General features: G+C 39.8%; 42 protein-coding genes and 1 long non-coding RNA gene across 61 annotated transcripts; 24 read left to right on the forward strand and 19 right to left on the reverse strand.

Annotated features, from left to right (window-relative positions):
* Positions 1–12,702: 12,702 nt before the first annotated feature.
* Positions 12,703–39,444, forward strand: LOC6558460 (gamma-aminobutyric acid receptor subunit beta). The gene is given in 10 exon segments (XM_032741689.2): positions 12,703–12,875; positions 20,621–20,718; positions 20,969–21,036; positions 26,797–27,023; positions 28,111–28,193; positions 31,186–31,323; positions 33,895–34,179; positions 38,184–38,404; positions 38,492–38,722; positions 38,840–39,444. Coding segments are annotated over 10 exon segments (1,653 nt in total). The 5' UTR covers positions 12,703–12,735; the 3' UTR covers positions 39,002–39,444.
* Positions 39,445–44,363: 4,919 nt separating this feature from the next.
* On the reverse strand, positions 44,364–51,897 carry LOC6558226 (protein nervous wreck). Of its 12 annotated transcripts, none has more exons than XM_032739868.2 (11): positions 51,384–51,508; positions 50,731–50,960; positions 50,133–50,660; positions 49,184–50,069; positions 48,786–48,957; positions 48,300–48,716; positions 48,113–48,175; positions 46,483–46,508; positions 46,201–46,345; positions 45,997–46,125; positions 44,378–45,882 (listed from the first exon to the last, which is right to left on the reverse strand). In XM_032739868.2, exons 1-11 carry the CDS (start codon positions 51,402–51,404, stop codon positions 45,470–45,472), a joined length of 3,030 nt encoding a protein of 1,009 aa, XP_032595759.1. In that variant the 5' UTR covers positions 51,405–51,508; the 3' UTR covers positions 44,378–45,469. The 12 variants fall into 12 exon arrangements, with proteins under 12 accessions (XP_032595716.1, XP_032595696.1, XP_032595713.1 ...); XM_032739861.2 differs by having other exon boundaries at positions 45,997–46,128; XM_032739848.2 differs by having other exon boundaries at positions 45,997–46,345.
* A 963-nt stretch (positions 51,898–52,860) lies between these two features.
* Positions 52,861–54,864, forward strand: LOC6558282 (all trans-polyprenyl-diphosphate synthase PDSS2). Its single transcript, XM_001983300.3, has 3 exons — positions 52,861–53,530; positions 53,601–53,790; positions 53,851–54,864. The coding sequence occupies exons 1-3, from the start codon at positions 53,190–53,192 to the stop codon at positions 54,655–54,657; spliced, it is 1,338 nt and encodes a 445-aa protein (XP_001983336.1). The 5' UTR covers positions 52,861–53,189; the 3' UTR covers positions 54,658–54,864.
* Positions 54,865–55,017: 153 nt separating this feature from the next.
* Positions 55,018–56,096, reverse strand: LOC6558345 (methyltransferase-like protein 22). Its single transcript, XM_001983299.3, has one exon. It carries the CDS (start codon positions 55,963–55,965, stop codon positions 55,138–55,140), a length of 828 nt encoding a protein of 275 aa, XP_001983335.1. The 5' UTR covers positions 55,966–56,096; the 3' UTR covers positions 55,018–55,137.
* Positions 56,097–56,476: 380 nt separating this feature from the next.
* On the forward strand, positions 56,477–61,297 carry LOC6558262 (serine/threonine-protein phosphatase 6 regulatory subunit 3). Its single transcript, XM_043215502.1, has 10 exons — positions 56,477–56,729; positions 56,875–57,074; positions 57,143–57,467; positions 57,714–58,027; positions 58,101–58,239; positions 58,297–58,415; positions 58,486–59,080; positions 59,429–59,493; positions 59,553–60,716; positions 61,144–61,297. Exons 1-10 carry the CDS (start codon positions 56,670–56,672, stop codon positions 61,295–61,297), a joined length of 3,135 nt encoding a protein of 1,044 aa, XP_043071437.1. The 5' UTR covers positions 56,477–56,669.
* A 5,070-nt stretch (positions 61,298–66,367) lies between these two features.
* LOC6558386 (sal-like protein 1) lies at positions 66,368–68,760 on the reverse strand. The gene is made up of 4 exons (XM_001983297.3): positions 68,619–68,760; positions 67,792–68,334; positions 66,781–67,503; positions 66,368–66,378 (listed from the first exon to the last, which is right to left on the reverse strand). The coding sequence occupies exons 1-4, from the start codon at positions 68,758–68,760 to the stop codon at positions 66,368–66,370; spliced, it is 1,419 nt and encodes a 472-aa protein (XP_001983333.3).
* Positions 68,761–69,916: 1,156 nt separating this feature from the next.
* LOC6558037 (pupal cuticle protein 20) lies at positions 69,917–70,718 on the reverse strand. Its single transcript, XM_001983296.1, has 2 exons — positions 70,311–70,718; positions 69,917–70,246 (listed from the first exon to the last, which is right to left on the reverse strand). Exons 1-2 carry the CDS (start codon positions 70,716–70,718, stop codon positions 69,917–69,919), a joined length of 738 nt encoding a protein of 245 aa, XP_001983332.1.
* Positions 70,719–73,413: 2,695 nt separating this feature from the next.
* On the forward strand, positions 73,414–73,894 carry LOC6558098 (larval cuticle protein 65Ag1). Its single transcript, XM_001983295.1, has 3 exons — positions 73,414–73,422; positions 73,509–73,594; positions 73,648–73,894. The coding sequence occupies exons 1-3, from the start codon at positions 73,414–73,416 to the stop codon at positions 73,892–73,894; spliced, it is 342 nt and encodes a 113-aa protein (XP_001983331.1).
* A 952-nt stretch (positions 73,895–74,846) lies between these two features.
* Positions 74,847–75,302, forward strand: LOC6557767. Its single transcript, XM_001983294.2, has 2 exons — positions 74,847–75,040; positions 75,099–75,302. The coding sequence occupies exons 1-2, from the start codon at positions 74,847–74,849 to the stop codon at positions 75,274–75,276; spliced, it is 372 nt and encodes a 123-aa protein (XP_001983330.1). The 3' UTR covers positions 75,277–75,302.
* Positions 75,303–77,006: 1,704 nt separating this feature from the next.
* On the forward strand, positions 77,007–77,394 carry LOC6558233 (larval cuticle protein 65Ag1). Its single transcript, XM_001983293.2, has 2 exons — positions 77,007–77,137; positions 77,203–77,394. Exons 1-2 carry the CDS (start codon positions 77,016–77,018, stop codon positions 77,390–77,392), a joined length of 312 nt encoding a protein of 103 aa, XP_001983329.1. The 5' UTR covers positions 77,007–77,015; the 3' UTR covers positions 77,393–77,394.
* Positions 77,395–79,042: 1,648 nt separating this feature from the next.
* LOC6557873 (endocuticle structural protein SgAbd-6) lies at positions 79,043–79,691 on the forward strand. The gene is made up of 2 exons (XM_001983292.2): positions 79,043–79,112; positions 79,194–79,691. Exons 1-2 carry the CDS (start codon positions 79,101–79,103, stop codon positions 79,497–79,499), a joined length of 318 nt encoding a protein of 105 aa, XP_001983328.1. The 5' UTR covers positions 79,043–79,100; the 3' UTR covers positions 79,500–79,691.
* Positions 79,692–79,895: 204 nt separating this feature from the next.
* Positions 79,896–80,350, reverse strand: LOC6558137 (cuticle protein CP14.6). Its single transcript, XM_001983291.2, has one exon. It carries the CDS (start codon positions 80,334–80,336, stop codon positions 79,944–79,946), a length of 393 nt encoding a protein of 130 aa, XP_001983327.2. The 5' UTR covers positions 80,337–80,350; the 3' UTR covers positions 79,896–79,943.
* An 848-nt stretch (positions 80,351–81,198) lies between these two features.
* Positions 81,199–81,663, forward strand: LOC6557970 (larval cuticle protein 65Ag1). Its single transcript, XM_043215496.1, has 2 exons — positions 81,199–81,362; positions 81,440–81,663. The coding sequence occupies exons 1-2, from the start codon at positions 81,253–81,255 to the stop codon at positions 81,627–81,629; spliced, it is 300 nt and encodes a 99-aa protein (XP_043071431.1). The 5' UTR covers positions 81,199–81,252; the 3' UTR covers positions 81,630–81,663.
* A 1,179-nt stretch (positions 81,664–82,842) lies between these two features.
* Positions 82,843–83,224, reverse strand: LOC122322595. Its single transcript, XR_006246702.1, has 3 exons — positions 83,195–83,224; positions 82,978–83,111; positions 82,843–82,925 (listed from the first exon to the last, which is right to left on the reverse strand). It is a non-coding gene; the product is annotated as an uncharacterized LOC122322595 (long non-coding RNA).
* LOC6571789 (larval cuticle protein 65Ag1) lies at positions 82,978–83,438 on the forward strand. The gene is made up of 2 exons (XM_043215452.1): positions 82,978–83,123; positions 83,200–83,438. Exons 1-2 carry the CDS (start codon positions 83,014–83,016, stop codon positions 83,387–83,389), a joined length of 300 nt encoding a protein of 99 aa, XP_043071387.1. The 5' UTR covers positions 82,978–83,013; the 3' UTR covers positions 83,390–83,438.
* A 2,574-nt stretch (positions 83,439–86,012) lies between these two features.
* On the forward strand, positions 86,013–86,437 carry LOC6557739 (larval cuticle protein 65Ab1). Its single transcript, XM_001983289.2, has 2 exons — positions 86,013–86,142; positions 86,219–86,437. The coding sequence occupies exons 1-2, from the start codon at positions 86,033–86,035 to the stop codon at positions 86,397–86,399; spliced, it is 291 nt and encodes a 96-aa protein (XP_001983325.1). The 5' UTR covers positions 86,013–86,032; the 3' UTR covers positions 86,400–86,437.
* Positions 86,438–87,562: 1,125 nt separating this feature from the next.
* On the reverse strand, positions 87,563–87,971 carry LOC6557897 (larval cuticle protein 65Ag1). Its single transcript, XM_001983288.1, has 2 exons — positions 87,841–87,971; positions 87,563–87,764 (listed from the first exon to the last, which is right to left on the reverse strand). Exons 1-2 carry the CDS (start codon positions 87,969–87,971, stop codon positions 87,563–87,565), a joined length of 333 nt encoding a protein of 110 aa, XP_001983324.1.
* Positions 87,972–88,912: 941 nt separating this feature from the next.
* On the forward strand, positions 88,913–89,310 carry LOC6557654 (larval cuticle protein 65Ag1). Its single transcript, XM_001983287.3, has 2 exons — positions 88,913–89,038; positions 89,115–89,310. The coding sequence occupies exons 1-2, from the start codon at positions 88,929–88,931 to the stop codon at positions 89,308–89,310; spliced, it is 306 nt and encodes a 101-aa protein (XP_001983323.1). The 5' UTR covers positions 88,913–88,928.
* A 2,072-nt stretch (positions 89,311–91,382) lies between these two features.
* Positions 91,383–91,781, forward strand: LOC6558288 (larval cuticle protein 65Ag1). The gene is made up of 2 exons (XM_001983286.2): positions 91,383–91,492; positions 91,568–91,781. Exons 1-2 carry the CDS (start codon positions 91,383–91,385, stop codon positions 91,755–91,757), a joined length of 300 nt encoding a protein of 99 aa, XP_001983322.1. The 3' UTR covers positions 91,758–91,781.
* Positions 91,782–92,487: 706 nt separating this feature from the next.
* Positions 92,488–93,069, reverse strand: LOC6558440 (larval cuticle protein 65Ag1). Its single transcript, XM_001983285.2, has 2 exons — positions 92,921–93,069; positions 92,488–92,796 (listed from the first exon to the last, which is right to left on the reverse strand). The coding sequence occupies exons 1-2, from the start codon at positions 93,067–93,069 to the stop codon at positions 92,601–92,603; spliced, it is 345 nt and encodes a 114-aa protein (XP_001983321.1). The 3' UTR covers positions 92,488–92,600.
* A 1,125-nt stretch (positions 93,070–94,194) lies between these two features.
* Positions 94,195–94,637, forward strand: LOC6557624 (endocuticle structural protein SgAbd-6). Its single transcript, XM_001983284.2, has 2 exons — positions 94,195–94,363; positions 94,430–94,637. Exons 1-2 carry the CDS (start codon positions 94,200–94,202, stop codon positions 94,635–94,637), a joined length of 372 nt encoding a protein of 123 aa, XP_001983320.2. The 5' UTR covers positions 94,195–94,199.
* A 1,727-nt stretch (positions 94,638–96,364) lies between these two features.
* LOC6557611 (endocuticle structural protein SgAbd-6) lies at positions 96,365–96,890 on the forward strand. Its single transcript, XM_001983283.2, has 2 exons — positions 96,365–96,539; positions 96,624–96,890. The coding sequence occupies exons 1-2, from the start codon at positions 96,385–96,387 to the stop codon at positions 96,811–96,813; spliced, it is 345 nt and encodes a 114-aa protein (XP_001983319.1). The 5' UTR covers positions 96,365–96,384; the 3' UTR covers positions 96,814–96,890.
* Positions 96,891–97,500: 610 nt separating this feature from the next.
* Positions 97,501–98,362, forward strand: LOC6558732 (endocuticle structural glycoprotein SgAbd-5). The gene is made up of 2 exons (XM_001983282.2): positions 97,501–97,656; positions 97,721–98,362. Exons 1-2 carry the CDS (start codon positions 97,529–97,531, stop codon positions 97,902–97,904), a joined length of 312 nt encoding a protein of 103 aa, XP_001983318.1. The 5' UTR covers positions 97,501–97,528; the 3' UTR covers positions 97,905–98,362.
* Positions 98,363–102,050: 3,688 nt separating this feature from the next.
* On the forward strand, positions 102,051–107,143 carry LOC6557343 (protein lethal(3)malignant blood neoplasm 1). The gene is made up of 8 exons (XM_032742241.1): positions 102,051–102,103; positions 104,539–104,679; positions 105,251–105,481; positions 106,274–106,351; positions 106,416–106,472; positions 106,528–106,608; positions 106,667–106,756; positions 106,817–107,143. Exons 2-8 carry the CDS (start codon positions 104,556–104,558, stop codon positions 107,110–107,112), a joined length of 957 nt encoding a protein of 318 aa, XP_032598132.1. The 5' UTR covers positions 102,051–102,103; positions 104,539–104,555; the 3' UTR covers positions 107,113–107,143.
* Positions 107,144–109,221: 2,078 nt separating this feature from the next.
* Positions 109,222–140,838, reverse strand: LOC6557892 (DNA-binding protein D-ETS-3). Of its 4 annotated transcripts, XM_032743153.2 has the most exons (10): positions 140,369–140,838; positions 136,766–137,059; positions 136,282–136,667; positions 133,078–133,263; positions 122,263–122,313; positions 119,239–119,298; positions 117,191–117,238; positions 113,069–113,258; positions 109,731–109,939; positions 109,222–109,514 (listed from the first exon to the last, which is right to left on the reverse strand). In XM_032743153.2, exons 2-10 carry the CDS (start codon positions 136,996–136,998, stop codon positions 109,378–109,380), a joined length of 1,500 nt encoding a protein of 499 aa, XP_032599044.1. In that variant the 5' UTR covers positions 136,999–137,059; positions 140,369–140,838; the 3' UTR covers positions 109,222–109,377. The 4 variants fall into 4 exon arrangements, with proteins under 4 accessions (XP_032599044.1, XP_032599041.1, XP_001983315.1 ...); XM_032743150.2 differs by lacking the exons at positions 133,078–133,263; positions 140,369–140,838 and having other exon boundaries at positions 136,766–137,136; XM_001983279.3 differs by lacking the exons at positions 133,078–133,263; positions 136,282–136,667; positions 136,766–137,059; positions 140,369–140,838 and adding an exon at positions 122,557–123,127.
* A 2,989-nt stretch (positions 140,839–143,827) lies between these two features.
* On the reverse strand, positions 143,828–145,192 carry LOC6557743 (transmembrane emp24 domain-containing protein 6). The gene is made up of 4 exons (XM_001983277.2): positions 144,855–145,192; positions 144,674–144,751; positions 144,160–144,591; positions 143,828–144,084 (listed from the first exon to the last, which is right to left on the reverse strand). Exons 1-4 carry the CDS (start codon positions 145,104–145,106, stop codon positions 144,028–144,030), a joined length of 819 nt encoding a protein of 272 aa, XP_001983313.2. The 5' UTR covers positions 145,107–145,192; the 3' UTR covers positions 143,828–144,027.
* A 169-nt stretch (positions 145,193–145,361) lies between these two features.
* Positions 145,362–146,857, forward strand: LOC6557331 (galactose mutarotase). The gene has a single exon (XM_001983276.2). It carries the CDS (start codon positions 145,611–145,613, stop codon positions 146,703–146,705), a length of 1,095 nt encoding a protein of 364 aa, XP_001983312.1. The 5' UTR covers positions 145,362–145,610; the 3' UTR covers positions 146,706–146,857.
* Positions 146,858–147,163: 306 nt separating this feature from the next.
* Positions 147,164–148,108, forward strand: LOC6557320 (brachyurin). The gene is made up of 2 exons (XM_001983275.2): positions 147,164–147,402; positions 147,463–148,108. The coding sequence occupies exons 1-2, from the start codon at positions 147,179–147,181 to the stop codon at positions 148,043–148,045; spliced, it is 807 nt and encodes a 268-aa protein (XP_001983311.1). The 5' UTR covers positions 147,164–147,178; the 3' UTR covers positions 148,046–148,108.
* A 204-nt stretch (positions 148,109–148,312) lies between these two features.
* Positions 148,313–149,313, forward strand: LOC6557956 (brachyurin). The gene is made up of 2 exons (XM_001983274.2): positions 148,313–148,566; positions 148,620–149,313. Exons 1-2 carry the CDS (start codon positions 148,328–148,330, stop codon positions 149,200–149,202), a joined length of 822 nt encoding a protein of 273 aa, XP_001983310.1. The 5' UTR covers positions 148,313–148,327; the 3' UTR covers positions 149,203–149,313.
* A 2,176-nt stretch (positions 149,314–151,489) lies between these two features.
* On the reverse strand, positions 151,490–159,456 carry LOC6558360 (protein SCAI). Its single transcript, XM_001983273.2, has 10 exons — positions 159,426–159,456; positions 155,448–155,591; positions 155,191–155,373; positions 154,620–154,850; positions 154,433–154,555; positions 153,160–153,288; positions 152,770–153,086; positions 152,451–152,705; positions 152,071–152,274; positions 151,490–151,984 (listed from the first exon to the last, which is right to left on the reverse strand). The coding sequence occupies exons 2-10, from the start codon at positions 155,543–155,545 to the stop codon at positions 151,740–151,742; spliced, it is 1,785 nt and encodes a 594-aa protein (XP_001983309.2). The 5' UTR covers positions 155,546–155,591; positions 159,426–159,456; the 3' UTR covers positions 151,490–151,739.
* A 1,808-nt stretch (positions 159,457–161,264) lies between these two features.
* On the reverse strand, positions 161,265–167,381 carry LOC6557326. The gene is made up of 3 exons (XM_001983271.2): positions 166,517–167,381; positions 164,230–164,592; positions 161,265–163,993 (listed from the first exon to the last, which is right to left on the reverse strand). The coding sequence occupies exons 1-3, from the start codon at positions 166,817–166,819 to the stop codon at positions 161,996–161,998; spliced, it is 2,664 nt and encodes an 887-aa protein (XP_001983307.1). The 5' UTR covers positions 166,820–167,381; the 3' UTR covers positions 161,265–161,995.
* Positions 167,382–167,432: 51 nt separating this feature from the next.
* On the reverse strand, positions 167,433–167,937 carry LOC6557813 (U6 snRNA-associated Sm-like protein LSm5). Its single transcript, XM_001983270.3, has 3 exons — positions 167,850–167,937; positions 167,594–167,790; positions 167,433–167,532 (listed from the first exon to the last, which is right to left on the reverse strand). Exons 1-3 carry the CDS (start codon positions 167,896–167,898, stop codon positions 167,503–167,505), a joined length of 276 nt encoding a protein of 91 aa, XP_001983306.1. The 5' UTR covers positions 167,899–167,937; the 3' UTR covers positions 167,433–167,502.
* A 101-nt stretch (positions 167,938–168,038) lies between these two features.
* LOC6558673 (THO complex protein 7) lies at positions 168,039–169,078 on the forward strand. Its single transcript, XM_001983269.3, has 3 exons — positions 168,039–168,093; positions 168,148–168,271; positions 168,330–169,078. The coding sequence occupies exons 1-3, from the start codon at positions 168,084–168,086 to the stop codon at positions 169,033–169,035; spliced, it is 840 nt and encodes a 279-aa protein (XP_001983305.1). The 5' UTR covers positions 168,039–168,083; the 3' UTR covers positions 169,036–169,078.
* Positions 169,046–170,949, reverse strand: LOC116806483 (2',5'-phosphodiesterase 12). The gene has a single exon (XM_032743007.2). It carries the CDS (start codon positions 170,946–170,948, stop codon positions 169,092–169,094), a length of 1,857 nt encoding a protein of 618 aa, XP_032598898.1. The 5' UTR covers position 170,949; the 3' UTR covers positions 169,046–169,091.
* A 170-nt stretch (positions 170,950–171,119) lies between these two features.
* LOC6557251 (serine/threonine-protein kinase PRP4 homolog) lies at positions 171,120–176,028 on the forward strand. Of its 3 annotated transcripts, XR_004365652.2 has the most exons (11): positions 171,177–171,289; positions 171,394–171,831; positions 171,962–173,141; positions 173,203–173,499; positions 173,582–173,814; positions 173,878–173,986; positions 174,053–174,589; positions 174,653–174,905; positions 175,425–175,484; positions 175,672–175,741; positions 175,821–176,028. XR_004365652.2 is itself a non-coding variant. In XM_032743005.2 (9 exons), exons 1-8 carry the CDS (start codon positions 171,270–171,272, stop codon positions 174,854–174,856), a joined length of 3,018 nt encoding a protein of 1,005 aa, XP_032598896.1. In that variant the 5' UTR covers positions 171,177–171,269; the 3' UTR covers positions 174,857–174,905; positions 175,425–175,580. The 3 variants fall into 3 exon arrangements, 2 of the variants coding, with proteins under 2 accessions (XP_032598897.1, XP_032598896.1); XM_032743005.2 differs by lacking the exons at positions 175,672–175,741; positions 175,821–176,028 and having other exon boundaries at positions 175,425–175,580; XM_032743006.1 differs by lacking the exons at positions 175,425–175,484; positions 175,672–175,741; positions 175,821–176,028 and having other exon boundaries at positions 171,120–171,289; positions 174,653–174,923.
* A 39-nt stretch (positions 176,029–176,067) lies between these two features.
* LOC6557310 (uncharacterized protein C3orf38 homolog) lies at positions 176,068–177,218 on the reverse strand. Its single transcript, XM_001983267.3, has 2 exons — positions 177,020–177,218; positions 176,068–176,950 (listed from the first exon to the last, which is right to left on the reverse strand). The coding sequence occupies exons 1-2, from the start codon at positions 177,144–177,146 to the stop codon at positions 176,223–176,225; spliced, it is 855 nt and encodes a 284-aa protein (XP_001983303.1). The 5' UTR covers positions 177,147–177,218; the 3' UTR covers positions 176,068–176,222.
* Positions 177,219–177,363: 145 nt separating this feature from the next.
* LOC6557637 (glycerol kinase) lies at positions 177,364–181,851 on the forward strand. Its single transcript, XM_001983265.3, has 3 exons — positions 177,364–177,923; positions 180,318–181,448; positions 181,507–181,851. Exons 1-3 carry the CDS (start codon positions 177,660–177,662, stop codon positions 181,720–181,722), a joined length of 1,611 nt encoding a protein of 536 aa, XP_001983301.1. The 5' UTR covers positions 177,364–177,659; the 3' UTR covers positions 181,723–181,851.
* Positions 178,136–179,739, reverse strand: LOC6557900 (nitrilase and fragile histidine triad fusion protein NitFhit). Its single transcript, XM_001983266.3, has one exon. It carries the CDS (start codon positions 179,629–179,631, stop codon positions 178,216–178,218), a length of 1,416 nt encoding a protein of 471 aa, XP_001983302.2. The 5' UTR covers positions 179,632–179,739; the 3' UTR covers positions 178,136–178,215.
* LOC6557277 (BTB/POZ domain-containing protein KCTD20) lies at positions 181,839–184,090 on the reverse strand. The gene is made up of 4 exons (XM_001983264.3): positions 183,015–184,090; positions 182,694–182,891; positions 182,310–182,627; positions 181,839–182,243 (listed from the first exon to the last, which is right to left on the reverse strand). The coding sequence occupies exons 1-4, from the start codon at positions 183,724–183,726 to the stop codon at positions 182,008–182,010; spliced, it is 1,464 nt and encodes a 487-aa protein (XP_001983300.1). The 5' UTR covers positions 183,727–184,090; the 3' UTR covers positions 181,839–182,007.
* A 1,432-nt stretch (positions 184,091–185,522) lies between these two features.
* LOC6557242 (PHD finger protein rhinoceros) lies at positions 185,523–197,468 on the forward strand. Its single transcript, XM_032743004.2, has 8 exons — positions 185,523–185,602; positions 185,695–186,363; positions 186,421–186,615; positions 186,691–186,907; positions 186,972–187,161; positions 187,228–187,859; positions 187,959–193,290; positions 193,375–197,468. The coding sequence occupies exons 2-8, from the start codon at positions 185,843–185,845 to the stop codon at positions 197,025–197,027; spliced, it is 10,740 nt and encodes a 3,579-aa protein (XP_032598895.2). The 5' UTR covers positions 185,523–185,602; positions 185,695–185,842; the 3' UTR covers positions 197,028–197,468.
* A 3,408-nt stretch (positions 197,469–200,876) lies between these two features.
* On the reverse strand, positions 200,877–203,409 carry LOC6558545 (JNK-interacting protein 1). Of its 2 annotated transcripts, none has more exons than XM_032743003.2 (5): positions 202,914–203,409; positions 202,141–202,508; positions 201,305–202,047; positions 201,055–201,239; positions 200,877–200,986 (listed from the first exon to the last, which is right to left on the reverse strand). In XM_032743003.2, the coding sequence occupies exons 1-5, from the start codon at positions 203,012–203,014 to the stop codon at positions 200,914–200,916; spliced, it is 1,470 nt and encodes a 489-aa protein (XP_032598894.1). In that variant the 5' UTR covers positions 203,015–203,409; the 3' UTR covers positions 200,877–200,913. The 2 variants fall into 2 exon arrangements, with proteins under 2 accessions (XP_032598894.1, XP_001983298.1); XM_001983262.3 differs by having other exon boundaries at positions 201,305–202,026; positions 202,914–203,390.
* A 52-nt stretch (positions 203,410–203,461) lies between these two features.
* On the forward strand, positions 203,462–209,046 carry LOC6558602 (tryptophan 5-hydroxylase 1). Of its 2 annotated transcripts, none has more exons than XM_043215486.1 (7): positions 203,462–203,490; positions 207,337–207,502; positions 207,558–207,608; positions 207,695–207,976; positions 208,038–208,164; positions 208,306–208,538; positions 208,613–209,046. In XM_043215486.1, the coding sequence occupies exons 2-7, from the start codon at positions 207,348–207,350 to the stop codon at positions 208,902–208,904; spliced, it is 1,140 nt and encodes a 379-aa protein (XP_043071421.1). In that variant the 5' UTR covers positions 203,462–203,490; positions 207,337–207,347; the 3' UTR covers positions 208,905–209,046. The 2 variants fall into 2 exon arrangements, with proteins under 2 accessions (XP_043071421.1, XP_001983297.2); XM_001983261.3 differs by lacking the exon at positions 203,462–203,490 and adding an exon at positions 205,659–207,010.
* Positions 209,026–210,679, reverse strand: LOC6558631. The gene is made up of 2 exons (XM_001983260.3): positions 209,927–210,679; positions 209,026–209,840 (listed from the first exon to the last, which is right to left on the reverse strand). The coding sequence occupies exons 1-2, from the start codon at positions 209,944–209,946 to the stop codon at positions 209,408–209,410; spliced, it is 453 nt and encodes a 150-aa protein (XP_001983296.1). The 5' UTR covers positions 209,947–210,679; the 3' UTR covers positions 209,026–209,407.
* Positions 210,680–228,489: the final 17,810 nt, after the last annotated feature.

Below are 228,489 nucleotides of genomic sequence, written 5' to 3' on the forward strand. Positions count from 1 at the left end.
TATATATATATATAAATATACATATATAGATTGGCTCACACCATATTTGGATGATAATAATGTTGGTGGTGAGTGACATTTATCTTTTGTTAACCTTATATATAAATGATTATTTATATTATACTCTAGAAAATGAGTGGGCTCACCAAAACCTGCATAAATATTAAAATAAATATGGTTTTGCTGTATTTTTGTAATTTTCAATCTTGCCTGCACTTTTATTAATCTTTCAGTAAAATGTATATTTTTGCTTTTTTTATATCTGTAACATACTCATTTGCATAACTTAAGCATTTGAATTAAGCACCTGCATTTATGTTTACAGAATTATTGAAATTTGATTTTTATATTGCTGCAACGATTTGGTATTAAAATTACTTTCGCTAAGAGCTTTCGAAAGATAGAAGATCTTTGCTTGTGTGCTGCACGCACTTGATGCGAATTACGATTACTGAAAGGTCAAATGATTTTGATTTCAAAACAATCCTACAACCCCCAGGCCAGCAACCCACCAGCCCACTGGCCCCTAGCTCTTATGGCCAATTAATTAAGCCAACTGATTGGGGCAAATGTGAATGCATTTTCGTGATTAGTTCCGACCGCAAAAATCCGTTGCGTATATAAAGTATTTTACAAAAGCCGAGAAGGCGACGACGGGATACGCTTTGACAAAAAATCCATTATGCTAATTTGTACAAGGCTGTTGTTGTTGTTGTTGTTGTTGTTGCTGTTTGTGTTGTTGTTGCTGTTGTTGTTATTGTTATTACTGTGGGTTTTCTTGCGGCAGCAGCAGCAGCAGCAGCAGCAGCTTCAAAGGCGTTGTTAACACACAAAAGCAAAGTCTTGCGGTGTGTCTGCTACATAATACTTACAGATATATACAGTATATACATACATTCACATACACACACACCCACACACACACACGCAGACACACACAGATACATATACATAAAAATACGTATGCGTATTAAACGTAACGGGAAGACAGCGCACAGTGAACGGCAGCAGAAACAACAACAAATGTAAGAAAAGGTCACGCACTGAGAGCTAAGCAGCATATAAAATATAATGCACACATATGTATGAGCACACACACACACACACATAAGCTGACAAGCATTAGCGACTAACAGATACCCTGTAAATAAGCCCAAGACTTCAACTTACTAGTTGCAAGTTACTGTAAACTGTGGAAAAAGGAAGAAAAACAAATTATAAATGATGCAAACATATTTATAGCATATATATATATATATATATATATATATACCCCTTGCACTTAAGCATTTTTAATGTGTGCTGCTTATGAGAATGATAATATTGGCAAGGGCAATAAATAAAGTGCGCCGCAACAACAACAAGTGGACAGAGCCAACGCAACAAATCAACCCAATGATCCCAGTCCTGCCAACCTCAACTCCAAACAACTCACAACTCACGCATTGCTTTAACCTTAGATTAATCGCACAACATACGCAATTGTGTTATGCATAAGGGTGGTTTGGGGCAGGGGGCTTGCTACATTGAGGGATGCGGGGGTTGTGTGCTAAAAACAAAATATTTTTGGTTGCAACAAAAATGAAGTTGAGTGCGTGGCGCTGGAAAATTTGTTTGGTATCGCATGAGGTGTAAGAAAAATCACACACAGACAAAGTGGGGGAGTGAGCAAGAAGGAGGCAGAGTGAGAGCGAGAGCAAGCAAGAGTTAGAGAGAGAGAGAGAGAGAGACGAGAGGCAGACATAGAAGACGCAAGTCTACAATGCAAACAGAACGCACAACATTTGTGGCATTTGTGATGGAAAGTTAAACAGTCAGCGAGAGAGAAACTGTCTCGCCGAGAGAGAGTGAGAGAAAGAGGGCTCAAGAGAGAGCAAACGTGAGAGAGCGAACGAGAGAGAGAAAGAGAGAGGGAGAGAGAGCAGCATCCAAGCAGCTGGCGAAAGTCTCTCAGATTTACGAAAAATGCCCGGGCAAACGCTTGCGCTCTGCCAGCCAACAAATATTCCTTTTGTTGTTGATATCGCTGATATTGTTGTTATTGTTTTTGTTGTTGTTGTTGTTGCTGCTGCTGCTGCTCAAACAATAATAAGTGTTGCCATTCTTGGGCTACCGCTTTACCTGGGTCCTGGGCCACCTTCTTACTACATGGTGTCCAAAAATTCATGCAGCCCCAGCCGAAATTATGTATACGCCCCGTTCACACACACACACACACACACAGACACAGAGCAGCCTTGCCCAGCCGAGTTAAAACTTATTTTCGGTGACAGGCGCTGGCCAATTTGCGCGCTTACAAACACAAAAAGCCGCCTACCAGCAAAAACAACAACAACAACAGCAAAAAGACAGCGACCGCGCCTACAACCCGAAAAATGTCCAACAATTTTGAAAGGTGTATGTAGGGGTTGTTGTGAGTGTGTGTGTGTGTGTGTGTGAGCAACGGCTGCTGCAGCGCTTTTTCTCACCTTGCTTTAAAAATTCAAAATGGCAGGCAGCAAGCAAAAACTAGCGAAAAGTTCAACAATAAACAGGCGCCATTTGCACCGAGCACCTACACTCCATGTGTGTGTGTGTGTGTATGTGTTGAAGCCACACTAATAATTTAGTAACAGGCAAAAGGGAAAAGCAAAAGCAAACAACAACAACAACAACAATCTCTAGCGAAGAGGGCAAAAAACATTTGCACTTCCTGCTCTTTTCTCTAACGCGATTCCAGCTGCTTCAATTGCCACTCATGCTCCAACTGCTGATCCTACTCCTACTCCTACTCTGGCTCCTGCTCATATTGTTGCTGTGTTTATGTCTCGCATTCATTTTCTTTGAAATTGCTCGCTGAGCGGGTCAGCAATGGCAGCGCCAAAAGGAAAATGTGTCAACCAAAATAAATGGTTATTTTTTTCCCTGCTGCTTCTGCTGCTTTTTCATGTTCACTTCATTGACACAGCGAGAAAATGCTCTTGTCGCCTACATTTTGGATTTCTTTTGCTCTCGTTGCATCGCAGCATATTGCACATTTGTCCAGTGTTTAGTGGTGTCTAGGCCATATCCATGTCCACGCCATGCCATGCCCACACCCAACACAAGCTGCTCCTGCTGATGGAACACTGTGGTGCCCAGGAGGGGAAGCAATGGGGTGTCATTGGTATTCGCGTTGAGTGTGTGGCACATTAAAAGATGGTCCAACACATGCTGGCTGGATATCTAGGTGGGCTCAGAAACGCCCTATCGACGCCTCCATATCTGGCTAGAAGACACACACACACACACATCGGACTAGCGGCAAATTATGCTGTTTAATGCTGTTCCGTACGATGGGCTCGTTAATCGAAGATAATATTTTATTAATTGGAAAATTGGAAATCGAAATGATTGGCAAATATTTGGAATTTAGTTTCCTTTCACTTTTTTTAGTTGTGTATTGCAAGATAAAGCTGTATTTGAATTTAGTTCTCAGTTATTTTTATGGATAGAGCTATCAAAATTGATCTACAGCCGTTCAAAATATATTTAATAAGAAATTTTACGATATAAGACAGCTTTTCTGTCCCTCCCTCTTTCATCATTGCTGTTTGAAGCCTGGACAACAAATACACATATTAGTATTTAATTTGTATTAGTTTGATATCTTACTTGATTAAATTAAAGCAATGAATAATATTTTATATAGAATTTTGAAGTTTGTTCCACTGTGCTTGGTGTGGCTGACAGAAGTGTTCTAGCGCAGGCTCTCGCTCCCGATGCTCAAAACTGAATATATATTTATATATGTGTCTGTCTGTGTGTGTGTGTGTGTCTGTGTGTGTGTCTGTATATGCCAAGGCAATTCCTTTGCTGCTCCATTGCTGATGTTGTAGTGATGTTGTTGGTGTTGTTTTTGTTTCGCTTTTGTTTCGAACTTGTCGTCGTTGTTGCTGGTGTTGTTGCCGTTGTTTTTGCCGTTGTCATCATTGCCCTGGCTGCCCCCAGTGCTGGTGGGGCACCACTAGCATTGTTGCTGTTGGTGCAGGCCACGATTGTCACTGTGAGCGCCCCAAGCATAGAAAACTTTTTATGAATTTTGCAGCCCCAACAAGCCTGTCACTCCCTAGATTTAACTACCCAGCTCCTACCCAATCCAGGCCCCGCTGTCAGTCCAACCATGCAGAATAATCTGGCACAGCAGCAGAAGCAGCAGCATCAGCGGCAGCAGCATCAGCAGCCACCACAGCACACAACAGGGTTAAATAAGCTGTTAATTATGTGTTTAAAATTTCTGACATGACGCAGTGCAAATTATTTATTTACATTTTATTTTTAGCTCAATTTGTGTGCTGTGTGTGTTGGCATTCTTCGTTTCTTATTTTTATTTCTGCCTTTGCCTGTGAGCTCGCCTTTCCCTTTTCGGGTTGTCATTTATGAATATGCTACATTGCGCAATTTAGATTCGAGATTCAGCACCAGCAGCAGCAGCAGCAGAGGAGTCAAGCTTGTGCCCAGCCAAAGGCAACGCTACGTATACGTAATTTAGCGTATTTGTCTTTTTTGTTCGCAGTAAACTCGAGGCATATAAAAACAGCACACAAATGGCCAAAAAAAAGCAAATTGCACAGCATACTATATATGTAGTTACATGTGTATGTGTGTGGTGTGTGTGTGCGTGTGTGTGTGATGTGTGTGCGTGTTCGCCATTTGTCTGCTTGCTGGCAATTGCACACAATTACATTTCTATTCAGGTAGCAACCTTTTTCGCCAAAACTCGTACTTAGCACCAAACACTTTTGGGGCCACATAAAAAATGAGCGCAAAATATAGTCAACATTTTTGCATGGCGACCTAAAAACGCTACAGAAAGCTTTAGTTACAGTAGAACAACGTTGCTACAAATATAAAAAAAAAAAAAACAGCAACAACAAAAGCTGGGAAAATACGAAATGAAATAGATTCGCAAACAAAATCTAACTAAGCATTTATTACAAACAGCATAACGAAGAGGTAAAAGTACCACAAACAGAACACATGTATATATTTGTAAGAACAAATTTCTTTTCAAATACCATTTAATTGTGTTGCCAAAGGCTTAAATTTTGAAATAAGTGTACAACATTGCAATTGATTCAAGTTATAAATATTTCATCGAGAACTGCGTTTAAATACAGTTCTATTTGCGATAGCAATTATATATCGTTAAATATCGTTTTAATTGATGGATAATATACCCTGACTATTAGAGATCAACTTTTAATTTGATTAAGTTCGGATTACCGAAACGTATTTTCATATTAAAACAACTAATATCATCAAGTTAAATAATCACTAAGTTGAACTCACTCGAATTGGGTATTCTTACTGGTTTTAAAATGAAATTCAGCCGGGTTCATATCCCATATAGCATTTACTTTACATTCACACTCAATTCACAGTGGCGACACAATTTGGAGCACCTCTCCCTCGATGCGACACCTCTCGTGATCGTTGGCCATCCATATCTGTCACAGTTCACAATCACAGCTGAAGTCACAGTCGCAATCACAATATCGCAATCACAAATCACTTTCGCATTTGTTTTGTTTGCTTTTTTGCCGGGGCGCTAAGATTTCCGCTTAAATAATTCAAAATTTGTCGAAATGACAAATTACCCAAACGTTCGCTGCCTGCATGTGTTTCATTAATTTGACGCTGTCGCACACACACACACACACACACGCACACACACAGACACACTCGCACACACAGATACATATACAGATACATATACGAGTACATATACATATACACGTGCGAGGCGTAAAAACTCTGGTATTTCATTTTCATAAATTTGGGCAGCCACAGCAACAAATGACAACGGCAAACTCAATCAATTTGCTCCCTCTATACACATGCACATATAAATACATATATATTTATATATCTATATATATATATATAAATGTGTATGTGTGTGTGTGTGTGTTTGTGTATGTGTATGAGTGTGTATATGAGCTGGAACGTGTGCGTTGGGGGCTTGTACTGGGTTTGGCCAAAAATTTATGCTTATTAAAAAATCAACAGTGCGCATTGAAAAGTCAACTTGGTTGACATCCTCGGCAAATGGAAACATCCTCCTTGACTGGTCCCGGAGGCTGTGGCCTGGTTTATGGCCCTAAACTGACCGCATAAATGTTCAGTTTAACTATGCTCAAGCTGTTATATTATTCACAAGATTCAGATATCAACCTGCTACTCTAATAAGCAAAAAACAATAACCGCAACATATTTTTATGAATATAATCTTTATAATTGTTAGCCAAAAATAAGGTTATCAAACTTAAAACTTAAGTTCGTATATAAATTATAAGACAGAAAATAAAAGTACTTAATTACTCATAAAAATAATTTCAAAATATCTACAAAATGTTAGCTTAGGCTTTTTATTTCTTTTCATATTAAAATCTAATCAGCCATAAAAAATAATCGTAAAACTAAAGTTAACAAACTTTCAGGCCAGACAGCTTTTAAAAAACATCCAATAAAAACAAGTCGGGCATTTAAAGCGCTAGTAATTTGATATTAAGCAACCATTTTAATGTAAACTGATTTGTAAAGCGAGTTTAGACAGGCTGTCAACAGCCTGGCCCACATTTGTGTACGTCTATGTGGCATATGCGTGTGTGTCTGAGCCTTGGTCAATACATTGTATACATAACGCATACGACGAGTGTGCCAGCGCTACACTAAATGAACTACATCCACTCAGAGAAAAGATACGCGTGAATATTATGAATTTGACACAATTTATTATTTAAAATGTATATTTCTAAAAGCCTGAAGCTTTTTCATGATATCAGAGTACAATTTTATAAAATTTTAACATGAGAAAAATGTACAAATTTTCAGCGTTTTTTTTTTAGGATTGCCGATGCAAACCTTTTTAATTTGTGTAAATTTTGTTGCTTGTATTTAGAAAGTATTTGCAAAAGCAAGCAAAAGCTATCTAGCTTTCAGGACGGTTTTAATTTTTAGCCAGTTTTTTTCTAGGCGTATATAGAGACATCAGCACGATGCACTATCTCAACAAGCAGAGCAAAAACTACTTTAGCAAGAACAACAAATATGACAGCAAACATCTACTAATGCAGAGCTTTTGTTGCCGCCGGCGCTGTATATGTTGTTGTTTTTGTTGTTGTTGCTGGCGTTGTTGTTGTTGTTGGCGTTCTTGTCGCTATTGCAATTGCTGTGTATCCTGACGATTTAGCTGATTTATGTTGATTTGTGAGCGAGAAGTGGCAGAAGACAGAAGCAGAGGCCCAAAACGTTTCCCGGCAGCGAAAAACAGTAGCGTGCGCTTAAAGCCAACAATAACAAGGACTTACAACAGCTACGCAGCTCCCTTTCACCTCCCTCCCTGCACATCCTTCCACACCATCTCCCACCTACCACCCACCGACCCACTGAGAGCTGAAGCGTGCAACTTTCGGCCCGGTTTTGTCGGGGTTCGGCTGCGAATTCGCTTTCGGTTTTGTGTTTGCTGTTTGCTGTTTCGGCATCGTGCTTCGTGCTTCGGTCGCGCCCAGAAAATGTTGTGCAGCCATTGTGTTCGTGTTTCTTGTGGCACGAATGAGCCACCAGCGATTTCAGCGAGCGAGTCGAGCTCCGGTGCCGAGCGAGTGGCAAGTCCGAGTCCGTGTCCGTGTCGAGTTGAGTTCAGACGTTGTCCTCGCTGTGTCAGCGCTGTGTGCAAAAAAAAAAATAAAAATAAAATAAAAATAATATAAGAAAATAGCTCATGCGAGCCACATAGATACATTTTCCACTGGTACTAAAATCGAATCTAAAAATTATGCAAAAATGAAAACAAATCGCACGCTGTAAATGAAAAACCAAAATCAAGTTTTGCTCTCAAAATTGCCGTTAAGCGAAAAGAGGCGTTGCTGCAAAAATCGAAGCCAACTTTATGCATATTTCTTGGTGTAGAGAGCGCGTCGTGTGCATGTGCGTATCTGTGTGTGTGTGCGTCTGTGTGTGTGTGTGTGTGTGTGTGTGTAAGTGTGTTTGAGTGTGTGTATATATGTGTAACAGCAAAGCACAACGACGACCCCGTAGCAAAATTCGTGTTCAAATATTGAGTAAAAAAATCCAAAAATAAAAAATATGTAAATATGTATAAACTTGCTTAAAGTTCATTATATAAATTAAAAAGTTGCTGTTGTAAAACTTAAAACAAAAATCACGAAGTTGTCTACACACGCACACGATTACACGTAGCACTCAGCCACTAACACACTAATACACTAACACACTCCAGCCAGGCAACAACAACAACAACAACAACAACGACAACAACGACGACAACAAAGAAAAGAAACCCTAAATAAATACAAAAGTTATATAGGCAAAAAGGAGTCTGCTGCAACGTGCGCCTGTGTGTCTGTGTATTTCTTTGTGTGCCTCTGTGTGTGTGTGTGTGTGTGTGTGTGTGTGTGTGTGTGTGTGTATACATTTTGTTTGTATGTGTGGTGGGGCACTCTGCATAAGTTAGGAGCATCGCACCGCGACGTCAAAATTCGACGACGTCTTCGTGCGTCGTTTTTGGCAGCCGCCTTTCCGCTCAAGTTGCTGCTGCCTGCCCCCGTGCTTCGCTTGCCCCTTTGCCACATGCCCCTTTTAGGCAGTTCTTGGTGGCTTGGCTTTGTTATAATTCAAGTAAATTGCTGGCTTGGTCGCTCGTTGATTAGCCTGATGAGACAGCAAGCGGGGCACTGGCTCGTCTCGCATATGCTTTTAATTGCCAAAAACGCGCAGACCCACATATTAACTAACACACACACATACATACACCCGCACACTCAGGCAGGCACACAGACAGACTGTAGGGATACCTATAAAATAAGTAAAATCATGCCCATAATTAAGATACTCGACCTACTGAGATTAATGCGATTAAAGTCTTGACCACTGGAAGAATCTTGCGTATCTTGTTTCAACCAATTTTTAATCTTGAGAATATTTTAAGTAAATAAAAGAAGTCTTAAATAAAATTAAGATCAACTCAAATCAGGAGAATGCTCCCAAAAATGAGAAATAAGATGTCCACCAGCCTGATGCAAGTTTAAACAGACTCAAAGTAAGAAAGTGGACTTGACTCCTTCCATGCGATCCATTCAGCTTATATAAATGCTTAGATCAAGAATATATTCATTATTTTAAGCAGGCTTGTTGTCAAAAAGTAATTTTGAGTCTGCTTCTACTCCCATTAAAAACTTGCGAAAATTAGAAGATGTCTATAAAATCTGATTAAGTAATTTGCCAAGTTTGGCAGCCATCAAATATGCACGGGTCCAAAGTTATGAGGCCTGAATATTTAAGCCCCTTTTGTAGGTCATCAAATATGTAAAACTCATTAATAAAACTCACTCAGCACTCAGCTCACATACACACAATAAACAGCCAGATACAAATTCAGATTGAAACTGAGCATTATCTCCCAGATATATATATATATATATACATATAATATATATGTATTTATATATATATATATGAATAGATACCATTATAATCAAAACTTAGTTGGATACATAATATATATAAATATATTTATATGTGTGCTTATGTAATTTACTTAGCTTAGCGCGCATTGCCTCTTTGACAAGTTGAAGAACAACAGCAACAGCCATGGCAACTACACCCCTACCCTTTCACACACACACACACACACACACAATGAACAGCAAAAACAATATTTAGATATTTAGTCCTTTGCCACAAAATGCAATCAAAGCAACGACGCAGGCAAAATTTTGAAAGCCAAATACGTCTACAAAACCAATTAACGAGATATGTGCAAAAACACAAAAAACCATATTACAATAGAGTCACAAGAGGGCTGAGCGAAGAGGCGGCGTGGGTGTGGACTAGGGGTAGGGGGAGCGCCGGAAGGAGCCAAAGCGGCATACAAATCAAAAGCGCTTAGAAAAAAATAAACCTAAAATTAAAAAGAAAAACACAAACACACAAGGCAATACAAAACCAAAAGGCCTAACACACACACAGGCACACACACACAGGCACACACACTGGCACACATACACATGCAGTGGCAGTTGTGAGTGTGGCAGGAGCCAAGTAGCAAGCGTTTATGCTAAACAGAGTGTAACTGCCGGGGTTGCCAGTTTTGCCAGTGACATTTCTGCAAAAGCCAAGTCCAAAAGGGAACAAAAACATGGCCCAAAGCACCAGCACGGCAGACAGCGAAAACCCAGAGACAGACAGCGTCAGCCTGAGAGCGAGTGAGAGAGATGGAGATGGATAGGGAGGGAGAGAGAGAGAAAAGGAGAGAGCGTGAACGAGGTCCTTTGCAGACATTCCATACTTACAGGCTCTCTCTCACCGCTCGAGGCTCAGGCTATTTTTGGCACGCACTCTCTCTCTCTTTCGCTCAGTGTCTCTCTCTCTCTCTCTCTCTCTCTCTCTCTCTCTCTCTATCTGCCTTGGCGCGCTCTCTCTCTCTCTCTCTCTGTGTTGGCAAAAGCCTGGCACTAACCAACTGTCAACGGACTAGGCCCGATTGCTGCCTGCACTGCTTAAACGGCATTCAAACGCGCAGCTGAGAAAATGTAACGGACGAAAAGTAGAAAATTTAACGGAAGACGAAAGCTGAAGCAGAAGTGGGCAAAAACCAAAAAAAATCACAAGTACTCAAAAGAGCCTGTGTCTGTGTATCTATGTACGTGTGTGTGTGTGGTTGAGTGCGTATTAATGTGTGTCAGTGTGCTCTGACTGTGTGTGTGTGTTTATGTGTGTCAGTGTACTTTGCATGTGTGCATACATTTATTTCGAAACTTTTATTTTGACAGTTTAGCGTAAAAGTTCAGAATTTACAAAAGCTGCAATTTAACTTAACAGATATCTGTATATATATATATATAAACATATTATGTACACAATTTATATATATGAAACGCCCAATAGAAATTAAATTAATATTGAAAATAATAAATACGTTAAAAATTTCAAATTTAAACGCAAAAATTCGGCAAGTGAAAAGAAAATGAAAATCAAGTTGGAAATCAAATGTGCATAACTGAAATACATAATATTGTATTAGAAATATTTAATTTAATCGATTTACAAATTAATAATACTAATACACTATAATTTAAGATGTATACCGACAAAAAATACTAATTAAACGAAAAGTCTATAAATTCGACTATATTATAATGCTAGTTAAAAAGTTTCTAAATAACCTATAAAATACAACAAATAATTGGCGAAACTGTTCTAAAACAAACATGTATTCTTAATTTTTTCAGTGTTAACAAATTAATATAAACTAAAGAAAGCACAGCAAAAAATAATAATAACACAAATAATAAGAACACATTCAAAATGAAAGTAAATCGCAGTAACAATGTCAAAAGTTAAGGCGAAAGTCAAATCAAGCAAGCGAACAATCTGCAAAGCGAAGCAAATAAAATGAGACAAGTGGCGTGCAACAAGAACAAGAACAGCAGCAGCAACAACAAGCACAGGCCACAACAACAGCAACAACAACAGGCAACGGACAATAAAGGCACAGTGGAACAACAACAATAACAATAAGCAGGACTATTAAGCACAGGCAATGGAATGGAGCGTCAATTTGGATGACGAACGGAACGACAGTAACATAAAAACAATGAGCAGCATACTGAAAAGGACCTAGGCAGCAAACGCAGCAAACAGCAAATAAAATGTGCATTTTATACAAGCGTAAAAGGCTCAGCAACAACAACAACAACAACAGCAACAGCAACAGCAATAAGCAAAAGAAGTAATTAAAAGTTGGGAAAGAGGAAAGAGGAGGAAGGCTGAGGACACCGCTTGGAGGCAAGTAGCTGGCAATTAATGTGGGCGAGGACATCAGTGCGCATCAGAGCAACAGCAACAACAACAACAACATCCGCAACAGCAACGAGAGCAACAACAACAACAACGACCAGAAGAACAGCAACAGCAACAGCAACGCCAGCAACAGCAACAGCAGCAGCTGTCAGAGAGGAGGAGTATCTGCCCACTGCCATTGAACTCGAAGCGATCTCGGACTCGGTGCTGTTGTGCCAGCTTCTGATGCTCTTCGTCCTGACGCTCTTCTGGCTGAGTTTCGTGTGGCCGCGCAGTCAAACGATCTCGCACTGGCAGCGTATGCATTAAAGTCACAAACGGAAAAGGACAGGACGGAAGAAGGGGCACGACCGGAAGGAACACCTACACCTACACACTCAAACACACACACACACACACACACACTTACACACACTAGGAACACACACCTGCACTGATGTACTGACTGAATGCCTCGCTGCCTAAAAAAAAAAACAACAAACTAACTCACTGACTGAGAGGAGACTTGAGCGGAAGGGGAGACGAGAAGAGCGAGAACTCAACTGCAACGGATGAACGAGAAGGAAGAAAGAAAACATAACTTAACTAATTACTGCTGCAACTGTAACTAAAAAAAAAAGCATCAACTACAACTTACTTTATACCAACAACAACAAAAAGCAAAACTCGTTTTTAATGCCAAGCAACAACTAAAAAAAAAACACAAAAAAAGCAAAGAAAACAACAATTTTTAACTAAGCAATACTCGCAGCACCCTCGACTACCAATTACTCTACCTTCCAGAACTTTTTGACTTTGTCACGCACCACAACAAACCAAACCAAACAAACCAAGCAAACAAACAAACAAACGACTAACACAACAAAACACAACACAACAAATTGCACCACCATGAGTGATTCAGCAATGGACAAATTAATAAAACTGACGCCCCGCACCCGAACACCCCTGTTAACTATTTGGCTGGCCATCAACATGGCGCTAATCGTACAGGAGACGGACCCCAGAAGGAGCGCCACAGTGCAATCCGCGTAAGTAATAGTTGACCTACTTCATCTGATTGATCGATTGATTGAGTGCTCTACATACTGACTCTGATCAATCGCCAATCGTCATTTTTCTATAATTTTATAACACATCATTTATATTTGATTGAACTTATCTTTGTTCTAAATCTTGACTCTGTTCAAATTAACAATCACAATCAGAGAAAGTATAAGTAATAAGTAATCAATTAATTTTTAAATAGAGGGTTCTTATTATTTACTGATGCTTGTTCAAGTTTGTTGTTAAAAAAGCTGACAACATTTTAAAATTTTCATAACTTTGGCAATGCTCAATCGACTTTGAAATTTGTGATTATGATTCGCTTTCTGTACTTTTATCAAATTTAAAGTTTCAAACGCATTCCCAATCGAAATTGTTAAGATTGTACCTTCAAAAAGTGCTTCTAGGTACCAGATCAATCCTCCCACAGCCATAACTTTCTCAAAACTCAACTGATTTTGAAAAGCAAAACATTTTTGTGACTCTGGTCTCTGGTCTCCTAGATCAATACCCCATTGTACGCTCATAAAATGCTTCTAGGGAGGAGTGAAATCTTTCCTTAGTCATAGAACTGCCTAAATCGATTCGAGTTTCAAAAAGATACGCTTTTTTATAATGGGCTGCCCTTTAACCTTTTACAAAATCAGCCTCAAAAAGAGATTCACTAAACAAAATAATATGTAAAATCCATATCAACATTCTACCCAATAAATTTAGTGTAAAACTTTATAACAATCAATTTATTGTTGCGAGATTTTACTGCATTGCACAACTTCAGTGTGTAGTTTTTGTATGTGTGTGTGTGTGTATGTGTATGTGTGTGTGTGTGCGCTTGCCCCAATGGAGTCATAGTTCATGATAATTTATGATTATTTAAAAATAGGTTGCCTGCAAAATGTGGATGGAAACACGGGGCTGGCTGGGCGGGAGAAGTGAAATGTTGCGGGCTAATTAGGTGCAATGACAGCTTGTTTTGACCTGGTCAACAGTAAATAAGCTCGAGTGCTTTTGGTCGCTTTTTTTTTTAAATAAATGTTGGCAATTTATTAAGCTCGTCATCATCACATTTGCATGCGCCGGCTATTAAAATGCGACGGACTGAAAAATGACAACTGCCAGGCGCTCCAGCTTGTAATTACTGACTAGCCAAGTTAATAGAGGGAGGTGGTAGGTCGGCGGGAGGGGTGGGAGGTTGAGGTACTATTTGTTTTTTGAAAGGTGCATGCGACATATTTGATTAGCGACTGGGGCAAAGTAATGTACACAAATTGTGGCATTTGCCAATGTTTTTTTCCCTTCTTCTTCTTTTCCCTTTCGGGTTAACGCTCATTAGGGCATATTTGCGAAAGAGGTGGGTGAGCGGTGCGGTGGGTAAGGGAGGCAAACATTTGCATAAGCCGCCAAGCAGGCAATTTAAGTAAATCAAAAAAAAAAAAAGAAAAAAAAACAGAGGTCCCCAAACTCCCCAAGTGCCTTTAACTGGAACTGAGACGTACAAATGCACGTTTATGGGCTTAGCCGATCGCGTGTGTCAACAACAACAACAACAACAACAAACAACACACAACACACCAACAGCATACAACACACAACAATAACAACAAATGGGCGTAAGTTAAGGCAAATGTCGTGGAAATGTGGCCAAAAGTGGCACGACTTTAGCACAGTTGGCTGCTTATTTGGGCCAGGCGGCATTTGAAGTTTGAGTTTGCGCCACTTTTTCATGCAACATTGCACAGGCGTCCCAACACACACACACACAGATACACGCAAACTTTGCAATACACAAACACACACACACACATAGAAATGATAGCCATGCACACACACACACACACACACACACGAACACACACTCTTGGAAAGGTTAAAGGCCAAAGCAACACAACGACACAATTTGTTCGCACAAAATAAAAAAAAAAAAGAAGAAAACAAAGTCGAGCCTGCTGCCTGCTGCTCTCTTTTAGACCCTTCAACTTCCTGTCAGGACTCGGACTCGGTCTCGGCAGCAGTTCCTGCTGCTCCTACTGTTGCTGCTGCCGCTGCTGCTGTCCCGTTGTGTGCCCCGTTGTGCAGCACTTGCCACACAAGTGCGCACTTCACATGGAATTTATTGATGGCAGATAATGCCAAAGTGGCAGCGACAAAGCAACACCGGCCAGATGACAATAGTGTTAGTGTGTTTATATGTGTGAGCGTGTGTGGCAGGCTGCACCAGCAGACAGGAAAATACAGCTTATATACTCTGCCAATCAAACTATTTCTCATATGCCAGGAAATAATAACGACAAATATGTACAAGGTTTCAACAACACTGAGTTGGTCAACACGGTCCGCTATATAGTTAGTTGGATGAATATACTCACAAAGCAAATTGAACTAAATCTTAAGAAAATCACTCAGAAAACTATACTTTATTTTTGTTTTCAGAAAGCTTAGATTTTAGCTGTTTTCAGGCTTATAGGCCAAGTAGCTCAGTGGGAAGTCACTCAGCGCGCGAAGTTAGGACTTATATGAGTTATATAAGGACTTATATCACATATGAAAAACGCTCTGAAGATTACATATTTCTATTGAATTTTAGAAAACATATACCCTAAAATAAGAAAACTAAAACATTGGCTTTTATAAATATATTTTCCAAACAGTTAAGTAAGTTACACTTGGCGCCATTATAAATTTCAAGGCGATTTTTTTATTAGCGAAGAAATGGCCATATCGACTCAGCTATTGATATTTTCAACTTATGGGATCGCAGATGGCTTATTTTTCAATACGTTACACCCTTAACGGCAATATTATTATAACCTCAGCAAGGGTATAAAAAGCAAGAAAGGACACTGGCAGCAGCAGCAGCAGCAGCAGCAGCAGCAGCAGCAGCAGCAGAAGCAGCTGCGACAACAGCTCCTCGCCAGCTTTCAAGTGCCATTGAGCGTAAATTGTTGTTCCTTCACATTTTGAGTATGATTGAGAATATCCACAAAGGGGCCCCGGCCAGTCAGGCAGTCAGCCAGCCAGCCAGCCAGCCAGCCAGCCAGACCATGAGCATGAGCCTCAACCTGGGCCTGAGTGTAGAGGGTCGTAGTTCAGCCAGCCGTTGCCATTTTCTGTCCGCTTTTCAAATATTTAATAAAGCCCAGACACGGCAACTTCAATTCTTTTGCTCCTTCTCTCGTATTCCGTGTTTTTCTGTCTTTTTTCAAATGTATATCTCGTAATGCAATTCGGGCAGCAACACTTTTTGCTATCCTCGCCAATATTTGCTTTGATTGTGTTTGTGTGATGCCTGTCTGTTGATGTTCATTTCGAAAATGTCAAGGACTTGTCAGAGTAATGCAGGTTTTCCATGCATTTACCTTTCTCTTAGCAGCCACACCAATTGAAACTGAAATTTGATTCCATCAAAGGAACATAAACCAAAGCACAACACTGTTAAGGTTGTAACAAAAACAAACAAGTAATAACCATGGGAAAGAATCGGTTTAGGATACTCACCGGAGTACTGACAGGACATTGTAGACTAAGAAATCATCTAACTAAACTTGGTATTCATAGTAGCGAACTATGCAAGTCTTGTGAATGCGAGAAGCAATCCTCAATGCACATCCTTGCAGAGTGTGCCACCAAAATGTGTCACTCTAGGGATGAGCTTCAAATAAATAGAACACAGATTCTAGCATACTTGCACGAACTGGGGTTGATGAAGGAACTATAGGCTGAGAAGGGATCACAATAGATCTAGTAAGTTGCAGTGTAGATATCCCAATTATAATAATAATAACAAAATCAGAACAATATGAATTTTGTATAAATATAGTCAACATTTAGACACAGAAGTTATTTGCGCGTTCACATTTCTAATGTTCTAGTTTCAAATACTTATTTGGGAGCGTTGCTTAAGGTACTTCAATTTATTTTCTTATTATATTCCAAATATAGTTATCTAAGTTTAAAGCAGCCAGAAAAATTGCTAGTTTATGTTGTGAGCATAAGTAAAGCATTTTATGTTCACGCCTACACAGACACATAAAATTAAAAGTAAAAATAACATCTTGCTTTTTATGTGGCAGTAAATGTGTGTTGTGTTGGTTGATTGTGTTTGGCATGGGCGCGGTCAAAACTCATAACATGTTTATCCGGTCATTTTCCTGCTTCAGTTTCAGCTTCAGCCTCAGCTTAGAGTCCCCGAGTTTGAGCTGCGCAATATGTTTATTTTTAGGAAACGTCAGGCATCAAGTTATCACTTTATTAAAAAACGCTTAGTCACATGCTGGAATACACAGAATTGATGCGTAAAGTCCAGAGTCACCCAAACACACACAAACACACACACGCCCAAACCAACACACACATACACACACACACACTTATAGAGAGAGCTAAAAGCGTTTTAGTGCGCAAAATAAAGGCCTTTGCCAAGTTGTGCTTATCTTGGCGCTGGCGTTGGCGTTTGCCAGCTAGAAAAGAAGGCCATTGTCTGACATGGGTGTTCCGCATTTACAGAAGATGTGTAAAAGGCAATGGTGGAATGAGGGGAAGGGGCGATGGGGCGGAAGTGGGCGACTGGTGACTGGCAGCGAGATAATGTTTTGCTAGCAGTTTTTCGCATTTCCGCTTTGTTTTAACATAACACTTGAATTTATGCAATGGCGCGTGTCCAACGCAGCGTATACGTAATGGGCCAGCACTCAAAGTGCCACTAAAAACGACAACGTTCAACGACAACAACAGTGACAACGACAACAGCAACAGCAACAACAACAACAACAATAAGAGTAGCAACAACCGCAGCAACAATAGCGGCAACCAAACAATAACAAAGATATTTCTTACATTTTCATTTGCCGAGCTACAAACAGAAGTTACGCAGCCACCAATGTTGGGGCGTTGCCACAGGCACACACACACACACACACCCACACACCCACACACAAACACACCAACACACTGACACACTGACACACTCACACATTCAATGTGGACAGCAGCTTCAGATAAGACAACAACTAAACTGTGGCCAGCGCATTAATATGGCGCTTGGTGTTGGCATAACACTTGGCGACACGTTTTGGGCTTGGACTACTCTACCTCTCTCTCTCTTTCTCCCTCTCTCTCTCTCTCTCTCTCTCTCATGCGCATGACATTCCTTTCTTACGACCACTATTTGTTATTGTTGTTGTTGCTGTTGTGTCTGTTGCTGTTGCTGTTACAACTTTTATTATGCGGTTGATGTTACTGACGCTGCTGCTGCTACTTCTGCTGGTTTTGAAACTTGTGCCAGCCACTTTTGCAATTTTGTGTTGGCCAGCGAAAAAAGTGTTGCCTACTTATGAGCGCACTTATTGCATGCACCACACCATGGACTAAGTGTGCGCTTTTTGCGCCATAAATTAATAATGACAAGACCAAACTGAAGTTTTTGCAATTTGTGCAGAATGTACAGAAGTTTGTTTCTACACTTTTCAAAAAAAAAAACAGAAAACAATTCATAAATCAGCAAACAAGCTAAGTTTTTTTGGAGCAATCGCTGCTCTTGATTTTGAAAGTGAATGATTAATTAATATTTGTTCCACAAAAAGAGTGCACTTCATGTGGCATAAATGCATAATACACAAATAAAAAAAATACGAATGGAGAAATACATTCCTTTCAAAGTGTTATCGGTCACAAGTAATTCTACTCGACATACAGCCAGGCATATTTGTGCATTTCAATAGGCAAATGTTTGGATTCCTCTTCAATATATTCTAGTGCACTCAATAACAAGTAGCATACAGTTCCAACAAACTCATACACATGCACATGGATTGTAGTTGGTTGCATACATAATTTGATAGAATGTGACGTACTCATAATTAGTTCAGCTGGCTGCCAGCCACAGCTCATTTGCATATTATAACGTATACGCCACGTTGTTGGCCACGCCCCAATTATATGTAAAGTACGCCAAGCTGTCAATGCGTAAGATAACAATTCAATGACAATTCATATATTTTGTTGGTAAATCGTAATGTGCACAATCACATTGAATATATCGCGCATACGCAGCGGTGTACGCAGCAATACTCGTACTTATAGCATCTTAAACTCAAATCAAATAGCAATCAAAACTTTTCCATTATCCACAAAAGGCGAAGGCAAACCGCATATCAACTGTTGTCAGGTCATTGCGCAGAAATAACAACAACAACAACAATTATAGGGAGCTAGCAGCTAGAAGCTCTGCTCTGTATACATACGTATATACATATATTTATATATATATATATTTATATATATATTTTTATAAATAGGCTGTCGTTTTTTTTCTTTCTCGTCAGCTTTGACTTTAATGCCAAACGTTTCGAATACACAAAAGCCGAAAAGAAGAGAGAGCGCCAGTGGCTGAGACAGCAAGAGAAAGACGGAGAGAGAGAGAGAGAGAGAGAAAGGGAGACAGCGAGGGAGATATATATAAAGAGAGAGGGAAAGATAAAGGGTGCCTGTTGGCCTGGCCAACTGTAGCTTGATTACAGTTCACAGCTGTCTTCCAAGCCCAAACCAATTTCAGCCATAATAATTATTGACTCGCAAATAGAAAATTACAAATTTTGAAATACGAAAGCAGTAAAAATAAAATTACAAATACTGCGCGCGCGCACAAAAGTGGCTCGTGTTGTGTGTGTTTATTTGCAGGCGTAACTTTTATTAAATTGTGATTTCACTCACAACGCACACACACTCACACACCAGCACAGCAGCATATACACTCATAAGCACACTCACACACACTCTCACATGTGTGTTGACTCGAGTACGAGTATATCCGAGAAGCGAGACAGTTAAAATGCCAACAAACGCGCTTTAATAGCACAGTTTAGCGCAGAATAGACGCAAATAAACACAGTCATGCTTGCGTCTTCAGCGCCAGGGACTCGCCATAAATAATATATACACATACTCACACCTAAACATATACTTATACACATACATATATAAACACATAAGTACATACATGCATTCACATAAATAAATATATGTACATGGCCAGGGTGGCTGGGACCCCATTTGACTGTTTGACTTTGCGTGGATGTGTGCACTTGATACCAAATAACGTAAATGTGCCACACAAACACAAACACACACACATACACATACATATATGCAGGCACAGATATAAATATATATATATATATATATATATATATAAATATACATATAATTGTATATATATATATATATATATATATATATATATATATATATATGCAGCAGCCACTGCTGTTGCCATTCCATCCATTTTTATACAGTGTTGCCATAAAAATTGCTAAAAATGACATCTTAATAAAGTTGTGAAATTGTTGATAACAGTCTGAAGGCATCTGCTTTGAGCCTATAAATTATATGGCTAACTCTGCTAGCCAAATCCGACTCAATCTGTCTCAGCAGATGTAAGGACTAAATTGATAATCGCTGAACAAATTTCTTGTATGATTTAGATTTTGTATAAGTGTTGTTTGATATTCAATTTAGACTTTAAATTCGCCGACTCAAAATCAAAATTCAAAATCAAACAAAACTTATTAAGATCATATTAATAGGAAGGCTTTTTGATAACTTGAAAGCTAAACCAAACAAACTTTGTTATACTACTTCTCGACTACTATATTCTTATTGAATTTTAAATTTATCCAAGATTGAAAATTGTATTTCTAATATGTGTTTTGTGTGCTTTCTATATGTCTTACAGAACTGGTGGCGGCAGCATGTTGGGTGACGTAAACATATCCGCTATACTCGACTCCTTTAGTGTTAGTTACGACAAAAGAGTAAGACCCAATTATGGTGGTAAGTATTTGCAATATCTATTCAGTAATACGATTAGTTATCCACACTAACTAGGCGACTTGAACGTAACGCAAGTTGGGGGCACAATTAAATATACAACATCAACTACTTAATATATATTTAATGTAGAACGGTTCTCAGTTGAAACTAGCTGAACTAATATACTTTGTAAACTGACTGTAGCATTATTTTGATCTACTATATATTGTACAATAACAATGCCAACAAACAACTGTAACGTGTCTTTTAGGACCTCCTGTCGAAGTCGGAGTCACCATGTATGTGCTATCAATCAGCTCGCTCTCAGAAGTGAAAATGGTACAAATATTAATGACTCTTGTACCCTTACAACTCTTAACGTTAAGCGCTCTTTCTCTCTCTCTCTCTCTCTCTGTATCTCTCGCATATATTCTCTGTCTCTGTTGTTGAAGTTTATATTTTTAACTTATTACTATATTCACTTTACTTTTGATCTTTCGAACAACACAATGCTTCAGTTTGTTGCCTCCAAAGAAAAACAATAAACAAATAAAAAAAAACACACATATATACTATTTATACACTTCTTTTTATGTTATAAAACTGAATTTGTAGAACATTTTTAGAAGTTTTATTTTTGTTTTCTATCTTCTGGCTTTTTGTTATGTTTGTTCTAGTCTTTTTTTTTTGGTTATGATATAGCTTAGCTGAATTTAATCTTTCATAGGTTGCTCAAGTTAGTGCTGACTCGTATTTAGGTTTGAGACATAATGAAACAGGTCCTATAAAAACGATTTTCAAAGTGAGGCTGTGCAAAACTTACATTGATTTTCCTGTAAGCCCAGTTATCAAAAAAAAAAATAAATAAAATATAATAATTCTCTTAGTATATGTCAACCACAACTGTAAGACTAACCTAACTATAAAGATTGGCAATGCTTTTTTCCTTATAAATAACGACTTCACTCTTTTATTTCGTATGTACATTTTTGAACAATGAGTTTCTCTGTGTGTATGTGTCGTTGACAAATTTGAGTACATTTTGTAATTGGTCCAGCACAGAAAGTAAGCTCTCTCTACTACTACTACTACTACTACTACCCCTCCAGCCAATCCCAATCCCACCACGAACACAATCTCCAGCAACGACATAGAAAATTCATGACATTAATTTACCCCATTTTGCTCTCCCCACCCACATTAATAAAAGCAAAACTAACTTGCTGTTCACTTTATGGATTTTGTTTTTCGTCTTCTTCTTCTTTTTATATAGGATCACACACAAATCATGCAAAGCTTTAAGATACATTTTTCTTAACTTGCAGCTGCCAATATCTGAACAATTCAAAAAGCTTTTCCAAATGGTGTGTTAAATCCGCTATCACAGCAACTAATCAAAAATAAATATTTACATAAGCAACAATTTGTAGTATTCATATGTTTGGCTAGATTTATCAATATTCGAATACACTGCAAAATGAAATAAAAATAAAATAGCTTTTATATATTGCTGAGCTTTGGCAATAATACAAAACTCGAACTGATTTGGTTTTCATTCGGCGCGTGCAAAAAGACAAAAACAACAACCAAACCCTTTGCACAATTTTAGAAAATATGTAGAAAGAAAAACAACAAAATGCAAATAGAAAAAAACGCGCACAACATTGTATATTTAATTTTGCCAAGGAAAATTAATCAAACAACAGATAATTTAAAAATCTGGCTTTATGTTAGAATGTCGCCACTTGACAGTGCAAGCCAAAAGTCTGCTGCTCTGTCGCTGTTGCCACAGAGTGTGTGTGTGTGTGTGTGTGTGAATTTTAGTTAATAACTTTTGGGCTTTACACTAACAACAAACAAGAACAACAGCTACAGCTACAAGAAACGGTTAACAAGAACAACAAACAACAACGACAACAACAACCAATTATAATGCAAAACAAAGAAAGAAAAATCCCCTCAACCGTGTGTGTGTGTATACTATATGTTGCAGGTCCCCCTGTGGAGGTCGGCGTCACAATGTATGTCCTCAGTATCAGTTCGGTTTCGGAAGTTCTCATGGTACATATACCAACTATAAAACATTTTTACCAAAAAAAAAAAAAGAGAAAATAAACTTTTTTGTTTTTTATTTTGAATAAATGAAAAGTTAACAAATCAACAAAAAATCATATGTCTTCTTCTTAATTTATCTCTCTACCAATTCTCTACCCGCCAACTATCTACCAAACTCTCCATCTCTCTCTCTCTCTCTCTCGCTCTCTCTCACTCTCTCTCTCTCTCTCTCTCTCTCTCTCCGTCTCTACTCTTGCCTATAATCTTGCTTAACCCACACATTTTTGTGTCAATATTCTAGTTCATTCTTAATTTCACACAATTCACCTAATTATATATATTTTTTGGTTGAATCATAATATTCAGTTTTGGAACATTATCAAGCAAATTGCGAAAATGTTCAATGCATATATACCCCATTATCCAAATATATATAAACATAATCTACTTATATTTAAACATTTATATTCTACAAAATTTTACCAAATAAATGTTGTGTTCATAATTGTTTTGCGATGCCAAATGTCAAATTTGCCATTGAGCCACAATAAAGTACAGTCAAAACATATAAAACATGTCACAATTTATGGTTTTGGTGTGTTATATAATTGGTAAATATTATTGCAAGTCGAAAATGTTTTAATATTATCTTTTACAATTAACAAAAATAGCTGAAACTTGTATTAAATCAATTTTCATTGTTAAACGCTCAAAAAATTAAATCTTCTCGCTGCTCATGCTTAAAAGCACAAAGGCTATTCAAAATATATAATTAACTTAAGAATCTTTCGTTTTGTACTTTATTCAAAAATATATTATTCTAAATTATCTTTAACTGCTCCAGTTTTGAAAATTACTTCCAATACACACAATTTTATTTAATTCGGCAACTGTAATTCAATTTCATTAGAATCGCTTAAGAAACGCTGACTTTGTAAATCAATGCGTATTGACCAGCAAGCCTACTATCTATTTAAGAGTCGGGTTCAGGGTCGAGCTCTCTCGATTAGAACACTCTTACTTATTTTCGTTGTGTATATTTAATTTATTTTGCCTCACATTTCGCGCTGAAATTTTCATTGCAACTACGAAGCTCATTTGTTTCAACATCCAATCGGATCACATTCACCACTTCCAACCAAAGAACACTTGCATTATTAAATTTGAAATTTTCATTAATCACCAACTATTCGTACTTTATTATGGCCAAGGGCAAAAGATAATCACAGCAGTCCTGTCGACAACGGCTGCGCGCATGCGTTTTTGTTAACAATATGAATGACTATGAATATGGATATGAATATGATTAACATCATGTACGCAATATACTCGTATAGCATACTCGTACAATATATTAAAGCTCAATGTCATATGTGATATACATATATATATATATAGCAAGAAGTATATAAGTGTACAAGTTACTTCTGTGTTTATTTTAATCATTTCGACAGGTCTCAAAGAGCAACAGAAATTAATTCAATTATTCATATTTTTTCGCTTATTAAATTTTTACTAAATTCGAAATTAAAACGAGACAATTAGGATTCGTAAAACATCTCATTTCTTATTCGATAAATTTTACTTCACAAGACACAAACACAATTGGAATTAAAAATGTTATCTACAAAAATATGCAATCTTCATTGAAGCTTTACTCAGACCTGCATATAGACAATTTTATAGTTTTTATTCAATTCGAATTGGCTCAATTTTTAGCAACAATTTCAACTCATTCTCACCTACATCAGGTCACTTGACAACATCATTCGATTTGGCCCCCACCCAAGTAATAAAAAACTAACACGTAAGGTACTACCATAAAAAATCAGCTACACAGTACTGCAAGCACCCAAGGATAACTCACTGTTTTTTGTACATATACAACGCGGACACACTACTACTGCACACTACTACTACTAATATTACTACTACAGTTACTGTAGAGCACAAAATGCTGATCGGATTGACACGTGCACCATTTTCTATTTATATTTTTATTTTTGTTTTGGCCTGCTTCTGGCATTAAGTCAACAGCAATCAATTTATGCGATGCAAACGTGATTAAACATAACAGAAACATGTACACGAACAACACGATAGACCAAAACATCAAAACAAGACCCGAATGCAACAACAAGCTGCAATAAAAAAAAACAGCCGACAATTTTATGGTTTCTCTCATGCATAAACATAGCATATTTATTTGTTTCTTTTTTTAAATTTTGATAAGTTTAAATTTAAAAATTACTTGAACAACTACAAATAATGAAAATTGAAAATTAAATGGTATCTGTCAGATACAAAGCTGAAACAAACAACCCCAGTAATGATTAAAAAACGTGACGTAACAATCAAATCAATACTAAATGCAGCTTCAGGTACAGATATAGATACAGCAACGGATACATTTACATATACAAAACACAGATACAAATCTGCCTACAGCTATGTAAATTGTGTAAATGGTATGGAAGAAAAGTAAATAAACTCAACCTCGCAAACTCTTTTTTAGGTCGACTCGCGTTCGAGGTTCGCTGTATATTTATGTAATTCGTGCCATAAATATCTGTATTTTATTATTTCATATATGGAGAGACCTTAAGACTTTTTAATTTGCGCATTTTGCATTTTCTCTATACAATTGAAAGTTTTGTTTTTGGCGTGCCTGTACCGAGTGGAAACCAAATCTGCTAGTTGAGTTTTCAACTTAGATTGTAAACCATCTAACCTATCAAATCTATCAAAAAGCCAATTGAGAATTGCATCAAGTATGTCACGAGTGCAACGGGCAATTTTCATTATTAATTACTTTAGACAAAATGCTTAATAAAAGGTACGCAAAAGTACTCAGAAGTAAAGAATAACACTTGCATTGTTCACTTTTAATTTGTACGTTTCTTTAACCCGATTCACCACAGCCACAAACTACGAATTGTGTGTGTCAATCAAACATCCAATCCAAATAGCAACACACATACGCACACTTGGAATACACACAGCTACATATACACACATATCTCGTATACCATATTAACTCAGCCTGCTCAAAGGGTCTGAACTGTACTATATATATAAAATAACCCTATTCCCTATCCGCTTCCTTTTCGTAGTACGCTTTAGTGCGCTTTAGCTTTAAAAAGGCACTGCCAAAAACAGCCGCAGCAGCAGGACAACAAAGAGCCAAGCCAAGCTAGTTAAGAACTATCTCTTTCTCTGTCTCTCTCTCTCTCTCTGTATCTCTCTCTATTTCTGTACAAATGAAAAACTAATTACAGTCGTTCTCGCCTTAGCGCCGTTAGTAAAACAAAACTTTTATATTACTACCAAATACTATGTCTTTTCTCAAGTAAAACAGAAAATCTCTAAAACTACTTCACATCACAGCAAATCAAATATTTGTGAGAGGTTTTTCAAACTGCTTACTGTATATAAAGGCTTATTTACCATTAAAAATTTTTACTCTTTATTTATGTTTACTTTTCGGTTTATTCAGTTATAATTTTTTAATTTAAAAAATAAATCGCTCCCAAAAACTACAGGGAATTTTATATTTTTGCATGCCACAAAATTTAAATGTGTTTTAAACCTCCCGAAAAAAATATAATAATAATAAATAAAAACAATCAAGAAGAAAATTCCCCCTTAGCCCAGAGATTATTAATTTTGTTTACAAATTGTTGCACGATGTTTATAAACAAATTTCAAGCTTCGGTTTCTAATCACAACAAGTTTTCTTTGTGTGTATTGTACAACGCATTTGTTGTTTTATGTTAATCAAAATAATGTGATAATAATATATTTCAATCTGTGCGAAAATTTCCTTGATTTCTACAATTCTAAGACTTTCTTAAACTTTCATTTAAACAAATATATAAGAAACGTTTATGCTTATATTTTTTACAAATAATAATACTTTCTTTATTCAAAGTGCTATAAAGTTTTACTAATAAGAAACAAACATCTCTTTTTGCTCCCATCTATAAATCGATATCGAAAACGTATTCGAATATTCGCAAAATATTCGTATAACACCCGTTATAGGACTTTACATTGGATTTTTACTTTCGTCAATTTTGGACCGATCCTCGTTTAGCGTATAGAAAACGACCTGGTGTAGAAACACTATCGGTTGGATCAGAATTCATAAAAAATATTTGGGTACCTGACACCTTTTTTGTAAAATGAAAACAATCATATTTTCACATTGCAACAACCAGTAATGAGTTCATTCGAGTGCATCATTCTGGATCGATAACAAGAAGTATTAGGTAAAAATCAACTATCTCCAAGCAAAAACAATTCAAATGCAATTTTTCAAATTTTTTCCATCTATATGTGTATGTGTATCTACTTAATAACAAACAAAAAATATGTCTAATGAAAAGTAATGCAAATAATTCAAAAGCTATTTACTAACAATCTTAAAGAATTTTTTGTTCAAATTATTTTTCAACCCTTTTTGCAACTATGTACTATTTTTGATGTGTGTGTATAAATTGATGTTGTAATTTACTAAACCAAAAAAAAAAACAAAAAAAAACAAAAAAAAAACGAAATGAAACGAAAAGTTCAACAAAATGAAAAAAGAGTTTTCAATCAAGTGAGTTCAATTGGCGAAGTGAAAGCGATAGAAAGTTGGCGAAATACTCCGAAAGTTACAAAATCTATTTGCACATTTCAACACTGAGGATGTATCTTTATGAAATGTGCAAGTGCAAAGAAAACCCCTCCGCCCCTCCCGCCTTACCCCACGCAACAAGATGATGAATTGAGGATACCAGTTGCATGTCTAATGTGTCTTTTACACCGCAAAAAGGTTGCACTGGTCGCAGTAGCTACTGTAGCAGCTACTGGGCATACAATTTTCTACTACCTATAAACAAGAATCTGTCCAAAATCGCAACCAAGCAACGAGTATATACAAAGTGCTGACAACAGATCAATCTAAAAACTAACTAACCTTATCTCAAGTATGCATAGTATTAATATCCTGCGTAAGAGCCACTCGCCTCTCACTATCTACTACTATTACTACCAAAACCAAAATGCCACTCGTAACAACTCTCTCACTTACAATATACAAATGTTGTTAATTATTATTAATAATGAATGTTAACTCTCATATCCAATTGAACTCGCTCTGTTTCAACTAATACTAGAACAAATGAACTTTGACCCCCCACCACCCCCGCCTAACCCTAAATGTCGTAAATTATTTGCTCCTCCTCTGCTTATTTAGTTGTTGTATCCATTAGCTGTGTTCATCATAAACTCTTTCAACTGCTTACTAATCGAAATCTCTTTCTCATCAATCCCAAAAAAAAAAAAACAAAAAAAAATATGAAAAACTTTCAGATTGACTATCACCGCATCGTGTCCCATGAATCTGCAGTATTTCCCAATGGATCGGCAACTGTGTCACATCGAAATCGAAAGCTGTAAGTACTAAGAAAAATTCTTACTATTCTCCATTCAAAAAGTCATCTATAATTAAAAAAGGCAAACAAAAAATTAGAAAAAAAGAATATATATTTTGAAATGAAAACTGAAATTGTATTTGTACTTATATATATTTCGATATTTAACGATAAGAAATGAACTCATTCAGAATATGAAGCACTTAACCAATAAATCGAACCCAAGTGGCCAAAGTAAAGTGCCGATGTGCTTAGTGTTGGCGAATGCTCAATTGCCAACTACACGTTCTTTTTACCCCTGTCTAGCCAAGTAATAGCCTAGTCATCATCTTAAATATGTATTAAGACCATAGCTAATTGCATCCGCACCAAATTTTGGCCACTAAGCTTAAGGCCACGCGCTGTTTGTTCAGTGTGGGCAGAAAATTGAAAACGAAAAACAATGTTGAAAAGCGCAAAACAAGCAAATTGTAAGTTAACTTAACCGAGAGTACACACACCTAATTAAAACTAGTAACTATTAAGTAATCTATTGAACGGACAATCAATATCGCAGAAGGGCTAAATGATGAAGTACTAAATGGCAATGTATATTTAACCAAATTATCTCAGCTAGAGGGATCTTAAATTTGAGGTTTCGTTTCAGTAGATCTTCAAACTTTTTATTTCTTAGGAAACATATATGTATATACCATTAGTTGGACAGAATTTTACTGCGTACCTAGTTTCCTAGTTCCCTAGTTCTTATTTTGGCCATTTTGCACAGACGCCAAGTCAGTTTAAATATATATTTACATACCAGAAAGGTTTTTTCGACAATTTATCCTGCAGAATACCATTATACCGTTCAACTCTTATACTCTCATGTTTCATCCATGTGCCCCTAACAAAATTCATAGCAAACAAAAATCAAAAAAAAAAAAAAAAAAAAAAAAACCAAAATAGAAATCATAAGATTGGTTGGTTTTTCGGTCGCCTTCTCATTTACAGCAACCGCAGAAGGCTCCTGATTATGATCGATCGACTTAAACTCAACTAAATGTGCTTAATCTTAGTATCTCTTAAACTAATTGAAATGTACATTATGAAAAGACGAATCCTTTAATAATTAAATCCAACAGCACGCTTTTAACCCAAAGGCCACACAATAAAGCAAACCCAAATGTAAATACATAAAAAAAAAAACAAAACTAGATATGAAAATTATTAAATGTCAAGACACGCCACAAAGATCGGCCACTTTAGTTTTATGAATTAACATTTAAAGTCTAATTTTAAGATACTTGTAAACAACAAGCAGATACTTAAGAAATACTTTGATACCAAAAAAAACAACCACCACAACAACAACAACAAAACCGCAAACAACAACAATCAAACAAACAAACAAACAACAACAATTACAATAATTAATTACCTACCGCCCCCTTTTTGCAACAAATTAACCAACTACAACAATCAACTACAACCAACAACAACAACAACAACAAAACGACATACAGTCGGTTACACGATGCGAGATATCCGATATTTCTGGAGAGATGGACTGAGTAGTGTTGGCATGAGCAGTGAGGTCGAACTACCGCAGTTCCGAGTTTTGGGACACAGGCAGAGGGCGACCGAAATAAACCTAACCACAGGTACCCTCCATACTACATTACAAATTCATACCAAACAAAAAAAAAAAAAGAGTAAAAACATCTTCTTTGTTGTGACAAACATTTTTATCAACACACTTATTCGTTTTCTCTCGTTTTCGTTCATATATTTCGTAATCAATTTCTTCAGTTTTCATTTCCTTTTTAATAAGAAAAAGGGTTCTTAGCGCATAAATATATATATATATATATATATATATACATATTTATATATATATATATATTAAACATACTCAAACAACATGCACATTTTGTTTAGTTTTGTGTTTCACCTATATCGAGTGCTAACTGTAACCTTGTGTTCTACTAACTAACTAAATACATGCATACTAATATATATATATATATATTGTGTTTCGAGTGTCCTCTACTAACTAACCTCTGTTGTGCCTAATTCATTTTGATTGATCATTTAATCCATTTTATCAAATTTATCGGTTAACGGTTAACTAACTGTTTTAGCCAGTACGCAGCAGTTGTAGTCCAGCTTGTGTGTGTGTGTTAGCCAGTGTTGCTAGGCGTTGCGAGTATTCGTAATCTCTCTTCTTATTTCTAACATTTTCCTTTTCAATTATAATACGATACCACTTCCAGTTGCCGTCCATTCTTAGCGCATTTGCTTGGGTAGGCTATAAACATGTGTAACCAACCACAAACAACAACAAGATATATACTAAAAATATAAATTAAATATACATACCATATGTATATGTAAAAAGAAATACAGAAAACACAAGAGCACCCATTTCTGCCATCTTAAGTGCTTAAGTCAAATTATTGTATACAAAAATAATAAATGAAACTACTGCCAATAAGAACAAACAGTAGCTTTAAGTCTAGTTGAAATGCTCTTTATATACATACCTATATTATAAATCCAACCCCCTTTGTATAAAATTGTAATATATGAGCAAACATCTATATCTATCTATAATAATGTAAATCAAAAAATATATTTAACAACACTTCAAGCAACAAGTTCTGAATGAGACTATTAATTAACGTAAGAAAGAAATAAAACAAGAAAATGCTAAATTTATATAAAACAAATATGTAACTAAAAAAAAAATTTGATAAATTTTACTAAGAAATTAATTTTTTGCCAATCATTAATAGTCTCACGAAATGTATTTTTTGTTTTGTGCATATTTTTCGTCAAATGAACAACAACAACAACAACGACAACCACAATGAACTGCGCCGAACAACAACACTATAATCAAAAAACCAAAAAAAAAAAAACAAAAAAAACCAAAAACCAAAATGAATATCACTTAAATAAAAACTGTATAAATTTGAAACAACAATGATATATAAATGCAAACAACAACTAATATACAAAAACACATATATAGTCGGATACACGATGCGTGACATACGCTATAAATGGAATGAAGGCCCTAACTCGGTTGGTGTCTCGAGTGAGGTATCGCTGCCCCAATTTAAGGTCTTGGGTCATCGTCAAAGAGCCATGGAGATCAGTCTTACCACAGGTACCTGTAGACGGTTACCGATTTTTTTCAAACTTTACTTTTAACTTTATACATACTTATACTTATTTATATTTACCTTTACTACCTACATACTACATATACATATATATACATACATACACATGATGTATGTATGTACAAATAGTGCTGATGAATGATGATGACGACTTTGTACCTATTCTTATACACATGTTATACATATCCATAGAGTTTACCTATCGATATGTATAACGGTTTTATTCTTTCATCCTCAGTTCGTTTATTTGCTTAACCTTAACATTTATCATTATTTACAAGCCCAAACATGTTTACAAAGCACTCGTACCTCTTCATCCTAACTAGAACGACAGAAATATACATTGGGCCGACTCTAGTGCAAATTTTGCCGAGGCTACAACTAAAAATGGCAGCAAAACTAAGACAAATGCATGTACTTAAGCATAATACTATTTTGCTTTCTTTCGATTTAACAAACGCTCAAATTTATATATAAATTACATGAAAAAAAAGTATCTTCGGCATGCCGAAAGCCCTTACAGATAGGATAGACCATACAGAGATCTTTATGGTTATCAATATAAAATTCATAGAAAAAACTCGGATCTCAGTTCGATTGTTTCAATTATTCCTAACTATTGTCATATTTGTCTAATACCTAAAGTATAACTAAGCATTCCTCCCAAGTTTCAGAGTGATAACTATAAAGTGAATCGAGTTAAAATAGAACATTGAAGCCTGTATTCAAATCCATCTGCAAGGGTAAAAGATAAAATATAAAACAAAAGCATTCTTGGCCAATCGATAGGAAATGAAATAATCTATAAACATGGGTGCCATTTAGTGACTTGTACTTGTATTTATGAAAAAAAAAACATATATCAATCAATAAGCGCAAGAATATAATGCATGTTAAGCTAGTTGAACTTTTTATTCATTTAGTAATTCATTTATACTCACTTAAATCATTTAACATTCAGTTGGCGTTGATTTCGATCTATTATGATTTAATCATTAGTTCATAAACAAAATTAAATAATTGGCAGTGCCAAGCGAATCAACTATAGCAATTAAAGTCAATCAAAAAGTATTTCAAATAAAAACAATCAAAAATAATTACTAAATTTGAATTACGTGACAATTGTGTCAACAAAAATCATGAAGTAAAATATATATATAAATACTTACAAATATATCTCCTATATATCTACTATTGAACACTAATACAAATAACAATAGCGATGCTTAACTTTATATGGCTTTTGTACTTAGATAATCATTCTTTCGACTTATGCCTGGCATTAATATTAATTATATTTTCAAATCGCCATACACACACACACACACACCCACACGACTAAATACATTATTATCTAGTCACATACATATTAAAAGTTATTTGCCGAAATTGAAAAACCGCTATCGAAAATTCATTAGCATAAATTCAACAGCAACAATCACATTTATATATTGTAAAAATTACAGAAAAATACACAAAAAAATCTGCAATACATTACTAATATCGAAAACTAGAACGTTTCAACTTTTATAATAATAAAATATATAGAAATATTTTTTTTATTAAATTTAGCAGAAGCAAGCAAAAACATATCTAAAATATATACCAAAAAAATATATAAAACTTATATAAAAAATACAAGACGCCCTCCCAAGCATGCTCTCATCATTACAGTTTCCTTTCAAACCAACAATAAAATATATATACTTATATTTATTAAATAACAAACTGTCGCGGCCAACAAATTGAGCCCTACTGGGCCTTAGGCTAGCTCTCTATCTCTCTCTCTCTCTCTCTGTCTCTCCCTCTCTCTCTCTCTCTCTGCTCATTCCTAACGATTATTTAAAAATTTGTATATTTTAGTTTTTTTTGGTCTCCAGTCCTAAACGGTCACTTTCATTAGGTGTTCGCTCATTATTATTTTAGTTACATAACCTAATAAATCGTAAATCTGAAACCAGTTTGCAGTTTAGCAAGCGTTAAGTATTTCATATTACTTAGCACTAACAAAACTTTGACAATAACTATTAGAAATAAATATTGCAGAGCCCATTGATCATAATGTTCAGATATTGAATTGCTTTATTTATCCTTTCGTTTCGTATTGAAAGTAAAAATACATATACACAAATATATTTCTTATATACCTTATGCATACCAAGAACACATATATTTACATATATTTTATTCCAAATATTTAACGACGAAAAACCTCTCAGTTCAATGCGCTCATTGCTTAATTCGTTTTTTATAAAACTTTTTGATTTATTTATTAAAATTTTACATTTTTGTTGTGATAAAAACTTACCAATATAAAAAATTATTGATTTTAAAGAACGAAAAAAAAAACAAAAACCTTAAAATAAAAGTGAAATATACACTAATAAAATTATTACACTCTGCTCTCTTTTTTCTCTCTTTCTCTCCCAACTCTCTCTTTAAATATATATATGCTCGGTACTCATAAATCTGAAAATAATGAACAATTTAATTAACTATAATATATATATATATACAACAATAATAATACTATTGATAATAATAATATAAAATAGGCAACTATTCGCGTTTAGCCTGCGAAATACAATTCGTGCGCTCGATGGGCTATTATCTTATACAAATCTACATACCCTCTGGACTGATCGTTATTATATCATGGGTATCATTTTGGCTCAATCGCAATGCAACGCCGGCGCGTGTGGCGCTCGGTGTGACAACCGTGTTGACAATGACCACATTGATGTCGTCAACAAATGCAGCGCTGCCAAAGATTTCATACGTCAAATCGATTGACGTCTATCTGGGAACATGCTTCGTTATGGTCTTTGCCAGTCTACTGGGTAAACAAAATCTAGCGAAAACATATACCAAATACCAATCAAACAAAATAATACCAACACCCAAAAAAAAAAAAAAAAAAAAATTACCAACACCATAAACCAAACCAATCAAGTAGCGAATACAAAATAATTCCATAACTCTTCACACAGCACTACACAAGCATCTACTAACACACACATGCCCTGAATTTTATGTGTGTTGCTTTATTACGTACTGTATTTCATTAATTTAATTTCATTTCCACACATTTTTTTGGCGCCAAAGGCACTCGAGTACCAGCCAAAAAATGCCAATCTTCAACAATCTTTCAACAACACACTCTTGCCACTGTTCTTCGCTTAGCGTTTTGCAGCTATTATCACAGAGACAAATACACTTTCCTCCAACAGTCTTTTATTTTTACAGCAAACCAAAAAGAAACTTCAATTAGATATCATTTACTTGAAGTTGGAAAACACGATTTTTTGAGTAGTGTTTATATTGCTCAATTACTTTTCCCAACTCTATTCAATTTCAACAAATTCATCAAATTCTGGAAGTAGCTGAAATTGTAAGAATACATACTTACAATTCAGTAAATAAATATATATTTACTATATACTATGTATTTATAAGTTTGAAATATATTTTCCGATCATTCAAAGTATTCCATGTATATTATTCAAAATTGAAGCAAAATATATTTCAAACAATTATACTACAGTCCAGTTCAATGCTCTAACTTTAACTTTCTCTCTTAAAATCCTAACATCTTAAGCAACAACTCACACTTTACCTACAATATAAAACTCTCAACTCAGGTCAACAACAATGCAAAAAAAAAAAAAAAAAATCTAAAAAAAATCTCTTTTTTCGTATTTGTATGTTATTGTTAATTTTTCTATACAAAGAAACAATGCAACTATCATCTAAAGAAAATGTATGCAAATTCATAGATACGCGCGCTGCCTTCCCTTTGTAAGGGCACAAAATTTCCAAGCGAAAAGTTTTGCACACATACACCCACACACACACACAGACACCTACAACCACCCACACACACACATACACACACAAACAGATAGTGCACTGAATACTGTTAGATAATACACATGCAGAGCTTTTTAGAATACTTGAAAACAATGAAAGCATGCTTCTGCCAAAAATCAAAAACCAAAACAAAAAGTATTTGCTACAAATTATTTTAGACTTTTAGCTTTACTCGTAATCTCGTATTTACTATGTAGCCGCCTCAGGTTGACATTGTGTTCCAAGCACCCCACAAAAACAAAACAAAACAAAACCAAACCAAAAACAAAAATGAAACAAAAGAATATACGCAAATCCAAAGAATTCTTGAATCATGATAAATGCATAGCAAAAATGCACATGAGCGAACACATTTTTCAACCTGTAATGGTACCCAGATATTAATATACGCCCAGCTTCCACTCAAAACGCAAGCCTACGAAAACTAAAGCTACTTTATTATACTATCATCATAAAAAATCGAAAATCAAATCTGGAAAAAAACAAACACAACGATCCTCAAATCTCCAGCCCAGGGCTACGAGCAAAAAAAAAAAAAAAAAACCGAGCGCATTAAAAAAAATGATACCAGCATGCCTTGCGTCACACCTGGCTTGAGTCGCGATTGAATTGAATAATATATATATAGATAAAAAAAAGAATGAAGAAAAAGACAATACACTGTAAATAGAGTCCCAAGAAGAAGGCGAAGTACCAGCATTCCATAGATGAAGATATTTCAGTCTGGACAGCGTTCAAACCTCAACTAAAAATCATATCAAAATGCACAGCATTTGGTTTGTTAAGTCTGCGTCATTTCAATGTGTGCCGCAGACATGACAAATTCCAAATGTTTTTCCAACGTGAGCTTGAGGTTAGGTAAGATATGATAGATTGGTCTCTTTCCGTTTTATTCTATGCATTTACAGCAACAACGCTTCTCAGAGACGATGGGGTAAGTAAACGTAAACTCGTTTGTTACTCGTTCTATGAAACTATTTACTCACCCCCCGCCCCCCTAACAACTACCCCTCAACAATCAGTACGATGAGTCTTGTATCTTAGGATCCTGTTTATGCCACTTGTATTCGATCTCTTCTGTGCATGTTAAGCAAAGTCGCGACCCAATTATATATATACATACACCTGCTTAAGGATAAATACATATCAACAAACATACATATAAATATATATATATATTATATATATTCAAATCGAGGCGAAACGAAAAGCTGGAAATATGTGTGTCCCCTACACCAGGCGACTGTTCAATGAATTTGCATTTAAGGCACGCACATCAACATTTTCCTTGAATGATGGTCTCAACTGCGGAATATATAAAAAAAAAATTTTACATAAACCATTTGGCTTACAAATTAACGTTTTTTTTTTTGTTCGTTCACTCGTTTCACAAAAAAAAATAACAACAGCCAGCAGACAGACAGATACTGACAAGCACTCACTCACACACGCACACACACAAAAATACACACACTAACACAAACACACACACCCACACAGGCACTTGTATGCAGTCACACACACACACACGCACACACTCACACAATCATTTAGCCGTTACACCTTTATTGCTCTCTCTCTCTCTCTCTCTCTCTCTCTATCTCTATCTCTCTCGTGTCTGTATTTACCTCTCTCTATCTATCTATCTTACACCAACCACACACACACAGTACACTTGCTTTTCACATTTTTTCGTTGCTTTGCTAACGAACAGAATATGAATTTATTCAATTTTTATTTAACAATCAACTATACAACCAACCAACCAACAAACAAACAACAACAACAACAAACACACACACAAGTGACGTTGATTATTTATACCCTGTATCCTGAATTAGAATTCTTTACTCCTAGCAAAAAATAAATACATACTTTCTGTCACTTTGCACTTACGTTTCTACTCTGAACCAATTAAAAATGGCAAAAATTAAATTGTGTATTTCCGACCACATAAAGTATATATATATCCTTGATCAGCATCAAAAGCCGAGTCGATTATGCCATGTCTGTCTGTCTGTTCCTTCGTATATATAAACAATTCGTATATATAAACAATTCGATCGCAAATCGATATTAAATAAATCGATACAAATCGATTTTCGATCAAATTATAAAGATTTCCCATTGATATGATGTAATATACCCTGCCGTATTATTGATCAACTATACAAATTTGATGAAAATATTACAAATTAAAATAAGTTGAAATATATACTCTTAATCATGGTACAGTGTATCCTCCAAGTCGGCGAACTTATCCGACTGCAGTATTCTGACTTATTACCTGTAGTACTTTTATCCCAAACCTGGTTTCCAGTTTTGATTTAATATTCCCACAACAAATCATACACATACATACAATTACTATATGTATAGTATCAAAATTTGCATATATCACAAAATCTTTTCTTTCTACTTATGTATATATCATATATATTTGCATAAATATTATTATTATATATATGTATACAAATATATGTGTATATGTGTACGTACATTTACAAATGAATGCCATGAAAATTAATATGTTCCAAAAATCGCTCCATTTTCCCCCCATACCGTTCCATACCGTTCCGTACTTCAAAATTACAAAAACTGTGCAACCATTCAACTATTGACTACAACAACAACAACCAACAACCAACAACAACTACAACAACAACAATAACAACAACCACCTAATATTCAACAATCAACAACAACTACAACAACAACAACAAATCATCTTAAAACCTCATGTGGAACGCGACCTGATTCAAAATTTTATGCATCCGCATCAATCCTCCCTCCGTACCGCCAAACCAAACCAAACCGTCCGATTTGGAATCCATTATCAATCAAAATTGCATTCAAACAAATATGAACTGACCAAACAATTCAATTCAATTCAATTCAATTCAATCCAAATCAATTCAATTCAATTCAATTCGAAAACTGTATCCAATATCCAATATCATATCGCCAATCGTAGAATACGCCACCGTCGGCTATATGGCAAAACGAATTCAAATGCGAAAACAAAGATTTATGGCGATCCAAAAGATAGCTGAGCAGAAAAAGCAACAGCTCGATGGTGTGCAGCAGCAGGCCAATCCGAATCCGAATGTCGGAGGCGGACCCGGTCCTGAGCATGGACATGGGCATGGTCATCATGCCCACAGCCATGGTCATCCGCATGCGCCCAAACAAACAGTGAGTAACCGCCCAATCGGCTTTTCAAATATCCAACAAAACGTTGGTACGCGCGGTTGCTCGATAGTGGGACCCTTGTTCCAGGAGGTGAGATTCAAGGTCCACGACCCCAAGGCACACTCCAAAGGTGGGACCCTGGAGAATACGGTAAATGGCGGCCGTGGCGGACCCCAGTCCCATGGACCAGGACCAGCACCAGGCGGTGGCCCAGGTGGTCCACCCGGTGTCGGTGGTGGTGGTGGCGGTCCGCCAGTTGCTGGCGGCGATCCAGAGGCAGCAGTGCCCGCACACCTTATGCATCCGGGCAAAGTAAAAAAGGTAAATGTAAAGCATCCCATTTGATGAGATAAGATATGTACACTTCCCAAAAGATACATAGATACTGAGATCTACCCAAAAAAGAAGCCGATTATTAATTTTGAGTTATTCTCGCAGGATATTAACAAGCTGCTGGGCATAACACCCTCGGATATTGACAAATACTCGCGCATTGTGTTTCCCGTGTGCTTTGTCTGCTTCAATCTGATGTACTGGATAATCTATCTGCACGTCAGCGATGTCGTCGCCGATGATCTTGTCCTGCTGGGGGAGGAATAAGTCTGGACGAGGCAACGGCTGTGGAGGCTGACGACAAGCGAGAGAACAGCGCACAAGAGAGTCAAACTGTGCAGGGCGCTGAAAAACAAAAAAAGAAAAAAAAAACATAAAAAAAAAAAATAACCAAAACTAATTTTAACTAGCGATATGAAAATGCAAAGGCAACATATTATTGTTAAATACTAATTGAAAATAAAAAAAAGAAACACAAAGACACACATATTAAAGACGAGAGCAAAGAGGAATATTGTTAAATAGATTTACGCAAAAAATACATAGCATAAATAAGAAGGAGAAGGATTTGGAGAAGAAGAATAAGCAACACGATGAATAATCAAAAGCAGCAGTATAGCAAATAGTAGAGTATAAAGAGGTTATAAGGGGAAGACGAAGCAAATTAAAACATATGTTAAAAAAAAAACATTAAAGAAGATAACGCAACATAAAAATTAAAAAGAAAAACAAACTATAAATATAAAAATGGAAAAAATAGCACAGTCAACAAATTATTTCAAACTCACATAATTCAAAAACTTTAAAACACACCCGATGCAATTGACATAAGTTAATATATAGGAAATCCAAAAAATAACCTATAAAAATTCCAAAACATTTAACATATATTGGACTAATTTTGAATTTGTTTTGAATCGTTTCTTACTTTGCCATTACTTCCCTTAAGCAGACAGTCAAGTAGTCTTCCTTAATTTAGGCAAAAACTTAATTAAGTTTATGGTTTTTAAAACCCCCTTTACTCTTAATTCTTATATGTATTTATATATATATATATATATAAATGTATTTGCACTTCATCTGTATTACCCAAAAATATATATTTCTTGATTTTTCAAAACTGACCACTTTTTAGCGCTTCCAAGAAAAATGGCCAAATTTTTTAGGAGAAAAAAGTAAAAAGAATAAATTTTCAAATTAATCAACTCATTAAATTAATTTAAATCAAATCAACTAAAAACTTAATACTACTCGACCATAAAAGCTCTAAAACAAGATTTTTTAAATAATTTGCACATGAAAATTATACAAATAAAAGCAAAATTCTTATGGATTACTTTAAAAGGCACTTTTTGTAAGCGAACGAAAAATGAAAGAAAAACATTATATAGTTCTTGTTTTAATAAATGATTTTAATTTCACATAAAAAACAAATCGTATAAAAAAATACACAATAATTAATGCAACAAGATGAAAGAAAAACCAAATATTTTAATAGCACTACAAAAATGAGAATTCCAAAGTGAAATCAATAGAAGAGTTACGAAATTGAAAAAATAAATAGAAATATTGAACACAAAAATATTGAATGAAACTGCCTAAAAACGTAGCATATAAGCATCACAAATAGTTGTTTAAACAAAGGACGATAGTTGATAGTTAATTGATTTATTTTGTATATAAACCTGAAGAAGAAAAATAAACGCAAAGTAGGAGCAAAACTTCGCAAATGAGAAATAACATGTAATTCAAATTAGCTAACATTAATGTAATTTACAACTAGTTAAAAGCAACTCGAGACACGAGACAAGTTCAAGCAGTCAATAAAGCGATAAATATATAGCAGATACATAACTACATACATATAAACAAAATGCACCATCTAAATAAGCTTAGTATACTATATACACACACACACACACACTCACACAGACACAAACTAATATGAACATATATTTGACGTTTTGGTAAAGTTCCTCAAGATTATTTAGTTAAAAAGTGAGATTTAGTTTGAATACCAAAACCTAGCACAATACCAAAATAAAAATCACGAATTCCATGACAAAAAAAAAAGAAAAAACAAGCAAAAATATCAATGAATTTTATTTAACTAGTTATGGTAAGAGGAAGAAGAATAAGAAGAAGCAGTTGAAGTGCTACTATATCTAAGGCTAAAGATTTTTGTACAGTTAGCTAATGCTGAGGTTATACACCACATCTAATCATTTATGTATATGTATTATGTATATGGATAATATATGATAGTTATATATATACACACACACACAAACACATATATATCTAATATAGATGCAGCAGCAAGCCCACACACATATATATAATATATATATATATGGATGAGTATGGATGTACTTTATGCAATGAGTATATATATATACATATATACAATAACAATGACGTATTTAAGCACCTATATGTAGCACGAGTTTTTTATATGTAAACCAACAAACAAAAAACCAAAAAAACAAAAAACAAAAAAAAAACAACAATTAATTTTATATACAACAAAAAAATACTCCCATAAATAAGTGGAACACGGGCAGTGCAGAGCAGAGGAAATTACAATTCTAGGCGCAAGACTGTCGATAAAGTTGAAAGGACGAGGAATTATAGAGGAAGACGATAAGACGATGGAAGACAAATAGCTAAATCTACACAGTCAACAAGGAACAGACAGCTCTACCCTAAATACCTATACGGCCTATAAATACACACACTTAACCTAAAACACATTCTACTCTACATAAACTAACTAATAATAATCCAACAACAAGCAACAACATTTAATGCATCTTTAAGCAACAACAACCAAAAATGAACAAAAACAACAAGCGAAAATTACTTTATTAACTTTCTAGACATACAAACACACACACACACACAATTGAGTAAAAGAATTGAACTTTTACGTAGATTTTTCGAAACGATCAGTTGAGCCCCCAAGTACTTACCTACATGGATTTGAGATATAAAAAGCAACTGCAATTGATTTACAATACTTAAACTTACCGAGCAAACGATGACGGAGCAGAAGATGTAACAGTGAAAACAGCAAAGCATATTCTTAGGAACACATTTTTTCAATGAGTACGTATATATAGTTAGAATCAGGCAGAATATAAAAACTCAACTCGACATCAAGTGAAATCGGTGATAAAAACAAAAAATAAAACATAAATATATATAAGTATATAGCGAGCATATACTATATATATTTTGTAGCTATACAGGTGTCGGAATTCAATTATATTACCGAGAGAACGCAAAACCAAAAATTAAAAAAAAAAATAGTTAAATCAAAATGTTTATAAATTGAATGAGAAGCAAAAAAAAAAAACGAAAAATGAGTAATGCATAAGCGATATATGAGGTTTATCTGTAAAACGTAATGTAATTAAATTCTATGCAAAAACGATAACAACAACAACAACAAATAGCTGCTCAACGGTTTCGGAGCGTATTTCCAAAAACATTTTAGTTGTAAAAAAGATTTAAACAAAAAAACACATAAATAGCTGAGAATTTTTAAAAATGTAAAACCAAACTAAATAACGACAACAATTAATGAATTAAGTTAACGTATTTACTTTTTCATATTCGTTTTTTACTCTACACCTAGTTAATGGTATAATTTGTCAAGAAAAAAAAACAATTTAGTTTGGCTATAGTGAAATTTTTTAATGGACATATTTAAGAATATTTATAAAAATTAAAAACAGAAACAAGAGGCAAAGCATTTAGGACAAATAATGACACAAGCCCTTAAAAATATACACACGAAAAAAAAACAAAAAATCAAGAAAAAAACAACAAAAAAAAACAAAGAAATGTTTAAAGCATTTTTGGTGCCGTTATTTAGAGGGCGGCACCAACACCAGCGTTTTATAAAGATGAAAAACAAGCAAAAATAATGAATACGAGAAATTATATTTATACATATACGAGAGTACATGTATATACATGATGTAATAATTACATTGTGTATGTATAAAATATGTATAATAATGTATGTACAATATATTATATATGTATGTATGATGGTCTCAAAAATGAAATTCTAAAGTATTTAGATAAGCAAACCAGTTAAAAACTTAAGGCATTTAGTTCAAGTTACACAAACACACACAACAACACACACCCACACCCACACACATACACAATTCATAATATCGCACCAAACATTCTTTAAATGCAACCCAAAATAATATTATAATACAAAAGAAAATATTATTAAGACAACAATTATAGTTATTGAAAGATATAGAAACCAAGAACAAAAAATAGTCAGTAATCCCAAAATACTGGACGAGAGATAATTGGAAAACTTGCACAAAGTAAATTTGCAAAATGAAACTGAATATTAAACACACACACACACACATACATCTACACACACTCACACACATACTCACACATACATACTTATGGTTGTACACCCTTTCGACATTGCTTCGCTCTTTCCGTTAACACATCATTTTTCAAAGCGAGCACAAAACAAAAGTCTTTTATGATAGTGAAAAGAATTTCAATAATTAATGAAACTTAAGTCTTGTTATCTAATTGTTAATTTGATTTGTTGCTCAATTATTGTTAACAAACAAAAATTATACACGCCTGATTGCAAACGACTTTACTTCCAACATCAATTTTTATTTTTAACATCTTTGACACAGCTTAAAGACAGCTACAAAAGAAAATCTATAATTTTTGTTTTTATCCGTCCATTAAAGAAGTTCCTAATTGCAATAAATGAATATTTGTTATGCCTATCACCAGATTCAAAAACAACAACTCCCACGGAGCAGTCAATTCTTATCATAATTTCCATTTGAATTATTGACTTAACGTTCAGTTTGTCACTAGCCTCTTGTCAATTATATGTTCAAAATAGCCCCTCTTTCCCCTCTCTCTCTCTCTCTCTCTTTCTCTCTCTCTCTTTCTATCTCTCAATATCTCTCTCACTGTCTCATCAGACATCAGGTGTTATTTTATTTGAATCATATCCGCACATTTCCGTTGCTCAAAATAATCAACCCAGTATAAATACCCCGAAATAGTAGTTAAGCAAGCATTATGCAAAAACTGTTTGAAAACGGATTAAAAACAAAAATACCAAATATAAAATGAGATGAAAAACAAAAATAAATTTAAAAACGTAATGCGTATGTAATGATTGATCACTGATCACAAATTTTGACTGTGTTAATTTCGTTATATAAATAAAACTAAAGACAAGAAAAATATAATGAAATATCTATAGCGTATAAAAAAAATAAATACACACATAAAAAACACGCAATAAATGTTACAAAAAGAACAGAAAACAAAAAAATATGAAAAAGAAATAAGAAAACCTATAACATTAAGTTGAATGCTAAATGAAATGCGTCAAATAAAGACAATGGGGCAAAAAAACATCCAAACCAAAAAGATAATTATTATAATATTGCAAATGAAGCGAATACGAATAAAGATATGTAAAAAAATTACAAAACGAGATATTTTCTTTTATGGGCAAGCACTAATAGTTCCGAAACTGAAGACTTTGATTTATTAGCAAGAGTCTTCTCCTGCTTCCATCGAAAGGTTTTCAATAAGAATGCAATTGTTTTACGTTTTGTAAGTGTTAATTTATTTATAAGTCCTTTAAACAGAAGGTTTTTCTTTTATGACATGAACTTTAATTGCCTCACTGAAAAAATAACATACAATACAATTGCGGTATACTTGAATAATTTGTTGTTAATATCATATTTATTTAAATGAACTCTAGTTAGAGCTTGTTCACACTATATAATCAGTTGTTGTGAGTATTTTTTTCTTTTTTTAACTATTTATGATTCGCAAAAATTGAGTAGGCATTTTCAGGTAGTACATTAATATAATCAACCAAGATCATTTTGAACTAAACTCATACGAAAAAGCATTGATCTAATGTGAGTAGACTCTCAATATAACAGTACAGTACAACAATTCATAATATTTTCAAGCAAACTAGATGGAAAGTAATTGTCTATGATGTGCACAATTCCTAGTGCTAACAATGAGTATACTTATTTGAATTTAATTTATTTATTTTTGCAACATATCCATAATATTGACTATGAGTTGAAATATTTTTTGGCTGGTTTCCCTTTTTTTCGTTACTGTTAATTAAGCACATTTAAAATATAGGTTTTTAGCTAGTAATATACGTAATTATTATATGTTGTTGGCTTAGATATATACACATACATATATTATTTATTATTGCTCGATTATTAGCTGATATTCGAAGATCCGTTTCAGAGTCTGACAGTGAGAGACAACTACAACACTCGTCAAACAACGATTACAATTTTTTACATAATACCGATATAATCTCAACAACAGGGTAATATCCATCCTTGTATATATTGTAAATGTATAGGGTGGTTTTGGTTTTGTTCAAGTGCACAGAAATGGCATCGTTGTAATTATCGAATTGATTGCATTGTATCCTTATTACAAGTGGCTCAGAAATCGAAGCAATCTGTGTGTGTATGTGCGAAGAGAAGTGCTTTGGCTTAAATGAATACAGTTTGTAATTCTCATTCTGGCTGTCGGTTGGTCCAGCTATGAGTATGTAGTCTCTATATAGAATTTATATCGTGCTCATTGCTGTTGTGTGCCTATTTTATAACGAACAACATTTAAAGTAACCAGGTGGAGTTTTTGGATACGGAGTAGGCCATCTTAAGCATTCGACTCTTTCAGATTCTCGAGGCGTGCCAATTGATTTGAGTCCAATTCCTCGGGTATGCTGGCACGTCCGCCCACCACCTGTTTGGGTGCATCAATAACATCCTCGGCTGGAGTCTCACAATTCACATCCAGGTCGCTAGACTGCGCACCGCCACCACCACCACCGCCTCCTCCTCCACCGCCGCCCATGGCGAATGCATCATCGAAATTAGCATCGAAATTGGCCTCAAAATCGGCTTCAAATCCACCACCGCCACCTCCTCCTCCGCCAGCATCAGCCGCTGCAGCGGATTGCTTAGCTCCTTTCGCCGATTTCTCATTAAATGGATCTTCCTCCGGCTCCTGCAGCACGGGCACATCCGCATTGACCGAATCAGTGCCGTCCGAAAGTGATTGCTGGTCCTCTGCTGGACGGATGGATGGATACTCTGTCAGTGTTATGGTTACAGTGGCATCAACCAGATCGCCATCATCTTCAACATCATCATCATCATCATCATTATATTCAATACGATTACCTTCTTTGGACGTGGCCACAACAGCTCCCGCCACTTTAGCCTTAGTCGGCTTTGGAGTTACAATATCTGGCTTTTTATCCACAACGGGCTGATCCTTGGCAGAGGATGATGATGAATTGTCGCTCTCTCCTACTGGTGGGAAAGATTTATCGGCACCGTCTTCAACCATTGGGGTTGCAGCGGTAACAATTATTTGTGCCATACCTAAGTTCAAAGTATTCGAAGTTGAAGCCGCCGTGACCGCCCCCGCACCTCCCTTGCCCGTCCCCTTGGCGCCCTCAACTTTTGGTTGGATCAACTGCGGCGGCGGCAACGAAGGTGGCGGCTTCTCATCGTCACTAAAATCGTCCTGCAATGGAATAATATATATATCACTTGATTAATGTCAATGTCAAATTAAATTTAAATTAAAATATGAGAAATATTCATAAGATATTTATATTTCTACAGATTTAGTTTTAAGGGTTTTTTTTTTTTTGTATTTACCTCCAGGCCAGGCTCTTGTATAAGCACTGAGTAAGCATTAAATATAAGGGAGAGAAAAACAATTAACTTAGACAATATTGTTCGTTATATGTTGATTATAATACACATTTTTAAGAACCCTTTATCGAGTGATTAGAGAGCGGTGAAATATCAATTTATAGTGGGAGACTCAATTAAAGGAACATGATCTTCAACCTTGGCATACGCCCAAGAGTTAAATATACGGCAAACTGAAATTAGCATCAAGGATTATAAATTATATACAAAAAGGGGTATTCTTACAATTATTAATACAGGTAATTCGATTAAACACTTAAGGGTTTTTGGAGCATTGAGTGGGTTGCATGCACATGCTTTTTGTACAGTAAACCCAAAAATAAAAAATTAAATATGCTAATTGAGTTAATTTTGAGGATTGTTGGAGGAGTAGCATAAGATTCGGACACCAAGTAAGTATAATAAATGTCATTAAAAATGTGTGAAATGCAAAAATGGGAGCTCCTAATACTTAAGATGTTTAAAATAGGAGCTATTTTAAACTCAACCCAATAATTACGGTGTTCAACTGTATAAAATTGATATACAAAGATTGTGGATAGAGTAATATTAAGGAGATAGAAGAAACTTTATAACATAGATAACCGTTCATAATAAAGTTAGATTATTTTAAACTTTGATACAGGGTATCTGCTAGTCACGCACTCTCATCAAAAGAATTCTTACACGTTTCATTTGACCTAAGAATCACCATGGTCAATTTTGAGCAGAATTTTAAAATATTTCATAAATCAATCTACTAAAATAAAATGTATTTGACTATATACAATAAAGAAATATATATACTCGTATTCAAGCAACCCCCAAAAAAAAACAGATTAATTACAACAAATTTTGTCATTGAATACATTTAGAAGAAAGAAATGATAGAAAACTTTTCGATTATATATAGTAAATAATCATTCGAAATACACAGTTGTTGGTACTTTTGAGGGGACATCAATAATTATTACACACACAAAAAAAATACAAATTATTTGCTATGGAAACCAAAAAAAAAGAAGAATTATAGAAAAATCACGTTGAAATCGTAATTAATTAGTAGGCATAGCAGGAAACACCAACACACAGGAGACACGTTGTTAAGCAGCCTAAAGAACACTGTAAAGAATTTGTAGTTTAGTTCTTAGCTTCGCATTTGTCTTGCTTAGGACACATAGAAAATTATTTTTGTTTTTGTTTTGGTATTTTTTTTTTTGAGATAACACATCAACGGAGAGAGTGGTTTACAGAATAGTTACAGTGGTGGAAGTGGAGTAGATTTTGGTTGGTGGTTGTGATGATAGTTGGTGGTTGGTAGTTGGTAGTTAGTGGTGATTAGTAGTAGTAGTAGTTGCTGCACTGGAAAATTTAGTTTAGGTACCTCTAGAGAATATAGAAGCAGGTAGTAGAACAGTACTTTCGAGTGTTTGTTTGAAATAATAGTGAAATCGAAGTATTCAGTGAAATATAATGTATGTAAAAGTGTATATAGTTTGGAGGTAAAAAGGAAAGAGAGATAACAAGAGAGAGACGAAGAGGCGAAAGTGTTTTTGTGGCACTTTGGAACTTTGCCCAGGGCCAGGACAATTACCTGGCGGAGGCATGTTGGGTACTGCAGCACCATTGGGTATGTAGCCGCTATCCCGATCCTCATCTGGCAAGATAAATGAAATGAAATTGTATTTAGATATGATTAGATTACCGTTAAAACAGGGAGAATATATCAAATATTTCTAAATGAGAGGTAAATAATAATTTTCTCTTTTTATGATTCTTACCAACTGTTTCCTGAGAGCCGAACATATCCTCCGTTATGTCCGTCAGCTCGTGGGCATACTCTGGGGGCAGTGCCGGTGCTGGGGGCAGTGCAAAATTGGGCGCTGCCATCGGGGGCGGTGACTCTTCGCCGCCATCGCTGAGGGGTTCACCCAACTCGTCGCACTCCTCGACGACTAGGGAGGGGAAATTGCCAAATTTACCATCCAATTCGCCCTCCCACCAGCCATCGTCGACGCCATGAGCGGTCTTGGTAATGATCTTGATCTTATCGCCCTCCTCGAAGGTCAGCTCATCTTCGGCGGTGGCATCGTAGTCGTAGAGCGCAATGCACCACTCGATGTCGGACTTGATGCGCTTTTGGGGCGCCATTATGACCGAAACCTGGTCGGGCGATTGCATTGAGTCCACCGTTTGATCTTCATTGTCAACAGTATAATCGACAGATGAGAATGAGATTTGTGATCGCAATTGATTGCCGGAACTACCATTAAAGCCACCACCACCAGCCGCATCCTGCTCGATGTCCAGATAATTGTGTGGCACATAGCCCTCCTCGCCCCGATAATTACGTGCACGCAGCCAGCCATCCCCGTCGCCTTCGCCAACCACCTCCAGCTGCTCATTCTCCACAATTGTCAATTCGTCGGGATTTTGTGCCTGAGAAATACCAATATCGAATCAGTACAACTAATGCCAAGTAAAAATTTATCTACAATAATTGTAGCTAATAGTAATTGTTGTGCTGAAAGTTATGGCATGTAAACATTATTATTATATTAGAGGCCTAACCAAGAGCAGAATTATTATTAATATTATTGGCACGGTTACCAGGGATGTTTATTGTTTGTTTAATGTAAGATATAAATAAAAGAATCCTACTCACCGTATAACTGTACAGCGCCGTGCACTTGAAGATTGCCTCCTTGGGCTCAGGCACAATGGGTTCGTCCTTGTCATCCTCTGCCTCTTCCCAATTGACCTCGGTTGGATCGTCCCAGCCGCCGCCGGCGGCGCTGCTGGCAGGAGCAGCTGCTGCAACTGTTGGATGTGGACGATCCCGTTCCTCGGGCTCCTCGTCGCTGTCACTAAAGGTACGATCCCGTGAGAGCTGTTGCTCCTGCTTGGGCTTGGATGCAGCGGCAGCTGTGGCTGTAGTTGTGCCAGCTGCTTCCTCCTTGTCGCTGTCGTAGAATGAATCAGAGCTGGGATTCTCACCCTGGCCGGAGGCATCGGTGCGCATCGAAATGGAGCTGGCGGAGCGTGTTAGCTCCTGAACGCCCATAATTTCCGCCTCCTGCACCCATTCGTCCACATTGATGCCGCCATCGCGCAGACACTGCAAACACGCCTCTGCCTTGGCCTTTTCCGTTTCGGAGCGACGGATCTGATCGCGGAACTCATCGATTTTCGTATCCAGATCGGGTCCATTCGGATCATTGGGATCGGAACGCTGCCCCGCATCCCTCAACGACTGGCACAAGGCCAACTTCTTGGCATACTCCCGTATCGAAGCGTTCTCCTTGACCACACGACCCGCCAGATTCTTTGCCTCCTTAGTAAGTGTCTCAGCGGCGGATTCGTGTTCCGCTGTCACCTTTCGCACCGGATCATTATCGCAAGCCTCAAAATCGTATTGGATGTGCTGCTTCAGCACCGGATAGAACAGATAGCAGCACTGTAGATTGTATTCCCGGGTCAGCTGTTGGGCCTGATCCCGAATCTTGCCAAAACTATTCTGTGTGGCCGAACAGGTCAGCAACTCGGTGCGTCTACAAAAGGATGAAGGATATGTTTTACATATAGACATAGATACAGATATAGATTTTACATACCCCATTAGCATTAGATATTCAGCGACTCGCTCGAAGACATAGTTCTCCATGGTGGTCATCGTCGTCTGTAAGTCGACGGTGAAATAACGGTTCTGATGAGCATTCGCTGCCGCCAAACTGAGCACATAATCGTTGCGTGCACCCGATGACTTCTCCTCGAGCAGCTCCTTGCGCGATGTGACACGGGCGCTGTTCTTCTGCAGCGATGTGATCGACTGAAAGAAGGAGCCCTTCTTCTTCTTCAGTTTCTCCTCAATATCCTTGGCCTTGTCGCGCACATCGTGGGCACAGTGCTCCTCATCAAAATATGATTTCTTGGTCTTATCAACATCGCCAACACTCAAATGCAACTCCTTCTGCACGTTGACAATGCCGGAGAGCGAACGCTTTGCAATGGCCAGCTTATAATCCCGCAGGACCTTCGCCTCATCGGCAATTTGTTGCTGGAACACCTCAATGGCGGCCAATCGAGCGCGTGCCAATTTCTCGTTCTCTTCCAAGACGGTGCGCCAAACACTCCACATGTTCCTTCAAGAGAGGAAGATAGGGAATTGATTATTGCTCCCTTAGGATTATGGGATTATTATTGATCACTTACCAGCGCTCCTCCATGCCGTCCATTTTGATGTCCGGTATATTTGGTATTTTCTTATTGAGATACTGCGATGAGATCTTAAGCAGATTCTCGCTATATGATTTCTCGATAGCGGAACGCTTGATTGTGAACTGACGTATATCCTCGAGGAGATCGCACTCATGCTGATTCTTCAGTTGCAACTTGGCCACCTGTTCCGTGTGCAAATTCTTCAGGAACTTCACATAATTACCCTGTAATGGCAATTTTATTAGCATTATGAGAGTGACGTGAGCCTTTTGGGTATCTATTATATATGATATATAGTACTGTGATCCCTCGAAAATATAATAACGTCCACGTTTTGAAAACACTTTTCTATATTTGAACTTCTCCAATTCAGACTCAGTTTGAGTGTGCCATAACTCAAATGAAATTGAGTAAAAATTCTCTACAAATTTGTATTTTCTTACTTTATTTTCATATCTTTAACCAACGGTTGATCGAATTTTTAAACTAAAAATTTGTATTTTATATTTTTATCACTCTAGCTTTAACTCTACTTTTTTTTATGATGTATAAAAATAAACATTTCATGAATTTGTTTGAGAGCGATTACTGTGTACGATTTTAGGATTAGGTCAACTATGATGAGGATTTTTTTTACAAGAGTTTACCTTGCGCGGCGGCGGCTGCATTTTGATAGCTTTGCTACTTAGCAGTGTGTTATCAAGCTGAAGCTATATTTTCTTGTTTCTCGAGCCAATCCAATCAAAAATGCCGTTACATTACCTTAAAGCAGCTGCAAGTGAGCACGATTTTTGTGTGGGTGGGTGTGTAATAAAAGATTAAAGTTAATGGTTTACCAAACAAGAAATTAAGAAAAACTTATGTAATACTTAATATAGATTAGCTTTTGAGCAACTATATGATTAGCTGCAGCAGAGCACAAATGCAAATGCACTTTTACATAATCAAAGTAAAAATATTAATGATTAAGTAGTCTATGAGGGGAATTTTCACTTGGTTGCCCTGCTTGATATCGATTTATGGTTGCGTTTTCCGAGCAGGGAACTGAGAACTTTTCTCTTCTACGTTTGCAGTGTAATTCTAATTGTGCTAACACTTTTCTTGGACATGCTCGAGAGCGGAGAGTGTCTCTCGAGTTGTCGACCAAAATTTTGCAAAATTCAAATTATTTCTTCAACCAATTCAAATGCAATTCCGTTTTTCGTTTTCCGTTTTGTCCAACAAAAAAATAACTAACGCGCTGTGTGCTTTTCGTATTTATCGATTTCGATTTTAAGCACATTTTCACTCACACACACACACAGAGACACACACATAAACCGTTAGCAAGGATGCGCGGAACCTCAAAGGGACTATGAGAGACCAACAGAGAGCGAGAGAGAGGGAAAAAACGAGTTGTTTCTTTTTTGTCTGTTTTGGGTTAATTTTAGGGGTGTTTGCCCAAAACAGTTTCATTCATAGTGAAATATTTGGCACATGCGTAATACATAATTCTGAGATTAATAATAAAAACGAATTCTACACTTGCTTTGCTTATTGTTGGTCACTTGCAACATTTTATGAACTATTATTTATTGATTATTCGTGGCATGCGTAATTGACAACAGCTTGGCCTTTTACATACTGATAAAGTTGAGTATGTTTGCCTATCAATAAACCCAGAAATGATAATTATTTTGGGTATTCGAACATTGATAAGCTCAAAGCAACGTTAAATGTGAAAGTATGCAATGCTTTTATGTTATTTGCGATAACAGCCACGCTCTGTTAGGAATATAACATTGTGTGTGTGTGGACATAATGAATGGATAACTGGATAAAATTAACAGTATGGCAATTTCGATATATGAAAAAAACGAGACTGCAATGAGACGAAGAATTAACATAAATCATAGTAGACTTCACAGTCTCTTGTGGTAAGTGTCAACTTACACATAAAGATGAAAGTTGTAACTCGGCTAACGTCACAAATGCAGCCGAGTCGTTAACAGAGTAACGAACATGCGTAATGTGTTGTCGCAAACTATCGTTCATATCGATATATCGATAGACGCACAGCTGATTTTGCTGTGGAATGCCAACAACAACATAAACAAGTGAGCAAATGAGCGAAACAAATAATGTTCGATGGTGCGGCGACGTCAGGTGGCAGGTGGCAGGCTGCGTACTCGACTGAAAACCCGTTTGCCAGTCAAGAGCAAACAAACAGAACGGTTTATTGGCTTTGGCGGCGCGTCGCCAACTGTAAAAGTGGGCCGACAGCGCCGAAACAAAGTCCGAGTTGAAATTTCACTTTTCAAAACAGTTGACGAAACGCGGAGCAGCGGCAACAACAGCCACGGACGGGGCAAGCTCAGAGCAGAGAGATTAATTCATTCATTCAGCAGCAGCAGCGATTTAGCAGCCTTCTTTAATTGTTACCTTTAATTGTGTGTAATTTCGTAGCTGCAAAGATGCAAAGAGCAAGCGTGCAATTGATTATGCAACAGTTCTCGCGACAGATGCGTCGGATGCCCAGGCCACAGTTGCCACAACAGGCCACACCTGCTGCTTCACAACTGCTACCAACTTTCACTCAACATCGTGCGACGGCTACGTCAACGGTGAGCAGCAAACAGGCAACGCCGCCGCCGCGTCACGACTGGAATCGTGCGGTGAGCGAAGCGGAACGCATTGTTGGCTATCCCACCTCGTTTCTCAGTCTGCGCTGGCTGCTCAGCGATGAGATTGCCAATGTGGCGCTGCACCTGCGCAAACTGGTGGGCAGTGCGCATCCCCTAATGAAGACAGCCAAGTGAGTGAATAGATACAATAAATGCATCAGCAACAGCATCAGCATCTCTTTAACAAATCTTTCTACACAGACATCTGCTTTACAATGGCAAGAATACGATGCAAGCCTGGGGTCTGATTGTGTTGCTGGTGTCCAAGGCAGCTGGACATGCTGCAAGCATACCCGATGCGGAGCAGGATAAAAGTGCTGGAGTCCTACACTCGCAACGCGCACTCGCCGAAGTCACCGAAATGATCAGAATATCGCATCTGGTACACAATGTGAGTCAATGTTAAACCAGGCTGCTTCAGCTGCTGATACCTAATCCTCATCTTCCGCAGAGCGTTGTCAATTTGCAGTCGAGCACGGATGCTGGTCAGGATGTGAATACCTATGATGATATGTCATTTGGCAATAAAATTGGCCTGCTTACTGGTGACTATTTGCTGGGTCATTCGAGCGCCGAGCTGGCGAATCTGCGCAACCAGGAGGTCGTCGAGCTAATCTCATCGGCTGTGCGCGATTTCTCCGAATCGGAATTCATTGGGGAACGCGACGAGCAGAACAATCCGTTGCCGTTTAAGCCCGGCACATTTCAGAGACCGTCGCTAAGCGTTGGCGTTGACTTCAATGAGCACGATGTGATGACGCCCATGCCCATCGCCCAGGTGCTGGGCAATCCGGAGCAGGAATGGGAGTGTCGCAACATTCTCAACGCTGGCAGTCTACTCGGCAAATCGTGCCAAGCCTCGCTCAAGCTGGCCGGCCAGAGCGAGGAGATGCAACGGCATGCGTACCGATTTGGCAAACATTTGGCGCTCGCCTGGCAGGCTTGTCTCGATGCCGAGAGTTTCCAGTGTCCGACGCTGCCGCTGGATGTCACCTTCAGCTTGGTCAGTGCACCAGTGCTCTTCCATCTCGAACATGATCCCAATCTGTATGCGCTGCTCGAGCCGGGCAAGAAATCGGTGGAGCTCATTGACTACGATCGGATTCACAAGGCTATCGTGGCGGGCCCGGCGCTGGCCAAGACGAAAGCTTTGCAGACGAAGCACACCGCAGCCGCCTTGAATGTCCTCCAGCATTTTCCGGCCACAGATGCTAGGCAGGCACTAGAGAACATTATCCTGGCCATGCAGGACTTGTGAAATAGGACACACAAAAAAACACTAAAATTGGGTTAAGGGTTATTTAGCATAGTTGAGATTTGGTTCTGGATGGGATTCCTACTGGATTAGTTTTTAAATATAATCTGGGAATTTATGTGTTCATGGAATACTTATTGTTTGGTATCATTTTTGATATTTACACATTTTATACAGAAACTATTAAATCGAACAATTCTTATTTATAAATGAGAAATTATCTATTGGGAAATATAAATCTGATTTATATTTGTGAGGAACACATATCATATACCAATTGAGCGATATATAAATCATATATCCAGATTAAAGCCTCCAAATTTATCACTGCAAATAAATTGAGAGCTATAAATCAAGTTTCCAGATTTATATTTATAAAGATTTTAGCCTCAGTGGTTGTTTTTAATTTCACTATAAATCAGATATACAGATATATCACAATGATTTTTCTCTATATTATACACAAATCGTGTCAGCGAGGAATCAACGTCTCCTGATCCGCATAAGGATCAATTGGGGACAACGTTCGTATTCGAAATACTGTGGAAAGTCCAAGGGAATTGAGTCCATGATCCACGGCTTGTTCGCCGTCTGCCTGAGGAAATGCTCGTACATCGGCGCCACCGAATCACAGTCCTCCAGGGTAAAGACGTAACGCTTCTCCATGGCCATAAAGATGAGCTTCTCGCTGTTCTTCGAGAAGATGTGCTCGATGACAGCGACAAAGGCATCTGTCAGCGACTCCTCGTAGATGACATCCGCTGCCATAATCACATCGCTAGCATCAATGGCAGACAGCAGCTCCCTGCTGAGCTCTGATTTGGGAGCCAGGAAATCATATTCCAGGACAGACACCTTGCCTAGGAGCAGTTGAGAATTGCGCTCAACATTGCTGCGGATTAAATCGAGGATACAGCCCAGATTAACATCTGTGCAATAGACTTGCCCACTGCTGTGTATGGCCGCCGCAATGCTGGTCAATCCCACGCCAGCACCGAGTTCCATAATTGTTTTGTTGGCCAATTCGTTGCGCTGATGAAACAGGAAATCCGCCAGGAGCAACGCTCCTCGCCACACCTGCAAACCGACCAGTTTCAGTTCGGTGGCACCGGAATGCTCCAGTTCGATTTGGCCACGCCTCGCACGTACCACATTCAGATCCCCATCCTTGTCGTGGCTCACTTTACCATTGGAATCCTGCTCGTTTTCGCCAGGATAACGAAAACGGAATTTTGACAGAATTTTGCCGCCTTCTTTGTGTTCCGGCTGATAGTTGGTCTCCCCATAGATTTCCGATTTGACCGTGTACATTATGCTCTGGGCGATTAACACACTCAACTAACTAATAATTTCTGGTGTTTTGCATTGGCGCATTGCCAAAATCGTAAATAATTCGGCGACATTGACAAATTTTTAAGCATGGACATTGGCAGCCACAGTGTGACCGTGCGAGCCAAATGCACAAATACTAAAAAAAAAAATCCCACTGTTAACTGTTCAAGCAGCCCTGGTAGATATCATGATGTTATCTGTACGCGATCTTAATTTGGTCACTCACTTTTAATTTATATATCATTATGAGTTGTCAAAGTTAGATTAGAAATTTTGCATTGAGTGTGTGTATGCTGAGTAATGCACTCACTTTTCAAGCATTTTATATGAATAGTTAGTGTTGCGTGTAAACGGATAACTCTATTTTTGCCATTTTGAGCACTGTCTTCACCAAATTGAGTACAACAGTGCCATTTTGAGCATAACATAACCCATTTTACATCAGCGTGGCAACGCAATTTTTGGGTGAAAAAATTATTAAAGTCGTTGTAAAAAAGTGCTAAAAACAGCCGTGCTGTGCATGCAGAATAGCAACAAAAAAAACCTATAAATATACAGTGCTCAAACACCACTTAGCACTTAAACAACAAGCCAAAACAATAGAAACAAAAACAAAGCAACATTGCTACACATTTCTTGAAGCCAAGCCCGAAAGTGTCACCGCCAAGACGTACGTGCGAAAAATGTTTTGGGACAAGAGTTATGCGCCCTCAGCGAACATAGAGGCGCTGCTGGAGAAGGAGGTGCGTATTATGTTTACAGTGTGACCGTATGTCCAACTCTATATATATATATATATATATATATATATATTTGTGTGTGTGTACGTGTAAATCTGTGTGCAACAAATAAACAACAACAACAAATGATAATCATTTTGTATTTTAGGGCTCGACGCTAGAGGAATTTCTGGACGAGGAGGATATACTGCAGGAATGCAAAACGCAGAAAAAGAATCTCGTCAATTATATTACACGGCCGGATGTAATACGACGACTCGTCGAGCTAATCACAACGGAACCAGCCGAGGATTTGCCAATTGCGCAGCGTTTTCGCTATGCAAACATGTCCTGTGAGATACTCACACTGTAAGATAAATCAAATAGACATATAAATATAATATATAATACATATATATATACGTGTATGTATTTAGCGGCCTACCGTCCCTGGATGAGAAGCTGCTGTCGGATGCGGATACGCTGCAATTGCTGTATTCATATCTGGAAAAGGAACCACCGTTAAATCCATTGCTATCATCGTTTTTTAGCAAAACGTTTAGCATGCTCTTCACCAAAAAGCCTGAACAAGATTGGTTTTTGTATCAACATATGTGCCTACAACTTTTGGAGTATATTAAATCGCAAAAGACCTTCTTGGATTTCATTTGCAAACACTTTGACACACCCGTCATACCCGATCTGATCATGCAAATGATGAAGGACATCGATGGTGGTCAACTAAAGCGCAATCTATACGAGGTAAACAACCGAATATAAATAGATGCATATCAAAGATTAGATTAGATTACTATCTTTATTATTATTATATTAAATTCCTTACTTAAGTGTATTGATAAATTACAAATCATTATAAGCATTTGCAATTTTTAATTTCATGAGAAATCAACTAAGAATACTTTCAATTCAATAATCTTATAACAAACCGAACACACCACTAAAACATCTAAAAATTCGTTGGACATTATTATTTTTGATATTTTGCAGTGGTTAACTGAAGATAAAATTGTTGAGAGACTGATTGCAGTAATGCGTAATCCTCAAGAGACCGATAAGCATGCAAATGTTGCAGACTTTTTCTGTGATCTAATCCATCAGGGGCGTCTGATGCGTCAAACGGAGCAGGAGAACGATTCATTTGAGCCGGCATTCGAGGGCTCCAATCCCATACTGCGCACGATTGAATCCGCACAGACAATAGAAGCCTTGTTAAATGTGATTTTGGAACCAAACGCTCTCGAGAGCGCCATCTTATCAGGAATATCGGTTGTACTTACGCTTATCACGCCCATCACGTTCACGTGAGTCATCAAATGCGTCATCATCTTTATCTACTTAATGTAGATTAACTTTTATCTATTATCTGTTAATCAGTGATGAGCCAAACTCGGATCGCCAGCGTATGCTGCAGAAACGTGAGCATGAATTTCATCAGGAAGTGCAGGAGACTGTGATTACGGTTATAGCGCCACGCCTACACGAGTTCTTGCGTGTGCTGAAGAATCCGCCCGCGGTTTGTCCACCTCTTCCTAAAGTCTACCTCTTATTAATGTGCCAATCTGTCTTATAGAAACCTAGTCTGGAGACAACGGCGGCGGTATTGTCGCCACCATTTGGCAAGACGCGTCTTCAGGTCTGTCGTGTCTTCACCGCACTGCTGGAGACGAAACACGAGACCATTCAACAGGCGTAAGTTATACTCTACTCTGAATTCGGACTGTTTCCTAATTGAACAATTATATTGCCTTTATTCATTTAGCATCTGTGCCACCGACTATTTTGCTTTATTGCTGAATTATTTCAAGGAATACTGCTGGAACAATTTTCTGCACAGCGAATTGGAGAAGGCCATGAATTTGGTGTTCTACAATGGGCTGTCCAACAATAATACCACATCCACTGAGTGCACGGATATCTTTCACGATGATTACATCTTTGACTCAACGATGAAGGCGAAGGTCGGCGAATTCGATAAGGATGAGGCAATGTTCGCCAATGATCGTCCCCCGTCGGGGAATGAGTTCGAAGCAGCTGTTGCGCAACAGGAAGCAGTTGCAGCTGCAGCTGCAGCAGCAGCAGTTCCAGAAGTTGCAGCTGCAAGCGAGACCGAAGCAGCCGCCACCAGCACCATGCAGCAGGAGAATCACATTGATAGCGATGCAGCAGAGAAGGCTGTTCCTGTTACTAATGCTGCTGCTCCGGCTACTGCTGCTGCTGCACCTGCTGCTCCAGCTACTACTGTTGATGTTGATGCAGAACTGAAAGCGACAACGGATACAACGCAGCCAACGCTCAATGATCTGGACAAGACTAAAACGCCAAACAATCATCCGCCCACTGAGATGCAAACATATGTGAGTAGTTGTAGAAGCGACAACGGAGCTAATGTCTTCTGGGCGGCTATAATCATAAGTGATTTAAACATAAGAAATAATAGTCTTAGAATATTCACCGGTCCATTGACATTGACTAAGAAGTCACATATTTAAATTGGGTATTTTTAGTAAAGACCTATGACGAGGAATAGTTCTCAAAGCACATTCTAGCAGATTGTGTAGCTAGGAATAGATGTAGTATCCTGGGGATGCATGTTCTGAATATGAATAGCAATAATAATAAGAATAATTTGTAGAAAACTGATACAAATTTAAGCAATATTAATTTACATATATTTAAACAACAATTGTAACTATTTTGCACAGCTGATTGTCAATTGCCAACTGGTATCTAAACTGGTCAATTACTGGCGGCACAATGCGGAGGCGCAGTAAGTTAAATTTGCCACAGATTTTTGGAACTGTTTATAACCACTTTTCTTTGTCGCAGATCGGCTGAGAAGGGACGACGGCTGGGCTATATGGGTCATCTGATTAAGATCCTTAGACATATAACGAATTGTATATCAGAGTCTGAACATATCGCTGCCTTGATTACCACCAGTTTTGCTAACGAATCCGACCTACAGCTGTGGCAATCGCTGATTGATGCGGACAAAGGTGAATTTACGTTGGCCATTGCGCAGCAGAACAAACTGTTGGCCAATTGCAATCCGCATGAGGAGTATGAATACAGTGTGGGCAATTCCATTGGTGATACCAATAGCTGGGACACCGGCGCGCAATCGTACAGCAATGTGTGCTACAGTGATCTGGATAATACGCTGCAGGACATTGTCTTCTCAATGGACAACGATCAGAATCAATTTGAATTTGGCAGCAACATCGACGACGATGACGACAATGATGATGAGCATCACCAGCAGCAGCATGGTGGCAGCAGTGGCGATGGTCTTGGTCATGGCATGTTCACCAAGAATTCGACGACGCTTAACAACCTGGCTGCCGATCCTTGGGACATGGATGTACAATTCGCTGACATAACAGTTGGTGTTGCCGATGCGAATATCGTTAACACTGGCACTGGTAGCTGGGGCACCGAATTCAACAGTGACAACTTTGCCGATTTCGATGCACATTTCAGCACCTTTGACAGTGATCTGGGCATGCCACACACCCGGCCAACGGCAGCTCAACAGCACCAGCAGCAGCCGCCCCTTGCAGCCCCAACGACCAACAGCGATGAGGAGGAGGAGGAGCACGTGCAAGAAGCACATAACGAAGAGGAGGAGGAGGGCGATGTGTCCATGACTGCAACAACAACAACTAATAACCCACAACAAACACCAAATAATGCAACAACAAGCACAACCAAGGATCACGAGGACCAGCAGCAGGCGGCGGAGTATGATAACAATGCGAATGTGGAGAAGGCAGCCAAAGCAGACATTGTTGCTACACCCGTTGCCACATCGATTGTAAGTCGATTGCAGTCTGTGCTGCTCGACGGCGAGGATGATTACGAGGATGATGAGGGCATGTGGACCAAGCCGCTAGGTGGCAACAATCAGTTGCCAATGGCAACTGATCAACAACAGCAACAACAACATCAGCCTGCCCCAATTTCAAATGGACCCAGCAAAGGAAACGAATTGTAAGCGCAGTAGATGTGTATAATATAATATAATGTAAAGTGTATATATATATATAGTATATTGCAATACTGGAATTATAGACTCAATGTATCTATTAATTCCAGTATTCCAATATATAGTGAACCTTATGCTCCGATCTATATACCTGCATATTACACATACTTAACTTGAAAGTGAAAAACCGCAAAAGAGAAGTCTAGAAATCATATTTTTTGTTAAGCGTTCTAATCTGACATCATTTTAGATTGGCATTTATTTGCTTATACGATTAGCGACCACAGCTGCCGAACTAAATCACAAGACTCTATGAGGACTTATAGAATTATTTATTTAAATTTAAATGGATATTGAATACGTCTTCTGACTAAATATCGATATAGATGAATAAATACCTTTTTATTATTATTTACTTTTTTAATTTTACAGCAACCATGCCAACAACGACAACATCAGCGATGATCGTGGGGATAGCAACATCACAACAGGATCGGAGCAGTTGGCGGAGCAGCAGCAGAAGAAGTCGGAGAGTATAGCTGCGACAGCAACAAACAACGCTGAGATTGCAACAACGACAACATAAGCATGTGCCGACACACTCACACACACCAACACACACAATACACACCAACACACACAACACACGACATCAGTAACTGCAATTTGTGTATAGCATAAAAATGTGTCGAAAATATGTCAACTTAAAGAAAGCCTTTGATTTGCTTCTTGGTCATCCCTTATACATAATCATGCATACATATTTACATACCTAATTGAATATATATATATATATATATATATATATATATATATATATATATTTATATACATATACTACATACTACTACTACCAATACGTACATTATATATATATATATGTATATGTATATATTGACGATTTGTGTATTAGTTAAGCAAAAGCCCGCCCAACAAAAAAAAAACAAGAATTCTGATTGATGAAAGATTGGATAGTATGTTGTTGATTCATTCTAATCCTCGCTCGCCGTATTGCCAATTTCCTATTCATTATGATATAAGCTGAAATATGTTTGTAAACTCGATTCTAGATTCCTCTACATTTCAATACTCTCAAGACAACAAATGAGCATTACTGAAAGTACACCTAATAAATAATTTTGTAATTGTTTTTTTTAGCTTGATCTTGAGCTAGTTGTACTATATACGTTTATTGTTTGTATTACTTAATTGGAGATTTGTATTTATTGTATGTATTTCTTGAAACAAAGCAAAACCAAATAATCAAAACTTTTCTCTACACACACACACACACACACACATACACATATGCTGCAAGCACAAAATGTCTGCAGGTATATTTTATACTACTTGCCATTCTATTTGTTGTACCAATTTATAGTTTCACCAAAAAAGAAAAAAGTGTATTCAACGTCGAAAGTACAAAACTGAGAACTACAAAAAATAAAAATATAAAAAACAAACGACAAAAGCATTTGCCACACACACCACACACACACAGACAAATACCTACCCAAGGTTAATACTACTTGTGTATAAACCCTTTTTATACATTTTATTTATCAAAGCAATCGAATGATGCAAATAATCCAAGAAGACATTTTGTTTAATCATTTATTTATATATATATTGTAATTTCAAACAGTTTTGTTGTTGCGTTTGCGTTTGTTTCAAATTGTGTTCTGTAAATGTTTGTGTAAGCAGCAATCAAAAAAAAAAAATAAAAAAATGAACAAATTGAAGAAAACCTAAATGATAAACAGATATGCCATCTTTTGCTTCCAAATAATTACATTATAATTACGTTAAAAAAAAATAAAAATACTTGAAAAGTAAAATTGATGTTTATTTCACACACAATTTTAATTATACTATAACAACACATCACATGCTTAATTTAAACTAATTGTTATACTTAAAACTTATACAAAAAAATTAAAAATCAAATACACAACACTCAAAAGGTCGATAGTTGAGGACATATCAACATATCAGCTCAGCTCAGCTCGCATGTGAAACTGAATGATTGCGATAGCACACACACACTACACACACACACTCAACTGACATTACTACTATAGAAACCCAGACAGTTGCATTGGGATTTGATTTATAAAAACATAAAAAAAAACAATATAAAAAAATATATATAATTTAGTCATAAGAAACAGCATCTTGTTTAACGGAAAATGAAAATCGAGGCTTGGCATGATTAGAATCTATTGTATGATCTAACCAAAACCAAATACCATACAAAATGCTTGCACAAATTTCAAATCGCTTGCTTTTATTTTTGCATAAAGAAAAAACAAAGAAGGAAAAACAAAAAAGTAAAAACATAAAACATGTTTAAACTATCTCTGATGTAAACTGTGATAAATAAAAGAAGTTGCAGGGTATTTGATAAAAAGAAAACTAAAAAAAAAATTGAAAAACAAGAAAACAGATTTAAGTTCAACAAATTGTGAACTGTAACTTAATTAAGTAAAAACCCATTTTGTTGGCCTTCGCATAAACACACACACTAAACACACTCACACACACACGCACAACTGCTCACACTCATTCTAAAATTAAACAAACAGCAATAAGTACTGCAATAAAGTCTCATTGAAGAAGAGTCTATTAATTATTATGTAGAAAATGGCATTCGGAATTTAAAGTTCACTTGATTCAGGGTTTTTTTTAAATGACATGATGTATTTATGTATAAATTGATGTAGCAGTTGTTCAGTTGTTAATTATATTGTTTATATAACAATTGTTTTTGTGTTGTCTTCCCCAAACCTTTTTTTGGTTTTTCCTTTTAACAACGAGCAACCGAATCCTTCCCAAGTGCATGATGCCTTACCTAATAATGCATAGATCAGACTTCAATGAACAAACTGTCGAATTCAATCGCAAAGGGTTAACATGATGAAAGATGAAGAGGCATTGTTGTAAACCTAATAAGTAGAGATAGTTTTACTTACATACTGTGTGTCTTTTAAATATTAAGCAAGCATTCAACTTGGACAAACGAAAAAAAAAAAACAAAAAGTATATATATATATATTGAGAGTATTTTGAATTTAAGCTGATTTACTAAAATATATATATATATATATATATATATATATATATATATATATATAAATTAATGAAAGTGTAGACAAAGTCTTGTGCGCAGCTTTAAGCAATTTGTTGAAGTGCATACAAATTGAATCTAAACATTATGAAATAAATAAAAAATAAAAAAAATACCAAACGTCCAATGTTTTGTTATGCAAAACAAAAACTAACAACAATTGTGAACATTCAAGTCTTCAAATAAAACATTTTGAGTACTGCTAATAAACAACACTTATACTCGTAAATACACTTACATATTACATATTAATATTAAATTAATGAAAAGTTAAGAGTGAAAAACAAAAAAAAACATTGTACTTTAATAAAACTTGACGTACATTTTTATCTGTGTGTGTTCAGCAGTTCAGTATTTCAATTAAGCCAAGTTATTAAAATCCAAAAAGTACTAAAACACAGGTTTCCCCATTGAAAACCAAAAAAAAATATATACATATAAAAAAAAACAAAAAAAAAGAGAACAAAGATTCCATATTAAAATTTAAGAAAAATGCGTTAGCGAAATTACAAAATGCTTGATAAAACAAAAAACTCTTAAAATCTTTAAACTTAAAGAACAGCGGGAACAACAACGATGAGCACGCAACTGTAATACAACCAAAACTTCATATATATATATACATATTACATACGAGTAAATTATACATACATACAACCAATACAATTCACGCATTCACACTTTTATTAACTGTAACTGTAATAAATGTTGTTAACATGAAGTAAATAATATTTTGTTAATGCGAGAGAGCTAACTAAGAAAGAAAAACTAATCAAGTAATACTTACCATAATTACTAGTAATCAATAGTTAACCGAACCCAAGTGTGCTTCATATAAGAATTTATGTTACGATTTTTACAAATGCAATAAAAATTCCAATATTTCCCCCCAAACTAGATATATGCATAGTTAAATGTATATGTATGTATTCCTAATTATATGTATTAAGAATTTACGATCGGTGTCTAAAATATAAACCTTATATAACGAGTAGAGACTTTAAAGCCAACACAAACGTATCGTCATATATCCAAAATTAAGTAATATAAATAGCTAAAGCATATATGCATATATATATATATAACAGTTTAAATATTATATTTAAGTGCTTTTGAGTGATACAAAACACACACACACACACCCACACAGACAGAAAGACATACTTATATACGAATTATCATCCATGCCACATACTAAGTTTGTATCGGAAAACAAAACTACTTGAAACAACCCCCAAGGGACACTCTGGAATAGATATTCCTTGAGGTAGTGCCTTAAACTGTTAAAAAAAAAGAAACAAAGAAGAGATTGAAATATTTGTGTGTTTAAAAACGATGATATTTTGTTGTACTTCAAAACTATCAAACTTAATGTACGTACTAGTTCCAGTATCGAAAGAAACACCACAATATATAGTTAACTTTATGCTCCGATCTATACTACATACATATTACATATTAACTTAACTTACCGTCGCATTTTTTACACTATGTATAAATCTTGTATTGTGGATTGTTTTAGATCGCAAGAAATGTTTTGCTCAACAGTTTTTCTACCTGCACACAACACAAAAATACTCAAACACACACAAACACACATACATATATACGTATACATAAATAGTAGTTAAGTACGATCTGCTTTCGGCACACACCTAAAATACAACTTGTGATTTGCTTTGCTGTACCCCAATTAATATGCCTGAATGCAAAAGGGTGAACGAATATTCGAAACGGATGCTGAATGCATTGATTCTATATATATATATATATATATATATATACATATGTATATACTCACATATGTACGTGTGAGTAATTGCGTTTATTATCGTATAATTAAATATATGATTTGTGCATTATTCAATTATAGATATGCACTTTGAACACGTCTTGAAATTGAATTGAATAAAGGTATTAAAAACATTGATTTAGATTGTGATTGGTATTACTTTTAAATATGCAAAAGATTACAAATTGATGATTGTTTAAAGTTTTAATATATTTTTTATTTAAATTTCATTTTGTATTTATACTTTTTATTTCAAACGACCATTCAATTAGTTTTTGTTACTCATAATTACTTACAAGCTCTTCGCAACGCACTTTGCAGATAGCGCTGCCAAAGGACGGTGCATGTTGCACGCTCAATAAAAGGTTACACGACTAAAATTACAAATATATACTTTCTGTATAAGAAACGTGTATTTCTTTCGTCGGATGGGATATATCTTTACTTATTCTTAAATCTAGATCAATTACCTTGCAGGTTGCAAAGCTGTGACACACACTTGGTTGTTGTATTGGCTAAGTCGACTGCGATCCAAAACAAAATTGAGGCCTACTTTTAGGGGCACACTAGAAAACTGATTAGATAACAGACTCTAACTCGGCATATTTGCGAAGGAAGGACCTGATCTACCAAGCTCCGCTCAAGAATTATGGAGTCATCTATGGACCCAAACTCTTGGATAATGCTAGAAGTGGCCAAGTTATGGCTCATTTTTCGATTTCTCTCTATTTTTCTGACTACCCCTTGTCTAATTTTGGGACAAATACATTTACAGAATCTTTAAAATCCTTGAATGTCAATTTTGAATATGAGTTAAGATACAAAATACGAATCATATATTTTATATTTAGATTCTAAACTTAGAAGGGATTTCAATCCCCTTACAAATTGACCAAATTCGCATATTTTTTACTTATTCTAAAATTTATACATAATATATATAAATTTCTACATATTTTACACTTTCTCTACCTATCACAGCAGGACGCTTAATGCTATAATAATAAAAATAAAACGCTACTACGCCTCCATCAGCTGTGATTGGGCAACGCAGCCATCAGTGTTGTTGTTGTTGTTGCAGCTGCTGTAGCTGTTGCTGTTGTTGTTGCTGGTGGTGCGCTGCTGGTGGTCGTTGTTGTGGATGATCCACTAGAGTGTCGCGTCTCCATGTGTCGCTGTAAATCCCTGGAGCGGGCGAGCGTCTTGTGACATATCTGACACTGTAAACTTGACTCTGACTCCGCTTCCCCCCCGACGCCGGGCTGGGATTGGAGATGGAGGCGAACGTGCTTGTTGAGATTACTGGGATCGCCGAAGGGACGCAGACAGAACTTGCACTTGAGCGGCTTGAAGCCCGTGTGGGTGCGTATGTGAATCTTCAGACCATACTTGCGGGAATATACCTTGCCACAATAGATGCACAGGTGTCCTTGCTTCGAGGCACCCATATTGCTGACGATGGCCTCGATCTGAGCAGCAGCATTCATTGGATGCGCAGAGAGTGGTGCACTCATCGTCATCGAGGGCAGGTAGGAGGTGGGCTGCGAGTGACTAGCAAGTGGCAATGTCAGCGATTGCATTGCCGCCAATGGACGAAAGGCGGAGAAACGCGAGGGAGACATCACCTGGGGAGGATGAACTGCTGGCGGTGGCGGAGATCTATTTGGCGATGCTGACGATGTCGAGGAGGTGGCCGGAGTGGGTGAGTGTGTTAGCGTGGTAGTGGCACGTGTCGCTGATTTTAGTGCATAGTGTAAACGCATCCAGAGTAGATCCATAACGCTGCGACCGCAACCCAAGGCAAGGTGTATCTTCAAAGGATGCGGCGTCTCAAAAGTCAGATGGCACAAGTGACAGGTGTAACGATTGTTGCCTGAAATTATTATTAAAAAGAGATTCCCATTATGTGAGTAATAATAATAAAATTTGTAAAAAAAAAAAACTTGTTTAATATAACTAAATAAGAAATTAAATTTACTTTAATACAAGCCTTATTTTAAATTTAATTTGAGTAATTAACATAAATAGGAAATGAAAAATTAAAAATATATTTGTTTCATAACCAAAATGCACTTTCTTTATTTTATTTATTTTTTAATAGATAATTCAACTAATTGACTTCAATTCTGTTTTTCTTCTCTTTTAATTAAGATCAGCTCACCTTGAATGTTAAGTGGTGTGAGGAAGGGTATGCCCATTAGGAGGACCAACTCCTCGTCAAACCAGGCAACCACCTCATCCTCGCGGGCCACATCGCGCACCAGGCGAATGCGCAGTTGTCCTGCGTGCAGCTCGAACAGTGCATTGAAGCTGTAGATGTCCTCGGAGAGCTTGATCTGGCGCAGCAGTGTGGCAGACAGTGCCAACTCCTCATTGACCATGGTGCAGTGGACATGGGCATCACTTGGCGTGGGCGTGGCCATGCAGCTAAGCAGTGCCGCTGTTGGTACACCACTGGAGCAAGTGTCCTTTGGCGTATATTGGGCCGTATAAACACCTGGTCTTAAATTCGGACGTGTTCGCTTCGTGGAGTTTGTGGTTGTTGCCATTGTTGTTGCTGCTGCTGTTGCTGGTGTTGTTGTTGTTGTTGTGGCGCCAGGCAACAGTTGCTCGATGCGAAAGATCATGCTGTTGGGACACTTGTGTCCTTGTGCCTGTGCCTGTGCCTGTGGTGACGCATCCAACTCCAGGCTATCGAGTTGTGCTGTTGTGTGCATCGCTCGCGTTCAAATTCGATTCTGTGTTCCAATTGGAAGCCATGCGTTGCTTTTATACCGACGCAACAGCAACAGCAACAGCAGCAGCAGCAGCTTCCCCTATATATCCTGTATATCCTTGTTTGGATTTGTTACGGCTTGCAGTGTCAAAACACTACGGCGTCAAGTGCAAGAATTCCCAGCCTCAGCCTCAGCCTCAGCCTCACTGTACCCGTTCTTGCTAACATTGCTACGCACTTTGCGACTATCTCACTCTCGCTCTCGCACTCACTCTCGCACTCGCATTCACACTCGCCACCAGCCGAAGCAGCTGGCCTAGCATCCCTTTTTGCCTGGTCCTGGTCCGGGTCCTGGTTCTGGTCCCGTTCCCGGTCCCGGTCCTGCCACTCGCATAGTGGTAGCAAGTGCAACATCATGTACTCATGGCACCAAAGCACTAAGCCAAGCTAAGCGCGCCCCGTAGCAAGTGTGCGTATTCCTTTGCCTAATCCTCTCATCCCCCCACTCATCATCATCATCAGATTGGTCCTTTTTTTGGCTTTTGGGCTGTGGCAAGGCAAATGTTTTTAATTGAAATTAAACGATCGTTTGTTGTCGTTGTCCATATTGTTGTTGTTCCTGTTGCTGTTGCTGCTATTGTTGCTGTTGCTGTAATGCCACCATATACAAATCGCATTCGCTTTCGTCAATGGCATTGCATCCCCTTGTCCCCTTGCAGTTGACGACTTACCCAACTACCACCCCTTCCCACTCTTTGATAATGCCTTAATATATTTGGTGTGTATCGTTTTACTATTTGTGGTTTAGGGTGGGTCGTGATTTTCGACTGGCCCCGAGCGGTAAGCGGGTTGAAACGGGCCCAATTGCCAACTGTCTAAATGTAAGTTTTAAATAAGTCTGTGATTCTGGTTATATCTAAGAGCATTGTGGTTAATTTTGAAAGGTAAGCTAAAATAAAAAAAAAACTTGATTTGAAAAACATATTTTAATGAAATTTTCTTGCCAACTATCTTTGGCAACGCATACATTATTGTTTTTTGTTCTACTGTAGTGCCTATGTTTATTCACTTTCATATTCACTTATGTATTGAAAACGAGACGCAAATGTAGCACGCACCTGTACATCAGTTGCGGCCCAATTGGACACGTGTCGAATGCGCTCCTGTGCGCTGTGCAAAAATATGCTACGACACTAATGTTTTCATCATTTCTGAAAAGGCAGCAACCCCTCCCCCACCCCACCCGGAAGCTAATGGCATGCGCTGTGCGATCAACAGGACAAGAGCGAAAAACATGTGTTGCCAGTCACACAGTCACAGACAGACGGGGTTGGGGTAAGTCGAGAGAGAGAGGAGTGTGGGGTGTTGAACAGACCTCAAATAAAGTGTGCCAGCCAATTTACCGGGCAAGGACACACAGACAGGCACACACACACACACACAGAGGCACCTGGTTCAGGCCAATTTGGTGTTTGGTGTTTGCTTGTTATGTTGAATAAGTCGGCCAAAAAGACCTGTTTTGGGTTGTTAGAAAAGTTGCTTTTATTACCGTTAACCAGTTGCTATTTAATTACTTTCGGCGATAGACATAGCCTGCTCCATCACCGCCTCCTCCATCGCCAGTCTCATTGTCATCGCATCCATGACAGCCTCCACCAGCGGCTATTTGATCGAGTGCCTCCTGTATCTCTGGAGGAATGGGTGGCGGCGTTGGCAAATGTTCGCCCATCGGCTGGAAACCATTCTCATCAGCGATATAGGTCAATGAGATTGTTTCGCCCTCGGGACTGCTGTAGGAGAAGGAACCCTCCACAGTTTGAGCCTCTTCTCCTTCGATGCCGGCATTCTTCAGATAGCCCATTTCCTCGGCCTTAATCCCATTGCCCGTTTCATATTCGTACTGGGCAAATAAGAACAGTAATTAGAAGTGAACTGCTGCTCACAGTTTAGTCTACACTATTTACCATAAACGATCCATCCGTATTCACTTTGGATTCCAACTTGATAATGGGAATAACTTCACCACCTCCGCCACCTCCGCCTGCATCGCCATTTCCACCATTTCCTCCATTGCCATTTCCATTGCCGGTGGGTGGTAAATATTGTGAACCGGGTTTACTTGGTGGTGGTCCATAGCTATCGCGTGGTGGAGCTGGTGGCTTTGGCTTCGGTGGAGGCGCAGGCGCAGGCGGCTTTGGTGGCGGCTTAGGTGGGCCATAACTGCTCTTGGGTGGTGCAGGAGGTGCTGGAGGCTTAGCTGGCAGATATGTGGCTGGTGGACGAGAGCTCGGATAACCCGCCGGCTGTCCAAGCACCAACATCATGCTACAAGCGATGAGGCCAACCACTACACCCAATGTTGTCTGATTCATTCTGTTCACTCACTGATGCTTCTGATCGTCCAACACTGGTGTTATATATGGCCAACAATTGCTTTTGACCACAACCTGTTGAACCCTGGGGTCAGTCTCGTGCGTAACATCAAATTGCATTTGAAAATGAAAACCAAAAACTGGGCCAATGCGATTACACTGCACAAAATTTAAAGTACATATCTAAAGATCAACAAACAAATTTTAGAAAGAAAAAAATAATATAATAATAATAATAAAATAAATAATAAGTTCAAGAAATTTGAACAATTTATTTATACAAAATTTATTAAAAAATGTAATTGGCAAAATAATGCGCAATTTGTATATATTTTTTTACTTTTTTATGTTTTTTTCTGCATAATGTGCACAAAAGGAAAATTACAATAAAATAATATTCATCTCTAAAATGGCTTTTTCTTTCAATTATCTTTCATTAATTCATATCTTTATCTAAAATGATGTAGCTTTTTCGTTTGACGAAATTAAAATTCAATTTTAATTGTTAATGCTAACAAATGATAAAATCCTAATGAATCGAGTGTGGCACTATTGTTAAAATTGAAAAAAATAAAATTGAATGAAATGAAATCTGTCCCGGCTGCAACTAATCGGTAAAAACAACAAAGCCGGCCATGCCGCAAACAAAACTTTTAATTCAAAGGCAATTTTTGAGGGCAGAACAGATAAGGATCAGGCACGGCGCACAGGCAACACCTGCAAAAGCAACCCCGCCCTGTCCGTGTGCAATTCTAATGCACTTTGCCTGTCCCAAAAAACAAGGGGGGGTGCTAAGCCCCTGGCCAGGATAACAGGACAACAGGACAACGTTTGTCGGCTTTAGTCAATCGTCTATTAACTTTTTGCCAATGCTCGTCGACGCAAGTTGTGACTGTGACTGGCTGTGGATGTGGATGTGATGCCGCTAATATTGCCGCATTAGAGGCAAGGGGCAGAGGGTGGCAACCCTGTCGATGGCCATGGTAGCTAATGGCAATGTTGTTTGCAGCTTGTCCTACTTGTAATGTGCTGGCGCGCAGCTGACGGATTCCCAGGCGCTGTGGATTTTGTGAACCTGTTTCAGCGTCAGCTGTTGCCAGTGACGAGAGCATCCACCAACAAAGCAAGCAAAAACCACCTAACCACCACCTAACCACCAACTAACCACCACTCCCGCCTTGCAGCTCGCACCAAACGCTGCACCGGCTGCTTAAACCAACAATTGTCGGTCCTTCCCCACTGCCCTCTGCCTCCTCTACATTTACCTCTGCCGCTCAATCTCCATTTTCATCTACATCCCTTGATCATTTCGATACGCACCCATTGCGCATATTTCGCGCCCGCATTTTGCCAAAATCTGAAATTCATAAAGTGCATTTTGACAGAGCGCAACGATCTAATTGCCATTATTTTGTGCCATCGACTGCCAACGAATTAGCCGAGAGTTCGACCATGCCAAGGGTTCTTTAGATTAAGTTTTTCACCACGGCTAAATAAACATTTAGATGCAGATACGTTTGATTAATTAACCGCAGCCCACATTGACAGCCTGTATACAATGTGCATACGATTACAGTGTACGTATCTGTATACTCTAGACTTTTTGATTTAAATCTTAAAAACCATATTAAAACAGGTTAGAATGCTTTAGTTTAGTAGAGAGTTCGACTAGGGCATAGCCTGAACACAGCTTTTATGTAAAGAGTATTCTATCTGGTAACAGTTTGTTCGATAGGAAAATACGTTTTGTTTAACAATATCTGCGTTTCTTAGCCGAACAAATTGACATTATTGCAGTTGGTTACTAGTATAAACCAATTGGAGGCTCTAAATTCACAATCGTTTATTCTATTGATATCGGAAATCGATTTAGTAACGTTAATGTTAAAAAGAAATTAACATTTTAAGTTGTAGTTTCTACAAAGAGTTCATTCAAAAAGATGGACACGGCTAACTCTTCTTAGCTGTATAAATAAATATATTCTTATTGAGATTAGAAATGCTTCCTTTTCCTATATATTATTGCTAAACAGCATTATACACTTTACTCTATTTGACTGACTGATATCACTGATATATGCTGATATCCATTCTTCATTAAAAACGAGACATTTAAATATAATAGTACCTTTAGCAAGAGTATAATCTCTTTTGTTTAAATTAAAGAAATCTGCAAGTCGAAAATGTTGCACAATAAATAGAAGATTAGCCTTCAAGTTAAGAAGTCGAAATGTTGTTAAGTGATCACAGAACATATTAAAAAAAAATGTATTAATAGCTACGCAGATGAATTTGGTGGATTTACCTAAACAAAGCAAGAACTCGCTTCTAATGTTTTAGTTAGCTTTCTTGTATGCTGTTTTTATTGTCATTATCATTGGTGTGGCTACTTCGACTTAAAACAAAAGTTGGCTTAGAACAAAAGTTTGGCCATAAACTATGACGCCATCGGGCTCACTCACTCACTCACTCGGGCTGGCCGGCAGTTCAGATATTTGTTTTCATTATCTTTTAGACTTATTTCTGCTGATTTGCTCATCTAAGCCGCTAGCAAAGGCCATTTGCTTAACTTTTGCCCGCTTTATTAGTTGGCATCAAGAAACGAAGACGATCAGTGCGCAAAATAAATTCTACTCTTACGAAAGTTATAACTAATATTTTCTATATTTTATTACACCCATTTATTTAACGCACAATGACAGTGGTTAGTTATTTAACTGATATAGAAAAAAGATAACACAAAGTTTGTACATTTGTAATCTCTCCATTTGGTTTCTTTACTTTGCACAGTTTCCGATCGGGTTACTGCTTCTATCTCTGGCCATGACTGCTGCTGTGGTTGATGAAGCAGAGCGTCAGGAGGAGGTGCATTTTAAGTAAGCCATGAAACAGAGTTCTTCTTCAAACTTTTGGACTAACACCTGTACAGTTTTCAGACAGACAATGGCCATCGTCGCTCGGAGGATATTACGTACAAGGTGAAAGTGAATGCTGATAAGCAGAAAATATCAGAGCCTAACGACCTGTCGACGCCAAAGTCTGTGGAATATCGTGGGGGTTATAGCTTTATTTCAGCCGATGGCTACGAATATCAGGTGCTCTACAAGGCCAACAAGAATGGCTTTCAGCCCTATGTAACGGCTCATAAGGTGAAACCCGCTAAGGAGAGTTCTTAAATTTAAGCTTTTCATCATCTATATTCAAATAAATACGTTGTATAATTTTTTATATTGTGTATATAGTTAATATATATTTTACTAAATACAGATTAAAGTCTTTAATTTCTTAACAAAAACTGAAAGTTTACTTAAACTCTGAATTAATCCACCTTCTACTGCTCAAGTTACTGTGGTGAGCTTACTTTGCAGTTGATTTTGTTACATTCCTAAACAACGATGTAATCTACTCTATTCTGCAATTTCATCGGATAGAGGGTATTCAAATCTTCACAATTTGTGGTGGATCAAAAGCTCTTCTTATTTGGTTGTTGACACAGCTAAGCTCAAAGCTCAACGCTGAGCTGAGAGACAACTTGATTTATGAGACCATAACAGACGCTCAACACGAAATCCGAAATGGAATGAAGGGTATTACGTGATTAGCGAGCATATTAACTTTGTCAAAATTGCTGTAACAATATTAATATAAATATACATAAATATTTATAAATATCTGCGAAGTATTTACAAACATATTTCAAGCCAAGTTAAAATCTCTTAATGTAGTCTTTATGTATTCAGTGCGGCCTTCGATTTAGTTAGGGCATTATCTGTGTCGGAAAAGCTTGCCTTTTATGTGTTTTGGTTTACAAATGCTCTTCGACATTTGTTTTTGTTTTGATATCTACAATAGCAACATGTGTAATGATTTGTAGGTTTCTGATATTTGAATTTATTTCTGTTTTATATGATTTTCTCATTTTGTTGCTTTCCTTATGCAAATACAAATGTGAACTGGACAGATGGATGAAGCAATCGTTTTACCTGCACCTCTGGGCTTACTCAGCGCTTTTTTATTTGGGTTTCATTCGGCTGGTTTGCTCATTATGTGCGCCAATGATGGCTGCTGCTGGCTTCAATACATTGTTAACTGCGAGGGCCGACGGTTGCGTCTGAGGAGCTACAAAATATGAAACAATATAATTCGAGTTCGGGATTGGGCAGGTGCGTTATTAGGTGTCTGCCGTTGCTGCTGTTGTGGACTAGTGTTCTGTGGAATGCTTCTGCCTCATATGCACCAGGCACTGTATTGGATATACAACTGGGCGACGTGGTTATTGAACAGTTTAGGTATATACCCACTGGAGGAGGCTACGAGTTTGGGTAAGTATATTGCTGATCGCAATTATTGTCAGATAATCATCATCATTCATAATTTCAGCTACACTCTGCCAAATGGCACGCACCGTGATGAGATGGGCGAACTGATCAATGATCGCTCTACCCCGGAAGATCTTAAGAACGCCAATAACTATGCTCGTAATGGAAGACCGTCGCGTCGTCCGGGTCTTAAGAACCGTAAACTATCACCCAAATCTCTATCATCGCTGGCCGGTTGAGTTGCAGTTTAGTTTCTTAACGAAATTTCAAGGGAAGAATTCGAATTTAATACTGTTTTAGTTAATATCTAAATAGTTTGTGCTTAAGTGTTATGTTTTTGTAATTTAATCGAAATTTAAATGCAATTCAATAAAATATTGATAAAAAAAAAATTGAGATTCATTAAAAATACTCAACATATATCAGTTTCTATAGCTTATTGTTGAAAATAAATTTCTTAAGTCAGACCAAAATTAAACAACATATATATTTTTATATCTATATAATCATTTACCATATAGACATCAATTTTGCTTAAAAGCTAGAGTCAAAGAGGGGCTTTTGAAGGGAAAAATGTAAAATATAAACTTATATAGTATATAAATCATCTAAATAAATCCAACCCAAAGGCTAATAAATATGTAGAATATGGAATTTGTCTAATTAGACTACTTACTCGATACATGTATTGAAACAAAAATATTTAAAGAAATACATGCATTTTTATATTTATTTTTTACGAGCAGTTAACATTAACAAACAATTGAGTTAAAGGTTCACGAACTAAAGCCAAAGGTCAGACACTGGTTCGAAACACGAGGCAAAATGCTGATAAAATTGGTTTCGTTTACAGCCTTGGAAAATATTCAACAAATTGAGATAATCAGCTCGAAAATCGTTTATTTTTTTCAGTTTATTTTGATCGACTAAAAGTATGCTATAGAGGCAGGCATAGACTTCATAGATTTATGTAAATGAATCAACCAACTGTGTTGGCTGATTGGCTGCTTGACTGCTTCATAGTCTGGACTGGTCTCCAGTTAATTGAATTATTTATTCGCAAATATTGCGAATATGATCGTGGCGCTTCTTCGGTTAAGTAATTTAAAGTGAACAACTTATAAAAGCGCCAGGTGGCAATGTGGCATTTACATATTTAAATTCGCAGTGCGCGTTCGTAAGAAACACAACTTTGTTTGGAGACCTATAGAGATGGGTAGATGGGTAGATGAATACAAAAACGTGGTCTTAATATATTGCCATTAACGCTCAAGTGCTAATTTTGGCTGGCCATATCGAAACAAAGCGATGATGATGCCAAAGCCATACTAAAACAAGAAGTAAAACTGAAAAAAGATGTCGTACAACCGGTAACTCCAACTCTCAGTCTCAGTCTCTTCATCTCTGTTTGGGTCTGTGCGTATGGAGCCCGATGCCAGCCAGATCACGCAGTCAGACACGCAGCCAGAGAGACGGACGCTGACCTTGAAGATGCCGAGTATCTTAATCTGAATTTCGGCTTCTTGTATCTGTATATTTTGTGTTTCTCTGGAAAGGGATAGTGAATATGGGGAAAAAAGAGAAGATGCCAAATTGTGAATATTGACATACATACAGCAGTTATATGGGATATGTATTTAGAACATGGCGATTATGTACAAAAAAAACTTGATAGCCGAAGACAAGTGACGCCTTTAATTTGCATAAGCCAAGTTGGCTATTTTTTAGTATAGTAGTTTAGTAGTTTGAATACATTTTATACATATATGTATTTACACATGTATGCATATTTAATTTAAGTTGTGAATTTTTGGTCATCATCGGCAGTAAACTAGTTTTGCCTTTATTTCTCTCCCTTGCTGCCCGTTTTAAGAGACTAGCAGTTGCGTTTTTTGTTTTCGCTATAAATACGCAGACGATCAGTCCACTTAAGTATAGTTACCTTTGAACCCTCAAACGCGCTACACAATATCTAAACATGAAGTTCCTCATCGTCTTCGTTGCCCTCTTCGCCGTTGCCCTGGCAGCGCCCACTGACGATGCTGCTGCACAGATTCAGCGTAGCGAAGCTGATGTTAGACCAGATGGCTACACCTTTAAGTAAGTCATTATCAACTGGAGCATAAGACGCATTCGCTTATCCTTTGCCTTATTTTTTGTTACAGCTACGAGACATCCAACGGTATTGCCGCCCAGGAAACTGGTCAGCTGAAAAACATTGGCACTGAGGCCGAGGCTAATTCCGTTCAAGGCTCATTCTCGTGGGTTGGTCCCGATGGTCAGTCCTACGTCGTCAACTATATTGCCGATGAGAACGGTTTCCAGCCCCAGGGCTCTCATTTGCCCCAAGCCTAAGAAGCGATATTAAATTTTAAATAAATTGAATGTTTTACTAAAAAAAAATCTTTGCTTCTTCTCTTTTTCTTTTTTTAACCCACCTATTCCAACCTAGTTATTGTTAAACTGGCATTATGGGGAAGATAGTTCCCACAATGTTCTTGAAATCGTGTTCATTTAATGCATTTTGGCAAGTAGCAAATGAAGGTCACTTTATAAACTTCCTTATGGCTTATGTTGCAGATAATAATCTAAGTAAAGACTTAGTGAACATATAAGTGTTTTGGATGCCATTCGAAATACCATAGGAAGTCAGCTAATTAGAAATAAACGTCTACTTAAGCTTTTTTAATCGAGTATTATGAATACGCAAATAATGCTACAAAAATATTATTTATTTCTAATTGGAGATTATTTTATTTCGCCTTTTTTTATAGAGTTTAACAATGTAACTTTATGTTAACTAACCTTAATAGCGCGAAATCAGGCAAATGCTTAAGAACAGGTATTCATTAAGTATTGTCAATGTCAGTTTGGGAAGTGAGAGAATGTCCTGTGGGTAAATAACTGAACTGACTAACTAACTGGCTGTATGACAGTCTTAAGTTTTTTGGGTATTTTGGAAAAAGGTCACCAGAAAACTTGATTGACTGGCTTGCCAATTTTGCAGCTTCTTCGTCGTAGCGGTCAACAAAGGTGGAATACATTGGAAAAAACAATAACCCAAATGAATATACGTAAAATACTGAATACACACGATAAGTATATGCGAGTTGTTGTTACGACCATACTACATATGTATGTACATCAATCGAATAAAGTTGCAAAGGCCGTTGCATATGTCAAAAGTCAAGCACGTTGCTGGTTTTTTCTTCGATTTGAATTGCCGTTGAAGCGCTTCTTGTCGAATTTTGGACTTGTGATGTGAACTTGCTGCCCAAACTCAGCTTAACAGTTGTCGTTTCTTCACTGTTCTTCAATGAGAGAGAGATCTTCGGAGCAACAGCTAGGCCTACGGCTTGACTGAAAGTATTAAACATCAAATACATCGACCAACTTAAGCCATAAACCATCAACTAGTACGCAGTTAGCATATTGTACAAAAGCCAAACTATTTACGCATTCATTAGACTGACATTCGTCCACATGATTAATTTGCATCGAATTTGACATACACTGCAAAGAGAGAAGCAGTAATCTAATGTTATGATTTGATATGATGTGAAGAGATTAACTAAACTAATAAATAAAATTAAATTTAGCAAAACAATATCTGTTAAATCAACATTTTCAAATACATATAATTTAAAGGGTACCAAAACTTGGCTTGATATTTTTGTGAGATTTATCATTTTTCATAAATTGTAAAAAATTATATTTTATATAGTAACCAAGTACACGAGCTAGTTATAAAGCCAGAATGTGGATTTGGTAATGTAGCTGCAAAGATTCGCGTTAAATGTTACTTGTCGCAGCGACTTTGAGGCTGGCGGCTAGCGGTGAACTGTTGGTAAATTAAATACATTACCAGACGACCGCGAGTGCCGAGTTCTCTATGTGTGTATACGTCTCTAGTGTGTCTTCTTCTACAATTGTGCAAAATTTATGACGTTGGCAAAAATCTGTGAATGCGGTATATAAATGCAGCGAAGCCGATGCATTAGCACCATTGGACGCTTAAGAGTCTATTCAAACGCAGCGCAAATCAAGAGAAAACCTCAACAGGATGTGCAAAATGGTAAACGGACAACCGATCGAAATGATCAATTGACCAACGTGATTAACTGATTTACTGATTAACTGATTAATCCTTGTACAGATGCTAGTCGTTGGATTGCTGGTGCTCGCCGCTGCCAGCAGCAGTGCCCGTCCCCAGAATGATGTTGAGGTGTTGGAATATGAGTCGGATAACATTGGCATTGGTGGCTACAAGTTCAGCTACAAGCTCAGCGATGGCACCACTCGCACCGAGGAGGCGACTGTGAATAATGCGGGCACAGAGAATGAATCCCTTTCGGTGCGCGGTTCCGTTAGCTGGGTGGCACCTGACGGACAGACATACACCATTAACTTTGTGGCCGATGAAAACGGCTTCCAGCCGGAGGGTGCGCATATACCCAAGTAATTAGCAATCAATCACTGGATAACCAACTGGATTAACTAATATTTAGCCTCTAAGAGTTGTGCTGTGCATCAGTTAGTCAGTCAGTCGGTCGGTCAGTCAGTCGGTCAGTCGGTCAGTCAGTCAGTCAGTCAGTGAAGCGAGTGTCGTGCATTATAATTGTTTATCGCATTAAACATTAAATTTCGATAAGTACGTTTCCATGACTTTTTATTCCTAAATTGCGAACTATAAATCGCATGAACAGGATTAACAGAAAGAAGCCAGCGGATTTTGTACACAGGAGCAGCTGAAACCGAAACCATCAGACTTTTAGAATTCATTGCAATTCATTTCCTTTTGTCCACTAAGAAAAAATGGGGCAATTCGGATTGGTATTTTCATAAGAGCATCTTCTCATTTAATTTATAAAAAAGTATAAACTTAAACTAAAAAGTCGTAAGAGCTTTACTCCCGTGGTATGTGTGCACCTTCGGGCTGGAAGCCGTTCTCATCGGCAACGAAGTTCACCGTGTAAGTGACGCCATCGGGTCCCAGGTAGGAGTACGAACCCTTCACAGATATGGCTTCATTCTCTGTGCCAATGTTCTTGAGGATGGCCTCCTCAGTGCGTTTGGTGCCATCGCTGGTCTCCAGCACAAAATTGTAGCCATCGGGCTTAACATCGGCATTATTCTGCACAGTTTCCACATCTGCAGAGGGTGCTGCTGAGCACAAGACCAGGCAGAGGCTAAGACAGATAATGACTGGAGTACACTTCATGTTTCTATTGGATTGATGGACGGTAGACTGGACTTGTGGTGTTCGCCATTCGAATTGGCTTTTATACTCGCAACCCATATGGAGTAACAGAAGCTAATGCAATTAACACATTATTTGTTTATATTTTTGATTTTGCTTCATTTTTTTGGACGTGGCTATCTATGTTGAGGCCAAAATGTGTTAATTTGTTGTTTAATGTACAACAAATAATTGAAAATCAAATATATCACTCCACTTAAGAGTTCTCGACTAAAATTTGTGGAATCCGGAATATATAGAGAAACAAAAAGCTTTTACCATATATAATAATTGTAATAGCAAATTAAGACACAATTTACTTTTAATGAGTTCACAGAGAGAGAACAGCAGAAATTCAAAAATGAACATTAAAATATAGGTTTGACGATGTTCTATGAGTTCGACTCCAAGCCACAATCTATCTCATAGAAGTTATAAGTTGCGCATATAAGCATGTCACTCAATTTGCACTAAATACATATATATTCGTAATCAGATAGTTACTTCAGAATATAATATATAACATTTTGCATATATGCAAATATATATACAGGTTTTAAAGCACTTCCATAATACATACTTAAATGTATTTTAAATATCATAAATGTTTAAATTAAGTCTGTTCTTCTATATATACATACATATATATGATTGTGTGTGTGCTTATGGCATGTAGGTCTATTTAACTGCTAGATATCCATTTATAGATATACATTTATTCGCATATACTTTATTTCAAGTTTAAATTAATATTCATTTTACTACTAAATCGGTTGTTATGATTTCAAGCATGCATTTTAGTCAACCAAACTTCACATATGTTCATGATAAGCTTGCTTTTGGAATTTTTTTTGGTGACTCTTTGTTTCTGTTATGCTAAATGGCAACCTCCAAATTTACTATAAATACGCAGACGATCAGCCCAGTTTAGTATAGTTACCTTTGAAGCCTCAAACGCACTACACAAAATCTAAACATGAAGTTCCTCATCGTCTTCGTCGCCCTCTTCGCCATCGCTCTGGCAAGACCTGACGTTCATACTCTGCGAGAGGAATCTGACGTCGGGCCCGAAAGCTACAAATTTGCGTAAGTAATTAACATTTACAGAGAGTTACTATAATTTTCTCATACGTTTGTTTTTTTTAAACTACTACTTGCTTCAGTGTGGAGACTTCCGATGGTACCAAAAAGGAAGAAGAGGGTCATCTTAAGGGCGCTGGCACTGATGATGAAGCTATTTCCGTAAAAGGATCATACTCATGGGTTGATACCGACGGCAATTCCCATACCATCAACTATATTGCCGATGAGAACGGTTTCCAGCCCGAGGGCGTTGATGTGCCCAAAGCCTAAGAAGCGATATTAAATTTGAAATGAATAAATAGATTTTTCCCTGATAAAATTTGATTTTTAATTGTCGAATTCATAGATTTTCAGGTGTTAGAAAGCCAAAAGCCAAGAAATCGCGAAGCTTTGTATTTGAAGCACTTTATGCACTACAAATCTTCCATCTAAGTAAGCAGCCTTCTTCAAAACGAGTCCGTTTTGTTTAAATACTGTGATACCAAAGTTATTAGATTATATTGGTTTTATGCAGTGTCCGTCTGTATGAACGCAACTTTTTCCAACAGCCTTAGAGATAGAGACTTGAAACTTGGAACACAAATTGGTGTGTGAATTTTTATTCGTCCACGCCCACTCCTGTCCCAGAATTCATAATGCCCGAGTCTTAAATCAAGTTTGATATTTTTTACTTCTCAATATCTTTCTCTTATTTAGGAACTGTTTCTTGATTTAAAAAAAAATCTATTTTGATGTTAAAATTTTCAACTTAAAGATTTTCGTTCAAGAATAGAAATGTTTTGAAATAATATCTGCATTTTATTTTAAGAATGTAAAGCAATTTGATTTGTTTATCTTCCCGAAATGAATTATTTAGCTGCACTACGGTATTTTTATATCCCGAGCCCATCGATTATGACTAAAAAGGGTATTGGCTAAAATGGTGTAAAGTTGTGCAAAAGTATTTGACAGGTAGGATGAAGCATTTCCGACCACATAAAGAAACACATAGGTCCATTACTATAGGTCTCATTACCATCAACACAAGTATTTTCTGAATAGATAAATATGCGCAATATCTATGAATTCAGTATACATACCAGTGATGCACAAAGAAACCAAGAAAAAATAATACATTGACTGAAAAACCTCAGTGAAAAAAATGACAAGAGTCAACAATTTCATTGTCCTCGTGCTCTGCATCTGGCAATCATTTTCAAATATTTCACATAATTTCCTTTAAAAATAACAAAAACTGATAATTGATACAGAAAATGTCGCTTAACGTCTGTGTTATACTAAAATGTATTCATTTGATGTCAGTTCTTTTATATATAAATATATATGTGATTGCGTATGTGTGTTTATGATATGTAGGTGCATTCAACTGCTAGACCATCCATTTATAGATATTTATTCGCATATACTTTATTTCAAGTTTAAATTAATATTCATTTTACTGCCAAATCAATTATTACGATATTAAACATGAATTTTAGTCAACCAAACTTCAGATACGTTCGTGCTAAACTAGTTTATCGTAAACTTATATGATGCTTCTTTGCTATTGTTATATCAACTGGACACCTACAAATTTACTATAAATACGCAGACGATCAGCCCAGTTTAGTATAGTTACCTTTGAAGCCTCAAACGCACTACACAAAATCTAAACATGAAGTTCCTCATCGTCTTCGTCGCCCTCTTCGCCATCGCTCTGGCAAGACCTGAAGTTGAAATTGTGCGACACGATTCTGAGGTCGGGCCCGAAGGCTACAAATTTGCGTAAGTAATTAACATTTAGAGAGAGTTACTATAATTTTCTCATACGTTTGTTTTTTTCAACTACTACTTACTTCAGTGTGGAGACTTCCGATGGTACCAGCAAACACGAAGAGGGTCACCTTAAGGACGCTGGCACTGATGATGAAGCTATTTCCGTAAAAGGATCATACTCATGGGTTGATACCGACGGCAATTCCCATACCCTCAACTATATTGCCGATGAGAACGGTTTCCAGCCCGAGGGCGTTGATGTGCCCAAAGCCTAAGAAGCGATATTAAATTTGAAATGAATAAATAGATTTTTCCCTGATAAAATTTGATTTTTAATTGTCGAATTCATAGATTTTCAGGTGTTAGAAAGCCAAAAGCCAAGAAATCGCGAAGCTTTGTATTTGAAGCACTTTATGCACTACAAATCTTCCATCTAAGTAAGCAGCCTTCTTCAAAACGAGTCCGTTTTGTTTAAATACTGTGATACCAAAGTTATTAGATTATATTGGTTTTATGCAGTGTCCGTCTGTATGAACGCAACTTTTTCCAACAGCCTTAGAGATAGAGACTTGAAACTTGGAACACAAATTGGTGTGTGAATTTTTATTCGTCCACGCCCACTCCTGTCCCAGAATTCATAATGCCCGAGTCTTAAATCAAGTTTGATATTTTTTACTTCTCAATATCTTCCTCTTATTTAGGAACTCTTTCTTGATTTAAGAAAAAATCTATTTTTATGTTAAAATTTTCAACTCAAATATTTTTGTTCAAGAATAAAAATGTTTTGAAATAAGATCTGCATTTTATTTTAAGAATGTAAAGCAATTTGATTTGTTTATCTTCCCGAAATGAATTATTTAGCTGCACTACGGTATTTTTATATCCCGAGCCCATCGATTATGACTAAAAAGGGTATTGGCTAAAATGGTGTAAAGTTGTGCAAAAGTATTTGACAGGTAGGATGAAGCATTTCCGACCACATAAAGAAACACATAGGTCCATTACTATAGGTCTCATTACCATCAACACAAGTATTTTCTGAATAGATAAATATGCGCAATATCTATGAATTCAGTATACATACCAGTGATGCACAAAGAAACCAAGAAAAAATAATACATTGACTGAAAAACCTCAGTGAAAAAAATGACAAGAGTCAACAATTTCATTGTCCTCGTGCTCTGCATCTGGCAATCATTTTCAAATATTTCACATAATTTCCTTTAAAAATAAGAAAAACTGATAATTGATACAGAAAATGTCGCTTAACGTCTGTGTTATACTAAAATGTATTCATTTGATGTCTGTTCTTTTATATATAAATATACGAGGTGCGTTCAAAAAGTATCGCGAATTTTGTGTTTTTTCAGATATTATTTATTTATTCATGAATATCTATTTTGTCCCCTTCAAAGTAATCCCCATGAGATATTATACACTTGTGCCAACGGTTTTTCCAATCTTCGAAGCACTTCAAAAAATCATTTTTTTTTATCTTGTTCAGCTCCTCCTTCGATCCCGTCTTTATCTCGTCAAGCGTAGCGTAACGTCGTCCTTTCATGGGCCTCTTCAGTTTAGGGAACAAGAAAAAGTCACAGGGGGCCAGATCTGGGGAATACGGTGGCTGCGGCATCATTAGTGTGTTGTTTTTGGCCAAAAAGTCGCGCACAAGCAACGATGTGTGAGCAGGGGCGTTATCGTGGTGCAAAAGCCAATTTTTGTTCTTCCACAAATCCGGGCGTTTCTGGCGGATTGCTTCGCGCAAATTGCGCATAACTTGCAGGTAATATTCCTTATTGACCGTTCTACCCTGTGGCAAGAACTCATGATGCACCACGCCCCTGCAATCGAAGAAAACTGTCAGCAAAACTTTCACATTCGACCGAACTTGGCGCGCTTTTTTCGGTCTTGGTTCGTGCGACAGCTTCCATTGAGATGATTCCACGTCGTAACCATAAACCCACGATTCGTCACCAGTTATGACCCTCTGGAGCAAATTTGGGTCGTCGCGGACAGAGTCCAACATCTCATTAGCAATGTTCATGCGATGCTGTTTTTGGTCGCAATTGAGCAATTTTGGTACGAATTTCGCGGCGACCCGTCTCATGCCCAAATCATTGATAAAAATCGAATGGCATGAGCCAATCGATATATCTAGCTCCTCAGCAACTTCTCTAACGGTGATTCGACGATTGGCCAATACCATTTTCTCCACTCCATTAATTTTTTCGTCTGTTGTTGAAGTGCTCGGGCGTCCGGCACGCTCTTCGTCGTTCACATCTTCTCGGCCTTCTGAGAACATTTTGTACCACCGATAAACGTTGGTTCGGTCCAAGGTAGCTTCTCCGTATGCCACAATCAACATTCGGAATGCATCCGCGCACTTAATTTCGTTTTTCACACAAAATTTGATACAGGTTCTTTGATCCATTTTTTTGAATAGGTAAAAATCGAAGACGATCCAAAACACGTGCAAGCAAAGCAGCTGTCAACAATTAAGTGAACATTCAAAATGGCCGAGCTTGTCGGCATAAGTGAGAGACATGAGTACCAACATAACGCTACAAAAAAATCGAAATTCGAATATACGTAACCCGCGAAAATTCAAAATTCGCGATACTTTTTGTGTTTATGATATGTAGGTGCATTCAACTGCTAGACCATCAATTTATAGATATACATTTATTCGCATATACTTTATTTCAAGTTTAAATTAATATTCATTTTACTGCCAAATTTTAGTCAACCAAACTTCAGATATATTCGTGCTAAACTAGTTTATCGTAAACTTATATGATGCTTCTTTGCTATTGTTATATCAACTGGACATCTACAAATTTACTATAAATACGCAGGCGATCAGCCCAGTTTAGTATAGTTACCTTTGAATCCTCAAACGCACTACACAAAATCTAAACATGAAGTTCCTCATCGTCTTCGTCGCTCTCTTTGCCATCGCTCTGGCAAGACCTGAAGTTGAAATTGTGCGACACGATTCTGAGGTCGGGCCCGAAGGCTACAAATTTGCGTAAGTAATTAGCATTTAGAGAGAGTTACTATAATTTTCTCATACGTTTGTTTTTTTCAACTACTACTTGCTTCAGTGTGGAGACTTCCGATGGTACCAAGAGAGGCGAAGAGGGTCATCTTAAGGAGGCTGACTCTGCTCTTTCCATAACAGGATCATACTCATGGGTTGATACCGAAGGTAATACCCATACCATCAACTATGTTGCCGATGAGAACGGTTACCAGCCCGAGGGCGCTGATGTGCCCAAAGCCTAAGAAGCGATATTAAATTTGAAATGAATAAATAGATTGTTTTCCTGATACCATTTGAATTTTAATTGTCGAATTTATGGAGATATCACGGAGATGTCAAACCGAAATGGAAGTCGTAACAACTTTGTTTTACCGATTGTTACTTAAATGTATGTCTGTACTCAAAATGGTATATGAGAACTTACATTCCCAATGTGAGATCTCTAGCTCTTATAGTCTCTGAGATCCATTTATCAATACAGGCTGACATGAATAGATCGACATTGCCAGGGATAATGGTCACCTGAGATTTTCTACCTCTTACATACTCTTGCACAACTTCATTATAACATTTTGTAATGGGATCATGGTATAACAAGAAAGTAGGGCACGCCAAAGATAACAAACTCTTTCAGACATCAATGCGCATAGTCCTCAATTTCATTATAAATTAAAAATACCTACTGAACTGTATGATATATGTATATATCCAATGTGTTGTATAGATCTCCGGATAAGGGATAATTTTATTTTTTTTCTGCTATGTCAGTTTGAAAAAGTATTAGTTATCAGGGCCACAACCTACAGCCTTCCGATACAGTAAAAATATACCCTCGCATAACATTGGTAAACTGTATAAAAATTATTAAGATCTATTTAAAAACTTGGAAGTAAATACTATATTAATATTTACCAAATTACAAAGGCACAATAATAGATAAAGATTTCTGATTTCAACATCGATAAACATTCTTACTTATATTCGTCGGGTACTTTGAAACTTTATGTCTTTCTGCCCAACTAATTTTCAACTGCGATGGATAACTATTTATCCGGCACCTATTTTATGTGGTACAATCATCACATTCGTTACATATTCTCATTTTATAGCTCGAAACTAAGAAGTTAAAGTTGACTCAAAACTGGCAAATGTGTATATAATTGCTATCACTAAGAGTGCAGAGCCTAATAAATAGTTATTGTTCCAATTCGAACTCCTATTTCTAAATGTGCGATAGCAGCTTATAGCAATTTAATATCTGGCTATCGATATAATCATTGCTTGCAATCCAACTACAATATTTTGACACTAATAAATATCTTTGAGATTTTGATTATTCTTGCAAGCGATTTATTAAATTTTAACTCAAATTCTAGAAAGAACAGCTCTTGGTGCGCTTAACAATTTAGTGGCTAATTCCATTATCGGGCAAATGGGCGCCCTGGGGCTGGAATCCATTCTCATCGGCAATATAGTTGACGGTGTAGGTCTGACCATCATCAGCAACGAAGGAATAGGATCCAGTGACAGCAATCGATTCATTCTCAGTACCGGCGTTCTTCAGTACACCCGACGCAGAGTGCATCTGTCCATCGCTGGTTCGGAAACTGCAACATAACAGATTTGACCATTGTTCGATATGAATATGAATTATAGGTCCTGATAAAGATGCCTGATACTTACTCGAACGTATAGCCATCGGGCTGGACATCGGACGTATAGTGCTCGATTACCGACTGCTGGTAGTCGGCGGCTGGTGCGGCCAGGCTGCAGGACAGGAAGGCAACAAACACAATAGCAATTGTATATTTCATATTGCTGTCTTATCGATTTGATTTACGAACGAACTATTTGAACTGCTGTTTGATTTGTGTTGTCTGTTTAGGTGCTCAGCGCTCTTTTTATATCCGAAATCCAAGAAGCGTTGATGATGATGTCCACTACTAATCTACAACAATGCGTTAAATTAAGAAGAGTTTGTCCAAAATAAAAATGACTAATTACACATCGGAGCTAACAAAATGTCTTTAAAAAAAACACCAACAGGTCTATCTCTATAAAAGGAAAAAAACATCAACAACAAAACAAATTATAGATAATAAGAAAAAAAACTTCTAAGACAAACAAAAACGCAGATGTTCATAGGAAATACCGCAGCATCGTTATGATTGCCACGTTTATCTTAATCATCATGATAATTATTATCGAATTTGCATTTTTCATGAATCAATCAAACGATTCAAAATCTCATGTGTTCCCTTGTACTCTTATGTATTTACTATATATGCACACATATTCAGTCATTTACTCTACAGCAGCGAAACTCAATGAAAACAAGCCAAAAATACCGTAGAAATATATATTTATTTGTTTTTCTTTTAGTCTTCTTTTTTTTCTGATATGCTTAGCCGGAAACTGTATTCATTAACTACACCCAAAATAGTTAATGCCCTTTTGATATCTGTGTCAAAGCCAAATAACAAACTCTTCATAAGTAATAATTATTATTATATAATTATTCATATTACTTATTCGAAATCATTTGGACCTCCCGGTTCCTGATTTTCCCATTCATATATGACATATTTTCGCTGGCCTAATAAAAATCGTTCAGGGTATCCCCTAGTCGAACTCTCTCGCCTAGAGAATTCTTACTTGATTTTTGTTTCTGCGAAATGGGCACCTCCAAATTTATTATAAATACGCAGACGATCAGCCCAGTTTAGTATAGTTACCTTTGAATCCTCAAACGCACTACACAATACCTAAACATGAAGTTCCTCATCGTCTTCGTCGCCCTTTTCGCCGTCGCTCTGGCAAGACCTGACGTTGAAATTGTGCGACAGAATTCTGAGGTCGGGCCCGAAAGCTACATATTTTCGTAAGTAATTAGCATTTAGAGAGAGTTACTATAATTTTCTCATACGTTTGTTTTTTTTAACTACTACTTACTACAGTTTGGAGACTTCCGATGGTACCAAAAAGGAAGAAGAGGGTCATCTTAAGAATGCTGGCAGTGAAAACGAGGCTATTTCCGTTAAGGGGTCATACTCTTTTGTTGCTGATGATGGTCAGACCTACGTCGTCAACTATACCGCCGATGAGAACGGTTTCCAGCCCGAGGGCGCTCATTTGCCCCAAGTCCAAGCCTAAGAAGCGATATTAAATTTGAAGTGAATAAATAGAGTATATTTTTGGAAAATTTTGATGTTATTTAATTCAATGATATTAAGTTGTCGAACGGAAATTTATGCACGAGACTACGCATCGTCAGAATACTTTATTGACTGCATTCACTTGGAAAAAAATCTGATTTCAATACGAGTGTCACTGCCACAATTTAGATCTAAGGTCAAAAAACTATACAATTGAAAATCGAGTGCAAGCTGGTTGCACACGCAAAGACAAGGATAGAATGATGCTGCTCTCTTCACACACAGACCCTTGAAGGTGCTACAATGTTGCTCCTATTTTGAATGTATATACTCAATAGAGAAACTTCGATCAGCCAGTTTTGTACTTGCATTAAATAAATATTTTTGTAATTTAACGTTTTTTTTATGTATGTATGTATGTAGTATACCAAACTTCAAATGACTTACTCAAAATGATTACAACACATCTTAGACCAATCAAAAAACGCCCTCAATTTGAACAAATCTGTTTCGCAATTAAAGCAAACTTGCAAACGATTTTGTTAATAACCCATCCAGTAAGTTGGTCGTTTTGTGCATAAAGCGTGTTATATACACAGTTTCGAGGATACTTGATATTTAGCTTTATAAAATTGAAATATCTATAAGCTCTAAAGATAACTATCAAAATGTTGCATGAATATAATCTATTTATTCATTTCAAATTTAATAACGCTTCTTAGGCTTGAGGGGCGACGGGCAAATGAGGACCATGGGGCTGGTAACCGTTCTCATCGGCAATATAGTTGACGGTGTAGGTCTGACCATCGGGAGCAACCCACGAGAATGAGCCCTTAACAGCAATAGAAAGTGAGAATGTTTTTTGTCGAGAGATCTCGACGAGGAGATACCCTTACGTTGAAGAAGTTACTTGTAGTGAATCGAACACTTCTTAAAAATTCCATCCAACATCCTGCAAATGCGCTCAGGTGCATTGTATGTGCATATGTTTGCATGTTTGTGTGTGTGTTAACGTGAATACACAAATCTATTGCCTGTTACATACTTTTGCACAAATTGATTATACCTATCTATCCCATTTTCGAAATTTTCAGTGTGTATTTAAATGTCAACCTGTGCATGTCGATAAACTGGTTCCATTGCAAAAATGGCAAATGGCAAACAAAATTTCACGACAGTTAAGTATCACAATATATGTTAATTTGCTTTGACAATAATACATTTACCCTGCATTCAACTTTATTATGGTAGTTCTGTTCTACATAGAGAGATAGGATACCGTTCCTAGAATTATATTAAGAACGATTCTATTTCAAAAATCACTCTTGATTTAGATTATAAACTTAGTTTGAAATGAATGCATTTGATTTTAAATTCTATTCTAGATTTTTGTGAAATTTGCATAACGATTTAATACTTTATTTAATTTTGAATTGCATTCTATGGGTTTTTATTACTTCAGATATATTATATTACATATTAATAGGTGAATCAGGAAACAAGAGACCCAAATGATTTCGAACGAGTAATCTGCATTATTATATAATCAACACTGTTGTTTAAGCCTTGAAACAATAAGAACATAAATTTTAAAAAAGAAGATGAAGAAAAACATGTTTTTATAAATCTGGATGCACAAATTAATGCTTATGAGAGCTTTTGTGTACCCTAAACTCATCGAAAATAGGTAAAAAGGGTATATTAAAGTTTGAAAGCCTTCGAAGTACAAGTCGATCTAGCCAGGTCTGTCTATATGAACGTTCCTTTCTTAGAATGCAAATATATATATAATAAGCTGGAGACTACTAACACAAATTCGCGTTTAACATTTTTAGATCAAGTACATTTTATTCAATCGATAACGTCCTCTATAAGCATTTTCTCTATACATGTATTTTAGCGTGTTCGCTTAAGGGTATCTCCTCGTCTATATTTCTCGACTAAAACATTCCTACTTGATGTGTGATATGTGAAATGGATACCTCCAAATTTACTATAAATACGCAGGCGATCAGTCCAGTTTAGTATAGTTACCTTTGAATCCTCAAACGCACTACACAATACCTAAACATGAAGTTCCTCATCGTCTTCGTCGCCCTCTTCGCCATCGCACTGGCAAGACCTGACATTGAAGTTGTGCGACAGGATTCTGACGTCGGGCCCGAAAGCTTCAAATTTTCGTAAGTAATTAGCATTTAGAGAGAGTTACTATAATTTTCTCATACGTGTTTTTTTTAAACTACTACTTACTTCAGTGTGGAGACTTCCGATGGTACCAAAAGGGAAGAAGAGGGTCAACTTAAGAATGCTGGCACTGATAATGAGTATATTGCCGTTCATGGATCATTCTCGTATGTTGCTGATGATGGTAAGACCTACAGCGTCGTCTATACCGCCGATGAGAACGGTTTCCAGCCCAAAGGCGATCATATTCCCGTCGCCTAAGAAGTTATATCGAATTTGAAATGAATAAATAGAATATTTTCCTGCAACATTTTGATTTGTAATTGTCGAGCTTATAGATATTTAGATGTTAAATAGCAAACATCAAGGATACACTTTGCACATCTTACGACTACAAATCTTCCGAATGCTTTACTTGTGAAAGAGATTTATTCCAATCTGTTTTTGTTTGTCTAAGTACGGTTACCTTCACTTTAAATAAATCGATCTCATTTCAAGATTGGTTGACCAAATAGAGACAAGGACATTTTAAGCCAGGAATTTACACATTCAAGAACAAAATTTTCATAAGTAAACAGACGATTAAATTCTTACATCTTACTTGAGGATGAAATTCACAACATAGGATTTTTTTTTACCATAAAATAGTTTTTATAATTAATTTTGTGCTTAGTTTTAGACTTTAGCAACCTTCCTGTTTGATAAGTAAATGTTTAGCCGTCTCGAAATCAAATGAAATTGAACAATTTGCTGAGTAAATTAATTATATCATTATTAGATTATACCAAATTGAAGCTGTGCTAAGGACTATAATAAGCAGATTGACGAATCTGCTTGTCCATAAAGTATACATACTTTTGATCAACTTTATCAGGAGAGTCCGACAGTCTGCCATATAAGCCCGTCAGTCTTAAAGCTATTTCAATTGCACTTTGAATACATCCGTTTTATAAATATTACTCTGCAGTAAAATGATTAAGCTTAACGCATATTAAGATGGAACATTGTAACAGTTTATGTTTATTGATTCTGAATTTGATTTCTTGTGCAAAATGTTTGAGCGAGGCTTAAACCTATTTAACATATGACTGGGATGGATACTTCTTATTGAACGGGGCGCGGCAGATGAGCACCCTCGGGCTGGAAACCGTTCTCATCGGCGACATAATTGAGGGTATATGTCTGTCCATCGTCGCCTACATAGGTGTAGAAGCCACGCACAGCGATTGCTTCGCGCTCGGTGCCCAAGTTCTTCAGCTGTCCCTCCTCCTGATGTGTTTTACCATCGCTCGTCTCAACACTGCACAAATTGAGACAGAAGCAGAGGCAGAGGTAGAGAGAGTGAGAGAGAGAGAGAGATAGAGATAAACCAGTTTAAGTTTGACCTTGACACAGTCTGGCGCCAGATCCAAGTCAATACTCACGCAAACTTATAGCTCTCCGGTTGCACTTCTGAATCGAAGCGGAGCACCTGTGCCTCCGCTGCTGCTGCCGGTGCCGGCGGTGCTCCATGGACGCCAGCGAAGATGCAGGCGACAACAATAGCCAATGCAACAGTAAAGGAGTAATTCATGGTAAATTTTATTGGACTTGTACTTGTGATGCGCTCAAGGAACTTGCAGTCAATGCATGCCAATTGTAAGCTCACCGGCCAATTTATAGTCAAAAAGACTCCTGCAAAAGAAGCCCAACAAAAAAATGCGCGAAAACTCGATATAAAAAAAAAATGGCAAACGAAGTACAATAAAGATACATGGTATAAATGTACCTAAACCCGTTTTTGTTTTCCTGTAATCAACCTTTATTACTTAACTTGGCTGATTGCTGCTGTTTCGTTTCTGTGTGTGTGTGTATGTGTGTGCTTGAATATGTATATGTGTGTGTATGTGTATGCTGATGTCTGTTTGTCTGTTTGTCTCGCTGCCTGCTGGCTGTTGGCAATTGGCTTTGATTGATTACCGTCTAGACCTCACCCATCCATTATTTGCTAGAAACAAAGCGCAATGCGTGAATTGGTCATATACATAATCAATGGATCGTATCTCGAGTCTCCGAGTCTCCGAGTCTCGCCAAAATGGGGTCACTTGTTTTATTGTTATTTAGCTCAAGTGCAAGTGAAATGCCGAAATCCATATGCGATAAAACAAATTGTTGAAATCTCACAAATTTTGGTTGCCATTTAACATTTCAGCAGCATTTGAACTTTTTCGTTTTTCGTTTTTCGTTTGACTTTATATCGGTTTCGGCCAAAGTTTGTTGCTTGTTTGTATCTGATTCTCGTCATTCATTCGCATAAAATTGAGCCTTTCATTTCATTTTTGTACTTATGCACTTACCTACTGAACAAATAATTACTGAAGCATACAAATTTATTATCTTTTGTTATAACAATTAGCTTATCTTGGACTTATCAAATGGCTTACAAATCACATTCTTCGAATCGAATCTTTCGAAATGGTTTATTTTATATTTCAATGAAACAATCTATATACATTAATATACATAAATAAATATATAAATATATATTTATATACTTGACATTTGATATACGTATGCAACGGTATCTTATCACTTTTCATTAAACTTGATCTGGTTTTTTTTTCCGCGTACTAATACCAGATATTCAAAGATTTGGCAAACGATCAACATTAGTCGTAGTTCTACAGTGCTGCAGCACAGTTGACATCGAATTGATATATTGTCATGAACGGACCAAAGATATTCATCATGCTGATCGCGTCACTCTGGAATTTGCGGATCTGCAGTTGCACAATGGAAATTGGGCACAACAACAACGGAAACAGAAACGATGCACAAATACTGATATATGAAAATGACAAAATTGACAGCGATGGCTATGCCTTCTTGTAGGTAGTCAGACTAGGTCATTAATCAATCAAAATTAATTAAATTATGCATTTGACAAAAACCAGCTACGAGACAAGTGATGGTATTTCAAGGCAAGAGACGGCCAAGTTAAAGAATGCCGGCACCGAACTGGAAGCAATTGCGGTACAGGGTAGCGTCAAATGGGTGGGACCCGATGGCATACATTATAAACTGAACTATCTGGCCGATGAGAATGGATTTCAGCCACAGGGTGAACATTTGCCACGCCGCCAATCATCGACAGTTGCGTGATCAAACTTTTGTTAAATTGAATCTATGAATAAAATTATACACATATCTTATGTAGCTCTGTTTTGGTGGTGTGCTCTTCCAATTTTCACCACTCAAATGTATTCTATTCAGAGGTAAACCCGTTCTTAACTCCGCTAACAACACAGTCAGATGGTCAGGGCCAAACCGGTTCAGTAAAAAACACAAAAGACACAAACGAAAGTGAGAACTGCATAGCAACACTGAATAATAATAACTGAAGAAGCACATTGAACAACAATAACACCTCTTTTCAGTTAAAGGGCAAATTAGTGCAGCTTGGCCAACGTGGGCCAACCCATTGTTGGGCAATTAAGGGCGCATCTTTTTGGCCAAGCACCTCATTTATCAATCGTAACTGCAAAACAATCAAACAACGTCGAGACTTACGTTCAATGCTGATTGATGGACTCCAGAGGGAGGAACGCAGACAGGCGTGCAACATCGACTGTTGAATACGCTGCAGCACATTAAGCATACGCCCAGTTTCAACACAACTACAATCGATCGAATCGAATCGAAATTTAGTTTCTTATAATTAAAATTATGTCTTAAAGCCAGAAAAGCATTTCACTTTTCAGGTCGGTTTAACAGTCATAAGTAGCCAGACCCGATATATATTATATATATTGCTGACAAGCATCAATAGTCGAATCGATCACAGATCACAGTTAAATCACAGGGTATACGCCAGTCTCTCACGTTCGTCCAGTATAGTCTTACTTGTTATTTTATTGACTAAGGTCATCAACATATAAACACATACACACACACACACAGACAGAGAAATACACTGAAGCTGTTCAGCTTCAATCTCGTGTCGCATCTTCACTTAACAAGTGGTTTCCCACCCCCGCCCGTAAACAACTCTCAGCCTTTACTTTTAACGCTTTTTGAAGGTTGCATCGCTCCGTATAAATAAAATTGTGTCAACTTCTTATTTGTTTTGTTCAAACATTTAATTCTGTTTTTTTTTTTTTTTTCTTTAATACTTGGCTCGATTAACTTATATTTTGGCTTGTTATTTAAGATTTGGGATTAAAATGTTTTACCTTTTTGAACAATGAATTCTTATTTTTGCTTTTTGCTTCCCAATCGTATTTTAATAGGTAAGTAAGCTCGTTGACCTATTGCCATAGATAGGCAAACAAGCGCGACTACGCAAATGTTTGCAAGCACATTTCATTATCATCACTTCCCCATCAACTTCATTATCATCATTATCCACACAAATAGAGATAAATTTGTATATTCGGCAGCAGGCAGCTGGGGCAGAAGCCGAGGCAGAGGAGCCCTCTTGACGGCCAATTGAAATGGGATTTTGAGTGTACATCAAACGCTTAATGGTTTTTGTGGCTTGTACAATTAAAAGCTTAAGACTTATGTACATACACACACACACACACACACACATACACTCACGCACACACGCACAACCAGATGCGTAGTCAGAGTCAAAGTCAAACAATTATATAATTTGAATGTGCATTAAAAGGCGATTGTTATAGCTACCTTATATATGTTGTGTGTATGGTGTATGTGTGTAATTGTGTGTGTGTGTGTCTGTGGGAGCACTTTGGATGTTTTTTCTGGCCTGAACTACTATAAATAGGTTGAGGCTCATTAGCGGGTGCCACATAATTCGTTAGCGCTTAATTGTGATAAGTACGGTAGCGTGTCGTGATCTTTAAACCACTCTAGCAAGGAGTCTCTTTTCTCGTAATCGAATATGCATTCAATTAACGCTTGTGTTCTCTTGGGCCTGTGCGCCTTTGTGTTTGTGTCCTCCATAAATGCGGCGCCGGCGCCTTTGGATGACTCCCAGCAGGCAACAATTTTGCGTTATGATAATGAAAACATTGGCACTGACGGCTACAACTTTGGGTGCGTATAAGGGCCAAAAATTAAAAAAATAAGAACACAGTACGAACAAAGGATATATATACATATTTAACTTACGTCCTGCAGATACGAGACGAGCGATGGAGTAACGCGCCAGGAGCAGGCGGAGCTGAAGAACGTGGGCACCGAACAAGAGGCGCTTAGCGTGCGTGGCTCTTACAGCTGGGTGGCCCCAGATGGTCAGACCTATACCCTCAACTATATCGCCGATGAGAACGGCTTCCAGCCACAGGGCGATCATTTGCCTCATAACTAAGGAACCCAAAATTCGAATTTTGGGGCCTAAATCAGAATCAGTATTTTCTTTGTCAAATAAATTGTATGTTGAATCTACTTCTTCCTTTTATTGTTGTATTTTTGTGAAGTGTGTATAACTAATTGAGTGTGTTTGAATATTGAATCTTCATCGGGTCTTTAATATGGCAGAGCTTTAATACTCTTCTGCCTTATAATTCAACTATTTTATTTTTTCTTATTTGCATACAAAATATATGTACTTGTATATATCAGTTACTTAATGTAAATTCTCAATGTCTATTTGATGTTATGTCATGCTCACTTCAAGTCGTAGAAAGTCAAAGTTAAATTTTTATTATTATACTCGAAATACATTTATCATAGCTAAATAATTACAGAGTGATTTTTTGATTTTGCTTTATCTTTGCCTTTGAATTGGTTGTTGTTTTTTTTTTTGCTTTTTAGCATTTGACTAGTGCTGTGAGGAATGACAATAAATGTGTGTTATTATTGTATGCATTTAGCTAACAAAACAAAACAAAACAAATGTGTTAATCTATAATTAAAATGTATTTTATTGAATTTTGTCATTATTTGCTTATACACATTTTTTTGCGTTTGCATTATAGGATATGGCAGCATTTAGAACTTTTAGCACCCAAGACACATATAAAAGCCAATTGCGTTACGGCCAACTAGCCAGTGAAGTGCAGTCAGTCAAGTGTAACTCAAACATGCATCGATATACCCTGTTATTTGTTGTTGTGTGCCTAGTGGGTAGTGTCGTTTGCCAGGGCGATCAACAAGCACAGACATTACGCTCGGAGAGCGATAACAATGGCGTCGATAAATACTCTTTTGCGTGAGTTTGGCACGTCTGTTAGCTGTTAACTGATCAGACTCTAATCGGTTTTCCCCCACATCAGATATGAGACCAGCAATGGCATAACACGCAACGAGGAGGGCGTTCTGCAACCAGGAACGGGTGAAGAATCAGGCGTTTTGCATGTGCAAGGCTCTACCACGTGGACGGCACCCGATGGCAAGAAATACGAGATTACGTTCACTGCCGATGAAACTGGCTATCATCCCACCTTTAAACAATTGTAATAAGCGCTTCAAAGCAAGCTTTACTTTATGCGAACATTCTTAAAAAATTAAAAAAAAAAAAACAAAAACAAAAAAGTTCCCCTTTTGAACAGACTAAGAAAGAAAGTGATCGATTTTTGAACCCGGATTCCGCAAATCAAGAATTGCTCGTTGTTAGCCAAGTACATAAAAAAGCACATGTTATGCAACAATCGCCATTTCCATAACGCGTTCTAGGCGCCAAAAGAAATGAAAAGTATGACGCAAGGTCAGGCGACGATTTCAGCTTCAGCTGCTCAAACTGGATTCCAGTTTTTTCTTTAATTTTTTGCCGTTATCGGCTTCTGTCTCTTTAACCGAAGAGTTTTTTTTTTACATTTTTTTTACTTTTGATTTTTGCGACCTTCACGTTCATTTTGCATCATCAACGAAATTTGCAAATTTTTGTGTGAATAAACGTGTTTTTTTGTTGTCTTTTATTGTTGCTGTTGTTTTTGTTTTGTTTTCTTTGTAATTAATAGGTACATAATGAAAGCTGTGCATCTTCAACATTTTGTATTTGATCAATTAGCGAGCACGATTTAAAATGGGCAACCAATCTTTGAAGGTTAATTTCTTACACACACATTTACATATGCATGTGGGAGATCGTATCTGTTTGAGTCTTTCTCTCTATTTCTCCCTATATAATGTGATTTTTGTGATGCTCAAACAAATAAACATTTCATAAATTAATTAGGCAAACAGACAAAACTATATACATACATAAATAAAAAAAAAAAGCTTCAAACTATATAACTAGTTCTGATTTGCATTGCTGACGTCAATATTTCCAAGCCGTTAAAAAGAAACTTGAATATAAATTGCTGCCTAGGCGAATAATAAATTGTAATTTATAGCTGATATTTTTGGTATCTATCAATAATGCGAGTTTGTTAAAAATACGCATTTATACTCAAACAAATAAAAATAATCTTTGCCAAAAATATATACATATACTCGTACGAGTATGTCTTTCTTATCATAAAATTAAACCATCCCCCCATGCGAATTAATTAAATTTGTTTCCATACTTTATTTTTACTTAATTTACTCTACATTGCATTCATTAATATAGAAAAACAAAGATTTTTGGACAACTTATTTAAAGTTAAGTCTTATTTTTCGATTTCCCTGCCTTCCAGATGTATAAAATTTAATAACTAATTTTAAAGCTTTATTTAATTCAGGCGTTTAGCGTATGTGTAATTGCATCATATATATTTAACTCTTTGTGGATTTCCAAATTGTTTGCTTACCGAGCAGCATCTGTAATATTTCTTAGAGTTGCATTTTGGTATCTCTGGCGTATTGGGATATTTGAAGGCAGTCGCTATATTGCATAAGTCCAGACTGGCTTGAGGAGTGCCTCGACTTCATTATCGAGGCTGAGTTGCGAACACGGACATAAAAGCCAGTACATTATTAAAATTTTTATTTTGATCTGCTTGCGGTTTAGTGTAAAGTGGGTCATTCAACTGAGTCAGCTGTCTGAATATACCCCAAAAATACTTAACAATTTGACTTGCAGGGGAACATTTTCCTGGTCCCCAGCCACATGCCATCTGAACAGACCTTCTGTGTGTTGGCTTCTATCCACCATTTGTTTAAACATTATACGACCACATATGAGCTGTTCTCTTAAGTGTTGGAGATGTTTTAATTTTTTAATTTGCTATGCTAAGCGAATTGAAATGAATTAATGAGCAGCATTTTTATTCAATCACTATTATAGTTTATGTCTGATATTATCTATGCGCTTTTTAGTTGCCTCGCTAATGAAAATATACTAAAATCATGCAATAATCCATGTCACACTTTAGTACAAAACAACTCTAAACAAGTTAGAGTGCTCTTGTCGAGACAGCACGACTAGGAGATACCGTGAAATCAGCTATAAAATATATATTCGGCTTGCACTTGCTTAACGAAATCTGTGCTTATAATCCGATATTAATGAAATTATTACAATAACATGCCAGATTATTATATATATAAATTATAAGGTATTATCTTTACAATTGTATCTATATCTAATGTCTAGCTTGTATAGTCTCAGAGATCGGATTGTACAGACGGAGACGGCTACTTCGACTCGGTTCTTGGTACTGATCAGGAATATATTTACTTTATAGGGACGGACAAACTGTCTTCTTTGTTACCTCTCACAACTTCATTACACATTTTTTGCGTTTTTAATAAATATTCAGAACTAGCAAACAGATGTCTTATTTTTACCACTGTAAAATATAACAGTTGTCAGCCTTTATAAATGTATGTACCTAAAAGTATGTATCCAAGGCTTAATATACAATGCTAAAATATCAAGATGATTTTCTACTTCTAGGCACAAAAACTTTGGCAAGCGCAAAACAAAAGACTTAGGCAACAAACTTGACAAGTTGTTTCCAATATTTTGTTGCATACTTTTAGGCAGCGACAACTTAAGAAGCAACAGCATTGTTGCTGTTTGTCGCTGTTTAGATGAGTAGTTCATAGTAGTTAGTATTTTCAATTTATATGCAAATGCAGTACCCGCCATCATACTCCTTGAACTTGACAGCAATTATTTAATGTACAAGAAAATAACAACTGACAGCACACCTGCGAGAAACACCACATTTGCACCACTGCATCCGGCAAGCGAACGCATATCTCAATACAGCTTATTAATGATGATGTAAAAACAATTTTTCCTCATTCCATTAAATCAACTCCGGGTCTTGCAACGGTACTTGCAATGTTTTGAGTGACAGCCCATCGATATCAGCTCATATTTCACATTGAGAATCCATTTATTAGGAAGCATCTCTTGATGCTGTGCGGAGAATTGTTTATTCTGTTGAGCGATGAGCAAGTTGTCAACCCACATTAATTTTATTTATGCTTTTATTTTTTCTTTTTGTAGGTGTCTGATTCATGTATAGTGATATTGCCACGAGCTATGCAAATAAGCAGCATAATGACAAGTTTGTGATAAATTAAATATTATTTATACTAGATTAGATTACGTTTGATTTAATGGGCAACGTGCTAATGCCCTGCGATGGGAATGATTTGAAAATAACTATAATAAATATGAGAATATAGGAACTGCATTATGAAGAAAACATGAAAAAATCCTTTATGAAATAATATATGAAATCATTCGACATGGATAAAACATTAATATCAAATATGGTAATAAAAATATTAAAAATATGAAAAATTAAAAATGTATCTTATTTCAACTCATATACAAATATTTGATTGAAAGTAAACATGAAAAATATTGAGATGTAATAGAAAGAATTTCCAATAATTGTAATACTTTTAAATTAAATAAACATTCAAAGTAATGATTATCACAATTGAATATTTTATATTCGTTTAATAATTCTTTCCAATATGAAATATTTCATTTAGAAAATTATAAATTGTATTTTCAAATTTGAAAGGACTCTACAACAAATATGCTCGAAGATTTATTTGCTGAACAAATAGCTTATTCGCTGACAATTTCTAAAATTAATCAAATAATCGAAAGTTGTGCAGCAAGCTATTTTTTTCTTTTCTAAAGGGTATCAGGTTAGTTCTGTCACACACCAAGTAGCACACAATGCTAATTCAAATACGTACACAGAGATAAAGCAGAAGCAACACACATACGTAGAGAGAGAAGCAATGACAAAGGCTGGTCCGCTGGCTCATCCCAGCTGAGTGTGCGGACGTTTGTTCAATGTTTTATAATGTTTACCAAATATTATTAAGTTTGTCAATTGGTCGCCGAACATCGTTGGGTGTGTTTCAACTCGTCGCTTGCTCAGCACTGAAGCGTTTTTGCCGAGAGACGCGTCGAATTCTTGAACTATTCTGCTCCGAATTTGTCAGCGCATTAATGTGACGCAATTTATTATATTAATAATAATATTCAAAACGCGCAGGCGTGTGCTAGTCAAATAAATTAACGAATTAATCGATTAAAAGAGATTAACATTTTTTAAAAATGCGGCAAACATTTTTAGCTATTAATTGTGCTGTAAGTTGTTAAGTGTGTGTTCTTTGAAGTGTGTGTTTTAATTTAATGGATTTATTTAAGCTGCTGTTGCTGCTGTGTAGCCATTGTGTCCTCTCTGCTACGGTGCGTCCTTATAAATTTGGATTTACCATTGAGGAGCAGCAGCATCGCCAAGAGAAGAGAGGTGAGTTTATATTTTGAGCGTTATTTCGTGTGGGGACAATCAAGGCTGCGAGCCGTGAATCCTGAATTCTATCTTAAACCAAACCAACTCTCCTCACGGAATGGAGTGGAAACGAATTCCATCGAACCAAACAAATTTGTTGATTATCCTTCAGTTTTAAAGTTATCATTAGTCAGATGTACGAGTATCAAACCGTTAACAAAACCATCGACTAATATACTCTAAATCAATTAATTATACCTTGAACCCATGAATAATCAAGAAGAAAAGCAAGGTTTGTTTTGCATATGATTGGCAATCCATGGATACGGAGCATTCATACTTGTACTTAAGGACTTTTATTTTGATTTGCTGGAATTATTATTATTGTTGCGCAATTGATTGACATCGTTAGAGATGCGTGGATGCAAATTGAGATGCGTCATTGCAATAATCATTAGCAGCTGAGAGCTGTCTGGCCACATGCTACAAAAAAGGCAATAACTTTTGACTTTTGTGCAACTGGCCCAGCTGCCTGTGTGTGCCACACAACTGCTGCCACAAGTGCCCCAACTGCTTTTGCAATAGCTCACAATACACGTTTGTTGCTGTTGTTTTTGCTGTTTGGTGTTGACACCCATCAGCGGGTCAATATCAATTGAAGATATTGCAAATTCTACAAGTCTCAGCTCGGCAATTAATGAAATCTCAACAGCGACTAGAATACAATAGTGGCAGCATCTTTTATAGCCATCAGGAATTGGTAATAAAATTTTCAGAAAACTTAAAGAGGCGCATATAATTATCATAACATGTAGAGACTATGAGTTCCATAGCGAGATGCCTTATTCTTGACATATTTATGGTTTTGACTCTTTAAGATCAATTTAAATGTTGTCTTAACGAATCGGCTAACATTTCAATATTTATAAGTATATGTTGCTTGGTATTGGTTTCGGATTCGGTTTAGGTTTCGGATTCTAGCTTATAAAATGCCAGAGTTGAAAGCATAAATATTAAGAAAACACTCAAATACGAAGGGGATGTGAGTAACTCAGGCAAAATTATTATTTTATGCATATTTTTTATAACTGGTTATTATTATAAAGTGCATTGTCTTTTGAGGAATAAACATTATTAATTCAGCTTTCGTTTTTTTCACGGGTTTTCTTGGTGAATTTTCATATTTAACTTCCTCTCATACTTAACTTCTTAATTTATTTTTCGAAACTAGTTTTCCATGGGTTATTCAAAAAATAAATATATTTAAAAAATAATTTATTAAAGATAAACATTATATATAATGTTTTTTTAATTGTTAATAAATATACGGATTAAAACAAGCCGAAATATTCTATTCGAGATAGCTCGACTGGATCATACCCTGCGCAATATATTCATTAATTCAGTTTTATTGAAAATCTTCCCCTTAAACGCCCTTGCACATTCATTAGGGATTTCATATTTATAATGGGGTGCAGAGTATCTTCGATCTAAATGAAATTGGTATCGTTGATAAAAAATATGCCTGCTTATGTTATTTACAATTGTGTGTCTATTGCAAAGTCATATAAGAACTTTTATGCCACTGAAGTCTCTGGCTCGATCTTAAGGTCTCTGAGTTTGCCTTGTTTATACAGACAGACAGAAGGTCGGACAGACAGATGGCCGGGGCTAGATTGACTCAGCTGATGATGCTGCTCAATAAAACATATTCTTTATCATTTTGTAAATACCCTTTTTATGGATTCTTAATGGATTCAGGGTATTAAAATAACACTTGCTGTTTCTATTGAAATTTTGTTTTCATTTTTGTTTGCATCGGATTTTAATAACAAAACACACATCAAATAAAATTAAAAAAGACAGCAATAAATACGTCACATTGGATTATTGGTATTAAAATTAAAATAATACAAACAATCGAAACAAGCCTTAAAAACGTTTAAATAAACGCGATTGAAGCGATAAGTTTAAATTCGAAACTTGTTTCAGAAGCCGCTCAAAAACCACAACATGTGCAAGATAGCTTCTGATACTGAGACTGACATAGCTACTGACACTGAGCCAGGTGCTTCACAGACAGGTGGGTGGTTATAGCAGGATGTTGACGACTAGATATGCCAATAATCTTTATGTGCTAAACATAACTTTTATTACTCATAAATAATCTCAATAATCTCAATACAAACAAAACAAAAAAAAAAAAATGCGCGTGTGACAAAAAAGACAGAAAGATGACAACAATGCCTAGCATAATCATAGATTATTAGATTTTAATCTTTATAGACGAAATTCGAGCGCCTGTTTGGCTGGTTTGAAATATGAAATAAAAAAACAAACTACAAAAAATCACCAAATGAACTAGTTGAATTTCAGCTTTAATAATGAAAGTTAAAAATTGATTTACATATATACATATAATACATGTTGGCCTTTTACACCATATTTTGTAGATGAGAATGGAATTGTTATGGGCGAGTTTGGTTTTATCACGGCCGATGGAATTTATCATGTAACTGTGTATGCCACTGATGAGAATGGCAAGTTCCACATTGTATCTATGAAAAACTATCCATATGCGGGTCCCATCGCCAGTAAGTATTCAAATATACACAATGCAATACACAACACAATACATATACGGTGATCGCTTGTAATTGGCTTTGTTACCTCAAATTATTATGTTCTTAGCACAACCAGAATTCTATCAAAAACAGGAAATCAAACAGAAAGTGAAACTTTTAACCGAAATTCGATATTCATTGATTTCTTGACAGGAAATAAAATCTTTCAATTCGATTCGGCCTGTAGAGTTGAAATGCAAGCGATCACCTTTTATTATATAAATATAATATATGTAGCTGTGAAAAATAATAGCAACACCCTCACGAGAAATGTCTTAAAATGTGTCTTTAAGTTTAAAAAAAAAATGATGAATACATTTTTAGAAGTGAAAGACTCTTATAAAATAGGGAGACAACAATTCATAATTTGTTCTCCGTTTTCAACGTATTTAAGAACTTGTAAATTAAATGAATAAAATAAACAAACAAAATAATAGCATCGCTTGGCAAATTACTAAAATTTCAATTATGAAAATGAGAAATATACAAAAACTTCATTCCTTATCACTTTCGACTATAATTTTATGTGTGCCCCACACAGAGTCGCAACCCGCAGCTGCAGTTGCAACAACGACACAGCGAACTAAAGCACCTCCAGCATCACAAAGGCCCAGTTTTAATACTGCTGCCTGTTCGGGCTGTTTTCTGCATCAAAATCCACCGGAACCGCCGGTAGCACCATCATCCTCAGTGGCAGGCGGCGGCAATCGCAGTCCCAAAACTGAGATACGTCCGCTGTCGCTGTCGCTGCCGATCGCCCCCTCTGGGCTTGGTAAGTTGGTCAATGCCGGAAGCGGAAATAGGCTCACAGTTATACCCAACACACAAGCACAGCCACTAACACACAGCCAGATTTTTGACAATGTTGCGGCACTGCAAATAGCATCCATTGATCTGGCAAATCGGCCAGTCAATCAGGGCACACCTGCAACGGCATCGCCTTCAACTTTACCTGGAGCGCCCGCAACTCCTGCCACTCCTGCAACAACAACTACTCCTGCTCCCGAGGAAAGTGAAATTGTAAAGAATGCAAAAGCGGTGGCCTTAGCTATTGAAATCGCTAAGGTTAATAGTCAGCTGCCCACGAGACCCACAGTTGCGCCCCCAACCACACCGCCAACCCCGACCACATTCAATCCCAATTTTGCAGCAACCAATTTGGAACAACAGACAAGGAGACCGCCAACATTTTCAGCTCCCAATCGACCCTTAACTTTAGAAGCTGCTCAGCGCATTAATGGCAATGTTGTGACCACAATGCAGGCAGTCACCTTTCCTGTAGCACAAGCCGTGGCAAGTGTAGTGAATCGCCTGCCGCAGGATAATGCGTTGACGCCCACGCCGCCGAGAAGGAATCGTATTACGGCTGCGTCGCCAAGTCAATTTCCTACGTTGGTTTCTAGTGCACCACCTAATACTACACAGACAGACACACAAACAATCTTACCAGCACACACACATATCGCAAGCCACACACAACCACTAAGTAAAATAACACATTAATCAATTTCATTTGGCTTAATTGCGGTTGATTAATTTGAATTTCTAACGTCGCAATTTGCAGTCGCTCAGCAAGGTCCACCACCATTCGTTAAGCCGAAACAACAACCCGGATTTAGCAGCTCACCCAGTTTCAAGCCATGTAAGTCGAGACACCCAACAAATCGTTCGTGTATATGCTAATTGATGTCGTTAAATATTCACAGCAGTTGGCAGCGCGGGGCAGCAGCCCGGATTTAACAGTTCACCCAGCTTTAAGCCATGTAAGTCAAGACACCTAACAATTCGTTAAACTCAACTAACAAACATTCGCAGCAGCTGTGACAGCAACGAACAAGCAGCAGCCACAGGGCCCCCAACAATCAACAGACAGCAGCAGCTTAGCCGGTTTCAAGCCAAGTAAGTCTAGACACCAATCAATTCGTTAATCTTAAATTAATGCTAGAAACATGAACAGCAATTGGCAACGCCGGCGCCGCAGGGCTACCAACTTCATCGGGAAATAAACCACAACAACAACGACCAATCAGCGGCAGTTTCCCAATACGTAAGCCAAGACACAAAACAAATTCGTTAAGTTTAAGAGCAGCAAGCATTTCTCTTACAGAATCGAATACACCAACCAAAACAGGAGCAGCCGCAGGACTTACAGGCGATCTGTACAAATTCAAGTATCTCTTGGATTACAACGGGCATGAGGAGACCGGCGCTCGCAATGGCGACAAGCAAGGAAATTACTTTGCAATTAGCGACGATGCCATTGCGCATACAGTTGAGTATATTGCCAATGAGTTTGGCTTCCAGCCCCATATTACCTGGCGCAAACTGGAGGGCAATGAGGCCACACTGCCCGATGAGAACACTCTGAAGCACTACGAGTTCAAGTGGTTTAATCAGGAATAATAATAATAAATGCTCTATAATAATAATTAGTAACTGCTGTAATTAAATCATAAATGAATGAATAATGAGCGAGAAATGAGCTTTGTTCTTGTTTTTCTTCTTGTTCTTTTTGAATTGGGTTTGTTTTTTTTTTATTTTTTTGTTTGAAGGTATTTCACTTAAATTCAACTTAAATCTTAAGGGGGACACACAATGTGGGCGTGGTGGTTGTTATCTATTTTACTTAGTTATATATAATATATATATATATATATATATTTATATATAATATTTGTTGTAAAGTTACATTCAGAATTTAAAAATTGTATACATTTAGATGTTGCATAAAGTTGCATACCTCAAATTACACACACATTTAAAAATTACATAAGTACATTTATAAGTATTCATAATTTTTTTAAATATATTTTCTTCTTTTTTTTTTTTTTTGTAATATTAAACCTGCGCCTAAAATTTCTAAATATTTTTGTATACACACAGAAGTTTTGTTTTAGAGACTTCTATTAAGATTATTTGTTAGTTAATGTGTTTAATGTGTATTTATGTTGTTCTTTTAAAAATTATTCAAGAGTTTTAACTGTACAATCAACTATCACAGTCAACCATATCGAACTGATAAAGAAAACCAAAAGTTTTTCTATTTTATTAAAGTTTTGCAAAATTAAGTTCAAAAACCAAAGGAGAAAGTGAAAAAATTACAAAGTGCTCTAAGCGAAAGTGCTCGACTAGCAGATACCCTGCACCAGAGTATGATCGTAGTAAGGGGCAAGTTCTTAAAGCCTCTTGATGTCAACGCTGCACAAACGGACGGCATACCCGATGTTTCTAGGGGGTACAGGGTATATTTTTATTCAAATTCAAATCAAACCAACTGGAAAACTAACGAACGCTTAGTAATATGCATTCTTAAATCTGAATATTTTATATATATATATATGTATTTATTTACAGTTCGCTGCCAACAAACACTAAAGAAGCGAAATCTATCGATGTTTATCGATATTTAAGTTAGACGTATTATCTACGCTGTATTTGTTATTGAAGAAATACATAGAATGAATGAAGACATTTGCTTATCACTTTCTATTAACAAGTGAGGCAAGTGTGCTAACAACAATTCAAAGATCGAAATATACATACATATATAGTGTACACATGCAAGAGTAAAAGTTTCTTACATTGATTTTTATACTCGAACAATTTGGGTAAGTGTCGCAAATTGTGTCATGTATTTCTTTTTTTTTTTGGAAAACTATTTGTTGTTGTTCGATTCTCATATGTATATGGGTTTAGAGTTAAGAGTTCAACTTACGACAACAACGTTAACTAAAATATATATATATATATATAAAGTAGTCTCACCCACTCACTCACACACACACTCACAAGCACACACATACATATACAAGTTTCTGTTCTTGGGGTTTTTTTCTGGTTCTTTCGCTAAGATTAAAATCGAATACGCTTTGCAAAAAGGATACAGATTGGAATCGGATTTCTTTATGCTGCATTTTCTTATTTTTCTACTTTCTCTTCTTCTACTTTTCCTTCTTCTGCTTCATCTTGCTCTGGTGGTGGTTTCTTGTTAACAGTTTAGAGTAAAAACGTCGCCGCTTGCTCGCCCTGCTTCATGTCCAGATAATCGTAGAGGCTACGCTCCTGGCCACTGCTGGCTCCATAATTGCCAGCATGACCAGGAGCAGCATATGCCAATCCACTGGAGTCCAGTCCGGAGTCTGCGGCGGGCGTGGCCACCGGTGGGGGCGGACCCGCACCCAGACTCAGACCGAACTTCTCCAGGTGGCATCATTTGAGCAGCGTTGGCAAACTGCTGTTCATCAAACGATTTCCGACCACAAGCGAGTTCAATGTTGAATTGCTGCCACCTACGCCCACGCCCACTCCAACGCCCATGCTCATGCCGTGGACACCGAGTCCAAAACCGGCGCTAGCATGCGATGGCGCCGATGCCAGATTCTGGCTGAGACTCGCCTCCAGTGAAGCGTTGCTCGATGCAAGATGCGATTGCGATCCATTTAAATTGCTATTGTTACTATTGTTGTTGGTGGTGCTGGTGGTGCTGCTGCCGGTGCCGGTGGTGGTGTTGTTGTTGCTGCTGATGTTGTTGTTGCTGCTGCTGCTGCTGCCGCTGGTTGTGCTGCCAAAGCCGCTCATCAGCCCAGCGCCGCTGCCAACGCCAACGCCAACGCTAACTGCGCTGCCTGCCGCACTGCTGACGCCGGCATTGCTCTCATATTATGATGGTCATGCGTAGTGCGGATAGGAGCTGAGGTGGGGCGCCACATGCGACGGCGTCACATGCCCCATCGAGTGCGGCTGATACAGATTCGTCGCCGGACTGCCCCAGTTGCCCCACGATGCTGCCGTTGGGAATATCGAAGCTGCAACAAATCAAAACAAAAAAAAAGGATCGCAGTTTACAATTAGCAAATGATTTCGATTTGAAGGTTTGCAGAAAGAGACAATATTCCCTTATACAAATTAAAAATAAAAATAATTTATTATATTTTTTAAGTTTATCCAATTTTATAAGCAGTCTACATTATCAAATAAATCTTTCACTCAATTCTTGATTAATAATTTGATTTGTTGCTTACCTGATGACGACGTCATGCCATGATGTGGACTCATAAAGGAGCTGAGCTTGGCGCTGTGATGATATGGGGTCATAAAGAGGTCGCTCTGATACTTGTAGGTGGGATCACTGGCCGCCGGCTGTGTGGCAGCTGCAAGGCCCTGGAAATCGAATTTGTACGCATACCGTTTGCCATGCACCTTGGTCATGATGTTCTTGTCATAGTAGTATCTATGGGGATAAGCCAGTTGGAAGACACTGTTACAAATGGGGGTTGCTTTTATGTGTATACGGTGGGAAAGTCAAACAAAAGACCGTGCTATAAATAATTACAAAATAATGCTCGCTTTATGCGTTTTAAGTTAATTTGCTGACATTAAGCGATTTTAGTGTTACGTCTTGCCAACACTTCTCCACCTCCCCCCGTATCGTTTCTGTCTCTTCCTACTCCTCTTACCACCCATCTAACTTGCCCTCAATCTGTGCCCTGCAATTAAATGGCAAACGCCTTGCTCAAACAGAAACTGAAACAGAAATATTTGTGGCACAGCACAAAAACCAAATTGTTTGGGCAGACAGCCAGAAGTCAGCAGGCGGGCCTCCATCAGGCGAGGATTGGTCAGGAGGGGGGGAGAAGAGAGGGGAGTGGACAACCGTGACCAAGACAGACGACTGTCTGACACTTTATTTGCTAGCACTAAACTACCCCACTTGGGCATTACAGAAAATACATTCAGTTTGCAGCATTCAGCAGCAAAATCAAATAAAAAAAACCCATTGGAAATAAATTTATTTACTCTATATCTATTACAAGCGAATGGGAACGAATGGAATACTCTAATGCCAGTGTTATACAGAATCATAATCATCATTATTTATTTAAAATTGCGGAAGATATTAAATAAATCAAATATCTGAAAGACATCATGAGCCAGAATTGATGTCTAAACACAGAAAAACTTAATTAAGACATATAATAAACGCATATTGAGTACGTTGGATATCTAGATATCTTGCTAAATCAAGAATATGCTTTCTTTGCCAGCTATATGATATAGTAATCCGATCCGACTTAAATATGAACTATTTAGCAAAGGGACGGATGTATGCCAAGTCTCTTGGAAGTATCTTTAAAACTGAACTGAACTAAACACATATTTTCTTCTTTTAAAGATTACATAATTATTATATTATTTCCTTTATATTATGTGCTGGTCAGAATGGAGTTTTTTCAGACAGCTTTAATGATTCAATTTGCACTTTAGTTACGCGTATTTCTTTCATTTTATTGAGCATATCGAATTTTTGATTCTGCGCTTTTGTTTGACTGCAGACAAAAACAGAAAAGTAAATTCATTTAAATTTCAATGCTCGCAGTATTTTTTATTTTATGTTATTGGTTGGAATTGGCCATAAATTATGCCAATTAATGGCAAAAATTAAAAAGGCCAACAACAAAAGACAAAAGCGATGCGAATTCTTTCTCACTCTCTCTCTCTCTCTCTCTCTCTTTGTCTGTCTCTATCTCTCTTTTTCTGTTGGGCAAACAATCAGAACCAATCAATGGCTGATGAAAGCACACAATCAAGCAAGGACAAACAGTAGCGGGACGAAAAGGATTAAAGTAAAAGCCATTTAGCTATCTGTGTATTCGCGTGTGTGTGTGTGTGTGTGGACAACAAAAGGGCAGCTGGCTGTGAATAAACAAGGCAAATGAAGCATTAAAGCACTTGTCCTTGCTTGTCTTCGTGTGGCAAGGATCCACACATGGGGCAGCTCACTTTTAATTCACGCCCAACACACACACAATATATGTGTGTAGCATACTTTACAGTGCTTCTCATTTCTTAGCACACATGAAAGCAGAAACGACGTTCAATTGAGTGTGGCAAATAAGAAGAAATGACAACTCGACTATGAGATATCCTGTAAATACTTAGCATGTTTACTGATCATAATTTTATTGGCATGAAAGCACGTCTTGGTTATCGAAATCAGTGTTTCTGAACGGTTCTTAACGAAACTTTTACAGTTGGTCGACAACATGTCCGGGTATATTATATATCAATTGTAAGGTTGTATATATGCACCCGTATTATTAAGTGCTGTCGGAAAACGATTCGTATCGATATCCGGTAAACGGTGTTTTCGCTTTTTTTTCTTTTTAAATTGTGGAAAAATGAACCCTGAAGTTGAGAAATGATAAACCCTGGTTTATGGGAATATACTTTCTGAATAATAAGGTGAATTTCTAAAATTCAAGGCGATGTTTTTCTGAGTGCTCAACTTTAGTAAATGCTCTATTCCATTTCTTATGGGTTCAAGGGTATAAAAAGGATAACACACACAGGCAGACACACCGACGGACAGACAGATAGATAGGCAGGCAGGCAGGCAGTCAAAGGACGTGTCGAGGCTTCCGCACATCATCATCATCATCAACACCAACAACAGCAACAAAGGGCTTTCTTTGTTGCCGCTTATTCAACATTCTTTTTTACATTTATTTACATGTTGATTTTGAGCCTGTGTGTGTCAGTTTGTGTGTAGTGTGTGTGCTTGTGTCTCTTTGCAAATTGGCTGCCAGGGAATTCTTCCACTTGAATTGTCAGCTTCTCCTTCATTGGCACTCATTGGCCAATGCCTCGCCTGATTGCAATTGACAGCTTTTTTCGAGCAGATAGAGAAAGAAAAGGGTTGAATTATCTTTAAAATGCTTTTGCTGCTGATGTTTGCTTAGCAAATTGACCGTTTAGCAAATATTTAAATAGTTGTGCATATGTTTCTGGCAGCTAAACGCATACAGCTAAACCGTGAAGCAATTGACCAGCCAGCACTTTTTGACGGGGGTTAGATTAGCCAGCAATTCGATTGCACAGATTTCACGTTTATTGGGTTTAGTTCTCTGATTACATTTATGAGAGCAGAAAACAATTTCAGCTGAACGGACACGCCCACCTGCTAGTTACATAAGCGTAGAGCATGGAGCAATATCTGTCTGATTTCCTGAACTTGATTCTGTATCTTTTTTTCTTTGGTTTTTCCGTCGATAAATGCATGCTTATATTGTATTTTATTTTCAATCAATTTTCTAAGCATTTTGTGCGCATTTTGTGAGTGAATTGTCATCAAAGCGACTAATCAGCAAACAAATCGAATTGAATCAATCGATAATGATTAGCACAAATTGCACACATGCCCACATTTTGCCTATAACCCATATAGATATATATATATATAGGAGAGATTAATGCTCGTGCCCTTGACCAATTAGCTGGCACCAGAAAACCACCCCAATTAAACACAAATCTGTCAGCTGTCAAAAAAGAACAACAAATACTAAGAAAAAAACAAACTAACCTTAAGGCGCGACTTAATTTGTCGTAATTCATATTCGGTTTGGATTTGCGTTCGCCCCAGCGACGGGCGACTTCGTCGGGATCCGTGAGCTTGAATTCGCCGTTGGTGCCCTCCCAGGTGATGCAGGCGGCATTGTTGGAGTCCGACAGCAGCTCGAGCAGGAACTGCCATAATTGTATCTGTCCAGAGCCTGCAAATAGAAAATATATTCATATATATAAATATATATATGCAAACTGAAATATTCGTATATAATAGAAATATAAAAGCATTTTAATGCCAGTGTTTTGCCTGCCTAAATGTCCGTCAAAAGAGCATATCCTTAAGGCAGGCTTGGAATTATGTAACTCTGACTGCTTTGGCTGGTTATGGCCCCAAACTAAGCATTTTGTGGCATGCAAAAGTGCCATAAAGCATTTCCGACACGCCAACAAAGACGAAGACGACGATGACGACGATGACCTCTTGACCGTGAGGGGCATCTGTGCTTGCTACTGGCTACTTGCCACTTTTTGGCACTATGTATTTACTCGATAAATTTACGGCAACTCTCTTATGGAGTTATAGGCGAAGATAACGGCATCGGAAATATAATTGCATTTAAGTGAAATGTAAGACAGATATCAGAACTATCATAGATACACCAGAATTCAGGGGGAATTAACATAAGGATAAACAAAAATGAGATCGACTATTAACTTTAACAAGCACATGTCAAACACAAATACAAAGCCTCAATTAGTTAACGATAAATACAATTCCTGAATTCGCTGAACCATTTCAAAAATGCGCATCTTCAGTTGATCTTTGACTTGTGAGCAGCACAAATCAAGAACCAAATGTCGTCACGGTCATTATGCAATATACATAGATATAGCAAAATTCTTTGATTTTCTTTTGTGCGTGATAAAACATTTACAAAATTATTATTGCGCATTGTGCGAGGAATTCGGCACGCATTCAACGCAGACATCATAAATCGCTTAATCATTTGGCAATTAGGCCCAGCCCCAGGGACAAAGTCTCTACATCTCTCTCGCTCTTCATCTCTGTCTCTCGCTCTCTCCCTCTCTCTCTCTCTCTCTCTCTTACACAGACACAGCAGTCAGACTGGAGTGGGTGAGTTTGGCTTACAGGGGATGAAAAACCCTGACAGACAGTCCTGGGAAGTTGAAGTTGAGCTTTCTTTCAGTGGTTGATGTTTGTTCATGTGTGAGAATGAATGTCATGAATATTGCGTTAATTGCAAATCATGGTCAAGAGAATGTGTTAAGTGCCAACACGACCATGATGACGATGATGACAGCAATGAATGATAACTCATCCAGTGGGTGTGTGTGTGCCTTGTGTGTTGTGTGTGTGTGTGTTGTGTGTGCATCCAAAGGCGTGGCAAAATAATTGACACGCTATTAAGCCAAAACAATAGGCTAAGGTGTCCTTTTACAAGGACACGAACAGCTAATGGACATGAACTTAACATGCAGTCAAGTTTTTTCTAACTCAACTTATTTGTGTTGTATTCTATTCCAAGCTCCATGCAGAATTTATATGGCAGTTGCCTACTAAAGGTAAACTAATATTTAATCTTTTCTAATATACTTTTTACTATCGGGAATAAACGTTTTTTGTTATTTAACTTTCCAGACATACAACTAGTTCACCAAATATACAAATGTAATCTTTCTAAAACCATCAGAAGATCGTGTTGAAACCTCTCTTATTTGTTAATCTAGCATTACGAAAATTTCTCTGAAATTGTGCTTAATCTGATTTTAATGATAATGCGTATCTTCAAATCGAGCAAACTCTTATTGCCTTTCGCATGCATTTTTATGGCATGGCCAATTTAGCAACAAAAGGCGTTGAGTTTGCCACTAAAAATGTTAATTTGATATACTATAAAAAGAACAGCGCCAAAAACACAACTAATTAGCCCAAAGAGCTTTATTGCTTTGATGTTCTGCCGACTGAAGCTGCACTTGGAGGCAGCAAGTTTTTTATTTTTGTATTTTTGTATTTAATTACAAACAAGTTTTGTGGTTGCAGGCAATTATGTCACGACTAAAAAACGCCTTGCTAGTTTTGAGTCTTGTTCGGATTTTTTTTTGGGTTGGGTTGCATGCCCACGTTGCAACTGCATGCAAATGAGGCAAGCTGGCAAGGTGGCAAGAGGCAAGAGTGCAGCTTGAGACCGGACTTGGCTAACAAAGCGGTTCCGTGTCCAAAGGAAGCCATAATTAATCAAAAACAGCATTTTTGCCACCCAAAAAGCGAAAGCGCAGCTCCCTCTGTATGTGTGTGTGTGTGTGTGTGTGTGTGTGTGTGTGTGTGTGTGTGTGTGTGTGTGTGTGTCTGTGTGAGTGTGTGTGTTTGCCAGTGAGCTTTTGCGATTAACTTGAAGTTGAAGTCAAGCGTCCAACTTGGTAACTTGGGCTAAACTAAACACAGCACAGAAAGAGACAGTTACACAAAATACTGGAATAGAGAGAGAGAGAGAGAGAGACAGAGAGAGGGAGAGAAAGAGAGAGAGGGAGCTTGGGATGGGGTTGGGGAAACGGGGAGAAACGGAGCTCGGTTCGTGTAAATGTCGCGCCGGAAAATGTTGGGCGTCTGGGTTTTTATGCTAATTCCGTTCAAACGCCATGTTTGGGCGCCGTTTCCAATGGGAGGAGCTGCCGGTGGGGAGCCTAGGTATGGTTTAAATGGGGGCGGGAATGGAGAGGGGGTTGCCGGCATTGGTCAACAATGGCGGCAAAGCTCATCCTGCCACAGGATCAATAAAAATTATTGATTTTATTCGACAAACTTTCGTTGCCGGGGCATGGAGCAAGTTTCACTTCAATGTGGCCACATTTTAGCTTGTGCCAATTGAAATTGAAACATTTTTGTAGCAAGGCAAATATTACTTTTTATTACCTGAAGCCATATTAAATACGAAAATATGTAAAGTAAAGTGGACATATATATTTCTTTAATCAGCATGAAAAGCCTATACGATTTAACTATATTCCTAGCCGATCTCAGAGGCTATAAGAGCTAGAGACTTCCAAATTTGAATCTTTCTTTAATTGAGAACTACTCCCGTTATGCGACTATCAATACAAATCGTCATCGGAGAGCAAAGAAATTCACAATTGTAAATATTTTGGATTCCAACCAATATATAAAATATACCCTGATAAATTATTGATCAACTATAAAAATTTCATCAGCATTTTCATTTGGAACAAACTGCAATTCTTGTTATTTACAACTACAACTATTTTGTTTTAATTACTTAACAGATATTTTAGGATCTCAACTATAGAATTCTAACTGCTAATATTATAGACAATAGAAGCATATATTATCTTTTAGTATCTTTTAGTCGTCCTCTCTTCAAAGAGACATTCTAATTTGTTCAACTCAGTTGAGCTTTAGAAATATTTATCTGTTAATATTGTAGACTACATAAATATATATTAGGTGTACACAAGTTAAAAGAGCAGTCCGAGTTCGCATCATATCATAAAGCAAGAAACGCATTTCTCATTGTATTTTTCAATCTTCGTTTTTGTAGATGGGAACATTTATGAGTTGAATGCGAACAATTAATCATAAGCGATAAGTGCACACCTACTTTTAACCCTTTTCTAAAACGCGTGCACAGCTTTTTACTTTTGATATAATATTGTAAAGTCAGTTGCTTTTTTTGTTTTTTTTTTTTTTTGGGCGCGTGCTGAACTCTCGCTTAAAGTCAGAGAAAATAATTGCCTGGCCACGCCCACTTTTGGCAGGCGCTTTGCGCGCGAATAGTGGTAATAAATTTTCGAAAAAACACCTTTCGCATAAATTAGAAAAGCCCGTTTCAAAGGGTGTTCAACTTTTTTTCTATTTCTTTTATTTTTATTTTTGCTCTCTGCATTCGCATGCAATGGGTTAATTTGTTAGGGTGCAGTCAGAGCCAGGACTCGAGGCGGTGGCGAATGACTAACTTCCAGCCGAATCTCGGCCAGAAATGGATATGATAATGAAATGCAGCAGATACGAGAAAAGCGAGTCGGGCTGTGGTCGGGGGTTTCTATAATCGAGCTTAATCTAAGCACCTGTATCTTTATGCTTTTGTGATTTTTACACACTCACCTGAGCTGGCCAGTCTGCTGCTGGTGGCTCCGAACATTTGATATGGATCTAGAAAGAGAGAGAGAGAGAGAGAGAGATAGAGTGAGAGGGGGTGGCAAAGACATTAGTTTTTTTCGTATGCAAATGTTAATGAAGGACCTGCCAAAACGGAATACATTATATACACAAATATATATATCATGAAGGGGAAGCAGAAGTAGAAATATACGTGAGCAAGTTGCGTTTCCGCTGTTGAAATGAAATGCATTACCAAAACTGCACTCACACATGCATGCATCTGAAGCAAATGTGGTTCATTTGCGCGCGATTGTCGAGCACACACTCACACACACACTCGCACTCACACACACACTCACACACATAAGATTTCTAGCCGAATATCCATTTCACTTATTATCCGGCGCGCGTTTCCTGCATGCGGCAAAAAGCTTAGAGCAGTTCTCAGGCGCTGCGCCAGTAGCCAAAGGTTAACGGTAATCGCACAGATGAAAAACATGAATATATATCATATATATAGCATATATGCTACACTCGCAGTAAAACATATATTTCATAGAGCTGAAGAAATCGCCGTAGAGTAAGACAACTCCAGTTAATCTTTTTGTCTTTTCAATTATCAATATTATTTGTAAATGGAAAATATTCATCAATTTGTCATTGGCATTACTAATACTTTGAAACTATTTATTTTAATTTGTATCTATTATATTATTTCTACTTGTAACACATTGAAGAAGACATCTGCGAATCCACAAAAAAAAGTATATTCTTCATAGAAGAGCAAGTATTTAAGTAATATGGCATAGGCTAGAAGAGCTAGTCCAGGAATTCAATTACAGATATATAGTCTGGTCCACTTTTGAGCATACTAATCAATTAGTTATATAAAACAAAGCTTTAAGTAACCTTATGTCTTACAATAAGTACATTTGTTGCTGTATCTTATTACTATATCATATAGCTGACATAGAAACAATCGTTCGATAGATGAGTGTTTGCAGGAAAACTTCTTGTTCACCAAGTTATGCACACCAACCTCGTCAGATATGCTTTTCCTATCATAACATCAGAATTGATAATATATGAAAACTATATAATATATTGGTTATATAGTTTTCATTGGCACAATCTTTGACACGTCTAGGAAAACAGTTCTTTTTCTAGCTTTGGTTGACAAATGTTTTCGATATTTAGCGTATATTTTGTTGAGAGGCATTGTAGGAAAATATATAAATATATATATAGATATGTATATATACATATGTATATAAATGTAGCTGCCGCATCAGTGCGCATTGTTTTCTCTTGGCTAGCCATGGCTCCGGCTATTGTTCTCAATTTAATGCCCCGAATAAACAGGAGCGCCGGCAATCGCTCTGAGCTGGCACGCGTCTTATTCATTCACGGCCGTCAAATTTGACAGCAACAAAAAACAGAGAAACAAAATACAAAACACGACAAAAAAAAATCAGAAAGCAAGCCAAGTTCTCGGCTTCGCGTCTGGGCAAGACTCTAATTGAGAATCCTTTATGGTATTTCAATTGTTTCCATTACGCTTCAATTCGAATGCGACGAATACGAATGTGAATACGAATGTGAATGCGAATGCGAACGTGAATACAAATGTGGCGCACTTTTGTTTCCATTACATTTGAAGTGGCGTATTTAAGGATTTGATTTGCGACAGTATTTTTCAGCGCGGGGTTTTTTAAAGCACACTCCGACTTTTGAGTGGTGGACGAATGCATTTGAGTCATGAGTGGTGGTATTCGTTTCAGACCCCAGCCCGAAAAAGCTCGAGTGCCACTCTTGCAACGTGTGCACATTTCAATGACGCAAACTTTATTAGTGTTGGTAAACAGCAAACAGCGAGCAGGCAAAACTCTATTTATGTTTGGATTTGGGCTAAACAATGCGGCACACGTGAGCTGAAGCACCTTCTCTTAATATGCCTCTAATGGATGCAACAACATCAAACATCGAATGCCACTCAGCGTGTTTGTGTTTCTTTTTACCTAGCTACAAATACATTTTGATATATTACTCACCAGGTTGCCGTAGTTGTGTGTGCGGATCATGTTTGATGCTCAAGGCATTCGAGCTGTAGCCTAGAAGAGAAAAGAATACAGTTTGAACACTTTTCGAATGGAAATCAAATAAATATTAAATATATTTTTAACATGGTGGTAAGTTCTTCCTGAATAATAACTAAAAGTGAAATTGAAAGTAGAAAAGGTCACATTTAGTCAAAATTTGATTTCAAAATCTGAAACGATTAGGCTGTATAGATTCGCATATGATTAAAAACTCTTTGGGGATTATGATAATAGTAATGATGAAAGGTTTGACGATTTTGGCGATCTTATAGAGACTGCCTTGAAAACGAAGAGACTCGGGAACACATTCTGCAAGATAATCCGGCAATGAGCAGACTAACCGCAACGCAGGGTTCTACATCCTGAATGATAGTGAAATTATTGCAAAAAAGACACTGAGCAATGACACTGACTATAATAACAATAATATTGTTTCTTAAGCAAGATAGTTTTATGCTGTGCAAAATCAAATATATATTCTGAAACCTTAGCTCTTCAAGCTCGAAATCACTTCATGCTCTTCGTCTAATTTTAAGCGGTTCTTAGCTCGTTCAGCTGACAGCAAATGCAACAACTTTCTATATAAGTAAATCCCTATTAAGGGATGCGATCCGTTTGCTAATTGCCAGTTGACAAGTGTTGGATGGAATAAATCTCATTCTGAGGCACTCAGGCGTAAAGTCAACGAGTTGGTTGTCTGTCTGCCATACTAAACACTTGTCCCTTTTAGTGCACAATCAAAGGCATCAAAAGACATCAAGTCAACCGCAGCACACCAAAAACATTATCATAGTTCTGTCATCAAAGCCAAATCAGAGCCTGAGGCGAACTAAGACTGAGTCGGAGACTGTGATATGAGCAACGCGGCAGGCTCTTTCATTTTAATGGAATATGATTGTGTGGCAGCAAAACAATGCCGCGGGCAATTCAATTTAAAATGTGAGAGAGGAGAGCGAGAGAGAAGAAAGGGTGTCAAAAACGTTGAAAGTTGTGGCAAACTTCACGCTCCATACCAAATTAAAGCCGCAGGCAGCAGCCAAAGGACTCGACATGGGCTTCGGCTTCGGCTGAGTGGTTCTACACCACCCGCTGTTGTTTTCGTTGTCACTCATTGTGCACAGAATATAAAAAATGAGACGAGGAGGAAGCCAGTGATAAAGTGGGCAGAGGGGAATATCTAGAGAGAGAGAGAGAGAGAGAGAACTTTTCTATATGACATTTTTTGGTTTTTAACGCTTTTGTGTGGCCACTCAACTGCGAAGAGCACAAAAGATGCCCGATTGCATTGTAAATGAGGTGGGGCAAGGCGAGGTGGGTGGGTGCTTTGATTGGGTGTGTAGTTAGGTGTTAAGCACAACTTTAGCTGGCAGCAAAAAACACATTCAGTCATGCTGAAATTGTCAGAGATTTTTGAAGAACCGATCGGTGAACTTGATGGGGTGTTTTTCTACACTCAGAACAAAAATCATCGTTCAAATTGATAATCGCCATAAAATGAAGTTGCACTTAAAACTATAAAGTTTTTCTTGTTTGCATTTTTTCTTAAATTTAAATAGGTTTGCCGTAAGATAAGAAATGTATTTCTAAAAAGTAGAAAGGCAGATCCTAACTTTAGAAATATCTTTTCTAAAATTCAGACTCAAGGAACCAAAATGATAATATAAGAATTCTGCTCGCCGATGTACAACAATAGAAAACATGGCTCCGGAAATTAGACATACCATTTCTTTTTTTTAGAAAAATCCAACCTGAAATTAAGAAATTCAAACACTGTGTTTTAGATAGACATTCACTATCTGAATAATTACAAAACCCTTGCGAATTTCTAAAATTCAGAGAGTTTTTTATTGCTGAGTGCTGAGTGCAACAACAATTAAGTGTTTTCCCAACAACTAGAACTAATGAGCAGGATACTCTCTCACAATTCAACAGCCCCTCAATGCATGTCTACACGCTTCATTTGACACCAACAAGGAGTTGAAGGAAGCCTGTTCCAACTGCTGCCGCCTGTCTGCTAGCAGGACAACAACACGTGTAGGCAACACCTTTTCAATTTTACTTTTCCATTGATAGATTGAATGCCATTTGGCATGCTTCATTGGGCATCCTTCCCCTCTCCGCTTGTGTGTATGCTAATGTGCACAACATGTATTTGCATATTTATTTATTGGTTTTGCAAGTGATTTTTGTTTGCATTTGACTTGTGGTTAACAATTTTCCTATTCATTTTTGGTGTAGCTGAAACTTTTTGAGCATATCTCTTTTGATTGGCCATCATTCAAACTTTTGCAAGTTGCAAAGTATATTAAATATCATTTTTAGAGGCATGCGCTATGAATCGTAAAGAGCAGAAAATATGCTTTCAGAGCAGCAATATTCTCCCAACAGAACAGACAACATTTCTCAATAAAATGAAGCACAAAAGTATTGGATCACAGATGCTCCACTACATTAAAAATAGATACCCCCATTAATAAATACTCCTAAAATCTATCTTATATCTTTCCAACTTTTCTTTAACAACAAGGAAAAATAATCAGAGGGATATATTAGGAGATTGCTTGAAGTCTCTATCATAAGTAATGCATGAGATGCTTGATTCTGGCTGTTACATTATGAAATGCAACTGAGAGCTAGTAAGCTGAAATCATAGAATTAATTATTCCAATCAACTTCGTATTTTTTAAATCGTCAAAGAATCGATTTGAATCGTCCTAGAATAACACTTTGAGGGAACAACTTTCACATGAAAATCTAGTCAGAATCGCGTTTCCTACTTTGAATGTGGTATTTATCTAGAGATCAAACTATGATCAAATAGTTTTTGAAAGTCGATTTAGGTTTCATACCGCTTTTCTTTCAACTTTGAATATCGAATTAAGAAAAGAGTCAAACCAATATCACTCGTTTCTTAAAATCATTTGAGCTTTGATGCTTTTAATATACTTCATTTGATAGACAACATTTTCAACTCACCTTGCGATTGTGCGGAGCTGTGGGAGCCCCACGACGATTTGTACGAGGAATCTGCAAGTAGAAAAATATCGAAGTGTGAGAAGAACTCTATATGAAAAATAGATAAACACACACATAAAATAAATATATAGCAAAGAGATGTAAGGAGGGAGAATAGAGTTGAGTTTTGAGCGTGTGAAATGTGATTTGAATATTACAATTCAGGCTTATGCATATTTATTTATTTACTTGGATTCCACGTGGGATTGCCAATGACCGCTGGTGGCCGGCTGGACTCACACATTGCCCACTCACCTGCGAAGAGCATTGAGAAGTTGCTAAAGCTGCCCGTGGAGCGTGACAAATAATCAGCGGACGACTTGATGTCGAGCATTGTGTCGGCAGCAGCGTCGGCAACCGCCGGACTTGAAACCGCCGGACTTAAAACCGCCGCTTTATATTAAATTGTTTTAAAAGCCGCCGCCTGTTTTTTTATTTTTTATTTTTTATGTTTTTGCTACAGCAGAAGCTCACTCAATTATTGGTCGCGTCGGAAACTAATAAACGGCAGACAGAAACACACACACACACAGTTTATCGGGCAACTGGGCGCTGTTCCAATCCGTAAACCGTTTGAGAATTGCTTTAAAAAAGTCAGCGGCCGGAAAACGGAACGGGAAAAGTGACGATCGGAACCGGTTACCGTTTACCGGACACCTCCACTTCCGGTTACGGAGAGCTAACCAATGCACTTTGGACTACAACTGATTTATATGTGTCAATCTCTGAGTGTGCTGGTGTTGGTGTTGGTGTGTGTCTAAATCGCGTATACGCAGCGTAAATCACTTTCACAAACTGTGCAGCAGAGAATCAAAATGAAGTGTGACACCGGATTGCGTCCGATCTGTGGCACGGCAGCGTAACAATTGATTTCATTCCGTCGTCATCAAATCGCGCATATCCTGAACTGAGAGCTGACTTGCCCAGCAAACCCAGCAGGCGCAGCAAGACCAACTGGAATCCACCCAAGCAACCCACCCCCGCGGAGAAAGGGCGCAGGCTCGGCCCAGTGGCTGGGCGGGTGGTGGTGGTGGTGTTTTTTGGGGTGGTTGCGCTGCCTTGAGTGGGTGGTTTAATGCTGCCACTGCCACTGCTACTGCTGCTGTTGCTGCTTTTGTGTATCTATCTGTCTGGGACAGGCTGCTGCTGCTGGCTCTGTTTGACAACGACGGCGCTGCCGTTGTCCTTTATGCGCGCCAGGATATGCTTGGGTTTATAATCCACACACACACACACAGAGTACAGCACAGCAAACCACCCCTTTTTCTGCCACTGCAGCACCAATCAGAGCTGAGACAAGGTGTGGCCTAGCATTTCACACACACTCAATACACACACACACACAACACACACAAACTCATTACACTCTCTCTCTCTCTCTTGCGCTATAAAAGCTCTTTTTGCAAATGGCTTTTGACAAACACAAAACACTTTTTGCTTTTAATTGAGAAAACTTGAAAGTACCTTTAAATTGCAGTTTGATTTTCGAATGTAAAAACAATAAATAAATCTAAAATGCAACTCCTTTAATTCTATAGTATTACTAACAAACTATATAGCTTTATACGCACTATCGATCATTTTTACACGCTTTACTCCCCCTCCCTCTCTCCCTCTCTCGCCCTCTCTCTTTCGCTCATTTTGTAGGAGTTTACCGTTTCCACTTGAAATCAAGCTGTAAAACTTTTCAGCTTGTAGGCAACACACTCTCTCTATCTCTCTCTCGCTCTCGCTGGCACGCTTGTGTCTATTGCTGTCTCGCTCGCTTAGGCACTCTCTCCTTGTTTGCGTTGCTGGCAACGTCAACAGCAGCAACAGCAGCAACAGCAGCAGCAGCAGCAACTGAGAAGTGGCGCTGCCTTTTTAGTGGGTGACACACGAAGCAACAAGGACGGATGTATTATCCACTTCCTTTTTCCTTCCACCAAACACAAGGATATTACCGTTTCGTCGTTCGTTCGCCTACATATTTTAGCCAAGCTACACCCACAAAACGCCAGCGCATCAGTGTGTGTGTATGCCTATATGTGTATTGGTGTGTATTGGTGTGTGAGTAGGAGGCTTCGACTTGTGGGGGGACTAGGGGTAAACACCTGAAAACAATGACTGTGAGATTGGAACGGGGTGTATGTCTATGTGTGTGTGTATGTGTGTGTGCGTGTCTCTGTGTGTGTTTCTTGTGTGTGTGTGTGTGTGTGTGATTGTGTGCAGTCATTCAAGCTGCTTGTTGTGCGCCTCAAATCGACAATAGTTGTTGCCCCGCTGATTGCAAAAAGGTTGGTCGTTAACGTCGCAGTCGCAGTCGCCGTCGACGTCGACGTCAACGTCAGCGTCACTTTAGCTGCTCAAGTGCAACTTTTTGCCAGCTCTGCTGCAAGGCTATGCAAAATATTAGGTACACACACACATACACACACACACACACACAAACTCGTGACCCCTTTTTTACTGGCTTAATTAATTTTTGAGATCATTGAAATTGTTTTTTGTTTTACATTTTGCCCAGCGCACAAACTTCATTTCAGCATTTTAGACTAATATAGCCGCTGGCTGTGTGTATGTGAGTGTGTCTGTATGTGTGTCTGTGTGTGTGCCTGTGTGTGTGTGTGGCTGTGTGTGTGTGCCTGTGTGTGTGTGTCCGTGTGTGTGTGGCTGTGTGTGGGTGTTTCTCTTTTTGGGCGTGAGGCGTCAACTTACAAATTGCAGCTGCTCACTCAAAGCGAAAGCTTTTTATACAACTATTTTTCTTCTTTTTTTGTTGTGCAGCTAAAAACAAATTTCGCTTTTCGCAAAAAGTTGCAAACTCAAGGCAATATATGTGTTAGTATGTGTGTGTGTGTGCTGCAATTGCTTTACTTTGACAAGCAGTTATTTAATAAAAGTTATCTGGACGGAGCGACTTCTTCTTGAGTTTGACGGCAGCCATTTACCCAGCTCAAATGCACCCACAGCCAGCAAGGGTCGCTCTGTAAACTCTTTTAAAACCTTTGCTGGCCATATTTTAGTTATATTAGTCTGTAATATATTTATTGAGACAGAATTTTTACATGTGTTTGGACCAAGAATTCCACCGTGCCCAAACCGCCATTGCTTTTCAAAATCGGATTAAAATTGACAAAGTTATAGCTAACGGAAATTAAGTCTACGCATTAAGTCTTTAAAATTTGTACATGATTTTCGACTCAGAAACACATTAACAGATTTAAGTGTGCGATTAATCTAGAGATCAAACCATTTCCAAAAAGCACCTACTTTTGAAAATCGGTTAAGTTTTAATAAAGTTATGACTTTGGAAAGTTTAGAGCCGTCTTTAAATGATATTTTGGGTTATATTTCTTAATCGATTTTCCACATCTTTTCATTTAAATGTAGTCTTAAAGTAAATTTTAAGTCATTCATAAAAATGGCTTCTATTTGAAAATCTGTTTAGTTTGGATTGGAATAGATTGAGAAATAAATGGAGAAAAGCCAACTTCTAACTTTATAAACGACCCGCTTAACTGGAATACATTTCTGTGTGTGTGAGTGTGTGTGTTTCAGTATATGTGTGTGTGAGTGAATGGGTGTATGTGTGTAAGCCAGTGCTAATGGAATCTAAAATGGCTAAATAGCAATTTGCTGTTTCTTCGCAAAGGGCAAAGGCGCAGGGCGGCGCAGGGGAAGCTGAAATGAAGTTAACTTGGCTAAAATGTTTGCCCCATTGCCTCGCTCGGCTTGCTCTCAATCTGTGTGTGTGTGTGTGTAGGTTGAGAGTGTTGGGTGTGCAAAATTTTAGTTGGTATTTTAATTGCATTCATTATGTAATTAGATTTTCACGCTTGTGGCGAAACTTTAAATTAATTCCTTTTGTGCCACGGTTTCCGCCATTTTCCAAGCAACCCCCATTTCCGTTTTATGAGGGGGATGTGAGGAGCTGGGGGCGAAGCTATTTAAGCCGCGGTTTGTAAGTCGCCCAGCGAGCAACGCCTACAAAAGCCAAACTGAATACTTTGAGCTCAAAAACTATAAATGCGTCATCCACAAAACTCATACCCCAAAACCAATTGTTGTTATTGTTGCCAGAGAAGTCAACGGAGCGTCAAGACAAACATAACACGAGAAAGAAAAAAAGGGGGTGGGCGGAGGGGAATGCGGGGAGTGTTGGGGGGTGTGTCAGACAGGGAGCATATTGTCTGGCTTGGGCAACCACCAACAACATTTGCGATTGTTAATAAGAAACGCAATCAACACTGCGATTTGTTTTCTCAAGCTCAATAAAGCAGTGCAAGAGAGCGAGAGAGAGGGAGAGAGAGAGTAAGAATGAGAAAGAGAGAATGAGAATGTTGCTAATATTACGCGCGCCTGTGTCTATGCAACAAAAACAAACTACAACAATAACAACAACAGGGACAACATTGTCGCCCTCCTTGCGCACACACGTGGCCATTAATGACGTATGAATGATATAACACGCGACGGAGCAGGGGTAGGGTGCAGGGAGAGGCTGGGGGGTAAGGAGGGTAGACGACACGTGGCCAACTGGCCGACTGACTGGCCTGCCAGAGGCGAATGACAGGCGCCTGCTGCACCGACTTGGACTTGGACTTGGGACTTGGAGTGATTGCTCCTTTCTCAACACCCGTTGCGGCTCCTTTATATGTACTCGACCCCACCTCTACTCCCTCCACACACCCACCCCCCTCCTGCCACCTTTGCTCTCAGATTGCTCATTTCGCCTGCAGCGATTTTTTTAATGCGAGCTGTGCTTTTTGCTTTCTTTTTTTGTTATTGGTTGCGAAATATGCGTATTGGAATAATAGAAATTATAAGCAGCTGCAGAAAGGGGCGTGGAACACCATATAATGTCTTAACAAATAAAATCATATATATATAATTATATACCTTCCACGCAACAATAAGCAAAACTCATTAGAATTTCGTTAAAAGAAAAGTTGCGATTTTCTTGCTTAAATTCAACTGATTATTCCTATGAAATCTATATGTTTTAATATTATACATATCAAAATATATATCAAAATTATAACACCCTCCACAAAAGTATAATAAACTCTCAGCGTCTTATAGTGTCTTAGAGACACCAATTTTCATTCCACAAAAACACAATCTAATTGGTATTTAGATCTTAATGGGTCTTAGAGAAGGATATCTAACACGTTCTACCCTCATATCTAAAGAGCTTAGAACCCCTGACAATTTCGAAATACGTTGCATAATATCTTTGAATATTACAATGCCCTCTCGACCAGACGAGGGCATTTAAATACAATGCATAATCGTATGAATGGTTCCAAGACTTTTACTTGCAACAATATATTGTTAATCAAAGGGGCGGCAACATCCATAAAGTGACATAACATAAATCAGGCTAATTCAGAGCCTGCAATAATGGCTGAAACTTTTGCTCTTAGCTGAAAGTGAAAGACGCTTTCCATTGTTGGCAAAGGCATATGAACAAATATTTTATATAGTTCTGCTTTTGTTACTACTCAAGTGTGGTCCGTCTACCTCGAATTAGACTATCTGATTTTTAAGTCTAGTAAGTTATATATATAAAAGTTATCACTCAGCTTAAGGTGTGCACCAAACATTTACTTGTACACATAATCAACTTATCAAATGATAAATATCAATCCAATCTTCCCACCATAGTTCACAGCAATTATTCTCAAGCACAACACGCATTAAAACAAAAACATCAAATAACCAAAAGTGAAAATTGTCATAAAAACAAATTACGAACAAACCGAAAAAAAGCATATTGTTTGTGTCCCTTTTTTTCTGGGTGTCTATCTAAACAATGGGCGCTATAATTGCGCAATTGAAACTGCTGGGAAATGGAAATGAACAAGTAGGGGAGGGGGAGGGAGTGTGGTGAAGGGTGAGTGGTGCGCGTGGTGCACGTGGTGCGTGTGGTGCGATTCACGACTCCGATTACCGTCGGTTAACTGAACATTTGACTTATGCCAAACAGCATTTTTTGAAAGCCAACATATTCACACGCCAAACGCGAACTGTGAACTGTGAACTCAAAGGGCCCGAAATTGACAACAAACAGCAAACAAACAATTAACAGACAAACTACGGAAGGTGCAAGGGGTTGAGGTTTGAAGTTGAGGTTCACGTGCCAGCAGCAGCAGCAGCAGCAGCCATAAATTACGGCGTGGTTTGACTCGTCGTGCGACCCTCGACCCTCGCTCGACCCTCGCTCGACCTGTCAATTGGCCCGATTGACTTTTTGCGATTTGTTTTCCAACAGCGACTCTCACGCTCTCTCCCACTACCCTTCTCTCTCTCGAGCTGTCTCCTCTCACGGTTGAGTTGTGTCACTTGAGATACTGGCGAAAGCGAGCCCAGTTGCCAATTGAACAGATTTTTTAATACACTGTGTGTAATATCGGCTGTAAACAGGTGATAACATTATAAAGTTAAAACTTAAAAGCCACATATGTGTTTAAATATTGTTGAGAATTGTGTGAATTGACCCTTTAAAGACACAAAAACTATGGCAGTTATAGATTTTCGCAACATTTTAGACAAACGCAGACAGATTCTTGGCCTAAGACTGGAAAATATGAAGTGGAATTGATTTGATTTTCTTGTTATCGAATGGGGTTGGTACAGTGGGTAAAAACAGTCATGAATCAACATATACCCTTCGCTAGCATTTATATTATATTAGCATATTTCAGCATATTTTTCTTTATTTTCATGTGCAGAAGCTGTGTTAAATTGGTTATTAAACAGACTTATTTATTAGTGCTATATATTTTATATATTTAGATATATTTACCTATTGCTAATATGTTCAGTTATAAGCTCAATGCTTTATTTGTGGCAAGATTCAAACCAAGTTTCAGTTCTGTATACCTAAAACACAAAATCAATATGCTCTTCGTCTGGCTGCTTGGATGAGAGTGTGTAAAAAAGAAGCAGCCGCAATCAAAAACTGCGACACAATAAATTGCTGAGGTCGAGAACTGGTCGAGAGCTGCTCGACTGGGGGATTGGAGGGGGTTTGGGGGGTATTGGGGAAGGTTGCCTCATAAATTCAATTGACAACTAAATTGCAGCCGCTTTGGCCACCGGAGACGCTTCGACACGGCCACCTCCGGCTCTGGCTGCGCTCCGTTTCCGGCGTAGAGGTGCAAACGACAAAAACAACACCAAAAGCACCAACAACAACAACAACACCAATAACAAGAAGCAGCAGAAGAGAGTTTATAGTCGTTGTTGTCGTTGTCGCCTCTAAACTTGCGCGTGATTTTTGATATTCCATGTCGGAAGCGGGTCATTTTCAGCGGCATAAATCACAATGCCCCGCAAGCGGAAGCGACCTGTTGCAAGTGCGCTCCCTCTCCTACTCTCCTACACTCTCTCTCTCTCTCTCCGTGTCTCTGTCTCTCCCTATCTCGGCCTTTTTAGCATACTTTTTAATTGCTTGCAATAGTTTGCCATTACTTTTGGGCAAATTTGTTGCTGTTATCTCTTGCCTCAAAATCAATGCGAAACTAAATTAGCCACATTTTCCAGCTTGTTGCCGTCATCATCAACATTATCTGCATCTTTTTCTTCTTCATTGGCAAAAAGAGAGGGGCGGGGCAACTAACAATAACAACAATGAATTGATTTATGAGCAACTCGTGCACAAATCCCAGGGGGGGATGTCCATAATGACGACGACTGGGAGTTAAGTGAACCGCGAAAAGGGCCATGAATAAAAATATTTGGACATCGACAGGAATCACACATACACACACACACACACACACACATATATATATATACATAGATGGCATGGGAAAAAGTTTGAACTTTTCTGAACCAGGCCAAGTCATTTTCTTATACATACATGTTTTCTGCTTTTTATACCCTAAGCCCATTAAAAATTGCCATAATGGGTATCCTGAAGTCTCACAAATGTTATAGAAATGTGCCAAAAAATGAAACCGGAAACATATGCTGACATGCCATATTCACCAATGAATATATTATATTTTGGACTTGATCTTTAAATTTGATTTTCAGAATTGAAAAGTTGTCGCCTTTATACCTATTTCACTGTCCAGTTTATTCTTGACCAACAACATCAACCAGCTGAGCTTGAGGCTTGAAATGTTGACTATAACTTCTTCTGTCCTTTTCTGATTATCGATATAAATCGATTTCCGATAGCAATAAAAGACACAAGTGCAAAGATTATTGTCTTCTAAATGATACAAAATGTACCCAGGCCTCTCATTTATATATTTTCATATTGAACAAACTAACCTCAGCAAATCTACTTTATCTTTAACAGCTGTTGCAGTTCGGGGTATCTCCAAGTCGAGCACTCTCGACCCGAGCATTCTAACTTTGTTTTCTGTTAGCAGTTTGCTAAAAAAAATGGAGTATTTAAGCATTTAAAAGATGAGCGCATAAATTGAAAGCAAAACGCGACAGCGCGCAAAGCTGACAAAAAGGACGAGGCGAAAGAGGAAGAAGAAGCAGTAGAAGGAGACTGCTCCTGCTGTTGGCGCCAGTGTTGGCAAAGTGCGCCAGTTGGCAGCAGCAGCAGCAGCAAAATTTTCAATTTATTTTCACAGCCTGAAACAATTACGGCAGAGCAGAAACGAAAAAAAATGTATATAACGAGAGTTAAACGAGAAATACAAACTGTGCGCAAATGAAATCAGAAATTAAATTTGAAGTGAGCAAAACATACGGCGCAACAGAGGAATGGGGCTGGGAGTGGATTGTGTGGAGGGGATGGGGATGGAAGGGGAGGTATGGTTACACAACATTGGGACAATGTGGACAATGTGGACAATGCGACAACGTGGCGCAGGTTTTTGTGGGCGTCGTGTGTGTGGGGGCGTGGCACAAGGTAAACACCCGCTGAGCTGTCTTTGGGGGTGGGTTGCCTTCAAATGTTCGCAGATTATGCGAGATTATGTTGGACACATTTCGATGATGAGAAGCGTAGAGCGAAGAGATGCGAGCGATAAGCGAATGTCAAAATTTGACATTTAAAATTTGTAAATCATAATTAAATATTTAGGCAATGAAAGACTTGCAATTGTTGCCGAGTGGAGTCTATAATTACTAGCTAACGATCTAAATTATATAATTATTGTTCTTAATAAATAGTTGATGTGTCTATCAAAGATATTCATATCTTATTAGAACTAAGAACTTTGCAGACTTTAACTGTGAAATATTTGTGGAAAATGTGGGATTCCTTTCGATAACCATTCTGTTCTAATGCTCAGCAGATATTGCTAGATGAATATAATATAAATATCTAAATCTACTATCTCTATCAGCTATGCCAATGATTCTTTGTTCAAGTTTTAGAAGTGGGAAGTAGAACGCTTAACTGCTGAGTTTGCTGGAGATAACTTGGTAAACAGAAAAGTTCTTCATACAAGAAATCATCCAACGATCTATAATTCCTACATAATATCCGATATGGTCAGCTTAGTCAGTCTACATAGACTCGGTTAGTCATCCTCATCAGGTATATATGTACCTTATCCTCCTTATCCTCCAGTAAAAGTGTAAATCTATTAAGTCACAATCGATATCAGCTCTCATCTGCAGCTCAGAAATGTATATCCAGTCAATAAATATTTAAATTAATTAATTCACATCTTGTTCACTTTTAATCTATACCCAAAAATGCCACCGCTCAATTGGCCATGCCTCTCGAGTTGTTGCAATTCACTCTCACCAGCTCGCACCAGCTACCCCTCTATTCCATAATTTAAAGACCATCCCTCTTCCCTTACTGCTCACCCTATCCGACGCGTGCCCCTAATGCGCTTCACATAACATTTTGATCATTTTATGATCTGTCGATTAGCCTCATTGTTGTTTGGATTGAGACCAGAGACTGCCTGATGAGAGCTATCTGTCCAAGCAGGGGTTGCTTCCTCACTGGAGTGTGTACTGTCATTGTGTGTGTGTGAGACTGTGTGTGAGTGTGTGAGCAACACGCTTAATAGGATTAGCGCTGAAGAGCACTTAAGAGTCAAATTATCAACGCTGCCTTCACAATTGTTTTGACTGTTGCGTTTTGTATGTTTACAGTAGCAAAAGCAGCAGCAGCAGCAGCAAAGGACATCAACTACAGTCCACATTCCACATAAAGCCTTACGATTGTTTGCCAATTTTCCCACTGTCGCAGTGAGTGTCCTGCTGACAACGGGGGTGAGGTGCAGTAAAGTACCAGATTATGTGAACCAGTCTCAACTGAACTGAACTGAAAGAGGCATCAAAGTCAAGTAGTGCTTGCAATTGAGACATTAAAGTAGGTAGCTCAATTTCAGTGTAGTATCTTGATTGGTATAGTCTATATATCAACGGTAAAACCAGATAAAAATAAATACATACATATTTTTGATCAGCATGACGAGTCGAGTATATATAGCATGTCCGTATATTCTCTCAGTCTTAAAGCTATCGATGAAACTTGGCATTTATCCATATATATTTAATATATGTGTGTCGTTCATACTTGTTTTTGGACTTGCAAAAATAACACTGCCATTATACACCCCAGTCAAAAATTAATCAAAATGAAATATAAGATCAAACATCACCCAAAGCAAGCAAAACTTAAATCTGGTGGTCTGTTTGCAGTCGCAGCAGCGCCCTCTGTTGTTGCGTGGACTGCAACTGGTTTGTCACCGGGGTTGCTGTCCTGACTGAAAGCTGTCAAAGCTCAGCGGGCATTTGACAAATGTGTGCAAGACTTAAGAATGTTTGTGGTAAGAAAGTGTGGAAAGTGTGACTTACACAGTGCATTGCTGGCATTGTTGGCAACAGCTCCGTTGTGGCTGCTGCTGCTGGTGCTGCTGCTCTTGCCCACAGTGCTGTGCCTGCCCAGCTCGCTGCTGGAAACAGACGCGGCGGCGGCGGAGGAGGACGAGGCAACGACAGCATGCGACGAGGATGTTGTGGCACAGTCCAGCGTTGATTTCTCTGCAACCAAGAGAAAAAACGGAAAACAAACGGAATATTAATTGCAGCAGAAATTTGCACACTCAGCGCGACACGCTTCGCCATTCGGCATGGTCCCAGGACCTAAACTAAATGGGCCAAGTCATAAATCTCAAACATAGATAATTGTCAGCAACGGCGGCGGCAGCTTTCGGCATCAAAAACCTAACTGCCCCGTTTTTATTTATTACCCAAATTATGGTTGGTAGTTCGCTGCTGCCGCTGTTGCTGGTTACTGTGTGGAGTCCTTTAGCTAGTCGTGGTGCCGTCGTCCGAGACTGACACGCAACGCCGCTCAGCAGCCACCCTCCGGACAGAGCCTGTGAACCGCAAAGGATATAATCGCGAGGGTTGTCACTTCAGACAGCCGACCAGCAACCAACAACAACAACAACCAGCAACAACAGCAACCGTAGCAATGTTTAATTGCCGTAAATCTTTGTTTGATGTAAACAACAATAAGCGCATCGTCAAATTCGCAACGCTACCAATTGAAATGTCAACTGGAGGAGAGATCATCATCATGTTGATATCCATGCACCATATCATATATGATATGGTCGTATGAGTTGAGTGCCTGGGAACGTGACTGTGTCATAATTGAGGCCATGAGGACAGTCAAATATTATAATATAAAGAGCGCAAAAGGCATGTTCCTCGCATAAGCTCAAAGCTTTATTGGTTTGCCGGCGAAAATAAAAAATTTATTGAATTTATGTGAGTTTTTTAGCAATCTTTCTAATATGCATTCAGCATTTTGGCCTGCATAAAAGTCAATGAAGGGTAAAAGATGGGAAGTTGTGCAAGAGAATGTAACTGACAGATTGAAGCCCATAAAGTATATATATTCAAAAACCGATTCTCGATGTGCAACTATTTCTGATGAAATAAAATACACAATTCTTAACAATTTCAATTGACATAAAATAAAACCTGATTATTTTAGTGAACAACTAAATTTCATTAAACGGATATGGAATTTAAGAGCAACCATTGGTCAAATACAGCTGGATTCAGATTGTATCCTATTCGAGAGCTATCTCCAACTTGTATTTGGTATATATTGGAAAGCTAGATTGTTTTTCCATTTCGTGGAAATCTTTGCTGTGCTGTTAGTAATGACGGTATTTTCCGTACACTCACAGTATATGTGCACATAGTCCTTGCTGAAGAAGTGTAATTATCTTTTATGTGCTTTTGTGAGCCAAAGGCTTTTGAGCAAAAAAAAATAATGAGTTACGCATGACAAAGTCCTTTTATGCGACAGCAGCAGAGCAGAAGAAGGCAGCAGAAAAAGAAGCAAAAGAAGCAAAACTCATAAAGAGCGAGAAGAAAGAGAAGCAGCTCAAAACGATTCATTTCATATATTTGCTTGAGCGCGTTCAAGCTGTGTGTTGTAGTCGGTTATTTTGGAAGGAGCAAGGGGAGCAGCCATTTGAGCAAAAAGGACTCGTCTGCTTGCTTGTCATATTGAATTCCGGCTTAACAAAACCGACAATTGCCGTACTCATACTCGATTGAAAATTGAAAACAAGCCAAGAAAAAGGAATATGTTTCTTTATAAATACATATATAGATAGAACACAACCAGCACGGAGGCGGCATAACAAATTCTCGCCAAGCACGCGATGGATATTCTTTGGACATTGCATTTTTGATGTTTATATCAAGAGACCTCCCTTCCCCCATTCACCCGACTCCCTCCTGGCCGCATTATAAGCCACATCCGTTGTGCCGGCTTAAATTGATAAATACTAAAAGAAAAACACAAAAAAATAAATAAAATAAAACAAATATGGGAGACAAGGACCCCAAGGACCTTGACGTTTACATGGATAATTCAATTTAGGTTTTTATAATTTTCTTTCGCTTTTTTTGGCTACAACAACAAGAATTATGTACATGACGCTTACTGACCATGGTTCGCTTTTTTGCCGCTGTTTTGGCCCATAAAATTGTGGCTAACATTTTCGGCGTTCGGTTAGTGGTTGCGTGGGTGGTGCTGGTGGTGTGGGTGGCTGGTCAGCATATGCTGTTTGGATGTGTTTAAATAAATACGCGAAACTTGCCACTTTTTGTAAAAGAGCCAATTGTTTTGGTTATTTTTTTGTTGCTTTTTTTGCTTTTTTTTGGCGGTTTATAGCTTTGCTTTTGACCGGAAGCGCAGGATTTGTTTTTCCGCCATTTCGTTGACATTTGGTGGCAGAACCACAGCGAGAAGGTCAGTGGGTTGCGACTAGCCAAAAAGAAAAAAAAAACCGAGTTACATTGCCGAAAACAAGCTGCTAGAATGTCATTTGGCAGAGGGAGTATTTCTATATCATATGTTTAAATATATATGTTTTATTCCTCTAAGAATGCCAAAATCTCTTTAGAGTGAAAGGTTTCTTACGGGTCTAACTTCTAAAAGTAGGCGAGAATGGGAAGGGAAAACACACAACTGAGAATCGAGTTGGACAGAGAAACCAGGTCCCAGACAAGCCAAATGTCTTTTAGGCATCTATAATCGAAAAAAACGATGAAAGCCAGAAATATCCAAGGACAAAAAATGATAAGTTAATATGGGATAGGAGTTAACTCAAGTAGAAGGTACTCATTATCATAAGAGGAAGATTAAACACAATTTCAGAGATTTATACAAACACATTGAGGTATTATCCAGACTCGCTGGAAGTTTGAGAAAGATCAGAAATATATGTTTGGAAAAATTTATATATTTTCTTATTGATGGATCGTTTTTCGGAAGAGCGAAGAATACTCAGCTATGTCTTGAAAACAAAAACATTGTCACAACAGAACAACAGAAGTCACCTAACTCAACTGACAATGAGAAGCAATCCTCAAAGAACATCAAGACTATGAAAAGATGAAGTATTCTAGAGAAACTTGTTTTGGAAACATGTTAATTCGAAAAACACAAACTCTCAAGCTAGCAAAGATTCTGGTATTCGTCGAACGCTTTCAGCTTTTCAGCTTTAATATATATATTCCTGGTCCTACCTGTTCGAACTTTGTGCTCCACATGCGCGACGGCTGTGGATCCCGAATGTGAAGCTGGCACTGTGGGCGAGCTGACCGCATCCAAGGAGGAGACTGGCAGCTGGACGGCGCTGGACGTGATCACACCGTGTTGCGTGGCCACCGGTGAGCAGCCCGATGGCGGCTGCAATGTGTCCAAGCGATGCCGTTGCACGCCTGCGCTGCTGCTGCTCACCGTGTTGTAGTTGAGTACGCCCACGCCCACGCCCACTCCCACACCCACTCCAACGCCCACGCCTCCGCCCGCATTGTGTGTCAGGCCGAGACAATTGCCGGCTCCACTTCCATTCTGCATGGCGGGCAGTGTGTCCAGCGAGTCTGTCAGTCGCTGACTTGAGTAGATATCGCTGTGGAATAAAATTGAAGATGCATGAATAAATAAATATACAATGATATGGAAAGAATAAAACGCCAACTCCAATCAGATGCTGTTTTTTGTTCCCACCTGAAGGCGCTGCTGGCGCCAAAGAAACTGCTGCGATCCTGGAGCGCTGCTTTGGCCTTTTCGACGCTCTGCTTGAGCTGCTCAAACGTGGACTGATGGAAGCGATAGGATGTCCAGTCGGGCGAGCATTGGCCCAGTGTCAGGCAGTCCTCCGTCTTCACTTGGGCCAGCGTTGGCGGCGACACCCGCTTCAAGTCCAGCGCCGTTTGATACGAACACGAATTCTCGTACATGGCGCGACCTTCCGAACCGTCAACGGCTACGTGTTGGTTAAGCAATGGATTCCACTTGACTCTGGGTGTGAAAAAGGGTTGTGAGGGTCAGGAGGGCTTACTTTTAGTAAAAACAATATGCGAGTAAAGTCGGGAAGCTTCAAGAGAGCTTACTCTAATACTTCTTATATGTTGAGTAAACACAATATTTGATAGACAACAACTTAAGAAAATACAAATTTCTATAAAAAAAAGGGAAAAAAATATCTCTAAATGACTAGTCGAATTTTTCAGCTAAGAAAAAGTTTGGTTTTCAAGTGTGATTTCTAACAAGACGCCTACTTTTACTTCAACTTAATAACTGAAATTTCTTTTGATATATATTCATGATCAGCATCAAAAGTCTAGTCGATTTAGTCATATTCATCTGTATCTGTAACTATTTGTTACATATAACATACGCCGAGCAAGCTTATTTAATTAAATCGACAACTGCCCTCATTTCGTGATTATCGATAGATTTAGTCTTTCAATATATGCAAGTGCACTTTTATTTAGATCGATTTTGACAATAGAGACAGGGATTTTTGAGGAAAAGTTAAAGTCTATCTAAACTTAGATTTGCCTACTTTCGACTATTATCGAATTTATAACGAATTTATTATACTCGTTTGCTTTAACGCCTGCCTGGAGTGTCTAAGTATTTAAGTGCGAGTTAAAATAGGCATAAATCATAAACAAGAATAGCCCACAATTAATGACGGCAATTTTAAAATGTACTGTTTCTGTTGCAAATAGCGCTGCACTTGCCACACTATTCGAGCTGCTAGCAAACATAATTAGTAGTAGTTGAAATAAGGACTCAATAGGGACATGCATAATTATCTCTGTTCTGGTTATTTATGGTGCTACTCTGGCCTGTGGCAAACGCTGCGTATGAGCGTTATGCGTGGGCGGCAGCCATTTGAGCGTGCATTTCTAATGGCCACCAAGCAGCTATTGTTTATTCTGTATGCGTGTGTATCCTTATATATATATATATATCTGTGTGTGTGTGTGTAATGCATGCCATGCAAATTTTTGCACACTGCCTTCATCGGAAGTTGCTGGATTTTGATTTATGCCAACGAAATTTATGCCATGACAACAACAACACTCGCTTCACTCTACACTCAGAGAAAAAGAGAGAGAGCAGCAATTTGAAAAGTGCAAAAATTTGTTGAAGCTTTAGCCAAGGTTATAGTTCTTAATTTATCAGGGAGAGCTTGTTTTATAAGTGTTGAAAATCGATTTTCGTCTTTTGTATTTAACCTTTAAGATTGAGGAAGACCTGTTATATATATATATATATTCCTGATCAGCATAGAACAGAACTAGCTGAATTTTTGTAGCCATGTTTCCATGCCAGCGATACAAATCAAATCACTATATCATATAGCTGCCATAGGATCAATTGTTCATTAGATGAGTCTTTGTATGAGAAACTTTGTTGCTTACCAAGTTATCCTAATCAAACTTAGCAGTTATGCTTTTAAATGTGCTGCTTATATTTTAACACAAAATCATAAACATCAGATGATTAAATCATATAGTTTCCATAGTTTTTATAGCAACAGCTTTGCTTCAGTCTGCAATAGTATTTGTTTCTAGTTATTTTCATTTCAAGCTAGAAAGAATAGCCGCTTAATTGTAATACACTTTAATATGATACTTGTCACTAGAAAAGGGCAAACCTCTTGCCTCCCAAAACAAGTTCGTAGAAAGCAATTGTTTTTTTCTTTTGCCATATGCTAAATGATGTTGCTGAGTGTAGCATTAAATTGCTGACGCACTTTCTAGCAGCTTTAAAACTTGATATCGCAGCAGCAACAACAATCGCAACAAGAGCTACATTTGCTTATCAGTCGAGTTGCATCTAGAGAGACAGAGAGAGAGAGAGAGAGAGAGAAAGAGAGAGAGAGAGCATTATGATGAGATGGACTGACATTACAAACGGCCTGCACACGCCTTATTTATTATTATTTATCATTGTGTTAAAGTTGCACGCAAATTGCGAGCGTGGACCAAACCGGCTGGCAGGCAGAAGGACATAAGGACACCAGGACACAAGCCGAAGCAGCCATTTTGAAGCTATCGCATTTGAGTTGAGCGCGCGCACACCGGAAATACGCGCCAGGATGTGCCAGGATGCTTCGGCTTCGACTATGCCTGCCTCAGAGTGCGACGCGTGCCTCTGCCTCTGCCTCTGTTGAATATGCGTACACACATAAAATATAATAAAAAGAAAAAACAAGATTGGCAAAGTGTGCTGCTGCCAATATTATGCATATATATACTTGTAGTTCTCGGCTAACTGGCTAATGACATAATGCCCGAGCAGAGCTTTTAATTAACAGGATGAGCATGATGCTGACGCTGACGATGAGGATGAGGTGGTGGATGAGGGGACACACGCGCCACGTCACTTTAATGGTTTGTAAGATTTACCTATCAGCTTCTCTTCGGGGAAGGGGGCGTGGCCATTTCACACGCAGTTGAATTTATGATATCTGCTGATGTGATTTTGATACCAGCACCAAAAAACGGCGGTTGCAGAAATCGTTCTTTCTATTTTGTACCTTAATATTTGAGTGGGTAACTAATCTAGAGCTAATCTTGTGCTTACATAAAGATTACTGTCTATATTTGGGTTATAGCTATTGGAGGAATTGAAAATATATATTTGGCGTACTGCATTTAAATTTGCAATTTTTGACACAAAAGTACTCCTGGAATGCTAGCTAAGCAAGATCGATGTTAGAACTTAAGTTATAAGTTTTGCACATAAGTTTTTACTATATATATATATACTTCATGAGATCGGATATGTTTCTTTTATGCCACCTTAGTACCTGTGACCATAACTTTGTCAAAACTGATCCGATTTGCAAAAACCAAACCTTTTGGAACATGGCTTGACCTCTAGTTTCAAACTACATTTAAAGTTGAAAACGCGCTTCCGTCTCGAAATACATGCTAAACATTAAATCCTCAAGAAGTGCTGCTAGTCGAGATTTTCCAGACCCATAACTTTGTCGAAACTGAACCGATTTTCAAATACAATGGTATTATATTGGTATCAATATATACTTTATATATACATAAACAAATGTAAATCTGGAATTGAACTTTCGATTTTATTATAACTGAAGCCTAAAATAACTAAGCAGATATGATTTTTATTGAAGTAAACTCTCAAGGCGTCTCTTCGATTTTTTGGCAAATGTTTGTCGACTAATTAAATTTATATAAAAGAATTGTTAACTAATAAGCCATGTTGTATAAATAATAATTAGTCTTCAGTATAAGATTTCATTAATAGTGTTGCGTTGTTAGATGCTTTTTAGCTCACCTCAGGATTATGCTGGTTTCTGTGTTTAAGCTTATCCAAAAAGTGTCAAGTTCAACTTAACTTAAAACAATCTCACTTTGAATATCTTTTTGCTGCTAGTTGCACTCGACACACACTCATCACTTAATAATAACTATTTCTCAAGTGCGTTGCTTTTACGGCATATTGTGCTTTATTTTTTGTTTTTTGTTTTTGCCGTTGCAATTGGCGAACCGGAAATGAAATTATTGTTCAAAATGGCGTCGGATGTGCGGCAAGTGAAGGTGGGGTTGAGGGGCCCGTTGAGGCAACCACGACGACTACGCGCGATGCAAATTGTTTGTTTAGTTTGTTGCTGTTGCTGTTGCAATTGTTGTTGTTGCAACGGATATGCAAGTAAATTTGTCAGTGGCAAACGAAACGCCGACGGTGGCAGCAAGGACAACGCGTCCTTTGAACATGTTCACGTTGCGCGCCAAACAAAATCAAAAGTAAAAATTTCAATAATTTCCGCACACAACAAAAACACACACGCTCTGTGTGTGTGTGTGTGTGTGTTTGTATGTGTGATGTGTGGCACGCCTACTTTGCCATTTGGCAAGCAACAAGCGTATTTGTCCAAGTTTTGTTTTTTTTATATTTAATTTATTTTTTGTTGCGTTGCGCCTCAGTTGCCCCGCTGGCTGGCCCAGTTTGGTCAGCGGCTGTTTCCTGTGGCTGGGTGTCAACGTGTGTGGCCGACGAATCTTAACCGCAATAGCGCCGTTATTATAGCTGCTGCTGCTCCGCGACGTGTCGTAACGGTAACGCGCACTCCAAGTTAATGTGTATGTCCTGCAGCCAGCTGCCTAGTCCCTTAGTCCTTTAGTCCGCACCACAAATCATCTGCTGCGCGCGCTCTCAAGATGGCGACGAGCAGCAGCAGCAGCAGCAGCAGCACCACCAGCACCAGCAATACTCCTCCCACATTTTGGCGCTGTAATCAGCCGGGCATATCACAAGGATGCAGCAGCTCCCCACCGCCAACCCCCATATACAAAAAAATAAGCAACCCTTGTGCGCAAGCGCGCTCCTTCCTCTGTGTGTGTTGGGCTCATTCATTTATCTGGCATTGAGGGCGGAGCTATCTCGTATCATCAGACTGTCACACTGGCTGTCTGCTTGCTCTACGTTCTTGGGCAGCACTGTGTGGCTGGATGTGTGAGCGTGTGTGTGAGTGTGTGTGTGTGGCATCATTAGTCCAAGCAAAAAGACCCCATTTTGGGCGGAAGTGCGTATGAGCAATATTTTAACAATGGCGTTTAAAACAGTTAAAGAGCCAAGCACACACATACAGAGTCGCTTATCTGTGTGTGGCCCTGTGTGTGGCCCTGTGTGTGTGTGTGTGTGTGCGGGCCATTAGGCGCTTAGTTTGAAGCCAACTCGCATCATTTGCGGCTACGCTCTGCCTACTTTAAGGCAGCCTTTGCCACATAAAATGGGTAGCTAAGAAATCGCCTTGGCGAGAGATAAGCGCACACATAATATCTTTTTAATTTTTATAAAGGATATAATTAACATGCGAGTGTGTGTGTGTGTGTGTAACTGACAGAGTGTGTGTGGTGTGTTGAACAGTAAAAAGTTGATGAATATACATGAAGAACAAATGTAATTAAAAGAACTGAAACTTTAGGAACGAAATCTTTTTGTCACAGCTTAAGAATGATTTTTAAAGTAAACAAGTTTTCAAACTGCAGCTCAATTTTGGCTGCTATTATTATGAACATTAAATATAATATATTATATTAAACAAAAGATTTATTACTGTTCTCACAAAGCTTAACTCAAATTTTTATTGTGGCCAAAACTGGAAACTTAGTTTTACCCATTTAAAATGGCAAATTGGTATACGGAAGTTGTACAAAAGTATGTAATCATTTTTATATATATGACCACATAAAGTACGTATATTCTTAATCTGTTTGAACAACCCTATCTCAGACTATAAAAGCTAGAATCTTTCAGACTTTAGCGCCACTTAATGTGCCCAATAACAAGTTTGTCTTGTAGATAATGTTGGCTTATCTTTGAACAACTATAAACAACTAGTAGAAGAGTATATTTTGCTGTTTGCTTGTCTGTTGGTCTGACACTTGACATTTTGTATAAATACTCTTTAAATTTTGGAGTCTGCAATACATATTAATCGATCAATGATACTAATCATCTCTCATGATTTTAACCACCTGTTATCAGCTGCATCACTGGTAACAGATTATTCCGCAGTGAATACTAAATAAGTGAATAATCATCTTTGATTTGGTGCTTTTTTAAAATCGCTTTTGGGATAATTAAGAAACATGACGCATTCTGCAAAACATAAAACATATATCTATATATATCTCTATACATATTCATATATTTTGCAGGCAATTGTGAATTTTGTTCCAGATAAGTGACAGATTTATTGTTTTGTTAAAAAATCACCTTGGATCCTCAGCATCATTCCAATGAGGCTCTGAACACTGGGTCCAGATGATGTAAAAATGACATTTACACTTAAATGAGTGGTTTGCGAAAGTGGGATGCCAAGCTCAGCAAATACATGAATCGTTTAATTAGACAAGATGAAGTAGTTTTACTTTAACCTATGCGTTGAATTCCTGTACTTTATATACCAAAATGAATTCATGTATGTCATTAAAATGTCATAAGACCATTAATAAAAGCTTTTTAATAAACATCGTCATTATTTGAAACTAGTTCTGATTGCCAGATATGTAAATAGACCGGTCGAAATCCAGTCTCTGGTATAAATAGCTGCCACTCACTTTAATTAAAACTCCATAACGTGATAGCACCTCGACCAATTCGGTAGCTAGTTGTGTTCTTCAAAGACTTGAAAGTATAAATTGTTAGAAATGCAGCTCATAAATATTTGTGTATTTCTGATGTGCACCTTTGGGTTTGTTTACGTGTTGAATGCCCAACGCTATGGCTATAATACTAATTATTATCAGACGAACAACGTTGGACGCTTTGGAGGCAATTCTTTTGGGTAAACAATGAAATTCATATTTTTTAAAATTAATATATAATAATACTAAATGTATACAAAACTCTGTTTGCAGTGAGGGTGTTCTGAGACCAGGCAGCGATACAGGCGAAGGCATCTTTTCCCCGCAAGATGCGCCCAGATTATCAGCACCCAACACTGATAGTAGATATGGTTAAAAATCGCCAAAATACCATTAAAACAATTCCAATTTAATCAAAAGCTAAAAAGGGCAAACAGAAAAGGGCTTAGCCTAGACGCAAACCCGAAAGCTTTCACAAAAGGAACAACACACACACACACATACAAAACACACATACATATACATTTATATAAAATATAAAACTTTAGTTTAATTTAAAATAAAACTCACACATTTTCATTTTATCGCCTAAGTTGTATATATGATACAAATGACAAAAATATATATATATTAGCAGTAGTAGTCTGGTAAGTTTTCGAACTTGTTCTGTTTGCCAATATTAAATTAATTACAACATTAAAGTATAAAGATGTTTCATGATGAGCTTGTGTTTTTGTGAGTATAAAAAAAGAGGGGAAGGTTTTACAGTGTTTTGTTTTTTGTTTTTTTTACAGCTTATTGTGCAACCAATGCCACAAATCCTAGGGGGCTCCTCAAGCAACTCTAAATACGGCCCCTGCTGCTCGACTTGACTTCAAATAGTTTACGCACAAAATATACCTGCCAAACGGAGAGAGGTTATTATTAAGAAATGAAGAGTTTCAAATAGTATAGGCTAGTTTAAGCCTCGCCCACCTGTATGGAGCATGTGATCAGAATGATGCCAATTTGGCTAAGGGAGAACAATTGTATATAGGAATTGTTATCCTGAAGCAGGGCAAAATCTCTCGATTCGCGATGCCTGCTGTGAGCCTGATACCCAAGCATATCGTTGATATTGCGCTCCACGGTGCCAATGGTGGCTGTGAAATTCTGCATATTCAGCTGCAGCTCCTCAATCTCCTTGGCATATTTGTCCCACGCATCATATTTGACCACCGTGATATAAATATTAACCAATTTGCTAGCAAATCGCGAGAACTGATTGTCAATGCAAACGGAATAATAACCGCCCGGCGAGACCTGATCTGTGTAGTCAGCAGTAGCCTGCCATTGATATGGTTTCACAACATCGCCAGCCGGATTGCGTACGGCAAAGCCAGCCATTCCATCGCCACCACGCACCACCTAGCCAAAGGAGCATAAGGAGCATAAATAAGGTTTTTAAAAAATATATTCCGGGGGCGGTTTTTAAAATTCGCAGACTTACACTGAAGGATACGTAGAAAGTGGCACCTGCCTGCACATATTGATGATAGCAGTCCTCCTTGCCGGCGTCAATGTGCACCTGTTTTTTTTACAACAATAACAAAAGAAACGTAAACGTGTGCCACTCCAATATTGTTGTTGTTTATTTGTATTTGTATTTTTCACACATTTCATGTTTTTACCTTATAATCCATGGCTACTGCTGGTAAATTCTCGTACCATGGCTGTTGTGCTTCTTGTGCGTTATTTGTCCTGATGAGCACACAAAGAGATATTAGCGAAAGGCTCAAAAATGCATTAAATCTCAACCGCTGCCACGTCAATCCCATTTTGATTTTATAAACAAATAGAGTTGTATCAAATTGTTCGCGTTTAGTTCGTCTGAGCGATTCACTGAGCTCAATGAACGAACCAGTCTGCACAGTTGCGTTCATCTAGTTCAGTACAAATAGACACAGACCGGCAACTTTCACTGTTCAGCTGTATGTCTTCAGATGTTATGTGGAGCGAGCACAACTTAACAGTGGCTCAGATTCACCGCCTTGTGTGCGACAACATAACAGAGCACAACTGCTTGCTAACATTAATCGACTATTGGCATGCGCAACAAGTCCAGCTGTTAAATGTAGCTATCGTTTGCTTAACAGAAGCTATCGATTAATAAATATAAATATTTTTCATTGCATTTTTTTGTTTTGTTTTGTTAAAACAGATATCTATAAATATAGCTATAAGCCTTGAATATGCTTGTTAAACATATGTATGATAGTTGCACACAATTGACAAGGGTTTGGAGTGTATATTTGTGGTAAGCATCACTGATAAGATATTTTCTGTAAACATTGTTCTGTTATCAGCAGGGTTTGCGGTTTTCGCCAGTTGCACTATTTAAGAACGTGAGCCCAATAAAATAATTCAGTGAGAGATCCAAATTCAACATGGTAAAGGTCACGGAAGATACTTTCGCCAGCGGGGCAGTGAATCCATTCACCAAGCAAACGGAGGAAATACGACGCTTCACGCTGAGCAACGATGAGCAAATGTCCGTTCAAATATTGACGCGAGGCGCAACAATCAGCAGCATTAAAGTTCCAGATGCTCAAGGTCAAGTGGAGGATGTGACGCTGGGATTTGATAATCTGGCGGGCTACGCCAGCGAACAGAATCCGTATATGGGTGCAACGGTGGGCAGGGTTTGCAATCGCATCGCAAATGGCAGATTTGTCCTGGATGGCAAAACAATTGAAGTCTCCCGCAATCGAGGAGAGTTTCAGCTGCATGGCGGCTTTATTGGCTTTGATAAGGCACACTGGGACGTGGTCGAACTGCTGCCAAATGGTGTCAAAATGTCGCACACCAATCCCGACGGTCACGAAGGCTATCCGGGTGAGGTGCGAGCGACAGCCACGTTCATCCTTACTGAGGACAATTGCCTGCATGTCCGCATGGATGCTGTGACCTCAAAACCAACGCCCGTCAATCTCACCAATCACTCGTACTTTAATCTGGCCGGGCACAAGGCGGGCCCAAATGGAATCTACGAGCACACGATTCAAATTAATGCCTATGGCATTACCGAAACGGATGCAAATTCAATACCCACCGGCAAAATTCTGCCCGTAGATGGAGGCAAATTTGATTTGCGTGTAGCCAGCAACTTGGGTGATCGGCTCAAGGAATTGCAGCCAGCTCTTGGATACGATGACAATTTCTGTGTAAAATTCACTCCGCCCGCAAGCATTGCGAACATTGCCCGGATTACACATCCGCCAAGCGGTCGCTGGCTGGAGATTGCCAGCAATCAGCCTGGCGTCCAGTTCTATACGTCCAACTTCTTGCCCGACAAGGAGGGGAAGCGTGAGACACCGCTGGCAGGCAAAGCGGGTGCTGCTTACATTAAACATGGCGCATTCTGTCTGGAGACGCAAAAGTTTCCTGACTCCGTGAATCATGAGAATTTCCCCACAAGCATTCTGCGACCGGGCGAAAAGTATCATCACGAAGTTATCTATAAGTTTGGTAAGCAGCACTGAGCAAGAAGAGCGTTAAATATATATAATATACTCATGCACAACTCCAAAAATAATGCCATGTATGCCACTAATCCTTTGTATTGAGTACCAAAGCTGTTTTGATTACTAATAAATTGCGAGCAACGTAAAAAATATTGTTTAATACAAAACTAGATTTGATGAACAACGTTAGTGTCAGCTTAAAGAACACTTGAACACTTGAAAGTGGATTCCTTCCGTCTATTCCACATATCGCAGCGAAGACCAGTGAAATAATGATCTGTGTTTGCTGCTTAAAACACGAAGCCTTCAAAGTATTCGACGTGTTGCGTTCGGATCTACGAGAGAGATATGTATCCAATCGATCAGATTTGTCATGCACTCAATTTGTCATCGATGTGCCTGCCTATTTTTAGAGCCATAAATTGTAGCTATTATTCTAGCCCTATATAAGACGCAGTTATTTATTGCAACTCCATATTCAAGTGAATCAAATGAGGCTGTTTGTAATCACACTCTGTTTGCTGCAGACTCCGAGTCTGATAGTAGCGGTAGTCAGAGGCTTCCAGGCAAAACCGAAGCAGTTGCCCTACCAGGCATCTTTAAAGTGCTATTTTGACAACTCAAATGATAAGCCCCATTGGCATGGCGGCACCATCATCTCGCCGCGTTGGATATTGACAGCCGCCCACTGTCTGCAACAACCAAAAATCGACCTGTCAGTTTAACTTATATTATTTATATATATATAACGTATATCAAACTCTTCTGTTTGCAGTGTTAAGGTGATTGTCACTGTGGGCGTTGTGAATAAGACAAATAGAGAGGAACCGGGCTTCGTAGAGATGGTGGTCAACAAAGAGGATACCATTCCGCATGATCAATTTAATCCCAAGACGTTGGAAAATGATATGGGACTGATCAAGCTGCCCAATGATCTTACGCTAAATGCTTATGTCAAGGCCGCCTATTTGTCCAAACAGATGGTTTATGATGTCTATGATTGGTTTAGTGGTCGCGTCGGCATCATGTCCGGTTGGGGCTTGACAGGCAGTGGTCGACCCACAAATATGTTGCAATATGGCCATGCCGGCATACTACACAATATCAGATGCAGGCTTATTTGGCAAAGCCAAATGCGCAAAACAATACTGGACACCTTCATGTGCATCAGTTTCAGGCATTCAGGGCCATGTCGTGGCGACTCTGGTGGTCCTCTAATATTAGAAGGCTCAAACCGAACCCTAATCGGAGTATTCTCACACGGCTTCGATCCCGCCTGCCGAATACGAATGCCCGATATATTTACACGTGTCTCCTACTTCGTTGATTGGATTGAGGAACACACGGGCCCCCTCTAAGAGGTTATATAAGAGTTATGTACTTCAATTTGGAATACAAATTCTGGTTTTATATCAACAAAAGAGAGCGTTTTACTATAGTAAATACATATACTGGTAAAAAATATGATATCCATAAATATTAGTGAGAAAAGTAAATTGCAGGCACGTTAAAAATGTAGTTTATTACCTAAACAATGATAAGAGAAGTGCACGAAACCTTGGAGCCATAAGCTGGAGCGATTATTGAAGCCCTATATAAGGCGAAGGTATTCATTGCAACTCCACAATTAAGTCAACCAAATGGGGCTGTTAGTAATATTATTCTGTTTGCTGCTGAGTCCGAGTCTAATACTCAGTCAGGGAGATTTAAGGATTGTCAGTGGATCCGCCTCGAAGCCCAAGCAGTTTCCCTACCAGGTGTCCTTACACTGCTATTTTCGCAACTCGCCGGATGCGCCCAGTTTGTGTGGGGGCACCATTATCTCACCGCGTTGGATACTTACAGCCGCCCACTGTCTGCAGGAGCCAGACACGGATCTGTCAGTTGAACTATATAATATATGATATATATCTTTAAAATTTCGTTTCGCAGTGTCAAAGTAACTGTTACTGCGGGCGCTGTGAATAGGGCAAATAAAAGCGAGCCTGGCTTCATAAAGATGGTGGTTAAGGAGGAGGATACCATTGTGCACCATCTGTTTGATCGCAACACTGTGGCCAATGACATAGGACTCATCAGGCTACCCAACGATCTTCGGCTGAATGCATATGTCAAGGCCGCCAAGTTACCCAATCCGAAGGTATACAACAGCTACATTGGTCGTGCGGGAGTCACCTCCGGTTGGGGGCTGACCGCGAGGGGAAAACTCACCAATGTCTTGCAATATGTCCATGTCCGCATCATATCCAATACGGCATGCGAGCGTAAGTGGAATACGTTTCTGAAAGTCGCGCGCAAACTAATGCTGGACTCCTTCTTGTGCATCGATTCCAAGGCTGGACTGCCCTGTCGTGGCGACTCTGGTGGTCCTTTGGTACTCAACGATGGCTCGCTAACTGTAGTCGGTATAGTCTCACATGGCTACGATGCCAAGTGCGAAATCCCACTGCCCGATGTATATACACGCGTTTCCAACTTTACCGATTGGATCGAGAAACACACGGGTCGCCTGTAAGGGATCTGAATATAATTAGGTTAATCTCACTAGAGTATATATCTGAAGTATACGAAAAGAAAACTATAATATTTCTTTTGTGGCAAAATAAAAATATCTGCAATCTCAAAAGAAAACATCTTTGATCCCAAAAGGTAAATATCCAAATTTCTTGTAGGCTTCAAAATAATTATTAAGTGAATTGGGGTTTTGTTGAAGTTTATCTGGGTGTTAATTATGTCGAGGAACAATTGGAAGATCTTCAATAAATAGAGGCAATTGTCGATGATGGTTTTCTTTTCAAACATGTGCTTTATTCTTATTACTCATACAAACTCCATACACTTCTCATTTTTCCCATACTGTCATTTTTTTGTGGCTTTGCTAAATTTGTTTATCGTTCGTTTTTTCGTTTTTTTTGTTGTTGTTTTTATGGCTTTGATAGTGTGTTTAAACAATTCGCTTATGATAATGTTGTGGGATTTGTTGTTGTTGTTGTTGTATCGCTTACGTGTGGCTAATGTTGCTGATTAATCATGAATTAATTTGTATATTATTTTTTGCAGTTGTTATGTTTATGTAAATGCAATTTTCAAATGTACAAAATCTAATCGAAATTATAATAAATAATGTGATTACAATACTTTTCCATTATTCTCCTCATCATCATACACAAGAGCATTTTTTCATTTTTCAGTTTTCAAGTTTTTTTTGTCTTGATTCGTTTCGTTCGTTTCGTTTAGAATTACATATTTATGTATGTACACAAGATTTAAACAAATTTGTTTCTTTTTTTTTTTGTTAAAATATCTATACAATTGGTTGATAATAAAAAAGAGTATTAAAGAACATTTGAAAAATAAATTTGAGGCTTTTTATTGTTTAGATAAGAACTGCTTGAGATTTTGGAAATTTTTTCATTGTAGAGCTACTTTTAGCTTACATTGCTCTTTGCTTTTGCTTTTATAAAATGCAAAAAAGTTTTTAACTTGAAAGTAATTTGATTTGTTTTGCGGGCCTGTCAAATATATATATATATATATATATATATATATATATATATATATATACACATATACATATATATATATGTATATTAAGTATGCGTTTAACTAGTTTATATTATCCATATATATGAAATATCGTTTTGCGTTTATCATTTGCCTATGAATTCATATTAAGTGTCGTCTTATCAGTTATTATTATCGAGCCATTTTCCGATATATTTTAAAACCAAAAATCTCGTATGTTTTTTTTTTATTTGGAACACTGCGATATGATATTGGGAATTCTCCATGTGATTGTTGTGAATGCCGAAACATGATTCGTATTTGGTATTTGTATTTCATGTATAGATTTTATTTAGGTTGTCGTATAAAATGTTCTTTTTGTTTTGTTTTCTTTTTTGCTGGGATTGTTTTAAATTTAATTTGTTTAACATACGCAAAATATATTTTGTATATATTTATGATTTTTTGTTTTGGTTTGCTTAACTATCTTTTTGTTATGTATATATGTATGTATACATATACACACATATATATATATATATAAATATACATAAATATGTATACATATATATAGATATATATGTGTATAAGTAATTATTATTTTTGCTAAATTTTTTGCTTTTTGAAACAGTAACTTTCAGTCATCTTGTAATCATAATAATACCTATATGCAATATTACAATACGTACAATATTTTTATCATTATTATTATTATTTGTTGTTGTTCTTGTTGTTGTAAGCGTTGTGTACAATAAAAAACGCATTTCTTATATAGTGTGTCGTGTTTTATATAGATTTAAAGTTACAATTTTATTTCTTTATTCTCCACTTGTATAAAAGCTAAACGTTTATCGCTGCGTATGAAAATGTTTTATATTCATTTCGTTTTTTATATATTCTTGTTCTGCTCTAATTTCATTCGTAAAAAGGTTTTTCAATTTTGTTAAAATTGCTGTTGAACTAAATTTGATTTATTTTTCTTTAACATCTTCTTCATTTTTGGCAGTTATCGTTTTGTTAGTGTTTTATCTTGTTTTCTTCTTCGGTTTTCTGTTTTCTCTGCGTTAGTTGTTAATCGTGTATATTTTGTATTATTTGTAATATTATTATTATTAGTATTATTATTATTATTATTATGTATATGCTAAGCAACTAACATTGGACCTTTCCATTGCGCGACGCACTATATAAGAAAACTAGCTACTTGATTATTGTTAATATTAATATTAGTATTATTATTATATATGTATATCGCGTATAATATATGTATTTATAGTTATACGTTAATATTAGCTTGTCTGTATGTATGTTATAAAAATTGAATATGCAATTTCGACAATTAGCGACAAAAAACATTATGGATCATTATGAATCAGTTTGTAGCTATATAGACCAGCTCCAATCTAGCGTTAAAGTATTATACACAAAATGCAACAACGAAAACTGTCTATCGAGGCAGTAGAGGGTTAAAAGCTGGATAAGCTGCTGCCTCATCATATAGATAATTACGACTAGCACTACCACTAAGACTACACCCAATAAGAGTCATCAGTCGCACTCGGGTCCCTCCGAGAAATGCCCGCGCACATCCAACGCCGATGCCAGCTGGAAAATGATGTGCGACAGCGAGGGATGCTCGAGCAGCTCATTCGCCGGCAGCTGTGGCTCGCAACGCGGTCGCATATGCCGTCCCCGGAAACCGCGATGCAAACGCAGAACCACATCACAGAACACAAAACGTAAGATGAGTGTGCGCAGAAAGTCGTCGCCAAAGAACTGAACATATGACGAGTCTGCAATCGAATAAATACAGCATTAAAATTTGTTCAATTTAAATTAGCATACACTCGTTAAATATATGTTTGTATCGATGACTAACCTATAAATCCAATGCCCTGCTCGATCTCATCGATACGACAACGGGTAACCAGACGCGACGCTTCCGTTATGAAACGATCCACATACGTCTGACAGCGTTCCCAGTGATGAATGGGCACATCTCCCACATTGCAGATGTAGCAGAGCGCCGTGAGCGGGGAATGCAGGAACAATGTAAACAGCGAGCCATGATGCTGCACATCAGCTGGAATATATATATGTATATAGAGCAATCAGTGTGTTTTTCAAACTCAGACCTTTTTTATCAAAGTTATGGCTTTGGAATAATTTGAACGCAAGACCATTTATCTTAATCCCATCGTCTTTGATTAACCAAATCAAAAGCCACAAGAGGAAAGCATTCAACATTTCCAATCTTACCTTGAAAAGCGGGCGGCACATCTTGCGGCGACATTAGAACGACCAGTGGCTGGCCAAAATAGCGGGGTATGTGCTGAAAGACAAACGAATTATCCGAATCGATGATGATGAAGAGCGGACGACGCGTGAACGGATACAGATCGCCCGGATATAGGCAGTGATTCTCCTTATACGATTTGCCCCGACACGACAAGCCACCGCCATCGACGCTGTCCCGCTTCACACTGGTGCCCAAGCCGCCCAGCTCATAGCCATCTGCAATGGAAGATTGAATTGCTACAATTGACAATCAATGCAATCAAATTCTTGTAACACTTACAGTCCTCAGGATGTTTGGTGGTGGAGAAACAGCCATCGGCCGACATGTACAGGAGTAGAGCACCACCGATTGGCAGTTCCTTGGTGCCGCTGGCCAGAAACACCATCAGTTGGCTGATCGAAGGCTTGTACAGTAGATATTTGTGTGGATTGTCTCGAAAGTTACGACCGTTCTCCAAATAGCCCTTGGAGCCCGGCACACCATATGGTGGTATCCGACTGGCTGCCGGACTCGCATCGTGTCCATGCAAACCATGCGCCATGCTCAGCGGATTCGTTGCCGACTCCGTCGGCTCGCGTTCCAGCGTTTGCAGCATTCTGATGATGACGATGATCAAGATGGTGATTAATACAAATCAAATATGTATATTTATGTAGATGGGGAACTCACCTAAACATGTCCATTGTGAGCTCGGAGAACTTGGCCTGCTCGCATGCCGAGCCCACAATGAGTATCTCCTGCAGGCTCAGCGTCATATGGGGCGATCTCTCGCACGGCGGAGTCGTCAGCGGCGATAACCTAGAACCGGAACCACTGCCACATCAGTCATTGTAGTTGTGCTGGTCCACAAGCAAATTGCGGGGGCCCGTGCTTTCACAGAAGAATTGAGAATGTGGCGCACTAATGAGGTGACATTTTTCGAGGGGAGGGAGTTGGGTAGGGTGCGGGGGGAGGGATTGGTGTAGTTGTGTGCGTATGTGTGTGTGGGTGTGTGTGTGTGAGGATAGAACATATGAAATGATACAAGAAAAGTGTGTGTATGGTGAAAATAAAGTTGGCCACCAACCAACCACTGAGAACTCTAATCATGCGACTTTAATGATATCGATCAAATTAAATAAACTGGTTCTAATTAAAGTCTCTAAGTCTTAAGGTCTCTCTGACTGTCAGATCGTCTACTTTATAGATATATAGATAGAAAGATAGTCACGGCTATATGCATACATATACAGTCTTCTGTACACTCCTTAAAGACTTTATTTATTATAATGAGACCAGCAATCTTTCGAATGGAATATGAAATTCAGATATTTCAATCTCATATACTTTAATGATGGACTATCATTATAAATTATGAAAATCTTAAAACAAAGTTGAAAGAAAGTTCGCTATCTTATAGTATCTAGTTTATTTATTGCCTGAATCATATTCAAATATTATATGTATAAAATCAAAGGGTTTCAAAACTATAACACTAATACTCTATATGATTATATTAAAGTGAAAGTGAATTAGAGATTTATAATTCTGAAATAACTGCTATATTTTGTTGGTAGACGATTATATTCTCGGTTGGTGTAAGTGTATGTGTATGTGTGTGTGTGGGTGTGGGTGTGTATGAATATTAGGGGAAAATGAATGGAAAAGTGCATGACATGAAATGGCAACGGTGAGTGTTTCTTTGGTGTTTTCAAGTCTTCTGTGATAAGCACATAAAATGATTCAAAATAATTGGATAGCAAGAGCAAAACAGAAGCAAAACTCGTATACCTGAGCACAACAATAAAAAACAAAGAAACAACAACAACAAACAAACAAAAAAGAAATAAAGAGCCAACCCACAAGAACTACCCCACAAGCAGTCCATACTCCACTACTCCGCCGACGAAAGCACGGGCAAAGTGTATCCGGAATCGTAGAATCGAATGTGCCAACGACTCACCTATGTGATAATATGATGGGATTGGAATCGGCATGGAGCACTGCCACCGCTGCCTCCGCCTTGATGAAGCCCTTGATCTCCTCCAGCACCAGTGACCATTCCATATGATCCTCCGGCTCGTAACTGTGAACAGGTACACAGAATTTTAAAGCTATAATCAGCGACTGCCATACGTTAATAAGTTTACGTGTTTGTGTACTCCTGTATTTGCTTCTCCAGCTCCGTGACCAGCTCCCGCACCAGCTTCATCTTCTTCAGCAGCAGACAGACGACAATGAAGCGTGCATAATACCGCAACTTCTTCACCATCAAATCGGGTCGATCCTCTTTGGCGGCGCGCGAATAATACGCCCGTCCCCGTATTGCCGCATAAAACTGATACGCCTCATTCAGGTAGTTTGTTTCGCTGGTTCTTAAACTGCAATCAAATGATAAATTGCTTGAGTTAAATGATTGAGGATTATTAGAAGTAAAAAAGTAATCCAAGTGAATCCAAGTCTTTGCCTTGTTACCTTGTTTGCCTGTGTTCTAAATTTAAAGTCTCTAAGCCTTACAGGCTCTGAGATCTCCTACAGATAGACACAGCTATATTGACTATATTAACCGATCAATAATATATATAGATATATACTATCTTCTAGCTGTTGCGTACTTTATCCATTTAGAATTTAAATGTATATCAAGGATAGATTTAGGTGCCCCACAGACAGCCAGCTTGACGACTACTACTACTTACTAGTAGTGATAATAATACTTACTAATAGTGATAATAAAGCTGTCCGATTTTGCTGGCTATTTCGCCAATTTGCCAGCGCTTCAGTCCATATTTGGAGTCGAGGACCAAGCGATGTTGCTGCTGAAACTTCCACAGCTTTGTGTACACATCGAAAGTGCGTCCAAAATAGGCTTGCCACTGACGATGTCCATACTGCGGCAGATCTCTGTTGCACATGGAATAGGAATAGGAATAATATCAGTATATCTCATGGACATGAAGCATGTGGAATCAACTTACCTGAGTCCATTGAACAGCTGTTTGGATTTTTCGAGCAGATGGCAAAATTCCAAAACAAGCTTTCTATCCTGTTCCTCAGTGGACTCCATTTTCACCATGCCGTTCTCTGCCGCCCCAAAATGTTATGTCTGCGAATCGGATTTGCTGCAATGACAAACAAAATATTTAACTCTTAGTTATGTTCTTTTATTAAACATAATATTAAATCAGTAAAGTCTTGACTGTGAAAATATTTGTTTTCAGTCTATCAATCTATTATTCAGTCGCTCTTTTATCCATTATGACCATCATAGACATAATAACAATGCGGCATATGCTTAATAGCCATTCTGGTTCTGCTGCATAAATAAATTTTAAAATTTTATGACGCGTTATTCAAGAAATATTTATGACAAAAAAAACACAACAAAATGCAGATGCAAGCTTAAGCAGAATATGAATTTGAATTCGTATTTAATTAAAATTTCAATTTGACGAAAACAATTACGTTTGTACGTTTACGGAAAGCAGGGCAAAGGGATTAAGAGAATAACTAGCGGACATAGAGAGAGAGAGAGAGATAAGGAAACGATCGATGCTCCTTTGACGGCATCCTGTGCATCAAAAGCACAATTAATAACGCCCGAACAGGTGAGTAAGTAAATTGGAAACCGGTAAGAACCCCTTAAGAGAGTTTGCCAGACTAACATATACCCTGTAAGCTAACATTAAGCTTGGTGAATAAGCTATGTGTTTAGCATTTATTTATTTAAACAAAAAAACTCAATCAGACAAAAAAAGGTGTTTAAAAAGGAGTGAAACGATTCAGAACGTATAACTAATACTGTAATAACTTATGCAGCATAACATACAACTCTGTGTATAATCGATATCGATATTTATCGATGGTGCGATCAACAGCTTGAAGGCGAAGGGTGCAGATCCTCACGAACAAAGTGAGTATTTGAAACAATTATTAAATTTAGTTTTGTCTGCTGCAAGAGCTTGATCCAATCAACAGTTGATAGTTGAGAAACGTCTGACGCGGCAAAGCAACCCCTTTATATTTATTTGAGTGAGTGCAGGGTATTCAAAAATGCCAAAGAAAATGTTGGAAAAATCATCATTTAATGGCGGAACGCAGGCAATCGGCAGAGCAACAAAGAAAAACCGAGATGAGCAGAGCAGAGGAGAGGAGAGTGCACAAAGGGTCAGGCGGGGAGATGGAATGGGGTCGGTAGTGCAAATGGCGCCACAGCGACCACATTGATTTGGGTTGCGCCAAACTAGGTCGCTGGCACAAAAAACTTTCAATATGAGCTCATCAGCAGCCAGCAGCCAGCCAGAAGCTGAAGCGGCAGCGGCAGTCACATCTAAAAGCTAATAGACAGTGGGGGATGGAGAGGGGGTGCAGTAAATATGGTTTCTAGGAGGCTGGCGAAAGGAGACATGAGTCAGAGAGTCAAAGAAAAATTGTGATGGAAGCGTTGTCGTCGCCACTTCATGTTTACGGCGCCCTAATCAAATTAAGAGTCCATTTAACAAGTGCAAATTACATAATGTGAAAATTACGCATACGCAATATGGACGACAGGATAACGACTATGTGTGTGTGTGTGTCTGTCTGTGTCTGTGTCAGTCTGTGTGTGTGTGGGGCAGGGGAAGAAGAAAACTAAACAAAGCTGATAAACTAAACAGGCTGACTCACTTACGACTCCCTCCCCTCTCTCTCTCTCGCTCGCACTCTCTTCTAATGCTGGCCATAACTGGCTGCTGACTTCATCATCATCATGATTGACATTATCATTATTATCAAGAGCAGCAGCAGAGCCGCAGCAGCAGCAGCAGCAGCAAGAGCAGAACTCAAGCAACATCAGCAGCAACAGCAGCTTGTCAACATGTGGAAACCGGAAATGAAAAAACACAAATACTAAGCAAGAGTCGTTGCCACTGTGTCAATGCTTATTAACACACACAGACACACACACACACACACACGCACACACACAGACAGATACACGCACACATAGTAAATGCAGGCACTGCAAGAACATACAACAAATCACAACTATTTCGCTTTGGCTCAATTCCAACAACAACAAAAATTGGCTATTTCATCATCCAAATTAAATACAAAAAAAAAATTCAAATTCTACAAACCAAATACGGAAATCCATTTGAAAATGTATGTAAATAATTTGAAGCAGGTTATAAAAATATTTAACAGGTTGTCAAACTCTTTAAAGAATGTATATATACAATTTGTAGAATGAATATAGTATTTATATATTCTCTGCGCATACCTTCAGTTGTATAATATATAACAGGTTGTTAAGCCGTTAAACAATAAAATACTAAGATTATGAACTTTAGGGAGCTGGAAGCTAAATGAATTTCCCTTTTGATATGCAAATGAACAAGGACACTTTTGTCGCCTGGCTGGCTGACTGTCTGCATATGTTTGTCAACGTGGCAAAAAAAAGAAGAGAGAAGAAGAGTTGTGCCTCTCTCTCTTCCCGCTTGTTTGCTTAACTACTAGTTGTTGTTGTTGTTGCTGTTGCTGCTGCTGCTGCTTCTTATTGTTGTTGTTGTTACACGATGACGACGCCAACTGCTGGAAAATCCCAATTCCAGTCAAACAAAGCGCGCTAAAAAGTATGCAACGCACTTTGGCGCTCATCGCCAGACGCTTTTTGACTGACTGCCAAGCGGCACACACACACACACAAATGAGTTTATGTATGCGTGTGTATGTGTGTGTGTGTGTGAGTGTGTGTGTGTGTGTGTTTTCAATGCCCGCTGGCACTCTAGCAAATATTACTCGCTGCTACTACTCCATGATGCTCTTTGCTACTTGACAAAGCTGCACATTTCCTACTATTTTTTTTCTTTTCTTTTTTTTTTGTTTGTTTGTTAATACTTATTTTCAGTTTTTCTTCCTCTTTTTTTTGTATTTGCTGTTTGTGTGTGTGTAAGCCCTCAAAGGCATTGTGTGTGTGTGTGTGTGTATGTGTGTGCTACACATTTAATGGCATTTTGACACTGATAATGATGCTGTCAGAGGCCTCAACAAAGGAAAATCAAACATTTCTAACAATTGCAACGGGAACAGCGACTACAAATTAAATACCACTCTAATTGCAATGATAAAAAAGTAACACTAAAACTTAATGGAAAACATAAAAGAATATATATTAATTTATATTTTTCATATTGTTATTTTATATATATATTTTTTTAAATTTATTTACTGCTTTACATTTAGTTAAAGTTCTTGCAGGCCAGATACACTTTTTGTCAGCGCTCGCAACTGAAGTTTTATGTTCTATCCCTCTCTTTCTCTCTCTCTTTCTCTCTTTCTCTCTGTCTCTCTCTCTCTCTCTCTCTCTCTCTCTCTCTCTCTCTCTCTCTCTCTCTCTCTCTATCTCTATCTATATCTCTCTCTATTTATGTGACTGCAGGCACAGTTTGAAAAATTTTTGGAGCATTGGCAAATCCGTATTTATCGAATTGATTAAATTACTTTGCCTGCAGGCAACATGAGCGAAAGTTAATGCTGTTCCAAAAATCTATTTCGCCAACGAAACTTGACCGAAAAACACTTTGAAATTTTAAAAAGCAACTCGCAGTGCTGTAGTCGAAAGTCACAACTATTAAATCAGTGTTTATTTTAGAATTCTGATCAAAAATATATATACCTTATGGTTCGCCTCTCTTTCTTAGTAGGTATTTTCCCACAAGTGTTTCATACACATTCGCCCATCTTTAATAAGCCAACAAATTGTTCCCTTTATTTTTTAAGATTTGCTTGTGAAATTATGGAACAGGGTTGCCATACAGCATTTCGATTTTTAATTGACGTTGAGAGCCATTTGCAATTGCACTTTCTTAATACAATTAAATCTTATATATTTTTATATTTAGACCTCCCTAAGTATAAGTAAGAAATGGCAATTGCATTTGCATTTAATAAATAAATAAATGCAGATGCTTGCTTACCTTATCATTGTTGTAACTGGCACTGGCACTGCCGCTGCCTCTGCCGCTGCCGCTGTTTCTATCGCTGCCGCTGCCTCCAGCACAAACAACAACAACAACAATAGCGCTAGCACTACAACTAACAGCAGCCGCCAGCGCAGCCGTTGCAGCAACGGTTGCCGTCGACGTCGCCGTCGCCGTTGCCGTTTTCCGTTTGTCACCGCGACGGCCGCTGGCGGTATTTGAAAAGTTGCCGCTGCTGCTGCTGCTGCTGCTTGTCGCTTTCCTTGAGTGCTCGTTCCTCTGCTTCTACCTCTGATTCCTCTTCTTCCTCTTCTTCTGCTTCTTCTTGTTGTTCACCTTTTGCCTGCTGCGCCGTCGTTGCTGTTATTGTTGCCGATGCTCCGCCGGTGATGATGTCGATGCTGCCGACCGTTATCCTCAGTCCTCGACTGCGCTAGCAGCAGCAGCGGCAGCAGCAGCAGCAGCAGCAGCGCTCCACAGCCGCCACACCTAGCATATTATTATGTTTTGTTGGAACTGTTATTGTTGTTGTTCTTGCTGTTGTTGTTGTTGTTGGACTACGCGTTTGCCATGTCACTTTCACTTGGTTCCTCTATGTGTGTGTGTGCTCGTGTGTGTGTGTGTGTGTGCTGCTGCTGCTTTCTTTGTATCTCTTTTGCCGGTCGCCTTTTTCGCGAAATACGTTTTGAGTTTCACGCACTTTTCGCCCCTTTTGCTTCACTTTACTTTCTTTGCTTTATTTTCTTTTCTTTTTTTTTTGCTTATTGCTTGCGTTTCTCAAAACTTTTCGACTGCAAGTGCGTTGGCAAAATTCAAGCAAAATTTCAATTTATTTTTCGAGTGGGGGACACACAATGAATGAATATATTTTGTGGAAACGCGTTGCGAGCGTCGTGTATGGCTGCTGCACAGTATTGAATTTTTTCGCATTTACATTTTTAACGAGAAGGGGGCTGGGGTTGGGGGTTGGTATTGATTTTTTGTGCCCAAAACTGACATTTGATAGTGCAGCGCTCAAGCCGCCAGAGGGCGCATCGCGTACTATTTGACAACCCATTCGGGGGTTGTTCGACTTCGAAGAAAAACAGCTGACCCTGTGTAGAGTTGCCGTTGCTCTTTGAAAATAACTTTAAAAGGGATTGTTTTTTGGTCTGCCTTCGAAACAAGTTTCTTGAATTTCAAAGTAAGCGGAATAAATTTGTTGTGGGTTTCCTGTGGCTGAGATTAGCTTAAAGTCGGAGTTGGTTAAGAAATATATAACAGGCTAAAGGTAGCATAACCGACTGCATTAAGTATGTATATGCTATATAAATATATCCGTCTTCCTGGCTGTGTGAACAAGACCATCTCAGAGATAAGTCATCGTTTCGCGATTATCGATACAAATCGATTTCCGATAGCAATCAAGAAAAACAGTTGTACAGCCTTCGAATTGATATATAATATGGAACAACTGTAACTAAAAAACTCAGATTCTAAACATATTTTCTATGAGTTATACTACATGAACACACATTGAATTTTATTGCATTATATAAAGTACAATAACATTTACATTGTTGCATTACATCAAAAGCGCCATTTGATCAGTTTATGTATACATACATATATATCTAATAAATAATATATATTATATATAGTAAACTGGAATTGTGTATTTTTAGTGTCTGCCTATCACAATGAATAAACTACATTGTTCGATATCAGCATTGCAGACCCATAATAATAATTATTAAGAATATATATATATATTAAGTATATCTACAATATGTTAAAAACAATAGCTACATGCATATATGTATGTATATATTATATGTATTTATCATATGTCTAACTTTTAACTCTCTACTTAAGCACTTGAGAATCTTCGCTTTCTCTATTCTCTCTTTTTAAAATATACGCGTAGCTTTCAGTCTTTAAATTAATCTAGAAATTCAGAAACTGTAATGCGTCTTCATATATCATATATCTATATATATTTATATATGTATGATTTTAAATTGGATTACCTGTTTCGCTTTAACTGTTCCTAACTGTTTTCAAGTGCTAGTTAAAATTTAAAAATTTGGCTTAGTTACAGTTGCAACCAAAACTAGTTTGCTAATTATTTCGATGTTCTTCCCTTAGATGAATGCACTCATGAATAACAAATGAATGAGCTTAGATGTGTACAGTAGTCAAATCAGAAATTCTTCTCGGACTTAAGAACTATTTTGATTAAAGCACAATCTATGCAGAAGTCTTTACTTAAAATTCAACTGCAGAAATTCTTCTGCTGCAATTAAAATCTTTAGTTTGTGGAGAGTCGCTCATATTGAATGAATTAAATATGGATGCATTCTGTAAATTGATCACTAATTGAATCATATTCTAGGATTCACTCAGCTGAATCAGAAATCTTTAATTAAAATTTACTTTTACTGAAATCTTTAGTTTGTGGAAAGGCTCTCACAATGACTAAATGAAATATTGCATTCTGAAAATTGAGCAAAACTGAGTCATCTGCTAGCATTCACTCAGCTGAATCCTTTGAGTGCATTCATTCTGTTTACTGGAATCAGAGACCCTTACAAGCGTGTTGCCTCCGATACGGTGGCAACATCGCAACCATTATTTGCCTGTTGTGATTGTTGTTGCTGCTGTGGTTGTCCCGTGGAGATGCCCACATCTGCTGTGGGCCTGGGCAGATGGGAATAGTAGCCCATTTGGCAGGAGTTCTGATGCGACAACTTCTGTGTTTGACTCAACTGGTATTGGGCTGCCTTCAGCGCCTGCTGTTGCTGGGGTGTCAAGCAATCACAGGCTGCGAGCAGCTCCTCCGTGGATTTGGCTGTGATGGTCGTTGTCGTTGTGGTTGTCAGCTCACCCACAAATTCGGTGGGTGGCGGTGCATAGTTTTCCACATCGCCGTAGGTGGAGAAGCGACCATACGGATTACGACGCGGCATCGAATGCCGTTGCTGGGCAATCTGGAGTTTAACCGGCGGCTTCATGGCCACCGTATCCAGATAACCATAGCCAAAACCTTGTGCCGCCAAATTATCCCAGGACTTAGGCTTCTGCACATAGGCCATGGTATTGGGATAGATCTGGGACGGTTGCACCTGTGTCGCAGTCACATGATAGTGCTGCTGTGGATGGTGATGATGATGCCCCTGGACATGTGGCTGGGAAGGCGTCTGCTGCTCGTACGATTGCCTTGACTTGGTGGAATGTTGACGGGACGCCGCTTGAGCCGCCTCGCTCTTTGGTTCCCAGAACAGGGTATCCGTGCTGATGGAGGTGGTATACGAAGCGGAATCCCCTGGCGCAAATTCACTGGAAGTGCATGAATGGAGGCTGCAATGACTGGCCAAGCCGGAGGCCAAGTCAAAGTAACGGGAACGCATGCTGCCCGCCTGGGATTGGGATTGAGATGGCGGCTGCTGCTGCTGCTGCTGCTGGTGTTGCTGTTGATAATGATGCTGATGATGATGTGGCGGCTGCTGCTCCTGCTGCTGACCATGCCGATGATGATGGTGATGGTGATGATGATGATGCGCATTCACCGGTCGCTCAGCACCAGCTGCCGCCGCTGGCGACGCATGCGACTGGGATTTGGTACGTGCATTGGATGTTGTTGTTGCCGGAGGATGCTTTTCTTTTGTCTCGGAGCGTTCCCTTTCCCGCTCGCGATGCTTGTGCTTGTGTCCGTGCTCCTTGTGCTGGCGATGACGTCTCCTGCTTGGCACACACTGCGTATCGCAGCAGGGACTGGCCAAATCGTAGGCATCCAAGCTGACATTGTCCCCGCCCCCGTTGCTGTTCTGAGTGGCTGTTGTTGCCTTCTCGGCGGACTTCCAGCGAAAGTGACCCAGGCAGGGATTACACGAGTGACCCACATGACAATGTTTCGACTTCTCCAGCTTTGTGGCTGGTGGCTGTGACTGTGCTGGTGGTGGCTTGTGCTTCTCACAGGTGCGTGGCGGTGGTGCTGGGGCTACTGGTTTGACTGTCGCACCACCTCCAGCAACACCAGCGCTGGCACTGTGATAGGGCTGTGTGGTGCTAGCGGTTGCCTGACTAACACTAACACTATTCGTGTCCACCGATTCCGTGCGCTGCAACAGATATCTTTGCTGTTGTCCCTGATGATGATCGCCACTGCTGCTCCGCTGCAGTCCACCACCACCATCCATGTAGTTGTTGGGGCTTAGCACATATCGATATGTGGGATCCAGATAGTGATAGGTGAGCATAAATTGTGCTGGCGGTGGTATTATAATCGGTTGTTGCCTGAGCGCCAGATTCGCCACATCCTCCGTGGAGAGGGCAACCGGACGATAGAAGCCCGACGACATCGTAGACGTTGTCAACTCATTGAGATTGGACTCGTTGGTGGGTGAGATGCCGTCGCCATCACTTGGTGAGGTGGTAGTCGCATTCGCCTTCTTGCGCGCCGGCAAACTGTGCGTCTTCCATTTGCCTTCGAGCAGCTCCCGTTCCCGCAGATGTACTCGCTCCAACTCGTTCATCTTCTGCTGCAGCAGACTCTGCAGCTGGATGTAGCGCATGTGCAGATCCACCTAGAGGGGTGCACAAGATGTGGAAATGTTTAAACTCTTGTCAATTCTTCTTTCTTACTTATTAGTTGCACAACTAAACTAGATCTGAGTAGAGTCAGACCTAATAATTGCCCTGAATTTTAGAAGTATATATCTTACTAGATAATGCATTTACAATCTTCTAGACAGTCTTCTAAACGGACTTCTAGACTCCTTGTTCACCCATATTCAATGAGTATATAAATAGTCTTGCTCACCTTTCGCACACAATCCTCAAAGAGGACGACCATTCGCATGCGCATATCGCATTTCTTGATGAGCTCAACGATAGTCTTGTGATCCGCCTTCTCCATGTCGTTGCCATTGATGGAGAGTATAACGTCGCCTTCGCGCATCCCCGCACGGAACGCTGGTCCACCATATTCCACATAGTCTACATAGGTGATCATCTCCAGCTCCTCGTCGCACTTGTAGTGAATGCCATAACTCTGCAGCGTAAACCCGTAGGAGTCGTTCTTCTTCTCCACAATAATGGTGCGACGTCGCCGATCCTCATCCGGATTGGAGGCCAGTAGACGCTCCGACTTGTAGCGACCCAGGATATGGGTGGAACGCGACAGCTGCAAACGTGTCAAACGAGGATGTTGAAATAAAAGTGCAAGGAAGTTTTTATCAAGCCACAAATGTGGCACACCAAATAACCGCAGGCGGATAACGAGCTGCCGTTTCAAAAATGATGTTTGCCCAACTGTTGACCTGACCAAGAAGGGGCAGCAAGAAGTGGCAGAAGAAGCATTCCTTCCTATTCGCCCATTTGCACGTTTTTCAACTTTTATCAAAAAGTTTTCCATGAATACACTATGAGGCAACACTTTCACTGAGCAGACTGAGGCAACAAACGGTTGAACGGGCGACAGAACAATGGGAGGCAAACACAAGACACACAAACACACCTAAACACACAAACACTCACAGTAAAATAGACAGCCTTTCATTAAACCTTTATTGCTCAGCAGTGAGAGAAAGCAGCAGGACATTTATGAAAATGCCATAAATGGCTTACTGGCTCCTGCTTCTTCCCTTCCCTTCCCTTTCCTTCCTTTAAAGCTCTATTCAAGCAAATGAACATTCACTTTAATGAATAGTCAGTCTGACAATCTTAAGTCATAAACACCTTTTGTTGCATCAAAAGTGAAAAGTTAGTTTTGCTTCGGCATTTAATATTTATCAATTTACCGAGCACATTTATAAATAATAAATGTTATTGGACTCTTGGGCCAGCTAGCCAAAGAAATGTGACAGGGGTTTTTTCTAGAGCAAACTTTATGCTCACAAATGGACAGAGAACTGAACAAAAGCTCAGGCAATGATTATATATATCTAGAAAAATAAAAATATATACAGAAATGTATAAATAAATGCATTTAATATCAACTGAATAATTTCATAGCATAGATAACTGATATGATATATGATTGCATTATAAGTTTATACACCAAAGCCATTCAAAATCGGAAGAATGCAACAGGTGGAAGGAGGCATCTTCGAGCCCATTAGGCATACATATATATATAATCTTGATCAGCACCATCTTAGAGACATTTTATATTTAGTATATACATAAGTTCTTGTACTTTATTTTCATTAGATCGAAAACATATTTTCATATTTAAGCAACTACTATCAGCAAAGGGTCTCTCCAACCCGAGCTATCTAGACCATTCTAGATTTTTCAGATCCTAAATTCTCTGTAATTGAATCGAATATTTTTTTGAGTGCACTGCACAATAAAAATAACATATTCCAAATATACATAGTACATAGTACATATGGTAACCGAAACTTTTATTATAATAAAGTTGCGCTTTGGCAACAATTTCCATTTCTCATGCAATACGCACAGAAATGTCATAAAAACCATGATTCAATTAATTTCCGGCTAATGGGTAGAGGAGAGAGGAGAGAGGAAAGGGGCCCCGGTTTGGTTTTGGGGTGATTCGCTGTGTGTTTCGTATACTTCCGGGGCATTGAATTATTTAAAGTTGATTGGCGAGGCGCAGCTTTGGTTGTCGGTATTTTTTCTGCTTTTCGTTGTTTTGTGTTTGTTGACGGCTGATGGTTGTTGTGTGTGTTTGTTGGCCAATTGTTTGGCCAAGCGTAAACTCCACCTATTGGCCATGTAGTCGAGCCAGAGGTTAAACAGCTGAGGCAACCTTTAGCCTCTGGCTTGTAGCCTTCACCCACGCCACCCACTCGAAATCAGCCATGTTCCCAGCATGCCCAAAAGCCACCACCAAGAGTATGTGTATAGAGAGACGGTACACACACACACCCCACACACACACAGAACCACCCTGAGCACCACCCGCCACAAGGAAATTTCAATTGAGCCAACGCTGCAGGACATTCATATTATGACTCAATAAGCAGCAAAACCACCAAGGGAACCCGCCATTCCCCAACCCAAGAACCCAACACAAGCAGCTCATCTGACCCCGGGTTATAGATATCAATTAATGATGTTAACATACAACCACGACATACCTGCGCATACTCGAGCTCTTCATCGCTGGCATCGAGACTCTTATGATGAAACTTCAAGCGACCCAAGCTGCCCGTTCCATTCACATAGTGCGATGCAGTTGTCGATGATTGCTGTGGATGCTGCTGGTGATGGTGCAGCAGATGCGGATGCTGCTGGTGCGGATGCGGCTGCTGCTGCTGCATGCAGGCGGCCGCAATTAGCGATCCCACGGAGGTGGCATTCGAGACGGACATGGAGACGGCGGCTGCTGTTGTTGCCGCACTGCTCGCCGCCGTCGCAATGCTCTGGCAGCTGCTGCTCATATATACATATATATTGATTTCCTAGCCAGCAATAATCATAATTCTGGCCAACTGAATTTATGCGTTTAAATTTCTCGGAAAAAAAAGGCCGACAGATACCGACGAAAAATGGCACTAAAAGTTTTTCCTATATATAAATTTAATATTTAAAATAAAATCAACACAATTTAAAATGGCTCAGCCAGCTCACTTCAAATGCTCGCCGCTTATTAATTAATAATTAGTCATAAGGTTGACCAAACAAAATTGCTGCTATTATTATGAGTTTGGTTGTTGTTGTTGAAAAAGTTTTCCACAAAACGGTGCGGCAACCGTCGTGTGTGTTTCCGCTTCGTTTGTTCCACTTCCGTTCGAGTGTGGTGCCGGACTGAACTGACAGAGGCGAGCGGAGAACGGACAATGGGAGAACGAACGGGCATGCACCCAGAATATTACCGTTAGTATTTATGGCACATGTTGACTGTTAGCCAGCAAGCCGTTGTTGCATGCTCGAAAGCCGTAGAAAGAATTGAGAGCGCTCAATTTAAAACTGCACATGCGCGGTGCTGCCACCTATCCCAATAAACCAACTGCCTGGCTGGCAGCGCTCTGATGTGTGACCAGCTAGAAATAATTGATATTTTTGTTGTTGATTTATTAATGTTTATGTTGTTTATGATTGAACAGTAGTAAATGGAATATTGTTATTCGGCCAGCTCGCCACCAGGCACCAACTATAAAGAAAAAAAAACAAATCATAATTGGAGTATAGTTCTTTTTCACTCGAACACGCACCATTGTTATGTTGTTGCCGTTTAGGAGGATCTGATCCAACTTGGTGATACGTCGTCCATCGGGCGTATTTTCATATTCGGTTACATCGTCCAGCAGCATGTTGACAAAGTCATCGAAGCCAAGCAGTGTGCCCACCATTTCCTTGTCGTTCTTCATGATTATATGGATTCGCGAACCAATGCATTTGTCCACCAGCTCTGCGAACAGCATTTAAACGTTTCAATTGTCTATTAATGCCACAAAATTCATTGCTTACCCAGTGGCATTAGCGTGGAGATATTTGCGGGCGGTGGCACAGCAGTCATTTTACTTATTTATCAGTCAAGAACTAAATGTTAACAAGGAAAACCGCATGAAGTGCTTCTTAATACAAATCTGGTAACTATAGCACCGATATACACGATTACTGTTATCGATATGTCTGCAGAAGCAAGCGTGCAATCAGCATAAAACAGCCGGTTTTTTGGTTTGAGCAAAAGGAAAAACAGCAATGAACGACGGTAAGTATTGTATTTCTATATATTAAATATAAATAACAATATATTTTTTTATAGAGGAGATTATCAAGCAGCGTCTGCTAATTGATGGCGATGGCACCGGCGAAGACCGCAGATTGAATATGCTACTAAAGCAGTTTCTAAAATGGGCCAACTCCAAAAACGATTCGCAAGAAACCAAGTAAATAAATAAATAATTTAATAATTATAAACAATTGTTAAGCAATCTGAAATTGTAGCCAAATAATGTACGATCGTCTGATGGCGCAGTTCGCGCAATGTCAATTTGCAGCTTTGAAAAATGTGCAAACGCTGAGGATGATTAAGGAGGAGCATGAAAACTATATAAAACTGATTGAGAAACATGAGGAAAGTATCGAAATCGCCAAGGAACAGATTGAGTCGAGCAAAAAGGAACTAATCATAGCCAAGGAGCTGCGTAAAAATAAAATGGAGTACGATTTACTCACTTCGCTGATTGAGGAGCAGCCCGATCGCAAGGGAACGGAGAAACACATCGATATCATCAAAAAGGAGATCGACAAACTGACACAAAAGCAACAGAAGATGGAGCACAAGTTCCAGAAGCGTCGCAACGATTTCACGCTGCTCATGTATACCATACATGAGCTGAAACAGCAGCTGGAGGATGAGAACAGCTCAGCTTCGTCGTCGTCGTCGAGTGAAAGCGAGGCCCACTTCGAATTAAATGATAATAATGGCATTATGGAGGTCAGCGATGATGACGATGACGATGAACTAAACAACATGGATGGAGCCAATAAATTCGATGGCCATCGCGACAAATTAAAGGATAACTCGTCATCCACAGAGAGCTCCAAGGAGCCCATCTCCTCGATGTCTATGTCGGTCGACGAGGATGCAGTCCTCGAGTTGAGCATCGAAAAGGATGATCATGTTGGAGATGTTGCCGTGGCCAGTTAAAGACACAATCCACAGAAATAAAAACAATTTATTTACATTAGTATACAACATTGCAATTAGTTAGATTTAAATGCTAGATCTGCGATGAGGGAGACATGATCCGAGGGAAATGTGATGGAAGGTATTGCCTGATGTTCGCTCAGTTGCTCCACGCTGGGCAACGGCACCGATTGCACCAAATTGAAGCGATCGCTTTCATAGAATATGTAATCCAAGCAGGCGGCAAAGAGCGTCGTATAATTGGTATAATCGGGTGTGCCACATGCTGAGTTCATTTGAAAGGGTTGCCTTAGTTCAACATCCTGCACAGCCTCCTCCACATTGCTTCGCCAATCCACAAAATCACTGCCGACAAATCGCTCCGTCATCAGCTTATAAATGCCACATTCTGGCACACTATTGAAATCCCCACAGAATATAAGCCCAATATTCGAGGGATCGATTTTTTGCTCTCTCATCGCCAGCTTGTAGATGTGCTCCACAAAAATGAGCGAGAAACCAATCTGGAGCAGTCGTATGTGATCCGCATCCGGATGGAAATACAAATGTGTATTGGCCACGAGGAGATACCGACCCGAATCCTTCAACTGCAGCAGGCACAGCTGCAGCGTTGTGGAGCGTTCACAAATGCGCAACGCCAACATTTCATTCTGCTTAATCTTGTTCCAGAGTCCAGCAAAGATGGGCAAAGTGCTGAGGTTGTCGCCCAAATGCAAATCATACTTGTTGAGGAGCTTAAAGCGGGACGAGCGATAAAAGATCGCAATGCCCTCGGCACAGTTGCCTTTGGGCGTCATGATGCCGTCGTAACCATAAGGCGACTGTTCCAGCACTGGTCTCAAATCATGCTCGAATATCTTCAGATCCACCTCCTGCAGACACATCAGATCCGCCTTATAACCGACCAGCTCCTTGATGAACAACTGCTTGCGATAGTCCATTTTCAGAGCATTTGCAGGACAATAGGGAAACAATGTGTTCCTTGCATAATCGCCATCTGCATAAAGATCCGCCAGCAGATTGTAGGTAACCACTCGTTGTCCAAGCGGATTGCTCAGTGGCTCCTTTGTGTATTGCTGACGTTGCTCGAAGGGGAAAGAAGTCGGTGCTTGTTGTACGGAGGATTTGCTTACACATTCGGTTGGTGGTCCCAACAATCCTTTCTCATTGCCTGGCGTAACTTCTAACTTTAAATGGTAATCAATATCCTCGGCCTTAACCTGATAAATCAATCCCTTTCCGCAAGGCTCCCACTTTGTTTTCTCATTGAGTATGCCGCCTGCTGGTGGTTTTGGTGTTCTGTACCATTGGCCCAAACAGTGTTCCCGACTGGCAAACTGCAGTTCCAATTTCAGAGGATATACCAGACAACCAGCTAAAATACAACTGGGCAGCTGTAGAGCTCCCGTCCACGGCTGATTAAGCACCACATCGAATGTGGTGTCCAGCACACGCAGCTTCAGTCCATCTTCAATCTGCGTTAGCAGCTGGGCGAAAGTGATGCCCAATATACGATCTTCGCATCCTTCTCGCTGAAGTTCCACAATAATCTCACTTGGCGCTTCGGGCAGTGTATTCTCAGATGTTTCTGTTGCAGCTGCGGCTGCCGCCTTCTTGTTCTTCTTCTTGTTGCGTTTGGCGAACTCCTTCTCGACATTGCCGCGTATGCGAATCAAAGCTTCATCCACACGCTCATCCATTTTTCTGCAGAAATTAAAATCTCGATCCACTTTTAGTGCTTTGTTGGCATAACGGAACGTGATGTGCAAGTCATCAGTGTCCTGAGCATTGCGCAGATACACTTTATCCATGGCGATGACGGTGCTATTCGGCCGCGATTTACGTAGTAAATAATAAAGTTGTGCTTGGATGAATGATCGTGGGAAAAACAAACGGTGGAATTTTGCTAGCATTCCCTTGCCGGCTGATGTAAATAATATATATTTATCGATCAACTTGTAATGTGTAATGGTTAATCGATATCCACGCAACTCAACTTTGCACTGTTATGTTAATATAACATTAAATGAGCCTGAACACTCTGTTAAGCTGAAATGAGCGATAGTCAGTCTCTGCGTTCATTTGAGTAATCGTTCAAACGAACGTAGTCAAAACGTTTTGAAACAATTGCATTTTGCAAATGTCAAAAAGCGCACCAAAGATTAATTAAAACGTTATTATCACAAATAAAACAAAAAGCAGTGCATGTCTCTATGCGCTAATAGTTGTAAACAATGACGCGAGACGATAAAAGGTAAGGAAAATTAGCAAAAGCGAGGCTTTGTGAGGTTATATGCGATTGTGTGTGTGCGTACCTGTATGTATGTGTATGTATATTAACTTTTTTTTATGGAGCAGTTACGACTCTAGCGACAACAGCGAGGAAGAAGAAGAAGAGCGTCGCGCCAAGCACAAAAAATCGAAAAGGCACAAAAAACACAAAAAGTCAACGTCATCGAGCAAAAGTGACAATAAGGTGCACAAGAAGCACAAAAAGTCAAAGAAGCGCTCGCATCGCCCCAGCGAATCCTCAAATGCATCCGATAAACAACAAATGCGCAACTCCTCCTCAACCACCACTGGAGGCGGCGGTGGCCTCAGCAGTAAATTCACAGAGATTATGCAGGCGAGCCGTGAACGCAGCGCAATTCGGGCACCGAATGGAGCCGATTTTCGCATAATTAAGCCAAATATTCAAACGGATCCGTGCAGCCTTGTCGAGGAGATCACAAAAACCATACAGAATAAAGTGCTGCCAGTGTTGGAGGTCGCCTCCTCGGGCAGTGAGAGTGAAGTGTAAGTGCTGCAAATGTCGCAAAAACAAATGATTTATATTGTTATATATGATTAACAAATTATTGTTTATTGTATTGGCAACAAATTAAGCAATTATTAACATATGTTTTCTATATCTTTTTATAAGCAGCCCCATTGATATTGATAGTCCAGTGTTGCCGCCAAAACTGGATGATGAGCTCAATCTGGAGGAGCTGATGAGACAAAAGGCGCTGCTGCAGGCGCGTCTGGGCGCCTACATGTCCGACACCGAAGGCGACGAGAGTCGTTCCAATTCGGTGCAGCTGGTGGTGGTCAAGCGTCAGCGTGATGACAACGACAAGAACGACGAACAAGATCTACGCCACTCGCAACAGCAACAGGCGCCACAGCAGCAGCCGCAGCAGCGGGAGCAGCCTCATCAGCAACCAACAGCAAAGTCAGCAGCTGTCGAGACGCTGGCGAAGCGTAGGCCAAACCCCTCCTCGCAGTCTGCAGGGCCAGCAACGGCGGCAACTGCAACTAGTAAACATGTTAATAATACAAAACCAACTAACATCCATAACTCAAACGATACCGATGTTATATTATTGGATGATTCTAGCGGTAGCCAACGCACACCATCGCCCACACCGGAGAAGCGACGACGTCATGCCAGTCCACAGCCAAGAAACTCATCGGGTGCTGGAGCAGCTGGAGTGGGACGTCAACATGCTCGAGACTCACGTGATCGACGCTCGCGTGAACGTGCACCACGTGATCAACGCAGTCGCACGCCACGCCGACGCCAGGAGCAGCAACAGCAGCAGCCTCAGCATCGTCGCTATCAGGAGAACAATCGGAATATGGAAGATCTGCGACAAGAGATCAATCGGGACAAACAGCGCGAAAGACGCGAACATAGTCGCGATCGTGATCAACGTCCCCGACAGCAGCAACAGCAGCAGCCGACGGAGCGTGGCGGCGCTGGTCGAATGCGAGAGCGGGAGCGGGAGAGAGACCGTGATCGAGATCGTGATCGTGATTCACGCTGGAATAATCGCCCACGTTCGCACAGTCGCAGCAAGTTTGAGTCCGATAGGCGACGCGAACGCGAACGCCAGCAGCTCAATCTGGATCGTGGTGGTGGCGCACGTGGTGCACGCGGCTCTGGCAACGGCGTGGCGGAACGGGATCGCTACAAGGGCTCCCTGAGCGAGGGTCAGAAAATGCATGACAAGGAGAGCAGCGATGAGGAGGTTAATCTCCTCGATATTGACATCAACGAGGACGACGACGATGAGGAGCGCATCATTGAGCAGCGCCGCAAGCGGCGCGAGGAGCTACTAAAGGTAAACTGATTGATTTTTATCAACATATCCTTTGCTAACATTTGCACTTAAATCCTGGCAGAAATTTGGCACCACTGAGTCGCGTACGGCGAGCCCAACGCCACGCAAATCCAACTCGTACGAGTCCACGAGTACTTCACCCGGCTCATCTAGGCCTGAACGCGGGCGCAGCATCTCACCCAATCCGAGCGGGGATGTCAAGGAGCAGCAGGAGGAGCAGGTGCAGCAGGAGCAGAAGGATGAACATGATAAGAGCGAGCCACTCGATGCCAACTCCTCGTCCAAGAATAGCGCCACAAAGGAGAAGCGCAACGAGTGGGACATGTTCGCCGATCAGGATGTCGATTCCAATTTCGATGTGAGTCGCAGGCTTGTAACTGTCCTTGCGCTGTAAAACCAATACCAAAAACAAACCCAATTAATGCTTTCCGTATTTTTAGTCACCCAGCACAATTGTGCACAGCAAGCATCAGAATGAGAATCCGGCGCTGACCGACAACTGGGATGATGCCGAAGGCTATTATCGGGTGCGCATTGGCGAGGTGCTCGACAATCGCTATCTTGTCAGCGGCTACACCGGCCAGGGCGTCTTCAGTAATGTGGTGCGTGGTCGCGATCAGGCGCGTGGTTCCGCCAACGTTGCCATCAAAATTATACGCAACAATGAGATCATGTAAGTTAGCAACAACAAAAAAAAAGTAGTATTCTTTACTAACTGATACCCCTTCCACAAAAGGCACAAAACTGGTCTGCGCGAATTGGAAATCCTAAAGAAGCTCAACGATGCTGATCCCGATGATCGTTTCCATTGCCTGCGTTTGTATCGTCACTTTTTTCACAAGCAGGTGCGTTTTATTTTTCTAAACTATTAATCTTAGACTATTTAACCATTAACTTGTTACCACTTTTAGCATTTGTGCATGGTATTTGAGCCGTTGGCAATGAATCTACGCGAGGTGCTCAAGAAATATGGCAAGAATGTGGGTCTGCACATTAAGGCGGTGCGCAGCTATACACAGCAGTTGTTTCTCGCCCTCAAGCTGCTCAAGAAGACGGGCATTTTGCATGCGGACATCAAACCCGACAATATTCTGGTCAATGAGAATAATTTAATATTGAAGTTGTGCGATTTTGGCTCCGCTTCAGGCATCAGTGAGAATGAAATAACGCCGTATTTAGTTTCGCGTTTCTATCGTGCACCAGAGATTATAATGGGCATACCCTATGATTATGGCATCGATACTTGGTCTGCTGGCTGCACCATTTACGAGCTGTATACGGGCAAGATTCTGTTCAGTGGCAAGAGCAACAATCAAATGCTCAAATTCTTTATGGATGTCAAGGGCAAGATACCCAATCGTATTGTGCGCAAGGGTCAGTTTAAAGATCAGCACTTTGATCAGAGCTGCAGCTTTCTCTATCACGAGATTGACAAGCTAACGGAGAGGGTAAGTAGCTGTATATGTGAATATCCCCCTAAATCATTGTTCTAATATTTGTGGCACTTGCAGGAGAAGATCGTTGTGATGCCGGTTGTGAAGCCGTCTCGCAATTTGCAACAGGAGCTCATCGCCGATCAGAATTTGCCCGATGATCAGTTGCGCAAGGTGACACAGCTGAAGGATCTGTTGGAGAATATGTTCGCTTTGGATCCGGGCAAGCGTATATCTCTCAATCAGGCACTAATGCATCCATTCATACAGGAGAAAATGTAGTACACTGAGCGAAAGACACTGCGAAGAGACAACTACAGAGAAAATAAACGTAATTCAATATTTTCTAGACGCTAAGCCAATTTCGTTAGACGATGTTAGTTATCCCAAGTTTATCGTTATCAACAAAAAAGAAAAAACAACTCTCACTGAACCTCAAAGACCACATTCACCCCAGATACACAAATCTATATTATATAATACAATGCTACTATGTATACTACATACAATTATTACGAGCATAGGACAAATGTACATAAGTTCAGTGGTTCTTTCAGTGATTAAGATTGTTATGTGTGTTGTGCGCGTGCCTACGACATCATTTTATTAAATATCATCTAAGTAATATATAATACATTTTATATATATATATATAAATATATATATATATATATATGTATATGTATGCATGTATGTATGTATTTATGACAGAACAAAACACCCACCATAGCAATTACCGACACACACACACAAACACACAGACACTCGCAATATATATAGTATATATATAACTACTACGCCTAGTTGCAGTTTGTACCGAAATTGTTATTAATATTTGATACCATTTCAGTGGGCCCCACTGCTGATAGAAATTTAACGTCTAAAGAGGATGCTTCCTTCAGCACAACTGGTAATAATTTATTTTTGGGCCGTACAAAAATCAGTTTATACCATAACAAAAAAAAAACTAAAAAATTATGGGCAGCTATCTCTATTTATTTGCCCCCATTTAAAACAAAACAAAAAACCGATGCGGTTTTTTTGTGAATCAAAAAAAAAAACGCTTTAATTGTTGTTGTCTTTTCTGAACCTTGCAGCAACTGGTGGAAATGTTGGGAAAAAGTCGAGTGCGCATCTTGAAACTGACACAATGCCACACGTCGGGGCGTAAGTTGTCTGATCTTCAAAAATCGCGTTTTTTGCTGAGAAACATATTCTCTCTTTCTCTCGTATATTTTATCCGCAGATTGAAACTGGAGCGCGCCGATCCAAACTGAAATCCAGAAACAGGTAATGTAAAATGAATATAGGCTGAAGATTTTCCTTTAGTTAAACTGCCTGTTTAAATTGCCTAAACGCAAAAGATAAACTAGAAGATCAAATAAGATTACAAAGTTCTTACAGGAGAGAAAAAGAAGCAGAAATTTAGTGGTCTTTACTTACTTTTATAGGAATTGAATTTTTGATTTACAACATTTAAGTCTATTGTTTGCTTTTGTCTTATTGTCATTTTTTTTTGTATTGTTTTTTGAAGCAAATCAAGTAAAAATTTGCAGGTTTGACGGCAGTTTAAACAGACTAGATATGTATACAACATATAAATATATTCTAATTAAATAAATATCCATTAACGAGAGCTCTTAGTCAGTCACAGTTGGTCCAGTGTATCACTGGGTGCTGGCAGCGCCAGTGCCTCCTGCAGTGTATCGCATTCGATTAGGGTGTGCAGAGGCGGTGGACTCTCTGCACTGCGCAGCAGGCACTTGAACTTTTTCGGCTTCCAATTGTTGCACGCATGCGGATCGCGCAACAAGCCAAACGAGCACTCAAAGACGCCAACGGATCTCTGCTCTGAGTGCAATGTGCCGCAGCAGAGCACCACAACCTGACCATATGGATCCATCCGGCCCTGGACACCCGAATGCGAAAGATTCGGATTGAAATAGAAGTCAAATGTTTGCTTTGCTTTCACTAGTGCGTCCAACACTTCGGCAACGCCAACGCACTCCAGCTCACTTGCCCCATCATCCGCAATCACTTTCAGATGCAACGCTGCATCGCTCCACAGATCCGTGTGGCACAAGTCATTATTGTTGTATTTGTTGAAAAACCATTCGCCGAATTTGCGCGCAATTAAGTGTATGGGAAATTGCTGTTCCTCGGCGTTGTGAGTACCAACAATTGCAAGGTTCTGACTTGCTCCTTGCTGATCCCAATATTTTATCACTCTCATCACCAGATCAGCTTTGGTGAAATCTGTTGAAGTGCACGGCAAGCGTGTGTGCAAATATTTAAATAACAGATCCCTGGTGATGTGACGCTTGTGCAGCAGCTTGTGTATATCATCCACATGCGAAGTAAGATAGCCAAGCGCCTCTGTGAAGATCAATATCAAAAATAACTTTTTATTTTTGTCTTGTATTCTTCGAGTCTCATTGGTTTTACCTTCTGGCTCCTCAACTTTGCAGACATTTTTTGTCACACTTTTGGTTAATTGCAGCAGCACGGGTATGTTTGTTTCGTTAACTAGCAGATCGCGTAGTCCGACAATGTGTTGCTCTGATATTGACATGACTTTGGCTCACTGATAAAAATATGCAAACATTTGAAGCATTTGGCCGGCATTTTCAGGTGAAACAACTGGCAACAGCGGTTACAGTGTGACCGTTTGCGGTAAACGCTGAATTGACGAATTTGCGAGTCAGATTACTAAATATTTCGATTATTTCAATCGACTCGACTAATTTCTCAGCTGTTCTAAGTGTTTCCAACGCAAATGTATATAATATAATGAATTCTTGAATTTGTAAATCGCGTATTTGTTGCCACATAAACGTCGTTGTTTTGTGTATTCCGAGTGTTTCCATACACATCCGCAATAAATATTTACGTTTTCGGAACGGGCTTTGAGAGGGGGCATAGTTCACGCCACAGAAGCTTTTACAGAGGGGCTGGGCACAATATCTTATCTCAATCGACCGTCCAACCAATATGTCAACGACAATCGCAAAACAGCTCGATTAGTGCTTATACTTGTATCCGGTCGCTGTGCATACGCAATCCCTCAATACATTTTAAATAAAAAATGGATAGCTCTGGAAGTGAAGCAGGAGATGCCAGTATGGCTGGTCCATTTGTTGGCGCCATCGATGAGGGCACCACATCGGCTCGTTTCATGATATTTCGTGCGGGTACCGATGACATTGTCTGTTATCATCAAATCGAGGTGCCTTCGATTTTCGTCAAGGAGGGCTGGTGTGAACAGGATCCGTGCGTCATTACCAACACTGTCAACGATTGCATAGAGGGCGCCTGCCAAAAGCTGGTCGCACTGGGCGGCAAAATCGAGGTGAGCCAATAATTTTGAGGTGTTACCAGTCTGTAGTCTGTGCACCCTGTACATATTTTTGATTGGGTATATTGAAGTTAAGGTGTTGCCAGTCCTAGTGTACTCATTGGATATATTCAATCGTTATCAGTCGTGGTTTAAAAGGTTACTTAAAAAATTGAGCCCTTTTTTCGATAGCAGGGCATTTCTCCACCAAGAAACGACATAAATAATTTTCGTTGCTTATAAAAAATATAGTTTATTGATACACATTTGTATATGGCATAAATAATATGGAAGCTGCTTAACTCTCCTATTTCTGGAGATACTTGCGATACTTTTCGGCCTCATCGATGCGCTCCTGGAGCGTTCGCGGCGGCTGCTTCTCCACGCAATCCTCGAGCTTAACATAGATCTGATCGTTGTGGCCGAAGTCGCCATCGCGTCGTGGCATCACATGGAAATGGACATGGGGCACTGTCTGGCCCGCATGGGCGCCATCCTGCACGGTGACCGTTGCCGAAGTGGTGCCATAGATCCGCTCTAGCATGCGCTGCACCATGCAAACGGTGGCAAACAGATCTGTGATTTCGGCACAGTTGAGTCCATTCAGACGGGGAACGACACGCTTCGTGGAGACGAGCACATGTCCAAGGACGACGCAACGGAGATTGGTGAAGGCATAACAATGTTCCGTCTCATAAAATATGGTGCGCTTGTCCACCGTGTTGTCCGCAAAGAGACGATCTTCGCCCTGCTCCAAGCTGGTTGCACCCAAATTGTAACCAGTCAGGCTGTAAATATCGTTGCGACGATGCTCAAAGCAGGGCATGCTCTCGTAGATGCCCTGCAAACTGCCTAGATTCAGCTCAGCGGTGGCCACACCCAATTCCAGTTCGCCGCCACAATCGGCAAGCACCTTGCCCCACGGGCTGATGATCAGGCTGTGACCCCAGCTCTGACGCTTCGGATTATGCCAGCCCTGCTGGGCAGCAGCCACCACAAAGCATTGAGTTTCAATGGCGCGTGCTCGCAGCAGGATCTCCCAGTGCGCCTTGCCGGTGGTATAGGTAAATGCCGCCGGATACGTCAAGAGTTGGGCGCCCATTTTGCGCAACAGCAGCGCCGGCTCTGCAAAGCGTAGATCATAGCAGATTTGTAGACCCACTTGTCCAGCTGGTGTCGCCACTGGTGCCTCCAATCGCTCACCCGGCGCCACAGTGTCCGATTCCCGCAAACGGAATTGCTTTGTGGCCGCATCGAACAGATGCAATTTGCGATAGACGCCGGCAACTTCACCTCTGTCATCCAACAGGACATGCGCATTGTAGATCTTGTCTGCAGCCTCATCAGTGCCTGTGCGCTCATGGATGCCGCCCAGGGATAACCAAATTTGATGTTGCTTGGCTAACTGGCGATATTTGCCCATCAGTTGGCCGTTGAGTGGTTCCGCCAGTTGCAGCGTCTCCGTGCGATTCTCGCCCACAAAATCACAGCATTCGGGCAGAAAGAGCAGCTTGGCCTGCTCCGCCTTTGCCTGCGCCACCAATTGCTCCACTTGTTGCAAGTTGCCGGCTTTATCGTTTGTTGCTCGCATTTGTCCTACGGCCACAATTGTTGTTGCTGTTGTCGTTGTCCCCGCGCCGCTGGTCATTTTGCGCACTTGCTGTGACTTTCTACTGACCTGGGCGACAATAGTTCGACAGAGAATTTTGACGGTGTTTGACATTTAGGGGAAAACGGCAAAAACGTTCACTAATTGATCCACAACCCACAGCCCACAGCCTATTACGTCGCCTTTTGCTCGTTTAAGATCTCTTTTTTGTAGTTGTTATCAGCTTTCTTTCGTTTTCTCTCTGCTTTTTGATGTTTTTTTTTTTGTTGATTGTTCGCCGCTGCAACAGTGTTGCCATAACACTAAAAGTCAGTGTGACAGAAATAATAAGCTTTCAGCTGCGCGCCAAATTCAAATTCAAGCGCCGCATTAAGTTATTTTTATTAATTTTATGGCAAATTGTTATTAATACAGTCATTATTTTCGACAACCCACAGAACAGGCTCTCTCTGTGTATTTTTATTTTTGTTATCCGCAAGTTTATTTTTCTCTCTGCTTTCGCCTTGTTTGTTTACCGTTCCAGTGTTGCAGATCCACCAAAATCAGTATGATACAATGAAAAAGTTAGTTTGCAGTGTGGAGCCAAATTCAAATTCAGGTTTTCTATAAAGTTATTTAAAGGTCAATATTGTTTTTACATATTATTTTATAAGCTTAGTCATTATCTTTCAACATATATTTTGCATTTTTCCCCAACTTTAATGATTAAAATGTTATATATAGCGATTCTTATCAGATTTAAACAAACGTAATGTGAATTAAATCCGTTTATAATTAAAAAATGCTTTGAATGCTTTCAGAATATTTTGGCTATTGGGATTACCAATCAGCGCGAGTCGACCGTAGTCTGGGATCGGCATACGGGTAAGGCGCTGGCGAATGCGATCATTTGGCTGGACAATCGCACCACCAGCACCGTCGAGGATCTGCTGGAGACGATACCGAACAATGCGCGCAACATTAACTATTTGCGACCGCTTTGCGGCCTGCCACTCTCGCCGTACTTCTCCGGCGTCAAGTTGCGCTGGCTGCGCGACAATGTGGCCAGCGTGAAGAAGGCAATGGATGCCGGCGATGCCATGTTCGGCACAATCGACACCTGGCTGATGTACAATCTGACGGGTGGACCCAAGGGCGGTGTGCACAAGACGGATGTGACAAATGCGTCGCGCACAATGCTGATGAATATTGAGACACTGCAATGGGATCCCGCATTGCTCAAGTTCTTTGGCCTGCCCGCCAGCATTCTGCCAGAGATTTGCTCGAGTGCCGAGCACTTTGGCACCATTGCGGCGGGCACACTGCGAGGCATCAGCATTGCGGCGGATCTGGGGGATCAGCAAGCTGCTCTCGTGGGTCAACAATGTTTGGCCAAGGGACAGGCGAAGGCTACCTATGGCACTGGCTGCTTTCTGCTCTACAATACGGGCCCATCGATTGTGCACTCCCAGCATGGCCTGCTGACAACTGTGGGTTATCAGCTGGGACGCAAGGCAACGCCTTATTATGCACTTGAAGGTAGTGTTTCCATAGCCGGTGCAGCATTCAACTGGCTACGTGATAATCTGGGCCTGATACAGAATACGGCTCAGATTGAGAGCATGGCCAGCACTGTGGATAATTCCTTGGATGTGTACTTTGTGCCCGCATTTAATGGACTGTATGCGCCGTACTGGAATCAGGATGCACGGGGTGTTCTCTGCGGCCTCAGCGAGGAGACGACCAGCGAGCATATTGTGCGTGCCACTTTGGAGGCGGTCTGCTTCCAGGTGCGCGATATACTCGACTCCATGCACAAGGACTGCAAAATTCCGCTGGCCAAACTGATGGTCGATGGCGGCATGACTGTGAATAATCTGTTCCTGCAGCTGCAGGCTGATCTCGTCGGCATTCATGTGCTGCGCGCCAAGATTGCCGAGACAACAGCGCTGGTGAGGCGAATCTTGCTCCTTTTATTACTTTTGTCATATTTGTTTGGTTTGCTTTCAGGGTGCTGCTATGGCTGCCTATAAGACAGTGGCTCCGCAGTACAATATGGAGGGACCGCTGTCCAAGGCGGATGACCGCAAAGCGATCAAGTCAAAGATCAGCTCGACGGAGCGCAATTTACGCTATCAGAAATGGAAAATGGCCATTGAGCGTTCCCTTAACTGGGAGACGTCCACGCTGGTCCAAGGCGAACGTGAATCCTTCGATGGTGCCTAAGCCAAGTTTTTCTTTCAAATCCAATTGAAAATCCATGGCAATGTGTATTTAATTCAATAAATAAGGTTATTTTCCAATCAGATAAACTAGGCGACTAAATAGAATCATCACTGAAATTTGACAAATCCAGAGTTGTTTGTGTTTTCATTTTTATTTTGGATAGTGGTGTATACAAAATTTGGATTGAAAACGTAGAAAGCATTGTTGTTGTTGGTTTTTCTTCTCTTTTGTGGTGCGCGCAGCTAAGATGGCAGTGTGTTAATTGCCCTTGGGGCCACTCCTCGCCTAGACATGCTCATCAATGATGCCGGGGGCAGCGATCGCTGCACCCGGTTGTTGGTCCACCTCATTCAACATGACAATGCCGCCGGCGGCTTCATCAACGGCGACCACTGCAGCAGCGGCATCAATATTAACCACGTTAACGCCAACAATACCAATGACAGGTGCAACTCCAACAAGATCAGCATTGTTTGCTTGAGCGTTGATCACGACAGCTGGTGGCGGTATGGGATTGCCACCTGCAGCAGAAGAAGTATTGGTAAGTCAAAAAGGATTATAAGTGTTGAGTGATCTTTACTACTTACTTGCATCCAATTCGAGAGGGGGATCAGCGTTCGCTTCGGCGAGATTTGTGACAGACTTGGACTTGACGCACTGGAAGTCGACGTGGCGACTCTTGGCCTCCTCCTTCTCCCAGGACATGTGTATGAACGGACGCTGCACATAGCTGTAAATGACCTCGGCCCGTCCGCCCGGACGTCGACGTATCTTCTCCTTGTGCGTGGGATAACCCTCGATGCCGCAGCGTATCTTCTTCAGGCCACGATCCTTCATCACCTGCTTGGCCACATCGCGATTCTCAATGTACTTGAAGAAACGATGCATGGCCGTCGAATGAACAGCTGCCAGCATGGGAGTTAAATGTATAAAATATATACAAATTATGGTTTATTCTAATTGCAACCTACTCTGACAATATTCCTCGCCCATTTGCGGGGGGAACTCCTCGTCCCAGTCGACCATGTCGTCGTCGAGCAGGACAACAACATGGCATTCGCGATCGCCACGTTGAGCGGACGCTACCATCAGTGGCAAGATGAGATCCTCGAGAAAGACCTCGAACTGTTGGCGAGCGCCCTCGTTGCTCAGCTCATGGAGCAGGCCTCCTTTGAAAATCAACATGGTCAGCATGGCAAAAAGAAAGAAAGAGGGAGAGAAAGGGGAGAGCAAAGCGAACGACACAAACTAAGAGACGCCGCCTGCATGGGGGATTACCAGCTACTACTCACTTAAGTTCTGGCAGCGCACAGTTGTCGCATCAAACGGTATCAACAGATAATCGCAGGCCTCCTTCAGCTCCGGCACCGAAACGGTCGGCGGACAACGGATCACGCCGCTCTTATAGTATTCGAGTATCGAGCGGAATACCAAATGTGAGATGCCATCGGCCAATTCGTATTCACCACGCTCGTTGGGATGCACAAATTGGAAGCCGGTGCCAAACATGGTGCCCAACATTGTATTTGGATGGGCAGTGAGCAATGTTTGCTCCACCGTGAAACGGACACCATCCACCAGCATTGAGATGCGGTCCGGTGGACCAAATCGTACAGATGCTCCTCCTCCAGCTGCAGCTGCTGCAGTTGCTCCTCCAGCTGCGCCGGATGCTGCTGCTGCGCTGCTTGTGGTTGGTGTCAGAGATTTGTCATGATGATGCTTGGAAATGGCACCGCTCGACATGTTGACCTGTTGTTGTTGCTGCTGCTGTTGTTGCTGTTGCTGCTGCTGGCGTTGCATGTAGTTGCTGCTGCGACTACGATTTTTCAATATACGCCTTCTGCGCTCTTCGGCAGCCTCAAGATTCTCCTCGATGCTGCTGCTGTCGCTGTATGTGTCCTGTTGTTGTTGCTGCTTTTGCTTTTGGCCAGTGTTGTTGCTGTTGTTGTTGGTATTGCTATTGCTATTGCTACCACTACTATTCGAATTTGGAGTTGTTGACATTTTTCGCAATTTTTTCTTTTATTCGTTTCAGGCACTCGTTTCGTAGATTATTCGAGCAAATTTCAGACAAAGAAATGCATTTGCAGCTGGTTCTTGTTTTTTTCCGGCTTGAAACGCCGCACTATATATTATCGCTTATCGTTTGATTCAATCTACAAGTCGCATTTGCTATTTGCTGACGACTTACATTACTTTTAATGATGTAAAAAATATATTTGTGCGAAATTGTTTTGCGCTTCTTTTTTTCTATGTTCTCCGCTTTTGCTGCTGCTGCTGATGGTGGTTGTTGGCCATTCGATAACAAATTGGTTGCTGAACATCGAAACTGCTAACTAACTGTGAGCCACCTCTAGTTACACACTTACACACAATGGGAAATCACAATGTTGAGAACGAAATGAATATCTGGGCAGAAGCTGACTTTTCTTATTTGAATTTTTTCAATGAATAGTTATTGTTGTTGTGGCATATCGGTTCCGATAGTCGTGAACTCGAACTGCTTAGGAATGAGTGAACTTGTGCATTGGCTAGTGCCGCTATCGATAATCGATTCCGGTACAGCTCTAATAATCGATAAGCCGAAAAGCAAAATGGCAGACGTAGAAAAGGAAACCGAGAAGAAAATCTTGTAAATAATCCGTAAAAAATTGCATATTTGTCGCAAATATTGTGCCAATTGCGCGAAACGCGAGTGCAAATTAAACGTAACGCGCAATTCGTTCGCAACGTCAATTTCGCCAAGGCAGCCAGTGCTCGCGTGTGTGTCTGCGGCGGCAAAAGCATAGCCCAGAGTAAAATATCCAATCAAAATTCGCTCGAAACGCGACAATCAAAACAGGCAAACAAAGCAACAAATGTCGGGACAATGCCAACTAGCGGACACGGTCATCATTTCATATACATTCTTAAAATGTGCAATTTGCCAAAACAAATAATATTACTACAATAAAAAAAAAGTAAGAAAAAAGGTGCAAAAACGTCGAATCGAATGTGTGTGTATGAATGAAGGAAGAGAAGAGAAGAGAAGAGAAGGGAAGGGGCGGGGGAGGGCACTGAGGAGCGGAAAAAGACGTTTGCACAAAAGCTGGCAGCTGTAAAACGCACGCCACCTGCCTCTCGCTCGCACCTATATCGCCAATGCGCGCGCCCTTAAAACGAGCGTGCGAGATAGATAGATTCGGATGGCATTTAATGTTGTGTGGCGTGTTGCATTTGCCAGCTTTTGTTTGAGGCAAACGCGATTTTCTATTTTCCTTTTGACCATCAGTTTCAGTTTTTTTGTGTGTATTTTTTGTGACGAAAAATGCATAGAAAATGTACAGCGAAAGAATTTTTTTTTGCAAATTCACAAAAACTGAAATTGATAGCAGAATAAAATTAACTGTGCATTTCGTTTAGGCGTGCGTGTATCACAAATCACAAAGGTTGACTCCCAAAAAAACTGTGCAACAAAAAAACAACAACAAAAATAATCAAGAGAAGAATACGAAACGAAAACAAAAAGCAAAGGGAGACACAAACGAAGGGGAGTGAGAGAGAGGGGAGCGGTAGCGCGGCATTATATTGCTTATATTGCCAGTGCACGAACGGCACACAGACTGCAAAGTGGCGGCGCTACTCAGGATTAGTGCTGGTGCAGCGGCAGCGGCTCCCATGTTCAACGGGCGCCAGCAGCAGCAGCACAATCACCAAAACAACAACACCAACAAGAATAATAATAATAACAATAATATATATTGCAAGTGTAATACAATTATAAATAAAAACAACTGCAGCAGAAGCAGCAACGAGCAGAGGCATCCTCAGCAACAACATCAGCAGCAACAACAACCGGCTGTGTGGTTGTGGTGTCGCCAGTTGTGGCCTTAAGCATGTAGTAAGAAATCAATAAATAAATCCGAATCATTTAATTAATTCAAATCTTTTCCCACCCCCAACACCATATCATCACCCGCATCCTGTCTGCAGGTCGCACTTGGCACGCGGGAGGTCAAAGTAGCACAAGGGAACACCGACGGTTCCTCGACGGATAAACCCAAACAACACACCCACACACACACACACATATTACAAATACTAAGAAAATCGTACACACAAAACACAACACCAATGAAAAATGTCACAAAGAGGTAAACGCGGTAATCAGCAGCAGCAGCAGCAGACGCCGCAGCAGCAACAACAGCAACAGCTGCAGTTGCAGCCGCCGCAGCAGCAACAGCGACAAGATGTTGAACCGCAACCGCCGCCCACAAAGCGACGCAAAGGTCGTCCGCCCAATGGAGCCGCAACTGCAACAGCAACAACATCCGCATCAACAACAACAACAAGTGGAACAGCAGCACCAGCAGTTGTCCCTGCCAAAGGACCTGCGCTGCTGGAGCCACAGGAGCAGCAGCAGCAGCAACAAAGCAGTAGTCAGCAGGCCAAGTCAACATCGAAGCTGCCGGGCAAGGCCAAGATGGCCAGCAAAAGTAAATCGCAGAGCAGCAGCAGCAACAGCAGCAATAGCAATATCAACAACAACAACAATAACAACAACAGCAGCAGCAGCGCGTGGCAAGCACGATCCGTCGCGGATATTAAAATGTCGAGCATCTACAATCGCAGCTCCACAGAGGCGCCAGCGGAACTCTATCGGTGAGCTGTCTATACAAAATCTATATAGATCTATTACTGATATATTTAACATTTTAGCAAGGATCTCATTAGCGCAATGAAATTGCCAGACTCAGAGCCGTTAGCAAACTATGAGTATCTAATTGTAACCGATCAGTGGAAGCAGGAATGGGAGAAGGGCGTACAGGTGCCAGTCAATCCCGATTCGCTGCCCGAGCCATGTGTCTATGTGCTGTCCGAGCCGATAGTGTCGCCAGCGCATGACTTTAAACTGTGAGTTGCACACGTGCTTCTATTATCTATGCATGTTTCTATATACATATAATCGATTCTCATTTACATTTACAGTCCAAAAAATCGTTTCCTGCGCATCACCAAAGACGAACACTACTCGCCGGATCTGCATTGTCTGACGAATGTTGTTGCCCTGGCGGAGAACACATGTGCCTATGACATTGATCCCATCGATGAGTCCTGGCTGCGTCTCTACAATGGCGATCGTGCCCAATGCGGCGCATTTCCCATCAATGAAACGCAATTCGAGCGCGTCATCGAGGAGCTGGAGGTGAATACCTGTTACCAGCCAGAATAACGAATGTAAACTCAAAACTAATGTGTATTGTTAACAGGTGCGCTGCTGGGAACAGATTCAGGTCATACTTAAGCAGGAGGAGGGTCTGGGTATTGAGTTTGATGAGAATGTTATATGTGATGTTTGTCGCTCGCCCGACTCCGAGGAGGCCAACGAAATGGTATTCTGTGATAATTGCAACATCTGCGTGCATCAGGCTTGTTACGGCATTACAGCGATTCCATCAGGTAAACTTGAACAGAACTTAGTCTTATTCCAACTCTTACTCAATGATTGATTGTGTTGTGTTGCAGGCCAATGGCTTTGTCGCACCTGCTCCATGGGCATCAAGCCGGACTGTGTGCTCTGTCCGAATAAGGGCGGCGCGATGAAATCCAACAAATCAGGCAAACATTGGGCGCATGTCTCGTGCGCCTTATGGATACCGGAAGTGAGCATTGGCTGTGTGGATCGCATGGAGCCGATAACAAAAATCTCAAGCATTCCGCACAGTCGCTGGGCATTGATCTGTGTACTTTGTCGCGAGCGTGTCGGCAGCTGTATACAGTGTTCGGTGAAGACGTGCAAGACTGCGTACCATGTCACCTGTGCGTTCCAGCACGGACTCGAGATGCGTGCCATCATCGAGGAGGGCAACTCGGAGGATGGTGTCAAGCTGCGTTCGTATTGTCAAAAGCATAGCATGAGCAAGGGCAAAAAGGAGGGTGCCTCCTCTTCGCACACATCTGCCTCCGCCGCTGCTGCAGCAGCCTCCAGCTGCTTGCAGAAGAACAACAACAACAAACTCGCTAGCCATTCAACGTCAAAGGGCGATGAGCATCATACGGCGGGCGCCAAGGGTGAGGATCATCGCAGGCGCAAACAACATCGCAAGAACGACATGACCTCCGAGGAGCGCAATCAGGCGCGAGCGCTCCGATTGCAGGTGAGTCAAGGATCGAATTTGGACATTTCTTGTTTGCTTAAACTCTACTATATATTATATATTATAATTTTATGTTATAATTTTTTTAAAACCTTGCAGGAGGTGGAGGCGGAATTTGATAAGCATGTGAATATTAATGACATTAGCTGCCATCTGTTCGACGTGGACGAGGATGCAATCGAAGCCATTTACAACTATTGGAAGCTGAAGCGTAAATCGCGACACAATCGCGAACTCATACCGCCCAAATCGGAGGATGTGGAGATGCTGGCACGCAAGCAGGAGCAACAAGATATGGAGAATCACAAGCTGGTTGTGCATCTGCGACAGGACTTGGAGCGTGTGCGCAATCTCTGCTATATGGTTAGTAGGCGTGAGAAACTTTCGCGTTCGTTGTTCAAGCTGCGCGAGCAGGTATTCTACAAGCAGCTCGGCGTGCTCGATGAGTCCGTGCAGCAGGGCAACCAAAGCACAACGGAGCAACAGCAGCAGCTGCAGCAGAAGGATTTGCAACGACCCGCACTCAATACAGAAGCGATCATTTATGCGAATGATGGACCGACGCTGTACGATCGCTTCTACAGCTCAGCGGATCAGTTAACTGTGCCGGCGCAGTACAAGAGCTTGGAGTACATACTGGAGCAGCTGATGGGCAAGGTGCAGGCACGTGGACGCGCCTCCCAATCGCCCAACAAGCGCAAGCAGCAGCAACAGCAGACGGTTGCTGCAACGGCGAAGGGTTCGCCCAAAAAGAAACTCAACAATGGTGCAATAACAACAACATCGGCCGCAAATAAGGCCGCCAAGCCACGTGGCTCGCCAAGGGCGCCATTAACGGCGTCCACGGCGATGCCGTGTGCGGGGAGGCGTGCCTCAAAGAGTGACAAGGCAGCAACGACAACAACAACGACAACGTCGTCGTCGTCGAGCCACCATAATAAATCGCATCCACTTAAATCAGCAGCTGTTGCGGCTGCGTCCGCCCCAACGTCTAGCGGCAGTTCATCATCGGCTGATTCCAGCTCGGCGCGCAGTAGTCGGAGCAGCAGCCGAAGTCGCAGCCGGAGTCGCAGTCGGAGTCGGAGTCGAAGTGATGGTGCCAGCAGCAGCAGTTCCTCGTCTTCGAACAGCAACAGTGATTCCGCCACCGATAGCCATAGTGGAAGAGCGAGAACGGGTACGGGAGCGGGAGCAGCTAGTAAACCGAGTCGAAAGCAATCGTATGCGAGGAGCGTTGAGCAGCGACAGAAGCAGCGGCAGCGACGTCAAAGTGAGGCAGCTGCGCGTGCTTCTGCGGCGTCTGCCGATGCCCGATCAGCGGCGACAAGCAGCAGCAGTTCCTCCAGCGATGAAGATGAGCGTCATCCGACCGTCGAACGGAAGCGTGTCAACAGTAGCAGCAAGCAGTCAGCAGTACCTGCCAAAGTCCAAGCAACTAAGTCAAAGCATAGCACAACAGCTACAGCAGCAACCACAACAACAACGGCAAGAAGAAAGCTTGCGAGTAATGGAGCAACTGCATCCACAGCAGCGTCCACAGCGACACGTGGCCTTGCTCAGATGGACAAGGAGATGCGTCAACGGGACGCCGGCAGTCTGTCCAGCGATGAAAGCGAGGAGCTGCTGCCGGTGAAGCTCGCCGATTCGCGAAATTCGCGCACTCAACCAGGCAGCGCCAACAACAATGCGCGAACAACAACAGCTATGACATCCGCAACAGCAACAGCAGCAGCAGCGAATAGTGCGACAACAGCAGCAACAAGTCGCAAATTGGCGCAGCACATTTACTCCGATTCCGATAGCTCCACGTCGACGGTGTCGCAGCGGGAGGAGGCCGACGAGGACGACGACGAGGTGGAGGAGGAGATGGAACTGGCGGCTGTGGAGAGCAATGTGAGCGATTCACAAAATCAACAAACGATACGCACTAAGGCGGCTATGAAGGAGTTTGTGCCAGGTACAACAGCAGCGGCAGCAGCAGCAACAGCAACACCAGTTGCAACAGCAGCATCAGCAAAAACAGCAGCAACAACAGCAGCAACAGCTGCAACAAGCAAAGCCAAAGCCAACACTAAGAAGAGCAATGCAACAGCCGCCTTTTCAGCTGTGGATCTGCTGGTGGTGCCACAACGTCAAGCGGCTAAAAAGGCCTCCGAGAATATGCGCATCTCTACGAATCTCGCCACAGCGCTGCCCGATGCCAGCGAACGTCTACGCGAACCGGAACCAAGCGCAGCCAGTGCCAATGCCAACAGCAGCAGCAACAGCAACAGTGGCGCCAAGAGTAAGGCAAAGGAAACTGCCTCGCGGCTGGCGGCAGAGGATAAAGCAACGCGGCCGAAGGAGCTGCAAAAGGCAGCGGGCAAATCAGCGGGTGCGGAAACAACAGCAGAGCGAGGGAAACGCGGCAGACCACCGAAGGTGCAAAAGGACAAGGAGAAAGAGAAGGAGAAGGAGAAAGAAAAGGAGAAGGAAAAGGAAAAAGAGAAACCCGCAACAACAACATCGACATCCACGCCTGCTGCAGCGCGGAATAATGAGGTGGCCAAGCTGCAAAACTTTGCCGTTTCGTATGTGCCACAGCGACAAGCGGCCAAAAAGGCTGCCGAGCAGCTGAAGAGCAGCGGTGCCGCCTTGGGCAAATCCAACCTCGACACACAGAGCGATGAGGCAGTAACAAGTGGAGCAGCAACAGCAACTACAACAGCAACCGCAGCAACATCCGTAACAACAACACCACCTAAAGCAACAGCTCCTGCAGCCAAGCAGCAAACCACAACACCTGCGCGACGCGCCTCGCTCAAAGAGACACAAAAGCGTCGACCCAAGGAGCTGATTACGCCCGTCAAGCAGAGCATCGCAGCGCCCAATCTGTCCAGTTCGAGTTCCGGTGATAGCGACAGCAGCAGCAGCAATTCGAGCAGCAACAGCGATAGTTCCAGCAGCGGCAGCGCCAGCGATTCGGACTCCGATAGCGATGCAGTGCCCGAGAAGCGCAAACCAGCAGCCACAGCAGCAGTTGGAGCAACTGCAGCAGCAGCAGCAACAACAACCTCAGCGGCCAGTTCCTCATCGACGGTGCCAAAGCGTTCGCCGCGCAAATCGCTGGATAAACCGCATACAGCGACTCCGCTGGCCAGCAGAACACGTCAGAATTCTACCAATAAATCGCCAAAGAGAACGCCCGTCAAAGCCGTGCCGGAAGTGAGTCCAAAGATTACGCCAGCTTCCTCAGCCGTTGTCTCAGCCAAATTAAGTGCAGCCCAGCGACGCAAATCCTCGCTAGACGATGTGTCCAACAAGCAACAAGCAGCGCCCGAGCAGCTGAGCAAGCGGGCAACACGCAATTCCAAATCGCGACCACCCTCACCCATTGCAGTGCCCCTAGCGCCCAAATCCTCGTCAGAAAAGTCAACAACAACAGCTGCCGCTGTCAACAGGCGCAAATCACGCGCCGATGAATCACCGAAGAAGACGCCACCGAATCTGGAGCACGAGATAGCGCAACGCAAGGCGGCAACGGGACGAACGACGAGTGCACTAGACAAGCTGCTGGATAAGAAGCAGCAGCAGCTGAACAACGCAGCGCCAGCAGTAGCAACTTCAACAGCAACTCCCACGCCGTCTAAGTTGGCGCCGGAGCCAAGCCAAGCGGTTCCAGCAGCCCCAGCCACAGTTCAAGCCGAAGCAGAACCCATTGTTGAGCCAGCGTCAGCGCCTGCGCCTGCCGCAACACTGATTACACCGGCGCCCGCCAACGAGGCCGGTGAGCAGCCCATGGATATTGATGAGGAGTTGACCACCGCACCCACGCACACCCAGCTCTCGGCGAATGCCAGCAAGCTGGCAGAGCTGAGCGCCGACATTGATGAGCGACCGCCAGCTGCACCGTTGCCCGCCTCACCAACGCCGACGCCCTCGAACGATGAGTTGTCCGACGACGATGATGACGATGACGACGACGATGACGAGGCGGCGGGCAGTGAGCACAGCGAACGCAGACGCAGCAATCGCTGGCGTTCCCGACGGCGACGGCGACGAACGCGCGACGAGGATGAGGAGGAGGAGCACACACATCACACCCAGCATCTGCTCAATGAGATGGAAATGGTGCGTGAACTGGAGGAGGAGCGCAAGAATGAGCTGGCGAATGCCAGCAAATATTCTGCATCCACATCATCCCCAGCGGTAACAGTGATACCACCCGAACCTCCCGAGATTATTGAGCTCGACTCGAATTCCAATTCGGCGGAGCAGCAGCAGCAGCAGACGCCGCAGGAGCTACAATTGCCGGAGCCCCCCGTTGTGGTTCCACTTGCAGTACCCGTTCCAGTTGCAATTCCAGTTGCAATTCCAGTTGCAGCTGCTGCTCCTGCACCGCCGCCACCACCACCGCCATCTGCCTGTGCCGCCCTGGAGCTGGATGCAGCGCATCAGCCCATTGTGGATGCCATTCTCGAAATGGAGGACAGCAAATATGCAAATAATTATGCCTCCAACATGGCCAGCGTTGCTCAGGTGCTCAATCCACCGAATTCGGGACCCATGACCAGTCTGCTGCATGCTGCAGGCAACAGCAACAGTTGCATCGAGGAGGACAGCACACTGGCCACACGCAATCTTGTCGAGAAACTGAGAAAGACAAAACGCAAAGCGGTGGCCGATGAGTGCAAGGAGCCAATGGATCTGTTGCCACCCACACCCGCCATCCCATCCGTGTTTCCCTTTCACAATGCAGCCGATCCCGAGGATATTATACTCGCCCAAAAGGAGCTGCAACAACAGCAGCAGCAGCAGCAACAACAGCAGCAGCAACACCAAGCTCAGCAGCAGGTGCAAAGTTGTTTGTTTAGCAGCTCGGCACCCAATTCGGTGGCCAGTCAGATGACCATCAAGGATTCACCGCTGACCGCGAACAGTGGCGGCAGCTATGCGAATAGTTTGACAAATACACCCAATGCCACGCCCACCACAAATGCGACCAGCAACAACAATCTGGCCTACGCAAATGTCAACTATCAGGCCACCCAGGCAGCGCTCAGCTGTTACCTCAACAAATCCTCGCCACAAACACCGCAACAACAACAACAGCAGCAGCAGCAACTCCTCAAAGCAAGCAATGGACAACAAGTGGCGACGGCGGCAACAACGCCAACGCCGACGCCCGACTTTGTCGATCTGGCAGCGGCTGCCGTCAAGAACAGCCTCAGCAGCTATGTGGGCTCAACGCCAGGCGGTGCACTGCCAGCGCAGACGCCCTCATCGCAGCTGCCCAGCGGTGGCAACAACAGCAAATTGAGTGACTACGATGAAAACACACGAATGCAGTCGCCATTTGGACGCATGCAGCGCTGGAATGAGAATGATTTGATTGCCGCCCGACGCAGCAGTTCGCCCAGCTCCGTCTCCGAGTCGAATGATCAGCCGCCGAGTCAGTTGGCCCAGCAGCTGGACAAGAGCTACTACAATAGCTATGGAGCGGCAGCGGTTAGTGCACCAACAGCAGCAACTGCAGCAGCAGCAGCGGCGACAACAACGCTGCCAGCAGCAGCCAACTCGAGCAGCAGCAACAACAACAATAACAACAACAGCGCCAGCAGCAACAACAACAACAATAATAGTGGAAATGCAAGTGTCGCCTCCTTTGGCAGTCATACGCCGCTGGTTAACGGCATTGATCCCATGTCCATGTACAACAGCAATGCACAGCATCAGCAACAGCAGCAGCAGCAGACGACGCCAACACATCAGCAAAGGACGCCGAATGCCCAATTCAATGGCAGCATTTATCCACAATTTACAGCACTGTTGCAACAACAGCAGCAACAACAGCAGCAGCAGCAGCAGCCTGTTGTTGAATCCTCCAGTCAAGTGTTGTACGGTTCGCAGCCGGCCACTCCGTATGTGAGCACGCCGTATGCCACGCCCAATCTGACGTTGACCACAACGCCCAATCATCAATATCAGTTGACCTCACCGGTGGATGGCAGCTATCCGGGCGGAATGCTCGGCAGTTGTGCCGAGCAACAGTTGACGCCGATGGTGCAACCAGTGCCGTTGGAGTCGTTAACGGTACCGCTGCCCTTACCAGTAACGGTGCCCGTACCCACGCCTCTACCACTGCCCACCAGTAAGGACAACATCTCGCCCAGCAAACGCAGAATCAATTCCAAGCAGCACAAGCAGCAGCAACAACAACAGCAGCAACAGCAGCAGCAACAACAGCAGCAGCAGCAGCAGCAACACAAATCTCCACAGCTGCCGCAGGGCAAGTCACCCGGCAAATCACCTGCTTTGCATCCACCAGCTACACCTGTCGTCACGCCCACCGCTGTTGCTGCCACAGCTGCAGCAACAACACCTGCCACACCCGCCAAATACGATCCGTTGACGCACACGTTGACGGGCAAGTTGCGTCAGCGTGCGCCACGTGGCAGTGGCGCCGCAGCTGGCACTCGTGGACGTGGTCGGGGCCGGGGTCGTGGTCGGGGCGGAAGTTCGGCAAGCGCAATGCTGCCACTGCCGCCACCAATGTCCGATTATGGCAGCAATACGCACATCGTTAACAATCTGGTTGGCACCCCCTTCGAGTTCAACAACTACGACGATGAGCTGGCCGGACCAGGTGTGGAGAATCTGCAATCGTTGCGTCGACGCAGCTTCGAGCTGCGTACGGCACCCAATGCAGCGGCGGCGGCAGCAGCAGCAGGAGCAACGGGCGGTGGTGCAACCACCACCAGCTACTCAAGTTGCAAGCTGCGCGGACAGAACAAAGCACAGCCGCCGCTGTTGCAACCAGTGCTGCCGGGTCCCGTGGATATGCGCACCTATAACCTGGGCTTTGAGGCACCGCACAGCACCGCCTCCCAGGAGGCATACCAAAACAATCTGCTGGGTGCCTTCGACTCGGGTACGGCGGATCAGACGCTCAGCGAATTCGATGAGGAGGATGAGCGACAATTTCAATCCGCATTGCGTGCCACGGGCACCACCACAACCACCAGCAACAACAACAGCACAACCAACACCAGCACCAGCAGCAGCAACAATAACAACAACAATCATCACAGCAGCAATAATAGCTCACCCACCAAACTGGTTGGTGCAACTGGAGTGGTTGGCCTGGCAACGGGCATGCCTGCGGTGCCGGGCAGCAGTCTGCTGAACAGTGGTGCGCTCCACTCCAGCGAGGCGAATCAAGCGGCGCCAATTAGTACACTGATTGTGCCCGAATTGGTGCCCAACATGGAGGTCTCACTGGAGGCGACTTCCGAGGAGGTGTCCATAGATTCGGATACCACGACGCTGACCACCAAGGCTTCGCTGTCGGATGCACGCAATCAGCTCAAGCTGAAGATAAAGGGACCACTCGCCTATCCAGATCTCCACTATGGCAGCGCCACGAACAGCAGCTGCCTCTCGAGTGGCTCGCTGGTGCAGACGCAGGTGGTGCAGACTACAATCACGACACAACTCAATGCGACTGTGGCAAGTAGCACCGCTTCCGTTAGCGGCAATTCACGGCGTATGCGCAAGAAGGAGCTGCTCAGTTTGTATGTGGTGCAGAAGGATACGCTGAATGATGATAGCTCGTGTGGCTTGCCAGCTGCCTCGGGCTCTTTGCCACTAGAGAATATGCGCAAGTCGGATGCCAGCGAGCTGGATGAGGATCAGATAACGGCTGCAACTGCCGCCAATTCGAAACGTTTCAAGAAGAACTCGATCAGCAGGGAGCTGCGTGCGCTGGACGCCGTCAATGCCGTACTGGACGAGCACTCGTTGCCGCTCACTGCCGGTGGAGTAGGAGTTCCCGGTGGTGTTGCTGGTGGTGCTGCGGGCAATGATGGCAGGCGGCGCAGCGCTTGCAGCACGGGCAGTGTGGATAATGGTAAGACCGGTGCGGCAAGCAGTGCGGGCAAGCGACGTGGACGTAGCAAGACGCTCGAGGGCAGCGAAGATGATCACCCCAAGCTGATGATTAAGCTGCGAGGTTTGCCAGCGGCTAGTGAAACGAATGCGAACCTGGCAGCCGGACTCAATCTGGGTGCGGAGGGTGGCAGCAGCAGCTACAGCTACGAGATGACGCGACGCGCCTGTCCGCCCAAGAAGCGATTGACCAGCAAGTACAGCACGCCGACGCTGGAGGAGATCAGGCGCGACTCGATGAACTTTCGCAAGACGGTGATGCGTGCCTTTGACAAGGGCGACGACAGCAGTAACAATAAACGCGAAGTCTCCGGCGACAATGAGACGCTGCTCGTCAAGCCGAAGAAGTCGAAGCGCGACAAGAAGGAGAAGAAGCGTCACAAGCAGCAGCAACAGTTGCTGCTGAACAGTCTGCACAGCACCACAATGACAACCACACTGATTGAGAACACCATCAGCAACTCGCCCGGCGAGAAGCCAAAGCTCATCTTGCGGATTAACAAGCGCAAAACGGAGACGACAACGACGACGACGGCGACGCCACAACAGGAGCCACAAGTGGAGGCGCCACTGCGCATGAAAATTGCACGCATCTCTGCTGGTGGCGGCTACGTGATTGGCACCAAAACGGATGCCAAGGAACAAACGACAACAACAACAACAGCGACACCAACGACAACAGTTGTCTCCTCGCCTGCAGCAGCAGCAGTTGCTGAGTTGCCACTGCCACTGGTGCCAGATGTTGCCTCACCTTGTGGACTGTTGCCGAACAGTTTCACGCCACATTCGCAGAATGCGAATGCATCGCCAGCGTTGCTGGGCAAGGATGCGAGTACTCCGTCGCCGCCCTGCCTGGTCATTGATTCCAGCAAGAGTGCCGATGTGCATGATTCAACCTCGTTGCCCGAGAGTGGTGTGAGTGGTGCAAGTGGTTCAGCAATGACAGCAATGACAGGTGGTGTTGGTGGTGGTGTTGGTGTAGCCAATTCTGTTGTGGTTGCCGGACCAACATCGCCGCTGTGCGTCAATGTGGGCAACTATGACAATAGCAACAATTCGCTGCCCTCCGCCAGTGGTTCGGGTTCGAGCAATTCGTGCAACAGTAACTCGAACAACAACAACAATAACAGCAATAACAACAACAACAACAACAACAATAATAATAATAATAACAACAACAACAGCAGCCGTGGTGGAGCCGGCGGTTTACTTCCATTGAAAAAAGACTGTGAGGTTAGATGATAATCAGCGAACGAGCGACCAAGTGTTAAATCGATCAATCCAAAGATCGTTTACTTCCAGCAGCAACAAGTGTCCTAAAACCAAAACCAAAACCCAAACACCCATCCCAAACCCCCTTCCCAAATCACCCCTATTATCCACGTGCCCCCTTTTAAAAGTTGTACAGCACTCGAAGCAGCAGCACCCAAAACTATATAAAAATTGTACAGTTAGTTCGTAAGTTGACAGAAAGCCCAACTCTCTCTTTATCTCGTCCCCAGCTTTGTTCTACACAACAAACAAACAAGATATTATATACCCTATATATAAATAGCATATTTACAGCGATGCCTCACATTGCGGGAGGATTAACGAACTACAAAAGCAAAAGCAAGAAAATCACTAATGCATAACTGTACATTTTAATTAAAGCGAATTTTATATATATGTATATATATATAACTGTACACATATATATATATATATGTAGAAGCGTAGTCTAGAATATTACAAATATTGTATTAAAGTTTAACAAAAGATTCGCATTATGTGTAGCCTAAATATCAGCGATGAACGATTAACGATAAACGATGAAGATAATCGAACCATGAACGAAGAAGAAGAAGAAGTTGAAAATGCTCGGTTTTATGTAACGTGTGTCACTCATCGAGATGAGGATGAGGATGAAGATGAACCGTTATCCTGCTAGTTAACCCACTTCCATAAAAATACCTACTCATAAACAAAATGCAAGTAATATTATATATATATATACACACACATATATATATATTTTAATTATTTATTAATAACTATTTAAAATGACAAAAACAACAACAATGAAAAATGCATATAATATTAATCGTAAAACTTAGCAAAAAATTTGTTAAAAAAAAAAAAATAAGAAAAAAAAAACTAAGACGAAAAATTCGAGATGAAAACAGAAACAAAAAAAAAAGAAAAAGAAAAAGAAAAAGGAAAAAGGAGAACACTTAACAGTTGTAGCCTGTAGTCATTAATTGTAGTTCTTAGCGAAAATCAAAGTCGGCTGCCAGCAAGGGGGGAGGGGCGTGGCCGCAACTAAGTGCATATATAAAAAGCAACCAGCAACATATACCTAGACATAAACAACAACAAAAACAACACAAAATTGTAATTCCCAAACACGTTTGGGAAATGTTTGTATTTTTAGCGTGTAAGTGCAACGTGTCGAAAACTCCAAAAAAAACAAAAACAAAACAACAAAAGTTACAACAAATAGTTCTCAGTTATTGTTTTTATAGTTTCTGTCATACGATTTTTTTATCACAATTTTTTTTATGAAAGCATGTCGAAAAATCACACAGGATCAAAATACTATATATATATATATATATATATAGTATTTGTAGCATACGCTCGATGTGTTTGCGCATTCCAGTTTTGACAAAATCCACAAAAAAAAAACAAACAAAATTTCTCCTTTTAAGCGAAATTTTTAGATATCTGAAGCTTTTTGCATCTTGAAAATTTCAATCACATCGAGCGTAACTGTATATATATTGTGGATCAGCATATATTATTTTTTTTTTAAAACAGAGCAACACAAAAAGCTATTATACATTAAAAACAAAAACAAAAAAATAAACAATTAATACACATACAAAAAATATTTATTCCAAACACAAAATATTCAGAAAAAATTGTACTTTTAGATCGATTTGTGAGGTAAAAATTTGTAAATAATTGTGTGTCTGTATGCATGTATGTGTGCGCGAAATGTTTTTTATTATTACGTTCTAATCTAATTATGAATTAATTCTGATTATTAATTTTAAATTGTAGTTTTTAGCAAAAATTTAAATAAAAACAAAAAAGCCTTATTTAAAAAACAAAACAAAACACAAAACAATTACACTTAACAGCTCACAGCCCAGCACAACCAATTACTTTTCATCAATGCAGGTTAACAATAACTATCCCATATTATATGATATGATATGAAACCTTTCGAAAGCCCAAAAAAAAATGTGGAACAAATGTGGAACTTGACTAGAAATCATTCAAAGAAATGTCAATTAAAACAAAAAAATCAAGAAGTGGAAAGTGGAAATTTTTGGACAATTGAACAGTTTGAATAATAATGAATAACTTAAGGACTCGATAAATATTTTTTTTTTGTATGTGGTGCCGTTTTGTACAAATGAAGCAATAATCTCTGAACTTGTTACTAAACAAATATAGAAAACTAGAGTTTTTGAAGCAGCAGCAGCAGCAGTTGGAAGAGTTTGTGTTCGTTTCTCGAGTTGAGTTTGTTTTTGTGAGGACAACAACAACCAGACCAAGTTTTTTGTATCAAGTTAATAAATAACAATAAGATTAGGATGTCAATCGTTTTTTGCAGAAAGGTTAAACAATTACGTAATGAATGATTGAAGTAAGTCGAGCAACCTCTAAAAATATGCCTAAAATTGAATTACAGTTAGTTGACTTAAGCGAACACACATCAAGAATATATATATATATATATAGAGAATAGAATAGCAACAATAAGTATTACTAATGAAATTATTATTATAGTATATAAACTATTACTATTATTATGATTATTATTATGAGAGATACAAGTGTAAGTGTTGTTGGCAACAGACTTGGACTTAGTAAGTCGCTGTTGGGCTACATAGGGAAATATATATATATATAGCGCTAGTACATTAGAGTAAGACTTGTCTTGTCTTGTGTGTGTGTGTGTATGTCTATGAGTAACAACACCTACAACAGCAACACAAACAACAACAACACAAACAACAGCAACCACAACAACAGCAATTCGAGCAATTGTGGGCAGAACAACAATCTAAGCAGATGCCTAGTAAATCCAAATATATAATTATTGTGTAACATACTGAACAAAACAAAAACCCAAACAACAACAACAGAAAATAACAATCTTTTTTTGTATGTTAAATAATTATGATGATTCATTTGTACACATTTTCAAAAATCGAAATATATGTATAAAGAAACTTATAAAACAGCTGTAAAAATAAAACAAGAAAACAAACAAACAACAAACAACCAACTAGTAAAGCTAAGTTGTATCATAAATATGAAAATATAGAAGAAATTATACATAAATTATTAAAAAAACAAAAGCCTTTTACTTACCTCAAAACATTCCTTTTAAATAATTTACTAGAGTTTTGTTTTTAATATATGTATACATATATATATATATATTTCTTTCTGTTTTCTTTATAAGTACATATATAAACGTCTTTATATATATATATAATTGTTTTACACATCTTAGAATTGGGCTTTCGATATTAAGTAATACTAGAAAATTTGCGTAAGTGCGATTCTTTGTTGTTAATTCTCTTGTGGATAAATCAAAACTTTCTAAAGAGCACTAGTCGCCTGCAAGATTTGAAGGAAATTGCTAGACTTATTACTGCTTTGGCCGCACAACTAAGTAAGTATGGTAGCTATAAGGTGCGACTTGATTTAAGAGCGGTTTGTGCATATTCAGGAATTTTCTTTTCTTTTTTTAAATTTTATTGTTTACCGGATTTGTGTGGTTCTCTATGAGTTACACTTAAATTGTCTAATCGCTGTGTGTTTTGCTTTGTGATTGGTTTTATTTTATTTTTATATTCTGTGCTTTCCGAACCGAAATGAATTATTTACATTTTAAACAATTTAGGAAAAATATTTCGAAATCGATAGTTTTTCTATTGTGAGCTTATTAAGATTTTCGGACTTATTTTCTTTTCTTTTTGACGAAGACCAAACATTTTTGGAGATTTTATTGATAATCACACAAAAAATATATAGTACTATATATATATATGTGGTATTTTGTAAGTAATCTTTTAATTTTTTCTTTAGTTTTTAATGTTTTCTTTTTGTATTTGTAACTTGCGCTCTACTCGATGTAGATGTCCTCGATGGGATAAGCGGTTTCAATAAACTTTTGATAGAAACGCTGAAAGGCGCGACTGTAAAAAAGGAGATCAGAAAAGTGATGAAGCAGTTAGGATTGGGATTAGCTTTTGGAGGAACTTACCCGACTGCTTCTGCAACGGGTCGAGTGGACTCGTTGCCCTTGAAGACGTGACAGGCGAAACGTTGCACTGTCGGATGCTTGGTGATGAAGCCAATGAAGCGATGATCCCTTGGATGAAATGCGCAGAAGGACACATTCTTCAGCGAGTAGAAGTAATCGATGCAGGGTTTCTTCTCTTTTTTGTTCTGTGCGAAGAGCAAGGCAAGATTGGAAGGATATTCCCATAAATTAAGGCATGCTGCCAACTTACATTTGGAGCTGAGCGATCGACCATGCGTAATCCCTGATCGGATACCTCGAGGATGCACGTTTGTCCCGTCGGTGAGGTGCCATATTCGCCGACAATCTTGCGCACCGCCTGGCAAACGACACCGGTGCCCTTGTGGGCGAGCGTCTCCACGGATCCCAGGTAGCCAAGTAGATAGCGCTCCTTCTTCACCAGCTGCACAGTGGGATCGAACTCATTGTAGTCCAGATCAACGGCATACGCCGAGGGAAAGATGCCCTGGCGACCTGTGCGCAGATTGACACCCTCGCACCACAAATCCTCGGCCTCCTTTTGCACATAGATGGCATCGCCAATCTCCAGCTCAATCTCATCGTGATGCCGTGGCACAAACTTGTGCAGACCCCGATGTGTCGCCTCCAGCATCTCCAGCTGGCCAAACGGTACACCCCCAAATGGTGGGGGAAACGGTGATTGGGACACCGGCGATGTAATCTGTGGCGACATGCTCTTGAAATCATTTGGGGAATGCGCTGTACTATGACCGCTGTCCACATCGCCCAGGCTCTGCAATCGCTCCGAGTCCGGACTGGAGTCCTCATCCAGCAAATAGCCACATTTGAGCGTTAGAAACGAACGCTGCTGATTCGAGCGTGGAGCAGGCGCCACTCCGGTTGCACCTGCCACAGCGCCGGCATTTCCAATGCGAATCTCATCCGCCAGGGACTGACCGACTGTGGGGCCACCTAGAATATGCAGAATGGAAGCTGCAACGAACCCATCAGTAGATTAGCTTCAACTACGAGGAATGGGCTCATGCGGGAACTAATCTCTAATCTCTACAGCTTGGGCTTACTTACATTTCTTGTTCTTGGGTATTTCGGGCAACTTGCGACGACGTCGTGTTGCCGCCGAACCGGGTGTCAGCAGCTCTGTGGTGGCTCCAATGGTTACCGGGCCAACATTTGCAACAGCCGTTGGCGCCATACCATTGATGCCAATGAAGCCACCGATGGCATCCTGATGATTCAATGGATGATGACAGTGCGAATTGAACGAATCGTTCGTATCGAGTGACCCATCCGAGGAGAGCGTCACCTTCAGGCCATCGCCCAGCTCATCGTCCTCCACCTGACGCTGCAGCTTGTTGTCGATAATGCCATCCTCCTGATCGGAGCCATCGCTTTTCGAGGAATGCGAATCCTCTAAATCATCGTTGGGTATTAGGCTGAGTAGTTGAAATGATGGGATTAGATGAAAATGTGATGCTTACAAAGACGAACATATTTATGGATGTATATGTATATATATATATGTATATCTGCTTGGAGGTCAGTATACAATATTATTATTACACAAAAATGAATGTCAACAATTCTGATTCTAGCTGAATCTTATAGAAACATGTAGGTTAAAGAAATCGGTTAATGTTTTTAATTCTCCCAAGGTGAATATATTTCAAAGGAATAATATCATCTGCGCTCGACCGTTGCTCAGCTGTCGTCCAAGGACTGACCAAGTCCCTGATGTGCAGTTGGGTCTTGGTTGGCGAGGAACACGTGTTCAGCTCACTTACATATGCATGGCAAGTGCCATTGATTTTTCACAGCACATCTCGAGTGGGTTTACTTACGAGTAAAATGCATGTGTGGTTTTCTTCTTGCCAAATGTGTTGGCTAATGCATGTGGCTCAAAGATGGGCCTGCGGAATTCCTCGTATTCGCTGTCGGCCATAGCGCTGTTGGCGCAGCTGCCACACCCACACAACTACACGGGCTGCACTAGATTTATTAACGCTGTCTGTCTGGTTAATTGGCAATTGCTTCTCGACTTTTGCAATTTTTCTACATGGCCAAATGCAGGCGAAACACTTTTTCACTTCGGATACCAAAAATCAATAATTTCCTTTTGACGTCTTCTCTTGGCGTACTTCAGCCCAGTTTGACGTCCACTTGACTGCTAAATGCTGTCAGCTCGCCTCTAGCTGGGAAATTTCAAGCTTCGGCTGTCAGGAGCATGCTCCATTCCACTCTCTCTCTCTCTCTCGCTCTCTCTGAGTGCTTTGAAACTTGTTTTTGTTTACAACCAAAGCGAGCTTCGGGAGCTGCATCCGTTTGCTGTTTCCTTCCTTTCTATTCGTATTCTTTTTTTGCGTGGGGGTTGATTACTTGGCGAGCATGCGCATCCCCTAACCGAGACTTTTACTTGGGGTGAGTTGTGAATTGCATTACTGTTGCTTTTGCTTTGGCTCTTGCCGCTTGTCTCGCAAATGCGAGCGACCAAACTTAAAAAGGTCTGTGTGGGCGAATGGAAGCCCTATGCAATTTTAAACGGTGGCGCCACAAAGTGTGACTCAAATATATACATTTCTGTGCTCAAATTTGACAACCGAAAGTTCTCTTCTGAAAATCGGAGTTAATTTGGTTGACAGATTTATTTGCCAATGAAATACTTGATTTTCAGATGATATTCTCGTTTGAGGATTGCCAGAACAAATAACATTTCCAAAAAAAATGAACTTAATTATTGCAAATAATTTTATGTAAGACATCTAAAGCTAAAATTGCTTGGGAATTACAAAAAATAATTGAAACAGCGCACGGAAGTATGCTTCAGAAAAATACTGCATTAACCAGCCCGAAGATATGCTACACAATGATTATCTAGTGAAGAAGTTTAATGTGCCGCACAAAAGTATGCTGCATCATTACATGGTACACGAGCATGTAGCTTATAGGTGCGAAACTCTGCTAAAAAGCAGGTTACTGAGAAGCAGTGTACAGAGCATTTGGTTAACTGCTTAGCAATGTTGCTCACAAGCAGTTTTAAGTTCAGTTTAAAACTGCTTCTTAGCAGAGTTTCCAACCTATGAACTGTACTGCTTTGCTGAGTTCGTTTATTCAATGTAGTAAAAAACAACTATTTTCTTTGTCGGCAGAAACTATTTTCAGTGACACAAATTGGACAAATCCTTGCACATTTATGAATCGCAAGGACTTGCTCTATCGAACTGGATTCAAGGATTTTGGAGTTTTCAAAGAACTCAAGTAGTTGCTTGCATTTTCTGACACCTCAAATAAAGCACACGTTAAACCCAATAAAAAGACCATTTAATGTATATGGATGAAAATCAATAAAAGATTTTACCCATTTGAGGTAGATGTCTGAAAAACTAAAGTATAGATTAAATGGGATGAAATGGAAAGAAGTCAAGTCAAGCAACGTTTATAGACTTGAATAATTAAGATTGACTAAAGGGTAAAAGCAAAAGTGCAAATACGTTTATCTATGCATTTATACAAACATACACATAGATCTGTATAAGGATATATCTACACACACACACACACACACATGTACATATATGCATCAGTTGTATCAGAAAATCCTTGGATCCCCTTGGCGCACTAGTTGCCGTAACTTAATTAGAAGGAAATCAACAAGAAATTACAAGCACCATTCATTCATTCATTCATTCACTTATAGAACTCAGCTTTTGCTGGTGAATGCTGAATGCTGAATGCTTGTTGCTCGACTGACAGTTCTAAGGACTCCCAGACGGCTGTTCCTTTAACTTTGCAACTTTGTGGATGGTCTTTAAGAATCGTTTGGCAATAAATCCGTCAAACGCTTCCAACGTACGTAGGCAGCAGCAATCACTTTGAATGCCCTGTCCAAATACTCTCAAGTGGAGAAAGAGGTGGAATTGTAGCCATTACGTTTATCACATCAACTCATTCGTGGACCACTCACACACACACACACACACACACACACGTCACAGTTGTTACTGTGTGTGTGTATGTGAGAGTGTTTGCTTGCCACACCCGCATATATTTTAATAGTCAAGTAGCTCTGCTTTACTTGGCTCTGCTCTGACTCCGACTATCATTCTGCTGTTTGCTTTTCTCTAAGCGCAAACAATGGGGTCTACCCCAGAAGAGAAAACCAAACGCAGCACCGCAAAAGAAATTGCCATTTATCTATTATTGACTCTGCCGCTTGGGGCCCAACTTTCTCTCCCAACTTTCAGGACATCTGCCTGAGAACGAAGAGCATCAAGTGGTTGCCCAGTTGCCCGGTTGCCTGATTGCCTGCTCCGTCACTCGACTGATGCCAAAATGAAAGTGTGCATCGGCCACGAAATGGGGTAGTCGATATACTGCTAAAATAAGAAAGGAGTATTTGGCTGTCAAATAAAAAGAGTAAAACAAATCCTCACTTGAAAGATTAACGCTTCTAAAAGTTTTCGAATCTTATTTTTAACCTGAATTCAACAATACTAAATTTATGATCGGAGTTGTTTCACTTTAAACTTTCTAAAACTTGTTCGTATCTGTTTTGAAAAATTTGAAATATGTCTTATATATTTATGAGGCCATTGCTCAACTATAGAATTGAAAATACAGTGTTATTTGAATTTAGAACTGTCACGCTGGCATTACTTTACCCTTGCGCAATGATGATGCTCATGCCCGCATAAATTAAGCAAACGAATTTGAAAGACAAGCGCTGACAAGCACAAATAATACAAAAACAAAAAATAAATAAATAGAGCAGCAGAATAAAAGTCCAACTCGAAGTTGAACGCAACGCATTAAATGTTGCCACTGCCACTGCCACTGCTGCTGCCACTGCTGCTGCCACTGCCACTGCTGCTGATTAGAAAGTGAAATGACGTCATGCGATAACTGTTAGCTGTAGCCTGATTTCAACATGATTTGGCCAATCAAAACGAGCGCATCCCCCCAAAAGCAGTTAGACACACACACACACACGCACACACACAGATAGATACAGTCAAAAGGAGGTGGAGTCTGTGGCAAAGTGAAAAAGTCACTTGTAGCTTTTATATCCTTGAACAAATTTATCTCTCGCTACGCACACTTAATAAATACAATTGAATATGTATGCTTCTCTCTCTGTGTGTGTATCTGTGTGTGTGTGTGCGGGTGTAAAAACTGCTGGCTATAAAAGGAGCCTGTGCTGCGGAAGGATCTTGCAGTTGCCGTTGCGTTTGCGTTGCGCATACGACGCGTGTGTCCCACAAGTGAATAGCAGTAAATTAAAAGTGACTAAAGTGAATACTAAAATTGGATAATCTCCCACAAATACTGCATATATAGATATATATATATATGAGGATGAGTGCATCGGGCAAAAGTCTGTTGGGACTGTGGCTGTATCGCAGCGGGGAGCAGGAGTGGGCCGTCAAGCAGGGAAGTCCTTTGCACACGCCCAAAAAGGAATCCGGTCCCATCTCAACCACGTCGTCCTCATCGACGACTTCAGCGACGCATGCAAGTCTCTCACGTCATGCCTCGGCGCCCGGCGATAGTTTTCTATTGTTCTCGCCCAAAAAACAGGAACGCAGTGCTGAGGCGCCCCGTCTGCAAATCAATGCCGGCTCCAACGATGGTGCAGTGCGTCATGGTGTGGTGCCCGGCGAGCGCATCTCCATTTTATTCACGCTCAAGAATCAGGTGGGTAATCTGGCACGGGCGCTGCAAGTGTTCCAGGAGCTGGGCATCAATGTGCTGCACTTGGAGCTGTCGCCGCTGGAGATGACCAGCAATCAGGCCGATGTTCTGGTGGATGTGGAATGCGATCCCCGCCGCCTGGATCAGGTGGTGAAGATGCTCAATCGCGAAGTCGCCTCGGTCAACTATACGTCCGTCAATGCGCACACTTTGGCCAGGGCTCCATCCCTCTCCGCCTGCTCCAGTTTTGGTGAGTCATACCTCTAAATCTGAAATGTGAAATGAGCATCCAAACAGCGTAGGAATAGTTGATACTAAGAAGAAACTAACGTCAGAATTTAATCCTCCAGGAAAGAAGATTTAACAATTAAAATCAATAATAAACCATCAGAAATTACAAACGTAATTTTTAAGGCATTTTTCCATCTTTAAAACTTGGCAAAAGTATAAAAATACAAATGTTAATAATGAGTTTTATATAATTAATCTTAATTTCACTTTTAAGCCACTTTTACAGCTTTATAGAAATATTAAAAATATATATAATTTTGACAAATGAAATGTGCTTCCATTCAGACTTTGGCGACATGGTTTGGTTTCCACGCAAGATATCGGACATTGATCAGGCGCAGAATGTGCTCATGTATGGCTCCGATCTGGATGCAGATCATCCTGGCTTCAAGGATCCCATTTATCGCAAGCGTCGCGAACAGTTCTCAGCCATAGCCAACAACTTCAAGCAGTAAGTTTTGATTTAGTTTTGAACTGCAATCTGCTCAAGCCCAATCCACTTTTAGTGGCAATCCCATTCCACGTGTGCAATACACGCCGGAGGAGGTCAAAACTTGGTAAGTGCAACTTGCAAATTGCTTTTGTGGTTTTCTGTGTTGTGTTTTGTGAAGTTGCCACTTGTTGCGGCTTGGGTTTGTTGCAGGGGCACCGTTTTCTTGGAGCTGCATCGCCTGTATCAGTTGCACGCGGTGCCGGAGTACATGGAGAACTGGCCGGAGCTGGTCAAGTTCTGTGGCTATCGGGAGGACAATGTGCCCCAGCTGCAGGATGTCAGCAGCTATCTGAAGCGCAAGACGGGCTTCCAGCTGCGCCCAGTTGCCGGCTACCTTTCGCCCCGGGACTTCCTCTCTGGCCTGGCCTTTCGCGTGTTCCACTGCACCCAGTACATAAGGCACTCCTCCGATCCCTTCTACACACCCGAACCGTAAGTTGTCCCAGACTCTGTGTGTATTGTTCGAAGTTTGATAATTGCTTTTCACACACAGTGATTGCTGTCATGAGCTTTTGGGCCACATGCCCCTCTTAGCCAACTCGAGCTTTGCTCAGTTCTCGCAAGAGATTGGACTCGCCTCGCTAGGCGCCTGTGATGCGGATATTGAAAAGCTGGCAACGGTGAGTAATATGCAAATAAACTTATAGGCACCAGTTCAGTTGACAGTGGCTCTAGGCGAAGAGTAGCTCAGCGAGCTGAACAACGAGTTGAGGAACCTTTGGCGAATTTTTGAAATTCTGTGTGATTTTTTTTTCTTGTAGCTTTACTTCTTCACCGTGGAGTTTGGCTTGTGCAAGCAGTCGGATAACAGCTTCAAGGTTTACGGCGCTGGTTTGCTTAGCTCGGTGGCCGAGCTGCAGCATGCGATAACGGCACAGGATAAGATCAAGAAATTCGATCCGGAGCTGACCTGCAAGGAGGAGTGCATCATAACATCCTATCAGAATGCCTACTACTACACGGACTCCTTTGAGGAGGCCAAGGAGCAAATGCGGTAAGTGGCATGAGAAGAACTTCTACGGCTCCTCTTCAACTATGCTCTCTATATGTCTATCTGTCTGTTGTTAGTTCCTTTGCTGACAGCATTCAACGACCGTTTGGAGTGCGCTACAATCCGTATACGAGCAGCGTGGAGGTCTTGTCCAACGCCCAGAAGATCACAGCAGTTGTCAGCGAGTTGAGGGGCGATTTGAGCATTGTTTGCTCCGCTCTGCGCAAGATCTCGGCAACGGATGAGAATCTCGATGTGGATAGCATAGCGAACATGCTGCACAACAGCCTCAATGTTCGTAGTGGAGGCAGCGCCGGCGGTAGCAATAGTCCGGACAACTCGGAGAACTACATAGCCGAAGGCGATTAAGGAGAGAGCGAGAGAGTTGTATGATTGCTGGGGATACTTGTTGGGACCATATGCTACTATAGATATCACATATTTACACACACACATATATATTATCGTATATAGAACAAACATATATAGATTCGATGTCTAATTGTTGGCAAACTTTAACTTTATTTGAACTTATGCCTAAATACGCGACTTATTTCTAAAACTTAAATAAATTTCACTTCAACTCGCAAAGGAGAAACGTGAACGAAGAGTTATAATTCGAAGTGCCGACAACTAAATACCCTTCCATGATTACAAGCTGATGAGTAAATAGAGTAATTGCATTGTACTCAAAAATGAAATTGTGACTTACAGCTAATATTTGTGGAGATTACCAACAATTGGTAGGCAAAAACTTAAGCTAAGTCAGCTACATATATTAAATGGTATTGCGAGATACTGACAATGGGCAACTCTAGCCGAAATACCCAACTGCATAGATATATGTATATATATATGCAGGATGCACTCGCTCACTTGTAGATCAAATCACAGTCGCTGTTGAGGAAGAACTTCCTGCTGATGTAGCTGGACGTGTACTCCATCAGCCAGTTGGGTATGGTCCACACCGTGAAACTGAGCGCTAGAGAGCGCCACTTGCCGAGTATCTGGGGCACATCGTACACCCAGCTGAGTCGACTGCCCAGGCGACTGGTGATGACCTTGCTGGTCACCTTGCTGGTGACCCCACGCACCACACCGCCAGCCAGCTCGGTGACGCTCACTTTGCGTCGCCGTTTCGAACGTGGCGAGTCTTTCTCCCCCCTCTGCTGCAACTGCCCCCGCTCCGGCTCGAGTTCTGGCTTCATTTCGACGCGTGGTGCGATTTGAATGCGATCCACAGTATCGCAGATTTCCTCATTGCTGATCAGAATGCCAGCCACGATATACATCAGTTTGAATACTCTGTGGGGGGTAGGCGATTTACGATTATTACTTTTCTTCATTGTATTTGATTTGATTTTATTATTATTCTTTTTTATAGCACTCACCTCACTGTATGGGAAATCATTGCAGCCGAGGTGGGTTCAAAAGTTGACACGCGAATTTATTGTTGTCTGTCTGGCTTATCAGTCACACCAAAGATGTGTGATTATATAGACATCAATATGTGCATATATTATATATTATGTATATTTAAAAGTATATATTAAATAAGCTAAATGCTTTTAGTTTTCGGCTGATATATTATTGTTAGTTACAGCTGCTTAAGCACTTGATGAAGATTCTTATTACTTTATTAATTTATTGTTTATTAAGTGTTCTTTGTTTGTTAAGGATAAACTTGTGTTTAATTGAATTTGTATTTTGTACAGACCGCACTTGACTGCTGCTTAAATTCAACTGAACTGTCGATTTGGATGGCCCGATTTTCTAGTCGCTCAACGCTTTGGCTGATAACAGGCTGACGACAAAAAAAAGAAGAATATAAATAAAGAACAAAGATAAGGCTGGACTCTAATGGATTCCTAATGTTGAATATGTTTGCAGACTTATGTATTATGCACTTAATGCTTTCTTCTATGTGTGTTTGTCTGCCAGGGGCTTGCCCTCTCTCTATCAGGAGCTCGCTCTCTCTCTCTCTCTCTCTTTCTCGCTCAGAGTTACTCATTGGCTTGCTGATAACTCGTGATAATTTCTTATCATTCCATGGTTACTTTGTGGTGGCGTCAAAATAACTGTGAACTGCTTAGAAACTACGTAATTCCCGTCTGTGCACTTTGGAACCTCGTCTAAATGAGCTGTCCCCATAAAATTGACTTGCACGTTGCTCGTTGCTCACTGGAATCAATGATTATAATCTTTTTTATTTATACCTTGTATCTGAATATTGACTAGTGTTTGGTTTGTTTTTTTCTATTATTCTGTGTGTGTGTTTACTGATAGTCACAGCTATAGCGTGTGATCAGGCGAGACTGCCTGCCATATATACATACGTATATATACATAAACATATCAGTAAATATGTATTCAGTATCTACAACAAATAAATACATGTTTCAAGGCCGAGCGAGGAATGTGAGATTATGAATTAAATAGGAACTATTATTTTTATGTTTTCTATGTCTAACAATCACAAATCTTTTGCCTCTGCACAGTAACAAAAGTGCAATAAATCTAGAGCGAACAACATTTTTAACTCAAACTATAATCTACAATCTGAAAGAACTGTAGGAGGTAAGTAAGAAATATATATTATTCTTATTGCTAGACTCTGTGCTCTGCAAAACTAGCTATAGTTCTAGCTTGTAAGTAGTTTTAGCTTTAGTTATAGAAACATAATTGTATTTAAATGTTTGATTGTAGCACAATTGTGGAAGGCATGCGCGAATTTTAATTGGTTTTTGTTTGTGCTATGGGGAAAAGACCACAGGCATTGAGTGTAGACAACAACCATTGCCATGCGTGGGCGTTGCTGGAACTTAAATTTGTGGATTGTGTGCTGGCGCCATCTAGGTGTAAATGATTTATTGAGATTAGATTGTCGCTAAGGAAAATTAGCTGGGGATTGAAATATTTATGAGAAAGTGCTGATAACTGCAATAAGATAACATATTTTATCTTTTAAATTTCATTAATGACAAATTCCATGTCTATTTTTGATAAATTTCTATAAGTAATTGCATTTGATGAGCACTTTGTAAGACGAAAAGTAACTAAGGAAACATTTATGAGAAAAGTGCTGAGAACTGAATTAACATAATATATTCTTCTAAGCTTTTCAGCTTAATTAATGACTTGAATAACTGACTTAATACCATTATACTTTTGTGTATCGATAAAACAAATTCAACGATTAATATCTATAAATCAGTCAGCACATTTATCAGCACTTTGCCACAATAGAAATTCATTTTCAGTCTTAAATTTGAAGCTGGCAAATATTTGCTATAATTGAACAACTGACCAATGATTTAATAAAACACTTAAGAAAGCAAGACTTTCTAAATTAAGTTGAAATGATACCAAAAATCATGCAATTAAAGTGTGTTTATTTAGAGTCAATCAAGTCAAAAAGCATTTAATTTGTTAACTTGATATCTTTCAACATAATTGACTCAGACCGAATCCCAAACACACAAACACAAGCACACACAAGGACTCATTTGTAAGTTGGCCCAAAATTCTTAAGCCAAAAGAGAAAGAGTGAGAGACTTTCACACATAAATTATGTAGCCTTGTCCGGCCAAGCTGACCGGAAACCGAAGGACGACGGCCGCATGTCCTTGTTTACGGACTGTAGACTGTGAACAGACAGGACACTAGAAAGTAGACAGCAGACAGCAGATAGAATAGAGTCCCTCCCCTCTCTGTGTAGAACAAGATTATTTACAAATGCACAAAACCACAGAATCTTAAACAAGAAAAGCCAAAAGGCTAACCAGACAACAACAACAACAGCAACAACAGCAACAATAATAACAACTACAAGAAAAACAATTTTCACACAATTTGCGACACAAAGCGGGAGTGGCAGAAAGAGGGGGTGAGTTGAAATTTGAAGCATACATAGAGAGGCAATATAAATGTGGACAAAGACAGCAGCAGCTACAACAACATCAACCATTGCTATGGCAATAAGTAGCATACACACACATAAATACACATACACACACACATACACAAAAGGCAAGGCAGACAAGTCTGAGCTGAGCTGTTGAAAAGGTATTCCCCAAGAATGTCTAAAGGCAGACAGCAGCACAATTCCTGGCAGCCCGTCTCCTGCTGCTGCTACTGCTGCTTTACAATAGCAATACACAATACACATCCTGCACACACACACACACACACACACACATAAACACATACATACACAACAACAGTTAAGTCCACTTAGAGCTAAAACATTTTGCCAGTGGGGCGCCTCAGATAGAGATGGAGACATTGAGAACCGTCTTGGAGCAGGAAACAACAAGCAGCAAGCAGCAAGCAGAGGCAGCACTCAAAACGACCTTGACACACAATCCACTGTGTGGCAGTTACCACAGCTAGCTACAGAGTGGGGGAGTGGCGGGGAGTGGTGGGCATAAAGAGAGTTAGAGATAAGCAAAATGCTCATTCAAGTGTCCACTCCACTCCCCCAACACTTGCAAAGTGTTTCCATGACTAAAAATCATGGCAGCACTTCTGCCACAAGCCAAGTATGTCTGTCTGTCTGTCTGAGAGTGTTTGTGTGCTTGTGTGTGTGTGTGTGTGTGTGTGTGTGTGGTAGCCAGCACCAAAAGTCACAGCTCGAGTCGAGTCCGAGCTGCAACTGGCCAGTGACTGCTTGCTGCTGCTGCTGCTGCTTCTTGGTCGTGTTGGTTAATTGGCTGTGTGTTGTTGGCTTACAAATTTGTTGTCTGAGCTCTTAAAAGGAGCAGAGGCAGGACCTTGTTGCTGCTGCTGCTGCTCATGTTTGTTTCTTTGCCTTGCCACTTGCCACTTGTGCATGTTTATAGCAGCGTGCATTGAGGGGAGGTAGCATCCCAGCTGCATGCCACATGCCACATGCTAATCCCCAAGCTGTTGTTGTTGCTGTTGTTGTGGGCCTGTTTATGGCTTGAAGATTTGTTAAGTGTTTCACACACACGACCCCAGCTCCGTTTTTGCTTGCCCCGCCCCTAAGTACTGATTGCCACATGTTGCATTGTGGTCCCCAAAAACTCATTTAATTACGGCTTAAAGTTAGCCGAATTTAAATGTAATATCTAAAATTGCAAATGGTAAAAAATTAACAATAAAAAGGTAGAAATGATGAGCTTAATAAATTGTAGAAAAAATTGGTCAATTGAAAATCGAAAAATAATATTGGAAAATGCATAAAAGACAAGTTTCGATTATTTTTGCTGGTGGTGTGTTATTATTCTGTCAGGGAATATGTAACGTGTTGAATGGGATATCAACGATATCAGAGTTGGTGGAAGTGTATTCCTACATAAATATATATTAAATCATTAATAATTTGTTTAGCTAAATCGTCTATTGCTGCTTAACAAATAAATGCTTGTATAAAGGAAAAATCTTCTTCTTCAATTGTAGAAATTAACTGTCTGAATAAAAAGGATTCCTTAGCTCAAAATGACTTTTACTGAGTGTTGTTACTTGAAAAACGAAGAAGTCTGTTAATAGTTAAGCGTCAGTTTCTAAGGGCATTAAATCTACTGCTAGCCAAAGAGAACCACACTTTCTTGCTCAAGCTAAGGCGAGTGCGGGGATTGAATTTCGAGTGGCTGGTGGGGGTTGCAAGGTGTTGCGCCTGAACATGATATATGACAGAAGGGCAACAGAATGAGCAGAAGTGGCAGCAGGAGTACGAGCAGGAGTAGAAGGAGCAAGAGCCGAAGGGAAGTAACTGGCCATTGCACAGGACACAGCAGGAAATAATTCCAACCACTGAGCGGCGTCTAAGCGGGCCGCATCGGAGAGGGGGGTTTGGAGTGTGCAAATATTGAAACTGGTGAGCCACCAAAAGCAGCCAAAAATATGTATGTTGTAGGGACAAAGAAATCTAAACAACAACAAGGGCAACTAACAATAAATGATGATGGCCAAGAAGCAGACGCGGAGTTTGCTGCGGCTGCTGCTGCTGCTGCTGCGACTGCGACTGCGACTGTTGTCGCTGATTAAAACCATGCGGTGGTTGCTGGTGTTGGTGTTGCTGAATGCCGCGAATGCGTCGCGAGGTGTTGGCCAACTCTGGTGGACGATGGACACAGGCACGGCACAAGGAGGACACACGTGACTACGTGTCCAGACACACACAGGCACAGGCACAAACCAGATTCCCTGCTGCAGTCAAGTGAGGACTGGACCTGGGCTTAGACTAGAGACTAAGAGAGGGAGAGAGAGAGTAGTGGGGCTTGAGAGCAGAGGGGGGTTTCGTGGGTTAGAGTCTCGGGTGCAGCTTCAGCTCCAGACAGACGACTGACTGCTGACTGCAGACTGGGTTTGGGTTTGGGGCTTGGGACTTGTAGCAACATTTCCGACGTTTCATACAAAAGCAGCTGGAAAACTGCAGATTGCAAAAAATCAACTAGAAAACTGTCTGCTTCCCGCATATTTGTTATACACATACATATATATATATATATATAGATAGATAGATTTTTTCTATTATTTTGGCATGTTGTTTTTTCGACTGGGGTCTAACATATCCGGCTGTGCTTATGTTGCTGCTGCCCCTGTTAACCCATCCTATTCGATTGAGTCCTTGTACTTCTCTAATTTATTTCATGATTTTATTTGTTTCACGTTTTCGATTTTTATTTTGATTTTCACGTTTGAAACACGCGGCATGCAAATGATGTTGAATGCGATAAGTGTTCGAAGGATCTGTCTAGCTGTTTGTGCAGATTGAACACCACCTCAACCCGCCCCTCCTTCCTTTCATATATGTATATAGAGCTGTATTCGCATACATCTAAATATACAGGAACAGCAGCGAAAACAACAAAAAGAAACATATAAACCACTTGAAAATTGCAGACAGACGACGGTGTGAGAAAGCATTTTGCTTTTGATATATGAACTTGAGGGACGCGCATTGTCCGCGCTTATTAGCGGAGTAAGAGGGGGATTCAATCAGGAGAAGGGGCAGGAGGTGATGGCTAAGGGCCACAAAAAACACTCTCAAATGATTAAAGCTTAAAGTTGATTTATTAACATCTTTTTATTAGCGTTTTGCCAACATGAACAGCCAACTGAAAAGCGTATTAATTGCAGAAACTCAATGAAAGATTTCCAGAGCTATAACTGAACAAATTGTATGTATAATAGGAATATGTTTCCTTATGTGAAAACCCCTCATCGATTAAAACAATTTTAGAAAGAGAACACCTGGGTTAATGTTATGCTTAGTACTTATTGCTGAATCATCATTTTGTAAATTAATAAATATAATGAGAGTAAGTCTTATGTGAATACGAGCTTGACATGATGAAGATGCCTAACTGGTCCTTTGGGTCCGGATAACTTAGTAAACCCTTAATCCTGTAAAACTATTTCGCGTAGACATGGCTTCACATGTACATGCCTATATCGACTTGGCAAGTGATCAAATAGTTTAGATTTTGGGCTTTGAGACGTCTTCTATAATACCCACTGCATGGGTTTAATACAGAACCTTTCTAGGAATGACCTCCAAATTCAATAAAATCAAACTCTGCATCTAAATTGGTCAAATTTACATCTTAAAAATGCACTGCCAGCTGAAGTCAGCCAATTGTTGTTATAGCAAAGTGCTTATAGTCTTTCTATGTGGGAATACTTCATATTAAATATCAAGAAAACGCCTTCTAACTACAACATTCATTCCCCTGAGTTCGCAGTCGCCTTCCCTTAATCTAAATGCAGTCCTGCATTAGCCAAAGCTTTCTGGGAACGCTAAACACCCCCCTCCCCCTGTTGGTTGTCTCTGCGGATGTCGTCGATAGCGTTGTTGTTTCTTTGGTTACTTTTTTATTGCGTTTTGTTTGGTTGTTGTTGCTGTTGTTGTTGTTATTGTTGCACACACATACGTCATGTATGTAATTTTTTGCAATTTTCTAACGAAATTTCTCAATTTTTTTCATCAAGCTATTTTATATATTTTTTTTTTGCCTGGCAAGGTTTCCATTTTGCAGACAGAGCACGTAGGAATAACCTCAATGTCCAGCTTGTGTGTGAGTGTGTGCGATATAATAATTTCATATGACGTGCAGCGGTCCTGTCCGGTCTCATCGTCGTCATCCTTCTATTGCTTCCTCGGCTGCTTTGATATATAATTTTTTGCATTTTTTAATGCCTCGATTGCCCCAAGCTGAAGGACAACATGCAGCAGAGTTTGGGGGCAGCTGGGAAGAAAGGAGCTGCGCATCTATGTATGAGAAGGGCAGGACTCTCTGTGGACACGTTAGTGTCCTGTACATTTTGGCAGCACATAATCTCATTTATTTGACGGCAAAACGCTTTTCCAAATCAAATTTCCGCTAAAACATTTTCTATTTGCCATTTGTAGCATAACAAAAATGGAAATATCCTTTAGCGACCAGTGCAAGGAGTAGAGTATAAGGCACTTGAGCACTGAGCACTCAGCACAAACCCTTTTCTGAGACAGCGCAATGGCGAACAAAGGACAAGCAATCAATTTATATCCAAATCACTTTTAAGTCGGCTTTCAGATGAGACTTAGCAGTATTCCGAGCCTAAGACAAAAGCGCTTGGGATGTGGATATTTGCCTTCTTCAAGATATATTAGAGATATAAATGCATAGATATCTGTCAGTTATGAAGAATTAACTACTCTGAAAACTTAACTACTTGGAAACTACTATTAACTCTGTCAGTTCTATGGAGTCCACTATTAATTGTTCCTCACTGATCAGATTCGCGATTGTTCAATTTCAGCAAGTGTATAAAAGCTACGACTTTGTTGATTTAAATATTTGATGTGCACATTATTTTTTAGGCCAGCTTTTCGTACATTTTTTGGCCGTAATTTAGACCTGTCTGATATAATTTAGCATGATTTGCAGTTTGATTGATGCCCAAAATTGCATTTGCTGTTGTTGTTTTTGTTGTTATTGTTGTCAGCACATAAAGTTGAAATAAGCCCAAGCAAGGAGAATGGCGAAAGGAGCAGATATGCGGAAGCGACTATATGCATATCCATTATAATTAATGGCTCTGGATTTTTAACCCATGTCCAAATCGAACGCAACGTGAGAGAGAAGGAGACGAAGGCGAAGGCCAGCAGGAGAAGGAGGAGCTGCAGCTGGTGGCAAGGAGAAATAAAAGCGAAAGAAAAGAGCCTACAATACCAGAAGCTCCGCCTTCTAGTTGCCAATTTGCCCCTTGCCGGTTGGTGCGTCCTCGTTGAACGCGTTTATATACCAAAAAACTAACGGGGCAACAGCCAAGCGATAAGAGCAATTGCCACGAAGACGAACCACTGCATCCCCAGCTATACAATCCACAGCCCACTCATCCCCACTCCGTCCGGCAGGACTGCAGGAGGCGCAAAAATGGAAATGAGTGGCGGGCGCCTAAAAGTAGGCAACGCACTTGTACATAAGTGCCACCGAGGCGAGAAAGGCACGAGGCACGAGGCACAAATTGGGTGTCGGCTTGCGCCGCAATTGACGAGCAGCAGCAGCAGCCAACAACAAGGAGGAAACAGGAGGAGCAGTAGGTGGAGGATGAGGTGCAGGATGAGCAAGTGGGCAGCTCAAGAAGCTGTTTGCTTTGCGAGACCATTCCATAGATCAATCATGGCTGCGTGGACAGAGCGAGATGGCAGAGCTCAGCTAGCTTAGCTGGCCACTTTTTTCTTTCTTTAAATTATAATCAACACACACGCACACACACATATCTACACACATGTCCTGGGTGTGTGCTGAAATCCAAGGCAAACAAGCAAAACGCTCAGGCACTTTACTCAATTTAATTTCCTAATTAACTGCGGACGATGTCCTTCAACAGCTATTGCCCTCAGTCCTTGCCCAGCTACACTTGCAGTTCATTAATGTGCGTTTGTCTGATGCGAGACACCTTTACTCACACACAGACACACACACAAATACACACACATGTATATATAGCCATTTCCATTTTGATGTCCTTGTGCTTGGCCGTTGGTAATTAGTGGCACACGTTTGTCCTTTAACACAACCGCTGATGATCCTTGCCGGCATTAAATTAACTCAAAACAATTACCAACTGGAAAAAATGTTCGCACACAGGACAATAACTCCTTCTGGTTATTACTATAAATATATATATATATATCTGTCTGCATATGAAAAAACCCTTTTTTATGCTCGACGCCTAACCGCATAATGAAGTGTCCGCCAAAGGATAACACACGGAAAAAACAGTAGGCGAAAGTACTTTTGAAATTGGTGAACTTTAAATACTCTCACAGGCCTTTAGTTTGTTCTGCTCAAATGTTTTACTTAAATCAATCTTAATACGATTAAATTAAATAATGATTTGTCAGAGTGTCTATTCATTGTATTAACATGTTTATTAATTTAATATATATTTCGATTAAGTGATTTTATTTTATAGTCGCCAAGTATTTATCAATATGGATCAAGGCATAAAACTGTCCGACTGATGTATGTCCATGTATATATTTATATCTGATACACATGGACTACTACTACTATATATATATACACATTTGTAGTTAACATTTGTTAGTGTATTAAATATATATAAAATAGAACATTTTACTCTGACAATTGTCCGCTGACAGCTTTGTTAGTCAGTCCCTTTTTTTGTGGCTCGTCCTTTTTTTGTTTTTGCTCATTTTTCCGTATTTTGTTTGGCTTGTTGACGCTAATTTGTTTTACTTTGTTTATATTAAAAACAATGTTTGGCTGTCGGATATCCGGACTTCCGGACACCTCACTCAGCGACAAATGGAAATGTGTAAACCGCAAAGGATAACATTTGCCGGACACCTCACAGACACTGCCTGCCGGAGATGGCCTGTGTGGCTGTGTCCTTTGCAGCACATTTGTGTGTGTGTGTCTGTGTGTGTGTGGCATGTCACATTGTGTGAGACAGTTAAATTGTCATACAAGTCGCCCCTTAGTAAGGTAATTATGCGGTTGGCGACACAATTCGGTTTTGACTGGCTGCGACTGGCTGCGACTGGTGTGCGGCCAGTGGCCAAGACTCCGAGAGCCCAAGAACCCTGCTACTAGTTTCTCAGTTGTCCAGTTGCACAATTGGTCATGTTCAAGATGTTGGCTTATCACGACGAGCCCCGTTGGCGGTTAATTCTTGCGGTGCCTGCCAACAACAGCTGAACAGTTGAACAGTTGAGTGGAAAACACTAAGGCGCTTAAGTGCTACGCATAAATGCCCCAGTTGCCAGAAGGCTTTCCAGCTTTCAGCTCCGGTTTAAATTCACATGGCTTATACTTGCATAAATGCATTTCCAATATGTGTCAAGATATGGCTAATTTGTCTGCCAGTTGCATTCATTTAACAGTTAACAATTAAAGTTGTTTCTGCTCTCTTGAAACTGTCCTACTGAAACATTGAAGAAGATACAAATTTGCTAAAGTTTTATTCTAAGTAAACTATCCTTGAAGCGATTATTTAGATTTACATAAATTAATATTGCTCCCAGCTTACTTAATTCGTAAAATACTTTACTTCCAGGACAAATTAACTTAAGTCTAATGCAGCAATTAATTTAAGCCAACCTTTTCATGGCGTCTGTTAACATTCTTGTGCTAATCGCGACCTTTTCTGTCAACCTGACAGACAATGTCCTCTGGGTAAATGAACAATCAGGACATGATCCGTGAATAAGCAAAGCCCACAAAAATGTTGCCCAACGCTGCTACTTGTGGCATATCCTGCTCATCCTTATCCTCATCCGCATACGCTCAACAACCGACTCCTTTGCTCTTCTAGCTGCATCTCCTTGCTGTTTTTGGCACATTCTCGGTTTTCAGTTAAGTGACCGGAAAATTGGGATCCTTTACGGCACATTTAATTCACACATATGAGCGGTACAATTACCAGAACATGCCCAGGACACAGGCACACACACACACACCCAGAGACAGAGAGAAAGGACTCGTGTAAGCGTAGACAAATAACACTTAAGAGCGATATGCCAACAGTGGATTTCAGAGTCTCCATGGCCAGAAGGAAGCGCTGTTGCTGCTGCTCCTCCCGAGCTCCCAAAAGGCACGCGCCACAGAAATCGCGCGTGCCACACACACACACACACAACCATACACACCCAGTCGAAAGCCACTCAGCTGCAACCTCAGCAAGGACAACGAGGAGTTTTTTTACACATTTTCACGCACACACAAGTGAGATAAAAAATATATATATATTTAAAAAGGAATTTATTCTAACGACGACAAATATCCGACTGGCATCACAGCTTGAAGTGCCAACAAAAAAAAAAATATATATATATTCTCATGCTTATATATATATATTTATATATATCTATGAGAGTGCCTCGACTGACTGCCAGCCAAGTCCTGGCGGGCCTGACGTGCTTTTCAGCGTTTTTTGTTTTGTTTTACTTTTTTTCTGGTGACAAAAGAAGAGGTTAACATTGCAGAAAAATGTGGAAGTGTGTGTGTGTGTGTGTGTGTGTGTGTGTGTGTGGGAATTACTTGTTGTTCTATGCCCTAACCAATTGAGCATTCACAATTTATTAAGGTTTCAAGAAATATAAATGTATGATTCATTTAGGCAACCAATCATAACCAAAACTCCATTGTTTTTCAAAATCGATGTAGCTTGGACAAAATTATGGGTAAGACAAGCTTAGAACCATATCCCTATCCTGTTTTTTGAGCCAGGATATATATTTTAAATATGGGATTAATCTGGAAACCAAATCATCAACAGAACTTCCCCAATTTTGAAAATCACTTCAGACTTGACACAGTTTTGGCCAAGTGAAGTTGAAACCCCTTCCAAGATGCACTTTTAGAGTTTCTAACTTGAATACAAGAATCCAGCTTGAATCGAGTTTTGGACACTAAGTGCATCATCAAAGTAGAGGTCAGTCCATGTTCAAAAATACCTTAATTTTGAAAATCGAATCAGTTTTGATTGGCCAAGGGAAAGTTAGAGCCCTGCCCATATTTTGGTTGTTGAGGCAAGCATTTTTACCTTAGCAAGCTGGCAAGTTTATATGTAGTATTCATTAAAGATATATATAGACAGATAGATAGATATATATCGTTAGACTTGTATATAGTCTTCACTGTAGTGTATTTCATCTTCAGTGCGATAACTGCAAAAGCTAACTGGTTTTTTGTGTGAATTGTGTAGTCAAAGATAAGTTCAGCTAGCAGATTTATTTATGTTAGAGGCGAGTGGACAATGAGCAATGGGAGAGTGGCATGCCACAATGCCAACTCAACAATAGCAACAAAAACAACAACTTGAACAAGAACAAGCTTGTTGGGGTCGGAGCCAGATAATTGTTGGCTGGTGTGGTGGCATCTTTGTGGCTTTTGTTGGCCAACAGAACTCAAAACTTGCTGGTCGCCGCTCGTTGCTGGTGTTAAATGCGATTTTAATGAGTTAGTCAGCCTGTCAGCTGAAGACAATTTGCGGCTTGTGCTGTTTTTTTGCTGCAGTTGTTATTATTCCTGTTGTTATTGGAATTGTTGCATACTTTAGAGAATAAATAAAGTTGACTTGCTTTGCTTGCCAAGGCAAATTAGCAGCCAAGCTAAGTTTAGATACACAGAGAAAGAAAACGCAGAATCTTGGTATATGTTATTAAGTCTAGAATGAAAAATAAGGAAATGAAAATGAAGATTGAGAAAAAGGAAGAGGAAGCCAATAAAAAAGCTAATGAATTCCTCAATTCAAGAATATATTCCTAACTTAAGTTGACTTTGCCTAAGCTTGAAACTTGAATAGAGTTCTGATTGTAGCTTGTTGTTTTGGCAAGTGTAGTCTTTGATGGCTGCTTTGCATAATCAAAGACTAAAAAGCAAGAAGGATGAGGAACCTATTCATAGCTCCCACTCATCCTCTGCCCCGCTGACCAACACTTTGTTTCTGAGCAAATAGGCAAACAGTGTTGCGAATTTTGCTCTGGCTCAAACACAATTTTTGGTTTGTTGCTTTCGCCAATGTTGTTTGTTGTCTTTCGGGGACTTGTTTCTGTTCCTGTGCTCGGGCCTCCTGTGCTTGGAAATTGCGTTTCCGCTCGAGGAACACTAGGCCCAAAAAAAAAAAAAATGAATCGAGAAGAGGACGAGCTAAAAGTGCAGAGCAGAGGCAACGGCGACAGCGCATTTCCTTTTCAGCAGCGTCCCAGGCATCCTTTGGCATCCTGCAGCGCCTTTGTGGCACACACACACACAAACACACACACACACACACACATGTGTGTGTGTTAGTTTTTGTTTGTTTGGTTTTTGGCGGAAATTTTGCGCTTGCAAATCGCACGGAAAATTCGAGAACTGGCCCCGAGAGCCTGTGTTGGTTTTGGGCTTGAGCTTTGCCTTGCTCCCACTCAGTATCCTTCCACACGCAAGCATTTCCATTTGGCAGCTTAGCAACGATGCGGGCTGCTGGACATACACACCCACACACACACACACAGCGGACAGGAGTCGCGCGCAGGACGCCAAACGACTTTAACAACGGCTGAAGCAACAAAAACACCCCGCAACCCCTTCCAAACCCATAGCCAACAAAACCTTCTTCTATGCAATGCAGCTGACGCATATGCATGCAGGAGTGGACCCAAAGATAAAGGGAGTGAGAGAGAGAGAGAGAGAGACGGGGAGAGAGAGGGAGAGGGGGGAGAGAGCTTAACAAGGACAACGATGGCCAACGGCGACTTGGGGCTGTAAAGCATCGATTGAATTTATTTGTATTGTGCGAGAGCTGAGCGAGAGCAAGGGGCGCCAGAGGAGGTTAGAGGGAGTAGGAGCAGGAGCTGGCCAGGAGCTGAAGCTAGGCCTGCATGTGTGGAGGCTGGTTAACAATTCTTTCGATTTTCATTTCCGTCTGTAACAGCAACAACAACAATTGCATAAGGAGCCCTACAGCAGCAGAGGGGTGCTGCGTAGAGGGGGAGGGAGTTGTGTAGGTGGGGTACAGCACTGCGTACACCGCACAAACATGGCGCAAAAATCATTAGAAACTCTATTGTTAGGGAGCCCACGTTCGTTTGGGAAATACAACTGGAGAAAACAGCGACGACCACGACGACGACGACGACGCCGACGATGACGATGACGATGCTGACGACGACGATGGCTTCAGCCTTTTGCCACATACCCTGGCAGGGCAGGGTATCATGATTAATAAATCTAATGTGTAACAATATATATATAAAATATATTATATTTAAAAATTTGCAAAGGCTGTTTTCCACAACTTTTCATTATCATTTTTACTGTTTTCTTAAGCTTTATCCTTACTAATTTTACCATAATTATCAATTATATTTGATAAGCTCTGATTTTAAGTTTTAAATTGTTGCAATCTGTTCTAAAATGAATGGAAATACATTTGCTCGATTTATTTATGGTAAGAATATATTTGATTTTGGATAAATCTGATATATAATATATATTCTTGATCTTATGACACCAAATCAGAAATTCATTCTAAATTTAGAATAATCTTTAAGTCTGAAGATGAGTTGTGTATCTCTAAGAATAATTTGCAAGTTTACAAATATAATATAGTAATAAATTATATTGCGATGAGTGTTTTTGTGATCTCTAAACGGATCTCAACTAATTTTTGTAATCTTTTGAATATATATGTTAACCAGAAGTGATTGTTAGGATTACAGTCTGATAGGGCATATTAAATATTCGGCGTGCCGAACTTGACAAGCAGGAGATTGTTGTTTTTGTTTCTTCTGTGTTATCCTGCCCGGCTTGACGACGATGAGAATGAGAATGAGGATGACGGCGCGTATGCGCAATTTTCTAACGGCAATGGCAACAGCTACCCAATTGACCAAGGACTCGAGGCCTAAAGCAAACTGGCCACCAGACGAACTCCCAAGCCCAAAGTTTTCATTGCCGTTGGCTGCCTTTTCTGCAGCTGCTGCTGCTGCTGCTGATGTGGCTACTTCTATTGTTGAGCCTGCCACACAACCCCTCCCCCTACCTCACCCCCACCACCTTCCCCGTTTGCGTGCCTCTTTGTTTTTTTCCCTTTTATTTTTTTGTTGCTGGCAGTTTTCGTTGATTTTGCGTGATCTACACTTAAAGCAGGACCTGCAGCAAGAGAGGGAAAAAACGCATTGCTTTTGACCAAAGTATTCGTGTGTAGACGTAAATAACAACAACAACAACAGCAGCAACAGCAACAACAACAGCGAGAGCAATGCAATGGAAAGGATGCGCAAAGGATGCGTTTGCACCTCCGGATTATTCGAGTTGTCTTTCGCCATGTTGCACACTCGATTGTATCCATGTATTGAAGCGTGCAGAATAAACTGAGGCAACCATAAAGGGATTCCCTTTTTTCTATGTTCTTTAATTCCTAACTTTAAAGCATATTTTAGACAGATTCGAAGGATTCGAAAGATTCGAAAGATTCCTTTAGTTTCTGCAGAATGTTGTCCAAGTTAACTTTCTTTGAAAAAACTACGACATAGTTTCTGAGTTGAGTTGTAGTTGAGAGAAGAAGTTAAACTAAAATCAAATAAAATATATTGGGTTTAATAAGGGGATTCATATAAGTGACTAGTGTCTTCCATAATAATACTAAATAATCCTGATTCGATTGGCTTGACCAATAAGCTCAAGCTTGCAGCACTGGGGAAAAAACATCATAAAATAAATATTAAATAAAATTTGATATTTCTTAAGATCTTTCGGTTGCTCTGAAAGCCGGTTAGAATTAGTTACTCAGTTAGCCACCTGGTCTCATGAATATGTATTTGATCGTACAGATCTGAACAAGCTGAGTTGATATAGTCAAATAGTGTTTAGCTAGTTTGCCTTTAAGTGAAATTTGACAAGTTCTGTTTTCATTTTTCTTATTTGTATTTTTCTCTTTCAAACCTTTTGAATGTGTATTCTTATTCAAAAGCAATTCATGGAAATTCTGACATTTTTAAGTCTCAGGTTTGGCACTCTTTGCTTTTGTGTTTGGTTTTCGCTTGCGCCTTGTTTGTTATCCTTTCTAGCTAGGCTAAAATAGATGAAAAACTGGAAGGCTTGAAGAGCTCTTCAGAGAAAGAGATAGAGAGTGCGAGTGTGAGACAGAGACAGAGAGAGAGGGAAAGAAGTTGCCAAAAAGTTTGAGTGGTTTGTTGTCCACTTCGATTTGTAGGTTAGCATTTGGGCATTTGGCATTTGCCTATTTGGAGCCTGCTTTGACTCTCTAAGGACATTGGCTTCGACTCCTTTACATGTATTTTTTTCAGCTGTTTTCTTCTTCTTTTTTGTAGTGGCAATGTCCATTTCCTGTCGCCATTTCTTTGACTCTGTCGCAGCAGCTGCTGCTGTTTCTGCTGCCAATGTAAACTCTTTCACTTTGCTGGCGGATGTCCTTTAACGTGGTTTCCAGACCGCTGCCCACACACACACACACACACACACACACACTTCTATCTTCTTCATCGTTCTTTTTATTTTCACGCTATTTCAATAATTTCACTGTGAAATTTCCTACAGCTGCAAAACGGAAGCCAATCGCTAGTTTTGCTTTTAGCTTTTTTTCGTCTTGTTTTGCCTGTTTTCATTTTTTGTTGTTTTTTTGGCTGCCATCTTTGAGCTTGTCAAAGCGGAAAGGGCTTTCATTTCCGCCGCGAAAGTGACTTAAATCAATGCAAAAAACGGACAAAGTTTTTGCAGTCTTCACAAAAGCCTTAAAATGTTGCTGCCAATATTCATTGATTAATACTTTAATTGGCTTAGTTTGAGAGCAGGTGGTTTAAGCCCTGGTAGCAGATCTCACATAGATCAGCTGTTGGTAAAGATTAACTTTCTCAAATTTTTGGAATTGATTTTCAAGAGTTTTCGATACAAGATTTTGTGTTTAGATTGTGTGACATTTTAGAATTTTTACTCTTATTATAATGGGTAAGCATTTGTAATCATGTCATATAAATTGAGCCCAGAGCAGCGACAAAAATATTAACTGGTATATTATTAATTTAAAATAAATATGTAAAAAACAATACGAATATGTGATAAGGGATGCTGCTAAGAATTTTACTTGTATTGCAATAGATCACCAAGAGCAGAGCAACATTTATTTGATAATTATCAAAATATTAAAAGGTATTTCATTAAAAAAAAGTGATAAAGACTTTTGCTACGAGTTTTATTTGTATTGCAAAGAGCAGAGAAACATTTGTTTGAAGCCCTTCTAGGAATTCATAATTTTCATTAATATATTTTTGCATTATTAACTATTATTAATAAAATATATGGCGGCCAACAGTTTTGTTTCGCTTTTGCCAATCAGCGAGAATCGTGATTCGTTTTTGCCGAAGCTGAAGCTGTGTGAAGGCCGAAGTTGCTCAGCCGCTTTTAAATATTTACGATGCTACGCTTTTTTCTACACACACACACACAAACAATATATATATATTTATATATGTATATAATTCATATAGATATATATAAATATATATATATATTAAAAGGCCAGCCAATGGGCGTCGAATACGAAGCGAGGCCGCCTCGCCAAATCGCACGAAGCACAAAAAAGGCCAAAAACGAGCAAGCAAATCAAATAAAATATGCAAAATATACAAAAACAAACACAAACACAAATGGGGATTTAGTTTAGTTGTTGTTATTGGCTGCGCACACACGTCAACTAGCAGCAACAACAACACCAACAACAACAACAGCTATTGTGCTGTTTTTTTCACAAGAACAACAGCAAGAACAACAGCAAGAACAACAGCAAGAAGCAGAGGCCTACAAGCAACAACAACAGTTCGCATATTAAAAATGCGTTTTCGAGGCGCCGCCTACCGCATGACGTCACCAGCACCAACAACAACAACAACCACACCTCGCTCGCATTTTGCATTTCCTCTTTCTTGCTTATTGCTTTTGCTTTTTGTTGTTTTTTGTTTTTTTTTTGTTTCCTTTTGCGCAGCAAAGTTTTTGCTCTTTTTGGCGTTCCCAATGAGCGCCGTCAAAGAGAGCGCCACAGCACTAGTCTCTCTCTCTCTCACTCGCTCACTCGCACGTTCGCTCGCTCGCTCGCTTTGGCTAGGGGGACAACTCTTACCTTGACTCGGCTCGACTGCTTGCAAATGTGTGTGTGTGTGTGTGAGTGTGTGTGTAGGTAACGCCAAGATATTGCGCGCTCGCTCAAACCAATGTGGATGGCCGCTAGTTGGCTCGTGTTTTGTGATGGGCGTGGCCAAGTTTTGTAGTTTTTGCTGTGCTCTTTTCACCGCTGCAGTTGTTGGCCTAAGCAGCAGCAACAACAACAACAATAACAACAATGAATGGCTGCAATATAAGCTAAAGATGCCTTCGTCATCGTCGTCTGCCAGGGGTTGCACTAAAAACTATATTTGCAACAATTTTCTTACTGGACGCTGCAACAGCAGCAGCAGCAACTCTCTTCTTCTTCTTCTTTCCGGTCAGCAGCAAGAATTTTGTTGTTGTTATTTTGCGTAGTAGGCGCAGAGGATTTTTTTGTTGTTTTTTTTGGCTATGCGTGTTTCTTGACGTTATTCGCGATTTTTATGTATTTGGCCTTAGCTTGCAGCTGCCCCTGCCCCTTTATAAATGCTAAAGAATGTGCGAGAGAAGAAGACACAGCAGAAGAAGAGGAAGAAGCAGGTGTAAAACAAAATGAAAGCTGGACAGACAGCAGCTGGCTGCTATGAAATGTGCATAATAAATGCATTTTTCACATTTGCAATACACACAAAACTTAACTAAAATCATAAATTAAATTATGTTGCTCAAGTAATTTACTTACTATACATTTTAACGCAAGATCACACATCATTAATGGCCCAAAGCAAAACTCAGCAAAGAGCGACGGAAACTTACCGCTCTCTTAGCGCGCTCTTAGCAGGCGCTCGCTCGCAGCACGAATTCGCCGCAAAAACCGGAATAACAAATTGGCT

Source organism: Drosophila grimshawi, unplaced genomic scaffold (assembly GCF_018153295.1).
Source record: "Drosophila grimshawi isolate 15287-2541.00 unplaced genomic scaffold, ASM1815329v1 contig_44, whole genome shotgun sequence".
Taxonomy (NCBI): domain Eukaryota; kingdom Metazoa; phylum Arthropoda; class Insecta; order Diptera; family Drosophilidae; genus Drosophila; species Drosophila grimshawi.

Excerpts from the sequence above, each read along its gene's own strand:
- LOC6558226 (XM_032739805.2), bottom strand. The coding sequence starts at position 51,404 with ATGCAGCCGCCGCCGCGCAAG. Across the intron at positions 50,661-50,730 it reads GACGGCATGGAGGAGCGCTG|GAACATGTGGAGTGTTTGGC; the intron begins GTAAGTGATCAA and ends CCTCTCTTGAAG. Across the intron at positions 48,958-49,183 it reads CGGCGCTGTACAGTTATACG|GCACAAAATCCCGACGAATT; the intron begins GTGAGTAGGATT and ends GGTATTTCTCAG.
- LOC6558282 (XM_001983300.3), top strand. The coding sequence starts at position 53,190 with ATGCAAAGAGCAAGCGTGCAATTGATTATGCAACAGTTCTCGCGACAG. Across the intron at positions 53,531-53,600 it reads CCCCTAATGAAGACAGCCAA|ACATCTGCTTTACAATGGCA; the intron begins GTGAGTGAATAG and ends CTTTCTACACAG. Across the intron at positions 53,791-53,850 it reads TATCGCATCTGGTACACAAT|AGCGTTGTCAATTTGCAGTC; the intron begins GTGAGTCAATGT and ends CATCTTCCGCAG.
- LOC6558345 (XM_001983299.3), bottom strand. The coding sequence starts at position 55,965 with ATGTACACGGTCAAATCGGAAATCTATGGGGAGACCAACTATCAGCCG.
- LOC6558262 (XM_043215502.1), top strand. The coding sequence starts at position 56,670 with ATGTTTTGGGACAAGAGTTATGCGCCCTCAGCGAACATAGAGGCGCTG. Across the intron at positions 58,240-58,296 it reads TGCTGAAGAATCCGCCCGCG|AAACCTAGTCTGGAGACAAC; the intron begins GTTTGTCCACCT and ends TCTGTCTTATAG. Across the intron at positions 59,081-59,428 it reads CCACTGAGATGCAAACATAT|CTGATTGTCAATTGCCAACT; the intron begins GTGAGTAGTTGT and ends TATTTTGCACAG.
- LOC6558386 (XM_001983297.3), bottom strand. The coding sequence starts at position 68,760 with ATGTTGCACTTGCTACCACTATGCGAGTGGCAGGACCGGGACCGGGAA. Across the intron at positions 68,335-68,618 it reads GTGTGAATGCGAGTGCGAGA|CACAACTCGATAGCCTGGAG; the intron begins GTGAGTGCGAGA and ends TGCACACAACAG. Across the intron at positions 67,504-67,791 it reads CACACCACTTAACATTCAAG|GCAACAATCGTTACACCTGT; the intron begins GTGAGCTGATCT and ends TAATAATTTCAG.
- LOC6558037 (XM_001983296.1), bottom strand. The coding sequence starts at position 70,718 with ATGAATCAGACAACATTGGGTGTAGTGGTTGGCCTCATCGCTTGTAGC. Across the intron at positions 70,247-70,310 it reads ATACGGATGGATCGTTTATG|TACGAATATGAAACGGGCAA; the intron begins GTAAATAGTGTA and ends TTATTTGCCCAG.
- LOC6558098 (XM_001983295.1), top strand. Across the intron at positions 73,595-73,647 it reads CAGGAGGAGGTGCATTTTAA|TTTTCAGACAGACAATGGCC; the intron begins GTAAGCCATGAA and ends ACACCTGTACAG.
- LOC6557767 (XM_001983294.2), top strand. The coding sequence starts at position 74,847 with ATGAAACAATATAATTCGAGTTCGGGATTGGGCAGGTGCGTTATTAGG. Across the intron at positions 75,041-75,098 it reads GGAGGAGGCTACGAGTTTGG|CTACACTCTGCCAAATGGCA; the intron begins GTAAGTATATTG and ends TCATAATTTCAG.
- LOC6558233 (XM_001983293.2), top strand. The coding sequence starts at position 77,016 with ATGAAGTTCCTCATCGTCTTCGTTGCCCTCTTCGCCGTTGCCCTGGCA. Across the intron at positions 77,138-77,202 it reads CCAGATGGCTACACCTTTAA|CTACGAGACATCCAACGGTA; the intron begins GTAAGTCATTAT and ends TTTTTGTTACAG.
- LOC6558137 (XM_001983291.2), bottom strand. The coding sequence starts at position 80,336 with ATGGGTTGCGAGTATAAAAGCCAATTCGAATGGCGAACACCACAAGTC.
- LOC6557970 (XM_043215496.1), top strand. The coding sequence starts at position 81,253 with ATGAAGTTCCTCATCGTCTTCGTCGCCCTCTTCGCCATCGCTCTGGCA. Across the intron at positions 81,363-81,439 it reads CCCGAAAGCTACAAATTTGC|TGTGGAGACTTCCGATGGTA; the intron begins GTAAGTAATTAA and ends TACTTGCTTCAG.
- LOC6571789 (XM_043215452.1), top strand. The coding sequence starts at position 83,014 with ATGAAGTTCCTCATCGTCTTCGTCGCCCTCTTCGCCATCGCTCTGGCA. Across the intron at positions 83,124-83,199 it reads CCCGAAGGCTACAAATTTGC|TGTGGAGACTTCCGATGGTA; the intron begins GTAAGTAATTAA and ends TACTTACTTCAG.
- LOC6557739 (XM_001983289.2), top strand. The coding sequence starts at position 86,033 with ATGAAGTTCCTCATCGTCTTCGTCGCTCTCTTTGCCATCGCTCTGGCA. Across the intron at positions 86,143-86,218 it reads CCCGAAGGCTACAAATTTGC|TGTGGAGACTTCCGATGGTA; the intron begins GTAAGTAATTAG and ends TACTTGCTTCAG.
- LOC6557897 (XM_001983288.1), bottom strand. The coding sequence starts at position 87,971 with ATGAAATATACAATTGCTATTGTGTTTGTTGCCTTCCTGTCCTGCAGC. Across the intron at positions 87,765-87,840 it reads CCCGATGGCTATACGTTCGA|TTTCCGAACCAGCGATGGAC; the intron begins GTAAGTATCAGG and ends GTTATGTTGCAG.
- LOC6557654 (XM_001983287.3), top strand. The coding sequence starts at position 88,929 with ATGAAGTTCCTCATCGTCTTCGTCGCCCTTTTCGCCGTCGCTCTGGCA. Across the intron at positions 89,039-89,114 it reads CCCGAAAGCTACATATTTTC|TTTGGAGACTTCCGATGGTA; the intron begins GTAAGTAATTAG and ends TACTTACTACAG.
- LOC6558288 (XM_001983286.2), top strand. The coding sequence starts at position 91,383 with ATGAAGTTCCTCATCGTCTTCGTCGCCCTCTTCGCCATCGCACTGGCA. Across the intron at positions 91,493-91,567 it reads CCCGAAAGCTTCAAATTTTC|TGTGGAGACTTCCGATGGTA; the intron begins GTAAGTAATTAG and ends TACTTACTTCAG.
- LOC6558440 (XM_001983285.2), bottom strand. The coding sequence starts at position 93,069 with ATGAATTACTCCTTTACTGTTGCATTGGCTATTGTTGTCGCCTGCATC. Across the intron at positions 92,797-92,920 it reads CCGGAGAGCTATAAGTTTGC|TGTTGAGACGAGCGATGGTA; the intron begins GTGAGTATTGAC and ends CAATTTGTGCAG.
- LOC6557624 (XM_001983284.2), top strand. The coding sequence starts at position 94,200 with ATGAACGGACCAAAGATATTCATCATGCTGATCGCGTCACTCTGGAAT. Across the intron at positions 94,364-94,429 it reads AGCGATGGCTATGCCTTCTT|CTACGAGACAAGTGATGGTA; the intron begins GTAGGTAGTCAG and ends GACAAAAACCAG.
- LOC6557611 (XM_001983283.2), top strand. The coding sequence starts at position 96,385 with ATGCATTCAATTAACGCTTGTGTTCTCTTGGGCCTGTGCGCCTTTGTG. Across the intron at positions 96,540-96,623 it reads ACTGACGGCTACAACTTTGG|ATACGAGACGAGCGATGGAG; the intron begins GTGCGTATAAGG and ends TACGTCCTGCAG.
- LOC6558732 (XM_001983282.2), top strand. The coding sequence starts at position 97,529 with ATGCATCGATATACCCTGTTATTTGTTGTTGTGTGCCTAGTGGGTAGT. Across the intron at positions 97,657-97,720 it reads GTCGATAAATACTCTTTTGC|ATATGAGACCAGCAATGGCA; the intron begins GTGAGTTTGGCA and ends CCCCCACATCAG.
- LOC6557343 (XM_032742241.1), top strand. The coding sequence starts at position 104,556 with ATGGGCGAGTTTGGTTTTATCACGGCCGATGGAATTTATCATGTAACT. Across the intron at positions 106,473-106,527 it reads TTCACCCAGCTTTAAGCCAT|CTGTGACAGCAACGAACAAG; the intron begins GTAAGTCAAGAC and ends CATTCGCAGCAG. Across the intron at positions 106,609-106,666 it reads CTTAGCCGGTTTCAAGCCAA|CAATTGGCAACGCCGGCGCC; the intron begins GTAAGTCTAGAC and ends AAACATGAACAG.
- LOC6557892 (XM_032743153.2), bottom strand. The coding sequence starts at position 136,998 with ATGTACGAGAATTCGTGTTCGTATCAAACGGCGCTGGACTTGAAGCGG. Across the intron at positions 133,264-136,281 it reads GGAGCACAAAGTTCGAACAG|AGAAATCAACGCTGGACTGT; the intron begins GTAGGACCAGGA and ends TCTTGGTTGCAG. Across the intron at positions 109,940-113,068 it reads AAATTAAGTCGCGCCTTAAG|ATACTACTATGACAAGAACA; the intron begins GTTAGTTTGTTT and ends TTATCCCCATAG.
- LOC6557743 (XM_001983277.2), bottom strand. The coding sequence starts at position 145,106 with ATGAACGCAACTGTGCAGACTGGTTCGTTCATTGAGCTCAGTGAATCG. Across the intron at positions 144,592-144,673 it reads CTTTCTACGTATCCTTCAGT|GTGGTGCGTGGTGGCGATGG; the intron begins GTAAGTCTGCGA and ends TCCTTTGGCTAG. Across the intron at positions 144,085-144,159 it reads TGATCACATGCTCCATACAG|GTATATTTTGTGCGTAAACT; the intron begins GTGGGCGAGGCT and ends TCCGTTTGGCAG.
- LOC6557331 (XM_001983276.2), top strand. The coding sequence starts at position 145,611 with ATGGTAAAGGTCACGGAAGATACTTTCGCCAGCGGGGCAGTGAATCCA.
- LOC6557320 (XM_001983275.2), top strand. The coding sequence starts at position 147,179 with ATGAGGCTGTTTGTAATCACACTCTGTTTGCTGCAGACTCCGAGTCTG. Across the intron at positions 147,403-147,462 it reads CAACAACCAAAAATCGACCT|TGTTAAGGTGATTGTCACTG; the intron begins GTCAGTTTAACT and ends TTCTGTTTGCAG.
- LOC6557956 (XM_001983274.2), top strand. The coding sequence starts at position 148,328 with ATGGGGCTGTTAGTAATATTATTCTGTTTGCTGCTGAGTCCGAGTCTA. Across the intron at positions 148,567-148,619 it reads CAGGAGCCAGACACGGATCT|TGTCAAAGTAACTGTTACTG; the intron begins GTCAGTTGAACT and ends TTCGTTTCGCAG.
- LOC6558360 (XM_001983273.2), bottom strand. The coding sequence starts at position 155,545 with ATGGTGAAAATGGAGTCCACTGAGGAACAGGATAGAAAGCTTGTTTTG. Across the intron at positions 152,706-152,769 it reads CACCAAACATCCTGAGGACT|ATGGCTATGAGCTGGGCGGC; the intron begins GTAAGTGTTACA and ends CTTCCATTGCAG. Across the intron at positions 152,275-152,450 it reads TGTGCCGCCCGCTTTTCAAG|CTGATGTGCAGCATCATGGC; the intron begins GTAAGATTGGAA and ends TATATATTCCAG.
- LOC6557326 (XM_001983271.2), bottom strand. The coding sequence starts at position 166,819 with ATGAGCAGCAGCTGCCAGAGCATTGCGACGGCGGCGAGCAGTGCGGCA. Across the intron at positions 164,593-166,516 it reads AAGAGCTCGAGTATGCGCAG|CTGTCGCGTTCCACCCATAT; the intron begins GTATGTCGTGGT and ends ACACGTTTGCAG. Across the intron at positions 163,994-164,229 it reads TTGAGGATTGTGTGCGAAAG|GTGGATCTGCACATGCGCTA; the intron begins GTGAGCAAGACT and ends GCACCCCTCTAG.
- LOC6557813 (XM_001983270.3), bottom strand. The coding sequence starts at position 167,898 with ATGACTGCTGTGCCACCGCCCGCAAATATCTCCACGCTAATGCCACTG. Across the intron at positions 167,791-167,849 it reads CTCCACGCTAATGCCACTGG|AGCTGGTGGACAAATGCATT; the intron begins GTAAGCAATGAA and ends TGCTGTTCGCAG. Across the intron at positions 167,533-167,593 it reads ACGGCAACAACATAACAATG|TTGGTGCCTGGTGGCGAGCT; the intron begins GTGCGTGTTCGA and ends TTTTCTTTATAG.
- LOC6558673 (XM_001983269.3), top strand. Across the intron at positions 168,272-168,329 it reads AACGATTCGCAAGAAACCAA|CCAAATAATGTACGATCGTC; the intron begins GTAAATAAATAA and ends CTGAAATTGTAG.
- LOC116806483 (XM_032743007.2), bottom strand. The coding sequence starts at position 170,948 with ATGCTAGCAAAATTCCACCGTTTGTTTTTCCCACGATCATTCATCCAA.
- LOC6557251 (XM_032743006.1), top strand. The coding sequence starts at position 171,270 with ATGACGCGAGACGATAAAAG. Across the intron at positions 173,142-173,202 it reads GGCGCGAGGAGCTACTAAAG|AAATTTGGCACCACTGAGTC; the intron begins GTAAACTGATTG and ends AAATCCTGGCAG. Across the intron at positions 173,500-173,581 it reads ATGTCGATTCCAATTTCGAT|TCACCCAGCACAATTGTGCA; the intron begins GTGAGTCGCAGG and ends CCGTATTTTTAG.
- LOC6557310 (XM_001983267.3), bottom strand. The coding sequence starts at position 177,146 with ATGTCAATATCAGAGCAACACATTGTCGGACTACGCGATCTGCTAGTT. Across the intron at positions 176,951-177,019 it reads CAAAGTTGAGGAGCCAGAAG|AGGCGCTTGGCTATCTTACT; the intron begins GTAAAACCAATG and ends TGATCTTCACAG.
- LOC6557637 (XM_001983265.3), top strand. The coding sequence starts at position 177,660 with ATGGATAGCTCTGGAAGTGAAGCAGGAGATGCCAGTATGGCTGGTCCA. Across the intron at positions 177,924-180,317 it reads CACTGGGCGGCAAAATCGAG|AATATTTTGGCTATTGGGAT; the intron begins GTGAGCCAATAA and ends GAATGCTTTCAG. Across the intron at positions 181,449-181,506 it reads TTGCCGAGACAACAGCGCTG|GGTGCTGCTATGGCTGCCTA; the intron begins GTGAGGCGAATC and ends GTTTGCTTTCAG.
- LOC6557900 (XM_001983266.3), bottom strand. The coding sequence starts at position 179,631 with ATGTCAAACACCGTCAAAATTCTCTGTCGAACTATTGTCGCCCAGGTC.
- LOC6557277 (XM_001983264.3), bottom strand. The coding sequence starts at position 183,726 with ATGTCAACAACTCCAAATTCGAATAGTAGTGGTAGCAATAGCAATAGC. Across the intron at positions 182,628-182,693 it reads GGGCGAGGAATATTGTCAGA|CTGTTCATTCGACGGCCATG; the intron begins GTAGGTTGCAAT and ends CCATGCTGGCAG. Across the intron at positions 182,244-182,309 it reads CCCTCTCGAATTGGATGCAA|GTGGCAATCCCATACCGCCA; the intron begins GTAAGTAGTAAA and ends CTTCTGCTGCAG.
- LOC6557242 (XM_032743004.2), top strand. The coding sequence starts at position 185,843 with ATGTCACAAAGAGGTAAACGCGGTAATCAGCAGCAGCAGCAGCAGACG. Across the intron at positions 186,908-186,971 it reads GCGTCATCGAGGAGCTGGAG|GTGCGCTGCTGGGAACAGAT; the intron begins GTGAATACCTGT and ends TATTGTTAACAG. Across the intron at positions 187,860-187,958 it reads CGCGAGCGCTCCGATTGCAG|GAGGTGGAGGCGGAATTTGA; the intron begins GTGAGTCAAGGA and ends AAAACCTTGCAG.
- LOC6558545 (XM_032743003.2), bottom strand. The coding sequence starts at position 203,014 with ATGGCCGACAGCGAATACGAGGAATTCCGCAGGCCCATCTTTGAGCCA. Across the intron at positions 202,509-202,913 it reads ACCACACATGCATTTTACTC|CCTAATACCCAACGATGATT; the intron begins GTAAGTAAACCC and ends TCAACTACTCAG. Across the intron at positions 200,987-201,054 it reads CCCGTTGCAGAAGCAGTCGG|TCGCGCCTTTCAGCGTTTCT; the intron begins GTAAGTTCCTCC and ends CCTTTTTTACAG.
- LOC6558602 (XM_001983261.3), top strand. The coding sequence starts at position 206,419 with ATGAGGATGAGTGCATCGGGCAAAAGTCTGTTGGGACTGTGGCTGTAT. Across the intron at positions 207,503-207,557 it reads ATAGCCAACAACTTCAAGCA|TGGCAATCCCATTCCACGTG; the intron begins GTAAGTTTTGAT and ends ATCCACTTTTAG. Across the intron at positions 207,609-207,694 it reads CCGGAGGAGGTCAAAACTTG|GGGCACCGTTTTCTTGGAGC; the intron begins GTAAGTGCAACT and ends GGTTTGTTGCAG.
- LOC6558631 (XM_001983260.3), bottom strand. The coding sequence starts at position 209,946 with ATGATTTCCCATACAGTGAG. Across the intron at positions 209,841-209,926 it reads ATGATTTCCCATACAGTGAG|AGTATTCAAACTGATGTATA; the intron begins GTGAGTGCTATA and ends TACCCCCCACAG.